The 211,000-nt window shown below is 38.2% G+C and overlaps 11 protein-coding genes and 1 long non-coding RNA gene across 17 annotated transcripts in view; 4 read left to right on the top strand and 8 right to left on the bottom strand.

The window, feature by feature from the left end:
• LOC110156338 (exostosin-1) overlaps positions 1-2,673 on the bottom strand; it is a 181,940-nt gene extending 179,267 nt beyond the window's left edge. Inside the window, exons 1-3 of one of the 3 annotated variants that reach the window (XM_055149686.1) lie at positions 2,505-2,673; positions 2,344-2,390; positions 594-1,345 (exon numbers count right to left, since the gene is read on the bottom strand). In XM_055149686.1, coding sequence (XP_055005661.1) covers positions 594-1,345; positions 2,344-2,390; positions 2,505-2,673 — 968 coding nt within the window. Of the gene's footprint in view, positions 1-593; positions 1,346-2,343 lie in introns of all 3 variants that reach the window. The other 2 variants (XM_055149687.1, XM_020920549.2) reach the window with 2 other exon arrangements.
• A 17,487-nt stretch (positions 2,674-20,160) lies between these two features.
• Positions 20,161-26,191, bottom strand: LOC110156801 (sterile alpha motif domain-containing protein 12-like). Its single transcript, XM_020921031.2, has 4 exons — positions 26,147-26,191; positions 22,540-22,684; positions 21,885-22,025; positions 20,161-21,154 (listed from the first exon to the last, which is right to left on the bottom strand). The coding sequence occupies exons 2-4, from the start codon at positions 22,658-22,660 to the stop codon at positions 21,138-21,140; spliced, it is 279 nt and encodes a 92-aa protein (XP_020776690.1). The 5' UTR covers positions 22,661-22,684; positions 26,147-26,191; the 3' UTR covers positions 20,161-21,137.
• Positions 26,192-26,727: 536 nt separating this feature from the next.
• scara5 (scavenger receptor class A, member 5 (putative)) lies at positions 26,728-104,599 on the top strand. Of its 2 annotated transcripts, none has more exons than XM_055149805.1 (12): positions 26,728-26,867; positions 36,006-36,123; positions 40,725-40,853; positions 65,874-66,073; positions 67,066-67,244; positions 68,229-68,355; positions 68,775-68,943; positions 77,095-77,175; positions 78,712-78,819; positions 82,180-82,245; positions 93,343-93,531; positions 101,610-104,599. In XM_055149805.1, the coding sequence occupies exons 2-12, from the start codon at positions 36,012-36,014 to the stop codon at positions 101,741-101,743; spliced, it is 1,494 nt and encodes a 497-aa protein (XP_055005780.1). In that variant the 5' UTR covers positions 26,728-26,867; positions 36,006-36,011; the 3' UTR covers positions 101,744-104,599. The 2 variants fall into 2 exon arrangements, with proteins under 2 accessions (XP_055005780.1, XP_020773877.1); XM_020918218.2 differs by having other exon boundaries at positions 26,728-26,886.
• Positions 104,600-106,789: 2,190 nt separating this feature from the next.
• pbk (PDZ binding kinase) lies at positions 106,790-111,044 on the top strand. Its single transcript, XM_055149453.1, has 7 exons — positions 106,790-106,882; positions 107,695-107,865; positions 108,305-108,444; positions 108,611-108,780; positions 109,628-109,757; positions 109,990-110,181; positions 110,568-111,044. Exons 2-7 carry the CDS (start codon positions 107,696-107,698, stop codon positions 110,810-110,812), a joined length of 1,047 nt encoding a protein of 348 aa, XP_055005428.1. The 5' UTR covers positions 106,790-106,882; position 107,695; the 3' UTR covers positions 110,813-111,044.
• A 183-nt stretch (positions 111,045-111,227) lies between these two features.
• On the bottom strand, positions 111,228-115,747 carry esco2 (establishment of sister chromatid cohesion N-acetyltransferase 2). Of its 2 annotated transcripts, none has more exons than XM_055149406.1 (15): positions 115,614-115,747; positions 115,098-115,158; positions 114,864-115,018; positions 114,424-114,742; positions 114,038-114,290; positions 113,842-113,969; positions 113,674-113,773; positions 113,482-113,569; positions 113,351-113,384; positions 113,123-113,264; positions 112,906-113,037; positions 112,704-112,793; positions 112,491-112,634; positions 111,970-112,154; positions 111,228-111,830 (listed from the first exon to the last, which is right to left on the bottom strand). In XM_055149406.1, the coding sequence occupies exons 2-15, from the start codon at positions 115,145-115,147 to the stop codon at positions 111,698-111,700; spliced, it is 1,953 nt and encodes a 650-aa protein (XP_055005381.1). In that variant the 5' UTR covers positions 115,148-115,158; positions 115,614-115,747; the 3' UTR covers positions 111,228-111,697. The 2 variants fall into 2 exon arrangements, with proteins under 2 accessions (XP_055005381.1, XP_020774310.2); XM_020918651.2 differs by having other exon boundaries at positions 113,503-113,569.
• Positions 115,748-115,951: 204 nt separating this feature from the next.
• On the top strand, positions 115,952-118,326 carry ccdc25 (coiled-coil domain containing 25). Its single transcript, XM_020933464.2, has 9 exons — positions 115,952-116,159; positions 116,269-116,316; positions 116,398-116,437; positions 116,547-116,598; positions 116,676-116,751; positions 117,018-117,121; positions 117,197-117,399; positions 117,701-117,746; positions 117,815-118,326. The coding sequence occupies exons 1-9, from the start codon at positions 116,135-116,137 to the stop codon at positions 117,842-117,844; spliced, it is 624 nt and encodes a 207-aa protein (XP_020789123.1). The 5' UTR covers positions 115,952-116,134; the 3' UTR covers positions 117,845-118,326.
• A 253-nt stretch (positions 118,327-118,579) lies between these two features.
• On the bottom strand, positions 118,580-129,017 carry tmem214 (transmembrane protein 214). Its single transcript, XM_020933363.2, has 17 exons — positions 128,660-129,017; positions 127,185-127,378; positions 126,507-126,657; positions 125,328-125,462; positions 124,879-124,961; positions 124,618-124,723; positions 123,413-123,494; positions 123,231-123,332; positions 122,863-123,004; positions 122,274-122,365; positions 121,540-121,588; positions 121,351-121,458; positions 121,105-121,222; positions 120,929-121,025; positions 120,486-120,654; positions 120,047-120,198; positions 118,580-119,523 (listed from the first exon to the last, which is right to left on the bottom strand). Exons 1-17 carry the CDS (start codon positions 129,000-129,002, stop codon positions 119,397-119,399), a joined length of 2,250 nt encoding a protein of 749 aa, XP_020789022.2. The 5' UTR covers positions 129,003-129,017; the 3' UTR covers positions 118,580-119,396.
• A 178-nt stretch (positions 129,018-129,195) lies between these two features.
• On the bottom strand, positions 129,196-136,175 carry mapre3b (microtubule-associated protein, RP/EB family, member 3b). 2 transcript variants are annotated; one of them, XM_055149408.1, is made up of 8 exons: positions 136,082-136,175; positions 134,078-134,142; positions 133,599-133,726; positions 133,372-133,517; positions 132,655-132,811; positions 131,720-131,847; positions 131,201-131,353; positions 129,196-130,861 (listed from the first exon to the last, which is right to left on the bottom strand). In XM_055149408.1, exons 3-8 carry the CDS (start codon positions 133,717-133,719, stop codon positions 130,796-130,798), a joined length of 771 nt encoding a protein of 256 aa, XP_055005383.1. In that variant the 5' UTR covers positions 133,720-133,726; positions 134,078-134,142; positions 136,082-136,175; the 3' UTR covers positions 129,196-130,795. The 2 variants fall into 2 exon arrangements, with proteins under 2 accessions (XP_055005383.1, XP_055005384.1); XM_055149409.1 differs by having other exon boundaries at positions 134,078-134,406; positions 136,082-136,140.
• Positions 136,176-136,813: 638 nt separating this feature from the next.
• On the bottom strand, positions 136,814-154,575 carry LOC110168592 (dihydropyrimidinase-related protein 5-like). The gene is made up of 14 exons (XM_055149407.1): positions 154,505-154,575; positions 146,413-146,527; positions 146,087-146,236; positions 141,929-142,087; positions 140,939-141,118; positions 140,795-140,863; positions 140,687-140,731; positions 140,540-140,615; positions 140,306-140,462; positions 140,092-140,233; positions 139,878-140,020; positions 139,591-139,798; positions 138,563-138,734; positions 136,814-138,370 (listed from the first exon to the last, which is right to left on the bottom strand). The coding sequence occupies exons 2-14, from the start codon at positions 146,521-146,523 to the stop codon at positions 138,285-138,287; spliced, it is 1,698 nt and encodes a 565-aa protein (XP_055005382.1). The 5' UTR covers positions 146,524-146,527; positions 154,505-154,575; the 3' UTR covers positions 136,814-138,284.
• A 10,953-nt stretch (positions 154,576-165,528) lies between these two features.
• On the bottom strand, positions 165,529-182,789 carry LOC110157419 (DNA (cytosine-5)-methyltransferase 3A-like). Its single transcript, XM_055149405.1, is given in 22 exon segments — positions 165,529-168,974; positions 169,435-169,553; positions 169,823-169,892; positions 169,966-170,051; positions 170,120-170,268; positions 170,421-170,511; positions 170,648-170,793; positions 170,888-170,972; positions 171,343-171,526; positions 172,449-172,561; positions 172,679-172,758; positions 172,840-172,884; positions 172,954-173,097; positions 173,178-173,325; positions 173,667-173,774; positions 174,591-174,749; positions 174,956-174,977; positions 174,979-175,157; positions 180,425-180,541; positions 180,631-180,668; positions 181,057-181,180; positions 182,623-182,789. Coding segments are annotated over 22 exon segments (2,379 nt in total). The 5' UTR covers positions 182,653-182,789; the 3' UTR covers positions 165,529-168,832.
• Positions 182,790-185,655: 2,866 nt separating this feature from the next.
• Positions 185,656-187,781, top strand: LOC129407668 (uncharacterized). The gene is made up of 3 exons (XR_008631655.1): positions 185,656-185,934; positions 186,822-187,013; positions 187,619-187,781. It is a non-coding gene; the product is annotated as an uncharacterized LOC129407668 (long non-coding RNA).
• Positions 187,782-197,169: 9,388 nt separating this feature from the next.
• On the bottom strand, positions 197,170-208,929 carry LOC110169332 (dystrobrevin beta-like). The gene is made up of 20 exons (XM_055149436.1): positions 208,663-208,929; positions 207,803-207,885; positions 207,562-207,642; positions 206,742-206,955; positions 206,473-206,558; positions 206,079-206,233; positions 205,902-206,001; positions 205,616-205,782; positions 205,120-205,244; positions 204,333-204,398; positions 203,578-203,655; positions 203,276-203,360; positions 203,120-203,199; positions 202,836-202,949; positions 201,803-201,899; positions 200,925-201,081; positions 199,736-199,825; positions 199,603-199,650; positions 198,970-198,999; positions 197,170-198,889 (listed from the first exon to the last, which is right to left on the bottom strand). The coding sequence occupies exons 2-19, from the start codon at positions 207,882-207,884 to the stop codon at positions 198,992-198,994; spliced, it is 1,833 nt and encodes a 610-aa protein (XP_055005411.1). The 5' UTR covers position 207,885; positions 208,663-208,929; the 3' UTR covers positions 197,170-198,889; positions 198,970-198,991.
• Positions 208,930-211,000: the final 2,071 nt, after the last annotated feature.

Raw genomic sequence — 211,000 nt, 5'->3', positions numbered from 1 at the left:
TGTGTTTTTTTGACAAGCATTTGCAAAGTACACAAAATACACAAAATAAAACCTCTAAATGGAATCTCAACTTAAATTTCAAGTAAATAAAATGTTGAAAGTTATATTGATTTCTGTATTTATACGTGTTGATATTAGGGATGGGATGATACGCAATTTCTTCATCGGAAATTGCGTATCAACCCATCATCGCATAAATTGTGCTATTCAGTTCTCACAATTTTTTCTTATTTTATTTTCATGTTTTTGTTGTCATTCCAGCACTGCTAGAGATACTCACCAGCACTTGGGATAAAATCTCAATAATTTTCCTCATGTGTGCACAATCTTGCAATTTTGTGGCAAAAGATCTTGCCCCAACTCAAGCTGTTTTTGTTTAGTCCTATTTAAAACTATTTTCTAATGCTCAATATATTGTACTAAAAACAAGCATGAAGATCACAAATGAATGTAATAAAACAGACTTAACATGGGCCACCAATGGGTTCCAAGAGATGAGAAAATGACCCAAATCATTGTTATACTTTGTGAAAGCAGCGTGAAGTTAGTCATAGTAGTAATAGTAGCAGAAGCAGTGTGATGAACTGACTTACTTCGAGTACTGCTGATTATCTCGGTCGCAGCGGGTGTCCTTGTGCCTCTCCCAGTCCTTGCCGTGCTTACAGGTGGTCAGCAGGATAATATCGTCCCCGTTGTGGATGTGGTAAAGGGCGTTCCTGGTCTCGGAGCCGATCCCCGTGAGGTAGCGCTTCCCTTTAAAAACCAGCAGGTACTTCCTGGATGGCGGTGCGTCGCTCAGAGTCACATAGCCCACTGCCTCTCCCTTCAGCGGGTGCTCCTTTGGGAATAAAGGGATGGAGATATCAAAGTTGGGTCTGAAGTTGACCACATCGGCACTGGCCTTGGCTAGCATGGCCTGTCCCACCTCAAAGCCCAAATCCTCTGTGTAGTCCGGCCATGTGCCTGAGTACAAATTGAAAATGAGGTGGTTCTTGCCGTCGTTCCACATGGGTAAGCTCTGTATCCGAGTGCGAGCGTTTTGGACATACTGGCTGGAGAGCAGGTCCCGGTCCAGAGTGTCCACAGATGGGACGAAGAGACAGGCCTTGGAGGGGTCAGCGGTGTGGAAGCGTGACTCCTCGATGGCGGACAGGATCTTCTGGTAGGTCTCTGAGATCTCGTCCCCTCTCTGCGGGGGATAGATGTACACTTTAAAGCCTGACTGACAGCGGCTGTAGTCGAAGCAGGTCTCCATGCGGCAGCGCCTGTTCCTGTATATGTTGTCGCGGATGGCCCTGCGCTCGCGAGGAGACGTGTGCTGGTGCTGGAGCTGTGGGCTGTCCTCCTGCAACAAAATAAGTGACCATTTATTACTTATAGATGCACTGTCCACAAAATGAGATGGAACATGAGATTTTATCTACAAGAATGAGACAAAATGGCATTTTAACATTATTTTTTAAAAAGTTGTGCATTCCAGTTGACATATTTACTTTATTTAATATTTCCCTCTTCAGTGTGAAATCCAATCCAAACATAAAAAAACAAATCTCACAAGATCATTTTCAGTATGTGTGCACAATCCCATGGTAATTTTGTCTCGTGAGATCTTGTAGCACGAGATCTTACAGCAAAGTAAGATAATGTCATAAAGAATATAATGAGAAGCGCTGCGTGACTACATGTAAAGCTCAGTATTGTAGACAGGTGCTCTTTGGAGAGAGCTTCTTTTTAACTAGAAAGTATTTAAGTGGTTGTCTGTAAGGTAAAATCTCAAAAATATATATAGAGAAGTGTTTGTCCTTGTGCCATGATGAAGGCTGCATTGGCTGAAACACGTATGTTTTTAACCTGAGTGCCTGATTTTATCCTCTAGACAACCACACAGCTCCAGTCTATGGATTTCAGATTCAGATTTTTATATATTATAACTAAAGAAAGTGAACATCATATGTATAGTGTACATATACAAATACTTTACAACAAAACAGTATATTACATAGAAGCATGATTGATAAAAGAAGATTGTTTGATGAAGACAATTATATTACCACATAAAAATAAAAATGAACTTTTATGTTGTGATGTGAATGATTGGGGATGTAGACACGCACATCCAAAACTACTGAGCCTGCATGCTGTGTTCAAAAAGGCAAATCTGGAGAAAGAAATCTAATCCGCACAGCAATTTCCAACCTCCCATTTTTTAATATAAATAATACCACACGTGATGTATTGGGTCAGAGCCTTTCTTCAGACCTGCAGATCTACTTTCTTTCTCCAATTACTTCTCAATCACCTTCTCTTTCACCAGTGAAATGTCATAAATAACATATACAGTACCTCCTGCTCTCCCCCCTCCAGGTAGGGCTCCAGTGGCTCTGTGGTCCCAGTCCAGTGTCGGGGCAGTCGAGAGGGGTTTCGCTGGGGCAGAGGCTGGGGCCCGGGCAGAAACGCCTCCACGCTTTCCACTCCGCCTCGCTGATGGTAGGTGTACTCCTGATACTGCTGGTACTGGTGAGGATACTGGGGGAACTGGGAGAAGTGTCTGTTATAGCGGTACTGGTTTGGCTGGTTCTGGTGGTAATCCCCGACTTGCAGAGCCCACAGGTAAAGGAGGAAGAGAAGACCGGCCCCCACAGACACAAGCAGGTACCGCTTCTTGGCCTGCATGTGTGCTGCAGGCCAGGGGGGCTGGAGGTGGGTACAGGGACAGAGGGGAGCAGGAGCGAGGGGAGAAGGAGAGAGAGAAGACGACAGGAGGAAGAAGAGAGGAGACAGGACAAGGAGGCAGGAAGCAGTAGAGAGGAAACGAAGGGAGGACAGGGCAGACGCTCTAACCACAGCTCTGCATCTTGAGCATTGAAGTCACTAAAAACACAAATTATTTCAAGAAATTATTGACAATCTAAGAAAAATAGCATAACAGCAATTTTCAAACTAGTCATTTTCTTAGGATGCAGAATATTACTTGCAGGCATACATTTAATTCACAGTTGTTATGATTTTAATTAAAATGTGCATAACTAAAAACGCCAAGTCAGATTTGTCATTCATTGTCAGCTTTTGTGAAGGATAATAAAATTTCTGTAATTTTTAAATGCACTGAACATTGCAAACTCAACAGATACCTGCCAACAGTTAAGATTACAGTAAAAAAAAAAAAAAAAAAGGGTTAAAAAAGGGGGGGTCAGTTCAATATTTACTCTTTAGCAGCTTATTTATTTACTCTTACAAGTTAATGTTTCTTCATATAAACTATTGCTTTAAAAAAAATCACTGACCGTCACTGTTAAGGGAGAACACCTGTGGTCCCGGGACGCAGCAGTGGTTCCTCTGCTCTCCCCTCCCGCTGCAGGACTTCGCTATCTGGACGCACATCCTCCTCGTTTTCACCCCAAAAGTAGTCGCCTCTCGTCCACAAACGCGTTCAAACACTCCATGTGGGATTTTGGCAAGCTCTGCGCTGCCATCCCCCCTCGCCTCCAAGGCAAAAACTTTTACAACGAGGAAAAAACGTGAAACTTAAGTCCAAATCAGAACTGAACAGACAGAGCGCGACTCACTGATTAAGATCGCACGCTTTCATTTTCACTTTACGCGTTTATTAAATGCTACTTGGGCACCATTCTTCACTCAGTTGTCATCTCGCTTGCGAATCCGTACTAATAAAACCACAAGTTGCACTCCACATTTCCGCGAGGGCAAAACGAAATCCGTAGTTTGGAGAGTATCGCGCACGGAAAGCCACAGGCGCGTCTTAAATCAGCGACGCTTGACTCGCGTTTACGATCCAAGTCGATGTTCCAACACGGAGCTAAAGTGGATGTCCCGGACCGGCTCCTCCTCCGTGGTGACCCGTAGTGCGACCCATGGTGACCGACGGGAGCTTCCAGTTGAGTCCGGAGAGGAAACGCTCTAGTCCCGGGTTGGACGGACGCAGGCTGCGCCACTGTTCAGCATCCCCGGCTCAGACTGAAGAGGCAGGAGGCAGACAGGCAGCGGCGATGGCAGCGTGCACGTCAGATGGATACGAGAGATGGGAGATCAAGCAGAGGTGCTAGTGGTATAGTCTGTCAAGCTGAGAGAGAAAAATGTGAGGTAGCCTATAGGTCAAAATACACCCAGCAGACTACTTAGAAAACCACATAATTGGCATTCACAGCAACCGGAAAGATCTAGTAACACAATCAAGCCATGCTTAAGTGTACGGCCACAAACAGAAAGGAAGTTATTAAGTTTATAGCAGATCAACTAACATAGGAAACTAATGCAATCTCTTGTTCTCTTTTTGGCTACAAGGTATATTAGCTAGTGGTTTGCAGCAAGAAGGTTTTGGTCAAAATGGAGCGCAATCGGTCTGGACCTTGCGCAAATTTATGTTTAAGTTTTTTTGAAGTAGAGTTTGGAACCTCTAGGCAATGTTTTATGGTTACAATATAAAATAAAAACGCATTACCATATCTACAACACGTGTTTGTGCATGTTATACTCGCGCGTAAATTGCTCACCTGAGTTTGTGAGACATGCATACCATCCACCTATAGCGTCTCCTACTGGCAGTGGCATAATCTTTTTATTCTGGGAATTGTAATTGACAATTCAAACAGTGGTAGCTTGAGGATTTTTTTTATTCAGACATAAGATACATGTAGCCAGTAAATAGAGTTACAGGCAAATCTGTTATGACAAGCCACACAGCCCTGTTCTCAAATGTAATGTGTGATTTGTTTGGTCTTCTGTCAGCTGTATTTATTTATTTTCCAGACTTTTAATCATCATTAAAGGTATTAATGAGGTGATATCTGATGTGACGGATCAGCTGTGATGTTTGCCTTCTTTCCTGCACACACCCTCTCCTCTTGTCCCTGCAGCATTTTATATCAATGCCATCGACTGAATGAAATTAATCTGATCATGATTCAAATAGAAGTCATTATCTGAGAGAAATGAGAATGGCACAGAAAGAGGGGGCTGGGGTTCACAGATGTTAGGGATCCGCTTACAAAGAGCGATGACACGTGAAACACCGCCACCTACTGGTCTGTTTGTGTTCTTATATAGACTGGGATCACAAGTTGACAACAATATACAGGTATATGAAATGTACTGAAACTAAAACTTGAAGTTAGGTTGACAAGGAGGGCGAAATAGACATCACTACGTACATTAATTGAATATTTTTTGTAAGAGTCTATTTGAAATAATTGAATATAAGCAAGTGGCTCGTACTAATAAAGTTTTCAGAGGAAGTCATGTGAACAAAAATCCTTCTTTAACCTAAGTATAAGTTAGTAAGTTACCATCTAAATCATAGTTAGTTGGTTAATGTCTAAGGAAACAACTGTTATTTTTAATTTGAATTTAATCACGAATTCAAGACTTGTTATCATGTCTGTCATAGTGGTGATATTGTCCCATTGCTAGTTTAGATTTCTCACAGGACTTGATTGAAATCAGTGCAACATCTACTGAGAGGACTGAGGGATCAGAAATTATTCAAGTAGAGTTTGGTGAGATTTTACAAACTCTTATATCCAGATGTTGGCTGTGAGTGTAAATAATGTGGCATGCAGGTGACTCCCGGTGTTGTGCTGCTGGGTGCTGAGGGATGGGCCCGTGGGTGATGGCTTCATGGGCGATTAGAGGATGATAAATCTGAGGAGGTGCTTACAGAGGACAGTTCCACACCACTGCTCAGCTCTCACACTGACGGGGTTCTGTCTTCATCTGACACTGTAGAGAGATGAGAGTGGTTTACCTTTAAAATGAAAGTGAAACTAGGCTAGCATGAGAATATTCATTTCAAACAGATAGCATTTACATCTTTTTATTTGTAGTAAAATATATGGGTTTACACTGGCACTATGTAACTTTTCACCACAACTGGTCTCATATCCACATATTTGATTTGTAACTTGGATTTGAGATATATTTTGAACATAAATGAGAATTCATAGTATTTAACTAAATAATAAAATATCATAAGAATCACTTACAGTACAACAGTATTGCTAAAAAGAATGTTTGGAGTCTCTCTTTAGACCTCTTGAAAATATGGATGGGGGGCACTTTTACCAATTGACCTGTAAACCTCTATATGTCAAGTGTCTGTGACTTCAGTCCCACTGTCCATAAAGACTTTTGAACCAAAAGTGTAACATTAATGAGAGAAAAAAAACAGCCTAAGTGTCATAGTTGTTCAAGCATAGTTCAAGCACCAGCTGGACAGGAACAAAACTAGAATGAATACAAAAATATGCCTATACAAAACTTGTAAATTCTTGATTGTTGTATTTCAGTAAAACAATTGGACTCTCTCTAAAGATCTATTTAGAATGCTTGGTGTGGACTCATCTAAATGCTAACAGCACATTCAATTGGCATCATATGAAATCCTAACCGCACAGACATGGAAAATCAATGACTCTTATACTGGCTAGTGATTGTTTGTTTAATCAAATAACTCGGTAGGTCAAAACACACACATATACATTCACGCACACACACACACACACGCACACATAGCTGCTGCTGCTGCTGCTGCTGTCCCATTATATTCTACAGTCCAGTCCATATGCACGGGGTTTAAAGGCTGTCGTGTGCAATTTTCAAACTAACCACATTTTGTACCATCTGGTGGCTCTGCAGATATCACAGTACTTATTATCCATACGGGGATGTGAGCAGGGGGCCAGGGGAGCTAAAAGCACACTACACCACACTGCACACTCACATGGATCAATGGGAAGCCCTTTTCAAATTGGACCTGGTTTTGATGCTAACAGTTGCAAAATACAGCCTTTCAAAAATGTTACCAGTTAGCAAAAGAAATAGCATCTAAAAGTCAAATTTTAAAGTGCACGATTTATCTTTTCTAATATTCCACAGTGTGACATTAAACTATCTCCTTGGAGACAAGGAGGTGGCCCCACTAGATTTTGTAACAACTAAATAAAATCATAATGCTAAAGAGGTAAGTTTAATGCCATACTAGAACATTCCAGGCAAAGCAATATCATCTCCATGGAGACAGCAGAAAAAATTTACATATTGCATCTATCAATTAAGATGGGTTCAATTGCAGCTGTTCTGCACTTATGACCTCTCTTAGTAAGACCAAACACCCAGTCATTTAAACATGTTTATCCAGACAAAGTCAAGGGAAGGTTGTTGATTGTAACACACTTTCACTGTTAAACTTTATGTATAGCCATAAAGTTTAACAGTGAAAATGTGTTAAAATTTTTAATTTTATGTTCTATTTAAAGGTGCACTAAGTCACTTTCCTGGTGGAGGGTCCCCCATCTGCTTGCCTCCTTGGTGATGTCATTACTTTCCTTGTAATGTTCTAGCCAGGTTGGCACCACCTAGTGCCGCCACTCAATTTCATTTCTCTCCAGAAATTTGGTCAGGAATTGGAATACACTAGACGGTTTGCAAGAATCCCGGAAGTGCGAGTCTGGGCACCAGCCAATCAGCAAAGAGCCATACATTCTGTGTTGGCAATGATTCCTGAGATCGAGGATTTAAAGCCGGAACAAAGAGAATGTTTGTTGACTTTTATCAAGGGGAAAGATGTTATTGCCCTTCTTTCTATAGGATTTGGTAAAAGCTTAATATACCAGTCAGCCACATTAGCAGCGCATTACATTCGTCACGACCAAATAGCAGCAATTGGTTAAATCAAAAAAGTACCCGTCTGCCATTGAGTGAACAAATCTTAATGCTGGAAGGTCAGACAGTTTCCATGAAGTGAAACCGGCTGATGAATCAGGCTTGTAATGTTCTAGAGTGTGGTTTTAAATTCATCCAATTCATGAAGAGAAGCTTACTTACAGTAACAATGTATTTTTCAAGTTTCTTTTTGACTAAATACAAGGTGGATTCATTGCTGTGATGCTTGCTATACTGCGGAACATTACAGACAAAGCAGGCTGATAGCAAAAACTAACAGAAAAAGTTTTATAGTGCACTTTCAAAATTGGTCCCAGAACCAGAACATTAATAAAACCATAAATCAGAACTTGATCATTCACAAATAAATATGTCTATTGCCATTTTCCATTTGCATTCAAACCAAACACCATTACCTTTAAAGAAAAACACTTGCAGATGAGTCATTGTATACTGAAGCACTGAGCCCCCTGTCACTCCTCACTTTGTGTGGCCCATGTGAGTCTAATAGAAGTGCCTAAAAGGGCCCGGCCACTGACAGTAATGGTGCATATACACTGTTAACACTGCTTTGACGACCATTACTCTCACAAACTGCAGTATTCAAAGACATACACCCAGAGACACAGTAATCACACGCTGTCGCCCGCTCCAGCCATCTGCAGACAGGAGCTAAAGACAAGTGTGACAAAAGATGACTCAACGGACAGTCACATCTGAGCAGTGAAAAGAAACTTGGCCACCACCTTTTAGTTGTGCTTTTGGTGAGCGGCATGGATATAATTTTCTCTTTCAAACTGTTTTCATGTCCAAGACAAGATACAAAGTGCTCTGACAGAGAGTAAACAACTAAAGTGTCTATTAGACTGTATGTAGTCTATACACCATATTCTTAACTAGCACTCCCTGAGTGGTGCTACAAATGTAATTATTTATTAAAATGTAAAGCTATTGTAACCATGGGAAGAAGTTTATACTATAACTGACTTTTTTTTCTTTGTTGGTTTAGGGTCGCTGTGTTGTGCTTGTGTTATTGCATTAAACTTATGTTTGCATTTTTTCAGTTGCAGGTGTTTTCATCCATCCATCCATTTTTTTCTGCTTTATCTGGGGTCAAGTTGAGGGGGTAGCAGTCTAAGCAGGGACTTCCAGACTTCCTCATTCCAAGCACTTCATCCATCTCCTTCAGGAGACTCCAAGGTCTGCCCAGGCCAGCCAAGAGACATTGTTCCTCCAGTGTCCTGGATCTTCCTTGAGGCCTCCTTTCGGTGGGACATGCCCAGAACACCTTTCCAGGGAGGTGTCCTTGAGGCATCCAGAACAGATTCCTAAGCCACCTCAGATGGCTTCTCTTGACGTGGAGGAGCAGCAGCTCTAAGCCAAGCTCCTCTTGTGTGACCAAGAGCTTCACTCTGTCTCTAAGGAAGCACTCAGCCACTCCGCAGAGGAATCTCATTTCGACCGCTTGTAATTGTGATATTGTTCTTTCATTCATTACCCAAAGCTCATGACCAAAGGTGAGAGTAGGAATGTAGACTGAGTGGTAAATCGAGAGCTTTGCCTTTGGACTCCCCTCTGCAGACGCTGCACCGATCCACCTGTCATTCTCCATGTTTCCCTCTCTCATGAACAAGACCCTGAGATATTTGAACTCCTCCACTTGAGTCAGGAACTCCACCCACCCGCAGAGGGCAAGCCACCTTTTTTCCGGTCAAAAACCATGACCTCGGATTTGAAGGCGCTGATCTTCATCCCAGCCACTTCACACTCAGCTGCAAACTGCCCCAGTTCCTGTTGCCTGTCCCGGTTCTATGAAGCCATCAGGAAAACATCATCTGCAAACAGCAGAGATGAGATCCTGCGGTCCTCAAACCAGAAAAACATGCATTTTTACAGTGAACGGGCTTGCCTCTCCACAGATCTGACTTATAATTTGTGCATTACAATGACTGTAGTTGAATTTCATATGGTGGAACGTTCTAGACAAATAATAACATCTACATGGAGACAAAACCTTTACCAGAAAAGTTACATAGTGCACATTTAAAGATTTGTAAACAATCAGATTTGATAAACACCAATCTTTCATTTGACTTATTTGCTTTAAAAAAAATCTTAATGTTTTCCTGTTTTCCTGCCTTTGCCATGCACCTTGGTTACGATATATTCCAGTTCCTAATTTTATATCAATGAGATGAATGAGAATCTTAGGCACAAAAATCAGACATAGGTGTACTTGTGTATGAAGTATAATAACTTTTGTTTTCATTTCATTTTGTTCTCATCGACTGGATCCACAAAGTACAGTGCGAGTCCAATGCATTTCTCCCCTTCACCCTGCCAATGTGTCTGCCACACAAATGGATTTTTCATGTCACCCCCCGTCTCTGTGCATGTGTGTGTGTGTGAGTGCATGAGGTGTGTGCACGTAGAAGGGCTAACAAACATTTTAGAGGAGGATCGATATAAGTTTGAGCGGTGCGGACCCTGGATGACCCCTCTCCTCTCTCCCTCCCTGCCTCAGACCAGGACAGCGACCTTTAGGGTGAACTGCGAAATGCCACAGGATGCTTGTATAATGTCGAAGCTTGGCAGAAAGAGGGGGCGTCGTCATGGAGACCGCATAAGTTTTGGGGAGAGTATCAGAGTTGAGTGTATCCATTAGCATTTAACCCCGTGTGTCCTGGTGGGATGAGCGAGGAGAGGGCTTTGGCACCACACTTGAGACCATTTATATCTCAAACAAAATGTGGTGTAAGCAAATAGGCCTATAGAGTGATACTTGGATAGGTTCAGTTTTCTTAACATTTTCCATTAAAGGTCCTATATTACGCAAAATTTACTCCTGTGAGCTTTAAGCCATGTTAGGATGTTGTTACATCCTCAAAAACAGACCTGGAGTTGTGTTTTGTTTCATTCACATGTCTAAGTAATCCTTTATTTTCAGTCTGTCTACATCTCCAAAGCTCAAAATGTTCAGTTCTACCTTGTGATGTCATATAGTGGTAGTTTTCAAGTTAACAGCTATACCTTTTACCTTTTATTCAGTAGATATTTGCAATTCCAGAGCTGAAATCATTCAGATGAGTCTAGAAAACACAGTGGAGTGCTTGTTTTACCACCTGACATTTGTGTTTGAGAGAAGACCTCAGCCTAAACATGCAGGGTTGTGTGTTGTGAATATGCTACTTTTTCCTCTTAAAATGCCTTGACAAGACTTAATTCAAAGAACTAAGATTTAAAAGTGCTTTTTAGTGCTATTTTTTCATGTAGTTTGCACCAAAATGGAGCAAAGGATCATAGTCGATGTAAATCCCTCTGTTTTTTAGCTATTGCTGCACCAAAACAATGAATTTAAGCAAAGAAAGAAGCCCACAATATTACTGAGAGACTTTTGGTAATACAATATCACGATATTTTGGTTATTGCTACACCCCTAGTGTTAACAAAACAAAACACAGCTCCAGGTATGTTTGCGATGAGGAAACAACATTATAACATGGATCAGAAAGATTTGCAATAAGGGTGCTTTAAGGGAAAAGTGCAAATCCGTAAATATATTCAACCATTTTAGTACAAACTTTACTTTCAGATAAACTCATATGCTGTTTGTTGTTATTTGGATGTTGTCTGATATCTGTAATGTTCTTAGCACACTGCTTATTGAAGTCGATGAAACCAGCTTGCATTTACCGGACAGTGGCACATATCTCCAGAGCTACACCAGTCCCTCCCATGGTGCACCTGCCTCACATGAAAGACGCACAATTTTAAGCCTGTTGTGAGAGAAAATGTCCGACCCCCCTCCACCCTTCCTCCTCTTCTTCTGTCTGTTTATCCAGCGGTACACGGACAGACAAAGAAATCATCAAACCAACAATAATATCCTCCCAATAATACCACGCGCGGCGGAGGCACATAAAAGAAAAGTTATGTTACCGACGGAAACCACGAGGATGCACCAAACAATTTTGATTTTTTTTTTCAACATGCTCTTATCACTCTTGAGTTCTATCTCCGCTCAGCACGCTGTAAAAAAATGACATAGTGCCGAAATGAATCTTTACACAGGAGTCATCTATGTTTGTGTCGCCTTGTTCCACTGGTCAAATAGGATTCCCCTTTATTTGGCACAACATAATAAGTTTCATGTGAGATAAGAGCACAGCGGCCTTATGGGTAGGAGGAGGGGACCAGAGACATCTGTTAAAGCTGGGTGGACACAATATATAGTTCTTACAGGGCTGGTTGAGAAGATGGTTTTGGTTAATATGGAGAGGCCCTATTGTGACTAAAGGGTCAGTCATATGACGCTAGATGATACTATAATGTAGTTCTTTCAAACATTCGTGCATGTGTTGGTTATCTTTCTATAAACCTATAACACTTCCCCCCACATGCCCCATGTTCTTATCTCGTCGATTCCACCTACACCAGGAAACACTGACCAATCTGGAAGCATTTTCTGATCCATTGTGTTTGTTATTTTAATTTGTTTACAGTGCTCCAAACTTCTAGCCAGGCTGGTGTCACCTAGTGCCTCCATTCAATTTCATTTCTCTCCAACGACTAAGTCAGGAATCAGAATACACTAGATGATTTGCAAGAAGCTCGGAAGTTGAAGACCGGCCAGTCAGCGAAGCTGTGAAGCCATGACATCAAACTCAAGCGCCTGTCTGGGTCCCTTTCGTGGTACAGCACAACAGAAAACAAAGCGGTCGAGATGGATTTAGACGAAGCCATACATTCTGTGTTGGCAACAGTTCCCGAGATCGAGGATTTAAAGCCGGAACAAAGAGAATGTTTGGTGAATTTTATCAAGGGGAAAGGTGTTATTGCCCTTCTTTCTATTTGGGAAAAGTTTAACATACCAGTTACCCCTGTTAACAGTTACGTCATGACCAAATAGCAGCGATTGGTTAAATAAAAAAAGTACCCGCCTACTGTCGAGCAAATGAATCCTAATGCTGCAAGGTCAGATGGTTTCCACAAAGTGAAACTGGCTGATGACTACCAAACTTCTTCCTTATGGTCCTAATTATTCACTGCTAATGACTTTATAAGCACTTTTTACTAGAGGTCTTGCTATAATTTTGCAATAATGCTAACAAAAACTAGCATGCTAACAGCACACCAGCATTGATTACAGAAGATAAAAATAGTTTATAATAGATTGGTTTTCCCTTCACATCACAACATTAGAATATCTTTAGTTTAAAACTGAGCTGCAGGACAAATCAGAAATCTATGGTAGAACTGGCTGTAATGGCTGATTATTGTGGGTTTACTGTTAATATCTCTTTAATTAGTGGGTCTATCCTGAAAGGCTGTCGATTTCTCTGCCAGCATAATAAAGGAAAAGACTTTTGTTACAGCAGATGAAAAAGTGTTAAACCATGAGATTATTATGCCAATTTTGTAGGTCCCCTGCCCTCCATCTGAATTTATGAAGTCATCAAATCCACATCAGTCAGAAAAGCTGTTTCATAACTCTGTAAAATATTCAGTAATATATTGTACAGAGTGTATTTGATTTGTAAATAGTCATAATTAGTATACTGTACTGTATACTGCGCTCAAATGCATGAACATAATGACACACTCCCTTCATAATGCAGGCTTCCCTCTTTGAAATACATTACCTCTCAATGATAATTCATAGACTCACAGAAAATATATGGAGATGTCATTCTTTCACAGGCACATAAATATTTGACACACTGGTTAGGCACTGACGCGTTGCTAGCAGCACAATAAATCAAAAGTGTATTAGCATTTAACAGAACTGGGAGCAGGAGTTTCTTCATCTGGAGCTTTTAACAGAATATTCAAACATTAGTAAGCCAGATGACAGAAGGCAGAGTGTGAAGAGAAGTGGGTAATTGAAATGCCAAAACTCAAGATGGCCGCTTCATATTAACAAGGATTTACAGGCTGCATCACAACTTATTAATGCTGAAAATGTTTTATGAGAAAGCCACGAGATGGAACAGTTATAATCTATTTCTGAAAAGTGTTTAACACAAAGAATTAGCATGGTAAGTTTATGTGAGATGAAAAATACAGATACAGCTGTTTTTGAGATACAGTATGACTGCTTTTAAGACGACTTTAAGATCCTCTTGTGAGCTTTAAGTCATGTTATTTTGCACACACTGAGCACACAATAAACACACTCAGGTATGTTTGTGATGAGGAAACAATATTACAACATAACTCAGAAAATAGTGGACCCTTTATTGAGTTGCAGATGGTTTCTTGCTGGGCCACATCTTCATAGATCTGACATGTGACTTGGCCTGGGGTGCTTGACTCTCCAGAAAAGTTACACAGTGCGTCTTTAATATCTAATATCAGTGCAAGTAAGCAAAGTTTTTCACATAACAAAGATATAATTTCGTATAAGCGTATGAATATTACTCTGAAGCACCGTGGCTCCTCCTGCCGAGCTGCTGTAAATGAGTTTGTTATGGAGTAATGAACAGGGCCGTGACTTGATGGCCTCAGCGTGCCATTAATGACATGAATCACATTTTTTACACAGCAAACCTTCGAACAGAGAACCATAGATAACCTGGAATATAAAACGCAGCGTGGAGTCTCTGATGAGGTTCAATTAACGGTGAGGACGACTTGGGGAAGATGATATAGAAAATGTAGCGTTCTGTTTGAAAAGTTGAACCAGAGTTTGAAGCAGTTGTCCTGACGATGACCCCTTTTAAAATTATTGTGTGAAAGGAGATTAACAGCACTTGCCACATCTGAGCTGACCTGGTCTCAAAGGCTTTGACTGCAGAAAGATCTACAGATGTTTTTCATTTATTTGTTTTACTTTAGCCACAAAAACCTACATCAGTAAAAAATCTGCACAAATCTGAATCAAAATCATTGCATTTGAAGCCTTATAAGACCTCAAAGTATGTGTGAAATACTTTTACTTTTCACTCTAAGTACAGTACAGCAACTGGTACTTAAATACATTTACTTTAGTAGATGTTAATGTGATACTTTTACTTTTCTTCAGTTTTTCTTGGCTCCAATAGCTTTAATTTACTTAGGCAACAAAATTAAGTACTTCTTCCACCACTGTAGAAAAATAACCAAAATAACAGGTTCACATTACTTATATGTGAAAGCCATGTATGTGAAATCAAAGAGCAAAGCTGTAGGTTATGTGATTACCTGATAAGTAGAGGTTGGGTTAAATCATTAGGCAACCCTTCAGAGATAGTTGGTGAGGAGCTCGGGATAGAGATGCTGCTCCATCACTGTGAATGACATTAGTTATGGCTCAAGCACCATTGAAAAGCATTCAGTACCACCTTGACTTTCATTTAAATTTTTAAGTTTTAAGATTTATGAGTTTGTTAAGTTTGGTTTAAGAGGATAGCTTAAAGGTCCAAAGAGAACGCTCCCAGTACACATAAAGGCTTGTATGGATCCTAGGACCCCAGACATGAAGAAAAGAAGCTGGGAAGATGAAAACGTAGATGAAGAATTTCAAGAGGCTTTGTCTGGGGAAGCCTTCTATAGACTACCCAGTCCTCAGGCCAAAAAAAACCCAACATGATGAAGATGAGACCCATGTGGAGCCTGGAACCACAAATTATAAGAGGAGCTGCGACGATGATGATGACAAAGAATTGTTGAGGACCAAAATGTTTGTGGGATCCAGCCCTCCAAAAAAAACAGGCCAAAAAATGTAGCTACAATGAAAAACCTAAAGGCCTGTGTGGAGTCAAATAACAGTTTGGACCATCAGACCTCCACCACTGAAGAGGAAGAGCCACAGTCAGGGGCATCTACAGGCATCTTTCAGCACAATAGCCCAGCACAGACTGGTTTCTGTATTGAAGTAATTACAGCATTCAGTGGGCAGGGTAGCCACATAGAACATTGCAGTAGTATTATACATTAAAGGTGCATTGTGTAGCATTTGTGGTGGAGCGTTCATCAAATGCTTATCTCCACAGAAATGTTGAATTTGATTTGTCTGGAATGTTTCATTGCTATTAAATCTTTTTATCTTCATGGAAACCAAACCACCAGAGCAAGTTAAAGGTCAGATCTGTGGAAAGGCAACCCACTCATAGTCAGAATGTCGAATTGAATAAATTTAAAGTAGAGCTGCTTAATATCATACTGTGGAACAATTTAGGCAGAACAATGGCACAGAAACAAGAATGCACCTTTAAATATTTATACGTGACATGACAGTCTGTGACTTCTGTTTCTTGTATTTTCTAACTTTTTGTTTTCTACATTTCTTCATAAACTGCCATTGAACTAACTCAAAACTATGATACATATTCACCACAAGTAGCTACTATCCCACCAGAGCAGGTAATAATTAAAAAAGTGTATTTATCTGTTCAATGCACTTTAATTCTCCAGCCCTAACACAATATTAGCGAAGCATATGACAGCAGCAGGAGGGAGCCTATTTCCTTGGTTCCACTTTTCACTCCACTGGCCCAGTCCGGCACAGACAAATCTAGTGCCTGAGTCCACTGATGTGCGCGGAAATAGATGGGCCGTTTGTTGACAAAAGCCATTTCCGCACCCCCAGGTAATAAAGTCCCGGGGCAGTGCTGTGCTGCTGGCAGGAGCAGGTTCAGAGCCAGTGCGCCCCTCCCCTGCCCCCACCCGGTCCTCCTGCTCGTGTCACTCGTTTGTCTTGACAAATCGGTGCGTTCAGGAGCAGACGGTAATGGTGATCGGGCCACTGCACACACTCTAATGCACTGTATGGCCGCGCAGACAAGGGACACCTGCTAAAGCTATAGGAGGCCCAAGGGACTTTGGTAATTGTTGCCGTACATATGTGATAAAATAGTAAAATATTTCTAAGCATATGGATTTTGAACAAAACCAACTGGACCAAACTGGCTCAGTCAATGGAGACTGAATTCAGTCAGTTCTTGTCAGTCTGTGACCAAAATAGTTAATAATAGTGGTGGTAGTAGCCTATTAGTAGTGGTCAGAAAGCAACTGAATACATTCACCGAAAATACATATTCAGGATACTAAATTTGAGCAATTGTATTCTGGTACAGTAATGCTCAGATTAGTTACTTTCCTTAAATCAAAGGGATACATTTCAGGAGGTATTAGATCACAAAATTTAGGCTTCAGATAGCACAGAATTAGCAAAAAAAAAAAGAAAAAAGAAAACACATTTCTTGTGGTGAGTGCATGTTCAATTTGTCTTCCAATCTGGGAGAGGAAATGTGAAAACAAATGGTGAAACAAACAAAGCTGTTTTTAATTCTATGTTGAGTTTTTACACTCAAATTTAAATGCAACTTGATGTATACAGTACAACACAATTACAAGTGCAAGTACAATTGTTTCCCAAATACTGGGTCACAACCCTCAGGTGGGTCACAAGAGATTTTTTGGGGGGTCGCCTTGTCAAAATCTGCATGTGCATCTGCATTATACAATTCTTACACATGTTGAAATATTAAGACATGTTTTGTATAATTTCTAATCTTTTTGTAATTATTTTATTCACTATTTTGTTCCAAGATTGCTGTTTCAATTGAATGTTGAAAACAAAAAGAAACGGGCTAAATTTTATGTCCAAATAGGCGACTTCTGTATCTCTTTTATTGCTGGTTCAATTACTGCTTTTCATTGTTTAAAACTTGAGTAATACTAATTGTTCAGAGAGCCACAATCACTCAGTCAACAATAAAATATCCTCATTAATGTTCAATAATGGACAAATCCACCTTTATTTTGTAATTTAAAAATAATGTCTATTGACTTGGGTCGCAAAGGTTTGTCACTTTTAAAATGTGTGTCCCCAGAAATAAAGTTTGGGAACCACTGCAATACAGTACAGTACTGATTCAACCATACTGAAATATGCTACAAAATACATTTTAATGCAAGTATTCAGTATTCTTTAATTAAATACATTTTCAAATTATTCTTCCCATCACTGGTAGTGATATAATAATAGTAGCAGTGATATAATAGTGATGTACCAAGAACCACAGTGGGGCAGCAGGGATTCCAATGCAAACTGTCATGTCCTTAGAGTGTTGGTGACTTTGTCAGTCTATCCCAGGGCAGCTGTGGCTACAATAGTATCTTACAACTACTGAGTATGGAATGAATGAATAATGCATGAAAATGTAAAGCAATTTTGAGCATCTGGAAACGTGCTATATAAGACTAATGTATTATTTATTACAAGGGGTAGTATTTCTTCTCTCCTTCAGTACAGTTTGCCATCTCGCAGTACTTTTATTTGATTACAAAGGGTATCTTCCACATCAACTTCACAAAACCATGAAGCTAGTACTCACAAATACACACTTGTATATCAAACAACTTCTGGCAGAACAGAAATTTCGTCACGGTGCCTCGAACATCAAGAGCAAATAAATATTTCAATAAAAACTTGAAATTGCCTTATGCTTGTGGTGGCTGTACAGTTGGTTACCCAGACAGCGCATGATAAAGTCAGTTTATAAGCCAGCACAGACTCACAGAAAATACCAAATGTGATGTTATGTTTGGATACACAGATGATGAGATGTTATAAAAGGGTGTATGTACAGGGATAGGTGGAGGTATGAGGGCGCAGAGGGGAGGTAAACATGGGCACGCTGTGGAGAGGCCTCGGAGAACAGCATGGAGTCTGTCTCATCAGTTATTACTCAGTATACAAAAACAAGTCCTCACTTTGAAAACCTAATCCCAGGTGAGTACAAACAAAGGACTATGTTTGAAATTGTTATATAAAGGCAATAAGTGCAGCCGTATAGTGTAGCAGTATCGAGTGAGAGGAGGATGGAGTGTGAGACTGACAGGCGGATCGGTGCATCATCGGCAGTGATGCAGTCGCTCTATCGGACCGTTGTGGTGAAGAGGGAGCTGAGCCAAAAGGCAAAGCTCTCGATTTACCGGTTAATGTATGTTCCTCCCCTCACCTATGGCCATGAGCTCTGGGTAATGACCGAAAGGACAAGCTCATGGATACAAGCAGTTTCCTCTGCAGAGTGGCCGGGTGATCCCTTAGAGATAAGATGAGGAACTCAGTCACACGGGAGGGGCTCGGAGTAGAGCCGCTGCTCCTCCACGTCGAGAGGAGTTAGCTGAGGTGGCTCAGGCATCTGTTCTGGATGCTTCCTGGACGTCTCTCTGGAGAGGTGTTCCGGGCATGTCCCACTCGAAGGAGGCCCCGAGGAAGACACAGGACACACTGGAGGAACTATGTCTCTCGGCTGGCCTGGGAATACCTCGGGGTCCCCCTTGAGGACCTGGAGGAAGGGTCTGGGGTGAAGGAAGTCTGGGAGTCTCTGCTTAGACTGCTCCCATGACCTGGTCCAGGATAAGTGGAAGAAAATGGATGGATGGAGTAGTGGTTTCCTTTTCTATTAGGTTTCCTATTATTGTTTTAGTAGTAGTAGTAGTAGTAGTTAAATAGTAATATGGATCTTATCAAGGAGGGATGGAGTAATCTTTTCACTGAAGTATACATTTGGCTTTGGAAAATATCACTACAGAAAGAGTATACTGCAACCTTTTGGAAAAGTATACCTGGATACACTGAATTTGTAGCTATCAATTATTCATCTTGTTAACTTGAAGAAAGAATCCAAATTTTCTACAAGTTAAGACTAAGCTACATTTCAGATATTTATTTACTGTTTAAAGGCCCCATATTACACAAAATTTACTCTTGTGAGCTTTAACCCATGTTATAATGTTGTACCTTATCAAAAACAGACCTGGAGTTGTGTTTTGTTTCATTCACACGTTTGAATAACCTTTTTATTATTTGTCTGTTTACATTTCAAAAGCTCCAATTGCTGCTCCACCATGTGATGTGTGTACGAAGTGCTTTCAAGTTAACAGCTCCATTTACCATTAGTTCAGTAGAGAGCTGAAATCATACAAGTGATTCAACCTCAGGTATGTTCTTGAGGAGGAAGCAACATTATAACATAGATTAGTGAAAAGCGTAATATGGGCCCTTTAATCATATTTGCCTGTATCATACACGACTCCACGCATTTGTAGACTTGTGGCGGTCACTGCTCTCATTAGGATTTCCTTTGGCATTTTTCATCCACTCCTTCACTCCATCAGTAAAGGTGGATTTATGTGTGTGCTGACTCAGCCCCCTCCCTCCCAAATCAAATGTCACCCCATCTCCGCACGCATTAATCACACACACACGCACACACGCCCCGCACACAGACCGGCCAATAGGAGCACACAAAGCCAAAGGTTACGCGTCACTACACCGCTTTAAACAAATGTAAACAAGCCTCAGGAATGTCTTATAAAGTTGTAGTGGAGATTAGCATGCAAATGCCGTTCTGTCTACAAGCTACTCTTTTTAATCACAAACTTGCTCGTACAATGACGACTTTTAGGCCAAAATGAAGAAATTTCTATGTTGATTATGCATGAGAGAAGACAAAAAAGTAATGATAAACAACTGAACAGAAGAATGAGAGAAACTGTTCCAAGATTTCATTTTAGTAACAGAAAATCACATGGGAAGTATAACTCACAAAATTTTAACAGAAAGGTTAAAGACATAAAACGCATCTTTGGAATTTCAGGACCACTTTTTTTTTTAAATCTGTGCAACAACATTCAGTTCTTTTGTATATTAAAATAGGCAATAATATACATAAAAGATAATGTTAAAGGTGCACTGCACAACTCTTCTGGTGGTTTTGACTCCATGGAGTCCATGGAACCTTTGCCTGGAATGTTCCATGGTATGACATTAAAAGTACCATTCTGGCATTTATTCATTACAGGTGTTTCTATTGCTCAAAATACAATTACTTCTGTGACTAGGGGTGACTCTCCACAGATCTGAACTGTAAAGTATAGTGCTGTTAACTGCTTGTCTCCCTTCTGAGAAATACGTTTAATCTATACTGTGGAACATTCTAGACAAATCAATCAACATTTCCATGGAGACAAACAGGTGGTTGACCCTCCACTAGAAATATTATGCAGTGCACCTTTAAATATTTGAATATGTTTAAGGACAACTTTCTATTGTCTTGAAGCATTTTTCAGGCCAACAGTAAAAAAAAAAATCTGAATGAATTTGGACAATAATTTTGTAATAAATAAATAAATGAATAAATATGATGAATCCAATTGAGGTATTCACATGTGATTTATGAGGAACTATTTAACTGCCCACACAGCAAACTTAATACTACTACTCTGTTTTTTTTTTGTTTTTTTTTCGAATGACCTTATAAGAAAAAGTGAGAAAAATAGAAAATCCCTCATGGAGACAGAGCTCAGAAACCTCACTAATGCCATCCATCAGCAGAGAGTGAATCCAGCATTCGATTGGATTCTTTCTCTTCTTAAATGTCAGTCCACCATTTTTCACCCTCTTCATCATCCGCAGCGTCTCATCACAAATATCTTTCACCTGACGTGCTGCGAGTCATCGCCGTAGTTTACTCAGATAAAAGTTCTGTGGAAAAATTATGAAAAGTAAAATGAGTTAGGGTTGACTATTTCTTGTTTGTACATTCACGCATGTATTAAAACTTTGACCATAAGAAAAACTGTCCAGACATCAACGTTAAATGTGCATTATTTTCTCAAGTAAAAGTCCTCTATGTCATGCCATCTGCTTGGGCTTTCTCCATCCATTCCATGAAGATGTTTTTCCTTTGACTTGAATGTTCCACAGTCTGGCATTACACGCATCTATAGTATATTGGACTTATTCGAATGACAGATGTTTTTATTGAATTGAGAAACATGTATTCAGACAGTGAGCAGGATCACCTCTCTGTAGATCTGAGCTGTAACTAGGTCTGATGGCATTACCTGCTTTTCTCCATGGAGATAAATGTGTTTAATGTTATACTGTGGAATATTATAGGCAAAACTGTACTGAGAAAAGGAGGTGGTGAACCCTCACCCAGAACAATCCACATTTACACCCACATTAATCACAGTAGACAAGGATTAGGGTGAGAAATGCAATTTTGAAACACGTTTTTGTTCATTCTCCCTCTGGTCATAGTGCAGGACAAAATAATCACTTGCTGCCTCATTTGCATTTACCCCAAACCCATAACACACTACATATAAAAAGAACATTAGTCTTGCTTAGCGTACACATGTCAATAGTCAAATGTTTACATTTTATTTCTGACATTATATTAGTGACAGTAATACTGTGTTCTTCTCACCAGAGCAGATTTGGCTGAGCTCATTGATTTCTTCGTGGACTTTGAGGAGGAGGAGGTCCTGGAGAATGGCCTGTTGCTCTTCCTCTGCCTCCACTCCCAGCGCCTCCAAGTGATGCTCCTTCAGCCTGAGCAGAGCACGGCCTGCGGCAAATACACACCAGTATACGTCAGTGCACACCAGTACACACCAGTATACACCAATGTACACAAGTATACAACAGCAGTATACACCAGGAGAAAGAGTATTAAGCTTGCCACCCAATTTGAATCAGATTTTGAACATTTCTTCTAGAAGTTTATATAATGAACTGTCGAAAGTTGAGTCATTGAGTTAACGACTCAACTTTCGACAACATTGTGTAGGTGTTATTTGCACTTGTTTTGTCTTAAATATTGATATTAAAGCACTTTGGTCAGCTGAAGCTGTTTAAAATGTGCAATATAAATATACCTGAAATTAACTGAATATATTGTTGTTGAGCCCTTGAGCAATAAACTTTACCCACTTAACTAATATATGAATGATAATTATGGTTATGATTACAGGAGAGACTTAGAACTTCAGCACATGAGTAAGGAGTGGAGAATAACTTTAATTAATCGATTCCAGGCAAGCTTTGAATGTGTTTTTGTGATGTAAAATGTTTGACCTTACCTGATATGGAGTGCTTGATTATGGCCTTGTGCAGTGTGACCATTTGGGTCGGATGCTGCTCCTGAACCCACTCCAGCACCTCCTCCACTGACCAGGAGGACACCAACTTGGACAAACCCATCTCTCCTAGACTCTCAGCAACACACTGTAAAATATTATGCCAGCATCAATACAACAGTTTGTCAAACATAGCTATGGGATGAATATATGGTTGGACGTCACCATTTTAGTAAGTGATCATTGTGGTTACTAAAATGTGCTGCTATAATTTGAAAACAGTCGAGTGTGTAAAACATCTACATTAGAAAACTTTGTCTTTGGATAAAAATGTGCAGCATTATTCCCAAAGACAAAAATCTCTCTCTCTCAAAAAAAAAGAAAAAGCCTTTATGACATTGTGGCTAGTGGCATAAAATACACTCCAGTGCATTTCAGTACAGCATGGCCTTCCTCGAGGTGCACCCAGAGCAGTTTTCTCATGTAAATAAGCACCCCTCTACAACTGAGCACCTGTTTAAAATCTTTTAAAATCCATTATTTAGAAATGTATTTACCCACACAGCGGGCTTTTTATTCTTATCACGTTTCATTATTGCATATTTTAATGGAAAATAACCCCATATCATCATCTTATTTTGCTGACTGTAATAAATACAATTAATTACAGTTCAACAAAACATTCTATATTTCATAACATAATGTATGCTGCGACTCAAATTAATTAACTAGGATCCAAAATCATTATATATTTATTCTAGGATATGACTGAGGATATATAGTAGTAGTAAATCTGTTTGTGCAGATGTTAATGCTTCTATTGTAACTGAGAGAAAGTTATACAGAACTCAGCCTTTCTTTCTCCGGGCGCCAACCTACATTATTAACCTTTCTGACAGTTTGACAATTGTAATGATTGTTTAACACACATTTCCTGCTTCCAAATAAGTCCTCAACTCTTAGAAAGGTGAGTCCAACCAGCAAACTTAAAGAGGTCAAAATAAGTTGGATAAAAAAGGTTGATTTGGCCAGTCTCCTCTCCCTCCATCCTCCAGGGCGGTGCCGCTATAGGGCGAGCGGCGTTAAACTGTTGATGTGACCTTTTCAGCGGGCCAGTCCAGTTATTGGGTTATAAATATAGGAATGTAATTTCCTGTGTTAATTAAGGGGGGGCTTCTGATTGGCTGGGGCAGTAACAAGGTCCCAATAGAGTAATTGACATACACCGATGGAGACCTTTCTGTCGAGGAGAGAAGTTAGAGGCAAAAACACAAAGAAAATCCCATGGCTGTCTGCATGGCTTATTGCTGACCTACTGCTAACTTGATTTAATAAAAAAGTCGGGCAATATCTGCTGCTTGCCGTGGATGGTGGAATAACACATGATGTAAAGTTGGTGAGTGGTGAGAACACTGGTCTCATCACATTGACTATGAAATAGGCCTATTTTTCTGTGTATGAGGGATCATTGTAAAAGTAAAAATACCTTTACTCCTACTTGAATAATATATTTTACAGTAATAGTACTCTTGCTCTGAGGAAAAGTCTTGATTACTCTTCTCACTTTGAGTAAATCTACAAGTGACCAATGTTTCAATTAAAATGACATTAACTTTTGTATTTCTTACATTGCTCCTTCAGGTATGGTTCAGATTTAACTTAAAATTTTGCAGCTTATCGTTTAAAAACACCAGATTTTGTGCATTCTTTATGTTTTGTTCTTCCCCTTATATTAACTTTAACTTATAAATCAGAAGCTACATACAGACAGGACCAGTATCAAAAATCGGATATCAGATAATCAGATAAGTATCAAAACTAGATACTCATTTAATCTTGAGCTGTATCAAAATAAGTATAAGATCACAGATAATGGTAATGTAAAAGAAAGTAGGTTTAATGTTGAAAATTGCATTCTAAGAAAGAGTGTTTTTAATTATCATTGTGGTATCGAAATCAGTATTGAGTATTAAGCGTATTCCTTAGTATCAAAATCGAGTTTGAAATTTCAATATCATGACTTGAGTAATTTACTGGACCACTACTTTGTACTTCTGCTTGAGTTTGATTATTTTGAAGAAACAGTTGTCTTACATAAGTCATATTTTTGGCTATTCTATTCATATCTGATGAAATATACATATGTAATACAAAAAAATCCATGAATTTCATGTTCATACAGGTCTAAACTTGCTACTACTATTAGCAAGTTTAATATCTAAATTAAAAAATAATAAAAATACTAAATTACATTACAAATACATTTAATTTAGCATTTCATTCTACACTAGTAAGCAAGTAAAAGATTGTAGCCATTATATGTTATTACAGATTGTTACAGGCTGGTGTGTAGAGTAAAATCAATAATCCTACATTTATATAATAATAATTTTATCTCATCTAAATAAATCTATATGTGGAGAGCATTGGCTGAACCGAGCTGACCCATGACTTGTAAAGAAAACTCATATGCAGTAAGAAAAGTAATAGAATTTATATTTTTGCGTGTCTCGCTCAATCTGAAGTTTTACGGCCGTCGGTAAAAGCGGTGAAATGGCTGTAAACCTTGGCCCAGTGTCTCACAGCATAGTAAAAGTAAGACAAAGTATATGTGGTTCAGCTGCTTTATAGAGCTCCGGGGCAGGAGTCGAACTGTGTGGGCAGCAATCTTTGTTTAGCCTGACAAGTTGATTCTCAGGCTCCAGAACTGTGGAAATAGAAACATGGAATACTATCTGTGTCAATTCAGATACTTCAAAAAACTCAAACGGGTAGACAAAGCAGACAGATCCGCTTTTACACAAGTTAATTGCAACAACCAGTGCACAATTACCAAAGCCTGTGGTAGCAACATACTCCACCCATTTTGTCAAGATGCTTCCCATCACTTTTAAATGACCAGAAGCTACATTGAGGTTCTGCATTCAGTGAACTTTTAGTTTCATACAGAACAATAAATGTTTATTTAATTATAAGGTCACATTTATTCATAAAAGAAGTGCTGATACCTTGTCAAATTATTAACTAGTTTTGATTAGTTCAGTTCAAGTTCATGTTAGATGCTATAATTATGTGTATGATTCTGCGAAATAAGTCATGATTTGATTTAAACAAATAAAAACAAGGTTTCTATTGGGTGTTATGATGTGATGATGCTTACTGACACTGACATTGTTTGGAGGGGATGCAGTGTAAAAAGTTTATAGGCTATGCTTTGTAGTAGGGATATAGCACCATCTTGTGGCCGCGTTCATAATTGCAAGGTGGCTTATTTTTGAAGTTTGGACCAGGGCATTAGGTCTGCTTTAATCTGGTTTAACCTCATGAAAGGAAACATTGTCCACACAGCCATACAGTGACTTTTATAATATTAGCTGTACAGAATGATTAAAGCAGGAGATGTTAAGTAACGGCATGGTTCTATGTCAACGCCCTACGCAGTCCTTACATACTGTACCACACCAGTCCATACTGGGCCAGGTAAAATGCTGTATTAAAGAAGAATCCTAAAACAACCGCACTATTACAAAAGACACAATAAGTGACAGATGCCAGCAGTTATGCCTTGTACAAGTTTAAGCGTAACGTAATCTAATAAAAAGTTCTTTACCTGAGAAGAGGAGTTGAGCACATTCCTGACACAAGCCCCGCCCACAAACAAGAACAACTTCCTTAGTCGAGTTTGGTGCCTTCAGGTGCTGTAAGAAATTCCAACCGCTCTTGGGGCGTTTAATTAATAGTATATTAAATATTATATTGCTTTTAAAATAAAACAAACTAAAAACATTTGTATGGAAGAAAAATATATGAGCAAAGGAGAGAATAAATTTGCCTAGGTTACAATAAAGCTTAAAAGATATGAAGCCTTCATAAATATAAGCTTCATTATGTTTTCCTCAAATATAGAACAGGACACAGATTGGTACAAGGCAGGCTAATGTACAAATGCCTTGTCTGTCGTTGCAATGGTGACCAGTAGGCCGCGCGAGAGCACAGCTTTACATCATAGGGCCGTAGATGTGTCCAAACCTCTCCACATGGCTTGGAGGCATGGTGGTGGAGGTTGTGCTGCACAGACAGGACCGGGGCAGGGCGAGTCTCAGCTGGAGCTGGAGACGGTCACGTGACGCTGATGTTGTGGGTATAAAAAGGCTCACATCAACGCATGGTTCACAGTCAGTGCTGCAAACACAGAGGTGGTCTGTGCATGTGTGAATGTAAACTTCATGAACAAGAGCGGAGCCGGCGACAGAGGCAACTTTCTGTGAGAAACATGTCCAACGTGGAGCTGTGATAGGCATCTGAGCTAACAGCACACTACAGCTGACACGGTGAGAACCTGTTTAAAAGGTGAAACCATGTTTTTATCCATGCTTTGTTATTTTGTTTCACATTTGCATGTTTAAAGCTAAGATTATATAAATTTACAACTTGAAATGTTCTTCTCCAAATCAACCACAGACTATATATGACATTGGCAAATATTAGATTATTTAGAATAGTTTGTGATTCAGAGTTATTACATTTCTGTCACTTCCTCATGATTGTAAGCTCATCTCTGGCTTGGTGGTACTATATGGCACTGTGTGGGATGATGTCTTCAGTGATCCAAATAATAACACTTCACTTCACCAGTTTAATTGTCCTGCTCACTTGGGGCCTACTATGAACTGTTAGAAATTGTATTATATCATAACAATGATAGCAAGATCTAGCATAAAAAGTCCATGAGCTCCATGATGACCTGGAATGATCTGTATTGGCTTTTAAACAATGGGACAAATGTATGCAAACAAAAATAAATAAATAAATGAATAATTAGAAAGCCAAATTAATCAACATTCCTCTGGACTGTCTGCCCTGTTTGACCCCCGCTTGTGCTCGATTAAACCTGGAGACCTCTCTGACCCTCATCACAAAGACTGCCTCATCCAACAGACCCCATACAGTCTCTGAGCTCTGCCTGCGCTCTGTGAAAAATACCAGTGTTCTGCTGGACAGAACCAGACAGTTTGTTGTGACATGTGTGGTCTCATAATCAGATAACAACAAAGGCATTAACAGTCGGCCTATAAGAAGCATATTGCTGTAATCTCTCTGACAGGAAACTTGTGGATGACAGGAGCAGATATGTGTGTATCGTGTGGCTTTGTTTTTGTGCGCTCATGTGTGAAGTTGCCCTGCCTTTAATAAGCAGAGAAATGGGTTAATGTAGCTCATGGGTGAATGGAGTGGGGTACGTTCAAACGCGTCTATAAAATGAGATCCTCCACCATTCATCTCCAAGCGATTTCAGATTTTCACATTTTTCTCATTTTTCTCATCTGTTTTCAATGATAATATTCCACTTCCAGTTGTCTGATATCCCACCTGCTTATCTCGATGGAGAGGAGATGCTATTGCTTTGCCTGGAATGTTCCACAATATGAGATCCACAGAAAAAATCAGATGGTTCACCAGGCCAAGTTACAGGTCAGGTCTGTGGAAAGGTACCCTCGCTCCCAGTTTAAAGGTGTTTTTTTTTTTTGTTTTTTTTTGTTTGCTTTTTGTTTTTGTTTTCTTGGGGTATTGGAGCACTAGCAACAACTGAATACATGAAAGATGTGTTATTGCCATACTGTGGAATATTCCAGGCAAGGTAATAACATCTCCATTGAAACAAGAAGTGTCAAGTTTTCTGCCAAACAGTTACATCGTGCTTGTTTAAATTAAGAGAATGGAGTAATGTGTAATTACTAAATATGTCCAGTGTTAGTAATTTTCACTCAGTTTTTGATAGGGGTGTGCAAAAATATCGGAATATCGATATATTGTATCGTTTAATGTGATGATACGGTATCGATATCGTGGGCTGCCGTATCGATTTATCGTCAAGAGTATTTTTAGGTGTGTTTTACTAAATTATTATGTTACAGTGCTACATTTTTGTTGCTTGTGGAGTGAAAGGAAACTCATTTATGCGACACATTTGACATTTTTACTGTTTTGAGGATTAAAATGTTTGTGTTTCATATGAACTTTTCACAAGAAGTGATTTAACAAAGGCTTTTAGTATCAGAGCCACAATTTAGCCTTTATTTTTTATTGAACCGTATCGAATCGATTTTAAATATATCATATCGAATTGAAAGAGCACTGTATCGAGATATATATCATATCGTGGCCTGTGTATCGAGGTATGTATCATATCGGCAACTCCTTAATGATACCCAGCCCTAGTTTTTGATCTGAGCTGATCTTGGCACAGCATTTGTAACCTAAATGTTGGTGGTTAAATCTCTGCTCTCACCACTGCTATTGATCTGTTGTTTTGTCCTTGAGCAAGACAGCCCTTGATGTTGATAAATAGGCCCACTAGTGTATGAATTTGTATGAACGATACCTGTATGGCTAAGACGTTCTTGTAGAATTAGAACTAACTAATAATAAAGGTAAATAATTTGAGTTTATGTGATATCAGAGGTTGTTTCTGATATGATAAAAAGGCTATCCAAATAAGACTTGACTATTTGAGTTTGAGGAAACTGCCAGGTTGTATATATTGGAGACTAGTTAGACGGTGTAGAAGCCTGCATGATTTGTCCCTGAATTACGTTGACCATGTTGCAGTGGGACTCTCTGGTTAACACAGCCTTGTACAGGGGGCAGCAGACAGACCACCCGTGTTGGCTCCTCTGTGACCTGCAGACAATCGCATGGTGGAACGAGGGCCCAATCTGGCAATGCGACAAACCATGACAAGATAATTACTTCCTCTCTCGCTTTCTCCCAAGGAAGCTCTGTCTGTCATTGAGATTGTGTATGGGAAGTCCACCTTGAACAGTATTGCAGTGTGTGTATGAACCTCTTGAGAAAAGGGTTCAAGTCAGCTATGTGTGTATGTTATGTTACAAAGATACAATGAAAGCTTATTTAAATTTTTACATTTTTTTATTGCTCATGCTGTTATTTTGTTGGCATCAACCTAAAGAGAACAACAACAAAAAGTTGGACATTTAACATAAATACATATTCCAACTATTATTTGCCTTGTTTTTGCTGCATGAACAAAAGGAACAGGAAGAAGATAAATCTTATAAACCCTGCTTGGGGATATGACAAAAAATATATTAAAATTATCTAATTAAAAACTAATAAAAATAGCTTTCCATATTAATTTCCTGAACACAAATGATATAGACTTCATCATTGCCATAAACACTGTTCCAGACCACATACTTTTACTGACTGAAGCTTGGCTGTAGACTTCGATAAATCAGCCCCAAGATGATCACTGGAGATTAAAAATGACTGAATCTCTCAGAGTTACAATATGATTAATTAGTAGCACCCTAATTAGATTTTATTTAAATAACCAATATTACACTATTTTCTGATCTATGTTATAATGTTGTTTCCTCATCAAAAACATACCTGGAGTTTTGTTTCATTCACACATGTTTAATAAACCCTGCAACAGAGGTGGTGAAGTCTTTGACCTCAAGTCCGGGTCAAGTCCCAAGTCAAATACAGGCAAGTCCAAGTTGAGTCTCGAGTCACTGGCCCATAAGTCCAAGTCCAAGTCGTCTGCTTTGAGCTTCAAGTCATTTCAAGCCTTTAAACCAAAGTACCAAATATATCTTATATTTTTGCAATTTATATGAATTTCCAGATAAATTGTACTTAAAAAGTCATAGTATATTTATATATGAGTATTTATACAGTATAGAGAGTTGTAGAAATGTTATTTTTTCCTTTTTAAATGTCTTAAGATCTTAGTGTGAACCATTACAGTCAGAACAGAAAGAGATTTAAAAGTGCTTCTCAAGTCTTCTCAAGTCACAGGCCTCAAGTCCGAGTCAAGTCCCAAGTCATTGACCTTCAAGTTTAAGTTGAGTTCCAAGTCTTAGTCCATTTTATCAAGTCAAGTCCTAAAAATAGTAACTCAAGTCTGACTCGAGTCCAAGTCACAACTTGCATGTCCCCACCTCTGCAGACTAATAATGCAGGATTACTTAAACATGTGGGAATGAAACAAAACACAACTCCAGGTGTGTTTTTGAGGAGGTAAAAACATTCCAATGTGGCTACAAGCTCACAAGAATCAATTTTGCTTAATACAGGACCTTTAATTTGTGGTGTCTTTTGGAATTGTACGTAACCCCCAAAACACAAATAATATTAACTTTGATATACACCACATGATAATTACTCTGATTGCTGCTGTCTGACCTATGGTAAGAATCTAAATAGATGGGACAATATGGTGCTGTGGAAAGGCATCTAACATAAAGCATTGTCAAATTAGTATTAAAATCAAATAGAGCGAGAGGATTTGAAATGTTGTTATTGCGGTGGTCTCAAGGAAATCAGCGTGTCAGATCCCTTTTTGTACTTGAGTGGTCTGGATAAAGCCGTAAGTAGCAAATCCTGTAGTGTGAAGTGTATAAACGTGTGAAAATCCCCATCCCCATGAGGTTTAGATCTGTGGAGAACCAGCGTAAGGCCAAAGGAAGTCCACAGCTTTGATAAACAGCTGATAAAGGCATTCACTTTCTGCTATGAAACTCAATACACTGAGATGGACAGAGAAGAGAGTGGAGCAGATGATGGTGATGATTTCCTAAACTGTAACAGGTTGGACACTGAAGATAAAAGATGAAAATTCCACAGATGTGTTTTATCTGATTTTGTTCTCTAACTCTTGTGTTTAATCTAGCACATCAAGGTCTGGTTAGTCTCCCCAGATGCCCCCCAAAAAGCTAGTAGGTTTTAGAGTTAATGGTGCACTGTGCAGCTTTTCTGGCAGGGACCATGCACTTGCCTCCATAGAGATGTTTCAGTTTTGCTTGGAATTTGCTGCAGTATAACTTACCTATAGCACATATTTCCCTATGGGTGTTTCAAAACATTTTTGAAAAACATGCATTCTTGAAAAGTTAAACAATGTACCTTAAAGGTGCAGTATGTAACTTTTTAGCTGGGGATCCATCACCTGCTTGTTTCTATATGTCATATGTTTCACAGTATGACATCAAACAGCTCTGCCTTACCTTTATTCAATTACAGGTGGTTTTATAGCTCAAAAAAAAAAAAACTAAGAGAAAAACAAGCATTCTGACTGTGAGTAGGGTAACCTCTCCATAGATCTGTAACTTGGTCTGGTTTGATCTAGCCTTTGTTCTAGTCTTTGTGGAAACTGTCTGACCTCACAGCATTAGGATTTGTTTGCTCGACGGTAGGCGAGTACTTTTTCATTTAACCAATTGCTGCTATTTGGTCGTAACGTATGTAATGCTAACAGGGCTAACTGGTATATTAAGCTTTTTCCAAATTGCATATGAAGAAGGGCAATCCATCTCCTCTGCTTTGTTTACTGTTGTGCTGTACCACAAAAGGAACCCAGACAGACGCTTGAGTTTGATATCATGACTTCACAGCTTTTTGCGGATTGGCCGGTGCACGGTCTACAACTTCTGGGGTTCTTGCAAAGCTTCTAGAGTATTCCAATTCCTGACTTAGTCACTGGAGAGAAATGAAATTGAGCAGAGGCACTAGGTGGCGCCAGTCTGGCTAGGTTTAATCTCCATGAAGTTAGAAAAGTTTACTGTCATACTATGGAACATTCCAGCCAAAGAAACAACATCTCCATGGAGAAAAGCATTTGAAAGACCCTCCACCATAAAATAGACTCAATGCACCTTTAAATTTTTGGAAAAAATCTTTATTACTTTGAAATATTTTGCAGGAGTATAAACAGAAAAAACATAGTATAATCATCAGATAACCATAAATATGGATATATACAGTAGGTTGTCTTGCTTCTGTATTCACCACGCACACTGATGCATTTAAGGAATGTGTGGAAAAAAGCTTTCCCACACTCCCATATGTCATCCTGGAACAATGTGTGTGAATATAGCACAAGGTCTATGTCAAAGTAAAGCTAAAGAGACATCTGAACCATGCTTTTTCAATCATTACACACAGAAAAAAATCGCTATTCTACTATTCAGAATTTCTGCATGGCTCTGGCAAAATATCCCTGATTTCAGTTTCAGGTGCAGCTTTGAGAAATGGGAAATCTCATAGGGATTCATTTGTAAAAGTGCAACCATGTAATGCTCTGATTGGATTTATGGGTTGGATTTCATTAGTTTAGACAAGTAAAGTATTCAAAATTTCATCTCAAATAAATAGTTTAGTGTGGTGTGGAGGATTATAATGGCAGATGTAGTTCTGGCTCTTGCCCAAATCCCTCTAAGTGAATCCTCTGTCTCATAAATTTTACAAAAGTCTCTCAGGAGGGAGCAGGTGCAGAGAACCACGTCATCTGCCAGATTATCTATAGCTTTATATTGAATTATTGTGAATACCACATGGATGGGCTAAGAGTTGACTCCAGGATATACATATACAATGCTTTACCCACCTTTTTACAACAATATCAGACCTTACATTGGAATAATTCAGGTTATAAACAGCTCCAAAATGCACAATAATATACAAAAAGCATGACATTTTGTTGCAATATGTAACTTTTCTGCTTGTCTCCATGGAGATGTTCTTGTTTTGAGCTGAATGTTCCATAGTATGGCATTAAACATCTATCCTGCATTTACTGTAGCCTTTTTATTACTGTTTTTATTGCTTAAAATACATAGCCAGGCTGGCGCCACCTAGTGCCTCCTCTCAATTTCATTTCTCTCCAGCGACTAGGTCAGGAATCGGAATACACTAGAGTCTAGACGGTTCACAAAAACCCCAGAAGTGCGAGTTCAGGCACCAGCCAGTCAGTGAAGAGCCATACATTGTATGTTGGCAATGATTCCCAAGATTGAGGATTTAAAGCCGGAACAAAGAGAATGTTTGGTGAATTTTATCAAGGGGAAAGACATTATTGCCCTTCTTCCTACGGGATTTGGGAAAAGCTTAATAATAGCAGCGACTGGTTAAATGAAAAAAAGTACCCAGCTACCGTTGAGCGAATGAATTCTAACACTGCAAGGTCAGACGATTTCCACCAAGTGAAACCAGCTGGTGAATCAGGCTATAAAATACCTTGCATGACATGGATTCTTACTCTGAGCGAGCTTGCCTCGTCACAGATCTGACCTGTAACTTTGCCAGGTGAGGTCACATTGTTGCTATGGAGATTGACAGTGGAACATTCTAAGCAAAGCAATGAAAGCCCTATGATCTAAGTCTAAAATAATGACTGTCCCTGCAGTGTATATCAAACTAACTATTGGTCACTCTCTGCATTGTTTACTCAAGAGACAGTACATTTGCTCCTTAGGTTTTAGCACAGTTTCCCACGCCTCAGCAAATATGGCCACTGTTAGAAGAAAATCTCCCAGAATGCTGTGCTGCAGACCTGGGAGTGTTTGACAAAGTGGTTAAATAGTGCTTTATCTGGACTTTCTCATTACGCAGAGGACAGAGAGGTCAGCTGACATTTAGGATAGTGCCAGAAGAGAAGTATTACTGCTGCTAGGAGACCACGCTAAAAACTCCCGCACTCCATGTGAGAGTGGACTGTCTCAAGTGACTTATTTTACTACTAGACTGGGCCTGTAGCTGATATAACGGTCATTTATCACATACACTGTCTTACTAATAGAGTCAATAAGAGATAATAAAACAATCTCTCATCTCATTGTCTCATTTTAATAGACTAAAATTACCTGGGTTCAATATGGTTTTACTTATATTATTCCATTTTTAGGTCCTGTATTTTGCAAAACTGACTCTATAATGTTGTTACCTAATCAAGAACATACCTGGAGTTTTGTTTTGTTTCATTCAACCATGTTTGAGTAACTCTCTATTATCAGTCTGTCAACCTCAATCTCTAAAGTTCAAAATACTGTATTTCACCTTTTGATGTCATGAAGCAGTAGTTTTCAAGTTAACAGCTATCTTTTACCTTGTTTTAGTAGAGATTTGAAATTCCAGGACTAAAATCATCCATATGATTCTAGTGAAGGTGTGTGTATTAAGGATGGAATGATATCCAAATCTCTCTGTACAATATTTTACGATATTGTACCTCACGGTGATATTTTGTGGAGACTAAACTGCGAATTATACCTTTTCCTTTTAAAATGCCCTTGGTTCTGTCATAATCCAAATCACTAACATTTAAAAGTGCTTATAACAGTTATTTCTTCATGAAGTCTGGACTGAAACAGAGCAAAGGATTATGGTTCCCTGTGCTTTTTAGCTATTGCTTCACCATAATTAATCATTTAAGCAAAGAAACTAATAATTTGATATATTGAGATGGCCCCACGATACTACTGAGAGACTTTTGACGACATAATATCATGATATTTCAGTTATTGTTACATCCCTAGTATGTATCACTACATGATCTTAAAAAGTGGAACAGAGTGTTTTCTGTTTAAGAGAAGAACTCCGTGTAAATATGCAATAAGTGTGTTAAATAGGGCTGGGTATCATTAAGAAGTTGCCGATACGATACATACCTCGATACACAGGCCACAATATGATACATATCTCGATACAGTGCACTTTTGATTCGATATATTCCAAATCAATTTAATACTTTTCAGTAAAAAAATAAAGGCAAAATCATGGCTGTGATACTAAAAGTCTTTGTTAAACCACTTCTTCTGCAAAGTTCATATGAAACACACCCATTTTTAATCCTCAAAGCAGTGAAAATGTCAGTGTGTTGCATAAACAAGTTTCCTTCCACTAAACAAGCAATAAAACTGTAGTGCTGTAACAAAATAATTGAGTAAAATATACCAAAAAATACTTGGCGACATATCAATACACCATTCCCCGATATCGATACTGTATCATCACATTAAATGATACAATATATTGATATTTTGATATTTTTGCACACCCCTAGTGTTAAACATGTGTGAATGAAACAAAACACGACTCCAGGTATGCTTTTGATGAGGAAACAACATTATAACATAGATCAGAAAATAGCGCAATATAGGTCCTTTAACCAATGTTCAAATCACAGCTGGCATGTAGTCAGGAAGTAGTAGTAGTAGTACTTTGCTCTTATGAACTCTTTATAATCTACAAAAATGTTCCTGAGATCTCTATATCCATGTCTGCTTCCATAAACTGGGTGGTTCTCCATATCTGAGTGTCATTTTTTTCTCATGTCTAAACTCAATCCTTTTTGTGGTGTGAAGTCCACTGTCTCCTCATACCCAGAGCTTCCTGCTGTTATTGTCCTTGGACCCACTTCACTGCACACCCTTTGTATATTTATCAGTGTGAGTGGTGGTCTGGTCATGGCTGGACACAAGTTGCCAGTGTGTTTGAAGATTATAGTTTCGATTACGTCCTCATCACCAGAGGATTAGAGCTGTCTGTTTGTACAGTGTGTGGTCCCTCTTCGCTGTGGCGCTAAGTGATATACATGATACACATTCTCCACATACCCAGAGCTGAATTGTTGATTTAATATGATGCTGTGTTTTCTGATCAAACAGGAGGAGATGGAAAACAAGGCCATGTATTTGAGCACATATGAAGAGAGGGAGAATGGGTCCATGTACGAAGAGGCCTACGACGGGCACAATCTGTCCAAACTCAACCTGTGTGACGAAGGTAAATACAGCAGAGCGTTTCAAGTCTATTAGCATTCACTTAAACGGATGATATGTGTTGACACTGAAAACTGAACTTTTAACAACATCTGTTCTGGAAAATACTGCACCTTTGATAAGTAATAAATGGGTAACAGTTTATCATAACAACACTATTTATTGCCTTTAAAAAGTATGCAGAAAGACAACATATGGAACATGCCAGCCTCATAGTCATTTTTTGGCAACCTTAGTGCAAACTACATAAATTTGTAGCTATGTTGTCCTCAGTGTGTCCTGTCATCAGTGGCCAGTAGTTGGTAACATCACACAAGACTAGTCTGAACTGTTAGGTCCAAGGTTCAGCTCCAGGTTGTGGTGCCTAAGATGAGACTTAAGAGACAGGACCTTCTCTGTGGCCGGCCCATAGACTGTATAAAAGAAGTGGGCTAAGGAAGTGTGATGTCACCCATAGCGTTCAGTGCCACTTAAATGAGGCTCATGATGCTAACGGTGACAGGAGTGAATCTGGAGCCAGGCACTATGTCATAAATATGATTTTTTTCACTGACAAAATAGTGAAAAAATAATTCATGATCATGTAGAGCAGGTTAATACGAACAATTTAAGACCAAAATGATGAGGCTCACTGCAGTAGTTACAGAGAGAGGGGCGAGGCCAGGGTCAGAGGAGCTGGAAGAGCCTCCTGGCGAACTTCCTATTTGGCACGCGGCGACTAGCACATTAGCTATGTCCACTCACATATACGGTCTATGGTCCAGCCCCAACTCTGGAACGATCTGCTCCCCCCACATCCAAACAGCCCCCACAGCAGAGTGTTTTAAGTCTCGTCTTAAGACCCATTATTCTCTGGCTTTTAACACAGCGCAAGTTGTGTCATGCTCTGTCTTTTATTTTACACTTATGTTTATGGTTTTTACCTTTTTATTATTTATCGGTATTCTTGCTGTTATTTGATTTTACTAGTTTTATTGTCTTAACCAGGACTAGTTGACTCTAGTAGAGCTTTATTTTATATTTCTATTGGATGTGTTTTATTTGTTTTGTGCAGCACTTTGGAAACTGTTTTGTTTATGAAATGTGCCATATAAATAAAGTGGAGTGGATTGGTTATACCAGTCACATTATCCCACCTCTCCTGCTTCCTTATATCTAACCACTGATTCACAGTATGTACAAATATTATTTACAGTTCTGTTCTTGGAATGCTAAACCCATATGGCGGTCCCTGGTTGCATATTTTGCCAAATATTTACTTAAAATATAACTACACATCCTTTTGTAAACAGGCTTCCCTCATTCTTTTCACCTGACATAATATTGATAATTGACTTGATTTTACACAAACATTTACCATAACATTTATTACTTTTTTTTTTTCAATACCTACACATCTCTACAATAATACCATAAATACAGGTACATGACAGCCATCGCTAAGGCCCCTGCTGTCTCTGTGTGTCTGTGTGCATTTGTGTGTGTGTGTGAGTGTCTGTGTGTCTGTGTGTGTGTGTAGGTGTGGCTCTAGCCAAACCACAGCTGACCCTCTGGACAGGTCCGGTTACACAGTCATGAGGAGAGCTCACTGGGAAAGACTGCACACATGATGGATATGATGCACGGTGGACTAAAGACTTACCCAGTAGAATCTTCTAGATTTACAAAAATACAAGTAGAATCCAAAATGCTTCTCACAGCTGAAAGTGAGGGAATTTTTGTTGACGTTTTGTAGATTTTGGTTTTGTAATTATAAAATTCAAACTATCCTGGTAGAATATATGAACAGATTTGGTGACTATGAAACACTATTCATATATTTCAGCTTGTCTTTTTGAAATTTTTCATCATGGTAACTGTGTTTCATCTCTCTGAAACCCATGGATAGAATTTATAAAGTACGTGCTTGCAAATAGCAGTTCTTTCACATAACTGGAAACATGATCAAATGTATTTAATTAAATATTGGCTTACAAATATGGATTTTCATCAGAACTTTCAAGTTTAAAACAATCCAGCAGCATCTAGTTACGGAAAGTCCCTTCTGATTTAATTTATGAACTGAATACAACATATGGAACATACAAGTCTCATAAATCTTTAGTTTTTTACTTAGCTTTTTCTAAATAGACCTACATTACTCCTGCCAATAACACAACTACACTGAATATGTATGTAGAATGCTCAATGCCCATTCAAAGTTCAAAGATAAAATTTGACAAACACTTCTCTACACTGTAAATTCACATAAATTGTTCATAAACACAAGTGTTGCCAGTCCATTACTCAGCCTGTAGTTGTGAAGGAAACATGATTAGATGACTTAAGTCTTAATTAGTATTCCTGTTTCCATATTTGTTTCACATTCACAATAGTGGGTCTATAGAGTGTCTCTTTACTGACAGTGGACAGGAGCAGCTGGTCTGTAATGTAATCGTATATGTTTACAGTGGTATGATGGATGAATGTATGGAAGATTTGGGCTGGAAATGTCAGTTTGAGGAAACCTTTACTGTAACAACAAACACGTCACATTTAATCAGAATATGTTTATTTTAAGTTCACTTTCTCTGGTTGGTTTCACTAAAACTGGAGCAGGTATAGGGGAGTACAGTATGAGGCAAATACAGGAGAGTATGAAGTATAGTTGTCTACTACTTACTACTTACTATTTACTAGGGATGTAACAGTAACCAAAATATCATAATACTGTATCTTCAAAAGTCTCACAATGATATCATGGTCTGTCACAATATATGTTCCTTTGCTTAAATGCATAGTTTTGTAGTAGCAACAGCTTATAAACATAGGGAACTACGTATCCCATAATTCATTTCAGTGCAGACAACATGAAGAGATATGCTTTTACTTGAATTCTTGGGATTATGACAGAAATAATTCAACCCAAAATCTGGTCAAGGTATTTTAAAAGCAAAAAAATTGTCCTGTCTACAATTCGATTAGCCTCTTTAAAATATTGCATTAAATATCGTATCGTGAGATACATACATGCATATTGAGATAATATCGTACCGAGAGATTTGGATATTGTTACATCCCTACTATTTACTGGTACTACTCACTACTATTACTGCTGCGACTACTATCACTACTTCTACTACTCCTTACTACTCCTTACTGCTAATCACTACCACTACTACTACTATTACTATTACCTATCACTTCTTACTACTTACTACTACTACTAATAAAAAATCAAACCAGACCAAGTTACGGGTCAGATCTGTAGAGAGGCAACCCTACTCACTGTCAGAATACTTGTTTTTCGATATTTTTTGAGCAATAAATCCATTTGTAACTGAATAAATGCAAGGTAGAGCTGTTTAATGTCATACTGTGGGACATTCCAGGCAGCATATCCATAGAAACAAGAAGGTGATGGACACCCAGCCAAACACTTATACAGTACACCTTTAAATTGCTCTGTCCTCTGTCAAATGAGACTACTACATTGAGATGTATAGTCTGAAGTACACTGGCGCTGCTAACCCTATAAAACATCTCATTTACTTACACTAACACTTATGTATATACATTTAGGTGGAGTGTGTTATGAAAAACACCAGACTCTGGGCACAAATTGGGCCAGCTGAGTCACTTGAGACCTGTAAAGGTTACAGTGCAGAAAATTAACTATTTCCTCAAAATGTCAGACTTTTCCATTACATGTATACACTGTTTTATATGCTGTTGACAAAATTAAAAGTACCTCAAGGTGAGAATAAGGTGTTAATCTGTTCTTCACGCCACTATCAGCTGTGTGTACTTACAGTGTGTGTTATGCCTTATAGGGGAAACTAAGAGAGGGGACCAATGTTCAGGTGCCGTTTTGGTTCCTGTACATTCCTACCATGTGACACATACTTTAGTGCATAGGATCCAGCTGTGTTTGTGTTGGGCTGTGCATGAGTGAGCATTCCCCATCATACAGATATACAGATCCGATGGTCACGGTACAAGTGAAAGCATGTGGTTTTGAGACTGAACAGAAAATGTCACTTAGGTTTGAACTGTACACAGAAAAGCTAAATGTCATTATGACCACAAGTACATTTTAGGACATTTTAGGAGAGGCAAGACTCTACAGAATACTGAAGTTACCAGAAAACAATTATAGCTTAACATTTATGAAATGATCTCTGGGCACAGCACAGCAAGTCTGTAATGATCAGTGCATTTTCCTATCCACCTATGGGTGCAATAAAGCCAATCTGAAAACTGATATTCATATTTCAGCTGTAATTGAGTTGAATGCATATGCCACAATCCAGTTACTATTATGATTTTAGATAATTGTAGATAGAGGTACAGAATAGCCTTCTCTTGTATAATATTAGCTACCAATTTGCAGTAATTTCAAAGATAAAGTGCGGTAAAGGAGGTGAGTTGTAGCCAGGCTGGTGCCACCTAGTGCCTCCGTTCAGTTTAATTTCTGTCCAGCAACTAGGTCAGGAGTCAGAATACACTAGACAGTTTGCAAAAACCCTGGAAGTGCGAGTTCAGGCACCAGCCACACAGCGAAGAGCCATACATTCTGTGATGACAACGATTCCCGTTAATCTTAATAAATCTTGTCTTGTCCAGGTGCCGGTACACGCCGCAGGAAGCAGGATCAGTGCTGTGGACACCCCAACTCTCTGGCAGCCATTAAATACGCCATTGTCTCCCTGTACATCCTGGTCCTTCTTACCATCCTGGGCCTCTGCCTGGCAGGTACTGTGCAGTCCTATACAATAATAACACTGTAGTAGAGGAATGACTGCTGATATGTTGTTTTGCTATAGTTTCTTTTGTAGAATTTTAGTAGCATTTTAGTCATGCTTTAATCCAGTGATCTCCAACCTGTAGCTTGGGAGCTCCAGTAGCCTGTACCAGCAACAGATTTCTGAATTGATGAACCTATTGTGCTTAATAACTAAAGTCTGATTAATTACCACTGTAAATATATCATTCTGATGCCTAACTTGTGCACTAATAAATGGATAATGGTTTATGTGTTATAAGCATCTAACTATACCCTGTCTAAGGCTCGCCATGGCTCGTAAACTTTCTCCATTTCTCTTTGGCATTTTCATTTTGTAAAGGAGCTCATTGGAGGAAAAAGGTTAGAGACTCCTGGTTAAATCTTTGTTCAGCCTTGGTTTACCACCTATTTCATCACTGCACTGTAAAAAAAATATTATCTAAATGAGTTCAAATTACTTGAATTCATGACAATTATCTCACTTTATGTAGTTTTGGCTGCATGGGTCAGATTTTGTTTACTTGTTTGACCTAGATTCTTGCATTTGTTACAGTATGTTTCTGATTTGTTTTAATAAATTATGTTTAAATCCAAACTTCCAAATTACTCAAATTCAGATTAGCATTCTGAATTGAAGCCAGTTTTAAGCAAGTCTTGATTAGAGTTGGTAAAACTGGCTTTGCCCATGGTTTAGACCTGATTTTGTGCTGGTGTAGCCTCGAGTTCAGTACAGTTTTATTCTGTGATCAGTTCTTGTTTACCTTAGTTACGGTTTAATTGTGTTTAAATATAGTGCTTGATGTGAGCTGTTTCGTAAAAGTTTGAAATCACTATTCTGTGTAGTCCAGTCACATGTTTTTCATTTTCAGAAATGGGTAGAGTAATTGGATATGGTAAACAAACTGTAATACCCTTACAAACTATATGGAGTTCTTCATGGGTGTTGAAAGGCAGTACACTGTTCTTAATGAGGTCCTCGAGCCTTACAATAACTATGACATACATATAGTGCATGGTTCAAGAAATGTGCTGGCTATAGCCTGAGATCTGTTGTGTAATCTAGATTAGCTATGCATTTTTGTGATTTGACTGTGGTATAGACTCTAAATGTAATAGCTACCTGATGTTGGTGAAAGAAGTCTGCTGGTAAAGTTTTGATAATGTTATGCAACTTGAGCCGGTATTTGAAATCATTATGAGCTCATAGTTTCCTGCCTTTAATTCAGATCACTGGACAGCAGATCTGCTTCTAAGACCTGCCTATTTGGACTTTTCTGCACATAGTCTTAAAGGAGCTATATCAAACTATTGTAATGGAAGATCGGCTACCAGCGTATCTTCACAAATTTACTTTGCCTGGATAGTTCGACAGTAAGGCTTTAAACTTCTTTATCTCCATGTAGAAAAGCAGGTGGCATGACAATCTGACCAAGTTACAGCTCAAATCTGTAGAAAGACGACCCAACTCACAGCATGAATGTATGATTTTCAAGATATTTTAAGTAACTAAACACCTGTAATAGTACATATTTGATATGGATGTGTTTTCAGACAAAGCAATAACTCCACATCTCCATGAAAACAAATACCTAGTGAACATGCTATAACAAAAATGACACTGTGCATAGACTGTACATATAAATATCGCTACCGATATTTATATATACAGAATGGGAAGTGAGCATCAGGGCACTGCCAGCTCCACTGATTCCAATTGACTCTATGTTGATAAATGCCCCTCTCTCTATAACTGCTGCTGTCAGACTTGTCATTTTGATCTGAAAATGTTCGTATTAAACCACTTTACTTGAGCCTGGTGTTTTTATTTTGATGGCCAAGTTCCTATTCCTAAGATCAAACTCTGCTCCAAATTTGCTCCTATAACTAGCAGCCTTGATAGCTTCATTTCTTCTTTATACAGTCTATGACAAAGCACATTTCACAAAAAATATGTTTAAATATGCAGTAAGGGTTTTTGACAGTTGTTTTTTGGTAAGTCAATGGGCTTTCCTGGATGTAAATGCTCTTTAACCTGACCATCCATTTTTGTGGAAATTTTGAGACTTGGAAATCATGGAAATCAGCATGGCCTTCTTTTGTCGTATCGCTCTATGCTGTAAGAAATTCCAGTCTTCGGAGCTGCATTGCTGCTACCCCCCCTCTCTCCCTCTCTTTCCATCTCTCTTTCTGTCCAGGTCCCTGCTGTGTGTGTGTCCTTATGAGACAAAAACATTGGAAGTGTGTCAGACTTTATGGACATTACCTTTACAACACCCTGCTGTGGACTTCTTGTAAATGTCAACATGGTGTTATTAGAAAAATTAGAATTTAGAAACATAGAGGAGCCATGGTGTGTGGTTGAGAAGAAAGTGCAGTGACATGATTTCAAAACCTACTCAGTCCAAGCCACCCACACATGAGTGACATAATCCCATAGAGAGGCATGCAGTTAAAAGTTTGGCCACAGCAACGGTTTTAAGAAAAAAAAGCAATCTCACCAGGATTTTTACTGGCCCTATATAGGCCTATACGCTGGCCAAAATCACTGCCAGTTTTCCAACATGGCCACTCTTCTTGGTCTTGTTTTATGTGGACTCTCACATGGGGCTCTCTAAGCTTATATGTTTGATAGTGACAAGATGGAAACAATATTATACTGTATACTTTTCTATTATTGCAGGAGTTTGGAATTTCAGAGGCAATTATACATGAAGTCTTATGTCAATGACTAAAATAAATTGTGATAGGAACAAAAATTATGCAATTCTGCCTCAATGAACTTTAATTATAGTCATTTTACATTTACAAAACCATGTGTATTGTAGGGGTGGGTGAGCGTAGATCACAATTTAATGTTATTATGATTCAATTTATCTTTACAATGTCTTTGATATGTAATCATCTGTTTGTGTAGTTGGTTGTAGTATAATAACACCTTTTAGCAAATGCTTAAAACAAAAATAAACAACATATACCAGTCAAAAGTTTGGGCACAGTTTTCCATTTATTTTTCTTCTTTGTTTCCATGATTATTTCCATGATTATTTAGACTGTAGAAAACTATGAAAGGACACATGTGGAATGTGTTTTACATTTACTTTGAACCCTGGTTTGTATTTTTGGCATTTCGTGACCCTGACAAGTCACAGCTGTCAAGTGAAAACCATTTAAGGAGACATCATCAAGAATTTCAAGGGTTTGCAACACTGTCAACAAAGCAAAGGGTGGCTACGTTGAGCATTTGAATATAAAATCTAAAAAATATATATACTATATTCTGTATATTTTACTTCATATATTTGTTGTCTTCTCTATGTGTATAATATCTGGAAACTATTAAACATAAAGGAAAAATACACTGATTGAGATGGTGTGTCCAAACGTTTGACTGGTAGTGTATATGTAAGCAAACACTCAGAACACACAACACTTAAACTTCTATGATGATAATTGCAAACACATACACAAAGATATGAGACGTGTTTACAAGATAGTCATTCCCTGTACTCATTTAAGCAATACTCAAAATACCGCTGTTCCTCCAATTCAAATAAACTCTTTTAGCTAATCACAAAACTCAGTCCAAAGTGTATATTTTGGGGCCAGTGCCACTACATGTATTTGGCTGTTGTCTTCAAACTTGTTATTGTGGGAACTGGTTGCAGATGTTGAACAAAGGTATTCACAGCTGTCTTGGGATAGATCCAAAAACACATCAGGCCTTTACACAGAGACCAACACTTTACACTGGTCTGGTCACTGGGCAGTCACAAGTCTCCATGATAATCCACTGGGGTCAGCCCTATTTTGCCACAGCCCTGTGTTCTCTCATTTCTAACACTTTTCTTATTTTTTTTCTCAATATGAAACTCTAATTCAAATCATTTTTATTTTTATACCACATTTTAAGAGATGATTCAGCATCATTTCAACCTAGGATCCTTTGCACCATGACCTCTAGATTACATTTGTAGTCAACTGCTGCTGGAGAATAGGCTGGGTGTAACTGACTATCAAATTGGGAGACATATATCATTGGGGATGATAAAGGAAATGTGGGAACATAGGGCCTAATTTTTGGAAAAAAAAAAAAAAAAAAACTTTAGAAATGAGGGAACATAAGGCTGATTGAACATAGGCACATTCCCATTTCACCTACTAGTCTTTCATTAGCATTATCTATGAAATCATTAGGCCACAATGAAGTGCAATGGCCTGAAAGAGCATTCGCTAGATCAGTGGTATTGAATATAATTGGATGTTTACCTTTTTTCTGACCAACTATGAGGTTAATGTGATGCAAATTAAAATTACAATTCACAGTAACGTTCAAGTAATAAACAGACCTATCGTTGTGGCAACTTTTGGAAAACTATGAACAAGCAAAATAACCGTACACATGCACTTCCTATTAGGGGTGTGTAAAAATATCAAAATATCGATATGTCGTATCATTTAATGCGATGATACAGTATCGATATCAGGGACTGCTGTATCGATATATTGCCAAGAGTAGTTTTTTTGTATATTTTACTAAATTATTTTGTAATTTTTTTGTTTGTTTGTTTAGAGGAAGGAAAAGCATTTGTGCAACACATTTGGCATTTTCACTGTTTTGATGATTAAAATGGGAGTGTTTCATATTCACTTTGCACAAGAAGTGGTTTAACAAAGACTTTTAGTATCACAAACATGATTTAGCCTTAATTTTTTTATTGAACCATATTGGATCAATTTGAAATATATCGTATCGAACTGAAAATGCACTGTATCGAGATATGTATTGTATCGTGGCCTGTGGAGGTATGTATTGTATCGGCAACTTCTTAATGATACCCAACCCTGCTTCCTATATTGCTCACAACTTTTTAACTACTGTTACCTTCTCAAAAACATACCTGGAGTTGTGTTTTGTTTTGTTCACACATGTTTGAGTACCGTAATGCTGCATTATTAGTCTGTCTACACCTCTAAAGCTCCACCTTGTGATGTCACGAAGCGGTAGTTTTCACGTTAACAGCTACCTTTTAACTTCTGTTCAGTAGAGGTTGGCATTTCCAGGGCTGAAATTAGCCAAATGACTCTAGTGAAGTTGTATGGAGTAACACAGTGGAACACTTCCAGTTTTGACATCACAAGATGGAGCAGTGTTTTCCGTTTGAGAGGAAAACTAAGCCTAAATATGAGTTTGTGTTAAACATGTGTGAATACAAAACACACCTCCAGACTTGTTTGTAATGAGGAAACAACATTATAACATAGATTAGAAAATAGGGTAATTCAGCCCAAGATTTTCACAATACGAAGGGTGAGGTTAGCAGTTTAAAATGTGAAATCAATTAGTAAAACTTTAAACCGTGTCCACTGCACAGAAAGCCATATTTTCCAAGATTTAAATTTGTCTGGAATCTTTTTTCCAGTGTCACTTGTTACACTTAACACTTTCAGTTGTCAAAGTCTTGCTTAATTCAACTTAAAGCTTTTCAAACAGCTGCATGTGTTTTGCCCCCAATCTCTCACGATGCTAACTCATGCTCTCCAAAGTACTTCTCCAGCTGCTCCTAAAGAATCCAGATTAGACTATCAGCTCCCTCCTTTTTACTCCTATACTCTGGGGGCATAAACTTAAACAGCACAACAGTCCAGAGACACCAGGAATCATAGGAAGTAAACAAACACAGTGACATGGAGATAAGATTAGGACCATTAAAGGGGACAAGGTAGATTTATATGCATGAACAAGCTCTGGTTCTTTCATCCAGATCATCAGGGCACTTCTGGTAGTATTTAAACTTTTAAGATAGCACGACTCTAAATCTGGAGATAGTAAGGTTTAACGTGACGTTTACAGGAATTCTTTAAATTGTTCACTGCTGGGAAAAAACATGTTCTGGATAAACTCACCTGTATCAGATCGTCTTTTTCTATAGGTCCAATTTGGTAGGCAGACTCTAATTAAACAGTGAGAGGGCTTGCACGGGTGTCTATTTAAGCCATTTCAGACAATATATACACATCATAACAGTTACATTTTCAAAAAAGCTGATTAAAGAAGTGTCTTGCTCAAGGACGCTACATCAGAAATCCTGGTATAGAGAATATTGGAGTACTTACTGTAGATCATTGACCACTCTAACCCAGAACATTTAACCAATTTGCAGAAAATAGGAGTGAAACTAAGCATATTTTCTAATTCATAGTTCAACTCTGATCACTGGAACTGTGCATTTCGTTGCTTGACTTGCATAACCTTATTTTTGAGGTCTATGCTATTAATCAATTTTTCAGCAAGTTTGTGGTTTGGAGCAGCGTTCAGACTTTGGGGGAAGAAATTTGGCTATTTTTTGTGTCGAGTGAGTATTAAAGTCTGTATGTTCCTTTTCAGCAAATGAATATTAGCTGTTTTTGGTTGTTGTAAAGAGGCAATGTGTAACTTTTTGGTTCGGGGTCTGTCACCTGCTTGTTTGGAGATGATCTACCTGGAATGTTCCACAGTATGACATTAAACAGTTCTACCTTCCATTAATTCAATTTCAGATGGTTTTATCCTTCAAAAATACCTAGAAAGGAAGGTATTCTGACCATGAGCGGGGTTGGTTCTTTGCCACAGGTCTGCCCTGTAACTTGATCTAGTTTGGTGTCTGTGAAAGGTTTAATGCCATACTGTGAAACAATCCAGACAAAGCAACATCTCCGTGGAGACAGACCCTCTACCAGAATAGTGACACAATGCTAGCCTGATTCATCAGCCAGTTTCACTTTGTGGAAAACGCCTGACCTCGCAAGATTAGGATTCGTTCACTCGACGGTAGGTGGGTACTTTTTTTCATTTAGGAAGAAGGGCAATAACGTCTTTCCCCTTGATGAAATTCAACAAACATTTTTTTGTTCGGGCTTTAAATCTTTGATCTCGGGAGTTGTTGTCAACACAGAATGTATGGCTCTTCAATGATTGGCTGGTACCCGGACTCGCACTTCCGGAGTTTTTGTGAATCGTCTAGTGTATTTCGATTCCTGACCTAGTCGCTGGAGAGAAATGAAATTGAGCAGAGGCACTAGGTGGCGCTAGCCTGGCTAACACAATGCACCTTTAAATTAAAAATCTAATATCATGATCAATTAAAATAAGAAAAAATCGTAATGGATTTTTTTTTCACCTAGTCTGATTGTATACAGAACTGACTGACAAGTAATGTCATTCCTCTATACCAGTAAATAGCACAGTTATCAGTGATTCACATTCACTTGTCATTTATAGCCTATAAAAACAACACCTGCTCCATATGTACAAGCTTAAGCATGTGCGCTCTTAACTGTATAGTACTTAGTCTACTGCCCCAGGACCTCTCCATACCTGATTCTACTGTAGGTGTATCTGACTCACGTTTTCCACCAAACATGCCCGCTCACAGTCCTGGCTTGTGGGACCCCTTTTTCTTGTCCAGATAGTAAATGAGTGGAAAACATAATGGTCAAACGTTGGTCTCATTTAAACCCATTAAACCCCTCAGAAAACGTTTATGTTTTTAACTGATAGGTTACAGCTCTGTGCACAGAAAGGTAATCTAAACAGGATTTAATTAGAATAGCGTAGATTTAGTCTAGCCTGGGTTCTGTTTACACATTTACCCTGATATTACGTCCATGGTCTTCAATTTAAATAATTATCTCATTTGACGGTCTTAAACTGTTTCTCTGTGTTGGTTTTGTGGATTCACTGGATATGAGGGTAAGGAGCTGTTTTAAATTATAATTATATTCTGTCTTAAATGCAGTGGTCCATGATTTTTCTTTACTTACCATACCAAAGCAAAGAAATATGCTAGTTTTTTTTCTAGCAGTTTTTATTTGTATATTTGTGTAACAAAAATGTTAAAAATAAACCCTCAGCCTTTCAGCAGGTCTCAAACTATGATAAAAAAAATACTTTACTTTGCAGTCCTGTTCAAAAATGTAGTGGGGGAGAAATTACATCTTTAGTGAAGTAAGTTTAGTAAGTTAAAAGTATTCACTTTAAAAAGTACTTAAGTATAGATATCTAAAATGTATACTTAAGATACTTGAGATACCCTATACTTAAGATAACTAGAGCTGTGTAGAATGATACTGTAGGTTATGTAAAGAATATTGACAAAATGGTTTCTTGTGAAGTTGTCAACTTTAGTTTGATTTTTGGGACATTTAAGATTTGAGTGCCGCAATTACACATTTGGACTGGAATTGGGCTCATATTATTCTAAACCAACTGTGTATTCTTTTATTATTATCAAGTTATAATGTTGTATCTTCACCAAAACAACTTATTTGAAGATCATATGACCTAAACTGACGTGACCTCAGATAATTTCAGTTCAGAAATGTTGACAGAAGCTACTATTGTTTTTAGTTTCATACAAACAACATTTCTTTCAACACTTCATCAGATGCAGCCATCGTTTCATGCCAACTGAAGCTTTGAAGTATTTCCAAGACACATTGTTTTGTCCAAAATAGTTTAAATCGCCCACATACACAACTGAAGACCTTCAATACAAATTCTTTCTCTGGCTGGATTTTTGCAGAAGCCACATTCCTGGAGTGCAGCATCTCTCTGGGTCTGTGGGACAGTGTCTGGGTGGAGGACGTGGATATACCTCACCTTTAGATAAACAATACAGACTCATTTTAGCTTAACCACAAAAGTTTGAGTTGACGTTAGCCTTTCCAAGGTCAGCTGAAAACGCGCACACAGTTTCACACATACAAGATTGGAATCCTGCTCTTCAATGCAGACCAGATGTGGAGATGGGCTAAGTCTGTCTTTCAATAACATGAAAAGGATATATCTGACTTTAAAGTTCCACCACGCCCTTGTAAAAATATGCACTATTTTGATTCCATCTGGTGAGTTCAGGATCTTTCTCTGTTAAACCCATATCAAAAATACCTAACTCTTATTATGCCCAACCTACTACTCAAACACAAACTTAAACAGCACAGTGGTGGAGTGGTTAGCATCTTTGGCTCACAGTAAGGTTCCAGGTTCAGTTGTGAGCCAGGTGGGGCCACCCTATATGGAGTTGTATATTGACGTCAACCTAGCAGGCGCAGTGGGTGACCACAGTGGAGGGGACACTTCAAATAAATAGGGAAGGTTTTTAAGGTTTAAGGTTTATGTGGAAATTGAAATCAGAACATCTGAAGAAATCTTAGAACATTCAAACTCCACACGATGAAGCCAAAGGCGAGCTAGCAAGGCGATTGTCAGAGTTCAAACCAGCCTTACACAACAAAATGGATTCTCATGATATTTGTTCACAAATTCACGAGAATCCATCTTGGCGTGCCCCTGCTGGTGCGATAAGGCCCAACATGTGGCAGGCGTCCAATCAGAGAGCAGCTCTGAGGTTTGTGCGGAAGCCAAAGGCAAAGCGCCCAAACAAACCAAAACAAACATGGTGACGTCTACAGACGTACTTCAGCCTATTTTAGCGTCAATACGGACTATTTTATTTGTGAAAAATGTGTGGAAGGTAAGTGCTTTGTGCATTTGTGGACAAGAAATATGTCTGTACTTTTCTCTCAACTGTATTTGAGAGAAACTAAAGTTTGATTTTTTTGGCTTCTAATAGTTGCCATGACGTTCTGTTTTCCAATTGCTTTCAACTAGAGCCATCCCAGATTAATAATGAGTATAAATCAATTCAATTTGACACATGTATCAATCTGGCATGAGCCAGGTTACAAGGAGGTAGGAGGTAGATAAATTAAGTTTTTGAAATGTCAAAAATGTATTTGCCATGTAAAGACGGATAAGTACATCTGGTCCAATTAACCCTGACATGTTAATGGCCTCTGTCAGACGGCCACAGATGGCTGCACCTGCTCATATATGGCTCATATATGGTAATGAAGCAATACTCTCTCTCTCTCTCCCTCTCTGCTACTCTTTCTATCACTCTTTCTGCTTGCCTCTCTCTCTCTGTATGGTGACCTCCTGTTGTGAGCACTGGCCCTCCTCCAGACCCTCTGACCACACAAACTCATTATAAAAGGATTTAGCTTCTCACAGCCTCTGGGGTCTCACTGGGGGACAGGCTGTTATTAATGTATGTAAAAGCTGAGGTTAGATCTCTGCATGGTGCACATCAGTCTGTCCAAAATGTGAGATGGATTAAATTCAACCTCACAAGAGCATGCAGATGTTGAGCTAGGTTTGGTCAGAAAAACCTTGTAGGAAGATTTGTCTATTGCTGTGTTTCCATCAAAGGGAAAAAAAGACACCTCTAAGTACCTCTATATCTTCATCAGGTCTTAAACTGGAGTACAACGCCATTGCTTGTGTAGTTCTGAACAAGGTCAAAGGAGTACAAAAACACAGATAAATCATAAACCTGACCTTAAAATATGGAAATAATAGAAGTACAGAGGAACTTGCATACCCACAGAAGGAGCGCAGTACTTTGACAGCCACTGGTCTGTTCTGTTTTCAGTTGATGGGGGAGCATGCAGGAGATACCCGGGTCAAATGTTTGAACGTGTAGAGATAAAATTTGAGTGAGATGTTGGCTTAGCTGGCTGATATTATGTAAGATTTTTAGACTGACTTAAGGCTAAATGAGGTCACAGAGCTCCAGCTGCACTTGGAGGTGACTCTGGCTCAGCAGGTCTGCGTAAACATAAACTCTAATGTAATACATGTGCAGTAAAAGAGTCTGTTAAACATTTAGAGGAGTGTGGAGGGTTAGAGCAGGCGCCTGAATACTCTTTTTTATACATTACTGTGCGTTTTATGAGCAACGCTAATTAAGCAACAACATGCACACACGCTCGCACACCAGGGATCAGCATCAAAGCATGTAGAGGAGGAGAGCAATACAGTTTCATGGCATACAAGTAATGGAGAAAGAGGAGAGACATTACCACAATTTTAAAGTCGTTAGGTGCCATATTTAAAGTTAATGATAGGGCTCTCTCATGTGTGCTATAGATTAAGGCTATAGTGCATACCATCAGCTTTTTAATGTCCAAGACAGTTTAATTTTCTCCTCAGTAACACTTTTTGTACTCATATTGTTGTGAGGTGTGAATCTCTGTAGCCATAGCCTGCCCCTGGGCAGACTGGTATATGCAGTCAGTATGTAACATCCTTACCGTATTGCACATCAAAGGGTTTTTTAAATAATTTACCACAGGTATAGTCTACTAATAGTTGGCAGGTTTAGTATACTAATAGTTGGCACATTTTTAAGGCTACGTTTATATGATGACAGTCTGAACAGAGGCGTGAGTCTGCACTCATACGGTGACACAAAAGTGTGTGGAATTCGATTGGGTATGCATACCAGGTTTCTGTGTATGTGACATAAACACGTACACAACGTCAACAGATTTGACCAGTGTTTTGCATCTTGGGCGATGTAGATGGAAATGCTACAGCAGAGCGTATTCAACTTTTCCACTCTGGAGGGTGGTTTCAGATTTTTGTCACCGTCTATACGAAAGGCACTTCCAATAAAATATTTTGTCGTTTTTACCCGCAAGCATTCTCGTGTAAACAGGCCTTAAATCTGGACTCTTTCAACAATGTAACTTTTCTGTTGGTTGACCACCTGCATGTCTCCATGGAGATGATAATTTGTCTGGCGCCACCTAGTGCCTCTGCTCGATTTCATCTCTCTCCAACGACTAGGTCAGGAATCAGAATGCACTAGACGGTTTGCAAAAACCCCAGAAGTGCGAGTCCGGGCACCAGCCATATATTCTGTGGTGGCAACGATTCCCTAGATCGAGGCTTTATAGCCGCAACAAAGAAAATGTTTGCTGAATTTTTTCAAGAGGAAAGACGTTATTGCCCTTCCTACGGCATTTGGGAAAGACTTAATATACCAGTTAGTCCCATTAGCATTACATACATCATGACCAAATAGCAACGATTGGTTAAATGAAAAGAAGTACCCGCCTACAGTTGAATGAACGAATCCTAATGCTGCGTGGTCAGACGGATTCCACAAAGTGAAACTGGCTGATGACTCAGGCTAAACAATATTTAATGCTGGAATGTTCCACAATATTAACCATATCTTTCATGCATTTATTAAATTACAGGTATTTTCATTGCAAAAAAGAGAGAAAAAATCTGATCTGACCTGTTTTGTCGTGTGCGGTGATGGCATCATCTGATTGTCTCCATGGACAGTTAGATTAGTTAAATGCCATACGGTGAAACATTTCAGGCAAAGCAATAACACTATTGAGATTACACTCACGAACCCTCTCCTGAAAAGGAGTACACATTTAATGTTTGTTTGACAATAACATAATGTTTGTTTGACAATGGCATCACGCCAACCCACAACATTAGACAAGTTTTACTCCTTTTCCACAACAACTACACGAGACAGGAATCACAGTCGGTCCAAATGAATGGCTTGTCTGTGTGAAGTCATCTGATCTGCTCATTTCAATCCCACACATGCAGCTAAAGTGGACACATAACAGGTACTGCCTTTGTATGCCCACACAGACACTCTCTCACTCTCAGTCAGGAAACAGCTTTGATCTCATCTGCCCCACAACAAGAACTTCAACAAACCATGTCTAACTCTGCCCACTCCCTCACCTCATCTGAGCATTCTTACAGCTCTCTGATGCTGCCTTCAAATACTAACACTTCATCCAGGCATGAGACAGACGGATTATGTAACCTGGTCCATAAATACTGGTACAATATAACAATGAAAGACAAAAGAATGAAAGAAATGCACCATTCTTATTTAAACTGGATGATTAAAGGGCCCATTTTATACTGTAGCATTGTTTTCTCATCAAAAATATACCTGGTAAACACACAAACTCTGCATATTTAGGCTGTGTTCTTCTTTCAAAAGTAAAAGACTTCATCCTTGTGGTGTCTTGTGGTAATACAGGAAATGCTCCACTGTGTTTTTAAACTCCACACTGCTTCATTACAATTATTTGGATATTTTCAGCTCTGGAGCTCCCACTCTTACCTGAACTAATAAAACGAGCATTTTGAGCTTTGGAGGTTTAAACAGATTAACAATAAAAGGATTATCAAAACATGTTTCAATGGAACAAAACACAACTCCAGGTATGTTTTTGATGATGTAACAGCATTATAGCAGGGTTTAAAGCTTGCAAGAGTCCATTTTGTATAATAGAGAACCTTTAATCACAAGTAAAATTGCAACTTGAATAGCCACAATTACCAAAGTTGGTATTCAAGTAAATGTTTATGTTGTCTTCATGAAGTCTTCATTGATGTATTTGAGTAGGTTTACTAAAAAACAAAAAATGGAAGGCATAAAGTTACATTTGTTCTTCTTTTCTTTTCTTTTTTTCCAGCAAATGTTAAAATTTTCTCTATTCAGTGTGCATTTGTTTAGCTTTTAGAGGTTCTAGGAGAGTCCTTTGTAAAATACTAGGTGCATTTGGGAGGCAGTCAACTTCAATATCATAGAATGGTTGTATTTTAGATAGATGCTATAGTTAGAACTGGATATAGAGTGCAGATGAAGTCCAAAGAGGACATTTAGATGAAGCAAGGGAGTGTGATATCATGTTATGTCCTATAGCCAATGAGTCAGATGTACCAAAAATGTGTTAATGATTAATGAGTGTTTATCATGGCCTAGATAAAACATGATTTCATCTAAAACCAACAGAAAATGAAAAAACTCCCATATAATTTATTTTTCAATCTGGGTCATTTTAATAGACTGTCTTTGATATTTTAATGGCTTCTCAGCTCGGCTCCACACTGTTACTTCTCTAGTCATAATATACAGTCGATAATTTGAAGTGAGCTCATATGTTATGGTTGCTATGGTTACCAGCTTCATATGGGTGTAGTCAGTAAGTCGCTTTAGACCTTAGGAGGGTTCACGGCGCTGCACGACATATGTCTTTTGTATTGAACCCAATGCAAAAGCAGTTCATAATATTTTCAAGTTGTTATGAAATTATGAAAAACGTATTCCATATTCCAAAAAACTTTCTGCTTGTTCATATTAAGGCTCATGTTCCGGGTAATTGGAAGGCTTGGAACTATTCAAACCAGATTTCTTATAAAAATCTGTGCCTCGATATGGTTTTGATTCTTCACCAATGGCCAGTACAGCTCTGCCCACCAGCCAGTGCAGTAGAAAAGGCTCTGCGGGGTCTGGTGTTTTGTAAGGGCGGCTCGGTGTGTGGGGTTCTGTATGGTAATGGGGGGATTTTTCCATGTTTGCTTGCTGTTTGTTTTCGCTAAAGGGGAAAAGAACAGAGTGTACAAAACAGATGAAGATGTCCCAAAACTCCTCTAAAACTCCCTGTTCCAAGCGATCTGAAAATGTGTTTTTAAAGGGCCTTTACCCAATTATGAACCATGAGTGAAGTGAACTGTTGGTCCTGCCCACCTTGTTCCACTTCTCTTCTTCTCTCTGTCTCCCTCTCTCTTTCTCTCTCTCTCTTTTCTCCCTCTCTCTCTTTCTCTCTTCTCTCTCCCCCTTTTTTCTCTTTCTTTCTATCTCTCTCCTCTCTCTCCATCTTCTGTCTCTCTCTCTTCTCTCTTTCCTCTTTATTTTCTCTGTGTCTCTTCCTCTCCTTTCTTTTCTCTCTCTCTCCCTTCTCTCTTTCTCTCTCCCTATCATCTTTCTCTCTCTTCTCTCTCTCCCTCTTCTCTTTCTCTCTTTCTTCTCTCTCTTTCTTTCTCTCTTTCTTCTCTCTCTCCTTCTCTCTTTTTCCTCTCTCTCTCTTTTCTCTCTCCTCTCTCTCTCTCTCTCTTTTCCCTCTTCTATCTCTCATCTCTGTCTCTCTCTCTTCTCCGTCTTATTTTTCTCTCTCTCGTCTCACTCTTTTTTCTCTCTTTTTCTTTCTCTCTCCCTCTCTTCTCTCTCTCCCTCTTCTCTTTCTCTTCTCTCTCTCTTTTCCCTCTCTCTTCTCTCTCTCCCCCTTATCTCTTTCTCTCCATCTTCTCTCTCTCACACACTTTTTCTCTCTGTTTCTGTTTTCTCTCTTGCCCTCTTATATCGCTCTCACACCCTTTCTCTCACTCTTCTCTCTTTTTTTTCTCTTTCTCACTCTCTCTCTCTCAGTCTCACTCAATCTCCTTCTCTTGTTCTCTCTCTCTCTCTCTCTCTGTCTATCTATCTCTCTCTCTATCTATCTATCTATTTATCTGTCTATCTTTGATATTGAACCATGACAGAGAAATAATATTATCTATTGTCCGGCAGCTGTTTCCATGTGTTTCTGATCTCTGATAAAATAATAATTTTCAGGTCATCCTTATCCAACAAAAGCCTTTTTAAATACACAGGCAATAACATCTTTTTTCACCAAAAATATTAGATCTATGCTCACAGCTTTGGGCAAGAGATTTCCTGACCGAGCCAATGGCCTACAGAGATAATTTTATTTTTTATAAGTTAACATATTTTAGTCACTGTTCGACCTTCTATGCACTTTCAAGCACACAAAAATGTTCCTCCCAGTAAGGGATTTCCAAAACACATTACTTATTACTTCAGTCCAAGTAATCTTTTCTTTTCTAAAGGTACAATAATTCAGCTCACCCGGGCGGCTCTCTTTGTATCCTCTGAGCTCTGTTTGGTTTGGACATGTTTTATGAAGCTGTCTCCAGCACATTATTCTGGATAAAGTGGTTTTATCTGTTAGCTGCTTATCAGGCCTTTTCCATTAGACCGATAATGCACGAGTAGGTCAAGGGGTCAAGGATGGTAAAACTGTCTCCTCAAATCATCCGGGATTGAGATGGAGAATAACTTTGACCATCAGTTCATATTATACTCCTTAAAATGTGTCATCTTCAGTTGTATTTAACTTTATCGAGTACTTTAACCAATACTTGTGTAAAATTCATTTGGAAAAAGAGGTCAATTTTCCTGAGATATTGAGCAAGACCTCTAAGTTGCTTTGATGTGTTTGCAGTTCACAACAACTTGCGGTTAACGGTTTTCTTCTATTGTTTTCTGAATTACAAAAGATATTTAATCTTTTCAATGTTTGCAACCAGTGCCACACAGATTTACCCACACTGCCTTATCTAGTTTAAACATTATGGATATGACTTTAACCGTAGTGACATTGATAAATAAGTGTTCTCATTTTTGGTCAGTGACAATTTTAATCAATATATACATTTTACATTTCTATATATTTTTATGAGCTCAAATTTGGGACTCAAACTGAACTGCAACAGAAATAATTTTCATTCAGACATTCATTTAATGAAAAAAGATGTTGTCATATCTTTCCATTGTCAAATAATACTGTGTAAAACCGTGTAAATTAAATTAGTTTTGGCCCTTGTTTATTGTATGGTTGCTAGGTAAGACAAATACACTCTACTCATATCACATCATATCACTCATGTCCAACCAGGAAGTAAAATTATTTTTATTTTAAGTTTTTTTGTGTGTGTGAAAATGTGCAAAAGTAAAAACAGACAAACTCCCTACAGTTTTATTTTTAATGAAATTTGGGTGCTCCAAAGAACTACAGTGCAGAGCTTTTTCTTTTTTTTTTCCACATTTTTTGTCTTTGGACCCAGCACGCAGTCACAACATTTATTGGATGTGCATGTCTCTAACTACCAGTTGTGTGTGAAAATGTGCCATATGCCCAAAGTACCTGGTAACTGTACTAGGTCTGATACTACTTCAGTCAAATGTTAAATATAAAAATTTTGAAAATTTTGATGCCCTGTGAACCAGGAATCCTCCTGTTCAAGGGTAAATACTTTAAGTATTGAATCTCCACACACTCCTGACCTTTACATGTAATGATGTGGGCACAGCTCTTTAATAGATTTTGTAAACCAAAGAACTACAAAGTCCATATTAAATGCTTAAACCTAGACATTACCTACCATGGATACAGGAGGAGGAGCCATGACTGGTACCACACTGTCAACATGGCAACACGATTGTATTATGAACAGACTAATCCCTAATTATAAAGTTTGGATCATTACACCTTTTGTAAATCTGTATAAACACTAAAATGCCTACTTGATTTTTTTTTCAGTGACATCACACATTAGCAAACACTGCCTGACAAGTTAGAAGATCAGCTGAGAATCTGAGAAAAAATACAAACAACTCATTTTTTGGCACCTGTAATCAGTGACTTTAATGCATTCATGGTCCTGTTTAGGGGGTTTGATTTTGAACAAAAATGTGACTGTTGCCTAATGCTAGTTGCACAAATTCAGCTCATCCTGTTGTTTCACCAAAGTCAGTTCTTTCGGGCCAGATTGTGTTAAAATAAAGAGCAGATTAAAGTTTAAGAACAGAGCGTCAGACAAAGCTGTACCTTCAATTAGCACCAGCAAAAGTAGTTGTTTCAATGGATTTGGAAAAAATTCAAGCATACTGTATATCCAAATGCATTTCTGCAACATACCGATTTAAGATTTTGGCTGAACCAGTGTATAGCCTCATTTTACATTTGGCGTTGACCTCAGAGGAATGCACTGCCTCCCCCCACTCTCTCTCTGTCCTGTCCGTGACTCTGTATCCAGGGGACAATGTGTGCCTACACTATGGCAACCCCTCCAAGTGAACTTGTTTTTATAGCTGTTTACCTCTTTATTGTTCTGTAAATGCCAGTCCTGACCTTCTAAGTGACTTGAAATGATCTGTTTTATGGGGCTGGTTTTACTCTGTTTAGCCCTAACTAAGTGGTATATGTCATATTTTTAAATGACAAAAATACTGTACAGACATTCACAGTAAACACCCTATTATAGTTTTAAATACCTTCAATAAAAGGACATTACCCAACAGATATTGCAAATATTATTGTATTTAATGATTTGCATAACACAATATTGTCAGACAGTCTCATTATAGAGACTATATAACTGCCTCTTCCCTCAGTGCCCAGGAGGTTATATTGCAAAACAAGGCTTCAGGATTTATTCAACTGGACCAAATTATTAGAGTGAGTACGTTTTACCTCTTGTAAGCAAGGCTTGCAACTGTGCCAGTTTTTAAGCTTAGAATATATGAGCCTTCAAGTGTCTTTGGCAGATAGACGTTTTTTAATTGTTTTTATTATATGTTTGCCAGTTCTAACGCAGAAGCAGGAACAGGAGCAAAATAAGATTATTTTATGAACCCTGTGATTTAAAAAATAGACTCATTTTATATAAACTACAGTTCTTTTGAGGTTTTGTATTCCCTGTTTTCAAGCATGTTGATATATGATCAGTGAACAAATATTGTAATAATCATCTCTTCCACACCAGTGAATGTACAGGGAAACAGTTCAAATCGTGAATCCAATGCTCACTGACCCCATTCACTACAGTAAGTGCTTTAGTCTTTGTAGAGTTGCTCCTGTCCTTGCCAAACTGTGTCCACTGAAGTCTATATAAACTATAAATCCCTGTGTAATTTTCCATATATATTGAACGGATACTTTGATATTGGATTTGATATTGTCCTTTGACTTTTTGTCCCTCATAAATTCTACACATTTTACACAAAGCCTGTAAGTCATAATACTTGACCTGTAAAATCAGCATATGCATCTTCACTGGCCTGAAAATGCGTGGACCATATGGTTCTGTTTACAGAGCGGGCACTTGAATGTTGTGATATAGAACCATAATCCAATAAATTTGTTCATTTAGCTGAAATAGCAGATCTTTTTTTTTTTAAAAGGTTCATTATTTTTTTATCACTTTAAAGGTTTAGTTATTTAGTTTATAGTTTATGAGCAAAAATTATTTTGATTTTTACACATAGTTTGACAATTTACATTTGCAGATTTCCTAATTCTGCAATTCTATGTGTTATACTGATGAGAAATTCAATCGATACTTTGGGGGGGTGATGCTAAGTAGAGGTACTGCTCTGTCTGAAGCTCTTTTACATAAGTTAAACTTCAATTTGAGCTTTGTTTTTACGTATCTTGACGGAAAAGAACAGTGCAGAGCTGCAACAAGTGAGCTGATTTAAGACGTTTATTCCAATTAGTATTATTCTTAAAACTTTTTTGGTAGTGTATGCTAATGTGTGTCTGTTTTGTCACCATGATAACCACTGAACATCCTGCCTTACTGACATAGGCCACATGTAAAACCTCCCCAGCGCGATGTCACTGCGAAGTATCAATAATGTCCTAACAACAGCACATGGAGTCTGCCTGAACGGTTTCCCATGACAGCAGCACACAGACACACAGACAGCTGTTGCCTCAGTATTATGACACATGAGTGGATAAAGTGTCCCACAAAACCATGAAACTGTTAATTCAACTGTAATCTGTTTTGAATGAGTCCTCCATGTGTTCGTCTGTGTTTACTTTCGTTTAAATGAATAGAAATAATTGGAGGAAGATACAATGGCTTTTCCAGACCTGCAAACCTGAATGTGAATTGAAAATGGTTTTGTCAGACTCATCATTACGCCAAGCTAAAAGGTCAAACACCAGCTTAAATGACCTGAAAATATTCATTAATACAAATATATGTAAGCATATTTTAGATAATAAATGTTTTCAAGCTATGCCCTAAGGCTGTGCAATTAATTGAATTTTCATTGCAGTTTCATTTTGTGTGTCAAACGATCTCCAAACTCATATAATCGAGTTGAAATGATTTAGGGTGCACTCACTCTAGGTCTTTAGAACCATGCCCAAGCACAGTACGTTTGTCCAGTGTGAGTGCCATAGAACAGACTTTGGCCCAGTTCAAGGAGGTGGGCCTGAACACGGCACGGTTGCTCATGTACGCACACACATACGACTTTACTTTACGATCCCTGTCAGGTGCGCTGATGTCACTCATACGAGGGAAACATTGAATAAAGTTCACTCTAAAACACACTGTGAATCCACGTCACCTTCAGTAAGGACTGTAACAGTGACAGACGTTTTGCAGCGTCATCTCCGGCTGTCCTCACTGCTCCGTGCTGTTATTATATCCACAAACTCACAGAGGAACACGTATCACAGCAGGACTCATATCTGCCTCACTATTAAATAGATATTTTTGCCTTTGGGCTTATTTTCTCCACTAAAGCGTTATCTCTGCTGTACAACATGTAAACAAACAGCGCCGTGTGATGAAGTCATCGGCCACGGACTGGTCTGTTTGTGCAGGTGTGAGTGCGAAACATAAGAACCCTACACAATCGTGCTTGAGCATGGCACAGTTCTAAAGTCCCAGTGCAAGTGAGCCCTAAAGCTTAACAAAGTTTATTTTGGGCTATTTTTTATAGAAATAAGTATATTTATTTAATTTTTTTCAAATATAGAGATTGTAGAGCAGCTGGATATATAGTTTATTTTGGATACATTTATATTTTTCTATTCCTTATTTCATGTTCAAAGTATATTTTATTCATTTTAAGTTTTATACATAGCGAAACTGCTCTAAGGTACATATTTGTATTTTATTTTCAATTTGAAAGTTTTGCATAAATTATCAATAACAAAGTGTTTTTTTAAGAGAGAAATGCTGAATAAATGCAATGTAAGTAAAAAAAAATATCATTTGAGTAATCGTGATTTCAATACTGACCAAAAATAATATCGTGATAATGATTTTTTTCCCCATAATTAAGCAGCCCTACTATGCACATTTACAGAGGGTTTGACAGGTCAGCATCCATTTCATATCATATTCCCTGACATACAGTATATTGCTATTTTGTCATTCAGTAAGACACTACACTAAACTTATGTGCCTCCGAACTGTTGCATGTGATCGTATGTTTATTATTTGGAGAGGCCATTTAAACAATTTAGCTGAATAGACCTTTCGAGGCAGCCCAATATTACAAGATTAATTATGTTCTTTTTGTGTGTTGTGCATTTGTCTGAGCTATTGGAAAACATAGCACCCTAAAGCAGCGGATGATAAATGTCACTCAGCACGTCTAACAAGGCCAAACACTCTGCGGTTTCTCTGCACCATTGACCAAATTTGGAGTGTATTGTGAAATAGCATTAACACCAGCGTCGAGTCCAGATGTCAGGTCTGAAGTGTGCTCAGGAGACTCGCTCACACATGTGCTGTCAGAGAAAATCTCACACATGGGAAAATGGGGTCTCCGAGTGTCAACATTTCAGCTCTTTTGTTTGAGGGTTATGTACTTTTGAGGTCATATATTAGATTTGGACTGCCTGTTGTGTTATGGTGCCACACATTGTATTAGTGGCTCATAGAGCTACACAGGAGGAATATTAGAGGCATTCTTGGTGTCTTAGAAAATGTCTGAGCAAAATTAAGCTTGAGCTTATATTACTTTACATGAAAAGTGGGCTTTGTGCGAAAATGTGGAAAAATTAACCAATTAATTAAAGTTGTGTGACACTTGCTTGGGATCCAGAAGAATACACACTTTTTCAATACTTTGTGAACATGTGAGTCTGGTCATCGCTGAATTTCTCCTTTTTCATGTGGGTGTGATTGACAGGTGGATTAGCCAATCAAGGACATGCATGGTCTGTCTATATTGAGAAAAATAAAGGAAAAAACATCACAGGAGACATTGTGAACTTCTACAGAATCAATGAGCAAAGCATTAAACTCTGTTCATCTGAGGTGAGATACGATCACATTTTGCAGGGCATGGGGACCAGGCTGATATAATTTTGTATAAAAAATACAGAGTATGCAAAACAAATCTGAATCTTGATGAAACACTTTAACTAGTATTTGTTTAGTTTTTAGGACCAGGCTGTTTGAATATTTTAAAATGTGTAAATAATATTTCAAACAGAATTACTATTTGAAGAGAATTTTTATATTACAGTTTAAAAGTCTATACTAGTCACACAATATCTCCCTTTTGAAACATTTTGCTTATTAAATTGAAATACAAGATGACATTTGGGTCATATGGGAAAATATAGAAAAAATGTACAAATAATCACTCACATTCTTTCAGTGCGGAACACAGAAGCAACAATGTCCATAAATACTGTGCATGTGTTTCAGCTTAACCTTTTGACATTTTGAGGACTTTTGACCCTCCATAAGATTGAGAATTGAGTTTAGAATTGCTAATTGTTATGGCAACGGTCCTAATTTCTCATCACTCTAAAACCCATAAAGCCGGAGTACCCAATAACACAAACCTGGCCACCATGCTGTTCTCACCCCAGCTGAACTATGGACACTCACAAGGCCAGCAGAGGAAATATCTGTTGGAAATATGGCAGTGGTCCTTCTCTTTACAGCCTTGTAAAATGTGCCAGTGAATTGTTCTGCCAAGACCAAGTGGACCAACAACTCATCTCAACAACTTTCCCCTAAAGACGGACCATAAATCACCAATGTTCTGCACTAAACAGCATGAGCACTTATGCACGCCTATTGCTATTGTCCACTTATCCTCTGATCTTCAGCCCATGTGCAATAATGAGGTCAGTAGTAGTAGTAGTAGTAGTAGTAGTAATAGTAGCAGTAATAGTAATGGTAGTCACACTTTAAGACCCACTGTTATTCTCTGACTTTTAACACCGCGTTGGTTAAGTTGTGTGGTCCTCTGTGTCTTTTATTTATTATTATTTATTGCCATTTAATGATTTTATGGTTTTGCTTTTATTTGCTTTTATACTGGATTAATTGTTTTTATGACTGACTGGTATGATCACATTTTTAGCAATTTACCTGTTGTTTTCTTTTAATGGTCTTTCAGCAGCACTTTGGAAACGGCTTTGTTTGTAAAATGTGTTATAAATAAAGTGGATTTGGATTTAGATTTTTTTTTCTGCATTACTCATTCATTCCATGCTCAGTTGTGGTGAGCTACTAGTGTAGCCACAGCTGCCATGAGACAGACTGACAGAAGCAAGGCTGCCAATCTGCGGCATTAGCCCTCCCCCAACCACCAGCATCACCCACACACCACTGTCATACTAGGCAATGTGGATGAAGTGTCTTTCCTAAGGACCCAACAACAGTTTTGCGCCCCACTGTGGCACCTGATATTCCCGGTCATGTCCCATCAAGTACTAACCAGACCCAACCCTGCTCAGCCTGTGAGATCTGACAAGATCAGGCTTTGATAAGGAGGTTTAGCCACAAAGTAATGGTGATAGTGGTAGTAGTAGTAGTAGTAGTCGTAGTGGTGGTGGTGTGGTGGTGTGGTGGTGGTTGAGCTAGTAGCTTTGGCTGTAGAAAAAAGTCCCAAAAGTCAAATGTCCAGTAGGTCAGGTTGTTTGTATAATTTATTATTTGTAAGAATATGCAGACAATATTAATTAAAACTATCAATTCCAATACATTTATGTCTGTGAAATGCTGTGTGGAAGTAAAAATACTTTTACTTGAGTCCAAATTTTGACCACCTCTGTAGACCATCATTTGTGGTAATTAAGCTTTCTTTGCAGCGGGCTGATCTTGGCTTATTTCATTTTTCAGATCATTTAAACTAACCCTAACACATGTAATGAACTGGAATGTGGACGGCTTTTTCATAATTTGTGGTTTTGAAGCTTCACACTGACTTCATGTTCTCGTTTCTTGACTCTGGCTTGAGTTCGCACAGACTTTGAGTTTTTCCTGAATTTGAAAACAGAAATCTAACTCCATAATGAGTCTCTGTCCAGGGCATCAGGAGGAATGTGAGAATGTGAGACCCTTTATTTTCCCAGGCAGAGGGGTAGAGCAACCAAAAAGTGGTATTACAAATAATACTGTTTATAAAGGTGCACTATGTAACTATTCTAATAAAGGGTCCACCATCTTTTTGTCACCACAAAGATGTTACTGCATTGCCTGGAAGGTTCCATACTATGGCATTAAACATGTAACTCTAAGCAGGTGATGCCTTCAGGGCAAGTTACAGGTCATGTCTGTGGAGAGGCATGTTTATTTGTATGTTAAAGTTATGAAACATAACATAAACATAAACTTAGACTTAGATAAACTTTATTGATCCTCAAGGGAAATTACTGGGACACAGTTGTTGCTCACACATCACAATATATTATAATAAAAAATAAAATAAAATAAAAAACCAGGCAGATCAAAAGGTACTTTGAATTGTATTGAAGAGAAATGTCTTATTTTGACATGTACTGATTCTCTTATTATTTTTAGTTCTAATTTCGTAACCTGAACACTCACAACTATCAATTAACCTCATAAACTTAACATTCCCTGTTACTTCAAAATAAAATGGCTTCAGTAGAAAGAGTCTGTGATGTGATAATATCTGTGTTCCCCACTCTAATGCCTTTCCTCTGTGCCTGAGTGGAGTGTGTATGTCGTAATGCTGGAGATTGTGTTTCAAAATATCTCGCAGGCTGTGGAGCTGTAACCATGCAACAGGCTGCTAACAGAACATGAACCGCCAGAGCTTTTTCTCATTAGCCACACTCAAGAAAGGAGAGAAAATGGAGACAAATTTTGTTTTTTATGCCATGTCCCAAGCCAAGAATAAAGGGTTCATTGCACAGTATGTTAGCTGTCAGTAAATGCTAGTGGGATATTATTTGGTTTATCCAGAATTTTGTTTTTTCCAAGTCACAATATTATATCGAATTGTAAGAGCTATAACATTATAAATGTACATTTTTCAGTGTTGTTTCATAACAATAACTTGATATAATTTGATGTAGTGACCTTTGAGGTGGTAAAAAAAAAAAAATCCATTATTTTCTGCTATCTAAACAGTAAAACATGCCACTACTTCAGCTCATTTTATATGCATGTTAAAAACTAAGGCTGTCCAGTGTATCCACGTTTTATGTTTTGTTGTCTAATAAAATCAAGCCAGGAGACAACTATTTTTCTTTTTACAAATGGCAACTTGAGTGGCCAACTTTCGAAACTGATTTTCACTCATAAAAATGTAGGCCGTAAAAACAATGCACTTTGCCAATCAGCATCTGTTTTGCATCATATTCTGGCTTTGTCTGTGTGGCAGTGATGAATGAGTATCAGTATTAAAATTTTGATATGTTGAAATCGCTCAAAACTAACAAAAGTAATAATACTCTGTGTGTCTCTATTGCAGTGTCCAGGTCCCAGGTGTCATCGCAGCGCCAGGGCTTAGTTCCGGAGAATGCGACGCGGGTGTCAGAGCGCCCCCTGGTGGTGCAGCAGACGATGGGAGATCCCGCCACAGAGAGCGACCTTCTGGAGAACATCTGGAAACTGGAAAACCTCTTCCAGAACCACAGCGACTGGTTACAGAAGCTGGACATACTCATGAAGGTACAAGCTACAGTAACACACGATTTTGAATGTGATTAGGTAATGATTGGATAAAATCACTGAAATGTGGATATTTTAATGTGTTTGTTGAAACATATGACTATAATAACACTATATAGTAACATATAGTAACACACATAGTACTAATACTAACTACAGTAACACTTTGTTTTAGGGTACACTTATTAACATCTAACTACCTGCTAATTCACATAGTAAGTGGTTAATTTGTCATTAATTAGTATTTATTTAACTCTTATTAATCTCTATCTCCCCAAAAGCTTATTCTGCTTTTAGTTAGACATTTACACTTTCCTATTAATACACTCCTTATTAGTATGATACTAGGTCATTTTTGTATATGAATTATGATTCTAATAAGCTGGTTTTGTTAAGTACTAGTAGCAGAAGAAATTTTGTTTTTAGTTATTTGCACTAAAAGCTTTTTTGAATCATAATTCATGGACAAAAGTATAGTATCATATTAATAAGCAGTAATAAGGAGTGTATTAATAGGAAAGTGTTTGTAAATGTCTAACTAATAGCAGAATATGCTTATGAGGAATTTGACAATAATAAGTGCTGAATAAATACTAATCAATGACAAATTACCCATTTACAATTGTGCTAATTAGTGGGTAGTTAGATATTAAAAAGTGTTACCCTATAATTATAATAAAACTTGATCTGAGATTCATTTTAAGTAAGTTAATCTTTTAGTTTAAAAGTTTAACTTTAAATTAATCTAGTCCAAAATAAGAATGATTTATTGTGTAATTGCTTACTGAATCCTGGATGCCAATTGACACAATACTTGATGTGAAGCTTTTCTTTTTCTTTTTTGCTTTTGTTTGTATAGTCCAAATTGCATCACCAGTTTCCTCAAAGAGCTTTCCAGAAAGAGTTGTATTCAGATTAACCAACAATGACAATTATGCACGATCCATGAAGTAATCTGATTATATAATTTGTCTCTGTTGTGTCCATGCCAGGGCCTGGAGATGGAGCTGAGGAGCATGCAGGCTCACTCCCTTCAGTCAGAGGGTTACCTGGTGCAGCTGGACGACAGGCTGTCCTCTCTGAGTAACTCCGCCGGGCGAAACCTCACCAGTCTGTCTGCCCAAGTGACCCGTGCGTCGTCATGGCTACGAGATCAGGACTCACAACTCAGGTAACAGCTGAGACTTAAAGTGTTTGACTGGTTGGACTACTCATTTTACTAAAACGCAATCAAGATTGTTATATGTAAGATTTTGTTAAAATGCTACAACTTTTTTCCCCCGTTTGGAAACATTTTAGGCTTCAAATTTTACTTCCTGGTTGGAAATTATGACATCACTCTTACTTACCTAGCTACCAAGTTTATACATTGGGCCAAAACTCCTCTAATGTACGCAGAAATTATTATTTGATGAATAAAAATATAAGAAAACACCTTTATTTTGTTGAAATCGTGTTTAAACTATCAGAAAAATGTATTTCGTAATTTCTCTTGTGATTTGTAGATTATGCTACTTTAGTAGCCTGATTCATCAGCTGGTTTCACCTCGTGGAAACTGTCTGACCTCACAGCATTAGCATTCATTTGCTCACGAATCACTGCTATTTGGTCATGATGTATGTAATGCACCGCTAATGGGACTAGCTGGTATATTAAGCTTTTCCCAAGTCCCTTAGGAAGAAGGGCAATAATGTCTTTCCCCTTGATAAAATTCGCTAAACATTCTCTTTGTTCCGGCTTTAAATCCTCAATCTCGGGAATTGTTGCCAACACAGAATGTATGGCTCTTTGCTGATTGGCTGGTGCACGAACTCACACTTCTTGCAAACCGTCTAATGTATTTCGTTTCCTGACCTAGTCGCTGGAGAGAAATGATATCAAGCGGAGGCACTAGGTGGCTCCAGCCTGGCTAGAACTTTAGGAAAGTGTGATGTGACTATTGAACTCTCTTGAATGGAACTCTCTACTTTGTGTAATTTTCAGCATATTTTTTTGTTTTACTTTTCTTTGCAAATTGCTTCTTAATTGGTATTAAACTATAATTTATATTTACAACAGGCATTACCCCACCATTTTAAGTAGAAATTAGAGAGAGAGTCATATGCATGAAAATAAAAAATAAGAGCAAATTATGAAGTGTCTTATGTCTTACAGGGAAACCTCAGGACACATGAGCAGTTTGAGGGAGAAGCTGGATGAGGTGAACTGGATGGTGGGAGCTGTCAATCACACCTTCACCAATGACATCAGCATGCATCACTTAAAGATACAGGACCTGCAGGTAAGTTAGGGAACATTACATTAACACAAGTTTTCTATTGATAGCTCATGCCATTCTAGATCCATTATGTGTGTTACTTGCTTGCAAAAAAAAAGGGGATACACCTGAGTAACAGTTGTTTAGTCTGTGTGTTAATTTTTTTTTTTTAATCATGTTAATGTATGAACAAAATGTATTTACTTAGCTTCACTAGATACTTACAATTGTAGGCAAAAAAAAATGTAGGAATAGAGCTAATGTATTCCTACTATTATCTTATCTATTTGCTTCAATAGTGACATTGTTATATTATCGCTTAGTACATTAGTCCTAGAAGTTTAAATGATTGGATTTTTTAAATTATTTTTGACTAACATAATACATTTTTTTTTAATTGTTGAATTCAAAAAACTCCTTTATTTTTTCTTTTACATTTCCAGGTTCAGATCAGTAACATTACGGAGGACACCAGCAGTTTATGGGTGACTCACGTGCACACAGAGGCCCAGCTCAGAGCGGAGATGGAGATTCTAAACACCATCACCGAGGATCTGCGCCTGAAGGACTGGGAGCACTCCATGGCCTTCAAGAACCTCACTATTCTGGAAGGTTAGCCAAACTCTGCATTCACGCTATTCAAAGCTCCACAGACCTTCACTGTTTAGCATAAGAGCCCTGACTTTGAGACCTGTATTCACGTGGGACATGGCATGTCTCCAGCAGGACCTCCACACACTTGACTCTGGGTCAATTAGGCGCCGAAGGACCACTTAACATTTCAGCTCCACAAGAAATCTCTTCAGTGCAGTCAAAATCTGTGTAGGGCTGTAGCAGGGAGTTTGCAAGATCCCAAATACGTTCCAATACAAGTGTGTTATCATTTTATTTTTTGTTTTATTTTATTTTTATTTAATGAGAAGGTCCCATTGAGATTCAGATTTTTTTCAAGAGAGACCTGGCCAAGATAGCAGCCAACATCAATGAAATCACAAAATATCACATTATTATAAAACAATCTGCATCTCTCACATTTAAGAGGTTTTGGGTCAAATTTGATCCAAGATTGAATATTCAGATTAATAAAGTGCAGATTACTCCCAGTTGTAAACAACTATTTTTTTTACTTCACTTGACATGTTTGACCAGTCTAATAGTAGACAGTTTTGCCCATTTTGCAGTTTTTTTTTTACTTCAGGGCAGCCAACATCATCAGGTTAACTGGTTACTGAAAGTGAATGGTCGCCACTGTACATGTCATAGTAGTATAGTAATATCCTAGGATCTTGGTCCATGTTATGCTGTTTTCTGATCTATGTTTTGATCTACACACAAACACTGCGTATTTAAGCTGAGTTCTTCTCTCAAACTGAAAACTCTCTGTTCCACCTTGTGATGTCATGTCGTAATACAGGAAGCGTTCAACTGTTAACTTGAAAACGACCTTTAACTTCTTGGGTTCAGTAAAGTGTATTTAAAAGAGCCCAAGAAGTTAAAGTACATAAAAAGACAAGATGAACATCTTTGGCTTGAAAACGACCTCTTCATAGCATCACAAGTTGGAACAGAGCATTTTGAGCTTTGGAAATGTAGACAGACTAATAATAAAGGATTACCCAAACTTGTGGGCTTGTAACAAAACACAGCTCTAGGTATTTGGTGAAGTAACAACATTCTAACATGGCTTAAAGCTCAGAAAAGTCAATTTGGCCTAATATAAGACCTTTTAAGGATAAAGTTACTGGCAAAAGTTTCAGGTTAGGCGCCAAGACCCTTCACACGAACAAGTGTAAAATGAAATTATTGAGTTTGCACCAGTTGTTTATAGAAACGGTTGAAGAAAAAATATCATCATTATTGGAAGGATAAATGTTATGCCAACAGCCAAACAAAATCATGCTTATCTGTTATAAGTCATTGTTAGTGAGGGACATTTTGCCCAGTACAAATTTGAAAAACAAGAAAAATCGGCGTGAACATGATGAGCTCATGGGAACCTTCTGAACACAGTGCGTCTGGGTATAAAAACTGTAACCGTTCTTCTGCTACGGTTCACCTATAAGTCATTAGTGTGATTGAGTTCTTCTGACCCTCACATGCTAACACTAGGATTTTTTCCCTGAGGTCCTAAACATATCCAAATGTCTATTCTCCAGTCTGTACAGTCCTGATTAGCTCTGACATGGTATGCCTCTTCCCGCTGCGCTACAATACGACTCTCCTAAAATTCGAATGGTAGTGCTATGACGCCATTCTGGTATGGGACGGGCCCGATGGCTGACTGATGGAGATCTAAAGGGCCCCAGATCTTGTGCCTGTGTAACATGTGGGTGGGATAGATGGTGCCTGGAAACAATTGTGGGGTAAATTTAGGTCCAAAAAGAAAACTCAAGTACTCAGCTTTGTCATTAGCTGGAGCTTGTTTGTTGTTAGCTGATGATCACCTCTGCCAAGAAAAGTTTTACATCTCCATCCATGTTTAAAATCCTCCTCTCTTGTTTTGTTCAGTTTGGCTGTAATTTGCCTCTGACTCACACCAATCTTGTTCTTATGGTTCTTGCCCAGAGCCTTAGTGTTGTCCTTTTAGATCTCAAAGTACAATAACTTAGTATAAGACATTAAAACAAACTTAACTTAAAGTTCATATGAGACCATTTGTTTTCACACCTGACTTCTCCCGGCTGATTTCAGGAATTCAAATTATCTTTTCAAACTGTCAAATGAGTGGCTTGTGTTGCAAAAGACACATCAGGTTTAGGATCATTAAGCGTCTCCACTCAATAATAACTATATTTATTTATAATTTATTTGTGTTAAATTGTTCAAAGTCGCTTTATTTATACTTTGCACCTGAAGGTTCTGCTCTGTCAGAAGCTCTGTTACTCAAGTTAGTCTTTAATCTGACATTTATTTTAACACAGCCTGACCAGAAAGAGCAAATTTGGTTGGAACTCTATCAGGTGATATGATTTGTCTGTTTGACATAAAATTACAATCAGAAGTTAGCATTAGTCAACACTTTTTTAGTTAGTCACTCTCACCTTTTTGTTGAAAACCAAACTAAACCGGACCACAAATGCTCATATTGATCAAAGGCTCCTGAAAATGTACTGGTTTAATCTTTTATATTTTTTCCCTTTTTTTAATCTTAAAATGTTTTGGTCTGTGTTTGCTGATTTGTGCATTGTGTCCCCATGTTAACCTCTGAACATTCTGCCAATAGAGATTAATTTATGGATATTAATGTCAAAATATCCATAAATTCAAGTTGTTAATATAAACATATGGTCTGGTCACAGTATATAGAAAGTGGGTTTTAATATTAGAACAATACTGCCTTCTGTAGTGCTGGTTTATGTTTGTTGTTTCCTTACCATTGCTGGTATGTGCTGTCCGTTACCATTGTTGATATCCTTATACAGTTCTGTTACCAAACTAAAACAGTGACTCTTCGTCCACACTTGTAAATAGTTCATAGTTCATAGTTTAATGTAAAATGTCTGAAAAATTCTAAATAAAGCTCTTTGTGTTAGATTAGAAGAGGGGGGTGGGATAAAATACATTTTCTTCTTCCCACTCCTTTTGGGGCCAGTTTTAGATTTTTTGTTGTTGTTATTTCTGCTATGATTTCATTAATGTTATATGTTCCATTGTAAAAGAATGTAAATATCTTACTTGCCCAAAATAAATACATAAATCAAATCAAATCATGTAGAACACCCGAGAGTGAGGCCAATCTTACCATATTCATACACAGGAAAAGTATTTGAAGCATTGATGAGAGTGTGCTGTGGTTGGAGACTCAGAGTTACGATTAACAATAATAATTTAGTTTTAATTATATTGTGTTGGTCCACAGCAGAACATACTGAAGCTGTAGGGGTAACTCAATCTCTTTAGTTGTGACCATGCGCCAGGACTCCACTCACTGTACAAATATCCCCTCATCCAGTATAAGTCCCTTTGTCATAAGGCCTCCAGGCTTTTCTTTGAGCCGATGACAAGGTGCCACAGTGGATTATGGAGTGTGATCTGAATCTGCATTTTTCTCTCCAACAATTGTGACATATAAGAGTTTTGTTGAGTGACTTGAACAGAGCACAAGTCTGGAAGCATTTACCCCCTCAGTGTCGCCCCCTGATGACCGTTAATATGTGCTTTTGACTGGCATGTTTGCTTTAAAGTGAGAAGGCTAATGGCTCTGTCACAGCTAACAGTCACTAACATTGAGTGAATATGAAATGTGAGCAAGAATTTAACCAACTCTGATCGGACTAAAAAAATTTCTGTATTTGTAAGCTATAACCCCATATTGTGGATGTATTATTTTACTCTTTTCTAAGACATTTAGACATACAGGGGTGCGTTCACACTTGTCCTGGCTTGGTCCTGGATGGAGCCTAATTTAGTCCCAATGTAGACTTGGTTTGGCCCTGTTTTAGTCATGGATTAGTCTTGGTCTTGCCCAGGTTTAGATCCAGGTTTAGTCTCACTTTTTCCAAGTTGATGTTGCTTAGTTAAGTTCTTATGCTTGTAAGCTTGTACGTATAAATAACATACACAAAAAGGACATCAGGTTTAACAAAATATACAATATAAAATATACATTACAGCTTACTAAAAATATATGGTAACATATATATATACACACACACACACACACACATATATATATATATATGTGTGTGTGTGTGTGTGTGTGTGTGTGTGTATATACATTATATATATATATATATATATATATATATATATATGTGTATATATATACAGTCCCTGACGAAAGTCTTGTCGCTTATCCATTTTGTAGAAACAAAAGCTTATAACCTGACTTTAAATTAATCGATTGGTTTTAGAAATGTCTCATATGAAAGCTAAAACCCTCCAAAATTATGCTCAATAAAATAAATTTGCTTCACTGAAGAAAGATTGATCATTTAATGAACACAGAAAGGTCAGATTTTGGCAAGACAAAAGTTTTGTCGCCTATAGAAAATTGAACAAATAATTTACGTCAAATACAAAAATATGTTGCATAACGTCAGTGAATTAAGTAGTGGTGCTGTGAGATCCATATTTAATATCTTGTATGACTTCCATGAGCTTGAAGGACTGCATCCATGCGGTTCGACAATGATTCATACAATTTGTTGATGAAGTCATCAGGAATAACAAAGAAAGCAGTCTTACATGCCTCCCAGAGTTCATCAAGATTCTTTGGTTTTGCCTTCCATGCTTCCCCTTTCATTCTACCCCAGACATGCTCAATGATGTTCATGTCTGGTGACTGGGCTGGCCAGTCTTGGAGCACCTTGATCTTCTTCGCCTTGAGAAACTTTGATGTAGAGATAGAAGTATGCGATGGAGCACCATCCTGCTGCAAAATTTGACCCCTTTTATGGTTGGGAATGTAAGAGGTAGCTAATACTTCTTCATATTTTAGGCTATTGATATTGCCTTCCACCCTGCAAATGTCTCGCACACCCCCAGACTGGATGTAACCCCAGACCATGATTTTTCCACCACCAAACTTAACTGTTTTCTGGGTGAATCTTGGATCCATGCGGGCTCCAGTAGGTCTCCTGCAATATTTGCGGCGGCTGTGATGTAATTCAACTGAGGATTCATCTGAGAAATCCACCTTCTGCCACTTTTCCAGTGTCCATCCTTTTAGCAGGCTGTGGGCCTTGGCAAATGCCACACGTTTTTTTAATTGCCTTTTGTTTAGTGCTGGTTTCTGTGCACTGATTCGACCATGGAGGCCATTTCCAGACAGAATTCTACAAACTGTTCTGGTTGACACAGGGACTTGAGGTGACCAGGCCTGGTGGAGCTCTGCTGCAGTGGAAAAGGGGCTGGCCTTGGATTTTCGAATCAACAAACGGTCCTCCTGAGCAGTTGTCTTGCGGGGTCTGCCGGACCTGGCCTTGTCAAAAACATCTCCAGTCATTTCAGATCTTTTTCTTATTCTTTGTACTTGACGCTGAGACACATTGAAGGTGTCAGCCACCTCAGCAGTGGATCTGGTCTTCAGCCTCTTGATAATTAACGCTTTGGTCTCAGGGTGGATCTTAGGCATGTTGTCAGAGGTCAAGTTGCAGTTGATGTGAAGGTCTGGTGTGCTGGGGTTCTTTTTATACACACCCACTAACTGAATGATCAGTAACTGATCACAGGTGAGGCTGTAGTCTAGGATTGGGTGCATCATATGACAAGGTGACAAGACTTTTGTCTTGCCAAAATCTGACCTTTCTGTGTTCATTAAATGATCAATCTTTCTTCAGTGAAGCAAATTTATTTTAGTATATTGAGCATAATTTGGGAGGGTTTTAGCTTTCATATGAGACATTTCTAAAACCAATCGATTAATTTAAAGTCAGGTTATAAGCTTTTGTTTCTACAAAATGGATAAGCGACAAGACTTTTGTCAGGGACTGTATATATATATATATATATATATATATATATATATATATATATATATATACACATATATATATATATATATACACATATATATATATATATATATATATATATATATATATATATATATATATATATATATATATATATATATATATATATACACACACACACACAAACATATATAACTTTACAAGGTATTGGCACCAAGGCTATAGAAATCCATTTGATACTCAGTATATTGTCCAGTGTACTTTGATTTCAGTTTGACATTGTTCTGCAGTACAGATTGCCAATGCTACCAGCAAATAGTGAAAAATATTTATACTTGAAAGATGCTTCCAATCAAGTCTGATATAAAATCTTTATAAATCCTAGCATTAGACTCTGAGTGCTCCTTTGTAAGCATTACAGTGTTGGTAAATGTTTTGTGAAAAGCTCTGTTGGAACATCCCTGTAATGTTGTCTTGCGTGTGAGCGGGGAAACACTTACAATAGAAGCCTTCACAAATGGAAATCACTTCATCTGCTAAGGATTGTATCTCAAACCCTTTATCAAAACAAATGGTTTACAAACTCAAAGCCTGCTTTAGTTCATTGTCTTCTGTTTAAACCCATTTTCTGACTTCACTTTTGTCCAGATGGTCCAGGTTACCATGATCTGTATCCTCACATGACAGTAACTCTGAGATTAGCTTGTATCATTTGTCATGTTTATGATTTTTTTTTAAATGCATTGGCCTTCAACTTTGTAACTCATCCATATAAGTTTGACATATACAGAAGATAGTATTGTGAATACTAGAGGCTTGGTCTGTTTCCACTGCAGTTGTGTTTTTCAATGGAGATTCCCAAAACAATGTTGTCTTATTATTGTTATTGTTGAAATATTGTCAGACTCCACACAGCTTTCTGTCAAATAAAACTAACTCATAACATAAACTAGTTAGCTGTACGGGCACCAGTGTTGACAGACTTTTCCTGATCAAAAACAGTTCAGAATCAGGAAACCCACCTCATCTGAACATGATAGGGCCTTGTCATACTAAAATTGCTTTTTTAGTGAATATGTAATGTCTCCAGTATATGATATGGTGCGTTCCCATCATATCGCTTTCTAAATAAGAGAATGATGTCGTGTTTTGGCCCTGTAATAACACTAATTCAAACCAGGCTGAATAAGGTGGATTTCCCCCTTTCTTTCTCCAAGCACTGTAGAAGTTAGAACATTGCATAATGTAGATCCAGACAGGACAAACATGGGGGCAGTAACAGCAAAGAATAAGTAACATGATAAGGTGATGCAAATTTAATGAGGAGATTAAGTTTGTTTATTTAAATAAACTTAGCTATTATTAAAAGCACTGTAGCTGAGTTTTGCTAAGTGAAAAATGTCTCAAACAGAACTAGTTTGCTGTAGTCCAAAGTTATTCTTCACTTATCTTTCACATCCTAATATTCACCACAATTAGTTTATCAGCACTTGTTTTGATTGGGTCACGTTGGGGTAAGCTTAGCTCATGATTTCCTTCTGTGTCCAGTAGGGTTTTTGTAGCTTTATAATATTTTTGCTTTGCTCAAATAAAAAAAAGTGAATTATTTTTAAGTTTAAGTATAGTGTATAAGAAAAGTATTCAGGACATTAAATTATAATTACTATTTCTACCCCATGGACACTCTAGGCTTACTTCTATGTTGTTCTGTTTCCACTGGCTGCTTGCACCTGGAGTTTAAAATATGTCTGTGGTCCCGCTGTGGAGCATCAGATGAGCTCCATTAGCCCCTGTGGTTTGAGCTGGACAGTATTAAACCCCAGAGTGAAGTTCCCACAGGGCCCATCTATGCAATATGTGCTTTCTATGATCTGTTCTATTCTTTAGCAAACCTGCTCCAAGTCAAACACCACTCTGGAGAGAATCCTGGGCCAATTGTAAGGCCCACTTGAGTTAACTGCCGCCTCATTGGGATTATATGTTTATTGGCAATATAGTCTAATCCAAGCAGAAAATTACCAAGAGAATGGGAGACTGATAAGTGTAAACAGATGCACTGTAAACAATGCAAATTCTCTGTGATGAAACAAATCACTGCAAAGGAAACATAGTAATAAAAACATAAAAACAGCTTTTTTTTTTTAAAATAAGTAATAAACTTTTTTTTATCTGCTAAGTTTTGATTTTACATGATCCTTTACTGTATACTCTCAAACTGTTGCTTGCTATAATAAAGGAAGAAGTATTTGTTGAAATTTTGAGCGCCCTTTCTGTGTCCCATGCATTTTTGTGGTCAGTAAGCATTGCATCACTTCATGTCACCAACATGTTTTTCATTTTTGTGCAGGGCCTCCGGGACCAAAGGGAGAGAAAGGTGATAATGGAGACCAGGGGCCCCCAGGGGCACCCGGACTGAGTGGACACAGAGGTGAGTTCAACAACACAGTTCTGGCGTTCCACAAGAGCAGAAAAATATACATTCAAAGACCATTTCAAACACAGACGCCAGAGCACTGCATCTCACTGTCTGTGTTTGATTTACAGTATCTGAGTTGTAACATGAATGTATCCAAACAATGACTGTCCTTCTGTACCCAGACAAAAGTTCGTATGATTGATTTGTTGGTTACATAATGTTCAACATGTGGAGAGGGATGATTTATGTGTTTTAGAAGAGTTCAAGATGAGATAAAAGTCACTCAACTTTGATTTTTCAAAGATGTTCTTTTTTATTTTTACCTAAAACGATTTGATGACCAATACAGTTACACCAATAAAATAGTCTTCACTCCATTGTCTTGCAACAATCTTGAATGTTTTACTGCTGCTGTTCAGTCTGTTATTTTAGTGATGAGAAATGTTCAGGTCATATGCGATAAATCAACCAACAAGAAAGGATTAGGTGTGTTCGAGATGTTCAGGGAAGTATCATCCATCTATGTCAATTTCCTTCAAAACCACAGCATAAAGCATTCAATCCCAGACCAGTGTAAAATGTGATTCATATGAATCCATATGTCAGGAGTGTGTCAGCCTGGCACCTCCTCTGTCATCCTCTGTACTCCTCTTCAGTCGGCACACTGTAAAATGTTCCCAAGATGTTTCCATGCAGTACTATATTACGTTAGTGTTGAAAAGATCCTCCCTTGTACCAAGCCTCGGTTGTTTATTTATGAATATAGTGAATACAGAAAAGATGATTTTGGAAATAAACAGAAACAGAGCCAACACAAACAATTTATTTAAATGTAATGTGATGCAGGGGGTAAGGCAAAATGAATGAAAATGTCTCAACTTGTTCCAACCGCAAGGAGTACACAATTAAATTTGGTGAAATTGTTATCATCATTATTTGACTTAAAGGTGATCTATGTGACTTTTCTGTTGGAGTGTTTGACACTTGCTTGTCGTCTAGTTGTTATTGTGTTTCCTCGAAAATTTCAAAGTATAGCTTTAGATAAGCAGAGTCTGTCTTTATTAGGGTCAGCTCTAGCTCTAGACATCAAACTCTTGCCCAGCCAATAAAACTTAATACATCTGCCCATCAAAATTCAGCAAGCTAGAAGCCTTGAGTTCCATGTATGCTTACAGTGAGCAGTGTCGCCTCTGCACAGATCAGTCGTGTAATTTGGCATCAACATCTTGGCTCGTGCACCTCCAGAAAAGTTACAAAGTCACTTATTTAGTATGTACAGCCAGATTCTTTTTCTTGGTGCTTTGATTTCCCCTGTCTTCCAAAACATGCATGTTTGGTTAATACTCCAGCTACTCCCGGATGGAAATTCTGCCTTAGTACAGATGTATCCCACAAATCCTCACAGCTTGCTCCAAAACAACTTGTGATGGATGGCTCGAACCTGGAAAACATTTCAATACACTTTATATTTTCAGTACACTTAATATTTTAATATATGTTTTCTGCATATTTTGTTGTCGTTAATTTGCCTCTGTGTTTCTTGATCAGGTGTAACAGGACCCAAAGGGATGCAGGGTGCTCGTGGACTGAAGGGGACAGCAGGGGAGGCTGGGATCCCAGGGGAAAAGGGAGACACAGGACCAGTGGGACCCAAAGGTGAGTCTGATGAACTACAGCAATCCGTATCCTCTGCTCCCTGTGCTGACCCCATTTAAAGGGGTTGTCTAGAGGATTGTTAATAATGTTAGGCTTTTTTTTGCTCATATATGTCTAAAGGAATGCCAATGTTAATTTATTTTCTCAATCACTCGCACACACTTTCATACACAGGCAAGGGCATTGAAGTGGCTTGCCCAAAAATACAAGTATGAACTGTTTGGAGATGGGTAGGGAAAACAAGCTCACTCCAAGTTCCATGTATCATTTAGTACAATTTTCACATATACTACATAAATCTAGTACAATACTGAGATTAAAGCCAGAAATAAACCAGGTCTAGACCAGGACTAAAACAGGAGTAGATCAGAACAAATCCAACTTGTCATAAGGACTATACTGGGCTCAAACCAGAAGTGTGAATGCACTCTATGAAACTTGAAAACTTTGTTATATTTAAAGCTGTACTATGTGGCTTTTCATGTGGAGGGTTGAGCACCTGCTTGTCTCCATGGATATGTTGTACTGTACAGTATATCACCATTAGCCTGTGGATTTGGACGAATTTTCTGTCCGAGCCCTGCCTGCGTCCGACAGAGCACTGATCGAATCCGACCCGAGCTTGATAGGCATTAAGATATCCCGACACAATTAAATTCACCAAATTACTAATGACACACGTCGACTATTGTTTGTGTGGCCTTTAACAGACACAGAGATGCAAAATACAAACTCAGGATATAGAGAAAATAATGACAAGACTTCATTCCTCACCTCTTGTAAAGGGGTAAATTTAAAGTGCAGCATCTCATCCATATTATCCATTGAAATTATCCTCCACAAATAATGACATCCAGTCCACAAAACCATGCTGTTAATCCAGTTTCAAGCCTTAAAAGTAAAAAGGCAAAAGTAGTTCACGTGTATTTGTTTGCATACACACAGCGCACGAATCGAGGTGAAACTGCAGATTAGCGATAGTGACTCCCTGTGTACTGTATTGCCAATCTTTAATGCTTTAAAAATCATGTATCTGAAGTATTGCACCACATTTCACAAATAATAACACAGTTTTGACTTATATCTAAACTAGAAGCGCAGTGCTCTGATCTTTTGTACACTTCAGAGTTTCAAAGCGAGTTGTTTTACCGTAGACAGGAAACAGCTGACGCATTGATGTGTCTGAGTCCGACCCGAGCCCAAACATAAGTTCTAAATATTTGTCCGAAATATTTGTCCCATCAGCCTTTGGTCAGATATCCATGCTCTAATCACCATGAAAACAAGAAGACAGGTTTGAGGTGCAGAGACAACCGTGTTCATAGTTAGAATGCAGGTTTTTTAAGGAATTTAAGCAATAAAAACCTGCTGCATAACTGGAAGATAGATAAGTTTAAAGGCATACTGTGGAACATTCTTGACACAAGTAGGTGCTGAACACCCCATGAGAAATTCTATATAAACCCTTTAAATACTTTTTTATATATCGCATCATCCATTGCTTACAGCTGTACAAGTATAAAACATGGCAAAGAGTCAATTCATTGTCAGCTTTCGGGTCACACTGACATATGCTGTGTTTCTTTAATTTCCTCGGGTCAAAAACATGAACTCTTCCAGTGTGTATAGTGTATAGTGTATATAGTAGTGAGTGTAGTGCATGTTGACATGGGTGAACCGCTGCCAACATAAACATTTGATTGACAGGTGAAGTAACAAGTCTAAATCTCAATGTGAACAAAACACGGATGACCAGGATGTTTTGGCGTCTTCACTCCAGTGCGTTCCAACAATGTGGTGGAGTTGTGGGTTCAGCAGAGCAGTGAAGGGTGAAGAGTTTATGAGATTTCTGAGGGTGTTTTTCTTTTTTTGGTATGAATGAGGCTGTAGAGAGAGCTGGGAGTCTGGGTTCTGACTTGTTTTATCGTCAGGAGGTGCATGAAGTGAGCGGGAGTACAGTTTTCGTCTGAGGTGATCGGGTCAGGATTATTTGTTCAAAGTGAGGTTTGTTTTGTCATAGCCACGTGTTGGCAGAAGAAACAAAAGCTGGGGTTTATTTTGAGTGTGTGAAATGATTAACACAAATGAAATCAGACACGACTCACAGACGAGTTGTGCACCAGCCAGACAACTGCAGGTGTGATTTGAAATATAACATTGTATTTGTTCTGCAGTGATGCTAGGAATAAGTATTGTATCCACATTAAAGAACACACTATTGAGAATTAAAAAAAAAAAATACTAAACTATGAAATACTATACAGTTATTGAAATATGCAAATGTAATAGTTTCTTGTGTTTTATATTGCTTTTGTCTATCTTGTCATCATTTATATTATATTTCACATCCTCTTGTCACCCTCTGGTTTCCATGGAGATGTTATTGCCTATTTGGAATGCTCCACAGTGTTGATTTAAACGAGCAGACTCCATCAGGTCAAGTTGGAGGTCAAAGCTGTGGAGCCCTGCTCACAATGAGTATGCATAGTATGATATTTTTAAGCAAAGAGAATACACTCATACTCTGAAACAATCCATGTTAACTAATAATTAAATAGATGACAAGAAAAAATGACATACCTTTAGAAAGGCCTAAACCCTTAGCCTGATTCATCAGCCAGTTTCACTTCGTAGAAACCGTCTGACCTCATAGCATTGAGCAGAGACACTAAGTGGCACCAGCCTGGCTTCTAAACCTCATCCCTAACCACAAATAATAATAATAATAATTTACACTGTTACACTTTTTAACAGTCTTGAAGACAATCTCTTTTACATGTACATTTTGCTAATATGAACTTAGCTGAACGTACACTTCACATACTCCACAGCAGTGCTTTGAATGAGTACTTCATAGGACTACATTTCCACATCCCACTCTTGTGTATTATTACTCAAAGCATCCCCTGTGGTTTCATTGGGGACCACCAGAGTGTGGAAGGGCCCTGCAGGTTCAAATCAAACGCATGTGTTTTGTGTTGTGGTTGTGCAGTAGCTCACCACTCGCTCTCTCGACGTTTAGCTAAAGATGTGGTCAGTAACACAGCTAGCATTTGACAGCTGGAGGCGTCAGAGCCCAGGGCGTGGTACCATTTTAAATATATCTTCTATATGATGTCTGGAGCTTGGGGAGGGTGTTACTGCTGCACAGAAACGACCCAAATTAAAAGAGGGTGGGTCGGGAGTTAATGTAGGCCGACTGTACACATTATGCAGTTTGCAGTTTGGAGCTCTGTGGTTGAAAATGAACCACAATAAAACTCTAGGAGAAGTAATTGTGAGCAAAGCTTGGAATTTGGAAGACGTAAACAAAAATGCCACTATTGTATAGCTAATGTATGATGCGTTTTATGTTTCAAGGTGACAGAGGTGACCGAGGTTTGAAGGGAGAGAAGGGCGACCGAGGAGACAGAGGAGACACCAAAGGTAAGATTTCAAATTGAACAGAATATATTTTTGTCTGTCTATAAAGTGCTATAAAGGATCATCCACACATTGCAATGACTTGCATTAAATTCCTGCAGACTGACCTTTGTCTTACCACATCTTAACTTTCAATCCAAATCCAAATGTATTTTACAAACAAAGCAGTTTCCAAATTGCTGCACAGAGATCATAAAATGAAGACGACAAAAAGGTAAATTCCTCAAATTTGGTCATACCGGTCATAACACAATAAAACCAGAAAAATAAATATAACAAATAAAAGCAAAACCATAAACCTGTCCCCCCTGGTTTTAAGTCTCGTCTTAGGCACAAGCTTAGCCTGTTTCATCAGCCAGTTTCACTTCATAGAAACTGTCTGACCTTGCAGCATTAGAATTCGTGTGCTTGATGGTACGCGGGTACTTTTTTTCACTTAACCAATCGCTTCTATTTGGTCTTGACGTATGTAATCCTCCGCTAACAGGGCTAACTGGTATATTAAGCTTTTCCCAAATCTCATAGGAAGAAGGGAAATAATGTCTTTCCCCGTGATAAAACTCACCAAACATTCTTTTTATTCCAGCTTTAAATCCTCGATCTTGGGAATTGTTGACAACACAGAATGCATGGCTCCGGTGATTGCCTGGTGCCCGAACTTGCACTTCTGGGGTTTTTGAGAACCGTCTAGAGTATTTCGATTCCTGACCTAGTCGCTGGAGAGAAATTAAATTGAGCAGAGGCACTAGGTGGTTCCAGCCTGGCTACCATGAGCTGGGACAGGGGAGTAAACTTTGCACCATGTCATTGATCTAATATTAAAGGATTCATCTCATAGGTCTCCACAAAGCAAAAGGTCCTCAAGAAGTGACATCTATTCAGATTTTGACCCCACAATATGATGAATAACCATTCACATACAATATAAAGCAAAAATAATCACATAGTCCGTAACAATAAGGTAAGGAAAAGCCAGTGGACCTTCTTGACAAAGCACTGGAGTGAGATCTGATTTCTTGTACACCACAAGAGAATGCAAGTGTGAATAGAAGTAACTCAACTTTTTAAAATTTATATCTGAAAACACTTTTGAATTGCCCCTATAGAATTCTTTATATCCAGGATTGAATGCGGTGGTAAGCTAATGTTATGAAAGCTAACTAAAGTAAAATGTTTGTGTGTGAGATCAATGCTGCGTTACAGTGTAAATTATGCTCCTAATAATTCATATGAAAACTTTCTGAGGTAGACTCCTGTATGTGTCCAGTCCAATATAAGTGTGCTCCATCCAAAACTAACAGGGAGAGACTCAGAAACTCAAATTTACGATGTGATGACTTTATGGGCCCCCGTACTGCAAAGCAACACCTGATGTCCTCTGCACAGCATTATGGAAATTTAAAAAGAACTTTTCCACTATAATATTGTGCTTTGAAAGGACCTCAGAGACAGTAGAGTAATAGTAGTTGTGGTACACGCAGCATTAAAATAATAGCAGTAGTAAGGTAGTCGCAGTGGTATCCTCCATAGGATTTAGAGATGAAGTAGCAGTACTTTAAAGTGAAAACATTGTGTGTCTCTAAATGGCTGAAATAATAGTGAAGTAATATTTTCTACGTGGCAGTAGTTAGTAGTGTACATTATAGTTGTAGTACTTTAAATATTGGTCAGTATTAGTAAGAAAGGCAGTAGTAAAGTAGCTTATTTTCTTCTGTCATGTACTTAATAGACTGTTAGAAACATTTCACATAAAACTTTGACCGAAGGGGTTTAGGGACTTATGCCTGACCCTCAAGAGGTCGAGAACTACAAGCAGACTTGTGGATGTATGCATTAGAGTAGCAGTAAGTATCAGCAAGGAGTTACTGTATTATGAAAACTGTGATTGTGACATGCCTCCCTGCCTCAAGTGGAGGAGTTCAAGTATCTCGGAGTCTTGTTCATGAGTGAGTGGAGGATGGAGCATGAGATTAACAGGCGGATCGGTGCAGCGTCTGCAGTGATACGTCGCTGTATTGTACTGTTGTGGTGAAGAGGGAGCTGAGCTGAAAGGCAAGATTCTCAATTTACCGCTCAAGCTACGTTCCTACCCCCACCTATGGTCATGAACTTTTGGTAATAACCGAAAGGACAAGATCACAGATACAAGCGGCCAAAATGAGTTTCCTCCACAGAGTGGCTGAGCACTCCCTTAGAGAAAGGGTGAGGAGCTCAGAGTAGTAATAGTAGCTGAGGTGGCTGTTCCAGATGCCTCCTGCCTCCCTTGGGAGGTGTTCCGGGCATGTCCCAGCAAAAGGAGGCCCCAGGGAAGATCCAGGACACGCTGGAGGGACCACGTCTCTGGCCTGGGAACGACTTGGGGTCCTCCTGGAAGAGCTGGAGGAAATGTTCTAGGTGAAGGAAGTCTGGGAGTCCCTGCTTAGACTGCTGCTCCTGCGACCCAGCCCCGAATAAGTGAAGGAAAATGGATGGATGGATGGCTTTGACATAGTTTAGTAGTTTTGTTAACTTTTGCAAATGACTTTTAGTGCTAGTAAGTAGTAATAGTAGTGTTTTAAGTAGTATTAACGCTTGTGCAATGCTTTTTTATACATTTTTCTTCTTTGGAGTGAATACATTTACCCACTCAACCAAGTAGCTCCTTCAATTGTGATGCAGCTCTGTTTCAAGATTTCAAGCTTTTTCTTACTATGGACCCTATAGCTGCACTACTGAGGTTTACAAAGACGCATTTCTCTAGTTTATCCAATTCTTTTTTTTTTCTGGATATCATACAGAGACATTTGAATCTTTCTACGTCTAGGTACAGTGGACTTCAAAGCAATATGATGTCTCTTGATGCAAGTGCTTTCAATCAGAGAGAAAAATCACCTTTTAAAGCACAATACATCAGCTATAGCCTTTGTCACGGCTGTCTGCATGCAGACCCCAAACATCTGAATACAGTTTGTGAAGACCTTTTCTCACGTCGCCTACAGGACAGGGGCGTTTGATATTTGATACAGAGTTATCCAGAAGTGTCCCGTCACTCTTGTACTGCCCCATGTGGCCAGACTTAACCCATTCACTTCAAAGGGGAGCAGTGCATACCTGTCCCATCAGTAGACAGGACCAGCGGGATCATCCACACATGTTGGGACATTGGTTGACAGAAAGTGTTACAGAGGAGAGGTAAACATCTCATAGTGGAGGAGTTTAGTGTGTAGGGACCAGGGGTTACAGGTTCGAGTGATTTATGGAGGAAAATCAATCATTCTGCCACATCCTGGTCTGTCTGTACATGCGGAGTTATGTACATTATAGTAGGCAAGAGGATAAATCTTAAAAATAGTAGTATAGTATCATTACCTGATTTCTGGAGTTATCATTTTATTGAAATATCATGTAAACAGTTACATCTGATGTGACTAATGTAATTTCTTTCTGATTGTTCAAAAAGGTGCATGTTTTGAAAAGGAAAATTGTGCAAAAAAGGAAAACTAATGAGGCTAAGACAGCAAAAGAAAGAGAAATGATTGAGTTATTTTAAAATTCATTCTTTCCAAATACAACAATTACTCTAAAAATGTGCAATTTAACTGACAAATGTCACCAGATGTTTTTGCAGAACCACAACAAAAATCTGATTGTTTTATTATGGGTTTATCTGATTATTCTTGTTATCAGTTATTTCTGTAAAGCCCAAAATCAAACCAAAAACAGCTGTCGCATCACAGGGCTTGACAAGATTGTTTGTTTTACCAACAGAAAGTTAGAAAATCAAACAGTGAAACCGTCATTGGTCAAGCAGATTAAAAACAGCAGATTATGTCCCAGGTTTTTGGGTCGATCTGGGTCTTGGTGGGTTTTTCCTGGCTGCCTCAGGGTCGGTACTTTACACGAGAATGCTTGTGGGTAAAAACGACAAAATATTTTATCAGAAGTGCCTTTCGTTTAGACGGTGATGGCATTTTTGGGGCTTACACTGCCCAAGACGCAAAACTCTGGTCAGATCTGCTCACATCGGGTACCTGTTTACATCACTTACATACAGTACACAGAAACCTAGCATGCATACCCAGTCGAAATCCACACACGGTTGCGTCACCGTACACATGCAGATTTCCTCCCGAAAATGCTTGTCTAAACGCCGAATAAAAAATGAAGAAGTCTTTTGCGTCTTCTGTTCAGACAATCATCATATATACATAGCCTTAAAAACAAAGGGCTCCTCCCTGGCCAGGTCAGTGTCTCTGGAAGATATATTTTTCCCCTGTAAATTTCAACCTAAATTGATGTGTTATATTATGTGTGTAGTCTACTCAAGTGACTAGATTAACTGCTGCCCTGACTCCTGCACTGTTATCTTTTGCTAGTTCATGCCAAAGTAAACAGAGGTAATAGATAGCTGATTTGCAGTGAGGAGGACACCCAACAAACCTCCATTTCAAATGAATATATGATGGAGAATTAGTGTTTATATAGGAGTAGTACAGAGTGATGGGACCTATGTGTGCTGTCTCATAAAATACGATCAGACGAGGAGAGCATCATGTTTCACACTTGACTTCAGTAGTGTGTTAGAACATACATAGGCTCATATAAACAGTGTCATATGCAGCAACCTTTAAAGGTGCATTGTATAACTTTTGGTGGAGGGCCCGTGAAATGCTTGTCTCCATGGAGATGCTATTGCTTTGTCTGGAATGTTTCACAGTATAGTATTAAATAGGAATATAACAATAACCAAAATATCGTGATATTGTATCATAAAAAGTCTCACAATAATATTCTGGGATGTAACAATATTTTGAATTACAAGTTCTTTTGCTTAAATGCATGGTTTTATAGTAGCAAAAGCTAATAAACATAGAGAACTACATATCCCATGATTCATTTCAGTGCAGACAACATGAAGAAATATGTTTTTTACTTAAATTCTTGGGATTATGACAGTAATAATTCACACCAAAACTTGTCAAGGTATTTTAAAAGCATAAAAGTGTTCCATCTACAATTATATTAGCCTCTCCAAAATATCGCAATAAATATTGTACCATGAGATGCATATCGTGAAAATATTGTACCGACAGATTTGGATATCGTTACATCCCTATTATTAAACCTTTTTATCTTCATGGAGATCAAACTGGGCCAAGTTACAGGTCAGATCTATGGAGAGGCAACCCACACTCACAGTCAGAATGTCTCTTTTTCTAGGTATTTTTATGCTATAAAACCACCTGGAATTGAATAAATGTAAGGTAGAGCTGTTTAATGTCATACTGTGGAACATTACAGTCAGAGCAATGACATATCCATACAAACAAGCAGCTGACATCCAACCATAAATTTACACAGTGCACCTTTAAGTAACTTCACAAGCGAAAAATGAGATCAAAGATTGTCGATGGCTGAACTCTGTGGGATATTACAGTATATTAGAAATCTCCCGATTGAAAGATGAACTAATGGGAACTTAGAAAATAAATATATAGTTTTATCTTTTACCGCCCACTAAAACAAATTCTGACTATTACTTACAGACACGACCTCCGTGGTAGAAGCGATTTGCCATTGGAAATCAACATCTGGAATAGCACTATATAAGACTAATGTGGTGTTATTTGGGCTGTCATGATTATTACTTTATCAACTTCAATAAATAATCGTTGGAACAATATTTTTTCATGCATACTTTTTGTTACTTCATCTCTTTTTCGTAGTTTTTGTGGAATTAGTCATTTCTGTGACTCATTAAAGATACTAGCTAAGTCAAAGTTTCATTCTGCTTTTTATTTTTATATAGGACATAATATAAAATGACATACTATTTACAATACACTTTCTTACGGCTCTACTGACTGACTCTGTCCAACTTGTACAAAACGACATCCAAATCTTCCCCCACTAACATTTAATTTCATTCTTATTTTCCAGGCCTACTGCTGAACAAAGGCACATGCTATAAACCCCAAGAACAGCTAATTTAATTTAATGTTTTACAAGACAATAGCACCCAAGGGCCCCATTTTATCTGTGAATTCTGTACTGAAAAACATGTTCTATTTATCTCCCAAACAATCTGAAATGCTGCTAATCCTTCCCATCATTTTGTCTTGATTTGTTTTGGAGAATCATGCAGCGAGTTTTCTACTGATTTAAATAAGATTTTCTATTCAAATATTGCAAAACAGGATGTTGGGCCAGAAATGATGTGTGCAGAGAGCCAATAGCATCAAATGTCCACAAAAGACAACCAAGAAAAGAGTAGTTTTAGGGGAATATCCAGATTACATAAGGACTTGGTTAGCATTGTCTCCAAGCCAAAAGTACATTAGTAAAACACATTTCTTTTGGCTCTGCGTTTCATCAGACAGTGACAGTTCCACGTTAAGGTTGTCTCCACTGGAAATGCTCCCTTTGTTCAACACCACAGTCTTAATGTGCCTTCAAATTTGTAATCAAGAAGAGACGATTTTGGAACATCGTTTTACAGGAAATTCATTAGTGATTGGTGAACGAGTCATTAATTGGAAATATCTCTCACAGGGAGTTGTGGGTAAGAATCACGTGACTACAGTTTCTCTGAAAAAGTATAAAATATGTCTGGCATTGAAAACTAAGGTATGTAGAAAGTAGGGATTGCCAATATTACTCAAAACTGTTATTGAATTGTATTCGTAAAAAAATCTAAAAGGTCTGTTTTTGAAATCAAGATGTTTTGGTTCTCATCCAGAAGTAATTTTCAAACCTGGCCCGAGAAACTTCACTGAGCTAGATAAGTCCTGCCCTGAGGAAACATTTGATTGGCTTGATCTCTTGCTTGAATAAAGAATACTTTTACTTTTAAACAGAAGGCAGATTGTACCGTAATTCTTGTATTGATTTTATCTTGATTTTAGATTTGATTTTTGTTTTGTTTTTATTAGAAACAAATCAAATGGGATTTCAATATTAATTTCACGAACATAAAAATTACAGACATATAATCAATGGTAACAAAAATTTTATTCTTCCAATGCATGAACTCGCTTCCAAACCACACACTTGTACTGACTGAGGACTGGCTGTAAACCTCTCTGCAGAGATGGGGACTTACAAGTTGTGACTTGGACTCTTTTGGACTATTTTTACGACTTGAGATTTGACTTGTTAAAATGGACTAAGACTTGGAACTCGACTTGGACTTGAAGGTCAGTGACTTGGGACTTGAGGCCTGTGAGATTTTATGCTTCTCCAAAAAAAAGATATGTTTTTAGAAAATACTTTTCTCTTTACAGTTGATACACATGGTGGTTAATTTTACAGGAACAAACTGTAACATGTCCCTCCTACTTCTCTGTTTGTTACTTCGGATGTAACTGAAGTACTGTGATGTGGTATCCTCAAATGTACTACTGTAATATACAGTACGATACAGTAAAACAGAGGGAACTACAAAGAACTTGATCTTTCCATTTCAGTGCAGACTACATAACGAAATAACTGTTATTAAACACTCTTAAAACTTAATTCTTTCTGTTCTGACCATAATGATTTACACTAAGATATTGTCAAGACATTTCGCATTTCTACAACTTCTTCTATAAATTTCTATTCTTCCATAAATACTCTTATATAAATATACCATGTTTTTTTTAAGTACAATTTAGTTTAAAAGTAAAAATTGCAAAAATCTAAGCTATATTTGGTACTTTGGTTTAAAGACTTGAAATTACTTGAAGCTCAAAGCAGATGACTTGGACTTGACTTGAACTTATGGGCCAGTGACTCGAGACTTGACTTGGACTTGCCTGTATTTGACTTGGGACTTGACTCGGACTTGAGGTCAAAGGTTTGCGACTTACTTGAGACTTGCAATACAAGGACTCAGTCAAAAAAAAACTAAGTATGTTATTGACAGTTTATTAGTAATTATTATTATGTTTGTTTAATTGCACAACCCTAGAAGTAAAGAAAGTATAATCCAAGAGAAAAGTGTAGCATCTACTGTACATTACCCCCTTTTTTTGTTGGGGAGGAACTCTATGATTGTTGTAAGATGTCTTGACCTTACATGAATGGGCCACTATCAATCACCTTTTCACAACCTTTTGATTCTGTGTTTCTGTCTTAAAATGACCCCTTTCTAACAATAAAAATAGGTTAAAGCGGGTAACTAGTAGACACGCAACAGTCACAAAGTACCACATATATACAGTACTTTTATATCATTACTAGCTTTGGTTATTTTGATCACAGTTTTCAAAGTTACTACCATTACAAAACACTACCTCCCGTACGAATACCCCCCAACTTCTTTATCATGTTGTCCATTTTTTGCCCTTTACAGTTCATGTTACAGGGACACACGTGTTTTAGGTTTTTGATTAAGTCTGGAGCTTATACATGTGGACTTCTCCTTTACATCCCCAGAGACTTTCATTAGTGCCAGAAAATGTACGAACTGACAAAACAGCGCGTAACCCTGACCTCTACCAAAACTTAAAATATTTCATTTAGATAATCAGTGTAGGATTGTGGGAAACGCAATGTATGTGGTTGTAATGACATACTTTTTACAGACGTGTAGCGTAATGTTGTGCTAAGTCTTAAATCACGATGAGCTAGTGAAAGGGAAGACCTACAAACGTGAATTTATGATGGTCTGATGAGACTAATATCCCATGGTGGTTACGTGTCTGGATTCACTCCATGGTGCATTTAAGAGCGTCTGGACATTTGTGTTGCCACTGTGAAGTATAAGACATGTTTGATATTGACGCAGCTGCTGCACATATATAGCTACATTGACAGAGATAAGCTACAGATATACCCAATACTGACGTCTTGTGGTGGAAGTTGGTATTTTTGGCTCTATCTGGCAATGGTTCAGAATAATAAAATGTATGACAGCACGGAAATTCAAAAGTAACATGTAAAAAACTGACACACTATGTAGCTGTTTTGGTTTTGTTGTCATGTGCTTATGGAGAGTAGGGATGTAACAATATCCAAAATCTCTCAATATGATATTTTCATGATATGCATTCACGATTTCACGATATTTATTGTGATATTTTTTAACAAAATTGTGAATATGCTACTTTTCTTGTCATAATCCAAATTATTAGAATTTAAACGTGCTTAATAACAGTTGTTTTATCATGTAGACTGGACTAAAACAGCAAAGGATTATGGTCTACGTAGTTCTGTCTGTTTTTAAGCTGTTGCTGCACCATAACATTTAAGGAATTTAAGGAAAGAAACTTGTAATTCGAAATATATTGTGATGGCCCACGATACTATTGTGAGACATTTGACGATACAATGTCACGATATTTCAGTTATTGCTACGTCCCTACATTGGCTGGCAACTGCAAAACACTTCTACATGAACAAGTATGAAAACAAAATTACATTTAAAATATACATTTACATCTTGAAAACAAATTTACGTTTCATAAAACACATTTGCAAATTAGCAAATAAATTTACAAAACTCGACACAGTTGTAGAAGCGTAGAGGCAAATTTAAAAAACACAAATATAAAACCCCGAAACACATAGACCTTTTTCATAACGGTCGAAAGTGCAGCAACGTAGGGTAAACGTAACTTCCAGTTAATGGTTTTCTATGGCAAAATGTATTTTGCATCAGCTTCATAAATCTGCCCCATCATCAAATCTTCAACCAACAAGGTACAACAAAGAATAAACATTCTTCCATGAAGAATTTATCCACAACTATTAAAGTAAGAAAGATGAAAGCTTAAAGGAGAACAATGACTAGCATTAGTGAACTACTCCTGAGCAAAACAAATGTTATGGTCATTCGTCATTTCCACTTTTTAGGACATTCCCTTTCTGTCAAACACTTCCTTGTTCATTCATGTGTTTTATGAAACTTGGAATTTGTTTTTAAGATGTAAATGTGTATTTTAAATGTAATTTTATTTTCAAACTTGTTAATATGTGTTGTGAAATGTAAAAGTGTTTTGCACTTGCCAGCCAGTGTACATCCCGAATAGAGATGTTATTTCCTTGCCTGGAACATTTTACATTATTACAGTATCAAACTTGTTTGTCTTGTGTTGTATCACAGTTATTTTTATTGTTCAAAATTCCTACCTTGAGTGAGGTTGCCTCTTCACAGATCTGACCTGTCACTTGGCTTGGTGGCATTATTTGTTTCTCTTCATGGAAATAAATAAGTTAAATGCCATCCTGTGGAACATTCTCGGCAAAGCAGTAACATCTCCATGGAAACAGGTGGCAAACTCCAGCAAATAAATTAAAGATCAATGGAAATTTACTTTACAGGGCATGATGCAGTGTGATGTGGGGACACAAAAACACATTTTTATTAAAACTTCACTAGAAAGAAAATCAGCTTTTTTGTTGTGGTTTATGTCGAATCTCATCAAACTCTCTTTGTTCCACCATGTGTTTTCATATTGTTTTATTGAAAGACGCGTGACTTTGAGCCATGCCAACACAAAACAGATGAATATTTGAGCATTTTTGGCAAAAGATGATAGGTTTTGTGAAATATGCTGATGAGGATTAATGCTTTATTTTTGTGTTTTTTCACCTACCAAGTTCAATTTTGCAGCATTCAAAACTTGGGATGCTGTATACAAAATGAAAAAAAAAAAAAAGAAACTGTATTGTATTAAGATTGCAATTTAAAATCTATAAACAAATCAAACTGTGTCCATAGAAACGAGACAGACATGGTGAAGTCAAGTACAGTTTTTACTTATTTTACTGTAATGATTTATTCTTAATTACAAACACACTGGACATGATGGCCAAGCTGTTTGTCTTCCAATTCTGTGTTTTGGTTCTCAGGACTATTATCCAGTCAGAAAGCAGAATGATCCTCACGCAAGTCTCTCATTTGGGTTGCCAGTTTCAATGCTGAAATCCAGTTAAACCTAAAACGACTCTCTCTGATCTGAATCCTCTAAAACCCAGCGCCTGAAGCCAATCATTAATCAGTTAATTTGCTGAAAAACTTGTATCTATCTACAGGTTAAGGCTCTGTTTTTGATTGTACAGTTCCTTTACTAATCAACAAATCTGTCTCTCGAATATTTTATATAATATTGATTATCCATGTTCTGTGTTTTCCAGTGGAGGAGACCCTTGTGCGGCTTGTGAACGGGTCGGGGCCACACGAGGGCCGGGTGGAGGTGTTCCATGAGCAGCGCTGGGGCACGGTGTGTGACGACATGTGGGACAAGAAGGACGGGGACGTGGTCTGCCGCATGTTAGGACACAGGGGAGCAGCGGAGGTGCACAAGACTGGACGCTTCGGACAAGGTACTAGACTGGGAATAGACTAAATATAAATTCAACCTGGAGAGACTCAGACACAAAGAGAAATTATTTGTAGCTTTATTGGGTGATTTATCTTTGGTGCTAAGGCAGGAGACATTACGATGAAGGGCGTGGCTGATTAGACGACATTTAGGAGAGGTCTTTCATCCGGGGCCTGGACACTGGAGGTGGTAGAGGTGAGGCCCATGGGGAGTGAATGAAACAATGAGAGGATGAGGACAGTATTTGTATTTATTTATTAAAGGGACAAGATAATGCAAAAGAAAAACATGTACTTGTAAATATGCAGGAAGAGTGAAGGGGACGATCAAAGGATGACGAAATGTTGAGAAGCTGGGGGGGTGCTGGGGAGGAGGTGGAGCACAACAAAAACCAAAGTGCCCGTGCGTCTGCATTGGAGCTTTAAATTGATCAGACTGGGCCCTGAAAAGGTGCGGCAAGCGGTGGCAAGGAGTATTTGGAGTGAGGTGATGAAGACTGAGGAGCTGAGGAGGAGTTTAGACAAGTGGTGAGGGAGCAAAGTTATGTCTTCCAGGCTGAATTCACAAATTAAATACTCAAATCAGATTAACAGCTTTCTATTTCTATTTAATTAACTTTGCATTAAACTGACCATGAAAACAAAATTACAATGGTGCATATTTGTTGAAGTTTGTGGCTTGTAGATCTCATTGTCAGTTCTAGTGGCTAAAGTTTCTGGAAGCTGTTCAAACGGGATGACAGGATGTGAAATGTACTTTACAGAGCAGAATTGTTGGAAAAACTGTTTCATGGTAAGTTTTCTACATTAGGAAGTGATGATGTTCTTCGGAAAAATCCTGGACAGAAGAAAGTAGCAAGGACAAGTCCATATCTTTGGTGATAACATTTTACTATTCACCATAAAAGCAGAACAAATTTGAATGTCATCAAACTATCTGGATGGATTTAAGGAGCACTCTGGTGGTGGAAAAAGCACAAATTATCACAGAATTTGTTTTGCTTTGTCAGCTTGGAAGTAAACAGTGATTTGAACAGCTATACAAATGTTGCCAAGTGAACGTATGATCTGGTGCACAGATGCTGGTTGTTGACACTGTTGCTGTGGAGACGTGATCATTAGGCAAGCATTTTGCCAACATAATCAAAACTGTCACCTTGGAAGACTTTTATGTTCATCCAAATTTTTCAAAACAGGAAAAACACTTGCAACAAAATGTGAATGTATTATTATTGGTACTGTATATTTTACATTTTATACTTTACTCCTCAGTCCCATTCACAGTGATTGGATGGAGATAAGCTTTTTACTGCCCGTACCAGCTTTGAGGCAGAGACATGGTTGCCATTCTGCTCCTATGGCCTCAGTCTTATAGAAAGTTTTATGGTGTCTTGCCCAAGAACAGATGCCGTTGTGGTAGTACGAATTACAGCATGAAGTAGGAGTACATGATCTATTATGAAAAACTGAATTTTCTTGGATTTGATCACAATTCACATACATTTAGTATCTTTATGTTGCTGTGAAGAGGTAAATAAAGTCAGCTGCTTCCTCAGAAACATTGTAAATGGCAAAACCCACCTGTCACTCAGAGAAAATTGTTGAGTCAAAATAAGACAGTTTCACAATTTTAGCAAAATAGCAGCTCAAGATCAAGCTCACAATTAGATTTTTTTGTTTGTTTGTATGTTTTGCCATACAGCATGACCCTACATGTTAGCGTGCTGATCTATGGAGCTTTTGACTGTGAAAGCCAATTTTGTCAACTTCCCCCAGGACACTGTATTTGATGACACTTCTGTTTTCGAACCTTGGACTTGATGACCTCTGCAGATCTGATGATAATGACTCCTTAGTCTTGAGAGGTCAGAGTTTAAACTGTGAGAAAAAAACATCTCGGTTTCTTAATATGAGCAGAGTGAAAAAGTGCTTGTGCTCAGTGCGTCTTCACCAAAACTCACTGATGGAAGCATTTCTGTTTTACAAGCTCTGCACTTTCTCCTGTCAGCTGCTGTGGCTTAACCAGGATCTTAAATCTCCCCACGGGTTCATATTGTGCTTTTATTGTGAAAGTAGCTTATGCCAAAACTCGTCAGGACACAGCCTCGGAGGTCCTATCCATCTTTTATGTTTTATTTTGTAGTTTGACATCATTCAGTTTTTGTCCAATTGTGCGGTCATACACTTCAACTCTGGAAAGATATCACAATACCACAATATGGCCATAAAAACGGACGGATTTAACTGAAAATAACAAAAGCAATGACAATATGACAACTCGTGTGGTTAGGCCTGTATCGATAATTACTATATCACTCAATATATGATAGCTGGAACAACATGTTCTTGTGCTCAACGTTTATCGTGTGTACAATTTATTTGCATTAATGGGGAGGTTTTTGTTGTTTTAATTGTATGCGATAAGATTTTAGATCTAGAGGGTTGAATAAGTCATTTCTCTGTCCAATTGTTTCTTCATTCTGCTATTTATTTCATGCATTTAAATTATACTGATATTTTTTTAAAGTTCACTGGGATTATCTTGCTTTATTGTTATTGTGTCAGAGTCATAAAATTGTTTCAGTATTATCTATCCATCCATTTTCTTTTGCTTATCTGGGGCTGGGTCACAGGGGCAGCAGTCTAAGTAGGGACTCCCAGACTTTCTTCACCCTGAACACTTCCTCCAGCTCCTCCGGAGGGACCCCAGGGTGTTCCCAGGCCAGCCGAGAGACATAGTCCCTCCAGTGTGTCCTGGGTCTTACCCGGGGCCTCCTCCCAGTGGGACATGCCCGGAACACCTCCTCGCTGCTCCTCTCAACGTGGAGGAGCAGCAGTTCTACTCCGAGCTCCGCCCGTGTGACTGAGCTTGTCACCCTATCTTTAAGGGTGCGCCCAGCCACCCTGTGGAGGAAACTCATTTCGACGGCTTGTATCCGCGATCTTGCTCTTTCTGTCATTACCCAAGGCTCATGACCATCAGTGAGGGGAGGATCGTAGATTGTCTGGTAAATCAAGAGCTTTGTCTTTTGGTCTTTTTTTTTTTCACAGAAAAAGTATTATCATTTATCATTACATTTCTCTGTAGCAAAATATCATGCTTCAAAATTTGTTATCGTGACAAGCCTAGGTGTGGTGTCAAAGCAGGAACCAGTTTTGGAAGTTTTACAGCCTATTCTGTGTGATAAACAAATTGTAATGATTATGAAGTCAAAGTAACACAAAGAAAGTAACTGTAAATCTGTTAACCACATGCAAGCAGTAATGAGATGGTAGTTATTGTATCTGTCCAAACCCAGGATAAAAACAGTCTTGAAGATAACTTCTCACTCTTGCTTATCAGTTGTCAAAAACGGTACTCAAATATAGAGCACGGTAAAAATCTCTTATCAGACTTTTGAGGCAACTGTAATATTGCCCAGAATCAAATTGCAACAGTATGACCTCCTATTGAATTTCCTTATTCTATTACCATTATCTGGCTTTCAGTAAACTTTAAAAATCCCCCAAATTTTTCCTGGGTTACATAAATTATAACATGTGCACATTTATTATGAAGTTGGTTGAGGCTGTAACCAATTGCAGCAAATGTTTTGGAAACCTGGGGCCTCTTGAGTCTATCCTGTACCGAGGGCTTAACTAAACCATGACTAATCATCATCATGTAGGACTCCTCTGGGTTGACCGCAGGTTTTCCAGAAAAAAAAAAAAAGCAGGTCTGAAACATGTCACAGAAGACAGCTAAAATACAGTGCAAAGGTGAGATGCATTCTACCATGAACGTAAACAATAGTGCGGCAGATATTTTGACCTCACAATCAGAAAATGTAAGGCATCAGTGAGAGTGAGATGTGAGACCAGAAAATGCCTGCAGACAAAATCCAGGGCAAAAGTATTTTAATTCAGTATCAGTAATATGATATTGTGTATAGAAGTGATTAAAGGTTAAATTGCTCTTTGAGAAAACACTCATTTTTCAATTGTATTTCAACCACCAGGCAAGACATATTGCCAAATTAATGTTAAAAAAAGTATTGACGTACTGAAGGTTGAATAAATAAACTTTACTTTACTTGCAGTTGTTTTTCTGCTCTGTTGTGGTAAGATGGAGTACAGATGAAGTATAGGGTCTCATTGTTTCACTGTTTTTGATTTAAAATATAGCAGACTGCAATTTGGATTGGTTGGTGATAAGTTCGAAGGCAAATGTATCAGGCTTCAACTGTCAAGAAATTAAAGGTGCACTATGTAACTTTTCTGATACGGGGTCCATAGGGGTGTAACGATATCCAATACGATATGATATTTAATTCAAATAACTAAGACTTAAAAGTGCTTAGAACTGTTATTTCTTCTTGTAGTCTACACTGAAATGGAGCAAAGAATCACGGTCTATGTAGTTCCCTCTGTCTTTTTTAGTTATTGCTGCACCATAGCTCTTAATTTAAGTAAAGAGACTTGTAATTCGATATATTGTAATGGTCCACGATATTATTGTGAGAACTTTGACGATACAATATCACAATATTGCAGTTATTGTTACATCCCACTATGCTTGTCTCCATAGAGATGTTTAATTTTTGACACAGTAGCTGTCTAAGATTTATTTGCTAATGTGTGTTTTTATTTCTGGTAGTATCTGGTAACTGGTATCTTGGCTTAGTCGTGTCCCGATTGTCTTCATGGATAGATAAGGTCAATGCCATACTGTGGATTATTGCAGACAAAGCAATAACATTTCCATGAAGACAGGCAGGTGGCAGATCCTCCAACAAAAAAGTTACATAGTGTACTTTTAAATTGTCTATAAATTTGTCTCTAAACAACATTTATTAGTTAATTATGGGGCTCAACAGTTGTCGTGTTAGCAGTTTACAATTCTTAAAATAACAGAAATACCAATGACATCCACATAAACATGCAAAAACTCAGACCTCTTTGCGATATCGTAAAAACTCATCCTGATGACTCAACTGATTCAAAAACAAAATTTATTGTCCCTCTATCTGTGCGTTTGGCCCTGGGCCTAATGTAGTAAATGTGCTAGAGCAGAGTAAACCTTTTTAAAGAGCACTGGAGTAGAACTGCACTGGGAACAGCTGGCCTCCATAATAAAAACAAAGAGCCACGTGCGCTCTCCCCTGTGTACACCCCCTGACTCACCCCTCTCAGCGCCAAAGATCAGCCTACAGTGGATTAGGCAACATTAGCCCAAAAAGGAAATTGATGACTTTCACATTAAATTAGTTCAGTTTATTTCTACATGAGGTAAAACATTATGACTACATGTGCCTGCCTTTTACGTGCTCAGTCACTTTTCCTGTATATGGGTTTCAGAGTGATTAAAAATGATCACTGCCACCAAAGCAATTACCCTATTTTTCTGACTATAAGCCGCTCTGGAGTAAAAGTTGCACCAGCCAAAAGATGTGTAATGAAGAAGAGAAAAACATATGTAAGTTGCACCGGACTATAAGTCACACTTTATGGGGGAAATTTATTTTATAAAATCAGAGACCAGGGGCTGACATTTTATCTTGAAAGGCAAGTTATGGTAAAAACAATTGAACAGAGAACAACAGACTGTTAACGTCACATATGAACCATTATCCAGATAACAACAATAAATAACAGAAGAGAACAAGCTTACCAAACTCTCCATCTCACTCCAAATCACTAAATCCATTAAATTCTTCATTCTCTTTGTCACTTTTGAACAACTCCACAACCTCCAGGGGTAAATGGAGCACTGCTTCCTCTTCTGTGTAGCTGTTTTCAGACTCAGCATCAGTTCCAGTTAGAAGTATTCTGGGCATTCTGAATCCCAACAGGATGGTTTCAGTTGTCACTCAAGTCACTTAAATTAAAAATTTTCAGTGTTTCAGATGTAATGGTGCAGGAGACATGTGCAGCAGAGCCACGTGACAGTGGTACAGGAGTAATAGGAGTAGCAGATAGTGACACACAAGCCTAGAGCGCCCTCTTGTGGCTGTCAATGTGAAAGTTTTAATATATAAGTCGCACCAGAGTATAAGTCGCAGGACCACCCAAACCATGAAAAAAGTGCAACATATAGTCTGAAAAATATGGTACGAATTCAAATTAAAATATTATATCTTTTGAATGGTTCCTCAAAATGTTGCTCAATAACTCAATAGTGTTGCAAAGCAATAAGATCTCCAGGGGAAAAAAAGCATTCGACTGACCCTCCACCAGAAACGTTACACAATGCACCTTTAAACCAATGGAGATTTTAAGATGTTAAATACTACGTTTATCCTAGATTAAAAAGTTTTCAGATATTAGATAAATGTGTTGTAGTGACTCAGCAGTTTCTCAGGTTGTTTATGGCAGTGGATTTGCATTGCTGACAAAAAACATGGCCGGTTTCCATGGTAACAGTCGTATTTGGCATCCAATCTCAAGGTCTGTGCATGACCGTGGGAAAAACTGCTCTAAACAACATAGAGACTGCTTCCAAGTTTAGTTTTGTTGCAAATTTGTCTTGATGGAGTCCTGGTGGTGCATGGAAGCCAAAGAGTTTCTCAAGTGTTCATAATGATGTGAAGTTATCATTTATTCTCCCATGATGCACGTCCAGACACAGCCCTTATATCACGTTACTGTCTAGTTAACAGCGGGGGATTTGGATACATTACTTTTTCTCACCGGTACCGAAACATCTCGCAGAACAGCTGTAAAATATACCGGACAACTGTGATAGTTTACATAGTGTTTCGACTGGAAACCGGATGCTTATAAATTTGACAACTTCGTCTTATTTTACAAGACTTGGCACCTCTCAGGTTACTATTATACCAACACAGCTGAGTGCTCTTCCCTGGATGTCCTCACAGCTGTCGGACTCTATAAACTGTTGATAAATGTACTGGGGCTTTGTGAAGCCTCTGAAAAGACAAAACAGGAACTAGAGTTTATGCGATATGAGCCAGTGTTTCTGTTTCTGTTACCATCTGGATTCTGCCTTTTTATAATCAGATCTAATATTATCTGATGAGCAATTTGATTTTGGAATAATGTTGGACAGATAGTGGTCAAGCTGAATTCATTTCAAATTGTCTATATTCTATGTTTTTCTTGGCCAAAATCACAACCGTAAATCATTTATTTTGGACAGCTTATATGTCAGTATGCAGAGGTATTCAATGTAAAAATATATATTGTTCCTCTTGTAGATATAATGAAAATTTTTATTTTAGGGATGTCAAATAATGATACTCAATACTAAAATCCAAACTGTAAGTATCAAGAAACATAAATAGGACAAAAAATAACAGAACTAGTACAAGGCCATTATAATGGAGAGAGGGCCGATATTTGCATTTTGTAGGCTATCGGCCCTTACAGGCCGATATTTTGTTTTGGCTAAACTGCTGCCTAAAGAGTACACACAAAGTCTTAATTGCACAAAACGTGACTACACTGCTTTCTTAAATGTTTGCAGTAAAACAGGTCTTGGAGTAGTCCAATGAGGTTTGTTTGGTCTTCCGATAATTTATGATATTAGGTTTTTTTTTTGGGCCAAGCATTTGTTTTCATACCTGACATTTCAACTGCTCACTAGTGCTCTTCCTCAGAGTGGTCACTTGATGTTACTGTGACGTGTCTGGTCAGCTGATTTAAACAGGTTTTGGCGCTGTCTTCCTACCGAAGGAGGCGGGATGACAGCGCCATCTGCAGTCCGACTTCCTCAGGACAGTATCCCAGTATCCCAAACGCTTGAAATGTCTGAAAAAAGAACCTAATAACATAGGTCTTGGATTAAGTGTATAGTAAATTTAAATGACATAATTTGGGGAAAATAATGAAAATCTGCCCCACTTTTCAGCCAAAAAATATAATTAGAGCTTACTGGCCATCGGTTTCTCTGGACTCTAAACAATCAGTCATGGAAAAACTAATATCAGTCGATCTATAGGCATCAAAGTATCAAAATCGAGTTGTTAGTAAATGTTAGTATCATGACATCACTTGTTTAATTGTAATATGTATTTCTATGTTTATATATGAAGTCTGTAGTACCTTCTCATTAATCCTTGCTTCCCATGTCCTTATGCAGGCGCTGGGCTCATCTGGATGGACGACCTGGCCTGCACCGGGGCTGAAGACACCATCCACCAGTGTGAGTTCTCCGGATGGGGCAAGACCAACTGTGGGCACGTGGAGGACGCTGGGGTCACCTGTATCATCTGAGGACACACAAAGAGACTCCAAATCTGACAAACAGACAAATCAAATGTGCCTTTGTTTTGGAAGCTGCACCACTTCCAGGTCGGCCATTTTGTAGGAAGCCCGGGAAAAAGAAAGGAGACAGATAAGACTTCTCATGAGGATTGCAGCATAGCCCCCGTTGAGATGTTGTGGTTGGTGATTGGACCTGGTTGGAGACTCTTGGGGACTTGTGTGGACCGTGCTGTTGGACATTTGGATCCATGTTGAAAAAGAAAGACTGAAATCTATGAAGGACTGGCCGATTGAAAGGGCAGTTGTTGTTCACAATATGTTTATTATGAAGGGCTTTGCTTAACACACCACCACGTGCCACTTTTTAAAATACTTCATAAAAGCTAATATATGCATTTGCTGGTCAAAAGGATCTCACATTTTAGCACTTACTTTTTGCTTTTCATTGAGTACAGTTGACCACATAATGCCACATGTTGTATTTTGATACCATTACAGTATTTAGATAATTAGCCATAATAGTTAATCATAACAATTTCTCTATGTGACCTCAAGTCGCAGAAAGGGAACTCTTTTGGATCAGAAATCTCTTTTATATATCCTAAACAGTAGAATGTGGACCGTATGGAGACAAATATGCAAAAAAATACACCCTGCCTCACAATTCCCAAGTACTGTATCTTTAACCCCTCATGTTTCTTTCAAGACTGCAGTAGTGCCATATGTGCATTATGCCGGTATAAAACATTCCTTTATGTTTGTCTGACCAGCCAGTCCCTTCTACATTCTGTTCAAATCCAGAAGGATCTGGAATCAGACCAAAGAGCTCGTAAAAACTCCCATCCAAATGTGCCGCTAATGTGTATCATGTGTCTCTCAAATGCAGAAGACACCTCCTCTCGGAACTTATCTCAGTTTATGTTTTATATAAAAGTTTGGTGCTTTGATTGTTGATTCTACAGAAATCCATGGTGTTTCTCAGTCCTCTGTGGGGTTTTTTCCCCTCCTAAGCCACCATTTTTGTTTTCATCTGAATGGACCATTCATCTCTCTGATTGGTTTATCAACCTGTCAATCACACCTTCTGGAATCAGGAAGACAGGATATAGCTCATCTTTGTAAAACTTTGTCAAAGCGTGTGGCACTGACTGGTCAGGTAAAGTTTATGTAACACCATACACATTTTAGCAGCTGAGATTGTGTCCTTTTGCACTAAATATAAAATTATAATTTGATAAGTAAACAGCACAAATATTTTGCCCATTCACTGCCAAAGGGACACTCTTAAAATTATGCATGAACTTGTGCCACTGTCCAAAGGATTGCAGTGGCACATATAATATATATATATATATATATACACATAAAAATTACTACTGTTTAATAGTGTAAACTTTCATATAACATGCATTTATGGCAATTGGCAAGTGTCCCTGATCCAACGCCAATAGAAGAGATACCTCTTTTGTACTCTTCTGAAAAAGGTACATTAGAACATGTTTTAATATGTCTAGACCATTACATTTTAATTGCATTTACGCATTCAGCTTTATAGGACTTAAAATTCAATTGTTCCACATAAAAAAAGATATTTGTTGAGTTGATTTATTGCTCGCAACTATGCAGACAAATGTGTTCTCTACCTCAATGCTTTTCGAAAATATACTTGTAATAAAATAGCCTTAAAAGGGAAGGAATCATACAAGTTTCTATAGCAATACATGAGGTTGATGTGTTTTTCAAATCTCGGTCCAAAATAGCAATGATTGATTACTAAACCACACATTCTACAAAATATTCTGCATAAGGACTAACTTGATCCAGCTCAGCATAATCATAATTGTTCTCACATGTTGAAAATGGCTGCACTTCAAAGCTCCTTATACGGGCGTCACATCCTGTTTGGCCTCTCAGTACAGCTGAATGTGTTTTGACTGACGTTCAGACGAGGCCTTTCACTTCTCATCAGGGTGAGACGGAGCCCACTCATTGGTTGGAGACTGTGTTTTGACCTGCACCAGTGTTGGTCACAGAGGTCAAATAGTTCACAACATGCAGTCTCATGCCTTATTTTGGAAGATAGTTGTTTTTATGTAAAGGGCTGTTTGACATTTGTTCTGGCCATGTAACATAACAAACTTTGTAGAGAAGTCAGTTTTGTTTTTTCATTTGTTAATTTTGCAAAGAAATAGTATGTCTCTTTTTTGTTCTTTGTTTTGTTTGTTTTTCTGTTCTGACAATTCTGTTCTGACAGTTCAATAAAATGTCAGTCTTCACAGTGTTCCTCTTCAGCTGGTGGTGAGCAGAGATGTGGCAGCTATTCTGCGGTTATGACCTGACCACTACCAAACGAGGATTCAGCCCTACAATCACACAGACAAGGGGATTTAAGTGCCCTGCCCAAAGACACAAGGGCAGTGTGCAATGCCAGTATAGAGTTAAGCTTCACCTTTTAGTGTGTGGCTGTTGCAGTATTTCATTCAAAGTTTTAAACATAAACCAGTTTCACAGTAATAGAATCATATGTTACTGATACGGTATTATTGTTTCCTTTTTTCATTGCACTTTCAGTCTCATCCAGTTAAAACTTTTTGTATAATAAACTGTGTCAGAAATGTTCTAATTTACTTGATATCAGCTGTTTTTTCTCTATACATAATTAAGGACAAGGCTTATGTATTTTAGGACAACGTCTACCATTTTATGTATTGTAAAACATTATTTACCTCTCCAAAACATTGTCCAGAGCCACCATTTGAGTCTGAGAAATTCAGATTCAATACACAAGACTCTTTTATTTTAACATGTTAAACTTTTCCACTTAAGAGTTGTATATGCACTGAAATAATAAAATACAGCTTTGTTTAAACAGGCGCAGTGTGTTGTTTTTGGTGCCGTTATTACAGTGATCTTTAAAGCTCTGTGGGCTGTGACATGGCAGGTGTAACTGAGGTGCAGCTCACTGAAAAACACTGTAAGTGTGGTTGGACGCTCAGAGCTGCAGTCTGATTATACATGAGCTGAATGCTTCCACATGTTCACAGGATGCACAGATGATTGGCACAAAGTCACTCAGCTCTGCACAAAGGCCAAGTTTTAGGGCAGTGTGTTTTCACTTATGTCCTGACCTGACTTAGATCCAGTTTCAAGGTGGAGCTAAAGGATTTAGTTAGTTACAAGGAAAGATTAGCTTAATGTGCATAGCCATGTCTTTGAAATGGAGATTTAACACACATACAGTGAAAGTTAATACAGGAGTTGTTACAATATGAATATATCCAGGAATATCATGGTGAAAGTGCATCGTGTGTGGTAATGTATTATATCAATGTAATAAAATGATAATAATAGGCTGTTTATATAACTGCCTGTAACTGAAGGCACAGTGCCCATAATGACATTAAAATAACAAGTGCACACTATAAAGTATGACTAGATAATGGATAATAATTATAATTATAACTTATTCGTAATATTTGTTGACTATTGGCTTTACAGCTGATGATTTTAGTGTCAGTCAAGATCAAATCAGATCAATCATCAGAAACTGCCACAAAATCATGATTTTGATTTGTCTTTACCTCTTCATTGTATTCCTCCACATCCCACCATACAGGCGTTACTACAGTTAAGTAATGAGAAGTAATTAGACATGGTAATCCAGTATACATGTTTCATATCACCAGACTATATAGTATATTCCTCTGTTTGTGATAGGCTACAAAGCACTATCTTGTCCCTCCCAATTCAAACCCTAATTTGTGCCATGAAGGCTGCTAACATGAAGTCACTTGTCTTTAGGGAAAGAGCTATAAAGACCCATAGTTACTGTATTTCCGTCTGTGTCTACTCATCAATGCACATTCCTCTCGGTCACAATGGGCCATTTATTTAGCTGCAAGATCCTAGACTGAGGCCATCTGCAGTCTGTGGAGATGAAACAGTTGGGATCATACAGGTCAACGTCTGGGTCATCTTCTCCACAGCAAGGACATTCTTCAGTCTCCAAGCAATAGACATGACATGAAGGCATACACGGGTTAAAGCTAGTGAAAATACCGCAAACCTAACAGGATTCTATTACCAACATGTGTCTAACGTCAGTGGGGATGTTGTGGTTTAGCAGCTTTAAATTATCACTGTCTCCACATTTATCAAAAACAGTAGGCTATTACTGTTGTAATCAGCGTGTGGTAAAAATACTTAAGACATAAAGTAAGATCTTAACTCTGTATAATAGAATGTGAAGGATGGTTACCAAAAATCCTCAGGGGTCTTAACTCCATGTAAGGGTCTAATAAACAAATTTGTTTTTAAGTTAGGAGTAGAAGTTTAATATGCAACTTATTACGTACTGCCCTATACTAATGCTTCAATGGTGTATATTATAACAGTATTTCCTCATCAAAACTTGGATTTGGATTGATTCATGCATGTATATGTAATCCTGTATAACCCTGGATTCAAGGCTTGAATGCTCAGTTTTCACCAACCACCTGTTTCCACCCACAACTCATCTACTCGTGATTTAAAAATGGGTAGGGTTGAAAACTGTAATTTAGATATTGTTTGCCTAATGGCATAGTTGCCTAAGTCATATTTGAAAGTTTTCGAAAAAACAAGAAAAAACACATTTTTGAGCAAACACATTGGTATTTTTATTGATATTGTATAGAGATGACTAAGGCAGACAGAGATTTTAGACTCTAACAAGCGTTCTGATAGGCAATAAGGCAGGGTGATGCAGCAGTGGTAGGAGAGTAAAGTTAGGCAGATGTCACAGTTTGGGCAAAAAAAAAAAAAAAAAAAAAGACTTAAGCAATTATGCAATTAGGCTAACGACATTGTTATAAGCTATTTGCATAACATCTTGTGAATTCCCAATATGAAACTCCAAAAAAATGAAATGATGCTTAATTTAATTCATGTAAGGAAAATTTACATTCACAAATCCATAATTCAATGTTGTGGTTTATACTGCCCTCTGCTGGTGACATACTGTGTGTTCATGTGCATTTTCTACCTTCGACTTTCGCTCTGTATGGTCCATTGCGGCTCCCATAGTGGATCAGTTTGAATCTTCGCCGCTGCGGTCTGGAGGAGTGCAGTTGCTGTTAAAACGTGGGATAAAAACTAACTCTAAAACAGGTAATATACATCTTATGACGATATGTAGTGGTCTGGGTTTATAGACTGTGGCGATTTAACCAAAGAACAACGTAATCCAACACCGGCAGTTAATAAAAGGTTAAGTAAAGGCGTCAACTAAAATACTGGGTGACCAGTATTTTAAAAAAAAAAAAAAAAACTGGGACATTCCCGGTTTTTTGGTGGTTGGTAATCATAAAATTGTGGAACGAGTGCGTAATCAAGGAAAATTATAATGCAGAGACCATTCATGACTAACATGTCACCCATAGAGTCACATTTTCATTGTGTTTTGGTCGTTTTTAAGCAGATTTTTAGTATTATATCTAAACCAATGACAATGTATGCCTCTCTTTACTGTTCGCAGGTGTCAAATTGGTCAAAAATAGGGACACCTGGGACATTTCTTGTATAAAACTTGGACAAATCACTGGTTTTGGATAAATCTGCTGGGACAGGGGATGCAGGGCTCAAAACTGGGACTGTCCCGGGTAAATAGGAACGTTTGGTCACTCTATTAAAGCTGCACTATGTATCCGTTCTGGTAGAGGGTCCCCCACTTCACTGTCATTGAACAAACTCACAAACTTGGGTCTTCAGAGATGTCATTGCCTTACCTGAATAGTAAGCAGATGACATCATGAATTACAGTGGAGAGGCGACCCTGCTCATGTAAGAATGTAAGTTTAGGTTACTGGCAAATAAGTACCATAATCTAGCTAAATGAATGTTTAACACTGTCTTGTATTGTGTCTACTATAGCGTGTGTTCAGATTTGTCCTTACTGTTTTTGTGTGTATTTCCTCTTGTAGAATGGATTCTCCTGCCAGACCGGGAAGCAACAGCCCTTTCAAAACCCCCAGGAACATCCGTGTGAGGAGCTCTGGGAGCAGTGGCAGTGGTACTCCTGTCACGATCCCCGCCTCACCCTTCATGAAGAAACTGGGCTGTGGCACTGGGGTCAATGTTTACCTTTTGGACAGGTAGGATAAGTTACATTTGGCTGTTATTAGGGTTATTACAAAAGTACTGATATTGCAGAATTGGCCTACGCAATAGTTGATATTGCAACAAACTAAATATCAGAATAACACCAAGGTTCTCCAACCAACAGAAATGTATTGTTTTTCTGTGTTTTTATTCTCCTTTTTAAGTCCTAAATTAGCCTCAATTTATTTTTCTTTGTGTTCATGTTTATTTTTTGTGACAAATTCTCACAATAAATCAAGATATGCACATTTTAGTTTCATTATAACTGAAATTATTGTGTCAAAAAGTATAAAATGTAAAATGTAAAATAGAGCAAAAATGTAAATAGTGCAGTACTTAGCAGCTATATCTCAAATCTTTTCCAGTACTGTGCAGCCCTAGTTAGTTATTATATAAATTTACAGTTCAGTATCTTTGTCCCAACAACAACAGGATGGGAAAGCTGAACCTGTCGCCCTGGGCTGTGAAGAAGGTCAATAGTAAATGTGCATCTAAGCAGGTGGCACTGTACCAGGAACGTCTCAATGAAGAGGCAAAGATCTTGAAGGAGCTTAACCATCCTAATATTGTTGGTAAGAGCAGACATGAAAACACTTTGGTAAATTTGTATTACATATTAGGTCAATATCGGTTCAATGAAGAAACTCCATGTAGTGTAAAGATCTGGCTATGAAATGAAGTGGTTTTCGGACATACAATTACTTCAACTATTTATTGACTTTTTTTATTGTTGTCTAGGTTTTCGTGCTGTTGCCACTGCTAAAGATGGATCCAAGTGTCTAGCCATGGAGTATGGAGGAGAGCAGTCACTCAATGATCTGATTGAGACGAGGAGAGAGGAGGGTCTGAAGGCTTTTCCTGCAGTTAACATTGAAAAAGTGGCGCTACATGTGGCTCGCGGTCTGGAGGTAAACAATAATGAACACTGTCAGCTTAATTTTATTTTCAGTTTTCGATGAGAAGCTTCTATTCAGATTTTATACCAGGAAATAAAGGGATTCACAACTAACATGGGCCTGTATATCCATGGGTTTCAGAGTGATAAAAAATTAACACTATTGTTCGTAGCAATTAATAATTCACTGTAAAAAAAAAATGGTTTTGAATGGTGACAAGTTTTCAAAATGTCAGCTATAACAGGATCTGAAGTCTTGATTTTCTAGTTGGTTGGATTTTCCACTGTATGTCATCAAAATATAGCCTGATTCATCAGCCGGTTTTACTTCGTGGAAACCGTCTGACCTCGCACCATTAGGATTCATTCACTCGACAGTAGGCAGGTACTTTTTTTCATTTAACCAGTCGCTGCTATTTGGTCTTGATGTATGTAATGCACAGCTAACGGAGCTAACTATTATATTAAGCTTTTCCCAAATCCCTTCGGAAAAGGGCCATAACGTCTTTCCCCTTGATAAAATTCAACAAACATTCTTTTTGTTCCGGCTTTAAATCCTCCTGGGAATTGTTGCCAACACAGAATGTGTGGCTCTTCGTTGATTGACTGGTGCCCGAACTCGCACTTTCAGGGTTTGTGAATGGTCTAGTGTATTCTGATTCCTCACCTAGTCGCTGGAGAGAAATGAAATTGAGTGGAGACACTAGGTGGCGCCAGCCTGACTAATCAAAATATGGGACGACTGTAGGAATTATGGGGAATTATAGAGAAATGCGTTTTGTTCTATAATATTTAGGGATCAGGAATAAAACTGGCTCCCAAAATCAGATGTTGAGAGTAACTGGAATAATGTTTTACAGTATCTTCACACTGAAAAGAAGCTGCTACATGGCGACATGAAATCCTGTAATGTGGTCATTAAAGGGGACTTTGAGACCGTGAAGATCTGTGATGTGGGTGTATCTCTGTTTCTGGATGAGAACATGAAAGGTGAGAAAGAATAGTAGCATTAGTCTTCTAGTTGCTAGCTTTAATCTTAGCATCCTTCTACCTACAGTATTCACCATCCCTCCTCTGTAGTCCAGACAGGTTCAATCTGGCCTTGTTGTGTGTCTCCAAACGGCTTTATTATAGACTTATTGATAATCCTATCACTTCTCTAAATGTAATCACATGCCCTCATATTTGCATAATAGATTAAATAAATTGTATGTCATTGTAGTGTCAGACCCAAAGGCGGAGTACATTGGCACAGAGCCATGGAACGCAAAGGAGGTGATGGAGGGGGGAGAGATCTCTGACAAGACGGACATTTTTGCGTACGGGCTGACGCTGTGGGAGATGATGTCTCTGTCCATGCCTCACCTGGAGATGCTGGATGACAAAGAGGAGCAAATAGAGGAGGAAGATGGAGGTAGGACTAAGGGTTAACAGAACTTTTTTTTGGGGAAGGTCATTTGCAATAGAGCGAAGAATGTTATTTATTTCAAATTCCTGTTTATATACACCATTTTGAGGACATTTTTACCATTCGAAAGTTAGTCTTTTGATAATATTCTAATGGAAATCAGTCAAAAAATGTTTAATTGTTGTTGTTTTTTTATTAATTTTAAGTGCCTTCTGATTCTCTGATTCAGTTTTACTTTTACCTGATTTGTTGTGTTTCTTTTCTGTTTTTGTAAGTCTTGATAATTAAGAGTAGTAGTTGTAGTAGTATCATATGCAATACTGCAGTACATTTATCCAGTACTACATAAATTTAGTCTAATTTTATATTTTAAAACTTTTTCCTCTTCCCAGATGACTCAGAAGAGGAGGTGAGTTTTGACGAGGATTCATATTACGAGCGCTTGGGGACCCGTCCTGCGCTGGATGCAGAGGCTCTGGGTGCGTCGTACAGGAGGATGGTGGAGCTGTTCTACGTCTGCACTGAGGAGGACCCTAAAAAACGCCCCTCCGCCTCACAGATTGTCCAGGCCTTAGAGAGCAACGTCCTCCTCAACAAAAGTCATAAGCAACAACCTGAGGTCATAGTGATAGACTGACCTGGAACTGAACTACAGCCATCTACTTGATCTAATGTAAATGTAATTTATTTTTTTGTCTATTTTCTATCTTGCTCAGTCTCTTCCTGTCTTTGTATAATTTGCTTGAAATCTATGAATACAATTACAATTTTGAAATCTTTCAAATCTGGAAGTAATCCTTATGTCTGAAACCCTTTATCCTATTTTATCTAAGTGAAACATATTTTATTAAATGAATTGAGTAATGCTATACTTTGTCTTGTCTTGAATAAAACCACTTTAGTTATAATCCTATTTTCATTCGTACTTGAAGTGTTATGAATGACAGGATTACAATAAGTTATTGTATAACAGGAGAAGAGAAGCCAGTTTAGTGACTGACACTAGAGTAACCATATTGGACATGTGTTTTTCCCCAAGAAACTAGCACACATTCATAAAATATAGGTTTATTAGCAATATGATGCAGCACACAATTGTGTTTTTAAACAGGTCTGCTGCCAGCTAAAACAAAAACAAAAAAATTCTTTTGGTAAAGTTGGTCTAAAAAAGATTGCCAATCAGCTCTTTTAGGATTTGGCCGAAAGGAATACACTGTTTTATTGGACTAACATTCAAAAAGGGCCTGGCCTACAGAGGAAACAATTGTACTTAAAATATTTACACATTTGAACAAAATGTACTGCTGCTATATACACAAAACATTCTGAAAAGTGCAGCTCTGAATAAATACTGATAAACCAAACTTGACAAAAACGTTGAAATATTACTCTTGAACATAATGGTCTGTTTAACATTAACAAGTGAACTAAATGTACAAATCTGAACATTGAATTGGTGATTTTAATCAGCCTTGCAGATCCATGTACCTTTAACTCAGTCTGAAAGTTGTTTCAACAAAAGTTAAGAAATGAAGTTGTAGACGAGGAAGGCTGGTGTGTTGGAGTACTTTGTCGCAAACAGTTTACCATCTGGTGTTGGATCTGAAAAAGCAATCTCTTCTTTTGTCAAGTGACTTCCGTACATGAAGGTGCTCCTAAAAATCAAGAAAAGAAAAAGAAAAAAGTAAATTACCAGGCATAAATTTAAATCTCTTGACAGAAAAGGGCTGGTAGAAATATTATTCTAATACATTGACCACGCTACCAACTAAGACTTATTAGTAGTGCTGCTACCTGACAGTGTCCAGCATGCGAGTAGCGATGCCTTGGCGCCGGGCTAGGCTGAAGACCCAGATTCGGCTGATTCCACAGAGGGCCTGCTCTGGAACAGTGGAGCAACACCAGGCTCTGTGACGCTCCATGAAGTCATCTTTGGTCATGTCCTTCTCCTGATCCGGCTGCTCCAACACTCGAAATGCCTTCAGGAAAACATTAGGATTTTTGCTGAGTATTCTACATTTAATTCATCGTTAACCACATTATTTGATCTATAAACTACTAATGCTCGAAACAGGTCCAATGACTTCACCTGTGCGCGTTTTTATTGTTGAAAAACGTGACATTTCAGAACCCTGTATGTGTATGAAATCTTTGAATAGTAGCAATTAGGAAGAAATGGACGAAGATTGGACGTAGGTGAAAATTTTAATTTTCTGACCACTCAAGCCTTGAATGCAGTGCAATTCAAGATTATTCAAATGTGATATCACTCAAAATATCACTGGACAAGAGGACTACAAGTGTAATATTTATACCTGTCGAATTGGCTCTGCAACTAGACACCCCACAACCATTTTCTCAGAGTTGATGAAGAGGTAGGTCTTGGCCTGAGCTGGTCTGGACAGCGACACTTGCTGGAAACCCAATTCATTGTCCGCTACCTGACGCACTTCCTCTGCCTGAAATGACAGATACAATTTTAATATTTATAAATATGTTTGTATAGAATAAAAAGATATGACAATTACTTTTTTGACGGCATATTTCGGATCATCAGGCATCACCAAAATGATTTTTCCATCCCAGAATTCTGCCACTACACGCTCCTTTTTCCAGCCCTGAAAATCGAGACACACAATGTATATATACACCTTGTTGTAGAGAGAGGTATAGTTCTTAACTTGCAACCATAAAAGCATGGGCCAAAAGAAATCCAACAGAAAATATTACCACATATCTGATGGCATCAAGGAATCTCTGATGAAACTGGGTGTGCTGGAAGTTGTCCTCTGGATTGTCTGCGCTGTACACCATCCCACAAGAGCTGCAGCTGGTAGCACCAAACTGCTTTTGACCTGCATCCTGATGTACCAAAAATGAAAGTAAGCATCTAAAAACAGATCAAGTTGCATTTTTTATTTTCCACGTAGTTTGGTGATAAACTTACAATAATGAGCTGATCTTCATCCTGCTTGTCTTTCCTCTTCCTCAGGGCCCTCTCCTTAGTCACTGCAATGGACTGCAGTGTCAAGACTGGACCAGAGGGGGTACTGCAGGACAGAGGAGATCTCAAAGCTGCCACCTTCGACCTGTTTGTGCATTTAAGAGATTGTGAGTGATTTAATTGTTTTTTGTTAAACTCTATTACATATATTTTTCCAACATAAGTGCTTACTTTTTGGAGGCAGATCCAAATATGGGATACACGCCTACAACATTGATGAAAATTAAAGAGGAAATATCTTAATAATGCTCACACACAAAAAGTTTCTTCTAATTAACAAAGTAAAGTGTACTTTGGCAAACCTTTGGCTGGGCTTGACTCACCGTTCATGGGGTTTATGTCACTGAGGTCAAATACAGACTCTGAGCTAACATCTGCCATCGACTCCTCCTGAGGAAAAAACACCAGTCATTAAGAACGATACAATACAGTTGTAATCAGTTTCACCCATCTAACACTGTCTGCACTATTGTAGAGCCTCTATGGGTACTTACCTGGGATTTGAAGAGAGACAGTGCCTGAGATTCTGCCTCTGGGCTCCTCAACAGCACGACGGACAGTTCTTTGGGGACACTAAATTTCTCTTTGGAGGGCCTAAAAAATATGGGTTAACAGGATGGTGATGCAGTTATGGTTAATGCATGACTGTTATGGGTTCTTACCTTTCAGGTGTTAGAGTTGAAAAGTCCACGATTTCATCAACTGAATCAACCCAGTCTAAAGGATCAAACTTTCTCAGTTGTTTGGAGTTTGCCTCAGTCTCTGTCTTGTGTGGTAATTTCTCAGTCATCTGGAAAAATATTTAAAAATGTAAAAGTATAATAAGCTCACTATTGATGCCTACGATGATTTACACACCTCTTGCTGTGTTTCCAGAGTAGGTGGAGGCTGTGGTTTCTCGGTCTTAAGTGGTGGTGCGGGTGCAGATGTCTTGTTTTTCTTGGGCCCATTTGAGGACTTAGGGGCAGATTTCTTGTACATTGATGTTGGTTTCTTTCCAGTACCAAAGAACGCAGCTCCAACAAAGAGTTTGGGTTTGGGCTTTCCATTGCTGAAAGTAAAAGTGATCCCTTTCTTTGTCTCTGGTGGCACAGGTGCTTTGGCGCTGTAGCTAGCAAATACAATAATATGGTCAATTAATTTAACATTTCTGAGATTTCTGTTAACTGCATTTAGTCATGAGAAATATTAAGATACTGGGATTTTTAGGAATTTTGGAAATAATGATGCACTTAAAAACATACTTGTTGTTAAGTGTGGAAACCTTGACAGCATTTGTTGAAGTTGCAAATCGCTTAATTCCATTTTTGACGTTATTCTTAGAATCTGTGGGCAATTTTTTGATCTTCTTGCCTCCTTTAGTGTCCTTCTTGATGACTGTGACAGTCTTTTTACCCTCAGATGATGGAGAGGAAGGCAGAGGTGGAGGAGAGGGCAAAGATTCTTTAACTTTCTTCCTCTCCAGTGGTGTGAGATAGACTGTCTTGTGTTTGCTGTAGAATGAGCTTGAAATCACCTTAGGTTTAAATGGAGATGTTTTGCGGGGAGATTTAGCTGGTGATGCTGACAAGGAAACAGAATGAAAGTCTTAATTCAGCATATATAGCTATTTTACTAAATTATTGTTGAATGTTTAGTAATACTAATAATAATTGCCTAAACAGAGTTCATTGTCCATCTCTACCTGGTAATCTCTGTGGGGATTTATGTGGTGATGGACAGTTCTCCTTTTCTGTGCATTCCACTGATGGGTTCCTCTTTTTAGGAGACCTGGCAGGCTTCCTGGGAGACCTTCTCTTGACTGGAGACATCTTATTCATGCCCTTTTTGGCAGGATGACTGACAGAAACACAGACTTTAATATGAAGTACAAAGGTACTCTGACAAAGAAAAGATTTATCAGGACTTCAAGTCTCACCTGTCAGAATCCTGAGAGGAGAGCTTTCTCTTCCTGGTCAGTGGCATCATTTCTGACAAACCTGCAAATATATGGTATGTTTGATGCATGTAATACAATATATGGTAGAGATCAATTCCATAAGTCAAATGCATAAGCAAAAAGCATTTACTGTTCAGGAAGAAAGGAAGGCAGTTGTTCACACAATATTGTTGCGAGCAACAAAAGTTTAGTAACAGGCAAATGGCGGGATGTAAAGTTTATGAAATAAATCTATGGTACTCATATACCAGCACACATCTTTACAGAGGAACAAACGCAGTGGTTATTGCTGTCCTCTTTTGGACGTTCAACTAATATTTCTTCTTTTTATGATCAGCTCCACTGCGATGAAAGATGCAGTTTTGTAATTCCCGACGAGACACAACGAACAGGTGTTAGCGTAACAGCGGCATATAACGCAAAAAATACAAACCCCGTACTTAACCAAAGTGTCTTAGATGTTAGTTCGTCTAAAGTGAAGGATAGTACTCTTACCGTTAGACGTTATAAATCTTTAATCAGAAGATTATCCTGAATACGGGCTATTATCCTGTTTTCAACCCGCGTTTCTTCTATGTGTTTTGAAGAGCGCGCGCTAGCAATGAAAAAAAACTGCGCCAAAGGAAGCGGAACTGATGTCATTTTAAGTAGCAAATTGACGTTTTTTTTAATAGTTGTTTTATTTTTAAATTCACTACTAAACCGATAATAGATTCTACTTTTGTTTAAAACAAAGAAATATATAATTTATTTTTATACATTTAAATAGATCAACATAAAAATGGAAAGCTAAGTGTGCCACTAGAGGGGGCTATGTGTCGATTTGCCGTAGATCGTTTGCGAAAACTGAATGTAGAAGAAGCTAAACAACAACTTCCAGTTCAACGTGATAAAAGTGACAGCACGGGCTTTTACTCAAAATCCACTGCTTTTGTCTCTTCTGTCACCCATTTAAAACTCAGAGCTGTTCCAGTTTTACTTTTATTCGCTTATGAGCAATTTTTCATTCAGATAAGATGGTGTTTTACTTTACAAGCGCCGGTGAGTAAGTTAGCGGCAGTGATCTTAGCTTTGGGGTAGCACTCGGAGCATTCCTTCATCAGTCTTTTATTAACGATTTATAACTCATGTGATGCTCTTGTTTCTACAGTGGTGAATCCTCCTTACACTATATACATGGGGAAGGATAAATATGAGAGTAAGTCAGTCTAATCATTTAATTTGTGCTTTTTCTGAAACTGAACACTACTGACACATATATTCTTTGTAATTAACACAGACGAGGATTTAATAAAGTATGGATGGCCTGAAGACATATGGTAAGGTTTTTTTTTATATTTTGTATTCTAACCAGACCTAAATAAATTCCACAATCGTATAAAGAAGTATATTATAAATGTATTACAATAACGTATTTTGTTTACGTAGGTTTCATGTTGACAAGCTGTCTTCTGCACACGTTTATCTAAGACTGCCAAAGGTAGGAGGATCCATAATGTAGTGTTACTGCAGTGTGATTACTGTGATGTGATTACTAAATATGCCTGAATTTTCTAGGGACATACTATAAATGACATTCCATCTGAAGTTCTAATAGACTGTGCACAGCTGGTGAAAAACAACAGCATTCAAGGTACATATTGCTAATTATATTTTATGAGCATTTATGTTTCCTTACCATTAGCTTACTCAAAAATATTGCGATTGATTTATGCATTACATTGTCATAAAAAAAAATTCAGTCTTCACATACCCCCTATATTCACTCATTAATCAAATTCTGGGTCACACATGTAGGGTTAAAATGTATTCAACAATAGAACAATTTTTTGGTTGTGAACAAAACATCTTCTTTAAATACATTCTAACTCTAATAATTACAATGCTTGCTGTGTCTAGGCTGCAAAATGAACAATATTAATGTGGTTTATACGCCATGGGCAAATCTAAAGAAGACCGGAGACATGGATGTGGGACAGATTGGTTTCCACAAACAAAGAGAGGTTTGTAAGCTCTGTATCCCATGCCTCTTTTACCACACTTTATGCATATAACAACAACACAAAATTTTTGCCCAGGTAAAACTTGTAGCTGTGGAAAAGAAAGTAAATGAAATTGTAAACCGCTTGGAGAAGACCAAAGTGGAGCGCTTCCCAGACCTGGCAGCAGAGAAAGAGTCCAGAGACCAAGAGGAGAGGAACGAGAAAAAAGCACAACTACAGGAGCAGAAGAGGAAAGAGAAGGAGGAGCAGAAGAAGAAAAAGGAGATGGAGGAGCTCAGGTTTGTGATAGTTATTGTTTGACATTTATTAGACATTTATTTATGAAGAGGGATAACCTCTTGAGGTGTATCATTTCATTTTCAAGGGTATCCCCAGTGATCGAGAGATATGTTCAGAAATATTGCGAGAAACACTTGTGTCAGCATCACTGCCCAAATTATTATATAATTTAAGTTGTCTATAACAGTCACTATTAATATAGTAGTGTTATTTTTCTTTTGGAAAGTTGGCCCTTTAAATGACTTTTTAGCTATTTTGACTAATGAGTGTGGACTAACTTTATAAATACTATATTTTTAGAAATTATACATCATTAATGAAGTCTGAGAATATGCAAACAAATGAGGTAAGCATTTCTTGTAAGGATTTAGCAATAAAAGATGAACTCCTGATTGACTGTTTCCATCCATACAGGATGGCTACGACTCAGATGATTTCATGTAAAGTGAAAAGAGCAGATCTTGTGAACTCTCTCAGTCAGATCTCTGAACAGGACCCTCTTTGCTGCTTCTACCGGCTGCCTCTTGCTGCATCTTCACTAACGAGGACTTCTGAAGATTTTTGGAGCAGACTTGATCCAATGAGGGACAGCACTGGGATTTTCAATTTGCTGATTGACTCATGTTGCTACTAATATTGACATAACAGAAGTCTAAAAGGGTTATTTTTAATGAACAAAGCAGGGTTAAGTTAGATTCATGATGCAAAAGTATGTTTAAATATTGGCTTTGCCTTTGTTTCTTTGAAAGCATAATTTGGCTGATTTCTTTCTCTACGTCTCAGTCTATGCATGTTCAGATTTACTTGATACAGAGAAAATTGTGCCAATCAACACCACCTACTGAGCAATGTTATCATATCAACAAATACAGAAAAAATGCTAATTCAGACATCAAAACAATAAAATGAAATGTAACTTGGGAAAAGTATAGCATGTTCCTTACTATGGGCATTTCACAATCTGTCAAAACACTTCAGTGCCAAAGGACAAGCAAGAGGGGGTACAGAAACTTTGAGTTAAGAATTTGTCTCTTAAGAAATCACAACACGAAGCCAGGTTGAAAACACTAATCCAGACTCAAGGCAATCTTGCATGTAATGTTATAGTATAATGTAGGCATATTCGCTACAATGTTAGTCTCAAGAATTCAGTCTAATGATAAAAGAAAATTGAGAGACTTAGTTTAGGCCTTTATTACAAATTAATAACACAAAGTAAGACATTGTCATAACTGTTCAAACATGTTCACAGAGAAAGTTCGATGATCAGAACCGTTTGGTTTTGTCTGAGGCCAACAGGTGTGCCACATTGGCACAAAATGTATCACTGAAAACACAGATAAAACTCAATAACCTTCAAGTATGAGCTCTGGACTAGAGAAGCAGCAGAAAGAGAGAAAGTATTTTGCAAGACAAAGATGAGAACAGATAGCTGGTAAGTTCCTTCTTCTGTAAGAATCCAGAATAAATTCATCTGAATAAATATATGCACCAGCAGATATGACCATAATATATTGACAAACATTATTCAAAGTTAAAAATGCAGAAATACTGATACCTGAAGTAATTTATGGTTAATAGTGACAACAGAAATGTGGCCCCATGGTTTGCAGCTGGTGCCTTCAGTGGCTCGGAAAAGTCTGGAATTCTTTATTTGGTCATTGCCCTGCCCTTTCACTTATTTTTAAGAAAACGCTTTATAAATCTTTTAAATAAAATGGTCTATAAACAATCTACAAACCTATAGTTTCTATAAATTAGTCTCAACCCAGAGGTTAAAAAGGAAAGTTGAGAAAAAGTAGTAGAAAACTTAGAGAGGAACAACCTCTGCTTCCAGCAGTGACAAAAAGATTGGTAGAAAAAAAATGTCTAAAGAGGAACAGGAGGAAAGAGGGTCTTTTTCAAGTGAGTTTCACTTATTTCAGCCCAGTCTCTGCTAACGGTTCAGAGGGACCACGTCCCTCAGGGTCAGGTGGGGTCAGAGTGTGTGTGTGTGTTAGGCTCGTGTGAGGAGGTCCTGGGCCCAGGTCTTGATGGCAGATGTCGTGTGCTGCAGTAGTTGCCATGTAGAGTTTGTGAAGGCCACAGCATGGCCCTGCAGACACGATACTGACACTTCACCACTGCAGATCAGAAGACAAGACATCATTTAGTACCACATAGAAAATATCTGACTTTCAGAGTACTATCGAATCTACCCCCAAACTATATCCTGCCTAAATTAATGCTAAACATCGTCTAAAATGAGACTAAACCATGGATAAGTTGTTATAAATAATTCACCAAATAAACTAATACTCAAACCTGTAGAGGGCACTGTACCACCTGAGCCAGCACACATACTGCAGTTTGGGAACATGATGACTTAGGCTATGCTCAAATAAAACACCCGTACAAAACAATTATGATGTTCTAAATATTTACAGACTTACATCAAATAACATATCATGCCCCTCATACTGTTAAATATGTCCACACTTGTGTTTGCATACAAGATACAGGGCATTTGCATTTTGAGTGGTTCACTCAGTTGTTTTTTGAATCTCACTTACATTCAAATTGTGCATTCTATTGTCGTATTGTGAGGGTCTAATATTTGATACAACCGAGATAAAGTGTGGCATTGTGGCATGCCTAAATACTGACTTGCAGGACTCCTGTAGGCTGGCCCATGCTCTCTGTAACACCTCAGACATATAGGCCAGTGCTGGGAGGATGTAGTTCTGATGGATGAAGAGGAGCAGCTCCTTTAAATACTCCAATGCTCTGAATACACTGTCAGGAGTGTTTGTATTTACCTGCACAAACACAAGGAAATATTAAGTTTGTATACTTTGCTCATTGGCCATAGTGCATAACATCTGTTTAAACACCCGTTTTACTGCCACCTGTTCTTGGTGAGTAAATTAAGCATAAATGTTGTAGGGAAAACTTGAACAACTGGGTGACAGCATCCCCAAATCCCACAGTAATGAAATAAGATCTCATCATAGGAGTTAGCTCATATTGTCTGGTCCAGAAGACAAGCCAGTGGATAGATTGTCATAATGTAATGGCTGATAAGTGAGAAGACCAGGAGACCCACCCATTCAATGACCAGTGGCGTTGTTTCTTTCACCCAGAGGATGAGCTTTGTTGTATTTTCTGAGACGTAAACTGCTGCAGCTTTGGCCTTTTCTAAACCCTGCTCTGTCAGCGGGCCCAGCACTCGCACACACTCAGAGTAATAATATGGAGTGTTTTTCTCCAACCAGCTGCAGAGACAACACAAACACACACAAATTAAATCGGATATTTGAATAAAGTCAAGTATTTGGGAAATGTCATGCTTCTAACCAGCTCAGAATGCAAATAATAATGTAAATATCTCACAACCTAAAATGTAGGCAACATTACTTTTGTTTTTGATGAGAATTGCATTTGTTCTTTTAGCTTTTAAATTTAAGATTAAAATCATCCATGTGCATCTTTACTGTGTGTTTGTCAACCACATACATTTTTCCTTCTACAATACTTATTAGATTGTACCTGAAGCCTTCTTTTGAGTAAACTGTGATTTTGCCCCACGCCTGTTGAGATACCGCAGTGATGCCTGAGTTACGTAGATACAAGGCTGTGGTCGAATCTGAAAGGAAAAAAGCAAGAATATATACATATATGTCTAGATGTAAACCCTGTACAAAACTTTCTTGGTTTGTGCCAACCTGTAAAAGAGCCGTGTGATCTGATGTCATGAGTGATGAAACCAGCCACAAACACAAACAGAACCATGAAGAGTTTGGACCACGGAAACCCTCGGCCCTTCATCTTCACCTGCAGATTCTGGAGCCCAAAAAGAAATGGACATTAGCTTTAGAATGTGATTTGATTTTTGATGTATTGGATGTCATTAAAATTATCTGATGGTCTGTTTTTGATTGTGTAATGTACGTCCGGGCTGTAAGCTTCACCTGACAAAGATGATTGCACTCCTGAAGCTCCTCAGACTCAATGCTGCCTTTCATCTCTTCATTGGTAATTCTGAAAGACTGGATTGTCTCACCCAGGTTTTTCCTCAGCTAAACCAGTAAAAGCACTACAATTATTACAAACGTCTCTTTATAAGGAAGTTGTATGTGTCAAAACAAAATGAGTAATACCTTTGGTGGGAGAGTGTTCCAGGACTTAAGTAAATGGTTTAACAATAGGCTGAAGATATAGGAGGAGAAAATGAATGAGCAAATACAACATTTACATACATTTAGGGTCTGATCTTCCATACAGCGCACAGCAGGTGGTGGACATTTCACACTATATCCACTCTCGTGTCATTTATCATTTATTTATCATAAAACAGAAGTGTCATATGAAAATAAGGCCCTAAGCAGGTGCACATTAGAGCATTAAATAGGCCTCGCTATGAAACTGATTACATCTAATATATTAATGCACTCCTAAGCAATATGGGCCATTTACAAGAATGTGTTTACATATAGTTATCACAATTAATACACTGCTATAAACTAAAAAAAAAAAAAAAAACTTTTTAAAAGTCCATGCATAAGAAATGTGAAATGAAAAGAAAAACTGGACTTTTAAACCAGAATGCTGTATGTAGGGCGATTTAAAGCAGGCTCAACATCAAAAGTACTGTAATAAGATTTTTTCTGATGTTTTAACAAACAATGATGAGGTTATCATTAATCCACGTAAGAAATTATTAATATTTTATATCTCCATTAATCTTCTTGCGGGTGCTGAGACTAGACCCACTAGTGGATTTACATAGACCCTTAATGCGCCAAAGTTATGCTTAATACACACGCTTTGCACTTTAAGACTGGTAAGATCGGGTCCTTATAGCTTTGAGAAGGTGGAGTTGTGTTTAGCTTACCTGGACTGTGGTAAATGTTTTGTATAAAGCTGCCTCCAAACTCCTAGACTCTGTACGTCCACACGTAAGCACTCTGTCATACTACTGAGGAGCTGCAAAGAGAGAAGGAATCACAAAACAGAAGTTTAACACAGGGATGTCTGGTTTCAGTATAATAATTTTGTACATTTCAAAGGAGCAATCCAAGTTTATAAGAAAAATAGAATAACTAATGTTTAGGTAAATTATCTAGGTAGGACTGGTATGGTCATAGAGAGGTAGCAATACTTTCCATTAATACAAGAGACTAAAAACAACCTTGACTTTGCCATAAAAGTAATTAACATTAAAAAAAAAATACAGCTCATATATGAAATGTAGGTAATAAGTGAAATTTACAGGGCACACAAGTTGCAGAAAGAAAATGAGTCATATATTAGTTTTTTGGGGTTTTTTTTTGCCACCATAATCTGAATGAAATTTGTGGGAAACACTGAACTATTGATTGATCTCCTTTATTTACCAAGCCTGTGTCCAACCACAGTTCATCAAAAGGATCTAAACTGGCTCGACCTGTTGTTCTCTACTCATGTTTACACGTGTTTTTCACCTCTCTCTTCATGTCGTCTGGACAGTGCGGCGTGGCCCGGGACAGAAACGAAGGCAGATACGTGTGCAGGGTGGTGTCAGGCTTGGCTCCAAATGCAAGGACCTTTAGACGAGGATACAGCCGCCTCAACTGCTCCTGCAAACTGCACAAACCCATATGTTTTTAACTAGATTTCTAGATACTGCTTCAGTTTGATTTAGGTATTAATGACAGTTGTTGCTCTGGGCACTTGTCGGATATACTTTCATTTAACTGGAAAAACACATGGCTACAAAGACAACATCTTTTGTGCCAGCATGTTCAAACGGATTGCTACAGTGACAAATATGTTTCTTGGGTTACAAGAGATAAACAAAATATAAACTTACTTTGATGACAGGGCATTTTTGGGCATGAAGGCAAAGTCAAGTAAAGGAAAGAACTCTTTAGGACCCATGATGCCAAATCCCTTTGTCAAATTTGCATGAAGTCTAGAGTAAAGAAAAATAATTACATTTTTTTTGTGATTTAAATGTATATAAATGTAAGTAATAGATATAACTTGACTTACAAGAGAAGCCTTTCCAAATAGGCAATGGCGTATGAAGACAGCAACTTGACACCTAGCACAGGAAGCATGATTCCCAACCAGACTGTAAACAAATAATAAAGAATGAGCTGAGAACAATCAAAAGAAACATCACAATCAAAACACACAGCTGTAAAAGTGCAATGTAAAAGTGCAAAGTCACAAGCAGGTGCATGTGACTTTGAAATCTCAATTTGCATTTAATCCTGGCTCATCTGAGGTGAACATTTGATTCAATAGGTGGGATCCTGCTACAGGCTGTTTGTGGAGCTGCTGTTTTGACAGTGCATGTACTGGGAATTACGAAACCACACATAGTAAATGCGAAAATGGCAATTGCACCATTCTTCTGTGGGGTATTAAATGTTGGTATTTAACCTATTTAGATAGCCACGGTACCAGAAAATGCTATATTTGTCAAAAATATATTAAAATGTTCAGGTTCAGTTTTGTTTATGACAGTCTGAACCCCTTGCTCCCTACGCTCCCCCTTCAGAACACAAGTAGCATGCATCCCACTAATGAAACTACAGCACATCGCAAGTTCCTCATTCATATCGACACAATATGTCACTGGTCCTTTTTCTTTAAATGGTACTGCATAAAGAACAGAATCACTATTGTGAGGGGCTCATGACTCCCCAGGAGTAAAATGAACTAGGCATTTGTAACGTATATCATTCATTAGTGTTACATTTAGACTTACATTGTCCAGAAGCAACACCTCTGGTTATCTTAAAAGGCTCATATTATGCCACTTTCTGATCTATGTTATAATGTTGTTTCCTCATCAAAAACATCCCTGGAGTTGTATTTTGGCTCATTAACACATGTTTAACACAAATCCTACATATTTAGGCTGTGCTCACTCTGCCATGTAATGTCATGAGGTGACACAGGTGTGCTCCACTTTTTTTCCCCCAATTTTTAAACCTTCACTAGAATCATTTAGACAATTTCAGCCCTGAAATTTCCAATGTTTACAAAAAGATAAAGGCTAAAGATAAAGGCTTAACTAAACATGTGTGAAATGAAGTAAAATATATCTCCAGGTATGTTTTTGATGAGGTATGATTATAACATGGCTTAAAGTTAATTTTGTGTAATATAGGTCCTTTAATCAGATCACAAGGGCAGGCAGAACTATGTCTGTGTTTAACATGGTGTGTTTGCTGACAGAGGTTCACCTCGGAGTCCTTGGCTGAGGTCATAAAACCCGGCCTGGCCCAGCGCCCACATGATGGTCAGACATTTCACTGGACGATTCTGAACGGACCGCAGCAGCTCCAAATACTGAAAAAAGGGAAGAGGCCCACTATTACAACATGTGTTACAACACAAGTGACATCAAACAGAAATGAAACTTATCTCGCAATGCAAGTCACTAAGGCATTTGGACATTCATAATAAGGATGTGCTGACAGAAGAAAACACACACACACACTCACCTCAGGCAGGTTTTGAGTTGCTATTTTGGGCTTGTCCTGAAGGATTGCCTGAATGCAAACTCTGTAACCATATAGTGGCTCTCCTGCAAACATAGAAAGTTACAGATAAGTTTAAGGTAGACTTTATTCCTCTGTGTGTTTGAGCCACTCGTACTGCAGTGGAGCACCTAGCTTAGCCTATATTTCAGATGCACAAATCAGAAAAGTTTTGCAGAGCTGTGCAGCTATCGAAACAGTAAAACGCAATTGAAATGCATTAGAGATATAAAACAAGTATAAAATATGCATGAATTAAATAATTGTTTATACTTTAAATGTCTTATCTTTTATTGCATACATATTGCTCTCAAAGTTTAATCTCGTTTTAAATCTTGAGGGAGACTTTGCCAAGAAACCAATCAATGCTAGTTGAGTCCTCCACAGTATTTTGTGATGATGCCAGCATTTACCTGACTGCCGGTCCAACTCCCTGAGCATAGTGTAAACACAGTGGTCAAAGAAATCTGGCAGAGCATCACTGCAGCGTCCCAGCAGGCCTTTGATCACGCCCTTCAGCTCCTTACTGGTGAGACAGTATGGGTAATCTGGGGACACAGCAACGGGAGGAGTCGTGGATATGCCATACATCAAATCAAGATGATTGTACAATGATAATTATACATTTTATTATTTACAGTACAGTTAAAGACAACAACATAATGTTTTTGAGAAGGGATTTGGACTGGGTTATTATGGACTGACAATTTAAGTAGAAGGGATGAGAATGTCAAGTAGAAATTAATCCCTTATTCAAGGAGCAAGATTTGTAAGTGACTAGGACAATTTAAAGTTAATTCTGGTTTGGAAAAGTAGTCAGAGAGGTTGGAACAGGACTGAGCAGTAGATGGAGTCTGGGTTATGATTCATGTGCGGATTCTGGATTGTTTGTTGGAAAGTGTTGCATTCTGTGTTTATATTCAAAGCGATTTTCTGAAATATTATTGTGCAAAGTGTGTCCACATACATCCATACATGAACTCTTTTGGGACTATTGGTTGTGTTTGTGAAGTTTCTCTGAAAGACCATGCTGCCTAGTTGCGCATCAGGTTAAAATAAAAAACATTTTCCAAACAAAGGGCCTGGGTTAGAGCTATAGAACTAGTTCGCTAATTAGAGTCACATTCTTATCACATAATTCATTTTTTCTCACCATAAGATTTACATTGGGCCCACACTGAGAACTAATATATCTAAATCAAGCAAGGACTAAAGTACAGGTGCTGATAGCAGAGGACACGTCATGCATGGAGATGGCTGTCCACTGTTTAAGCTGAGAAAAGCAACCGATCAACAAAAAATTTGCAAGAAAAACAAGTGGTGATGTTTTTTTTTATTCCTTAAAAATGTAGCTCAACAAAAAACAGGGTTCTACTTTAGTGAAGATCTATCAACTGCATGAAAATGGTTGTTGGATCACGTGGATACTTTCTTTCGCTTCAATAAACTGTATTGATTTGTTTTGTGCTGGGATAGTGCATGTAACCACTGCATCTAGAAAGGCAAGTACTTCAGTTTCCAAAGAAAGCCATAAGTGAAATACCAAGTGAAAAGAACTGTACTAAGATATATAGAACTGCAGTGTGCTTTACCATGAGCGTAGCTGCTGAGAGTGGGTTCTGTCTCTGGGGCCGTTAGGTGGAGGTTGAGGTAACCCGCCAGATCTTTGACCCAGACTGAGGGGTTTTCTGGGAACAACGTCTGACTGCGGCTCAATTGCTGCTTCAGATCCGATACATCCAACTACAGACACAGAGACACAAGAGAAACACGCAACCAGAGAGTTTAGAACTTCAGACAGAGCAGGCATTATGACGAGAGACCACACGTCAACATGTGATAGTGCCCTTCAAAGAAAATCACTGTAAAGCGTCAAAAATAGAATAGTAGAAAAGTAGACAGTTGTTTAATCTTATGGCAACCTTACAAATGTTTGCAATAGGCACAAAAAGCACAAAGGGGAGGTACCCTTTTATATGTGCTTTCTTTGTTTTCATTATTAGCATTCATAAAGGGTAAACAAAACAAGCTGACTGAATATTTTTATGCTGCATGCCCTTCCACTCATAACCAGTAACATTACAGTGACAGAATAGTGTAATGGGGCAGGGTGACTGAAGGACAGAAACAGCGACCTTCTGCATGAAATGTGAAAGCTCACAACACACTACTGCCGCCAAGGACATAAGTGTATGCGATTATCTTGTTCAACTATTGTCATTTAACACTAAAATTAACATCAACAAGTGAAGAGTGTGTTATATACTCACAGCTTTAAATGCGTCCTCAAGGCTCTTGTGCTTGGTTGGGGAGGCTGTATTGCTGGAGTTTGCCTTCTTGGGCTGTTTGGTGGGCACTGGCTTCTTGGTTTGCGGCTCAGCTGGTGGTGGTGGGACCTGCTCTTTGTTCTGTTTCTTTGCCATCTTGTCAAAGTTTTCAAACAAAGTCTCGGACATCTTCACAGCTGAAAGAGACACAACAGATGAATGGTCAAACTCTGAAGCTATCCAACTAGATTTGAGCCCTCCTCTCACAAATACTGTACTGTGTATTGCTTACTCCCTCCCTTCATGAATTACATAATGAACCGTAAGTCCTCAACAACTAAGTACCAACAGTATTTTAAGTATTTGTAAAACAGCTGCAATCAAAGTGGAAAGAGTTCAACCAAATCACTCATGTGCAACCTTTTAGAATGTATTCAAAAACATTTAATAAACTAAATTTAAGAGATGACGTGTCCAGAATATCCTGTACAACTCTGTATTAAAGTTAAATGGCAATATAGTGGTAACCAACAGATTCAGTTGACTTTTAAAGAGAAAAAAAAAAAGTGAATTTAGTATTTAAATAGCTGAATTTAGTGAATTTAGTATTTAAATAGCTCATATCGGTGGCTTTAGAGTACGGTAAACATATGAGCAGCCCGTGGACATGACAGGTGCTGACAGAGGTCACCAGTTGCTCACTGTTCATTCAGCTCTAAAGCTAAAACTGTATCTGTCCACTAGACTGTGCCTGGAGATGCCTTCAGTCACACTACAGCCAGTGCGGAAATAAAGGATGGAAACAGGACCATGAAATGATGCTTCTGGAAACAAGGTATGACTTCCTCCCAACATTCTGTGGAAAAAAACTAAAAATCCTATCAGGACATATGGAAAAGCATTAGTGCGTTTAAAAAAACATGATTAAAATGTATTAGTTTTATGATCATACTATTCAATACTGCGATATAGTGCATTTTTGAACCGGACACTCATCACTGATAAGACCACCAGATAAACGAGCCAAGGGGAAAAGGTTGTTTCTTCCAATGATGACGTTGCTCTGTTGACACTCCGCTAACATCAAGCTAATGTATCAGCACATCCCCTCATCAATAAAACAAAAAATATTCCTCTAATAAAGTAGACCCTACTTTAGGATGAAAGCAAAACGATGTAAATCATTGCCCACGGGCTAAACCCCTTTAGTTTCCACATCAGTAGCTGCGCAGAGGAAACGACGAGCTAGCACCATTTCAGGAGAGTTGTCAGCGGTGTCCCAGCAGGGCAAGTGTCCTCTTTAACATTATGTAGTTCATTGAAAAGCTTAGGAGGTTTTAAAATTGTATTGTTTAATGTCTGTATGTAGCTGGTTTCACAGATAGCCCTACACTTCAGTGAACCCCCTCCTTGTGTAAAGCGGACGGACGGGCACAGCGCGGCTAGCGGCTCGGAGCGGCCCGTCATAGTTCACTCACGTTTGGAAGGCTGCTGGTTTGACTCGCCCAGCGCTTTTCGAGCTCCGTTTTTCTTATCGCTGTGGTTTTTACTCCCACCGGAATTGTTACTCTTCTTTCCTTTCTTCACCAGCTCCCATTTCCCCGCGGACCCATTATTTGAAGCCATTCTTTGTCCAGAAGCGCTGTTAGTTTGTGGCCCGGTGAACTTCCCCTCTTCCTGACGCAGCGTGAACATAAGATTGCACGAGCGTGAACGGCCGGGATCATTAACGTAAGCGTGCCACGTCTCTCCGACGGCGTGACGTCGACTTCTTTGAAAATCATCATCTTTATGACCCTTTTCAGTGCCATGTTTATTCATTAAATTATTTAAATGTAAATAGCACTGATAAAAGTGATCATTAACATTTCCTTCTTACATAGCTCAGGTAGGCCTACTCAATATTGTCTATAATTAACATTTGTATCACATAGGTCTCTCTCCTGGCAGAGTTAGGAAATATATCTGAACTTGACATGCAACAGAAAAAGTTCAAATGACATAAGAGGAAATATTAGTTTTCCTGAACCTCAGAGCTTTATTTCATTCCATGATGCAGGTTTAACATGAGGCTGCCAAAACAACAAACTGGGAGAGGGCACAATATTCTCTCAAACCAGTATCAAGCTTAGCCCAGCTGTCAATGTGCTGTTGAAACGCTATGCAAAACATGATGATAAGTAAATAAATACAGTAAAACAAAAGAGATAGCAGCTAAAATGTTTAACACAGTCAAACATTAGTATCTAGTAGTGTCTGTACAGTTTTTGTTCATTTACAACAATTGTTTAAGCCTGATTCTTTTGTGCTAAATAAGTTTTCAGTGAAACCTGCAACTTGGCCTTTGAGCAAATCAATGCAAATACAAAACAGACCTTTAAAACAAATCTATAAAATATAAAATTGCATCTTCCTGTATCATTCTGGCTGCAGCCAGCAACTGCATCTTGGCATTTTGGATCTTTTCAAACAATTTTGCTACATTTAGTGCAAGACGTTCAAATTGCCCAAATCCAAAACCACATTATTCTCTGAAAGTGTGTAGAGCAGATCAAAAAAAAAAAAACATAAATAAATAAACATAAATACATCATGCTGTTTCATAATCAAGCAATCTTAACCATTTAAGAGCGATCCTCGGATAAGACGAGTTGATGAAGAAGTACATACAAGTAGTGTTCACCTCAGAATGATGACTTCTTATGCACAAGCTCTTCAAAGTCTGTGATATGTTTGTGGCTTTGATGAAAACGTGTCTATGAAATATGCTGAAAATATATATGCACATTTGTAGTCCTCCTTAAAGGGACAGTTCTATTTTTTAGGTCAGATACATTTCAATGTCTTACCCACAGTAACAGATATTATCACAGGCTTAGTTTGGGGAAGCAGACAGATAGAAACTGATGAATCAATATCGATATAGTCCTAAAATACAATGTAACTTATATTTTACATTATGCCAAGTATTTAAACAAGCTATAACTTTGACAATGCATCTTCCCTGTTGCATATCAGACAAAATATTGTGCTATTTGGAAGATATCAGCAAATGAAAAAACAAATTATACTTTTTGGATATCAATAGATGGCGCGACTTCATTGTCTAGATTTTTCAATCTTTACTCCTGTTTGCTTCTCCTAACTTGGCAACATCTGTCAACTGAAGGTTCCCAGTTCAGTATCACAGCATATTGTCCATTTAAGCATTTGTATATGAGCAGGACTCCCTTTAAGAATATCCATAAATTTGCAGTGAAAACCCAGATGTTTTGTGAAGAAAGTGCCCGTTGTATCTCTTCAGACAGACAGCATGGTTGGCTCCAGGCCACATGTGCAGGATTCCTATTAATCTCAATGCTATTAACCATAAATCAGCCACTAGCAGTACAGCTGTCTACTCTGGCAACGTGTTAGAGTATAAGTCAAGTTAAGCCAAAGCTGGGCCTTTGTACACGCAGGCCTGGTGTAGTGTCCTTTGTAGAGAGGTGGTTCAAACCAGGTCATGTTTGGGGAGAGAAATGAGTAGTGTAAAAACTAAAGCAAATGGGAGGGACATATGTAAGTAACAAGGCGAATGAAGAGGTGGTGGGGTGGTGAAGGAAAAAGGGAGTCTAGTATTCTTCCTGGTCTCGAGCGCCTTCATTGATATCTTCATCTTCTGGTGGTGCAAAGCCCTCCTGCATCAAACAAGCAAAGGTTACATTTGATGTTCTATTTGATTTGTTAAGCATTATAATCTGACCATTTTTTCAGTATTAACACATAGAACAAGACAAGCATACAATAGTCAGATTGATTTTGTTTTATATAAGCCAATACGCATTACTTATCTATGGGGTTTGGGGGCCCTCTAGTGGTATGTTAAAAATATAATATAAAGTGACCATGAGAGAAATGATCTGTTGTTAAATATATTATTTATTTCAGTGACATCTGCAGTCCTTTACTGTTGCATCAGACCATATTTGTAATACTATCTGTGTCTGTGCTATTAGTGAAAGTGTGATCACATTTACCTCTGTAGCGTAGAGTATGTCTATGATTTTAGTGAGGATGGGGTTGTTCTCGTTTTCATGTTCTTGGCAGATGACTTCGATGTCTCTCAGCTTTCCAAAATAGAAGTCTCTCTCTTTCTCCAGGCCGTCAACAGTGAGCTTCATGTCTAGAAGCTTTGGGAAAAATTATGACACAAACAATTAACTACATATAAAACAACACACTTTCTCTAAAAGTTAATAGTTTGCATTCATGTCAAAGACTGTATAATATGTCTTTTGTTTCAATAAAGATAAGACAGGCTTCAGGCTTTGTCATCCCATGTGTGTGCAATGCTATTTTGAGTGGACTCATAAGCATTTCTCAGAATTAACCAACCAGCACTGGCCTAAATAAAGGTAACGGTTTCGTTTCATCCACTCAGATTTCCCAAGTTCCAGCTGTATCTTTCAATGCAAACATACTACTGCTAGAGAGCTATACTTCACACACACTCTCTGTAGATGTATCCCTTAAGTATAATGGCAGCAGCCCCGTACCTGCTGGTTGAGCTCCACCAGCTCAGCGTCTCCTCCGTTGCGTGTGACTGGGGGCCTACGCGCTGTGGCTATCTGCCTCTGGGGAGGAGGGACACACTTGGGGCCTGTGGGAGATGTTCTCATTGGTCCTAAACACACAAATACACACAAGTTAGAAGTGGATTCACAAGCAAATGCAGTCACATGCAACAAGCGCCTTACAAAGTTATTCTATGCTCCTGATTTTAGTGGTATCAGTATGCTTCATGCTGGATTGTTAAACCAACTAGGAACATAGTTAAATGTTTCAATTCAGACTTTAACTGCACATGGAGAGAAAGAGTTGGGTGAGAGTAAATATGTTTGAATTTCTTCTCACTCAACATTTTTGGTTTGTTTGTCGAAACATTTGCTTGCAATGATATTTTTTATATTTAAATTATATATCTTTGTTATATTAATGGTATTATGAGCATGTCTAAGAAATTTAATATGACAATGTACATCATGCATGAGCTCAAAGTATATTTAAAACTAAACATTGTAGCTGCTTGAGAAAATACTCAAAATGTCTCATTAAATTAGACGAGGATACAACGTTTTGTAACACATCAACACAGGTACTTCAGCTGTAAAATGTCTTATAAGTATTATGTATTATGTATGTAGTATTATTATATTAAGTATTATGTGTTATGTCACAAAAAAAATCTATCATATGCCATCCATATGATGATGCTCACAGCACACAGACATGCTGCTGACAGTGTTACCTGGACGAGATGGTCTTTTGGGTTTGTGATGAGTGACACCTGGTTAGAGTGGGACGGGGCATGAACATGAGCAACACAAAGACATGCCCCGACTGTCCATCACTACAAAAACTACTTTATTTTAGGGACTAGTATGCGGAGCTCTCTGACTTAAGTTAATCCCGTTGTAGAGACAGTGCTTACCTGGGTTGGGCAGCGGCGATGCCTCCAAGCCCTGACGAGATAGAACAGGGTCGTACTCTTTCCCATCGTAGTTTGCATCGAAAAATCTCTTAAACCATTGAAGAAACTCAAAGTTGTCTTGAAATTTTCCTTTTACCAGTCTCTCCACAGGAATGATCTGAAAGACATAAAACACAACACGGTTAATAATCAACAAACAAAGGCACAACATTTAATACTTTGCAGCTGATGTCATCAACATGCCCTGGGGGTGTGATGCTAACTGTAGGCTCTGCTCCGTCTGAGGCTTTGTTAGACTTTAATCTGATCTTTATTTCAACACAATCTGATCAGAAAGAGCTGATTTAGCTGGAACTACGGCAAGTGAGCTCATTTGTGCACTTAAACAAGTCTCTCAGTTCCTCACAGTTTTTCACTTAGTCACTCTCACCTTTCTATTGAAAATCAAACACCTAAACGGGGCTGTGAATGCTTGTATTGATCACAGGCTGAAAATGTGTTGTTTAGAGCCATTTTGTATTTTTCAGATGATCTAAAAACTTTTTTTAGCTCTGTTAGCTATGTGTATTGTGTCACCATGGCAACCGATGAAGCATGATGTCAATGTAAGTATGAATTGGCAGGTTTATTTTTGGCGTGCAAGCTTAATTAGAAAAGATACCAACTACAAGCACCTAAAACTACTATTCTACTATTTAACAATTTAAAAACCCTCACCTTGTCAACGTTCATTCTTTTGAAGGCAGCCTGTAAAACCTTGAAGTTATGGATATATTCATGTTCCAGTTTAGAGTTAAACTTAACTTTCTTCAACAGTATGCACCCAGGAAAAAGCATGTCCATAAACTGGCAATAGGCGGCACCTGTTGGATACCACGATTACAGAATAAATGTACTTTATGAATAATGATTGATAACACCTAGAGCTGGACAGGGAGCCTCACCGGAACATAGCTGCTCGATCTTGGTGTATGTGAGCTGTAGTGAGTCGTTTACCCAGGCCAACATGTCATGGCGACTCAGGTTGTCTACGTTCATAGATGTGGAGTAAACATTCACCGCCATCCTCGAGCTTTCAGACACACAAAAACAAATTTAAAAACAGCAAATAAAAAGGTAATGCTTGTAGATTTTCAATTCTACACATGGAAAATATCACATTCAAAGGGTTGGCCATACATTAATTATTAACACTCCATTAACCATTCTGTTTCATGGATGCAACCCTATCATAAGTAGTAGTTTTCAGATTTTAGAATGATGCCATCTGCATAAGGGGGGTCATAAGACAATTTTCCTTACAGAAAGTCTAAAAGTTGAATCTATTCCATATTAGTGAAAAGGCCCTTGGACATAATTACCTCTTAAATATTATAGGTCTGTAGGTATTGTGTACATAGGAAATACACAATATCACACTCACCTGCACTTGGTTAAAGTAAGAGAAAACTTTATGATCAGGTTTGTTCTGAGCCACTTTCAAGAAACCTATGGCAAAGGAAATACATGAATTACATCTACTGAAGAACATTTTGAATCTTTACTAATGAAAACATGTGCAATAATATGTGCAATAACTCTTTTTACGTCTGTCTCAAAGCAAAAACATAAAGGGCTATAATTTGAATATCTCATGATTATTAAGTGAAAGAAATGCTCTCCTGAAAGTGGCCCCACAGATGAAGCCCAGTCGGACAGTAGTTCACTGGCTCAATAATCTGCCTCCGATAATCCTCTTCCAGCTTCAACACGCTGTAAGTCATCACAGCTCATGTCAGCAGCCAAAGTCCCCCAAACAGTATCCAATAAAGCAGAAATCACAGCTACCATTCATCACAATGACACCAATGGTTTAAAGTCCAAGTCTAGAGTATTTCCTGAGAAAAGAGTCTCCAACATAAACAGTGACAGGATGTCATGCGCAGCTATCACTTCCTGTCTCCAGAGAGTCTATTTTATATAGTATTAATGGTAACCATTTAAAGTCACACTATGCAACCTTTTAACCATAGGAGACTAAAATCTGTTTGTTGTTTCTTTTCACTTTTTTTCTTTTCACCGAAAACATATAAAACATGCTCAACATAAAAATGTTCCTTTGGCTTTACCCTCCCACATTATGGCTAACATTTGAGCTAGCTTTCTAGTTCCATGAAATCATGTAAGACTTGCTACATCCAGACAGTTATATACTGTACCTTTAATAAACAATGACTAAATGCATTTATTTATATATTTTTTTTATATTTTATAAACCAAAATAAACTGAACCCAATTCAAACTTATTGTTAATCAATTATATTTTCAGACCTGTATGCATTGTGCATTCATTTTAAAATTGCATTTAATAAAAATAATGTTATTTTGTATTAATGTATTATTGGTTCACATTATTGAATATTGCTATATAATTACTCTCTTAAGTAATAACTGATGTGCTTTGATGATGATGATGACGATGATGATTAATGTTTTCACAGTATTAATCACTTAAAAGGCAGTAGTAATGATGACTGTAGAGACACACCCCTTTTCTAACTCTAGGGCGAGTATCACACATGACTGAGCTCAGTTATAAAAAGCATTAGTCTTATTGTGCTTTTTAAGGGTTTTGGCAAATTATGTTTTGCTATGAACCAAAACTGTTCTTGATCTCTTGACCGTGTGTAAGTTGAGAAATTGTCTTGTTAAAGCAGATCTAACCCTATTGTTTCTTTAGGCACATTACAAATATTAATAAAATGCAATGCCCCTGAACTAAATTAATATCTTGCAGCTTAAAAAATGTAAACAAAAACATATTTTACAGCATTTTGGGGATTTCTAAAATAAAACAAGCAGAAACTCGAAAATTATGAGAATGAAAATTTCAGCAATAATATACAACAGAAATACCACAATGTTCTGATCGGTGGTCACTAGATCCAGAATAATGACACTATAGCGGTCCAAAGTAAGAGTAAAAGTGTGTTGTGCTGCTGCGATCCTGTGCAGTGTGTACCTTGCTCTGGGCCCACAGTGATTTCCCCTCAGCCCAGTGCCACTCTGTTACGGTCGCTCCGTGGATTCACTATTGTATCGCTAGCTGCTGGCTAATTGCTAACGCTGCCTCATGGATTTTTCTATAGATATGCTTCATGTGCGTGCTCTGAAATTGTGTATACACATTCAACTGTTATCTACATATTCCAAGCAAATAACAATAGAGCGTAGTATCAGGTGAAATAATAGTATAAGCTGGAGTTACCCCCTCTGCAGGCCTTTCTGTTAAAACACAGGCACAGGAGAAAGAATGACAGCGCTGTCTGCCCTCGCCGGGGTGCTATTTAAGTATTTCTTTCAGACATAAAATTACACTATGAACATAAAACAATATATAAACAGTAAAAGAAGACATTTTAAGTGACGCAGATTTGATAGTACTCACTGGAGTCTGACCACAGTCTTCCTCACACGGCGGTCCCGTTGTTCAGATGATGGCTTTTCTGTTGCTATAACCCGACTCTTACCTCAGCAAGTTGCGCCACACAGCTCCCACCTAAGCCGCCCCTACTGCGCATGCGCAACGCAGTTTCATGGTTTTGCTTGACTTTCTGAGCAACTGACAACCCACAAACAGCCATGTTGGGGAAAATGTCCGGTTCTGATGGCGAGCCATGTTTGGCCATTAACGTTAAATTTACAACCAAAAGTTGTTATTTATAGTTTATTTTACAGCTTTTTATGTTTTTGTGTATTGTTTTTGACCATTTTGTTGAACTTAATTTATTTGTTTAAGGCTTATTTGGCTTGTGGCCACGCTTCTTTGTTTTATATGAATTTAATTATAAAGCAGCATAGTCTATGGCTTGATAATGGAGCATATCTCTCTTATTGGTGGCTCATCGTGGCCAAATATGATTTCTATTTGGATTATTGTATACTCTTTAAGTGTATTTTAATAATTATTCTGACTCAAATATTTTTTGCCATTATAAATAATATGAACTTGATAAAACTATTTGAAATGTGTAATCATTCTCAAATTAAAGCTATTGTATTAGTAAATTAATTGTATGTTTATAGCAAAAACACTATTATAGGTTATAGGTTTGATACAGTTTAATTGTGGTAAGAAACAAGCAGCCACATACAGAGTCAACAGTTTTACTGTCCACCACAAGAATCTACAAACACACAGCCACTGAGAAGTTAATGCCTTCAAAACAACAAATTCATCCACAATAAAATAATGTCAGGTTTATAGTAAAAAACAGCACCATTTTTGATCAGAGAGATGACGCTTCTTGACGGTATGTGGTGCTTCTCATGCACAGCGTTAATGTGGCACAGGTGAGTCATGTTGGCACGTTCTTTTAACTAAAATACAGAGATCCTAAATATACACAGACAAATGATGTGATCACGCATAAATGTAATACTGTTAGGTAAAAAGGACAGTATCAGGAGGTGAGAGAAGCAGTCTTCGCCTGTGCAGCTCAATCTTCCTGCCTGTGGAGACTTGATCAGTAAATCCCTTATTATTTTCCGAATAGAAGAGTTGTTTTTATAAATCCATTTGGTGCTACTGTAGGTGCTGCATATTGCACATATTTATGACTAAATACATGATAATACATATTCCAGTAGTCCACAATCTATTGCTACAGACAATATCAATCAAAATATTTTTATTTAATATATTTCTATTGTCAGACCCTTAACTACTAACCTGTGCATAATGATATGTTAAACATGTTAGCAGCATCCAAATGAATACACACAAGCTTTTAACTTTAGCACCTTCCATAATATTCTGAATAAGAAGGCACTATGTCCACCAAGTTATATTTTTTTGGATATAATATGTAGTAGTACAAACAAGTTGTCCTCATGACCTTTCCTGTTTTACACAGAGTCTGAATAGAGCCGAGCAACATGCAGTCCACAAGACAGAATTTGTTACAACTGTACCAGTTTCCATCTTTGCTTCAACATCGGGGAGGTCAAGATGCTTTCAAAAAGCCTATGCAGCATGATATAAATGTCTTCATTGTCAAGCAGCGAATGTGTAAGCCTTGCAGGGGTCAAGTCTAACTTAAAAAGAGCACAAATGTGTCTTTGAAGCAGTTGGATTTCATCACCACACGGCAGAGATCATTCGATGGAAATAAAAACACTGTCAGACCGGCCCATAGTGCAGCGGGAAGCCAAGCACAGTGGGAGGTTTAGTCACAAACATAATTCACAAAATCTTCATACAAGTCTACAGCTGTTATGCCTACTGTGTTCTGTATGATTTATACGTGAAAGACTAAAAGATAGATCAGTGGTTCCAGGGTTATTACTCACTTAAATAATCCAGTCAACATTTGATTTTAAACCACTAAAAACTGTACTGGTTTCTTAAATATTAATCTATACTTAATTTCCTGATATGATGACTTTAGCAAAGCTCCAAAACTAGTCATTTTAGTTAAGACGTTAAGTTAAGGTATGTAAACTTTGAATAGTCCAATTACATCGTTAATCTTGCATGTAATATATTATTCCCATAGCTCTATTCTTGTGTAAATCAGTGCAGTTTTCCTGGTTGTTCAAAAATAAAAATAAAGAAAACGAGGCTCGGAGTTGCAGATTTCCACGATGTATTACCAAATGCCACTGGAGCGACCACCAGGAGGGGCCAGGATCCGAGCAGAGGATCTCTTGGGGATATGGTCATCAACTTGAGATCCTGAGTGATATAAAAAACAAAAATATACACGATAGACAAAATTTTTCCACATACTCAAAACCATTAACTTTTTTGTAACCACTTGCAGACATAGGTATCATAATATGAACATATTCTGAGTTGTTTACTCTCTTTTCTGCCACTGGTCATAATGCAATGTTTAATCAAAATATTGAAAACATGAAATCCTACCTGAGAGACTAAAGGAGGACTCATGGAGATCTCGGACACCCTGATGCGCTCGTGCACCTTTGGGAGTTTCACCGTCAATAGGGCCCAGACCAAGTTCCTTTTTCATCGTGACTGTAATTTTAGCAACGTCACCGGAGTATGGATCCCTTTCCACTCCTTTATAGACCTGAGTCTGCAAAAATGAAGGCATCAGAGTAAGAAGATTGAGTACATGTATGAAAAACCACAGTTTATGTACTGAAGACAGGGTCACCACCTCAAACTGTAGTAACAGAGGGATATGTTGTTGAATGTGATGGGACATGGAGGGATGGACTAAATTTAAGCACATAGATAATACTAATGGATACAATAATACCATATGATTTTCAGTGTCATCACTGGCTGGACAGCAATAGGTGCCAACATATTAAAACTCTGAAAGCCAATACACCAATTCTTTGTCACCAATAAAAAAAGTGGGATGAGGGACAAGAGCCTAAATGATAGCACAACCAAAAGAGGAACAGGTGGTCGCTTTAACTGAAAAACTACAAGCAAACTTTAAAAACAATTATAGGCTATTCAAAACTAGATCTTAAATGTAACAACTAAACTCCTAAATGGTTTTTCGAAGCCTTAAACAGGAATCTTAAGTGGTGCAGTTGACAAAGTAAAAATAGAGAGAGTGGTACAACACAATGTACTAATTAGTGTTGAAAGGGAAATGTAGCAGGAGGCGGAGGAGGGTTTGGTAGCAACAAGGAAATGAGCTTCTAAGCTCTAAGTGAAAGCGAGCCAATATTAGGGTTTTTTTGTCTGCCAAATTAGGGGCAAAGGTCATTCGAACAGTGCTCTCAACATTGTATTAGTAACAGTTTGCATATCATATATTTATATTATTATTCTATTAGGTATTATTAGGCTATTAGATACTGGTGTCATATGTGCAATACAGTCTTATTTTGCAAATTGCGACAGTTTCCCTCTACAGGATTTTATTTAGTAAAGCAAACAAAACACAAGTAAAAAGACATGATTTGATTAACCTTTTCTCTCTGCACCATCTTCTTGTAGAGGTAGTCAGGGAAAATACGCTGAGGATAGTATTTCCCAGATCCTTCAGCGCACATGAATACACCATTCTCACAAACCAAACGCCCCCTACTGATGGTGACCAGAGGCACACCATGGCACCTCTGACCCTCGTAAAGGTTAAAGTCTCCACCCTGCACTTGGGAGCTCACAGAGATAGTCCTGTGAAGACACAAAGTTATTAAAAGTAAACATAATAATATATTTTGATGTTGCAGACTTTATGGTAATAATTTCTCACCTTGTTGCATCTGGATCCCAAACAACCACATCAGCATCAGCGCCAGGGATAATGCGCCCTTTACGTGGGTACAAGTTGTAAATTTTGGCAGCATTGGCGCTTGTAACAGCCACAAAGCGGTTTTCATCCATTTTTCCTGTTACCTAGATGATAATTTCCACATTAAATACTATCTATATAATATAAATGCTACTATAAACGCATGTTTACTTACCACTCCCCTCTCCCAGATGACACTCATTCTGTCCTGGACTCCAGTTACTCCATGAGGGATCTTAGTGAAGTCTTCTTTTCCAAGAGCCCTCTGCTTTACATTAAATGGACGATGTTCTGAAGCCACAACACTCAGGGTATCACTGTAAAAAAAAAAAAAAAGGAAATGTCAAAATAAAATTACACCTGCAGATTTGGGGCATTTGAGTACATACTTTCCCAGCAGGCCCATGAGGTAGCCGGGTGTGTTGGGTTCGATGCGGAGAGGAGGTACCAGGACATGGGCTGCAGAGTGGGCCCAGTCTTGGTGGTAGTACTGCATCCCGCTAAGTACTGCATGAGCTACTGTGGTCTCTGCATGGACCACTTTACCTGAAATCACAAATACAAGACACAGTCACCACATATGCCAACATCCACAATACTTACAGACTGAAGAGATATATTACCTTGCATCTTAGCAGCAGCAATCATGTCTCCAGCAGATGTACTTGACACATTTATCAGGTAGATTGGGCAGCGAGCCTGGACAACAATGTACTATGTTGATTAGCGTATCTCAAACAGAATCATAAAATACTGTTGTAATGACATACCCGATTTGCAATGGTGATAGCTCTATGGGTGGCTTCTGACTCCAACTGTAAGAAAAGTAAACTGTAAGAATTGATTTGACCCTTTTATACTTTTATCTACATCATTACCTCCTCTGGACGACTGATCTCAATCCCCTCTGGTCCAGTGATGCCCAACTCCAGAGCTTCCTTGGCACCCTAACATACATATTATGAAAATGATTAAAAGTGTTTAATTTAATGCACAAAGCCAATTAGTTATTAGTGACGTACCTCTGCCACCAGCTCTCCGTTTTCGGCGTGGACACGAGCGATGGCCCCGATGTCCTTACAGGTCTGCAGAGTCTGGTAAAGCTCAGAGTCCCTCAGCATCATCATGTCTTTGTATGCCATGTACATCTGAAAGGAGTTCACCCCATGCTCCCGTGCCAGGGCCTCCATCTCGTTACGAACCTAACAAGAGATAGGTAAGATGAGATTCGCGATGCTATCTGAATTATTATATTATTCTGTGTGCCTGTATCAGTCAAAATTAAGTGTTTATTATCATTATTATATGTAATCAATAATAATTATGCGAAAAAGTACAAATGTTCAATATTGTAACAAGTTGAGGGTTTTAAGAAAAAAAATCATAACACATGCCAACAATAATTTGCCATAATCAAGTAGTGTAGACAGTGTGTAGTGTAGTGAAAAGGTGTTAAAGCTGAAGGCAACACTGAAATGAGGTCAAAGCTCATTCACCTTCTTTTAGCTCAGAAACAGCATCTGTCCATGCTTGGAAGATACAATACTACCAAACAAAAAAGAAGACATATATCATAATAATTTGTAAATGTAATTATTCAAATTATGCATCACTGTACTAAGTGTACGTTTTGTTAATTTCTCTTTATTAGAAGGCAGTCAGAATTTTTTTTTATCATATTAATTTCATATTGAAGTGAATACACTGAAACAGATCCCTTCAGACGGCATGCTACTACACTGTTTCCCCCTACTATAATCGGATATGGCACATAGTAGTAGCCAGCCGGTGATGCGGAGCAGACTTTTGAGCCAAAGGCTGAATGAATCATATCGTCTGCATAATGTGCCCACTGAGCATGTGTGTTAACCCAGATCTACAAAGGTTTAATCTAGGTCACTTCACATTTCACCTATATTTTGAAATGTGTCTGCAAGCTTTATTTTAAAAAAGTGTGATTACAAGGTAAAGTGTTTAATGGTTGTATTTAAGTTCCAGTTTCTCAGTTTTACCTTGGGTCCCCACCACGTCACCCCAACATGCAGACTGTAGTCACAGCAAGTCTTTGCATCAGCCAGCTCCTTGCACTTCTCAAAAGCATCCACCAGAGAGCAGTGCTGTTCGGGCAGCACCAAAGCCATGACCATAGTGGTGCCGCCCATCAGAGCTGCCTGGGGGAGAGGAACAGGAGATGGAAATTTAGGGGTAAGACAATGGAGCACAGAGAGGGGAAAATAATTAGGAAGGAGACAATAACAGTGCTGTGTGCGAGTCCCTGACAAAAAAGCCTTATGAAGTGCCACTGTTTGTCTAAAATGAACTAGTGTGAATCTTCATGGCATAGAAATCAAACATGTAGGCTAGAGATATGTTGAGAAATGCGTCACATTTTATAGTTTTTTTGTTTTGTTTTGTTTTGTTTTTAATTATATGTCTACAGCCAATCATCTCTCTTTTAAAAGTTAAAACTTCAGAGAAAAAAAAAGGGTATTTTATGATAAACAGCAGTGATCAAGATCTTCATTTTTCAGGAACTCAATAATGAAATGAAATGACATGAAAGCTATTTTATTTTGCTTTAAAAAAAAAAAAAAAAAAGATAGATCAATATGAGCCATAACCTAGCGCTAATGTAGTCCTCTGTAGTATATCAATGTTTCAGCATACACCAAAATACAGTAGTTCATCACTTGTATTTGGATTGCTTCACTGTATACTTTTAACTACAAATATTAAAATTGTTAGGATACATAAGATGAGAAAACAAGGGTGGTGTAGTAATAGGAACGGTCGGCCTATTTTCTAATTTCTGTCGAATGAATGAAAAATGCACCTTTGCGTCGCCATGACAACAGAATCTGCTCTGTCACTGCCTAGTACATGTCCCCACCCTTCAGCTTTATCTACTGTATTTAACACAGATCAAGCTGAGATAACAAGTTCTCGAGAAAATATAAAGAGTGACACAGGATATGAAAACATCTTTTTAAAATAGGAGTAGACATATGTTGTGATGGACGATGATAAAAGGTTGTCAATCAATCACCTAAGAACATACCACGTTGCCATGGGGACCGCATCATCTGCAAAGTCAGGCTTGCAAATGGCTTCATATGTTGTGCATGTAGACAGACAGTATGCAGTCTCGTCAGTGTGGGGGTGTGTGAGACAGTGTGACAGACTCAGAGATGACAGAGGACACTGGGATCGCAGCAAGGGACTGTGGGATTTACTGTGTCAGAGCATGACCTTAATTAAGATTTAGTGACTGTGGTGTGAAATGGTAATGGAGTAGTCTACTTGGAAATGCCCTGAAAATAAATCTTTAGTTACTTTTACATTTATTAGAACAGTTTAATGAATTTGTAGTTTTAGACTGGACATTGTAGCCAAATGTGAAGAATTGTTTCCTAATGCAGAAAAATGTCCTAGTAACAGACTGTTAGAATATGATTAAAAAATGATGAAAAAAGGGCAAATTCTGTCACTGTCAAAAGCCTTGATAACACAGAGGGGTTTACTAGGAATGGCACATTATGTAAAATCTGTATCAAATGAATATGTAGCCAAAATCAGTTGGCTAACCAAAATGGAATAGCTTTACCAAATCAGTTTTTAGAAGTGTAATGTCTGTAGTCAGGCTGCATAAATTCAGTCCTTTCATTATCTCTAAGCACTGCAGCAAATGTTGCTGTACACATAAAGACCAAACACTGGGTTACTCTGTTAAAGAGCCCAGTCTCCTGCTGTGAACATAATCCAGAGGAAAGGGGATCAAAGTGAGAGAGACAGAAGGAGGCCACAATATTTAGAACAAGTGCAGGAAAAATGGTTGTCATAACTAGAGCAATCTTCATATGTTCATACAGATAAATATAGTACCCAACAGTAGAGGCCTAATACAGTAGTATGTAGAAGGACACATTTCCACATGATCTGATCTGTATGTGTATTAAAAGTGAAGGAAGTGTATCCCATTTAACAACTTGGTATTAGCACCATTTCTAAACCATTACAAAAGAGTCCATAATACTAAGAAATATATTTACTTGTCACTACACAATATTGGGGAGATCAGGTAGAGGAATTAGAGGCTCTACTAAATTATTTTGTGAGTATTTCATTCTGTTTATAACATCATGTCTTTTACTGAGAATATCAAAACAGCTCAAGTTCCAAAGCAAAACACTTTTCATTTCCAGTTTTCTTAACACACTCACTGGCCAATTCATAAAACGAGTGTGTGGCAGGGAGCCGCCAGGTTTAGAATAATGAGCCGTGCCGGAGGATGCAGACAGAGGGAAATAGTTGGGGGGTTCTGATGTTTCCGTGGTAACACTGTAACCATAGAGACGACACAATTCCACACGCGCTCTAAAGTTGTGCCTGATTACCACATAAACTGGCTATTCTGAATGCCTATGTCTGCACACTTTTCAATGGGGCTGCTTGAGCTGTGTATTTATGATTGGAGAGGAATGCTAAATTTCTGTGGGAGATCTTGCTGCTACACTGGACCGGTTGCCATGGCTGCGGGGTCTTTCTGATTTTGTGGGGGGTGATGGTTGCTCTGAGTTGGGATGACAGGGAGCAGGGGTGGACTGGCATATGACCCCCCCTCCCCACAGACACACACACAAATCAACCCACTTCAGCTGGCATTCCTCTGGACTAGAGCCTGTCTCTAAAGCCCCTGCTGCAGCTAAAGCTCTGCCATCACACTGACAACAGATTCTCCAGGAAATTCACTTCAGGAACAAACTCAAAATAATCTCTTTTTCTTAAATAAATAAAGAAAAATATACAGAAATAGAACTGAAAAAATATACGGTAGGCTATGTTTTAATTTTGTACTTGAATAAATATAAATACAATCCTGATGTTATACATTTTGAGAGCTTGTCCTCATTAAAACGATACAACTTTTGCCTTAAATGGTTCATCATTATGACAACGGTCCTAATAATTCACAAATCTGAAACCTATTAGTAGTTTTTAGATCCTAAAATGTGATGATGGGGGGCAAGAGACAGTATTTCTATTGATAACATTGTGCTTTGCCTTTAAATATCCAAAATATAAATTCATAAATGTGAAACCTTATCATTTTTATTAATGATTAGACCCCAAAACTCAACAAAAATCTGCATTCTAACTACATTAGCTTAAACTGGCCCCCATCTGTATTAAATATTATAGGCCTAAAAAATTGTATTATGTCATTTGAAACCCAGAAATGGATAAGCCACTGTAAAATATATCAGTACTATTCCAAAGGCGTTGATTAATAGAAAGTGGTTGAATAAGACAGGTGAATTTTTTTTTTTCAAATGTGAATGGATAATGGAATGTAATGAGAAACTTAAAAGCTTGTGGAGTTATTAAGGCATTAGTCATGGATTGAGGCATTTCATTTAAATTTTTATGTTAATCCAGACTTATCTCCAACAAATGCTTTCTCTTGTCTTGTAACTTACACCCATAGAAAAAGAGAAAGCTATATCCTCATAGGGTTACATTCTGCCGATGGGACAATGACTTCGTTCATTAAAATTTTAAATCTTTTAATTAGTAAATCTTCCATCAGGCTCAGTCTCTGGGGACAGCAGAAAACATGCAGGGTATTCACAGGAAAAGCAGGAACAGTTGTGGGAGAAGGGCGTGTCTTTGCTCTGTTTGGTGACAGCTGTTTCGGGACTTCCTACAGCACTATACACATGTGGTCATTACTGTCCTTTAAACTCTCCAAGCACACCTGTCAGTGCTCATACTTCCACAAATACTGTAGGCAATTATCTAATTACGTAACAAGTGCACTAATCTGCTATTGTGAGCACAGCTGTCAAGTGAACACAGCTGTCATATGAAAATTGCAACTATAGACAGGTAGCTGAACCCCATGAATGTGAGAATAATCAGTGTCTTTTTGTACATATATTGAGAGTACAGTATCATTATCGTGGACTGCCATATCAATATATCACCAAGAGTATTTTTTGTTATCTTGTTACATATTCATATTCATTCATAATCACTGTTTTGATTATTAAAATAGATGTATTTCATATAAATTTGCACAAGTAATGGAAAAGAAATATTGTTGCTAAAATGTATTGGTCAGAGAATCATACAAGCTGCTCTGGAGTAGTGGTTAAACTCAGTGCAAGTACCTTGGTGCCACTGTAGAAGTCCTCCTGGATGGTGGCGTTCATAAAGGTCTGCTCCAAGTGAACACTGGTGTCTATGCCTCCAGGAAGCACCAGCTTCCCAGTGGCATCAATGACTTTAGCCCCTCCAGGGATCATCAGCTCCTTACCAACCTGATCAGGGACACAACACACATTTGGATGGAAGGGTTGTAATATGCAAAAAAAATTATAATATGCAGTTTCAACTTTCAAGACGACATAGACATATTATTATTATTATAAGAATATAAAATGTTTCATAAATCACCAAACAAGTTTATAAAACTGAGTTAAACTAGTTCTTGTACCTGCTGGATGATTCCATTCTCGATGTAGACATCTGCCTCATGGGTGAAGTCATCATTGACCACCTTTCCTCCTTTGATGAGAATTCGCATGGACCCTGCGTTGGCCGACATTGTCCTGCAAAAAAATAAAATAAAAAATAGGACTAAACCAGGAGCTGGATATCTGGACTTATACTATACCTGGACCTGATCAGATTAACAGGATTAAAACAGGACTAAACACATGTATACAATGTCTGTGAATATGAGATTTATTGAAAGAATCTACTATTTGCACATCCAACATTTAAAGTCAGTGTTGAAATCTGCCTCATAGATCTGCTTCCTGATGCTGCAGTGTCTAACAAACAGCTTAAGTCAGTCACTTGATGAAAGCAAACTGAACAACACTGGGACACCTTTGAAAAAGTGTCTAGAGATTGTTCACAGCTACTCTAATACCCCACACATAAATACAGTCTTTGTTCTGTCTTCCTTCACTTCCCTAATCACACTGTCTTATGCAAAGTCACGATCGTCTCAGCTTTTAATTCAATGCTGATTCATGTATTACAGTTCATGACACTTTTTTCCCGAGAGACTTCACCTTTCCGGGCTCTGAGCTTTCAGAGTTTTATCTTACTCCATAAAATATTCAAAGGACCAAGCAGAGGATTTATAATTTACATTCTGCATGATCTGAAATGTGACTCAGAGAGAAGAGACTGAGAAAGAGCAAAAGTCGAAACAATAGTCAGAAGAAGTATGTGTAGTTTGTCAGAAGATCATTGTTAGATGGAACTGCACTGAAGTTAAGCTACTAGACCAAGTGAGATGTGGAGAAAGAATGAAATGCATGTTTCAAACTTTCTTTAGAAATTAAAATGCCTGGATCTCAAGAAATACAATAGAGAACAGTATAATGCCATGCAAAGCCATTATATTTGCATTGAGACACGTAGGTGTTGGACCCTCCAACAGAAAAGTGAAATAGTGCACCTTTACATCAGCTGGCTAGCTAGCTTTAGTGTTCTTTAAAGTTGCTCTGCAGTTTGTATTCTGCATGGATGGATGGCTGTGTGCAATGTGGTCCAGGACACAATGGACCTCAGTCAAACAAAACAGACAGAAGGATGGAGGAGAATAGAGAGAAGAGAGAGACAGAGAGAGAGTGGAGAGAAGGAGGGATGAAAGGGAGGAGTGTTATGCAAGTGTTGTTGTTATAGATAGCAAAATGTTAAAAAAAAAAAAAAAAAGAAAGAAAAAAAAAGCTAAATAAATTATCATTATACACCAGAAACAGTATAATAATACGGTATGTACTCGTTGTGCCATCAGAATTTAAGCAGTATTTATGTTGTAGCTGGTTTATCAATAACTCACTTGTTTTACGTTCATTGATATCATATAACAGACATTATAGCAGAGTATGCTAATTAATAAGTAAAATATTAAATAATGGTAATAATGTAGTATTAACAGTAGTAGTAGTAGCAGTAGCAGTAGTAGTGGTGGCAGGATTACAAGTTCTAGCAGCAGTAGCAGCAGTATTGGGGTTGTGATAAGTATCAATACCCAACTATTAATCAAAACTAGTATCAAAACTGGTATTGATATCAAAATTGAGTTTGAAATTAAATAAGTGTGACACACTACTAGTAAATAATTTTTACTAAAACTGTAACTATTAAAAATCTATTAAACCAAAAACATGTACCAATGATAGAGGTGTAAGTAAATTCAGGTCATCGTATATTGAGTGTGCGATGAAGCTGTATGGTAAGCAGGGAGGAGGGGGTCAATGCAGAAAGCAGCCCCACAGGCTTTATACAGAGTGGGATAAAAGAGCTGTTACCGTGGAGATGAGCGGGGCAGCCTATACTTAACACACAGAGGAGACTGCACATACCCAGATGGCAAACTGAACTTGAGCAGAAATAAGGATAGAGATGCACAACCAATGACAAGAAAGCATATTTAATAACTACTTTTTAATGAACTGTCTGGATCAATTGTAGCTGCAATAGCATGGAAATAAATGACTATGAGAAACCACCAAACAGAGGTCTGCACTAACTTATAATTAAAGATTTAAGCTTAAGCTGATCTTAGTTTCCATTTACTCTGCAAGGTCCAAACCCACACAGCTGACCAGTGAGAGAGAGTGGGAACAGGAATGCTGACTCAACAGGCAAATGGACACAGCATTATTTATTAGTAATCATTGAAAATAATTACCTTTTGAATATTCATGCAAGATTTTTACATTGATGGAACAAATACACATACTGAAATGTTAATTTTAGTAAAAGTTATGGAGTAAATAATATACAAGTGCTGCTGCTAAATGTGCACTTAGTAAGTATAAAGTAAAGTATAGTAGATAAAGTAAAATACAAAACTTGATTTTAAATTGCAATCCACATATTCTCAAAGCTGGCCAATCAGAATGCAGTCAAATGTTTGTAGGCATAGAAACAAGCACGGACAGTGATGAGACAACTGTGGATTAGGACAACTGGGACTTGGAACTCAGTAATGTCTAGGAGAGAAAATGTAATGAAGTGCAGTTACTGACTTAAAATGATTTGAGTGAATGAGTATTTGTAATCAGTTACTTTCCAACCAAGGACCTGTATGACTGACATATTCCTTTAGTGCCAAAGTGGTGTTGTGATAAGAATATTTAATCAGTGACAATGTGGTGAAAATATTGACAGCAGAATGGATGTGGTTTCAGAGAGACAGCAGTTTGAAGTGACAACACTGAAGCTTGTTTCTGTCTGAGAGGATGAGAAGCAGCCTGTGAACATGTGACAGATGTGTTGATGTGGTGTGAGTGACAAGACAAGAGTGAAGACTGTCTTTAAAGATCAGCTCGAAGGTGTCCACTTTGTTATTATAAATTAATGCCATATAGTACCACTGTTACCTTACTAGTACTTACCAACAATAGTTTATTTATCACCACCACTATTACCTCAAAGCAAGAAGGTCCCTATTCCCAGACCATTTCAGGAAAATTGTAAAATAAATGATTACATGGACACATTTAGGCCTGTCATAATAATTACTATATTGACTTCAATATGAAAGCTGGAACAATAGTCACACACCAGTAAGGTAGAAGTGGATTAGTGTCTTGCCCAACAACACAACATCAATATGCACCTGTGGAAGCTGGGATTGAACCACCAATCTGTAGTTCGATAGATGTACCAACTTTGCTAGTGCCAGGAACGGATGCCAACCAGCAAACTTTGGAAAGAAGAAGGCAAAAAAATGCCCAACTGACCCACGGATCATATGTGTCTTGGTGCTCATGATTTACACAGCCCAGATGTCTGATTTTCGCCAAAAACTAAAACTCTCGACTGCCTAAAATATTCCCTGAAGATTAAAAAAACTCCAAAGACACAAAGTAAAAAATGTATATCTATTCTTGACACGTCAATAAAGTGTGTCCTGATTCTGCTGTGTCACCGACACACACGGACCAGCTGCCTCTGAACACTTGGTATACATCAGTCCAGTGTTATTTGAAATGATCTCATATGAACATGTGCCATGGACACACCGAGTCCACAGTGTTTAGTCAGGTCTATGAATAATGAATGAGAATCAGCAGCAGCGGCAGGGGGTCACAGCACAATGCCCTTAGCCATAGTAAGAATAGTGTCTGTTACTGCAGCTCTCTACATCAGCACTTTCAGGACCACAGATCTAACAGTGCACAGTCAGTCTATTCCTCTCAGTGAAGCGTCACATACACAGTCACTGTCACTGTAAGGGTACTACACTTAAATGCATTAGCCTTTGTAACTTTTTGGTTGGGGATCCATCACCTGCTTGTTTCTATGGATATGTCACTGCTCTACCTGGAATGTTCGGCAGTATGACATTACACAGCTCTATCAAACAATTACTAAATTACAAGTGGTTTTATAGCTCAAAAATACCTAAAAAGTCAGGCATTCTGACTGTGAGTGGCATTGCCTCTCCACAGATCTGACCTGCAGCTTGGTCTGGTTTGGTCTCCACGATGATAGAAAGGTTTAATGCCATACTGTGAAACATTCCAGACAAAGCAATAACATCTCCACAGAGAAAAGCATTTGACAGACCCTCCACTAGAAAAGTTACACAATGCACTTTTAAGCTGTAGTTAGGAAGGAAATAAAGTAAGACACTAACATCATATCAGCAAACTTATCACGTATCCATGGAATCGAGCTGGATGTGGACTCTCTCACTAAAAAGTTACATAGTACACACATAGTTATTGAATAAATGAAAGGTATTTGTTGAGAATATCAAGTATATAGTAACTTTATGTCAAAAAGCTGCAAGACTAGGTGAAGAGTTTTGAAAAAGAGCATAGACTTTATCTTTCAAACAAGGGTATAAGGTGGAAATTCTGTGTAGTCTCCTTATTCATTCACTTATTTTGTGACTCTTGAACCCCAATCAAGACAAGCATATTTTAGCTCATTTCAGGAATGCTAAATACTAAAATACAATGTAACTGTGTATTGTTATTGTTGAGTTAATGTTGTCATATTGTTTTAATGTCCTTACCTTAAATAACAACATTAACAGGAGCATATGTTGGAAACAACCAAAACAATAAACCCTGCAGCCAGACATGAACAAAAGTGCGATGTATTTTTAGATCAAGGCGACACATTTAGAAACAATCTGAAAATCCCGGGATGTGTTTGGGCCTAACATGTGCTCCGTCAAATGTGAGAGCTGATGCAGAGCTGAGCGGACAGCTGCTGACTCCTGCCCTGGTCCACACGCCCACGCACACACACACACACACACACCACACGTACACACACACAGTCACATGGAGGTACCGTCACGCTCACAAGGGAGGGTTTAAAATGTCAAAAGCAACACGCTCTGACCATCCAACTGTGATGGAGAGTCGTGTAAAGACAAACAGCGATGAGGAGATAGACTGGAGGAGCACGGATGATTGGACCATTAGTGAATAGATTATTACAATAAGGAGACACTTTGGGTGTTGGCATGGTTGAATTTCATATATTCAGCACAAAATATTTACAGTTTCTAGTGTGGTTCTACTCTAGTTCTGATACAGGTCAACACAAATCAAAAACTATTCAGAAAAGGTACATTTTCCAGTACTGATACATGTTCTAAAGAGTTACAAAACTAGTATTAGTAGCCTTAATTTGTATCTGTTTTGTATCTGGGCTAACTCAACTGAAGCCATAAAAGAAAATGTTACATGTATACTTCTTGACACTAAGTTAAATAACATCTTAAGTGTTTTTTCCTTTGAATATTTTCTAACTGACACAATGGAAATCCTACAAGCCTTATTAATTTGAACTGTCTGTAAAGTAAAGACTGGACTGACCACAGACCACAGTAGTTTGAAACAGTGATGGTAGAAGAAATAGTACATGTGGTACAATCAGGGTAGTAGATGAGGGGGACAAAGGGGTCTGCAGGATTTTAGGGACCCAGAATAAGACCCAGAATTAGGTTAGAGGCTTCTAGCCCCGGGCCCCCAAATTTCTGTCGACGGGTCTGGGTACAATAGGGGAAGAGGAGGAGAAGTGTAGCTAGTATTGCAGTAGTAATAAAAGCTGTGATGTCTTTGATGGATGAAGTAGATCTATAGCAGTATTTAGTAGTAGTGGTAGTAGTAGTGATAGTAGTAGCAGTAGTAATAATGAAAGTAAGGTCTTAAATATAGTGTGCAAGAATGGTTTGCTAAGTAGGTAACATGATTATTTATTTACAGAGACTTGTTTACAACTTATCTGAATCGTCCATCTTAATTTAGCACATAAAAAAGATTGAAGAAGCCTGTTGAATGAAATAAATTATTAATGGCATCCTGATGTTCACTGATGCAAGATATAGAGAAGACAACAGAGCTAAGTAGTAATAGAACAGTAAAGATTATAGGGAAGACCAACTACAACATGGACTCTGTAATTGGCTCTGTAACATGTTAGCTACAAGTAGGCCTGTCACAATAATTACTATAAACTTATCATTCAATACATGATAGGTGGGATTATAATTTTTGCAGTCAATATTTATTGGGTTTATTATTTTGTACTACTGGGAAAGTTTTTGATTATTTTTCTATACTACAATGAGATTTGAGCACCAGAAAGTTGAATTGTGAACTTCTATGACTCATTATAGATAATATCTAATTACCTAAGCGTTATATTCTGTTATATATTTATTGCAGCTCATGTTTTAACAATATTGTACATTTAGAATTAGGGATGTAACAATACCCAAAATATCGTGATATCGTATTGTCAAAGTTCTTACAATAATATCATGGACCATCACAGTATATCGAATTACAAGCATCTTTGCTTAACTTAAGAGTTATGGTACAGCAATAGCTTGAAAAAAGACAGAGGGAACTACATAGACCATAATCCTTTTCTTCATTTCTGTGTAGACTACAAGAAGAACAGTTCTAAGAACTTTTAAGGCTTAGTTCTTTGGATTGAGTCTTGTCAAGGGCATTTTAAGAGGAAAAAGTAGCATATTAACAGTTTTGTTTGCCTCCACCAAAATATAGCAATAAATATCATACCATGAAATATATATCGTGAAAATATCATACCGAGAGATTTGGATATTGTTACATTCCTAATTGTGAGTCTCCCACCATATTATGAGCTTTTCCATGATATCGCAATAAATATCGTACCATGAGGTTCATACTGTGATGATATCGTATCATGACACTTGGATATTGTTACACCTTATTTAGAATACCTTTTAGGGGATAATTCTGGTTTATGGTTTGGTTTCAGTATTATTGTTAATAGTCTATATTTACTTCAGCAATATAGCGCACACAAAATGAGTTATTGTGACAGCCCTAGTTAAAAGTAAGTCTGTCTGAGTCTGTTTTTCTTTTGTACATTTCATCTTGTACGATGTTACAGAGGAAATGACCACACCTGCGCCAAAATCATTGTGTGAATGACAATTACAGACTAATTACCTTCCAGACACTTGTTGAGTATGCCTATGTTAACATGTACATGACCAAGCAGAAACAGGCTCAGGGACATCGATCATTTTGCAGGAAAAGTACACAGTGTAATAGATAGGACATTACATGCGGTGATGCTGAGAGGGGTGTGGCAGCATCAGTGCACATGTAGCCAGGCAGACAGCGAAGGTCCAACCAGATAAAACTATCTCATTATGTAAGTGATGCAACCGGTGGCAACTGAAGGGGGTTAATGATATGTTATCTTTTACAATTAGTCTCTTTAATTTTGATGACAACGTATAATTAAAAAATCAGTAAAATGTCTTGGCAAGGTTTTTACTCAGACGTGGGAATGCGTAATCATGGCAAACTGAATGTAATGTATTCAAATCGATGTGCTGCATTAAAGACCCTTTAACCCCCATCATGAATCACTAAACAGCTGCCGAATCACTGAAGAAAAAAATGTTAATATGTCTAAATCATCAAACAGGAGCTGTGCGTAAAGTCCGCATCGCGAAATATGATGGACAGTTATTTACAACGTGGGTGCACCGTGTTCTGGACAGAAAACCCGACTGTATGTATTACTTATCGCATCACTGGCCCTAACCTGGTCTTATAGGAAGTAATAGCACCACAATAGAATTACACAATGCCCAACAATTGCACTTGCTGTGTATGGCAAAGATGGTGCACAAAAAGGAGTCAAATCTCTATAAGCTTTTCGACGTCGAGTGCAAAAAGATGCCAGTTTTCACCTGTCCCTTCAATACTCCCAGTCGATATTATATTATTTAATCATATTTGGCCATATTGTAGTTGTCCCTCATAAATAACAGTCAGATGTCGAATATGGCGAAAATTATAACATAATTACGCGAGTGTAGTCGTTTTATCTCTTTGCCATTGTGTTCAAATTGGTGACATTTTGACACAAGCAGAGAATGAATGGAACAAAACGTGTAAAATGAAATAATCTGCAAGATTATTGAATGCACCTTTAAATCATCAAACATCAGCGCAATTTCAACTCTCTGCATTTCGTAAGATATGAAAAAAAATCGTAATTCATCGGTATGTTGTCAAATTTCTTACCCGTTTTATCCAGATATCCAGATCCCCTCCGCTGCAAAAGCCTCTACACAGACTCGAGGACAGCTGCCACCAAGAGCCGCAGATGCTTTTGCCCGACAGCCAATCATACAACGAGGAAAACTGAGAAACTGAGAGGGCAGCCAATGGGAGGCGAGATGTGTCCTCCTCGTTTGGGGGAGACAGGGGCGTGTCTCCTCCTNTTTGGAGCTTTGGTGGTTTAAATGACAATTTCAGTCACTGTAGTACTGCAGTACCTTACTGCGTCCGTATTACTGCAATATTTTACTGCGTCTGTATCACTGCCTATGGGACTGGTGGTCAGTGTTGTGGTGAGGCCAATATTGAACAAAGACTTGTTTTAAACAGGTGCTGCTAACAGATGATAAACAACAATAAGAGCTTTCCAGTGTTAAAGTGTTGAAAATCACATTCTATTGTGTAAATAAATGAATGTTTTCACTGTGGTATCAGGATCCATATCGAGTATTGAGTATCGAGTCTCTTCCTTAGTATCCAAATGGAGTTTGAAATATCAGCAGTGGTCCTGTGTGGGAGCAGCAGGCTGCAGGCGAGATGGAGCACAATATGACCAGTCATGTGGTAGTCTACCTCTTTCATAACAGAAGCTTCACAGCGCTGGTGGAAACATGCCTCCCAGCTCTGCAGTTTGAACACAACTGATCACACCTCTGTCTCTCACCCGTTATGGAGAGCAAATATTTAGATTTCAATATTAAAGAATAGACTCGATACTCAATACTGATTCTAATACCACAATAATAAGTCAATAGACAATAAGATTTGATTTTGAACATTTAAGCGTAGTACTTCCTTTTCTATTCCATGTGTGTTATATGTGTGTAATGGTCAGTGGTGCAGTAGGTTCATGTTGGTCCATGTGTGTGTACTAGTCTATGTGCTCTGACACTTGTTCTGATGCAGATCAACATCATTCTAAAACTATTCAGAAAAGGTTCATTTGTGTCCTGTGAATGTGACTTTTTTAGTATTGATAGTCCTCAAAAGAGTATCTAGTTTTGATACTAGTTTTAAATTGTGTGTGTAGAGTCCCTCAGTCATTCAGGTAGAATCCATGGCAAAAGAGAAATTCAATTTGTCAACTGGACAAACATTTATTTAAGTGGAAAATGTTTCGCAGCTCATCCAAGCTGCCTCTTCAGTTCTGGTCAGAATGCTTTTTTTACTATCAGTTAGTATCTGAGTTTCGATACTTTTGAAAACCCTAACTCGAGTAGAAGTACAGAGTGATGGTCCAGGAGATCACTCAAGTGTAAATGATTTGGGGAAAGTTCTATTTAAGTAAGAGTAACTTAAAGAGTAACGTCTGACTTGCAATTTGAAGTTCATGTAATCTGAAGGACATTGCATAAAATCTTTTATTTTCAAAGGATAAACCACAAAATTAAAAAAATAAATTATATCTGAAGGAGCGAAATGCAAATATTCAAATCATTTCTTATTGTCCACATCAAGCTTTTGTCTCTTGTAGACTTAACTAAAACTTTTTCTTTATTGTTACTTCAATACAAATATTTCTTAAGTATGCTGTTGAAAAGTACAATTTCCTTAAAGTAAATGTAAGTGAGTACTACCTACTTCTGTTCATCAAATATTAATGCTTGAAGAGTAACTGTACGTCACTCTCCTTAATTGGCTTCGCTGCGGCTGCAACGCGATATGACCGAGCTCAGCAAGAAAATCTACTACAGCTGTCATGAGATCCTCCAGGACTGCGCTTATGTAACACGATCCACTCCAACAGACACTCAATACAGGCTCATGGGCTTATATGGGCCAAGCCTCCTCAGACAGGCGCGCTCCGACACAGATGGAGGGCATGGGTCAGAGGTCAAGGGTCAGCTTGGAGAATTTTTCTATTTTGGATTTGCGTCATCTCAAGTCTGCCGGAAAGAAAAAAAAAACAAAACTCAGAATCAAAGAATTTTAAATGACGTTGCAAATTGGGAGCTTTTTCCACTGCGTCCATAAAGAGTTATCCCATTGTATTTGAAGGTTTGGGGTCATCTTCTCAGATACCAATACTGATACTTAAAGCTCTGCAAACTACCAGTAAAAACAACACCAGTGATGAGTTGGATTCATTTCTAACACATAACATATTTGGATTTCCATGTTACCTTTTTATTCTTTTGAAAATGCTATATTTGCCGAAAACAGTTCACAGTTTCCCATTTGTTTTTGCTCTCCTTTGCTCTCCACACTCACTCCACCTTCAGAGCGCATCACATATATTATAAGTTCCAGGCCTCCTCAGTGTCCGGACACAGATGAAGGGCAGGGTTCAAGGGTCAACGGTCAGTTTGGAAAATTTTTACATTTTGGATTTGCGTCATCTCAAGTTTACCAGGAAAAAACTCAGAATCAGCGAATTGTAAATGATGTCACAAATTGGGACTTTTTTCCACTGTGTCCATATAAAGTTATCAGCTTGTATTTGTTCTTTGCAGCTGATGTTGTCACTATTCCCTGGAGGTGCAGTGCTAACTGTTAGCACTACTCTATCTGAGCTTAATTTGAGCTTTATTTTCACACAATTGGACCAAAAAGAACTGATTTAGCTGAAGCTACGACAGGTGAGCTGATTTGTGCAGTTTAAAATTACAGTCACAAACTTGCTGGCCCATTGTTTTTTTCAGTTTTTCACTTAAACAGGATCATGAACATCCTGAAAATATGTTTTAAATCAGTTTTCAGAGATTCAGAGTTTTCGGACTATCTTGTATTTTGTATACTGTCACTGCAAATGTATCAGTTAAAAGTTTTGATGTCATCTTATAACGATGCATGCGTAACAGCTTTTTCCTGATAAAGACAACACCAGTGAAGAATTTGATTCATTTCTAACACATAACATATTTTAATCACCATTTTACATTACAGTTTATTGTTTTGAAAATGCTATATTTGCTGAAAATGATGTATTAATATGTTTAATAATTTTCATTTTTGTTTTTGATGCACTGAGTCTCTAGCCTGATTTATCACAGTGTTAGAATTCGTTCGCTCGACAGTAGATGGCACTTTTTGTCATTTAACCAATCGCTGCTATTTGGTCGTGACATATGTCATGCGCCACTAATGGGGTTAACTGGTGTATTAAGCTTTTCCCAAATCCAGTAGGAAGAAGAACAATAACGTCTTTCCCCTTGATAAAATTCACCAAACATTCTCTTTGTTCCGGCTTTAAATCCTCGAACTCCGGAATCGTTGCCAACACAGAATATATGACTCTTCACTGATTGGCTGGTGGCCGAACTTGCACTTCTGGGGTTTTTTGCGAACCATCTAGTGTATTTTGATTCCTGACTTAGTTCCTGGAGAGAAATTAAATTAAGCGGAGGCACTAGGTGGCATCAGCCTGGCTACTGAGTCTCTTCTCCATTTGCTCTCTGCGCTAAGTCATCCTCCGTTCAGAGCGCTATCACATCACTTTTGCGTTACATTCCAGTAATGAAACTACCGCACATCACATCAGGTTTGTGAAGTTGTAGTGCATTATTTTGTATCATGCTTTTGTATATTTATGAAAACCAGCCGAGCAGAATCTGCACAGAATCTTACAGCTAAACAGAAAGAGAATTTGAATAGGGGCCAAGAGAGATCACTAGATACTCAAACAGATTACTCAAACATGAATGGACATTTAAAACCTCTTCAGGCAGGTTTCTGATGAGAGAACAATGTTATAACATTGGTAGAAAACGGAGCAATGGGGACCTGGATCTTGAGCTTGTCTTGTACTTTAGCTTGAGGAGTTTACCTGATATGCATTTTTATTTAACTACATCTGTCTACATATAGCGCCCCCTACAGTCCGATTCTGTGGTTTTATGTGCATTGTTTTGTATTGAAATCGTGTGAACTCGGGGCAGGAGACATGTGCTTCTCTCTTACGTTCTCAGCTCCTCCAGCCGTGAGCCTTTGTGGATCATATGAGGAGATCAAAGCTGCAGATTTCAGACCACAACCTTTAATACAAAACCATGCTCACAACGGGCCCATTCTCTTTACCTGATCTGTACAGACTGCTCCAGAGCTCCACACAACGACACATGGGATCACAGGCTGGGTTACTCTTATAGAAGTGTGGTGTTTGATAAGGACAAAAGTCAGTTCTTATGTAATTGAACAGATGAGCCTGAAGAACAAGGGCAGTGTTGTCAGCAGAGGTGAGCAGAAGAGACAAAACACTGGATCAAAGAATATGCAAGGATTACACAAATTAACTGTTGCCAGACCACCTGTGCAGTTATTGATATTTCGCAGCAACATCACGCTGGAGGTGCTCTACATGTACCTCTGTAGCAGCATGTTCAGAAGTTTTCAGGGAAGCACAGTATACACATTAGCAAACACTGCCCAATAAGTTTTAAGATTGTCTTGAAACTAAAAAAACAACAACAACATAATGGATTTAATTAACGCATTTTCAGGAGCCTGAGATTGATACAAGTGTTTATGGTCCAGTTTAGAAGTTTGATTTTGAACAAAAATTCAAAACTGTGTTGAACAAGAGAAATCAGCTCATGTGTTGTAGTTCCAATTAAATCAGCTGTTTCTGGTCAGACTGTATTAAAATAAAGCTTCAGATAGAGTAGTACCTTCAGTTAACATCACAGATCCAGAGAATGTTGATGACATCAGCTGCAAAGTATTAATGCAAAAATAATGCAATTATTAGCTTTGATTCTTAAAATAGCAAATGGTGTGACCAAAAAATAGTATAATTTCACTAGAGGGAACCAGACTTTCTCTGGAGCTGGTCCCAGACTCTGGAACAGGCTTCTTCTGGATATTAGAACAGCCAAATCTTTAAAAACTGTCAAATATTTCTGTATATAATTGTTTTGTCACATGCTCATTGTCACATGACCTACTCTCTTAAAAGGCCTCGGCGGGTGTTATTTTATTATATGTAGTGACACAACCTGACACAACCTGACATAACCTGCTGAAACACTCTGCTGATCATTTTCACTAACTTTTCAGCCTTGACTTCGAGGAGTCTCTGTGTTCAGAATGTTTCCCAAAGAAAAGCCTCTGAAACTCTCACTTCCTGTGTTTTTAATACTTTTAAATCACTGTTGAAAACTCCTCTGTATGCACTGGCATGCTGAGCAGAGCATGTGTATTTTATTATGATATTATATTATATTATATTGTTTTACTTTTTTGGTTTGTTTAGTCTTATATGATTGGACTTTCTATTGCCTTTGTGGTTGCAGCTGTGGTTGTTTTTAAATCTGTTTTCTGAATAAACCTGACTTGACTAATGACATGTACTTCTTGGCAGATGTACCTTTCAGAATACATGGCACATAATATGTTCATTGTATTTCCCTGGTAAATAGCACTAAACGATGAACCCAGAGGTCATAAAAGAGACCTGTGTGTGTGTAATAAAGGCGTGTGTCTGTGGAGCTGTAGTCCGACTGAATGAGCCGTGTAGTACCAGGACGCCATTCAACACTTCCTCTTCCTCACACTCTACACCGTATTTACCTTCATGGCACAAACACAGACACACACACACAGACACACACACACACATGCAGACACACACAGACACACATACACACACACACACAGACACACATACACACACACACACACACAGACACACAAACACAGACACACACAGACACAAACACAGACACACAAACACAGACACACAGACACAAACACACACACAGACACACACAAACACACAGACACAAACACAGACACAAACACACACACACACACACACACAGACACAAACACACAGACACACACAAACAGACACAAACACAGACACAGACACAGTCACAGACACAGACACACAGCCAAAAAGTGTATTGATGGTTGAAACTTAGTCACATTTCTCACTGTGAAATCGTAGATTTGATATATATATATATATAATATATATATATATAATATATATATATATTATATTTTTTTTTTTTTTCCTAAATTTCTTCTGAGTGCAGAGTGCTGAGTATAGAATTTAAAGGTACTATATTACTCAGACTTGACTCTTATGAGCTTTAAAGCATGTTATAATATATATACCATGTTATAATTGTTACCTCCTCAGCAGACCTGGAGTTGTGTTTAGTTTCATTCACACATGTTTGAGTAACTCTTTTATTATTAATCTGTCTACATCAAAGCTCAAAATGCTCTGTTTGACCTTATGATGTCATCAAGTGTTAGTTTTCAAGTTAACAGCTACAATTTACCTGGAGTTTATTAGAGGAAATCTAAGACTGAAATTATCCAAATGACTCTAGTGAAGGTGTATGGAGTTTAAAAACACAGTGGAGCACTTTCTGTATTACCACATGACAACAAAGGTGAACAGGGAGATGTTTTAGCTGTTTTCTTGTTGCAACAGTCACAGAAACAAAACGAAAAAAAAATGAGAAGCGCGGCTCCGCTTACTGCCGATACACGTTGCTCGCGCACTCTTTCCATTCGCTCGTTGAATGAGGCTGATACTAGAGTCAACATCAAATCAAAAACTATTCAGAAAAGGTACATTTTCCAGTACTGATACATGTTCTAAAGAGTTACAAAACTAGTATTAGTAGCCTTAATTTGTATCTGTTTTGTATCTGGGCTAACTCAACTGAAGCCATAAAAGAAAATGTTACATGTATACTTCTTGACACTAAGTTAAATAACATCTTAAGTGTTTTTTCCTTTGAATATTTTCTAACTGACACAATGGAAATCCTACAAGCCTTATTAATTTGAACTGTCTGTAAAGTAAAGACTGGACTGACCACAGACCACAGTAGTTTGAAACAGTGATGGTAGAAGAAATAGTACATGTGGTACAATCAGGGTAGTAGATGAGGGGGACAAAGGGGTCTGCAGGATTTTAGGGACCCAGAATAAGACCCAGAATTAGGTTAGAGGCTTCTAGCCCCGGGCCCCCAAATTTCTGTCGACGGGTCTGGGTACAATAGGGGAAGAGGAGGAGAAGTGTAGCTAGTATTGCAGTAGTAATAAAAGCTGTGATGTCTTTGATGGATGAAGTAGATCTATAGCAGTATTTAGTAGTAGTGGTAGTAGTAGTGATAGTAGTAGCAGTAGTAATAATGAAAGTAAGGTCTTAAATATAGTGTGCAAGAATGGTTTGCTAAGTAGGTAACATGATTATTTATTTACAGAGACTTGTTTACAACTTATCTGAATCGTCCATCTTAATTTAGCACATAAAAAAGATTGAAGAAGCCTGTTGAATGAAATAAATTATTAATGGCATCCTGATGTTCACTGATGCAAGATATAGAGAAGACAACAGAGCTAAGTAGTAATAGAACAGTAAAGATTATAGGGAAGACCAACTACAACATGGACTCTGTAATTGGCTCTGTAACATGTTAGCTACAAGTAGGCCTGTCACAATAATTACTATAAACTTATCATTCAATACATGATAGGTGGGATTATAATTTTTGCAGTCAATATTTATTGGGTTTATTATTTTGTACTACTGGGAAAGTTTTTGATTATTTTTCTATACTACAATGAGATTTGAGCACCAGAAAGTTGAATTGTGAACTTCTATGACTCATTATAGATAATATCTAATTACCTAAGCGTTATATTCTGTTATATATTTATTGCAGCTCATGTTTTAACAATATTGTACATTTAGAATTAGGGATGTAACAATACCCAAAATATCGTGATATCGTATTGTCAAAGTTCTTACAATAATATCATGGACCATCACAGTATATCGAATTACAAGCATCTTTGCTTAACTTAAGAGTTATGGTACAGCAATAGCTTGAAAAAAGACAGAGGGAACTACATAGACCATAATCCTTTTCTTCATTTCTGTGTAGACTACAAGAAGAACAGTTCTAAGAACTTTTAAGGCTTAGTTCTTTGGATTGAGTCTTGTCAAGGGCATTTTAAGAGGAAAAAGTAGCATATTAACAGTTTTGTTTGCCTCCACCAAATATAGCAATAAATATCATACCATGAAATATATATCGTGAAAATATCATACCGAGAGATTTGGATATTGTTACATTCCTAATTGTGAGTCTCCCACCATATTATGAGCTTTTCCATGATATCGCAATAAATATCGTACCATGAGGTTCATACTGTGATGATATCGTATCATGACACTTGGATATTGTTACACCTTATTTAGAATACCTTTTAGGGGATAATTCTGGTTTATGGTTTGGTTTCAGTATTATTGTTAATAGTCTATATTTACTTCAGCAATATAGCGCACACAAAATGAGTTATTGTGACAGCCCTAGTTAAAAGTAAGTCTGTCTGAGTCTGTTTTTCTTTTGTACATTTCATCTTGTACGATGTTACAGAGGAAATGACCACACCTGCGCCAAAATCATTGTGTGAATGACAATTACAGACTAATTACCTTCCAGACACTTGTTGAGTATGCCTATGTTAACATGTACATGACCAAGCAGAAACAGGCTCAGGGACATCGATCATTTTGCAGGAAAAGTACACAGTGTAATAGATAGGACATTACATGCGGTGATGCTGAGAGGGGTGTGGCAGCATCAGTGCACATGTAGCCAGGCAGACAGCGAAGGTCCAACCAGATAAAACTATCTCATTATGTAAGTGATGCAACCGGTGGCAACTGAAGGGGGTTAATGATATGTTATCTTTTACAATTAGTCTCTTTAATTTTGATGACAACGTATAATTAAAAAATCAGTAAAATGTCTTGGCAAGGTTTTTACTCAGACGTGGGAATGCGTAATCATGGCAAACTGAATGTAATGTATTCAAATCGATGTGCTGCATTAAAGACCCTTTAACCCCCATCATGAATCACTAAACAGCTGCCGAATCACTGAAGAAAAAAATGTTAATATGTCTAAATCATCAAACAGGAGCTGTGCGTAAAGTCCGCATCGCGAAATATGATGGACAGTTATTTACAACGTGGGTGCACCGTGTTCTGGACAGAAAACCCGACTGTATGTATTACTTATCGCATCACTGGCCCTAACCTGGTCTTATAGGAAGTAATAGCACCACAATAGAATTACACAATGCCCAACAATTGCACTTGCTGTGTATGGCAAAGATGGTGCACAAAAAGGAGTCAAATCTCTATAAGCTTTTCGACGTCGAGTGCAAAAAGATGCCAGTTTTCACCTGTCCCTTCAATACTCCCAGTCGATATTATATTATTTAATCATATTTGGCCATATTGTAGTTGTCCCTCATAAATAACAGTCAGATGTCGAATATGGCGAAAATTACAACATAATTACGCGAGTGTAGTCGTTTTATCTCTTTGCCATTGTGTTCAAATTGGTGACATTTTGACACAAGCAGAGAATGAATGGAACAAAACGTGTAAAATGAAATAATCTGCAAGATTATTGAATGCACCTTTAAATCATCAAACATCAGCGCAATTTCAACTCTCTGCATTTCGTAAGATATGAAAAAAATCGTAATTCATCGGTATGTTGTCAAATTTCTTACCCGTTTTATCCAGATATCCAGATCCCCTCCGCTGCAAAAGCCTCTACACAGACTCGAGGACAGCTGCCACCAAGAGCCGCAGATGCTTTTGCCCGACAGCCAATCATACAACGAGGAAAACTGAGAAACTGAGAGGGCAGCCAATGGGAGGCGAGATGTGTCCTCCTCGTTTGGGGGAGACAGGGGCGTGTCTCCTCCTGCCTCCGGAGACAGATGGCGCTTTCACTAGATGTAGGAAAAACGGGTGCTTGGGTTGGAGTTACCTTTTCATGTCGGTGATCGATATTCTAATCATCAGCAGAGCGTGTCAAATGGGCTTTTGTGTGAAGGATAAAAGCTACTGCCACGTGTATTGTCTATTGTTTCTGTTCCTTTGAATCGTTTGGCAATTTGTGGGTGGTGTCTTAGTTTTAATAGGGGGGTGATTTGTGGTTTAAAAAAGTAAACAAAAGAAAGTGGCGAAAATAGTTGTGCTGCAACAGTACTCCAAATTTGTTTCAGTTAAAATGTAATATGAATTAAGTACTATATTACAATAAACCTAATAACTACTGATTACTTATATTTCTATTTTATTTTGACTTGTACATATACATTTCTATAACATTTGTATTTTTAATTCCTTATTTGACACCTGTCTCTTGCCATCTTTTTTGCAACTTATTTAAAATGTATTATTACCATTTATATTTTTTACTATATATATCGAATTACAAGTCTCTTTGCTTAAATTAAGAGTTATGGTGCAGCAATATTTATATTTTAGCCTCCACAAAATATCGCAATAAATATCGTACCGTGATATGTATATCGTGAAAATATACTGAGAGATTTGGATATTTTTACATCCCTAATCACAAGCCTCCCCGCCTTTCCCATAATATCGCAATAAATATCATACCGTGACAAGATCGTATTGTGAGACTTGGATATCGTTACACCCCTACTTATTATATTATATTGTGATAAGTGAGCTACTGTGTCCAAACAATTTCCCTATGGATCAATTAAGTCTAAGTCTAATACAATGAACCACGTAATATTTGTTAGGGTTGTGGTGCTAAATCTATTATTACTAAAATCACCTGCTATGGAGATTTCTAAACTTTAAAAAATGTAACTGAGTCTGCAGAAAAATATCAGCTGAAGAACAATTTGATGTTACATTTTCCTTGTTACCAGTGAAAGCATCATTAGCCACAGCACTGACATCACCCTTTTGAGTCTTTTAGGAAAAGAACAGGTTTGATCAATTAAACTCAGCATCACAACCAATAAATTTGAGGACAGGTTGTGGCACATTGGTTAGTGTCATGCCTCAAACAAGAGGGTTTTGAGGTTGAGCCTTTGCACCTTACAATGATTTCTAACCACAAATTTTTGTCTTAAAATATAGGGAGTTAATTATCTTAGAATCTAGCCACACACTTGCTAATGGTAACAATTATTAGGAATAAACCTATGCAAAATTAATAAAAAAAACACACAATGTATCACAAGAAACAGTCCTTTTTATTCACGTTTCATTTCTTACATAGTTTCAAGTACAAAGTTAAAATGCCTTTTAATTAGTTCATATTCATACAAGAGTAAAATAATAATAGTGCTTTTTCATTACTACGACAAACTTAAATACAGTCATGTAAAGACAAACTTGATTTAAAACTCCTAACAATATATTTTTCTTATTTTCAGATAAAATTTTAGCACCTTTTTGAAAACATCCACCATTTCCTCCCTTCCTTAAAAGGTCGTCTTCCTTTAAGTCTTTGAGATGTGAGCGCCATTGTTGTATTGTGTAGAGCGTGTGTGTGTTGATTTGTAATGGACAGTGTTTTAAATGTGTTTGAGTATGTATCAGTAAAAAAACAGCGCATTTTTCAGCCTAAGAACTGTCCATAGGCTAAAACAGACATCATCCCCTATTCATTCTTCTGTATACAAATATCACACCAGTTCTAATGTCTGAGTCCATGTGTGCACTCAAATAGGTTCGAGCTGAAATTATACCTGCTACAAATAGTCACGGTACAACTACATTTTATATAAGGATGTAATTGTAACTGTTAAATACTTTTTTCTATTGTTATACATCGACATACATTATAGGCCTTGAAATGGACCTCCGTATAAGAACGCCACACAAAGTAATGAAAATGTCCACAGATGATCCTTGTATAAGCAGACAATAATATGTCCCAGCAGGACCACCATACATAGAGCATATTGTAAACAGAGAGGTGTGAGGTGATGAAGAGCGGATGTTATCTTCAAATTCATCTACACTGACTTTTTAAGACTTGTATGTCTTACAAATACTGTAATGTAACTCAAAACAGAATGGGTTCACATTCAGTTTATTTATTATATGTCTGATCTTTCAGTTAATTTAGTATAGAAAGATTAGTACTGATGTAGCAAGTATCATTTCCACTTGTCCTAATTGAGTGCATTCAGAATCTGTTCATTTTCATCCTTTGTCCTTGTGCACAATAGACAAGTCACTATACGGTAACTAACTGTAAATATGCGCTCTCTAGCCTCTCTCATCTATAGGCCGAGACTGAACGGAGCACCCACCTGTAACAGCACACACACTTACACACAATAACAGGTTATTATTGTAGTTATTATTACCATTATTATTATCATTACTCCCTAATCTAACATCATGAAGCTGGAGATTACACTGACTGACTGACATGCAGCACCTGGGACGGGGTGGGAGGGTTAGGAGAAGGGTTTTGGGTGAGGAGAAGGGTCTGGGAGCACCAAAAGCCCCTAGGAGGTGTGGCGCCCCCTAGTGGACTGAATAGAGGCCTGGTGGCAACAGGCGGCCGGTGGAAAGCACAGTGTGTATGCAAATGTGTGTTAGGGTTAAAAAGTTAAAAGGCACCTATTATACTTTATGGCTTTATTACATGTGTGGACTTGTGCGTACATAAATATTGCACCAAAAAGTGACTTTCTGAATGTAACAAAATGGGCTACTGTACGATAAAAGGAAATCTAACACAAAATGTATTGGAATTTTTTGTAAGACTAAAGCTGACATAAACTGTAGTATTCTTTAAAATGTAAAACCTGTAAGAAGCATGGTTTACAAGCCAGTGTACTAGTTTATCATTTCAGGAAGGGCTTTCAACGTAAAACTTTAACCAAGTAAAGGCAAACAAAATTAAAGTGGCAGATGATTATCTGTAACAATAACTTAAAGGAAAAGACAGTGAGCCATGACTAGTATAATAGGTGACTTTTGAATAAGTCTGCACCATGTATGATTCCTGTAATTGTAACCTGTAAGAGCACTGTAGAAAAGAGCTGAAAAAAGCACCTGAAGGTTGGTTGTAGAAACAGTAAGATAAGATCTTAAAGTAAAGCTGCTGGTTGTACTGTGGTTAGTATAGTACGTGTCCAGTTCTGACGCTGGTTTGTGGAAGGCTTCCTGGGAAATGGGTCGAGTTACTCAGAGCACCAGACTAAGTAGATGTTTCTCAAAGACAGCCCTGTTTAAATGAGTAATACCTTTGAATTACACTGTGGTTTATTTCCTGTCAGATAATAACTATATTTACACTGTGGCAAGTAGAAAGTATTTATCTTTAGTGTATTTGTGGTTTTACTAAAGCTGCGTAGTGGCCGAATGGAAAAGATTATGTCAACATCGCATTAGCAGAATGATGTTTACTTGTATTGAAGTACATTATTACATACAGCTTGGGCCCAGTGCTTTAGTTTACACTCACATACTGTAAATAACAGAACCAAGTTTGCAGGTTCTTTGACAATGGACAGCCCAGTTGTGTAAAGGTATATAGGGTTTAAACATGGCTGTCTGCTTCATTCGTAGGAAGTTGAAAACCAGCAGAGCATGTGACATTATAGCTGCATTAACTGTAGGATAATTCTCTTACATCATGTGGTAGACTGAGAAGTAACTAAGATAAGCACGCCCAGTTAGTCTTATTTTATAGTCATGTTTTGCTACTTAGGAAGAAAGAATTTTAACCTAAAAGGAGACATGGAAGCCACCAGAGGGCAGTCAACACACCTCTCATCTACACTTGTGATGTGTTTAGACCTGCAGCTACTTTAATAAAATTGAACTGCATCTTGCAAAAAAAGAAGAAAGAACCAAAAGAATTTTGGTTGTTCTCAAAAATATAAAATTCCACATTTAAAAGCTCACAACAAAAACTGCTGTGTTTTATGTCACTTTAAAAGCCTAACATTTTAAATAGTAATGGTCCTTTAAATTAATTTCAAGTTTATATTTTCTTCAGAACTTTTCATGATTATAATTCTTTCTTGTGTCATCTATTTAAAACTGCAGTGGCTAAAACAACATGATTCTGTTTGTCCCTTAAGCACCATAAACAGATAAAAGTAGTTAAAAGTTGCACCATTTGTATGAGTATCGACAGTGTGTGACCAGCATCAGAGTAAAAACCAGTGATTGTAGCATGTCGTACACCAGAACTCAAGGAAGTGCTTCAGATGGAATAATTGTGTTAATGTAGGTAAAAACAGGAAGTTGTACGTTTGGTGCCCCCTGGAGGACACAGCTCTAAAGACACCAGGCTGAGTGGATAGACCGGAGTCCTGCACCAGTTGTAAGTGTATAAATCGCCTTTGCTCTGAGGAGTAGCACCAGGGGACTAAAAGGTCTAGTATTTTGCGTAGAAGTCCTTTGTGTATATTTGTGTGTCAGCCAACCTTCATGTACTAGCTGTGTGTGTCTGCCATCTTGTCATATTGTTGTCTTATTCTTGTCTGTGTGTGAGAGACTTGTCAGGACTAGTTGCAGGCGAAGTACTCTTTGAGGGGAGCAAAAAGGTGCCTGATGACGGGGACACTCCAGGAGCGCCCCAACAACCGCTGCCGCGCCAAACGGCTCATGTTGGACACATCAGTGTAGTGCACGGGGAAGCCAAATACTCTGCCAACATAAAATGTACTCAGTCAAAATAGTCATACTAAACTTCTCACAAGGCACAAATGCACAGTTTTTTGTTTTCTTGTTTGAGGTATTGAAGAAATTTGGCATTAATACACATTTTCATAGTATATCTCTGTTTTTAATGTACTTTTTGCAAATGTATGAAGTCTTTATCTTCATAAGGAAACTTCTACTCTGTATTTGACCAGTCCTTCTACCCAACTTGTCATGAGGATTGGGTAAAACCAGAGAAGCAAATCTTGTTAAGAGCCAGGATCTTGGGTAGAGTTATCTAGCTAGATGGTTCTCGATTGTGCATAAAGTAAAAAGAATTATGGTAATTTCTCAGCACTATTTTATGTCTTCTGCAATAGACACCAGTTAATACAATTATGATCAACATCATCGTACAATACCAATCCTTATACTGGGCATTAATCATGAGTCTGAAGTGCAGTACCTCTCCATCTCAGTGCACCACAGGATGTCCTCCTTGTTGTCCATGTAGACGGGGAAATGCTCGTCTTTCCCCTGCTTCACAGAGTTGGAGCGTGTCGTTATCGTACGCAACTTCTCAAACTGAAAGTCACACCGGCACACCAAGCCCACACAGAGACACACAAGCACAGACACACAGCAACCCTATTAATGCTAAAGCTAGGACCTATGGATAAAAAATGGTTAAGTGCGACAGAATTAAAATGAAAACAATCAATACAAGTGGTTCTCATCTGAGTTTCATGGGACCCAATTAAAAAATAATATAATAAAAAAATAATAATGATTTAGTGAAGTCTTTCTTCGGTAATGACTCACCAGTTGAGAGCCTAATAAATCTACATACATACCTTAGCAGTGCGGCCGTGTTCAAGGCACTCTTGTAGGTCCAGCTTGTCATTTACCATTGGCGTAAGAGGCCTTAAAAAAGAACAGGACCATTTTGAACCTATTCACACGTAATTACTGTAAGTTTTGATGTTTTGTGCAGTACCTAGACATGCCGGGCAGGTTTCCCCAGAAATATCGAGCGCGGTGAGCAGCGGAGACCTCTTTAGCATCGATCATGACTGGGTTACACTGAAATATAACAACAGCATTGGTCTGTCTGACTTCATAGTATTATACAATCTGAATGATGCGCTTACCTCTAAAAAGCGAGAGATGTCTCGTTTGTCGCTGACCCCCATGGCAACCACATTTTCAAACAGCCAGAAGAAAGGCCTCTCGTCACCAGGTTTGGGCCGAGCTTCATGAAGAAGTCGGTAAAACTCAAAAAACAACCGCCCAGTTCCCTCTGCAAAAAAAGGTTAATTTCTCAATTTCATGGTTTCTTATTTGTTTGTTCATTGTGACTGCTAAAATGATGATGAAATTAACCTGCTACATCAAAAGCTAACAGTGGTGGAAATTAAAACTAGAAGCACTTACACATTTAGAGTGTCTTACCAAAAAGGCCTTTTCGTGCAGGATTGACTATTGACAAGTCGTTACAGGGACTTCCTCCTATTACCAGGTCAAATGGTCCCCACTCTTCGATCTGAAATGACAAAATCATACAATATCCACTGTTCTAGCAAACATTAAGATCATGATTCTAATAAGAAGCACAATGCACATCACAACATGCTGTATCTAATAAATAATTGCTATAATTGTAAGTTCTTTGTACTCACATGTTTGCGTGTTACATTGCGGACATCCCCAACATACATGATGCGCCCCTGGTGCCGGACCATCCCCACGGTGATGGAGTCCTCACACACCTCTGACGCCACGTATTTGTCCACCTGCAGCCCCAAGTCCTTCAGCACCAACAGACCTGGAGACAAAGATTACTACTGTTACTGATGGAGAACTGATTAAAAATAGCATAATAACATAAAATACTGTATACTCATAAATGTTAAGGTCACCTGTGGCAATGCCATCAAATAATGACAGTACTCGGATGGGCTGTCTTTTTTCTGCTGCAACTGGAGGATACAACTTGGCTGGTTCCTAAAAATCAAGGACAATTATATCATAACAATTGTAATTCAAGAACACCAACAGAAAGTTTAGTTTATTTATGAATTGGATCTGCTCCCTCTGCCTACTGCTTTGCTTCAAGGCAAACATTAATATTGGAAGATTAATATGTTTTGTTTTGTTTTTTCTTAAGTATTAACAAAAATAGTTCATTATTTACTAAAATTATAACTAACTACTTATTAGTAACAGGTTCTATTATTGCTCTACATTTGTCCAAAAATAGCACTAGTGTTGCTGTAAAATAAAATAACATCCAGAAATTGTAAAAATATCATCATAAAATGATTCAGAAATAACACATGCAGTTCTAATAGTGCAATCACAAATGAGCACATACAAAGTCCTGCTCGTGGTTGTTGGCGAAGAAGTGCTGGAGCCTGCAGGGCCAGTCGTCCCGTCGCCGCAGCAGGCCATAGGTGTTCCGTGGTCCACACATGTAGCAGTTCCATGGGTCCTCCTGGATGGCTGCAGCCGCAGAGCCTGCCCCAACCAGCAAGTCCACACACTCCACACAGAAACACCTGCAGGAAGAGAGTCATGACGTCAGGATTTATTTAGTTTGAAACCTAAAATTACTACAGAATCTGAAAACTTTTTAAAATATTTTAAAACACCATATATTTTGCGGCTATTGTTGTGTTCATATTTTGGTATTCATTTTTTCTTGTAGTTTCGCTAATATTAACCTGACACATGCCAGAATGATATGTGTCACACCTTGAATTGACCTCTACACATTTATCAATCTGGAATGGCTCTCGTTGAAAGTGATCGGAAAAGGTGGAATATCATGACATATATTTGAGTTTGACTGGTCGAAGCGCCAGCAGACAACAGACATCTTCCCTTTAAACAAATGCAAACATTTTCGCCAAAATAGGCTGAATTTAATTATTTTGCTTTGCTTTGGCGCTTCGCCTTTGGCTTCTACACAAACCTCAGTGCTGCTCTGTCTTTGGTCCGCCTGCTGCTGGATGAATTTGAAGTATGTCAAGTTGGATTCTCGTGAGTTTGTGAACTCACAAATACTGCGAGAATCTTGCTGTGCAAGGTTACGTCAATATGGCAATGATAATTCTGAAACCCATGGATACTTAACATTTAAATCAATCTTTAATACGTTAATATAAGTAAAACACCATTGTTGGATAAATGGTTAGTGCGCATGAGTCTGATACAGGAGAGCAAAGCTCTGACTGTTTGCTGTGGAGTCAAAACTAAAGGCATAGGGGTCACCAGTCACCACTGTGTTGTCTATTCCTGGGTAGATGCTATCTCTGTAACAGTGACTAATACTGTGCCCAAAATGAGCAGTAAATAAACTACTGATTCGCTTTGGGGACCACTGCATCATATTTGGACATTTGCGGGTAAACAGTTTCAGGAGATGTTAAATCAAAACCATTTGTATTTGAGTCATAAAAGGGGTTTTGTTCCACTGACCTGCAGCAGTTGTTGTTGCCGCACATGAGCACTTCCCTGCCTCCACAGCAGATGGTGCAGTAAGACTGGTATCCGTCATCATCATATTGATAGGCACACTCCAGGAATGAGTTCTGCATCAAGCAAGATAGATGAGGAGAGACAAAATCATTTATTACTGCAAACTTTTTATGATCAGAATGAGTGAAATGAATGTAAAATGACAAGTGAATAGTGTGTAAATGCCATACTTTGCAGCCCTGGCACATGGCTCCCATAAAAAGAGGATGCTCCAAAGAAACATTGAGGCTTCCACATGAGATGCAGATATCTGTGAAAAGAAACAATTATCAGCATTAGCACCACTTTTAAGTCTGATGTCACAATAAAGAAACAGTCTCAGTACTTTTACCTTCTATGTTTCTCGTCTTCTTTTTTATTTCAAATATTAGTCGCTCTAATTAAAAAAGATCAGTTAATATTATAATTTAAACATTAAAATTCTTCATCATAAAGGTCTGTTTACCTCTGGTCCCCTCATCGATAACCTCTCTGATCTTCCCCTTCTCGGCTGCGTTTTTGCGTGGCTTCTTTGCAGGTGGAGGTGTGTACGCTGCCTCAGGCTCCGCCCACATTTCATGGTACACCTCCTTATATGGATTTTGTTCCTCTGTGAAGCCAAGGACAGAAGACGACTAGTTTAACACTAATGCGTGAATAAGAATACTATCTCCAGAGACTGTGGTGTACCCTCAGGAGGATCCAGTGATTGTGGTCCACCGGGTAAGAAGCCAGTCATAGCCCATTCGATCATCTGTCGAGTCTGCAGCTCCACGGCCTCTCCCTCGTCACTGGAGTCACACTGTGGTAGAGGCCTGCCTGCCCGGGTACTGGCCACCTACACACAAACACACACTCAATCTCTGCTATTTGATGTGAGCTTTGTAACTCGTGGCAGTCTGGATGGAAAAAAATACCCTTGATGTAAAAACAAACACCAATTATGTGTGGCCGTCCTGTTCTTTAGTGTTTGTATACAAGATAACCATAGTCCGTTACTGATTTTAGGCTAGTTTAAGACATGCACCAGAGGTTCTGAAATCATTTTAAGTCTTGCCATGTTAAAATGCAGTATTACTTATATATACATGAATTAATTGAACAAAAATAATATTTAAAACCCCAGTTTAGCAAAATGGTTATTGTCAAAATAAAGTTTTTATCTAGAGTGTCAGTTACCTGCAGTGCTTCAAAGATGGCTTTGCGGTACATGGACTGTTTGTTGTAGGTTGGTTGGTGGAAGGCGGCGGAGAAGGAGCTGAAGAGCATAAGCTTCTCCACACAGACCTATGAACAGGATAACAATATTAGTATTGAGGTGTGTTTCCTCTTAATAATTGTAACCAGTTAAACATTTAAGCAGTAGACAAAATGCATGCTTGGTTTATTTTATGTACATTTTTATTGACAGGTACCATCTTTGAATATCTTCTATCCAGAGGTGGGGACTTGCAAGTCATGACTTGGACTCGAGTCAGACTTGAGTCACTATTTTAGGAATTGAGAATTGACTTGATAAAATGGACTAAGACTTGGGACTCGACTTGGACTTGAAGGTCAGTGACTTGGGACTTGACTCAGACTTGAGGCCTGTGACTTGAGAAGATTTGAGAAGCACTTTTAAATCTGAATTCTTTCTATTCTGACCATAATGGTTCACACTAAGATCTTGTCAAAACAAACAAAAGGAAAAATGAACTAAATGCATTTCTACAACTCTTATATATATTATTATATTCTCATATATAAATATACTATGATTTTTTAAGTACAATTTATCTTAAAAGTCATATAAATTGCAAAAATCTAAGCTATATTTGGTACTTTGGTTTAACGATTTGAAATGACTTGAAGCTTAAAGCAGACGACTTGGGACATGACTTGGACTTCAGGTCAAAGACTTGAGACTTGTAAAACAAAGACTTGGTCCCACCCCTGCTTCTATCCTCTTTGACTAAGACTTTTGGAGATTTCTGACTAAGGCTTGTTGTTAGCAGCTGAAACATGTTAAGACTTAAAAGCTACAAATGAACAATGGGAATGGGAAGAAGAAGAAATTGAGTATTTATTCAAAATAAATGAGAGCATTAGTACGAAACCCACCACTGAGAACTTGCCATCCCCGAACCACATGACCCAGCGCGTGCCGTCTGCCGCCCGACTCCTGCCGCTCACCCACCAGGACACAATCCGGCCAGGCCACCACGAGAACCCCCGCAGCTTCCCAAACACCAGAGTGCCAATGCCAAAGCCTCGGCCATCCTGTAAGTAGTCACAATATAGTCTAGTATTACATACAAATCAGCTCCATCTTGCTGCAAATAAGATAATTTGAGATGCTCCCTTTCCAACTATTGCCAGCAGGGGGAGGAGGACGTCTAATCTTAGCATAAATATCTAAGCACACCAATGACACTGAAAATAGAATCTTATTTTTTAGTTATAAAACAGAGATAAAACTGATTTACCTGGTACTCTATCTCTCTGGGCGGCCTGGTCTCCGCGGGCAGCAGGCTCCGGCGTCATGGCGACGGTGGGAGAGGCGGGGTCTGTGTGTTGCTGGGAGGGGGGCGGAGCCGGGCTGGGGGGCTCCTCCTCTTTTTGAAAATCTCCCTCTGATAAGTCGTCCATCATGCTGATCTCGGCCTCTCTGTAGGCTCGCCGCTCGGCCTGGAAAGTACATTTATAAACAACTTAACCGCTGTAAGTGATTTTCACAGTTTCTCTGAAAAATAGAATAAAAATGTTTTGCAGGTTCAAACCTATTCCTCACTCCGCAAATGCATTTTGAGCATCCTAATTATTCACTGCGATAAGTTTATAAGCGCTTTTCACAGCATCCAGAAGCTAGAACCATCCAATAACGCTAACAAAAACTAGCTACTTTTACAATATATTTCTACTTGGGCAAGATACATTTTACTTTATTACATGAAATCTGGCACAGGTGCTTTAATAATCAAAACTGATTTTTTAAAACGCATGCAAAAACTGAAAGTGTGTGATTTCTCTATTAATCATGGACAGTCTTCTTCCTTCATAGGATTGCTGTGTTATATTGAATTGTGTTACAGGTCCATTTAGGAGACAGCTGATAGGAGACATTTGTCTATGCGGCGACTGCGTTAGATCAAGGCCACAGTGCTCCAGGCTTCAGGAATAATCCACTAATTGTGTCTAAACAGGAAGTGAGAGAGCGAAAGGAGAGAAAGGGTGTGGTACCAGGGCTTAGAGAGTTCAGCGGGTTCATCCAAGTACAGTAGATGGATGAAGCTTATTATTACTGCATTATGGATGAAATGGAAAATAACAAGATATGTATACATAGGCTATTAAGAATAATACATGGCATCTTTAAAATACGTCATAATACTTTTGCAACAGTGGCAGAAGAGACTTCTAGAGAAACAGACAAGTTAACTAGTTCAACTGGCTTAAAAAGTAAAAGTGCTGAAATAGGTTTATAATAGACACAGTGAGTATGAAGCACAAAGTGTTGCTTTGTGTTGTGGAGCTTAGTTGGCAAAAACAGACTGAAAATCAAATGAACAGCGTACTTTGGCAACAGAAAACTCTTACAAGGACAGAAAAAACTCATGCTTGTAAATTAACCTCTTCAAATTAAATTGAGCATTTTATTGCACAAATAGATCCAAGTAATTATTCTGAATTGTTTGTGAGTGTGAGTTTAGTGATAGACATGGCATATATATATAAAATGGTTGAAATAATTAATTTTGTAGAAACAAAACCAAATAAGGTGATGAAGGGATAAATCGGTAATTTTGTGATTAATTATGTTGCATACACTTTTTTGTGCATAGCAACTACACCAGGTGAAAGTATCTTGCATGTGCATTTTCAAAAAGTCCCAAATTTGGTAAAGTTCCAAATCTAGGAATGACATCCACCTCAGTTTCTCTACACATGCCCAAAACTCTCAGAGCACAGAGAGCTAGCAGTCCATAGGGACAATGGTGGTTGAAGGTGTAAATTCAAGAGGAAGAGACAGTAAAAGTGAGTGTCAGGTCGTGACAGTGTCTCCTCAGTTTGACCCAGAGGGCGCGAGGTCACCCCATCCCATTCCTGTTGACCCCTGGCCCCATAAAAGCCCTAATGGGCCTGTTACACGGGCCATAGACAGACCACACATTCTAAAGAGCAGGACAAATCTGCACAGATGAGTTTGTAAAAGAAATGGCTAAATCACAGAATCTCAGTAAGATCAAGATTGTAACTATACTGGAAAATATTCATCAGCATGTAAGATTTATGATGTACTTTATGCTGGGTACTTTAAGTGGCATTGATCCTCTGCATGTTACCTGTGCTGTAGCCATCCCTGATTTAAAGAGCCTGATCCATGCATGTTGATCAGGGCTGGACTCTGGTCTAATCCCCAAACCCATCAGTGGATGAAGCTGTGTCTGTTGCCTGGTAACAGGAGTCATGTGACCATCCCACATGAAGAGGCACTGACTCACTCTGACGCCTTCATCTGCAGTCACATAAACAGGCTCAACCTCCGACTGAGGACACAAACCACCAAGACACAGCACAGACCATAAGAGTTGAGTCCCACCAAACAGTGGCTCAAGGGGTGAAGCGGTTTTCTAATTACCAGGGAATCTGCAGTTTACATTCTGCACAATTCATACTATATAATTCATACTCATACTCACATAGTTTCTATCATACTCATATGTGATTGCATTATTAATCATTGGCGATTCTCAGAGGAGTGGAATAGCAGTCATATTACAGATATTGAGAAGAAAATATATACAACCAACAAATTACTATCTGGTATTCATTCAGTCTCCAGTATAACTAGTTTTATTGTTAACAACAATAAATTACTTGATTTAGAGCTGTGAGTTTCATTCAAAGGTCCAAACAAATGCTACAGGGGACCATAACACAGAGCAAGTGGACTCAGCGGAGGTAGTAACGTTGTGAGTTATGACTTTGAACTTTATCAAACCCTGTGCCCTGGTCAGTGTTTTCACTCTCAGGCCTCTCCTCCATCACCTCTGAACTTTGACCCCGTGACCCACCAATGAGCCATCTCTGAAGCCACGCCCCCTTTAAACTGCTACTGACCCTGACCTCTGGGTGAACTCTTCCTGGTCATACACAAAAGTATATCACTGTTACTGTTATTACTACTACTACCATCACTACTTCTACTACAATTACTACAATAACACACCACTGTTCTTATTATACAGTATCTATCAAATACAATATCAAACATTGGACAGTTTTAGCTTTAGAAGTCAAAAAGGTGAAAGAGCAATCTACCAAGTCTTAGGTGCATTTACACTTGTTTTGGTTTGCTCCTGGTTTGAGCCTAGTTTAATTCCGATGTGGACTTGATTTGGTCCTGCTTCTATTTCATCAGAGTTTCAGTTCGACATATTTAGTCACAATTGTAACGTGGAAATGTGAACACACCCTTAAAATGGAAAAATGTTTAACAGCCCACTGAAATACAGAGTTATTTAGTCACTCAACTTGACTAGTATTCTATTTTTTCTACACAATACTTTACGCCAAAGCAAAAACACAAAACAAAAAACACTATTTGCTTGTAACAATAAGCAAACAAATAATAAAGATTTCAACATGCTCATGATTTTGATGCCAGAAAACAGATGAAACAAGGAGAATCTCTATAATTAATCATATATGTAGCAAAACAAAATGTGAAATACCTAAATCTGTATTCACAAAACTAACCATAAGAATGGCCTTACCAGGTAAAGACAGTACATTACAAATATTTCCTAGTGCCCACAGGAACATTAAAATACATTGGTATCACAGTTACATCCTTCTTGATGCACTGGTGATCTGCCAAGTGAAAAATCCAATAGACTTACAGCACAGGCATCTCCCTTCTCTCCAGGCCGCTTCCTTCCTGTCATCCTCGACACTTTCCCTTTTTCTGAGGTTTCAAAGGAAAACGTCGCCCTATAGCCTTCTGCTCAACCCTGATGCCCTGCTCTGATTGGCCAGACCAAAAGCAGTGATTTAGTGGTTCCTGCAGTGAACAGATGTTTGGGTGTAGAGTTATGTCTGGTAGCCGCAGGGGTTTAAAAAGCAATGATGACTGGATAGAGCCGCATTGTGTGTGTACGAGAGGTCAAAGGGTACGTAAGCACCAGACTCAACAAGACGAAGGGACGTGTTAGGGTCAAAACACATGTGTCAAACGTTGGGTACATCCAGGCTGGATACAGTTGTTTGGATTTTTATCAAGATAGATAGCTCACATAGATATTGTTTATTTATAAGCAATATTTGTCAGAATGGTGGTTTGAGAAAAGTAAATATGACTCAGTTGTGAAGTCAAGAAAAACAAAAGAGTTCAAATAAAATGAAAAATCACTACTCAAGACCAAGCCATCTTTATGACAAAAAAATGCACTACAGACTGCATAACAGGTTGGATTATTATAAGAAATTAGTAAAAATCAAAAATCAAAGATCAAAAATCAAGCCAACAAATATATTTTTTCTTATTGTGTTTGTTTTCATAATTGTGTACTGCTTTACACAGTGAATTAGGATCTATCTCTATCTGATAATTGTTTTGTTTTCTTTTTAAACCATTAACGATACCCGACAACCAATATTTGTCGACATTGATAGCAAGATTTTAAAATCTATAGCAAAGTCCAGAGACTGAAGTTTAGTTGTAGCAAAGTTCCTGCATGAACTGAGAACAAACTGGGACTCACACAGAGACTGAGAAAGTTCAGTAAAAATATCAGTGCTAAATAACTTTTCAATCCCAAAATGAAATCAAAATATGGGAGAATTGGCACCAAAAAACAGTCCATTCCTAGCTGGAATCAATGTGTGACCTAGTTTAATTACACACAATTTCTTTGTGTGCTTGGCAAAAACTTAAGAAATACAAAGCACTTTACCCCCAATAAGAGTTGGTTCTCTTGCCTGTAATGTCTGTGGTGAATGAAGTGGTGCCAGGTTTTGATGGTCTCTAAAAGGGAAGATGTGGTTTAAGACAGAGTTGGGGGTGTGAACAGCCGACTACAGTCCGCTGAATGACAGACTAAACACACACACACGTTCTGCTGGAGAAACCTGGAAACATTTAACCCCTCAACCCATTACCCACTTCACCATCTTCCCTTTTCACATCCAATAACTCCTCCATTTTTTCTTTACTCCCTACAGTGCAATGCTTTACTTACAGCTGATGTGGGTTGAAAACATCTGTCAACATAAGCAAGATGTATGTATACTTTTAGGATTCTGCAAATCTTTGGATAAAAATGGCTTCCCCACAGGTTTTAAGATCCAGTGATGCCAAACATTTTATTTGAACTGGGCTGGTTGTATTACCAGTTGTATTAAAATGTTACAATCATCCACAGGCATTATGAAATACATTTGTACTTTGGTCTTTACTGCCTAAGAATGTTTCTATTCAAAATATTAGTCGATAGTGGTACTTTCATATTAAAATCGAGTTTATAGATGGAGTTTGCAAATCACTTTGAGCTGAGACAAAGAGAAGGACTTCACACAGGCTTCAATCTCTCTCAACAACTCCACTGTGGTCTGTACTAAGTATTGTCCTGTTTGCAGTAATTATTATACTTTACCTCTGCAGTGGCCCATCACACCAGAGCATGGGTAAATAGACAAAAAAATCACTTAATTTAAAAAGTTTTAAAATATATTTAATAGTCAAAATAATATATTATATGCATTTTAGAGTTAGTTAGTTAACTTCAATACTGCTTTCCACTTACACATGTATGCATTAGTTGAAACAGACTATAGAAAATTCACCTCAGTGAACTAATCTATCAATAATCTGTGGTCAAACTGCTTCTGTGATGAGTGTATCTTTTAAAAGTAGCTTCTGAAGTTTGTGATCTGAGCAGCAGTTTTGGTCCCACCTCCATCTTCCAGCGGCTGAGCCACTCCTCCCTCTGTCTGCGACTGATGTAGAATGGGTCTCCAGCCTGATATGTGACTCTGGGCACTGGCCTCCTCCGCAGCCTCCCTGCCTCTCCCTTTGACCACAGAAAATACATGTAATGATGAACATTGAATACAGAGAAGCCATGAAGTGCTGGAAGTGCTAAAGATGGGGCCTGCTCACCTCTCTCGGAGAGTCGCAGTTTCTGTCTTCTGGTTCATCTGAAAAAAAGACTGTGTTACTGACGTGTAAAAACAACAAGAGCATTTATGGGGCCCCAGTAGCTCGTGAAGTGAAAGTCACCCATACAATTTTAAGGTTAGTGGAACACTGCTGACATCTCCACTTTATAATTCCTGCGGGTCTACAGGTAAGTGACGGTCAGAGAGGCCTATGACATGATGAGACTCCATGGTGAGTCATGTCTCCATCAGCCTGGACATTGTCAGTGTAGAAGTACATCTTCGTCTTGGAGGTTTTGTCCACATTTTTTGTCAATTATTCTGAGAGCCACAAAATATATTAAATGCTCATTTTTAATTCTAAAAGAGACACAATGGGCCTCTACTAATGGCACGCAAGTTCACACGCCTTGGGTTGAGCCCCCACCTTTGCTCTTTTCAGTCTGCTCCACTCTCCGTCGCCCTCGTTTCTTGCGTGGGGAGGGTGAGGGCTCTGGTTCCTCAGGTGGAGTTGGCGGGGCGTTAGCACAGGGGTCAGAGGTCGCCATCTCCTAGGAAACAGAAAAAACAGCGTCTAGCTCTCTGTCTGGCTTCATGTGGACTAAACCAGGCTCTCCACACATGTGCAAATGGGTACACACATACACACAAGTATCAAAGAGCTACAAGCATACAGTTATTAGTCTGGGCTTGTTAGTGGGACACAGAGCAGGTATGAGTCCGGCTGGGTCTGCAGATGATCATGGCAGTAAACACCCCCGACCACATTAACACAAACCGCTAACACACGCCAGCACAGCTAATGATTAATGGAAGCCAAGTTTCGGTTGAAAAAAGTACAGTTAATTTAAAGTGTTTTAAATGATAATCAATGATCTTGACAGCACAGATTTTATGCCATCTCATATCATATTTTAAATATGATATGACATTTATTGTTGATTATTTACTTGTTATGAATTAATTGCTGGCTAGAACATCTTGGGGCCTTAGGTGGAGTACACCTTGGACACAGAAAAGACTTGGGTGCCAAAATTCAATACATAGTTTAGCACATTACCTCCAGTTTGTGTCTGTAATTTTAAACTAACTAATCATCCTCCATCACATGATGCTAAAGTTATGAAAGGTCTTGGGGGTTTTATGTGTACATGCCGCTAACAGGCTAGCAGGTTTTATTGGTGGTGAGTTAAAATGGAGGGAAGCCGGGGTGAACATCGAGCTCAAAGGCTACGCTAACAGTGGCGAGTGCTAACAAGCTCACAAAGAAGTAATGAGCAGGTGAGCATGGCAGTAAAAGAGCAGGAACACAACAGTGACTCAAAATGCCCTTGAACAACACCAATTCAACAGCATTATAACAAACACGATATTCTACATTTAATATCATTTGATTTCTGCTCTAAACTAGACTACTATCATCATGAGTATTTATGTGCAAAGCAGCTGCTCTGTCTACAGCAAAAGAAGGTTACATTAAGTCATCTGGACTAAGTTTTTGTCTGAAATCATTTGTGAGATTTTCTGTGTCGGCCCAGGAAAGGAAAAGCAAAAGGTTTTAAAAGAGATTAAGTTGAAAGTTAGCAGAATTGTTGATGTGAGGAAAGGTTAAAGGAGGTGCAAAGATTTATTAAAACCATACTGTACATACAATACAAGTCAGCATTCAGTTGAAACAGTGATATGACAATGTAGAAAAAGCCAAGACACATGATTATTAATAAAATCATATAAACTATGTATTTATAACACTTAGAGACAAAACTTGCTACAAAATAAAGCAGTAACAAAATAATATATAACTAATATTTTAACAGTAAAAGTAAAATATTAGAAATGAGGTGTCTTGGACTCTTATTAGCTTGTACATGTTCGAATCCTTTCTTGGTATTTATTAGCAACATTGATTAGCTCAAAATTGGAAGCTGCATTAAGCGATTTATGAAGTTAAAACATGTGATCTAGATATTTTTAGTTTTAGTGATCTACTTACACATTCAGGAGAACCTGGATTTGCGGTCATCTTATGGGCCAAATGTAAATGCCATACCAATGTCAGCCTGGTTTGGTCCGACTTCTGTTAAAATGTCTGAAATAGTCATAGGGTTTTGCTAAGTGTGCAGGCGTTATTCAAACTCTGAGACATCGAACAGGAAGTGAACGGTGAGCATGTGTGAGCTGCTGAGCACTTCCGCTTTAAGAGAGCACTGCCCTTGAATTGAACTGTTCCTGATGTGAACTGTACAAGACAATATTCAACTATTGTATTCTGCTTAATACAGCTTCAAAATATCATTTGTTTTAGTAGTAGTATTAAGACTTTAGATTTCCACTACTGCTAGTGGTAGTGATGCTTCTCCTACTAATTCTGCAGATACTTTCCCATCAGGGTCAGTGAATATTTTTTAACAATGTAATCAAAACATATTCAAAAATGTATTTAACTTTGTTCTACATTCTACTGTAAGTATCTTTTAATTCTCTAAGTGACACATTTCTGTGCAATAATGTTATTGTTTATCTGATGATAGCATGAGCATGTGATGTGCTTATATGTCACATAAAACAACACTAAATCAGATTCAGTGACATAAGGAAAGTACCTGGGATGTTTTGTTAAAGGCATCAAGAGGCCTTGTCAGGGTACAGAAGCACAACAGGAAATGGCCAACAATAAACAATAGCGTACTTAAAAAAAAAACGTCCAATGAGAAACACACAAAGCATGTGCCCATGCTTTGATGTCGTCAAACATACAGATATTTGACATACGTAAAACATACGGATTATTGGAAAAACAAACATGCAGATTACTGGAAAAATATATTGAACTTTGCCAATATTTTGTAATTGGAAGTTCCAATATCGTATAGTCCCTATTTATTTGGTTTTGTTTTACCACTGATGAAGTAACAATAATGAAGTTGTCCCTTTCATTGACGCAACTTTGGAAAACTATATTCTACATTCCACAGTTAACTTATTTCATGCTAAACCCCATAGCCTCTAGTATTACATACACGGCTGTGTGGTGATGCCTTAAGCCATGACATAAATGTTTGGGCATGTGGTTCTCTATCTCCTCAGTCGTACAGTGCACTTCAAACAGCCACAAGCCACAGATTCTATACACATTCACCGCCACTCACACAAAGAAATGAAACCCCGCCAGCTGTTCCACATATGCGGCCAACACAAGCAATGGACAACACCAAGCAAAAGTGAAAAGATGCCAGTCTTCCCGATCTCCAGTAGGGGGAGTAGTGAGCACTGACTAATTAGTTACATTATTTGCTTATACCATCCACCTGTCCAAGGACAACAGATGGAAATTGACCTAGCTAAAAGATTTGCAAATGGCCCATATGTTCAGTAATCTGTGCTCTCCCTTTTATAAATGAGTAAAGTAAAGTAACAGTGACATGAGTACTACTCAGCAATCTTTGTGTATAATTGCTTGATTCTTATTTTCAGGAGAGAATAGTCAAGAGCAATTACTCCATAACTAGAACTTCTTCACCACTGCGACATTGAACCAGTGCCTTGTCAGTGGTCTGGGTCATTTAGATACACTTTCCTTTGTGGTTAAAACCTGCCCTCCACTTGAGCACAGTGCTGTACAGTAGTAACAGATCTGTGCTGAGAGAATGCAGCCGAGCCCTCCCCTCTGGCTCCTCTCTATAGTTAGTGTCAGAGCAGCTCCACCCTGAGCCCCACACAAAGGCTCTATTCCTGGACACACTCGTCTCTGTGCAGGGTCTAATGGGGACCAGACAGTGCTCTTGGCCCAGGGGCTTCAACCATAAAGACTACAGTATAGTATACTTACAGTTCCAGTTACACTACAATATAAATCAGTGTTCTTTTACATCAAAATTATGACAGCTACAGCAACTTTGTGTATTTCTTTCTACCACTCCAGTACTGATACTCTTTTTCTATCATTGTCCACTACTACTTACAGCTGTAATTTCTAAAGTTTACAGCACAGATCTTTTATTTTTGGTTAAAATATAGAGAACCAAAACTACAACTACAACTACAAACTAATAAGAAAACATATGTTTATAATATTGCACCAAGTCATATTTGTTTTGTCATTTCTGTAAGGAAGTTGTGGGTAATAATGTTTCAGTGTTCAACTAATTACATCATAAATTATATGTCACACCTATGCCGTAACCATCATAATAATATGATTATAATAATTAGACCAAAACTAAACTCACAATCCATCACTGATGACTGCTACTAATATATTTTGACTACCTTAACAGTATATTATGGTGCAAGTGCTTTATACCCTAGTTGAGGCGCGACACAATAGAGGCACAGGTGGTGTTCCCCTAACAGAACTTTGTCTCATTTTTGACAGAACGAGTCCAGACGTGCCGTCCCGCGCACAGAGGGGCATTCACCAAGGCAAACAGGAGGCAGACACATGGCATGCCCTCTTTGCCTTCAGAAGCTGTAACTGCTTATAGCTCTGCCATATTGACTAACGGCAGCAGTTCATATCCTGTACAGTATATTGGATACAGTAATAACAGCTCTGTCAAAACATGTATCTTACTACAAGCTCTATAGTGAATGGACACTGGTCAGTCCAAACCTCAGTCGACATTTCAAAACATATTTCCATCTTAAACTGTACTTAGATTGTATTCACCCTGCAATTACACTTAACTACATATGATGTATTTGTGCTGTGCTTATACTAAAGGTATGTGGGTACATGCCAAAATCTAAACCAAAAACAATAATGGCATAATTCTTACCTGTTAATAATTTTTCTATGGGAATTCCTTGCTTTCTATTGAACAGAAGTTTTGACACATGAGGAAAGTGCAGATATAAATCCTCGTCCGCCTGTCAGTTGCTGATATGTGATGATTGATTGTTTCATTTCATGTGTGGCCTCATGTTTCACAAAGCGCTTCAGGCAATTTAAAATACTATCACTGGTTATGTAGGTGAAGACTAAATAAATCATTTCTTTTCTTGTATAAATCCTTAAAGGCTTAGAGAAAACGCAGACCATAATTGCAGTACTCACAGGAAGCAGCTGTTTGCGTTTCCTGCCGGGACGTCCCACGCGGCGTTTATTAGGAGGGCTGGCTGGGGTCCCCTCCTCCGGGCTGTCCTGGTCTACCCCGTCCTCACTCTGGGAAAATGCAAGACAAGCCAAGATATTTACAACACAATTTAAATGGTGTTTTGATTTAAAATTAGGCACAGAGCAATTATAGATTCAATGTAATTTAAAACATGAGAAAAGGAACTAAAGTAACACCAGAACCTTGTGGTAAGTTTTTTTGTAACATGAGCTGAACAGAAAGTACCAAAATCTTTTAGAGAACCGTTTTCTGTTTATACATTTTCAATTGTCAGTGCAGTCAAAATAGTCTATATCATAGAAGTTTTTCTCAACTGAACTGGCAAGAAACACAGAAAGTTTGCATATTTGTTTCAGTTACATGGTAAAAATATTTAAAACATTTGAGACACTGCGGCATAGTGGTTAGTTCTCTCAGCACAGCCGGAGGGTCCTGGTTTCAATTCCCCGGTTTACCTATTCTCCGCCAGACTGTACAGATTTTCCCAAGAATAAAATATAAATACTAAAAGCATATGGGGAACAATGCCACAGTGGGGTACTGGGGTGTTCAAAAATATCTAAATATCTAAATATCGATATAATAAATAATGTGATGATACAGTATTGATATCGTGGGCTACTGTATCGATATACCGCCAAGAGCATTTTTTTTTGGTATATTACTACTATTTTGTTACAGTGCTACAGTTTTTTTTTGCTTGGAGGAAGGAAACTCGTTTATGCTACATAATTGACATATTCACTGTTTTGATTATTAAAATGTTTGTGTTTCATATGAATTTTGCAGAAGACGTGGTTTAACAAAAACTTTTTGTATCACAGCCATGTTTTAGACATTCTTTTTTATTGAACTGTATTGAATCGATTTGAAATATAGCCTATTGAATCAAAAGTTTACTGTATCGAGATAAGTATTGTGTCGTGGTCCATGTATTGAGGTATGTATCGTATTGGCAAATCATCCACCAACCGCAGGGTCACCAGTTTAAACGTATGTGATCAATGCCCTGTGGCTTATGTAGATTACAGGCACCATGACTCTGGTCTAAAGGATGTATTCTTATTTCACTCAGCCATCATCTCTTCTCTAATGCCAGTCTAATGTTCTCCTGCTGGACCCGGTGCCGCCGTGACACACAAGTGGTTGCTAAGGTGCAAAAACTGCTTAGCAACTGTCTCCGCTGCCCGACTGGTGCTGCTGCCGAAAAACATGGAAGATGACAAATCCCTGAAGACCAACTTGCACACGTGTACAAGTCGCAGAGGTAAACCGCCATGATGCAATCGTCAGACAGATGTTCACGTTGGCATGCAATGAGGATACAACAACACAACAGTCACATTTTGATCATACATGTAACCAGTACACTAGCATTATGGAAAAGCCAAAATATCAATACTGTATGTACTATGCTTATAATCTTGTAAGTATATCAATAATGAGTTTTAACTGAGTGATCTCAATCATAGAGCAGTTTAAGTAGTACATCAGTTGTACATTACGTAGTACAAGAGAAATATTTTATAAAAATTTGTTTTCTGGTGAGTGTCCCTCATCTACATGTCTACAATGTTCTATAATATGGCATTAAAACATATCTATTTTCAGGGAGACAACAAGGGGCTACCACAAAGTCAAGTCACAGGTCAAATCTGTAAAAGAAAAGTTATAGTGCATCTTTAGGTTTTAGTATTATTATTTTGTCCATGTATGATAACATGTAGATTGTCTGTCAGTAAGTTGGTTTTCTGGACTGGGATGTCCTGACTTGACAGTGGCACAAAGGGACACCGGTTTAAACTTTAGTATGTATCCTGTTATTGTGTGTCCATACGTCTCTGATCTATTTCGGTCTGGGGGTTATTTTAGGACACGGCAGTTGCTAAGAGACCAGACTGCAGACCGGGCGTTGAGCAGCAGCAGCAGCAGCCTCCCTGGAGCCGCAGACACCGTGTCCTCTTTATTTGTGCTACATCCTCCCGCTCTGTGCCACCGCTACTACTCCTGTTCGCCCTCTGCTTTGTCTCACCATTACCTGCTCAAACTACAAGCAGAGTTCGTACAAGGAAAATAAATCCTATAACAAGAACATATACTACTTATCCTCTGATTGGTCCAAATGAATTATTTGCCTTTTAGTTTGCAAGAATTTATAATTGCAACTTTTGTCTTTACATACAATTCAAAGCACAAGGTTCTATCTTCTGAATGGTCAAAAGTCCCCAAACTACTAACAGGAAGGTGAAAGCCATGAATATTGAGGTTACGTTTCTAAATAGAAAGTTTTACTCTTGACTAATTTATAAGCTTTGGTCCTGAAAATAAAAGCCTGCAGAATAGATTTAGTAAAATAGAGTGTATGAGGTCAGATGGATCTTGATGACACCTTTTGATAATAAACAGCAGGACTACATTTACTGTACTGTATACCAGTGCACATTAAAGGAGCCCAGTGAAAGTATTGCAGCCAGCTAAAAATGGCTTAGTCCAATTCAGATGATGTACTCGATAAAAACAAAACCAAGGTCAGCTACAGGCAGTAGAGGGACCACAGCAGCTCATGTGAAGGTGATGGGTCCATGCCAAATCAGAAACAAAATGGCCGAACTAAAAGACAAAAAGACGAATGCAAATTCTTTCATAGTGCAGGTATATTACAGGAGCATACAGTAAGTAAGAAGGTTACAGATGTCCTTCCTGGCATAAAACATTATTCGAAGCTTAGAGTTGCCAACCTATTTAGATTGCGATCCCTTGAAGTTAGAAATTTAAGATGTAAAACAAACTCTTGACTTTCAGTATTATAGTAACTCAGTTTTAACCCAAAAAAGTTTACATTGTCTCTGAATTTCCTCTTTGTCCTCCAACCACAACTTTTCTTCCGGCTTATCTCCAGTCTTTGAGCTCCTGTCTGAGGAAGTTTAAAGGGAAAAAAGCCTAGAAGGAAAACTTTGTATGTGTTGGCGCATTGCCAGATTGTGAATGTGGAAGTAGGCGAGTAAGATGTGCCTTTATATAGCAGCAGCCCCATAGAAAAGAACTTCAACCTTCACAGATTTACGAGCCAAACGCCGGGCTCAGATGGGTGCCAATGAAAGGAACTGTTTTTTGGCATATGTATGTCGGGCAGGTTTTATATCGGAAGAAAAAAGGAACTTCCTAAACTCACCTGGGTTGGCAGCTTGGGGGAATTCAGTGAGTCTCTGCGTCAATGTATATTAATAACTATGACGGTATAATATTAACACTCGTAGATCATTCTGTGTCTTAAAGTGGAGTTTTCATGCAAAATCTACTTTTTACAGCTTTTAGTCATATAATAGTTGCTTCCCCTTCTCATTTACCCAGTCAGAGTAGTATTTATAGTGATTCATGCTGGTTTGAATAATCTTTATTCTCCTGCATTCAAGACAACATTACTCTGATCAACCCCTGTTGATCAGAACGTTGAACCCCCAATCCTATGTGTATCAGTGATACACATAGGATTCAGCTACTCACTAGCACGATCTGCAGCTATCCATCAGAGCTGTTGACAAGTCTGCGGTTTGTGATGACGTTTACAGCAACGTTAGCTCCCACTGGGCATGGCATTTTTGTAACGCAGACTTGTTTCTATGATTAAGTACAGCTCAGCTGAATATGCAATGATTTTAAAGTAAATTCATTGAAAACTCAAGGACCCGTTCATATTCACACCTCATTTTAAGTTGTACTTTCCTATCAGATCAATCAGGAGAAATATCTGACACCTTGGTTTGTCACTAAAATATTATTGTCTCTCTGTGTTCTGCTGTTACTAGAAGTTGTGGGTGATCTGAATAGATTTTTCATAGTAATCAAGGACAAATTATAGAACTCATTTTCATAATATGTCTTTGGCAGAGAAAAACACAGTGCACAAACATTTCAGTATATTTCAGCCCTTTAGTGAATACTTTGTCTTACCGCTTGATTGGAGGTGTCATTCTCTGGCGTTTGGGGCGAGTCGGTGGCAGTGGGGCTATTGGACGGCATGGCAAAAAGCAGGTCCCCAAAAACAGTTTAGAAAGAATAAATAATTAAAAAATCAAAACATGGGAAAAGCCCCCGGAGACAACAGGTGCAGCCTCATTCAGCGGTCAGTCACTCAGTCCTCCCCCTCTCTCCTGGAAACACAGATGTAAAGCTTGTCATTCTCTCTTTAGATTAAAGGGTAAACATTTCAAAGTCAGCATCAACACACCAACTATTGTAAAAGACTGAATTCACGTTAATGTCATTTGTTTTAATTGTGAAATCTTCCGGGATCAAGGTAATCACTTGATGCATGTAATTGAATTTCTTTATTTAATTGGAATCATTAAGCCGATTTGTTAAGTTTGAATGAGAACAACACTAATGAAGTAATCAAGACAGACAAGCAAAACAGGATAGTCACATTAAAAAGCTAATTCAATGAAATCAAATTCAATTAATTCAAAAGGTGAGAAATCTTATAACTCTTATAACCCAAAGCTGGACAATATGATAAATCATCAATAATGACTTTCTATTCAGTTTTATTTAGTCAATCAAATATTCATGAACATAAGCAAGACTGTGCTGTGCCAGCCCCACACTGCCAGATCAGTCGTTTTCACCTTGGCTTAGGTCATCAGAGGCATAATACTCCCTACAATGCACAATGTCTTGAGGGTTCATTGTCTCCAGGTCCTGTACTGATGGTAAATAAACTTCTCCAGCCTCATGTCTCTTCTTCCAACTCTCCGGCTAATTCAATTTATTCCACAACAGAGAGAGTTCTAATTATAGATATAACAAAAAATGAAAAAATAGTCAAATTTCATCCTCCAAATTTGAACTTGGCTCCAATCTTTAAGCTTTTTTGGCTGTAAACCTCTGTATTAAAAAGACCCAAGCATATCATAGCATGTCAACTCCCAGTCTCCAGGTCCTTTTTCCTCTCCCTGGTGAAAAGTCAGTGTCTGGCTGACATTTTCTACATGCTCTGCTTTCATTTCTCCTCTCACTGAAACCCACCTCCTGCCCCTGGGGTCGACCGCTACGACAGGTGCGTGACTTCAACTGACTGTACAGGTGATTGATGGGACAGGAGCAGACCAAAAAGTAAGAACATATACACATACACACACAGATAGACTTGCAGGTGTTGGATTCAGGTACAGGGCAGGTAGAACAGTTGTAAGTGATTGATGTGTCCAGATTAAATCATCCTGTTTGATTAGACAAAAGGCGCATGCTCACTTTGCAGGTGGCTAGTAGCTCAATGACCTAGATGTGTCAAAAACATCAAGTTGTGTGGAAACCATAAACTGTCAAAAAAGTGTGAAAAAGGTGAAATGTATCAGAAAACTTTGTATACTTTGGAATATTGGTAGGGTAGGGCAGTGCAATCAATCAAATTTTAATAAAGATCTAGATGACTGTTGTTGTCAGTGGAGCGCTTGTGTCTTTTTAATTGAGAGAGCTACAGGCAATCCTCTGTGGTTTGGAGCAGCAAGTTGTGAAGGAAATCTGTATTGTTTATGTTCAGAAAAAAAAATTTTGAAAGCCATAATTAAATGAGAAAATAAAAATGAATGGAAACATATAGTATGTTTGATCAATATGAGGAAAAAATCATGGTAAATTTCCCCTTATTGCATCTGGTAAAAATTATACCATTCATGCTCTATACAGTGTTCAGTCCTAGTTCAAGGGTAAATGTTTTATCCACTGTATTGACAATGGTAAATTATTGTTAAAACTTAATTTACACACCCCATGAAGCTAAAATTAGTATCCTAGACCATTTATACTTTCATAGTCTCAATCCAGATCACATTGTAAAATACTAGACAGGCATAATGGGCGTTTAAAAACTGTCTCTGGACTCTCAAGCTCTTGGTTAAAAGTTGTAATATTTTCCCATAGCATAAGTCTGCGGTGAGGTATTGTTTCCATATGGTCATATCTATGGTTTTCAGACGCTCAGAAACAGGAAAACCAGCAGGTAACCAAAATAACATGGGAATTCAGAATAATGGAAGATCCAAATCTGGTCCATTATTACTACAAACTCTGATACTTTAGCAGAAAGATCATATAGATTTTAACTGCCATTTAAATGTAACTCACTAAAAGAACAATGTGGTAGTAATTACATATAAGACTATACCTAAACTAGCCTATTTTATTGTTTGTTAATATGTGCATTATGTGTTTATTATTAAGTAGGGCTGGGGTATATCGAGATACAAAAATCCAATCCTTAGGGGTGTGAAAAAATATTAAAATACCGATATATTGTATGATTTAATTTGATGATACAGAATCAGTATTGTGGGCTGTATATTGACATGTCACCGTTATTACCCAATTTTTTGTGACAGCGCATTTTGTTGCTTATTTAGAGGACAGAAACTGCAATACATTCAACATATCCACTGTTTTCATGACTAGGTGTACTGTATTTCATATTACTATTATTATTATTTTTATCTGATGTGATCTGGTCCTGTGGATAATACACATTTTTGACCACCCACCCCTCCTACTGCTCAGCCTCCTTCATGATTGAAAGGAAGATTTAACCAATGACAGTGAAGTGTCAACTCTCAGAAGCAGCAGATGCCTATTAATAATAAATATAAAAATACTAACTGCATGAATCACGATAAAATTTGAATTGCGACCTCGGTTTTAACAAGTCGTGACAAGATTTTTGGCACGTCACCCACCACTAATTGCAAGTTGGGAACAGTGCCTTGGAAGAGGTCTACGGTAGATATATGCACTTTCTTTCTTCTTATCTCTTTTTCTTTGCCTTGTATTGTAACTTGCCGTTTTCTGGTCTGAAAGCACAACATGTCCCCACTCCCCTAATAGCCGGAGCATGTGGTTTCTCTTGAATCTCTCTGTACAGTTCTATGTCATTCTTCGAAGCTGTGGCCTTACCTCACCTACTGTAACAGGCAGCTGGCCAAGGTTAGCAGCAAGAGAGGAAATTCAGCCCAAAATCCCTGCACACTCTTCCTCCACAACACAAGCTCTTTTCGCCTCCCCAAAATGTGTAACGTAGTGGGATCAATCTGGCCCCTCCCATCCCTATAGTGGATCTACTACTAGTCTTGGCATATACTTCTCACGTCCTGGAGTAGTTTAAATTAGAGCAGGATCCAGGCCTGAGGACAGGAGCTTGTTGTTGGTGGGAGGGACAAGGCAGATCACCCTCAGAGCAGAACCCTCCAGAGGTGCGTCTAAGTGCAGTGAGTTAAAGACAGGCACAGGAAGTGGGTGAGAGAATTTCAGAATAAAAGCATAGCCCAAAATATGTAAATTGAATTCATTATGCAAGAATAAGTGATGTGGTCAAATCTGATGTAGTTAAAACACTAGGAAAAGGCATAACTACTGGTAATTATAAAGATTTTACATCAGATGCTCTTCCTGGACTCTTCATTTATCCAGGCTTGGAATCGACACAAACAATGTACTGGATATACAGGCCTATTCAGTATATTTCATGAGATCATCCACCTGAAAGGTTATGAGAATCTGCACATAAGAAGCTAATAAACTATGCAAACAATAATAAATAATAGTATTATAAAAATAGGCTAATTAGTAGGAAATGGAATGTTAAGATTTTTATTGATCATTTCATTTCCCACATGACAGGTTACTCAGTAGTCTACCAGTTCAAACAGATTAATTACAACTTTCACCATAATGAAAACAACCTGGACCACTGACCGCCAGAGAGAATAATGCAGAGAGCTCCTGCTCTCCTTCAACAGCTCTGTTCATAACATTGAGGAGTCCTGAGGTGACTCCTGCCTGGCTCTAGTAGATGCTGAGTGTAGGAATCATTACAGCAATCTAGTCCTTTTAACATCCAATGACAAATCCATAGACTGAAAGGCAGCAGGCTATAGTTAAGTGTCTGTATAAAAGTTCCCAAAGGAAATAATTGAGTTTTGGTCTAATTTGGAATCAAAGTTTTATTGTGTAGCCCTCCCGGTACCGTGGAGGTGGTGGTGCTGCCTTCACGGACAGTTCTGTGACAGTTACTATCGGAGCGACCTGACGCGGCCTTTACTGGACACACTGTAAACGGGCTATAATCTCCCCGAGGCTCAGGCCGCCGCTGTGAGACACGTGTGTGGGCATGTATCCGCCATAAGCCCCACGGACTCCGGTAAAAACAGTGTCTGTGGCGCGCTTCACACCAAGTGCACCCGTTAACCCCGGGAGGCGCGCTCCCGCCCCTCGCGCTCGCTGATGTCTGTCTGCAGCTGGAGCGCAGCGGGGATCGCGGTAACGACACCGGAGGACGTGAGTCCAAAGCGATGAATAGTGGCAGTGGTCTTACCGTGTGTCCGTCCCTCGTGCTCGCTCTCCTCCACCTCCTCGCGCTCCTCCGGGCAGCTCCGTGCGTCCTCCGCTGCTCGCGCGCTCTCTCTCTCTCCGAGCGGCCTGTGCTGCTTCACGAGCCGCAGAGGCAGCAGCGCCAACGCAGCTCCGCAGGGTCCTAAAGGCGCCAGGCAGGCTGTCTGTGCACAATGTCAAGTTCCTCTGCAACTTTTACTTCGTTCTTTGCACTCTTGTCATTTTAAAGGATGTGGCGTAGCCTATAGGCTAGTTATGGCCGACTACTTCTACTGTCAGACCTTGGTGAGGAAGACATTGTAGGAAAACTGGGTCACTGCCTTGTTACACACAAGACAAGCCAAACGTGACATTCACTAACCAGATTTGGTTAATTTGCGCCTATTTCTTTTTCACATTGCCTATTCATCAGATAGCCTAATGATTCTGTAGGCTCGATCATTTAGATCGGGACAGGCCTAGGCTCTTAAAATGTGCACTTCCCAAAGTCCGTCAAGCCACATTCATTATTAGGCTATTCCAAGTACTTTTCAAGGTTAATCCCGTCTTTGCCCTCAGACAGTTAAGGGAGTTCTCAGCTTCTGTCTTTCGATGCTATGTCAATATCTTACACGTGGACCTACTCCAGGTTCTGTTTGATTATTTTTTAAATAAGAGTAAATGGTCACATTTACCAAAAATAGGCCTCTTTGGTACCCCATACTAGGCCTCGTATTACTATGTAACAGTAAACTATAGTGTTAGCCTGTTAGTAGAAGTGTTAACCTATAGATTATTAGTAAGCACTGGGTCTATAGTAGGAGAGTTCAATGAGTTCTTCACTTATGAAACTCATATTTCAGCAGTCCTGTATGCAATACTTAAATACATAAGTTGTTTAACCTCCTGTCACTCCTGTCAATAAAATATTAAATTGAACAATTGCTGCAGCATACCTTAATTCATGGACATAATAACATAGTCCTTTAAATAAAGTAAACTGTCCACAAATCACCAACAGATTTAACGCACGAATGGGAGAAGTGTTGACGCTGGATTAGTTCAGAGCAGGTCTGGGCACGTTTTAACCGCTGCAGCCATCTTTGCATGTTGGAGTGAAAACCTCCACTGTCTCTGTGTATTTGAACATGAATGTATATGATGCAATATGCAAGATTATGTCATGTCCAAAGTCCAGTGGGGGCCAGTCTATTGTATGTTTGTCTCATGAATTCTCACAATAAAGCTTTATGAAAATGGAGTATTGTCTTTATGCATTACAGTCTTTCCATACCTGTAACAATTATGAATTAAACAGGTATACTATAGGTGTAACATTGTTTTATGTATAGCAAAAATGTGTGTCTACCTGGACGACTGAGGGATTTTAAACATTGTTTTATGTGTGTGTTTGTGTGTGTTGAAATTTAGTTAAATAATAATAAGAAAAATAAATAAAAATGAAATAAAATGCATACAAATATTAGCTCACACAAAAATATTAGTATATAAGTAGTCGTTTTATGCAGTCGTTTCACATGGTTAAACTGCATTTGACCCAATGGAGGAGAAAGTGAACCAGGGTCATCTCTGTTTGAGTATGAGGGTGGGTTATTTATAGCAGTCATTAAGGCCACCGACATCATCAATGGCTTTCATTCAGTCAACCAGGTCTAAATCCCCTCAATGCTCCCCTCCCCACAGTATCAGAGCTGGGTCTATCGCAGTCACACACCCATCTCACAAGGTCATGACCTCCTCTCAGCCTCATGGGAACAGAGGAAACTGCTCATCCATACTAATTAGGACACTAAATCAGGAGCAGCTTCAAAGGTGGTAGACTATGGAGGCTCTTCAAATCCATTGGTGGTATTGATCGCAGAAAATAGGTTGTTCTCATGATAAAAGGAAGACTATTGAACAATTGTTGTGCTATATTTTCTATAGATTCTCAACAATGCCATGTCTGCAGTTGGTAACCAAGGAAAATGTATAGCCTACCACTTTTGTTGAATTGTAAGTTGATTGAGGCACTATAGATGAGATTTGGGATTTTTGGATACAGTCAGCAGGGGCAACACTCGGTCTTGTCTGTGTGAACGTGCTGACAGTGAGTGTGCACAAAATGGAAGCCATGTCTCTGTCAATCCGTTCCAGGGTAGAAGCAGCTTATAACCACCAGTGACCAACTACCACATATTCATGTATTTGTAATCATCTCAAACTTTACTGCTGTTATATCATCATGAAAAACATGTTGTGTTTTGTTTCCTTCACACATGTTTAAGTAATCCTATATCTCGAAAGCTTAAAATCTCTTCATGGTCAAGCACAAAAGTACATCTGTGACATGTTAGTGCCATATGAACCATCTCGCACTCTGAAGAGCTCAGGGACCGACCTCCTGCTGGTGCCCAGAGTCAGGACTAAACACAGGGAGTTATCGTTTCAGGTTCATGCAGCTAAAATCTGGAACAGTCTCCCTGAAGATGTGAGACAGGCCTCTTGTTTGACTCTGTTTAAATCTTTTCATTTTTCATTCTGTTTCATTCTCTGTAATTTAATGTCTGTCCCGTTTTATGATGATTATTTGTGTTTTTATTAGTTTTTATTGTGATTTTAACATATTTCTTATTCTGTAAAGCACTTTGAATTACTTTGTGTACCAATTGTGCTATACAAATAAACTTACCATGCCTTGCCTTGCCTTAAAATCCTCTGCTCCACCTTGTAATCTAATGAACAGGTATTTTTCACATTAACAGCTATCTTTGACCTTTTGTTTAGTAGAGATTAGCAGTTCCAGGGCTGAAATGATTTAAATGATTAGTGAAGGTGTATGGAGTTTAAAAACACATTACCACATGACATCACAAGGTGGCAACAGCCTTAATATGCAGGATTTGTGTGTTAAACATGAGTGAATGAAAGAAAAAAACAACTTCAGGTCTGTTTTTGATGAGGAAACAATATTCTAACATAGATAAGAAAATAGTATAATATGGACCTTTTAATGCACTGTGTGATAATCTACTGTACCTGAAAATAAAAAGTCATAAACCATGTACTTGATATAGTTAAATATTTATTGAAATAACACAGATGCACACTCGTCACACTTAGTCTCTTAGGCAAAGTTCTGAGCTCATCTTGTTTACAATTTGTCATTTGTCTCACTCACCAGTCACACATATACCACACAAACATGTACACATTCACTTAATCAGACGCACCCAATAATAAAGAGAAAACTTCAGTCAAACTTAAAAGCTTATTCCAAAATGTACAAGCCAAGCATAAGGCAAAAAAAACTGAAACATGCTATTGTACAAACTATAGCCATGTCATGCAGTTGGCAGTTTGATCATGTTAAAGAAAATAAAATTCAGTCATAGCTTCATCAACAGCAAATTAGTTCTTACAGGCTTTTATTTTTCAGTCATGCAGCAAACCTATAAAATTAAAGTCTATATTGAAATCGGTTGAACATGTTAAAAAGTTCCTGACATAAAAAAAAAAAAGAGATGCTCCAGGGGTGGATTTCAATTTTGAATTCAATTTTGGTAGGCTTATGAATCAGTTGCACAGATTCTAAATACAGTACATGTGCCACTCTGGTAAGTAATAAATAACATGACTTTGAAACAGTCATGTAATTCTCAAATAAAACCAGCTGAGATCTCTTAATGTGCATCCCTTTACAAAGTTGCAATGTAGAAAAACATTTCTTTCTAAACCTTCCCTTGACCTTTTGAAAAGTATCTACTGTATATTTTTTTGGATAGTTTCTAGCACACACACAACCACACAAAAGAAAGTTACAATTCTTGTTCTACCACTGCAGTACCACAACACACAGAGGCCTGGACAAACCTGAGCTACTTCACACTATAGCACCTATAGCTCTACTCCAGGCCTTAGACCCACAATGGGACTACTGCGTCTCCCTTTACACCTCAGCCACTAAGGCATGACTTAAAGTGGTGACTCAACATTTTTATCATTGTTCTGAGAGCTAACCCATGTCAGTCATTTTTTTAAAGGTCCAATGTCTGAAAAATGTGAATTAACTTTTAATTTAGAAGATCATTCAAAAGTAGTATTTATTAAATATAAACCATTCCAAATGTGGTTTATATTTAAAAATCCTAGAAAAATCTGTTGCAATGTATTATTAATAATACTATTATATACTAACTTCATCTTCCACTGATAACTACTGACAACTAAAACTTTGCTAGAGTGTCTCATTGAACAAAGTTAAAAAGCCAAACCACCCCTTTAATAAAATGGGATTAGTCCCTTAAAAGCTTATAGTCTCAGCAGGGCCAGACCACATGCAAAAACACACTCAAATCAAGGAAAAATCAAACACCAATAAATACTAAGCACACAGTGCCAAAAATGAAAACATTACAACTCATTAAGCTTTCATCCTCTTACTTTTCTCTTTGTTTAAAACATCCTCAAACTTCTTTACAACATGTCCTCAATCCTCTTCATGTCCTCACAGGCCCTCTGACTTACTTGACCCTTTAAACTTTGACCACACTTACAGTAAAAATCAGTAGGCTCTTTATGATTCTTCAAACTAAACAAAAAGACAACCACAGTGACAAGACAAGGACTGAATCACAGCTATACATCAGTAGAGACCCTAGGGTCGTTTGGTGTCCAGCATTGTGATTGGCTGAGAGATTACGCAGCTTGAAATATCCAGCGGATGACACTGGCAAGCTGCACTTCAGGCCCCAGAGGAGAAGTCTTTGGATGATGCATCAACTCTGTCTACAAGAGAAAGAGAAATGATTGACTTAACTTTACTTACAAAGTCACAGTTACATTTTACATGTAATGCTACTACTTACATTTTCTTTGTCCAGGATCCGTTTAACCTGCTGTAAAATGGGAAGATTCTTTGTAAAAACTGCCAAAGCAAATACAGCACTAAAAACTTTTCACTTAAATACCCCCAGATTCATATATTTTATGGCCAAGTACCCCCGACTAGCTTCAGTGCTGTTTCTTTCCAAGAGTCCCTTCTGGTTAAATCCACTTGCCTCATAAAGCAGGGATAATGAGATGGCATTTTAATGAAGCTCACTACAAACAGAGGAGCAGGTACAGGGGCAGGGGGCAAGCACGGAAAGCTACAGGAGTCTAAACAGCAATAATGTTTTCAATATAAATATTTAATGCTAAGAGTTTAAGCATGGAACAATATAAAAAGCATGGAACAACACATGAGAGAGATTTAATAAGGAAGAATAATTGATCCAATGAAGGCTTCAATAGTATTGCCCTGATCACCACAGTAATCATCAATTACATTGTCATAGTCAGGATTTTTAGATTGTGCTATATGTTTGTTGCACAAAAGTAAATAACAAGAGGGAATTTTAAATACCAGGGAACTGAAACTCTTCTGTAACCAGCAATTAAATACAAGAAAAAAAGTTAAAAGAATTAACTAGAATGCAAGCTAAATAAAAAATATTTACCTCTGTCCTTTCCATTAATGAGTCTTTCTTCTTCCTCCCTACCTTCATCTTGGGAGGAAAAATAAACAGTGACGTTATAGTACATTGTTTGGAACATTGAACTATGCTGTCATACTGTATAGAAGTACAATACCAGAGTGCAGCTCTTTGACCAGAGAGGACACAGTGTTGGTGATGGAGTCAGCTGCTACTAAAAGGTCATTCCTCAAGTTCCTTCTTGGGCCTGTGCAGAAGAGATAACAAGAAATGGATGATACTCTAAGGAAATAGTGAGTCTCACAGCAAATTTTGATCACATTTTGGGGTTTTTAGGATTAGTGAATGTGTGAATCATTATAACTACCAGAATGTGAACATAAAGTTTCATGTTTTTGTTTTTTCATACACAAGATGCCAGAGGTGGGAATTTGCAAGTCGTGACTTTGACTCAAGTCAGACTTGAGTCACTATTTTTAGGACTTGAGACTTGACTTGTTAAAATGGACTAAGACTTGGGACTCAACGTGGACTTGAGGCCTGTGACTTGAGAAGATTCGAGAGGCACTTTTAAATCTAAATTCGTTCTATTCTGACTGTAATGATTCACTCTAAGATCTTGTCAAGATATTTAAAAAGGAAAAAATGCATTTCTACAACTCTAATATACTCTACAAATACTCATATATAAATATACTATGACTTCAAAAGTACAAATTATCTTAAAAGTCATAAAAATTGCAAAAATCTAAGCGAGATTTGGTGCTTTGGTTTAAAGACTTGAAATGACTTGAAGCTCAAAGCATACTTGGATTTGACTTGGATTTATAAGCCAGTGACTCACCTATATTTGACTGGGGACTTGACTCGGACTTAAGGTCAAATACTTGAGACTTACTTGAGACTTGCAAAACGATGACTTGGTGCCACCTCTGCAACATGCTATACTTACATAACATACAAGTTCTCCATTCTATTCATTCTCTACACTGGATGCTTGACCAAAGTAATGCAAACGATGCATGCCCCAAATAAACTGATGGAAATTAGTAAATAGTAATAGGGACATTTTAATGGAGCATTTTCATTTTATGGGCAAAAATGACACATCCAAAACCTAGAAGTGTGGTAAGAGCAACACAGTAACAGAATCTGCTGTAGCATGTGTGTACGTGTGTGTGTGGATGAGACTGTGCATGTGGCGATGTGTCATGAGGCGTGGGGGTAGGATGGTTGGACGGAAAAGCGTGAGGCATTGTTTTTTTGCTGTCCCTGCAGTATAATCAGCCAGGTAGGACATATTGTAAATAAAGAACAGAGAACAGTTAGGCGTTGATGTCACTTACCTTGGGCAAAAGCCTCCTGAACGTCTCCCCCGACCCCAGCCAGAGAGTCGTGGTGGTGGTGCATGTGGGTGTGAGGAGAGGCCGATCGGGCAGAGCGCACTCCAGCTACTGGACTGGGGCGGGCTGGGGAGGCATGGGACGAGCCAGCAGCCTGAGCCTAGAAATGTAAAGAAAATAATTCAAAACGACGTCTAGCACAATAGTTTTACTACTGTTCGTACAACACTATTATGGTAAAATAATGAATACTTAGAGTCTGTTTATTGTTTATGTTAGTTTATGTCTAGATTATAAACACTGATAATAAAAAAAAAATTTAATTCCTTATGCTTCATTTGCCAGTTTGTTAAAAGGTACAAATTGAAAATAAAAAATCGACTTTTAAGAGCTATCAACCAAGTTATAAGTGTTTCTCCTTCTCATTTACTTTATTTGAGTTACAGGAGTTGAGCTCTATACTTGCTCTGTTGTCAGGTTTTATTAAAGAATTATACACATAGCCTGTTTGGGTGTTATAGATCATATTTAGCAGACAAAAGCATAATACATCTTCCTTATCTTTTATAGGTAACAAAAAATGTGCATCTAAATATTTTCCACAACCAATAATATCAGCAACACACACTCAAATCATAAAAACTCACTGCTTGTCGTTGTTCCTCATCCTAAACGATCACAAAAGGAGCATTTTGGGGGAAAAGGAGAGAAAAGTGTGGAAAAAAGGGTCAGAGACAGTCGAGGGAAAGTTCAATTCAAAGTTGGAAATGTAGCAACAGCGATCATACTAAATTAACCACTGTGAGGATAGCAGACATAGGGAATACAGAGGAATAGAAAAGTAAAGGGCAAATCTTATATAAAGTTTAGCTCGCATTCACCTTGAGCAATTTCATGAGTCCCTCGAGCTGCACCATGAGCTCCCGGCGGCTCTCCTGCAGCGTCGACATCCTCTGCTCCAGTTCGTCCTTCCTCTGTCTGAAACACAAACATAATATTGCAGTTTAGACACCACACTTAAAGGTTACAAAGAGACAGATGACGATAAGGAAATGTGATCTAATATTATAATCAGACCAAACAAAGACATACACCGACACTTCTCTTTGCCTCTGTGATGTTGTGCCAGGTGGGCTTAACAAATCACATTGATGTTTCAGAAGCACTCATTTATTTGATTCATCTTAAGGCTATTAAAAAAATCTTACTGTACATGAATCCTGATTAAATTAAATTGTGGTCTAGTATTTTAAAAAAGTGCAATAGCTAACATGTGCACTTAGTCATCGAGTTGGTACATTCATGGATTTCAGTCTTCTGCTCAAGGCAACATTTTGAAGATATTTCAACATTCAAAAGGCTGGATATTTTTTGGCAATGGTCCTAATTTTTCATCATCTAAAATCCATGGATTAAAGGCGAGAGCAAATCAGCACCACAAGAGAGTAACTATAACTTTGAGAGTGTGTTGTAATTCAAGATTTGAAAAAAGGTGTGTCAGAAAAAAAATGAGTGTACTGGAAAAACATCTGTTAATTTTCAACTTAGTAGTGGTTAATAAATTAACTCCTACAAAAAGTAACAAAGCAACAAAGAGCAGTTGTTTCAATATAATGCACTCTATTGCACTACAGCTCCATAATGTTTTTATTTTTGCAGAGAAGCATAAACATGTTGGGTGTGATTTTTACATTGGCGCTTCACACAATCTGCCATCTGCTGTGTCCATCTGCTCTCGAGTGCTCTCCTCTGAGCCACCAGTGTTTCCCGCCAAAACTGAAATGTGGCACTGCAGAAAAACACTGTTGCATCGATGGCAAAGAGTGATGACTAAACTCTATATATGAAGTCCCACAGAATATCAAGTTTGTAAAAGGGGAGTACAGTTTACATCCTCAGGGGGGCACTGTTCACCTGAGTTGGCGCAGTTCGGCCAGGAGAGTGGGATTTGTGGTGCCCTTCTCTGGACTGGGATGGCACGCTGCGTCATGCTCTACACGAAGACGCTTGATCTCAGCCAAAATCTCTCTAGGATACAACAAAACAACAACATACCGGAGATACCATTAAAACTGAATTACAGTTAAGAGTTTTATAGAGCCCATCCTTAAATATGAAATAATGTCATAATCAAATTCTCAAATGTGAACACAGCCTATTTTGGAGAGAGTGTTAGTAAGAGAAGATACCAAACAAACCTGTTCTTGTTTTCCAACTGAGCAATCAGCTCCCTCTTCTGCTTATTGGCGTCAAAGTTAATGCTTCGATTTGGTATCATCTAAAAAGGCAGAAAAAAGCTGTTCAAAGTGGAGCCAGAGCGGATTTTGTAAACAGTTGCTCTTAAATTCACTTACGCCTGATCCTTCAGTTTCTGCCAGACGGGATGTGTAGCGGGCGATCAGTTTGTGCTCCTCATCTTGTCGGCTTGGGCTGTCCACACTAAACCAGTAAAAATACTACTAGTTGTTTCTTTCATATTATAATTGACTATCTATGAATCTTTATTCTTCAGTTTTTTATGCTAGGCTACTGTGACCAATTACCCCACTAGATCAATACATATTTTTTCTGTCTTTTTGTAAATAATTTAGCGTTTAAATAAATTATAAATGTTTTAAACTAATTAAAATAAAGGAATCAAGCACATTTCTCTCACCTTGGGCTGCCCTGGAGCCGATTCACATAAGCTGCAATAAGTGCATGCTCCTCATTCATTCTCTGAGCAGCTGACAAACTGAGAGGGACAAAAGCACATTGTACACTGAAGTTTACATATTAATAGGACTGCTGATTAGTTAACTTCTTTTAAAACATATTTTCACTTTGCGGACTACCTCGCAAATACAGTCTATACAGCACTGTTCTAAACAGTAAAAAATGTCAATAATGTAAGCACCACAAGATTTTTAGTGGAATTAATCAATAAAACCATTTTGCAATACACTTAATTTCTCAACACTTTTCTGGTGCTTTACTTTGACTACTGGCATTACTATCACAAATATTGTAAAGCCAGTTATCATTTTTATTGGGTTTTCTTTTTTTACTCTTATACTGTTTTCATTTGTTATTGCATTTAATTTATAATCATTTAATTTTCTTACAGTGCTATTGTATATGTGCAACATCTTTGTAACTGTCTTGTTTATAAAATGTGCTTTACAAATAAAGATGGATTAAACAGGAAATGGTGATGTTGCAATCCAAGGATGATGAAATATGCAAAAATAAAACATTTTCACCATCAATAAAAAGTATTTAAAATCTAAATGAACTTTGAATCTACTTTAATCATCAGTTTCACATTACAACATTACATTTGGTTTAGATTTTATGTAGAAAGATGCTACTCTTTAATTGTATGCTGCTTTAATTATCAATAATGTAAGTATCATGATGTATTATAAATACCTTTTAGATGATTCTGGCACCACAGGGGACAGCATCATATCTTCACCGTCGATAGGTCGAGTAGGTCTAAAGTAACAAATACATTATTAGCCATGTAAACAAATGCATCAACAACATGGATCAAATATGCAATTTAGCAAAACACATTATAAGGTCACATGAGGTAAGAAACAAACTCCTTTCAACGCTGCATATTTCATTTAAAATGTAACCAATTTATCTAATGCTAGCTCTCTCACTCACTTGTGGAAAGTGCAATGTCTGTATTTTGGCCTAATTTAGTTCTGCTGGAGGTCTGCAATGATCTACGCTGAGGTCATTCAGAAAATCAAAGACTAGAGGTGGAGCTACATAAGTGGGTGGCAATGGAAGTAAACACGAGGCTGTTGTGTCACATAAAACAGCTTATCATTTGAGAAGCTGTATAAAACTTGAAGATGAAGTTTACAATTATGTGCGAATAACAGACACTGAACTGCTACTATAACTTACTGGAATACAGAAAGTAATGGCCATTTTAATGCTTTGATTATACAATAAAATTCACACTTGTATACGACTAAATGAAGGACTTCAACCTAGTTCAGCCACAAAATGCACACAATCTAAACTACTGACCAGCAATTTGAGTTGAAAAATGAAATACATGTGCATGATTATAAAGTATATTGTCAGCATAAAATTGTGAATTTAAAAGTAGGTTCCACAACAGACCACCTCAGAACCACAAATACAGCATTATACTTCTAATGTTGCTTATTGTTTACAGTCTGAGTATTGGGCTTACACAATGTTGGAAAGGTTGAGGGTTCTCTCTGGTTCCTCAGGGTACACGGGGTGAGGAGGTTCTCGTGTTGACACGCACCCCAGAGTCTTCCCAAGAGCTCGGCCAAACTTTGAGGCTGAGGATTTCTGCAGTAACAAAGTACAACAGTGTAAACCTCTTAGATGTACTGAAAAGGTCCTACTATGTTGTTAGAAAATAAGACAGCGTAATGTCCTACTATGTTATGCATTATTTAGACATTTCACTCCTTAGCTTTAGTATTGTATGTAAATAAACACTCAACTAAAATAAAAAAATTAAAAATCATGACAGTTTCAATATGATGTTTTTATGTTGGCTATGAGGTTTCAACTCATCACCTATATGCATAGACTAACTAACTAACAAGCTAACAAACACAATAATAATGTAGAAAAGGTACATTTGTACATCTTCCTTAATGCCCTGAACGCCCCCTGCTGGTTTGTTCCAGGCACCACATTCTGGCAACACTCACCCAGGACGAGTGCTCCTTCATCTGGTGTTGTCTGCTGTGAGAGCCGCTGGTGTTTCCTCTCCAGAAACAGTTCTGACACAGCTGGTAACCGCGACAACGGAGGCAGCGGTATCGAAACCCCGTCATCCCATTACTACGACAATAGGAGCAAGACACCGGGTGGTACACTGAGGAGGGGAAAGAGATGTCAATCAAAGTACACATCGCAGAGTGAGCTGTCAGTCACACTACATAAACTACATGAGTAATTTGAGTAATCACACTAATACAAAAGTATTCACTGTACCATGCTCCACGTTGGCCATGCGGTGCATCAGTGGGAGCCACACCAGACACTGGGGAGGGTCTGACACAATGTCCAGAAACATGTTCAGCATAACTCTCTTCTGCAAAAGACAGTGGAATACCACATTAAAACAGCTGAATTATTTTTTAAAAAGCATTGATGAGCCTGACAATGTACCTGTTGTGGGAAGCATGAGCGGGCTAAACTGTGGTTGTATCCAAAGGACGGCCCCTCGTGGACAGCAGTGGGCAACTTCAGAACCTCTCTCAGAAAAACATCAAACTTTGGCAGCACCAGAACTCCATGGGAGTCAGAGACCTGAGAAAATACATCTGACAGACAGAAAAAGTGATTATTGATAATGGTAGAGAGCAATTAGTACATACTATAGTTTTTGTTTTTCTCCAACATTATTAGTTCCACAAACAAGGCTGCAATTTATAAAAGTATCCACTAGATGGCACTTTAGTAACATAAGTGAGTAATAACTGCTGACCATGATGACAGCGACATCTGTCATCTGTAAAAAGGCAATAAAACTTTTATTTTCATTGTGGAAGTAAATACTCACAACGGAGTTTATCGACCAGTTTCCCTCCACAGAGCACAGACAGCAGAGCCTTCACAGAGAGCACAGTGAGCCGACCTTCAGGATCACTGCAAACACATAAACAAAGTTATAAAATACTCAACTATAAATATTCATATTCAACTTCTAACAGTAGTAAATAATACAGCTTTAATCCAAGAGCTAATTGGATTTTAAAATGCACTTCTCTGCCCTTGTGACTAAGCTAAGCAACATTGCAAAGCGATGACAACTGTCCCTGTCATTCGCACCTGTCAACAGTGGCCAATATGAGCTGGACCAGCAGCACGGTGCTCTCTCTGGGGTTGATGGTGTAAGTGGTGGGCAATCTTTTACTGAGCTGATTAAACAGAGAAGAGACCAGGTTCTCCAGGCGAGTGACTGAGATACCAGCGTGCAGCTCCACAGTATTCAAGCCAGCGTCTCGTACAGCCTCAATCACATGGTATATGTCGATCAGGTGCACTGGGGATGAAAAGAATCAGAGTGAAAATGACAGTATGGACTTGTGGACAGCAGAGGTGGATAAAACACTTAAAAGTAAACTCAAGCTACACAGATTTTTAGTCGAATTAATCAATGAAACCCTTTTGCAATACACTTAATTTCTCAACACTTTTCTGGTGCTTTACTTCAACTACAGGTATTACTATCACAAATATTGTAATGCTGGTTACCATTTTTATTGGGTTTTCCTTTTTACTCTAATACTGTTTTTGTTAGTTATTGTATTTAATTTTGTAATCATTAAATTTTCTTACAGTACTATTGTATATGTGCAACAGCTTTGAAACTGTCTTGTTTATAAAATGTGCTTTACAAAGTTTATAAAGTTGGATTGAACAAGAAACAGTCATGCTGCAAGGACAATGAAATATCATACAAAAATAAAACATCTTCACCATCAATAATACGTTTCAAAATCTTCTAAATGAGCTTTCAATCTACTTTAATCATCAGTTTCACATTACAACATTACATTTGGTTTAGATTTTATGTAGAATGATGCTACTTTTTAATTGTAGGATTTGTCTTATAGTTACAGTGATGACAGTGTTGTTTCTGACTCACAGTTGCATCTCTTCTGCAGAAACCTCAGTTTGCATGCTGTTCGATATGTAGACAGCACAATGGCATCAAAGTTCTGCTCCCCTGGGACAAGATAAAACAAAAAGACTTACATCAGTAAATGAGTCATGGACTCTTAAACTAATCACTTTGCACTTGACGCCTGAACACCACAGCACACATTTCCTCACGTGCCATTCAAATACAGTGTAATTTATCTCTTCGGTTCATTCCTGTGACTCACCAAGCTCCACCAGGATCTGCCGGCTCTCGACTCCGGGACCTCGCCCCCGGTCTCTCAGCCCCCCCTCCTCCATCCTCACCATCCTGAACACAGACAAAACACAAACTACTATTTAACAAAGCAGTCAAAGTACTATTATTATTATCATCAGTGTTGAGAAGTAACTGAGTACATGTACCAGGAATATGCATTCTGAATACAGATTTTTAGTAACTGTATTCAGGTGGTATTCAGAATACAATCACTTTCCTTAAATCTAAGGAATATATGGTGGTACTGGTCACAAAAATTTAGGCTTCAAAAAGCACAGAATCAGTGAAAAAAAACCAGAAATTTTGGTTTGTGCTTATGTAATTCTTCCATCTCCACTGCTGTATTCAGTATTCTGTAACTAAATACATTCAAAGTATTCTTCCAACCACTAATTATTATTGTCTTTTTTTTTTTTTTTGGTTGGTTAAGAAAATGTGTCCTATAAGATGAAAAAGAAACAATGTGTCCTCTATGTTATCCACAAAGAACAAATAACATTTGTTTCAAATGGTAATATGTTGAAATGAATCTGAATTTAAAATATACTCTTAAATATATAAAAATATATATTTTTTATTATGCAGTTACAAAATAATAGGTTGTGGTGGCCAAATATTATTTAAATAAGTTTTGTTTTACCACAAGAAGCCATTACATGACTAATGCTGTCACTGCTGACAAACTCTATTGTTCTACAAGGGAAATGACTTGGACACAGTAACGCTCAGATTATAAAAAATATGATAATATAATAACAAAAATGTAAATGGTAAATTCAAAATACGTAGCATTTCTTGACCCTTATTTCAAAGTCACATAGTACTTACTCAAATAATAAGATAATTTGGGTCTATTAAGATTTCCCAGCAACAGTAGCCAAAATCCTCCTTGGAGAGTCAGATTCCATGTGGTTGAACAATTGTGGCCAGTAAAAAGAAAAATTAAGATTCATGTTTGGAATTTGTAATGAAAAATACAATCCACTTTCATAGTTATGCATGAGCTGAAACCATAATGTCTTTTTCTCTTAGCTTCTCCCATATCTAAGACTAACACGGCCTTTATTCATGTTACTAATATTCTTATCCTTAGATCTCGACTGAGAGTGTCTAAGAGAGGGGTAGTATCACTCTATTGACTCAACACAAAAGCTATGGGTGAATTCTGCACCTCGTAACTCTAGCTTCAAATGAAGACACACCCTTTTGGACACATAAGACTATACTGAGTTCAAGGCCATTCAAGGATGGGCTTGTAAATAAACAGCTGAAGTCATCTGAGCTCAAGGCAGGCGTCGGTGTGGAGCTCTGGTTCAGATTTTGTTTGTTATATAACAGAATTGCATTTTATGTTTAAAAAAAAAAAAAAAAAACGATTCACAAATAATAATGCTGTATTTTACATAGATAATTAATTTCAGCTTCCAGGTTTCAGTGTCTTAATTGTCTTGAGGTCTCTTTCCATTCAACAGATTTTTTTTTATAGGCTAGTGTTTTTATGTAGTTAATCACTATGGCAACAGTCTAATTTTGTGTTATTCTGAAACCCATATATAGTGGCTTATTGCATTTAGGGCTGAAAGATACGAAAATATATAATGTGATTTTTGATAAGCAGTTATTAAAATCAGCTCAGAGAGACCTCATGCAAATTTTGTTGTTTGCCAAATATTTTACAAAGCCTACAAAACTGCAAACTTTGTTAACTGCATCATGTCAACTAACAGAACTAGGAAATCAAAAATGTCATGTCAATGTTAATTTGCATCTCCATGGCAACAGTCAGAGTGGCCTAAGTGACTCTCAAATATTTGCGTTCCTCATCTAAATGTGGTGACAGGCCAACCCCCAACACACACTTTACACTACGACATGGTTTGTGCACATTCCTGAGCGGATTTCAAAACCTTCCCAGGAGACTTGGGCTTCATTCAGACAAAAGACCTCAAGAGTCCTCCCCGCTCTCCCCTTCTCTCTTCCTCCCTCTCTCTCTTCCTCTCTCTCGCTTGTCTCACTACTCTCTTGCTCCCTCGCTCGCTCACACTGTTGGCTGGTTGCACTGTTGCTCCTTCTTGTCTTGTTGCAGCTGTTTCACTCCCTAACTCTCAAATTCAAGTGTATTGAATCAAAAGATGCTGACAGCTGTATTACACAACATCACAGTTTTCCACTATTGTAGGCATATTTCTCATTCAGTAAGTCCAGGTGTATTGTGTAACTTTCCCGGTGGAAGGTCAGTCAAATGCTTTTCTCCATGGAAATGTTATTGCTTTGTCTGGAATGTTTCACAGTATGGTATTAAACCTTTCTATCTTCATGAGACCAAGTCAGACCAAGCTACAGGTCAGATCTGTGAAGAGTAGGGGTGTAACGATATCCAAGCCTCACGATACGATATTGTCACGGTATGAACCTCATGGTACAATACTTATTTCAATATCGTGGGAAAGCTCACAATTAGGAATGTAACAATATCCAAATCTCTCAGTATGATGTTTTCACAATATACATCTCACGGTACGATATTTATTGCGATATTTTGTGGAGGCTAACAGAACTGTTAATATGCTATTTTTTCCTCTTAAAATGCCCTTGACAAGACTTAATCCAAAGAATTAAGACTTAAAAGTGCTTAGAACTGTTATTTCTTCTTGTAGTCTACACTAAAATGGAGCAAAGGATCATCATCTATGTACAGTAGTTCTCTGTTTTTTTTAGCTACTGCTGCACCATAACTCTTAAATTAAGCAAAGAGACTTGTAATTCGATATATTGTGATGGTCCATGATATTATTGTGAGAACTTTGACGATACGATATCACATTGTTTGTTACATCCCTAGTGAAGAGGCAACCCCGCTCAGTCAGAGTTCACTTTTTTTTAGGTATTTAGGTATTTTTGAGCTGTAAAATCACCTGCATGATGATGATGATGATGATGATGTGAAAGTGGAAGCATAGACTCTTTTATTTATTTTATTTATTTATTTATTTTTATGAGGTTTAGAAACCGCAGCCTCATGAGTTACTAGTACGGTATCTAAGCCTGCTGTCATGTTAAAGCATGAGCCCACTTTTCTGCTGTGTGACTTTGAATGGAAGGGTTTAATTCCATTATGTTGCCTGAACTTCAGTTATGAAAATACACTTGCTATTTCTCACCCTTA

Source organism: Boleophthalmus pectinirostris, unplaced genomic scaffold (genome assembly GCF_026225935.1).
Source record: "Boleophthalmus pectinirostris isolate CB_2022bp ecotype Guang Dong unplaced genomic scaffold, ASM2622593v1 HiC_scaffold_13, whole genome shotgun sequence".
NCBI classification, from domain to species: Eukaryota; Metazoa; Chordata; class Actinopteri; order Gobiiformes; family Gobiidae; genus Boleophthalmus; species Boleophthalmus pectinirostris.
The sequence above is the reverse complement of the archived record's forward strand: the minus strand, read 5'-3'. Positions and strand labels throughout refer to the sequence as shown.

Coding starts and splice junctions, on each gene's coding strand:
- LOC110168592 (XM_055149407.1), bottom strand. CDS start 146,523: ATGTCGGCCAACGCAGGGTCCATGCGAATTCTCATCAAAGGAGGAAAG. Junction 142,088..146,086: donor ACTTCTACAGTGGCACCAAG/GTACTTGCACTG, acceptor CCTCTCCCCCAG/GCAGCTCTGATGGGCGGCAC. Junction 141,119..141,928: donor TGACGTGGTGGGGACCCAAG/GTAAAACTGAGA, acceptor ATCTCTTGTTAG/GTTCGTAACGAGATGGAGGC.
- ccdc25 (XM_020933464.2), top strand. CDS start 116,135: ATGGTGTTTTACTTTACAAGCGCCG. Junction 116,438..116,546: donor GGATGGCCTGAAGACATATG/GTAAGGTTTTTT, acceptor TTGTTTACGTAG/GTTTCATGTTGACAAGCTGT. Junction 117,122..117,196: donor GTTTCCACAAACAAAGAGAG/GTTTGTAAGCTC, acceptor ATTTTTGCCCAG/GTAAAACTTGTAGCTGTGGA.
- tmem214 (XM_020933363.2), bottom strand. CDS start 129,002: ATGAATAAACATGGCACTGAAAAGGGTCATAAAGATGATGATTTTCAA. Junction 123,005..123,230: donor AAAAATGCCCTGTCATCAAA/GTAAGTTTATAT, acceptor GGGTTTGTGCAG/TTTGCAGGAGCAGTTGAGGC. Junction 120,199..120,485: donor CGCCACTGGTCATTGAATGG/GTGGGTCTCCTG, acceptor GTGTTTGTGCAG/GTAAATACAAACACTCCTGA.
- LOC110156801 (XM_020921031.2), bottom strand. CDS start 22,660: ATGGGTTTGTCCAAGTTGGTGTCCTCCTGGTCAGTGGAGGAGGTGCTG. Junction 22,026..22,539: donor AATCAAGCACTCCATATCAG/GTAAGGTCAAAC, acceptor TATTTGCCGCAG/GCCGTGCTCTGCTCAGGCTG.
- pbk (XM_055149453.1), top strand. CDS start 107,696: ATGGATTCTCCTGCCAGACCGGGAAGCAACAGCCCTTTCAAAACCCCC. Junction 108,781..109,627: donor ATGTGGCTCGCGGTCTGGAG/GTAAACAATAAT, acceptor AATGTTTTACAG/TATCTTCACACTGAAAAGAA. Junction 109,758..109,989: donor TCTGGATGAGAACATGAAAG/GTGAGAAAGAAT, acceptor ATGTCATTGTAG/TGTCAGACCCAAAGGCGGAG.
- esco2 (XM_055149406.1), bottom strand. CDS start 115,147: ATGATGCCACTGACCAGGAAGAGAAAGCTCTCCTCTCAGGATTCTGAC. Junction 114,291..114,423: donor GTTTCCACACTTAACAACAA/GTATGTTTTTAA, acceptor TGTATTTGCTAG/CTACAGCGCCAAAGCACCTG. Junction 113,970..114,037: donor CTCTGGAAACACAGCAAGAG/GTGTGTAAATCA, acceptor ATATTTTTCCAG/ATGACTGAGAAATTACCACA.
- scara5 (XM_055149805.1), top strand. CDS start 36,012: ATGGAAAACAAGGCCATGTATTTGAGCACATATGAAGAGAGGGAGAAT. Junction 66,074..67,065: donor AGCTGGACATACTCATGAAG/GTACAAGCTACA, acceptor TGTCCATGCCAG/GGCCTGGAGATGGAGCTGAG. Junction 93,532..101,609: donor GACTGGACGCTTCGGACAAG/GTACTAGACTGG, acceptor GTCCTTATGCAG/GCGCTGGGCTCATCTGGATG.
- mapre3b (XM_055149408.1), bottom strand. CDS start 133,719: ATGGCGGTGAATGTTTACTCCACATCTATGAACGTAGACAACCTGAGT. Junction 133,518..133,598: donor GATCGAGCAGCTATGTTCCG/GTGAGGCTCCCT, acceptor GGTATCCAACAG/GTGCCGCCTATTGCCAGTTT. Junction 130,862..131,200: donor ACATACTCTACGCTACAGAG/GTAAATGTGATC, acceptor TGTTTGATGCAG/GAGGGCTTTGCACCACCAGA.
- LOC110169332 (XM_055149436.1), bottom strand. CDS start 207,884: ATGGTGAGGATGGAGGAGGGGGGGCTGAGAGACCGGGGGCGAGGTCCC. Junction 206,002..206,078: donor GCTCATGCTTCCCACAACAG/GTACATTGTCAG, acceptor TGTCTTTTGCAG/AAGAGAGTTATGCTGAACAT. Junction 205,245..205,615: donor TGAAGGAGCACTCGTCCTGG/GTGAGTGTTGCC, acceptor TTGTTACTGCAG/AAATCCTCAGCCTCAAAGTT.